The 284,630-nt window shown below is 40.9% G+C and overlaps 20 protein-coding genes across 32 annotated transcripts in view; 3 read left to right on the top strand and 17 right to left on the bottom strand.

Moving 5' to 3' along the window:
* Window positions 1–20,257: 20,257 nt before the first annotated feature.
* On the bottom strand, window positions 20,258–25,324 carry si:ch211-133n4.6 (uncharacterized protein LOC797776 homolog). Its single transcript, XM_051956097.1, has 10 exons — window positions 25,214–25,324; window positions 24,025–24,086; window positions 23,922–23,948; window positions 23,559–23,591; window positions 23,447–23,479; window positions 22,515–22,544; window positions 22,233–22,262; window positions 21,846–21,875; window positions 21,714–21,758; window positions 20,258–21,397 (listed from the first exon to the last, which is right to left on the bottom strand). The coding sequence occupies exons 1-10, from the start codon at window positions 25,222–25,224 to the stop codon at window positions 21,207–21,209; spliced, it is 492 nt and encodes a 163-aa protein (XP_051812057.1). The 5' UTR covers window positions 25,225–25,324; the 3' UTR covers window positions 20,258–21,206.
* Window positions 25,325–35,296: 9,972 nt separating this feature from the next.
* jtb (jumping translocation breakpoint) lies at window positions 35,297–42,405 on the bottom strand. 2 transcript variants are annotated; one of them, XM_022205717.2, is made up of 6 exons: window positions 42,219–42,405; window positions 41,207–41,493; window positions 40,035–40,075; window positions 39,869–39,951; window positions 39,071–39,150; window positions 35,297–36,549 (listed from the first exon to the last, which is right to left on the bottom strand). In XM_022205717.2, exons 2-6 carry the CDS (start codon window positions 41,293–41,295, stop codon window positions 36,393–36,395), a joined length of 450 nt encoding a protein of 149 aa, XP_022061409.1. In that variant the 5' UTR covers window positions 41,296–41,493; window positions 42,219–42,405; the 3' UTR covers window positions 35,297–36,392. The 2 variants fall into 2 exon arrangements, with proteins under 2 accessions (XP_022061409.1, XP_022061408.1); XM_022205716.2 differs by having other exon boundaries at window positions 39,869–39,954.
* Window positions 42,406–43,337: 932 nt separating this feature from the next.
* Window positions 43,338–49,578, bottom strand: glmp (glycosylated lysosomal membrane protein). Its single transcript, XM_022205715.2, has 7 exons — window positions 49,437–49,578; window positions 48,839–49,006; window positions 48,287–48,376; window positions 48,046–48,207; window positions 47,715–47,933; window positions 43,871–44,139; window positions 43,338–43,787 (listed from the first exon to the last, which is right to left on the bottom strand). The coding sequence occupies exons 1-7, from the start codon at window positions 49,533–49,535 to the stop codon at window positions 43,616–43,618; spliced, it is 1,179 nt and encodes a 392-aa protein (XP_022061407.1). The 5' UTR covers window positions 49,536–49,578; the 3' UTR covers window positions 43,338–43,615.
* A 1,690-nt stretch (window positions 49,579–51,268) lies between these two features.
* On the bottom strand, window positions 51,269–56,623 carry cct3 (chaperonin containing TCP1, subunit 3 (gamma)). Its single transcript, XM_022205714.2, has 14 exons — window positions 56,494–56,623; window positions 54,868–54,929; window positions 54,367–54,417; window positions 54,196–54,258; window positions 53,999–54,095; window positions 53,778–53,895; window positions 53,457–53,643; window positions 53,168–53,317; window positions 52,919–53,051; window positions 52,704–52,785; window positions 52,421–52,601; window positions 52,101–52,346; window positions 51,810–51,941; window positions 51,269–51,705 (listed from the first exon to the last, which is right to left on the bottom strand). Exons 1-14 carry the CDS (start codon window positions 56,519–56,521, stop codon window positions 51,613–51,615), a joined length of 1,623 nt encoding a protein of 540 aa, XP_022061406.2. The 5' UTR covers window positions 56,522–56,623; the 3' UTR covers window positions 51,269–51,612.
* A 1,734-nt stretch (window positions 56,624–58,357) lies between these two features.
* LOC110958977 (protein disulfide-isomerase A3-like) lies at window positions 58,358–68,296 on the bottom strand. 3 transcript variants are annotated; one of them, XM_022205721.2, is made up of 13 exons: window positions 68,018–68,293; window positions 67,214–67,292; window positions 66,984–67,101; window positions 66,637–66,744; window positions 66,422–66,551; window positions 64,710–64,823; window positions 64,483–64,608; window positions 61,978–62,160; window positions 61,673–61,781; window positions 60,814–60,942; window positions 60,155–60,234; window positions 59,901–59,958; window positions 58,358–59,809 (listed from the first exon to the last, which is right to left on the bottom strand). In XM_022205721.2, the coding sequence occupies exons 1-13, from the start codon at window positions 68,182–68,184 to the stop codon at window positions 59,720–59,722; spliced, it is 1,491 nt and encodes a 496-aa protein (XP_022061413.1). In that variant the 5' UTR covers window positions 68,185–68,293; the 3' UTR covers window positions 58,358–59,719. The 3 variants fall into 3 exon arrangements, 2 of the variants coding, with proteins under 2 accessions (XP_022061413.1, XP_022061414.1); XM_022205722.2 differs by having other exon boundaries at window positions 68,038–68,204; XR_007945130.1 differs by lacking the exons at window positions 58,358–59,809; window positions 59,901–59,958 and adding an exon at window positions 61,535–61,601 and having other exon boundaries at window positions 68,018–68,296.
* A 791-nt stretch (window positions 68,297–69,087) lies between these two features.
* On the bottom strand, window positions 69,088–86,651 carry gon4la (gon-4 like a). The gene is given in 27 exon segments (XM_051955711.1): window positions 69,088–70,964; window positions 71,062–71,164; window positions 71,876–72,126; window positions 72,345–72,488; window positions 72,574–72,771; window positions 72,844–72,921; window positions 75,655–76,019; window positions 76,022–76,529; window positions 78,153–78,269; window positions 78,592–78,739; window positions 79,203–79,353; window positions 79,438–79,615; window positions 79,736–79,822; window positions 79,997–80,177; window positions 80,288–80,397; window positions 80,495–80,535; window positions 80,712–80,813; window positions 80,922–81,132; window positions 82,600–82,761; window positions 82,850–82,942; window positions 83,015–83,110; window positions 83,757–83,810; window positions 83,880–83,930; window positions 84,017–84,091; window positions 85,022–85,239; window positions 85,329–85,549; window positions 86,277–86,651. Coding segments are annotated over 26 exon segments (4,023 nt in total). The 5' UTR covers window positions 85,525–85,549; window positions 86,277–86,651; the 3' UTR covers window positions 69,088–70,859.
* Window positions 86,652–89,964: 3,313 nt separating this feature from the next.
* LOC127536145 (C2 calcium-dependent domain-containing protein 4C-like) lies at window positions 89,965–91,183 on the bottom strand. Its single transcript, XM_051955710.1, has 2 exons — window positions 90,784–91,183; window positions 89,965–90,559 (listed from the first exon to the last, which is right to left on the bottom strand). Exon 2 carries the CDS (start codon window positions 90,555–90,557, stop codon window positions 90,054–90,056), a length of 504 nt encoding a protein of 167 aa, XP_051811670.1. The 5' UTR covers window positions 90,558–90,559; window positions 90,784–91,183; the 3' UTR covers window positions 89,965–90,053.
* Window positions 91,184–91,291: 108 nt separating this feature from the next.
* ints3 (integrator complex subunit 3) lies at window positions 91,292–110,341 on the bottom strand. The gene is made up of 29 exons (XM_022205724.2): window positions 109,998–110,341; window positions 109,275–109,358; window positions 108,352–108,435; window positions 108,160–108,273; window positions 107,968–108,052; window positions 107,825–107,891; window positions 107,561–107,702; window positions 107,350–107,479; window positions 107,072–107,169; window positions 106,777–106,968; window positions 106,606–106,693; window positions 106,370–106,449; window positions 105,874–105,965; window positions 105,675–105,781; window positions 105,100–105,219; window positions 104,679–104,808; window positions 104,494–104,548; window positions 104,097–104,200; window positions 103,846–104,010; window positions 103,610–103,763; window positions 103,454–103,522; window positions 103,209–103,284; window positions 103,022–103,135; window positions 102,882–102,930; window positions 93,539–93,706; window positions 93,367–93,467; window positions 92,651–92,723; window positions 92,202–92,358; window positions 91,292–92,019 (listed from the first exon to the last, which is right to left on the bottom strand). The coding sequence occupies exons 1-29, from the start codon at window positions 110,079–110,081 to the stop codon at window positions 91,942–91,944; spliced, it is 3,060 nt and encodes a 1,019-aa protein (XP_022061416.1). The 5' UTR covers window positions 110,082–110,341; the 3' UTR covers window positions 91,292–91,941.
* Window positions 110,342–112,046: 1,705 nt separating this feature from the next.
* npr1a (natriuretic peptide receptor 1a) lies at window positions 112,047–141,982 on the bottom strand. Of its 3 annotated transcripts, none has more exons than XM_022205725.2 (22): window positions 141,867–141,982; window positions 135,519–136,259; window positions 130,234–130,424; window positions 130,035–130,148; window positions 129,768–129,948; window positions 122,132–122,226; window positions 121,713–121,848; window positions 121,474–121,558; window positions 119,499–119,619; window positions 118,441–118,515; window positions 118,279–118,356; window positions 117,952–118,056; window positions 116,286–116,357; window positions 115,808–115,967; window positions 115,424–115,579; window positions 114,474–114,642; window positions 114,197–114,343; window positions 113,948–114,071; window positions 113,600–113,668; window positions 113,188–113,362; window positions 112,755–112,853; window positions 112,047–112,398 (listed from the first exon to the last, which is right to left on the bottom strand). In XM_022205725.2, exons 2-22 carry the CDS (start codon window positions 136,225–136,227, stop codon window positions 112,253–112,255), a joined length of 3,207 nt encoding a protein of 1,068 aa, XP_022061417.1. In that variant the 5' UTR covers window positions 136,228–136,259; window positions 141,867–141,982; the 3' UTR covers window positions 112,047–112,252. The 3 variants fall into 3 exon arrangements, with proteins under 3 accessions (XP_022061417.1, XP_022061418.1, XP_051811659.1); XM_022205726.2 differs by lacking the exon at window positions 141,867–141,982 and adding an exon at window positions 139,733–140,167; XM_051955699.1 differs by lacking the exons at window positions 112,047–112,398; window positions 141,867–141,982 and adding an exon at window positions 139,733–140,175 and having other exon boundaries at window positions 113,113–113,362.
* On the bottom strand, window positions 141,872–148,045 carry LOC110958966 (zinc finger protein 345-like). Of its 2 annotated transcripts, XM_051955704.1 has the most exons (3): window positions 147,622–148,045; window positions 143,311–145,004; window positions 141,872–141,985 (listed from the first exon to the last, which is right to left on the bottom strand). In XM_051955704.1, exons 1-3 carry the CDS (start codon window positions 147,935–147,937, stop codon window positions 141,977–141,979), a joined length of 2,019 nt encoding a protein of 672 aa, XP_051811664.1. In that variant the 5' UTR covers window positions 147,938–148,045; the 3' UTR covers window positions 141,872–141,976. The 2 variants fall into 2 exon arrangements, with proteins under 2 accessions (XP_051811664.1, XP_022061398.2); XM_022205706.2 differs by lacking the exon at window positions 141,872–141,985 and having other exon boundaries at window positions 142,031–145,004.
* A 4,966-nt stretch (window positions 148,046–153,011) lies between these two features.
* On the bottom strand, window positions 153,012–158,075 carry LOC127536144 (zinc finger protein ZFP2-like). Its single transcript, XM_051955708.1, has 2 exons — window positions 157,308–158,075; window positions 153,012–156,334 (listed from the first exon to the last, which is right to left on the bottom strand). The coding sequence occupies exons 1-2, from the start codon at window positions 157,705–157,707 to the stop codon at window positions 154,884–154,886; spliced, it is 1,851 nt and encodes a 616-aa protein (XP_051811668.1). The 5' UTR covers window positions 157,708–158,075; the 3' UTR covers window positions 153,012–154,883.
* A 172-nt stretch (window positions 158,076–158,247) lies between these two features.
* LOC110958983 (gastrula zinc finger protein XlCGF57.1-like) lies at window positions 158,248–164,178 on the bottom strand. The gene is made up of 2 exons (XM_022205729.2): window positions 163,840–164,178; window positions 158,248–161,296 (listed from the first exon to the last, which is right to left on the bottom strand). The coding sequence occupies exons 1-2, from the start codon at window positions 164,084–164,086 to the stop codon at window positions 159,660–159,662; spliced, it is 1,884 nt and encodes a 627-aa protein (XP_022061421.2). The 5' UTR covers window positions 164,087–164,178; the 3' UTR covers window positions 158,248–159,659.
* LOC110958985 (basic salivary proline-rich protein 1-like) lies at window positions 164,120–167,244 on the top strand. Of its 2 annotated transcripts, none has more exons than XM_022205731.2 (2): window positions 164,120–164,424; window positions 165,072–167,244. In XM_022205731.2, the coding sequence occupies exon 2, from the start codon at window positions 165,092–165,094 to the stop codon at window positions 166,793–166,795; it is 1,704 nt and encodes a 567-aa protein (XP_022061423.2). In that variant the 5' UTR covers window positions 164,120–164,424; window positions 165,072–165,091; the 3' UTR covers window positions 166,796–167,244. The 2 variants fall into 2 exon arrangements, with proteins under 2 accessions (XP_022061423.2, XP_022061426.2); XM_022205734.2 differs by lacking the exon at window positions 164,120–164,424 and adding an exon at window positions 164,432–164,622.
* A 250-nt stretch (window positions 167,245–167,494) lies between these two features.
* On the bottom strand, window positions 167,495–176,590 carry dnai2b (dynein, axonemal, intermediate chain 2b). Of its 2 annotated transcripts, none has more exons than XM_051955709.1 (13): window positions 176,215–176,590; window positions 174,955–175,116; window positions 174,736–174,857; window positions 174,511–174,653; window positions 174,262–174,354; window positions 174,023–174,162; window positions 173,487–173,609; window positions 173,176–173,399; window positions 172,650–172,785; window positions 172,425–172,571; window positions 171,420–171,644; window positions 169,781–170,577; window positions 167,495–168,769 (listed from the first exon to the last, which is right to left on the bottom strand). In XM_051955709.1, exons 1-12 carry the CDS (start codon window positions 176,395–176,397, stop codon window positions 170,506–170,508), a joined length of 1,770 nt encoding a protein of 589 aa, XP_051811669.1. In that variant the 5' UTR covers window positions 176,398–176,590; the 3' UTR covers window positions 167,495–168,769; window positions 169,781–170,505. The 2 variants fall into 2 exon arrangements, with proteins under 2 accessions (XP_051811669.1, XP_022061422.2); XM_022205730.2 differs by having other exon boundaries at window positions 174,241–174,354; window positions 176,215–176,587.
* A 2,769-nt stretch (window positions 176,591–179,359) lies between these two features.
* LOC110958981 (zinc finger protein 135-like) lies at window positions 179,360–199,572 on the bottom strand. 4 transcript variants are annotated; one of them, XM_051955703.1, is made up of 3 exons: window positions 187,185–187,203; window positions 186,006–186,336; window positions 179,360–184,756 (listed from the first exon to the last, which is right to left on the bottom strand). In XM_051955703.1, exons 2-3 carry the CDS (start codon window positions 186,289–186,291, stop codon window positions 183,000–183,002), a joined length of 2,043 nt encoding a protein of 680 aa, XP_051811663.1. In that variant the 5' UTR covers window positions 186,292–186,336; window positions 187,185–187,203; the 3' UTR covers window positions 179,360–182,999. The 4 variants fall into 4 exon arrangements, with proteins under 4 accessions (XP_051811663.1, XP_051811662.1, XP_022061420.2 ...); XM_051955702.1 differs by lacking the exons at window positions 186,006–186,336; window positions 187,185–187,203 and adding an exon at window positions 199,209–199,572; XM_022205728.2 differs by lacking the exon at window positions 187,185–187,203 and having other exon boundaries at window positions 186,006–186,559.
* On the bottom strand, window positions 187,371–193,752 carry LOC110958986 (zinc finger protein 771-like). Its single transcript, XM_022205735.2, has 2 exons — window positions 193,313–193,752; window positions 187,371–192,370 (listed from the first exon to the last, which is right to left on the bottom strand). Exons 1-2 carry the CDS (start codon window positions 193,596–193,598, stop codon window positions 191,181–191,183), a joined length of 1,476 nt encoding a protein of 491 aa, XP_022061427.1. The 5' UTR covers window positions 193,599–193,752; the 3' UTR covers window positions 187,371–191,180.
* Window positions 199,573–200,934: 1,362 nt separating the features above from the next.
* LOC110958988 (zinc finger protein 160-like) lies at window positions 200,935–205,827 on the bottom strand. The gene is made up of 2 exons (XM_022205737.2): window positions 205,538–205,827; window positions 200,935–204,473 (listed from the first exon to the last, which is right to left on the bottom strand). The coding sequence occupies exons 1-2, from the start codon at window positions 205,707–205,709 to the stop codon at window positions 201,466–201,468; spliced, it is 3,180 nt and encodes a 1,059-aa protein (XP_022061429.2). The 5' UTR covers window positions 205,710–205,827; the 3' UTR covers window positions 200,935–201,465.
* Window positions 205,828–206,036: 209 nt separating this feature from the next.
* On the top strand, window positions 206,037–210,531 carry LOC110958967 (gastrula zinc finger protein XlCGF57.1-like). Of its 2 annotated transcripts, XM_051955707.1 has the most exons (3): window positions 206,062–206,212; window positions 206,593–206,700; window positions 206,785–210,531. In XM_051955707.1, the coding sequence occupies exons 2-3, from the start codon at window positions 206,685–206,687 to the stop codon at window positions 208,761–208,763; spliced, it is 1,995 nt and encodes a 664-aa protein (XP_051811667.1). In that variant the 5' UTR covers window positions 206,062–206,212; window positions 206,593–206,684; the 3' UTR covers window positions 208,764–210,531. The 2 variants fall into 2 exon arrangements, with proteins under 2 accessions (XP_051811666.1, XP_051811667.1); XM_051955706.1 differs by lacking the exon at window positions 206,593–206,700 and having other exon boundaries at window positions 206,037–206,212.
* A 1,915-nt stretch (window positions 210,532–212,446) lies between these two features.
* Window positions 212,447–217,430, bottom strand: LOC110958989 (gastrula zinc finger protein XlCGF57.1-like). The gene is made up of 2 exons (XM_022205738.2): window positions 217,124–217,430; window positions 212,447–214,854 (listed from the first exon to the last, which is right to left on the bottom strand). Exons 1-2 carry the CDS (start codon window positions 217,287–217,289, stop codon window positions 213,449–213,451), a joined length of 1,572 nt encoding a protein of 523 aa, XP_022061430.1. The 5' UTR covers window positions 217,290–217,430; the 3' UTR covers window positions 212,447–213,448.
* A 65,004-nt stretch (window positions 217,431–282,434) lies between these two features.
* sall3b (spalt-like transcription factor 3b) overlaps window positions 282,435–284,630 on the top strand; it is an 11,125-nt gene continuing 8,929 nt past the window's right edge. Inside the window, exon 1 of the mRNA XM_022207845.2 lies at window positions 282,435–283,339. Coding sequence (XP_022063537.2) covers window positions 283,258–283,339 — 82 coding nt within the window. The 5' untranslated portion in view covers window positions 282,435–283,257. The remainder of the gene's footprint in view (window positions 283,340–284,630) is intronic.

Consider the following 284,630-nt stretch of genomic DNA (forward strand, 5'->3'; position numbering starts at 1 on the left):
AACTGGTTTCAACACCATCCACAGTTTACAGTGCTGTACCTTCCACCATATTCTCCATTTCTAAACCACATCCAAGAGATTTTCTCGGCATGGTGGTGGAAGGTTTATGATCTCCGGCCTCAGGCTCAGGCGCCCTTCATTCAGGCCATGGAAGAGGCCTGCGACCAAATCGACGTCGCAGCAGCAAGGATGGATCCGTCATTCAAGACAGTTCTTCCCACGTTGTCTTGCCAATGAGGATATTTCCTGCGACGTTGTTGAAATTCTCTGGCTAGATCCAGTTAGGTGAAGAGATGTGTAGTATTTCACTTATTTTATTGGATTTCTTTTTGTTTTCTTCTTTTACTTTACAGTTCTTTTAACCTGTACTGGTAGAACAGTATTTTTATTTGTCTATTTTCTGGGCTTACAGTGTTTGGACATGTTTTGTTGTGATTGTCTATGTTGACTGATTTCAGTTATATAAAAAGAAACAAATGATATTTTCAATAGTCTGCAGCATTGATCTTGTGATGTGTTTGGTGAATTTACCAAGTTGTATATTTGAACTTTCTCTGTGTACTTCACTTACAGTGATCTAATCACTGAGAGGTAGAATTACGATAAGTGTTTTAGGTCAAACGCAGCAGTGTGTAACTGATTCAGACAGAATTAAGCCTTATGAAATGTGTGTGTTTCATTTGGTAACATAATATGGTTTTTAGAAATGTGTGTACAGTTTTTACAATAGTGTTTCATTTTGCACAAGATCTGAGGCTTGCTGCATATTCTGTGTGTGCTTGTGTTAATTTTGTGTACTGTTTTAAAATTCCGAGCCCTGTTTTTAAAATCGTGTTTAAGCAATCGTAAAAAACTGCAAAGAGTTTCATTGGGTTTTTTTATGAATGTTTTTATATTAATGGTGTTGCATGTTTTTGTGTTTGTTTTTTTATGTTATTTTATTTCATGATGCACTTTGACTGCACTTTTAAGTTCTTAGTTCTCATACAGAGACAATGAAGACAATCTGATTCTGATTCTGAAAATGAACCTTTGTGTTGTCAAACTTTCCACACGTCAGATTCTCCTGATGTTAGAGCCTCCAACGTTGGTGAAATGTCGACCAAAGACTGTATTCTAGTAGAAACATAGATCTATCCATACAGGGTGCCCCCCAAAAATGTATACACCTTTTAGCAGCTGATAACTAACTAACCTCACACCACTAGACTTCTTTTTATGGGGATACCTAAAAGTCTACGCAATGAGACCTGCAACAGTCACTGAATTGAGAGCAACCATTGAACGTGAATGCATGCAAATACCAAGGGAGTTGTTTCATGATGTGTGCTATTCCATCGCTTTGCGTTGTCGGCAGTGTCTGAACCAGAACGGACGTCAGTTTGAGAACAGGCGGTGATAAAACAACAGAATGATATTTGTAAATTCTTTAACATGTTAAAAATTAAACAAATTAAAATAAACACCTAGTTTACAAGTATTTAAAGTGTGTATACATTTTTGGGAAACCCTGTCTACACTTACAGGAACTTTGAGAAATCCTTGTGTGTGTGTGTGTGTGTGTGCGTGCGTGCGTGCGTGCGTGCGTGCGTGCGTGCATGTGTGTGTGTGTGCTAGCATGCTAACAGCCTCTAATTAACTTGTTGAAAATTATTTCAATCAGTATTTTAACTGAAAAAAGAAAGATAGATGAATACTACTACTACTAATAATAATAATAAATGTTATTTCTGTAGCACCTTCAAACTGCAGCAACAATAAAACCTGAAAGAAACTTTGAACACAAAGAGAAAGAATCCAGCAACACTCAGTTGTGTCTGACAGTAAATGGATTTAATTAAATGACATGGGTCAGCCTCACAGGTTCGAGGATTTCAGATGCACACCAGAGATACATAAGCAGATTTTTGTTTAATTCATCAGGTTCCAAACTTTAGTTTCTATCAGTGTGTTTGTAAGAATCACATCAGGAAACTTTCACTGATACAAATGACAAATGAAAAAAAAAAACAATAAAATTTTCCCAGTTTCAAAAAATATGTTTGCAAAAAAATTTAACCTTTTTTTAAAACATTACTTTTAAAAAATAAGAAAAGTCTCATTAAATATTCTTCATTTTGAATTTTAAATTCCCAATTTATTTGTTAAGCTCTTAATTCATTTTTTTTCTTCATCTGGATGTTCTCATCAGACCCATCTCTGCTGTCGTCATCAGACTAGAGTCTGCCGTCAACATCAGACCTGCCTCTCCTGGCATTAAACTTGCCTCTCCCGCCATTAAACTTGCCTCTCCCGCCATTAAACCTGCCCCTCACACCATTAAACCTGCCTCTCCCGCCATTAAACCTGACTCTTCCACCATTAAACCTGCCTCTCCTGACATTAGACTTGTCTTTGCTGTCTTCATCAGACTTGTCACTGTCGTCGTCATCAGACTTGCCTCTCCTGCCATCAGATTTGTCTTTGCTGCCCTTAGACTTGCCTCTCCTGCCATTAGACTTGTCTTTGCTGTCTTCATCAGACTCGTCACTGCCACTGTCATCAGACTCGTCACTGTCATCGTCATCAGAGCTGTCATTGCTGCTGTCATCAGAGCTGTCATTGCTGCTGTCATCAGAGCTGTCATTGCTGCTGTCATCAGAGCTGTCATTGCTGCTGTCATCAGAGCTGTCATTGCTGCTGTCATCAGAGCTGTCATTGCTGCTGTCATCAGACTTGTCTCTGCTGTCATCAGACTTGTCTCTGCTGTCATTAGACTTGTCTCTGCTGTCGTCATCAGAGCTGTCATTGCTGCTGTCATCAGACTTGTCTTTGCTGTCATTAGGCTTGTCTCTGCTGTCATTAGACTTGTCTCTGCTGTCGTCATCAGAGCTGTCATTGCTGCTGTCATCAGACTTGTCTTTGCTGTCATTAGACCTGTCTCTACTGTCGTCACCAGACCCATCATTGCTGTCGTCATCAGATTTGTCTTTCCTGCCGTCAGATCCATCATTGCTGCTGTCATCAGACTTGTCTCTGCTGTCGTCATCAGAGCTGTCATTGCTGCTGTCATCAGAGCTGTCATTGCTGCTGTCATCAGACTTGTCTCTGCTGTCATTAGACTTGTCTCTGCTGTCGTCATCAGAGCTGTCATTGCTGCTGTCATCAGACTTGTCTTTGCTGTCATTAGACCTGTCTCTACTGTCGTCACCAGACCCATCATTGCTGTCGTCATCAGATTTGTCTTTCCTGCCGTCAGATCCATCATTGCTGCTGTCATCAGACTTGTCTCTGCTGTCGTCATCAGAGCTGTCTTTGCTGCTGTCATCAGACTTCTCTCTGTCGTCATTGGCGTCATCAGGGTCATCATTTGCCTCTTCTGTGTCGACACAAGGTGCAAAATGAAAACAAATACATGTGAAACTGATGCAAACTGATGTGAAATGACCACAAAGACACAAAATTACTCAAAGCAAATAGAAAAGCACAAACAAATAAACACAAATAGAGGAAGATTTAGTGCAAACATTAAAACACACAAACCAATAAAATAGAGATGCAGAATGAATGCAAAAAAGTGCAGAATGTCCAAAAAGACACAAAATGACTAAAAAGAGAATGAAAGTGATTTCAACAGATGAAAAATGAACCCAAACAGGAGACACAGCAACAGTCGAAACAAACACAGAGGCCACAAACCAACAAAGAGACACAAACTGAGATCAGAGACTCACAAAGAATCAAACTAACTGGAGTCAAAGAAGCTGTTGATGTTTCTGGATGCATCAGAAAACACCAAAACCACAGATATGAAACCGTTGTCTCACCTTCAGGGCTGCTGTAGCCGATGCTGTCGTGGAGGGGTTTGGCGATGAACATAGCTTGAAAAAATGACAGAGTTTGTAATTAAACTATTTCCAGACAGAGTACATTAGGTTGTTTAGGTAATTGCCATGCAGACAAATAAATGTGTATAACGTGTATGTACGGTTATACAGGAACCTGTGTTTACAAATGTAGCACATAAAAACACAGAAACAGAAAGATGATGAGTGCATGAATGTGAATTTGTTATCATTTCGATTCCAAATTGGAAAATGATTTATCAGTGAAAAGTAGCTCAAACCAAAGAATTTTTATCTGAAGTTCCCGAAACACACCGAGAGTAAACCGGACGGTCCCAGTGGAGAGCGATTCATAGTAGCAGTAATCAGGGCTGCACGTTTAGAACAAGGCAATGGCCCAATAATTAGAGCCACAGGTATAAAGTGAGACATACTAGCACTAATCAGGACTGCAGCAATAAAATAAGGCAGAGTAAGCATTCAGTGTATTTACCAATGCCAGCGTCTTCATCTTTAGACTCTTTGACCTCGTTATCTGCCGACACAAAACATCAGAACAACACTTTAACAACACTGAACGAATGCAGCAGATAAGTCTGAGTGAATTAAATAAACATTACTGTCAGAGAGATTAGCAGCATCTCTGGAGACAAACATGATGCATCAACATGGAGGTTAATCAGCCAATAAATAAATATCACCAATATCTTACTGCTGCTGCATCACTTATGTACATACACATGTGGAGATCATACATCCAGCATCTTTATTCCAAACTAAGAGATTATTAGGGGTGAGGTGGAGATTGTTAACTTCAACTATTGATTAATTTCATCATCGATTAACCTGCTCATCATTTTTTCCATCAGTCAACTGATTGTTTGGTTTGTAAAAACCTGAAAATTTTTGTCAGATTGTAAATACGTTTTTTTAATGGTTTGAACTATTGGTTTGATTAATAATGAATAACTGAAGGTATAAAATGTTTTAGTATTGTCAGAAATATTGTCTTTATGTGTTTGATTTGTAAAAATGTACATTTGTAAAGTAACTAAAACTGTTAGAAAAATGTAATGAAGTATCTGAGCTGTATTTCAGTAAAGTACTGTAACATGGCAGCCTGTGGGGGGCGCCACTACTGTACAGGCTATGCAGAGATGCAGCGCTCTGATTGGCTACTCTATAATAATATTTTTTAGAAGCTTAAAAGTAAATTAATAATGTGTAATGAATAATACATATGAACTTACACTGTTAATGACAGTGAGTCATATTTAGGCAGGTTTTAATGTTCAGTGTACAATAAATAATCAATATTAATAAACACACAGCTGTTAATGGCAATAGGTTAACTGATTATCGATGCTGTCATATCTTACTGTGAGCATCAGCCAAGAGAGAAACGGCAGCCAAGGCCAGAACCAGCAACACAACAGACCTGCAACGCAAACAGACACACACAGATTTGACTACAGCAGGTGATTTGACTGCAGCAGGTGATCTGACTGCAGGTTTGGATGTTGTTTTGTTGTTTTATTTGCATATGTTTTTCTGATTCCATGTTCATACAGAAGCTATTTAAAGTTTAGCAAAGTTCTGTGAAGTTCTTTTTACAACATGTGACTGAAACAGGTCAAGCTGAAGGAGGCGGAGAATTAAACTCCTCCAGGTTTAAAGTGAATCTAAACTCACCGTCCCAGCATGTTGTTGTTGTTGTCGTTGATCGAAGATCGACTGGAAACTTTGTGAGTAGGAGCTTCAAGTCCTGAAGTTCTAGATTTGATGTTAAACTGAGCTGCAGCTTTATATTCTCAGACTGTGGATCCCGCCTCCATCAGCCTCATCCTTCCGGATCGCCTTAAATCAAACTCACATTTGCATCAAAACGTTCTGTGGTCATGTTTTGTTTTTGAATCTGCATTAAAATGGAAACTTTAACGAGTGACTTTTGAACACACCCTGCTTTGTTTAAACTATTTTCAGACCTAATTTACTCATCAGGTTGTTCAGGACAGTTTGAACCTTCAGTTTCAGCTTTTCAATAAAATAATGCAACAGGTGTTGTCCATAAACAATTAAATCAACTGAATTAATTTAATTAAAATACAATCAAACTAATTTAACTGAACTCAATTAAAAACAGTGAAGTTGTCATATCTCAAATGTGTAGAGACACAGGGGATACTTTAGAATAAATACATTTATAGTATAAATTTTATATGTATATATGATATGATGTGAAGCATGGTGGTGGCAGCATCATGAGAAAGAGTCTTTTTTGTTGAAGCTTCAGCAGACAAGTCATTTTATATTGACCCTAATTCAATGCACTGATGGGAAGTTCAGCTCTTTTCAGAGAGCTGGTTCTTTCTCCCAAACGATTCCTAATGTGTTATTATTTCTAGCCTCATATTTTAGCCTGACCTGGCAAATTTGAACGATTTGTATGTTGATAAATCCTTTTGCATTCAGCGTTCGTATGAGAAGCCTCATAATTGCCTCATTTTGTGCATTTGTTCTGTTACAAGGAGGCATTCTTGCTTTTGTTTAATATTTTAATCAAACTTTTTTGCATAAAAAACAAATGAACGGGTGTGTAGATATATCCATGGATGTGCTGAGACACATCATCAGTGATGCTTCCTGAAATCATTGGGTGTTTCTGGTCTCTCAGCATCAGACACCCTTCTTCAGGGGACCCAGTTGGGGCTGATCAGACCCTGACTTGTGTCCCAGCACCATTGACTCACTTCTCCGACCTCTTGATCCAGATCCACCTGGAGGCTCTTCTCTGCAGCCTCTATGGTGGACTTGATGGTTCTCTTTTTCACAGATTCTGTGATGCCAAGCAGGGTGTAGGTCTTGCAGAGGAAGTGGGCCGTAAAGCCAATGCCAGTGCTCCCCTCCAAGTCATTGTAAGACTTCCCCGTCGTCCTGACAATTCAAAGGGCTTCAATGTGGAGCGCAGAACTCGCCAGCCTGATGTCACTGACTGAACAATACAGAGCTTGCCTCATTTGGAGTTGGTGGAACGATGTTCCCAAAAGACAACAGCAAGGGGAAGGAAATTTGATTTGACACATGCTTGTACACAAACTCATCCACAAAACATACGCACACATACAGTAATCAGCATGTGTAATCTTTGTCCCCATCGACACCTGTGAGGAAACTTTTCTTAGTCCACAGTTCCCTGCCTCCCATCTGTGATATACTAACCCTCTTCCATGCAGTCCTGCCAGGGAACTGTTTGTTCCAGTAAGAGGACTTGCTTAGAGGAGGCGGATGTCAGCACCACGTCTGATCTCAAGGAGGTCGGTGTTATATGCTGTGGAAACATGAGCTGCCTGCCCAAGTCAACTTGCAGCTCCCAGTCGATGAGAGAAGGTCACCTGTAGATGTTGGCTGTAATCGTGTCTTCTCTCCATCTTTCATGAAAGGTATTATCTGTGGGCTGTGGGCTGATTTCAAGTTAAAAATGCACAAAAATGGACCTTTGTCTTGTCAAACTTTCCACACATCACATTCTACTGATATTAGAGCCTCAAAAGTTGGTAAAATTTCGACCAAAGATTGTATTTTAGTAGAAATATGGATCCATGCATATAGATGTACCCCTTCAGGAACTTTATGGAGACACTAAACCAGCCTGGATTGGAGATTTGAATTTGGATCAGAAAATAAAACCTCAGAACAGAAGCGGCTGAAAGTTCAACCAAGGACAGAAACAAGAAACACTGAAGAGAGAAATAAATCAGTGTGTGTGTGTGTGTGTGTGTGTGTGTGTGTGTGTGTGCGTGGGCGGGTAACTATAGGGGTTGTGGGGACCTAAGAAGATACCATTTTCTGCATTTAACTATCAAAGTGAGGACATTTTTACAAAGTGAGGACATTTTGGCCGGTCCTCACTTTCAAACAGCCATGTTTGAGGGTGAAGACTTGTTTTTAGAGAACAGGTATAAATTGAGGTTTGGTTAGGGTTAGGGTAAGGATTAAGTTTAGGCAATCAGTTGTGATGGTTAAGGTTAGGGTAAGGCTCTAGGAAATGCATTACGCTTATGGATGTCCTCACTAAGATAGAAGTACAAACATGTGTGTGTGTGTGTGTGTGTGTGTGTGTGTGTGTGTGTGTGTGTGTGTGTGTGTGTGTGTGTGTGTGTGTGTGTGTGTGTGTGTGTGTGTGTGTGTGTGTGTGCTAGCATGCTAACAGCCTCTAATGAACTCGTGTTTGATAAATCAGCAACCGTTAAAGGACTCGCGTTAAAACTGAAACTGTTCAGATGAAAAAACAACAATTTATATCTCAGTAGTTTTTAGATTTTTTAGTTTTTAGAAGCTTGATTTATAAAAAATTTTATTTTTTTCTATTGTTCAAGAAACTATAATAATAGTAATAATCAGAATAATATGGCAAGTTTATTTCTACAGCATAATTCATGAACAAGGTAATTCAAAATGATTTACAATGGCAAAGAAATTCATTACAAAGATGATTTAAAAGGTAAATATTAAAAGCATTAAAATCATAGAAATAAAACACAATTTAAGCAATAAAATCAATATGAAATGTCATGATAATTAAAACAAAGAAATTAAAACTCAGATAAAGAGAGAGAAAATGAAATCCCTTTAAGAGTGACAGTGTCGTGCTGGTATTTAGGCAGTCATTCATCAAAGGCAACAGGAAATCAGTCTGTCGCCTCGATTTAAAGGAGCTGAGAGTGTCAGCAGACCTGGAGGTTTCTGGAAGTTTGTTCCAGATATGTGGAGCATAAAAACTGAAAGCTGTTCTCCATGTTTGGCTCTGACTCTGAGGACAGAGAGCAGATCTGTACCAGAGGACCTGAGCGATCTGGATGGTTCAGATACTAAAAGGAGGTCACTGATGCACTTTGGCTCTAAGCTATTCAGAGCTTTATAAACTAACAAAAGTATTCTGCCCAGCCAAAAAATAGTCACACACTCTAATATTTTGTTGGACTGGCTTTAACTTTGAGTGTGGCACTGTGGCATCGTTTCAATAAGCTTCTGTAATGTCACAGCATTTATTTTTGTCCACAGTTGCATTAATTTTCTACCAAGATCTTATATTGATGATGGGAAAGTCAGACCGCTGAGCAAAGTCTTCTCCAGAACATCCCAAAGATTCTCAGTGGTTCTGAGGTCTGGACTCTGTGGAGGACAATCCATCTCATCTCCCTGATCCACTCATTCTCAGTGTGAGCCCATGAATCCTGGCATCATCATCTTGAAACATGTCCATGTTATCAGGAAGAAAACCTCCACTGATGTACAGACCTGGTCATTCAGTATCTTCAGGTATCAGCTGATCTCATTCTTTGGGAACATAACGTTGGTGAACCTGACCAACCCCAGATCATAACCCTAACCCCCACAGGCTGGTAGACACTAGCCATGATGAGTTCATCACTTCATCCTCTCTTCTTACCCTGATGCCCCCATCACTTTGGAACAGGGTAAATCTGGACTCATCAGACCACATGACCTTCTTCCATTGCTCCAGAGTCCAATCTTTATACTACCTAGCAAACTGAAGCCTTTTTTCCTGATCAGCTTCACTGATCAGTGGTTTTCTTAGAGCTACAGCTGTTTAGTCCCAATCCTTTGAGTTCCCTTCACATTGTTCATGTAGAAATGTTCTTACTTTCACTATTAAACAGTCACGAGTTCTACTGTTCATTTCCTACAATCATCCAAGAGTTTGTTTCGACCACATTTCTTCCTCAAAGATGATGGCTCTCCACTATCCTTCAGGTTTTAATAATGTGTTGGACGGTTCTTAACTGGATTTTAGTGGTTTCATCTCCTCAGTTGTTTTCTTTGCTTGATGCAGGCCAATAATTTGACCCCTCTGAGACAGATTAACATCTTTTCATGACCACAGAATATGTCTTCCAACATGGTTGTTTAAGAAATGAGAAGCTCCTCACTGCATCAGATAGGGTTCAATAAGTTGTTGCAGCTGAAACGTATTCATCACTGCAGTAATTATCAAATGGAAGCCTCTTACCTATTAGTTTAGTTAATATGGTTTTGAAAGGTCAGGTCTGAGTCCATGACTACACCCAGATTTGTGACCTGATGAGTGTTTTTTAATTTTAATTACTGAAGCTGTTTGCTGACATTTAATAGCTCCTCTTTAGCTCAGTTTTGAGCATGTTTACCTGACACAGTGATAATAAAAATAATACTCATCATCATAATAACAATAATAATGGTTATTTCTGCAGCACCTTTAAACTGCAGCAACAATAAAAAACTGTGAACACAAAGAGAAAGAACTGAGTGATACTCGGGCGTGTGTGACAGTAAATGGATTTAATTAAATAAAGCAGGTCAGCCTCACGTGTTCAAGGTTTTCGGTCTGATGTTTTTGGTATCAGCAGCAAACCAGAGAAACAAAAGCAGATTCTTTTTATTGATCAGGTTCCAAACTTTAGTTTTTATCAGCGTGTTTATAAGAATCACATCATGAAACTTTTACTGAAACAACTACAAAACTTTCCCAGTTTAGAAAAATACGTTCACAAAAAATTTGTAACCTTTTTCACACCTTTTTCTTTAAACATACTTCATTTTCCTAATGTTTATGTTAAACTCTTTATTCAGATTATTTATTCTTCATCTGGATGTTTAAATATTTCAACTGAATTCTTTACATCTATTTATAAATGAACTTTTTCATTCATAAACGTTTTTCATAACTTGCTTGTAAATTTAGATTTTTTTAATTAGTTTTTTGTTTGTGTTTTAATTACGTTTTAACTGTGTTTTGTATTTGCTGCTGCCTGTCTTGGCCCAGGATTCCCTTGCAAAAGAGGTTGTTCATCTCAATGGGATTTCTCCTGGTTAAATAAAGGTTAGTAAAATAATTTGGTGTTTTTCTTCACCTTGACTTGTGAACTTGATATCTTTATTCTTCCTCAAATATTCCATTTTTTATTGTTTTCTCGCTAAGTTAAAGTTCTTCTTTATTTTCCATGTGGACTCTGCAGAAAACAATGTCTGCTTTGTTTCTTCCTCCAGTTTTTTTTTTTTTTCAATCTGCAGGTTTTATTTCTTTTGTTAGAGCTGACGTGGCCTCCAGCCTCCTTCTGAGCTACTGATTTGGTTGTCAGTGGTTGAACTGGTTGATCAGATGTTTCTGTTGAGAAAACCCCTTCATCTGTAAGAAGAGACAACAAAACACGTCAGAATCAGACATTTATTTCCTCTGACATTCTTTTGTCTGCCATCTCATGAATCTGTTTGCTGGAGCCAAAGACGAAGTTCTTTGGCAGAAATCTGAGAATTTCTAATGTTTTCACTCGTGGAAGAAAGCAGGTGACCTGTGTATCCATTTTAAAGGTTCGAAATCTCCAGAAATAAAACAGACATCAAATGGCGGAAAAAATGCAAAATATTCAACCAGGTTTGTGTTGTATCTTCATAAAGTTCCTGTAGTGTCTATATATGGATCGATTCATACTTCTACTAAAATGCAGTCTTTGGTCCACATTTCACCAATGTTTGAGGCTCTAACATCAGTAGAATCTGATGTTTGGAACGTCTGACAAGGCAAGGTTCCAGTAACCTGGCAATAGCCAGATTAATAATTGTGTAGTACTTGATAGTACTCCACAATATCAATCTGGGACCGCTCCATGTAAATCCGTTCGGAGGAAAGAGACACGGATTGGACAATGCAACAGCATGTCCCGCCTCTGACAGGTTTGTTTTTAGCCAATCACGGCAAACTTTAATATGTCGTCATCGGGTTGCGCACAGGTGCTATGGTGTGGTCAAAGTAAAACAGACTTAATAGCAGCATCTACATGATCGCAGTGTTTCCCCTCCTATATGACCGATGAGGCGGGCCTCCTCACTGGTATAGGCCACTGCCTCACTACAATTTTGCTGAAATTGCCGCCTCACTGGTCCGCGCCCCCAAAAAAACAAACGGAAAGCACCAAGCCACCGGAGCTGTCATTTTTAACTGTCCGCTGGCTGCTCTCCCCCGGTCTCCCCCGCTAGCTGGTCGGCTAACACCTGCCGCCGCTTGTCTGCCCGCACATTATCCCGCCCCACACACGAATACTGCTGCGTGATTGGCCCTAACCAACTTGGTGCTGTACGAAAAGTGAAGGCGGGAAACTGTCCTAAACAAGTCAAAATTGACCAAAATGTTGTGAAATGTTTTACTCCGAATTTGTCCAAAAGAAGATAAAAATTGTACAAAAAACTTCAAACTGTCAAAAGGAATCAAAAATGTTTTAAAACTTATCCAGAATGAGTCAAACTTCTAAAAATAACACTAATCAAAGATTGTCTGGTCTTTAATATTGGGAGAAAGTGCAAAATTATCAAAGGAGGCTGGTAGTGTTCCTCCAAAATTTCTGTAAGAATACATATATGGATGGATCCATATTTCCACTAAAACACAGTCCTTGGCTGACATTTCACCAACTTTTGAGGCTCTAACATCGGTAGAATCTGATGTGTGGTTCCAATTTCTTGCCATTTGGTCTTGAAACTTCTACAAAATAAGTCAAAATTGTCCTAAAACAACTAAAGACTTGTTCACATTGAGTAAAACCTGTTCAGAATTTAGAAAGATTTGATCAAAATGATTTGAAACATGTCCAGAGTTACTCAAAAATGTTCAAAACTAGTTATAAACCTGTTCAAAATGAGTCAAAATTTACTTGAAACCTAGCCCACATCATTTAGATAATCTAAAATGACATTATTGAATAATTATTGGACTTTGAAAATCGAAGAAAGTGCAAAATGTTCCAACCAGGCTGGTGTTGTGTCTCCAGAAAGTTCCTGTAAGCTTATATGCATGAATGGATCCTTATTTCCTGGAATTTGATCTATGACATAACAAGGTTTAAGTTTTAAGCTGTTCAGACATAACAACATGTATGACTGGTTTTACTGAATGTTCCCAAACAGGTTTTTAACTTTAGCATGAAAACAACAAAAAGCAGCCTGTAACTCTGCATATCTAACACCCACATCTAGACCTCTATGAACACCAACATCTAGACCTCTATGAACACCAACATCTAGACCTCCATGGACACCAACATCTAGACCTCCATGGACACCAACATCTAGACCTCTATGAACACCAACATCTAGACCTCTATGGACACCAACATCTAGACCTCTATGAACACCAACACCTAGACCTCTATGAACACCAACATCTAGACCTCTATGAACACCAACATCTAGACCTCTATGAACACCAACATCTAGACCTCTATGAACACCAACATCTAGACCTCTATGAACACCAACACCTAGACCTCTATGAACACCAACATCTAGACCTCTATGAACACCAACATCTAGACCTCTGTGGACACCAACACCGAGACCTTTATGAACACCAACATCTAGACCTCTATGGACACCAACATGTAGACCTCTATGGACACCAACATCTAGACCTCTGTGAACACCAACATCTAGACCTCTATCTATAACATCAGGTTCTGTTTCCTCCCAATGAGTCCACATCAACCTTTAGTCTAAATATCTAAAAACTTGAACCTTGTATGGTCAAACTTTCCACACATCAGATTCTACTGATGTTAGAGCCTCAAAGGTTGGTGAAATGTCGACCAAAGACTGCATTTTCGTAGTAAGTATGGATCCATCCATTTATATATACTTGCATGATTTTCATGGGGACACAATAGTAACCTGGAGTGAAGATTTAGTACTGTTTTCCATTTTTATAGACCAATAATTAAAACTGTGTCCTCTGCTATTGATCCATTCAATCACTCTGATCTGATGAAACTTTTCTGTCTGAGTTCTCACCACATTTCAAGGCGAAAATAGAAAAATTCTCAGGTCTGAGAGCAGATGAAAGGAACTCTGCTGTACAAAGTGACTCAGTGTTTTTCGTTCTGCTATAATCAGGCTGTTGCTACCTTCACTGATGGCTCAACGGAAACACGCAGCTGCTGTTTCTCTGCTTTCTGGCGCCGTTGTTTCGTATCTGCAGCAACAAACTGCAGCTGAACAAGCATTTGACACACACACACAGAGTAAATCAGTGCTGTTTTCTGGGTGTCCCTTTGGGAAAAAATAAGCCGGACTCAGTTTCCTCTTGTGTCCTCTGGGAGGCGCTACAGACCACAAGCAGCTGAGACTTTAACGTTTGACAAGTAGTGAAATAATATTACACCAATTATCAGAAAAACAGCCGATCAGGCCGAGTGTGAAGCTGCTGATTGTCTGGTTCAGTTCAGACCACTGTTTCTGAAATAAAGGCCAGATTGTTTTCTGGTTTGTTGAATTACAAATAAGTTGCCATTTATATAAATGTAGTATAGATAACAACAGGGGTGGACTGGGGCAAAAAATCAGCTCTGGCATTTGTGGCCCAGACTGGCCCACAACATTAACGGTTGACTGAATCAAGCATTAATTTTTGAATGACAAAAAACTGACAGAGAGGTCGGATTTTCAGAACAAAAATTCAAAACCATCCCTAGAGACCTTTACAAACTTGTTGACAAGTTGGAAAAAAACCAATTACAATCCAGTAGAGCAGGAGTATTTAACTAAAATTCAGAGTGGTCCAGTCTGAGAAAATGTATTAAAGAAAAGGTCCAGAACATCATAACGCCAAACCTGAATTAGAGCGATAGCTATATGTTGATGTAACCTGCTTGTTTTATTAGCGTCTGCATGTAACCAATAACAGACTATCAAAACTAAATAAATTCAGTACGGTTAAAAAAACATTTGGCAACATTTTTTTTATAAATAACTTTTTATATAACTGTAAATCTTAAAATAATGTGCAGAACTTAAAAAAATGACTGAACAACCTGAACCAACTTATAGACATCGTTAACAATGCCTAAACCTGAAAAATGTAAACAATTGAACCAGGGGCGGATCCAGATTAATTTAAGTTGGGGGGCACAGGGGGGTACAACAGATATTTTAGGGGGGCCACCAAAAAGTTGTAAGAAAAATGAAAGCTGCTACCGACCTCTCGCTTTTACAAAGTATTTTTCATGTTTTTTTTGTCTCTTTAACCCAACAGGAAAGCTGTATATGACATTTTCATTTTGGACTGTTAACACTCAAATTCTGATGGACTTGTTTCCTTGTTTATGTGAATTACAGCATCATCAGCTGCAGCATCTGCCTGTTATGTAAAACTGGTAAGCTCAATGACAGAATCCTGAGGGCAATTAAGTGACAAATATTGTGCAAGAACAGCACTGTATACAACCCTGTCAATTTCCACTTCTTAGAATGTTTACTGACAATTATCACGCCTAAAATAAGAAATAATATTCTGTACTTTTAGCAACTAGTTCTCAGCTGTAAACCGGAAACATTATAGTGTTCTGTATGCTAATCAGTCTAAATCAAAATGAGTACTACCCAATACACAGTGAACAACAACAATCTGAACCCTTGATCTGTGGTAAAATAATCTGAAATGTTCTGTGCAGTAATGTAAATTTAAAATACAATAAAATACAGTAAGTAGCAGTCTGTACATTTAATAGTAAACCTGAGAACAATAATAAACAGTAACAATATTCCATATTCTTAAGTTGTTTAATAGTTCACAGCTCAGCAAACATCATCGTGTTCTGCATAGAAATCACTAAAAGCTGCTCTCAGTAATCTTTCACAGTGAGCAGATGTTCTTGTGTTGCAGGTCCATGGTCCAGACGTGGACATCGAACAGGCCGCGGGGGTCTGGCACCGTGGACTTCCTAGAGCACCTCCTCTTTTTGCATTCTTCATATGGGATGGAAATAAAGTAACGTTGGTTTAGCACATCGATCAAAGGCCTGTAGGTGTGAAGCAGGAAGCCCTCCACAATGAGGATGTGAGTCTCCTCCTCCTCAATGTGGTTGGACTTCAGGACCATCTCTGTGTCCAGGGTGTTATTAACGCCATGAGACTTCTCAAACTTCACCGGGTTCTCCAGCCACCCGTAGATCCTCCTCATCATGGCGTCCATGTCCAGAGCAGTGATGACATCGTACTGCTTAAAGCCATCTTCACCAACTTCAATCTGATCTTGGGGCTTGAAGAAGTCATCCTAATGAACCACGCAGCAGTTGGGCAGGTTCTTGATCAGGCGGTTGGTGAGGCTGGTTTTCTTTCCATCGGTTACGCCGCCGATGCCGATGATGTACTTCATGTTCTCAGATTGGTCAAAGCTCAGAAAAAGGGTCAAAAATGTCAACAGAAACCGGGTCAGGAGCGATCAGACGTGGAAGAAAGCTGAAAAAGAGAAGGTTGCAGCAGGAAACATCAACTACTGGAGTCCTCTATGACACTTGAGTTTAGTGAGTAAGGTAAGAGCAGAAAGGAAGCTGCCACTTGGACGCCGTTCTTCCACCCAGAGAGGACCTCTTTCTGCTGTCGCTGCTACACATACTGCCCTAGTGGAGGTTTTAGGTGGAATATTCCTTTTAACCAGCCCCTCAGGTCTCTTTGAGGATTTTGGATGGAATATTCGGTTAAACCAACATTTTAGGTGCATTTCCAGGGATTTAAGGTGGAATGTTCCTTTAAGGTGGATGTGTGAGGACCTTCTAGGTGGAATACTTCCTGAAACCAACCTTTTAGGTCAACAGTCAAAGATTTAAGGTGGCATATTCCTTTAAAACAACTTAAATTTCATGTTTTGATCATTATCAAGTGAGAAACCTCAATCCAGACTCCTCATAATGACGTTTGAGATTTATGCTGCTGTTATTTGTTTAGTCCAGACGAAAAGACAGAAATCCACAACTGTAATTTTATTTCAGGACTCGGTCATTAAATGTCAAAACAATCAATGTGACTCTAAAAACTCAACAGCTTTACAAACTCTAAGATTAAATTCTCCACAAGGATCCAAAATAAGTTGAACTTCTACATGAGAGCTTTAATTATTCTTCATCTACTTCCTGAAAGGTTTGGTCAATAAAAAGGACAAAAACTAATATTTTCAGCTGAACTAAAGACAGACTTTGTGATTTTTCTGCTCACATGCTGTGTTGTTGTAAGTTCAATAAAATCAGTGTTTGTCCTGTTTTCGTGCCGCTCCTCGGCGACCCAAGACAGCCGGTTGTAATGTTTTTTGAGCAACACACCATACTGTGACGTTTTTACAGTGAAGGTTCTACTGTGGAACCAGTTTGACATGTTCAGGTGTTCTTTGTGTGAAATCTCAGAGATTTCAGGGATCAGAAAGTGGTTTTCAACTTTCTTTGTGAACTTTCTGCTTCAACTTTAAACTAAATTTCCTTCACTAAGCCAGCCCTCTGGACTTCCAGTAAGCTGTGTTCCTATTGGCTGTCCAGGTGTCTGCTTGGTGTCTTTAGGAACACCTGAGCAGCTCAGTGTCTTCCTGCTTTATGTCTGCAGTCAAACATTTCCTCTGCTTCTCTTCACTGAACCGGGTTTGGGTCCGTTGCTTTAGTTTGTTCTTTAGGCGTTGGCTTGCAGCTTCCAGCAGTAAAATCGTCTTTAATGTGTTTCTTGGTGTGTTTTAGGGCTTTGTACTGGATAGTTGTCTTGGTAAATGTGGTTCTTTAGCCACAGTTAGCACATGGTGCTAATGTGTGCAGTGATTAGTGGATTTGGTGGAGCTGAGTTGTGTCTTTATCTTGGCTGTAGTGAGTCTTTAGAGGTCTTTGGTCGGACACATTCTGTGTTCTTGTTTGTGAACTAACGTTGGTTGTCCACAAGGTAAGAGTTCCTGTCCTGATTCTCTGTTTAAAGAGCTTCTCTGGTAGGTTGCAGGAGACTTTAGCGTTTGGGTTGTGCTAGTTTGGTTTTTGTATGGTTTCATTTAGACGACTATCTTGAGGCCCCTCCATGTGGTTTAGTGAGGTTTTCTGGAACAGTTCTACAAAGCAACCTGCAGCAGAAGAGACTTTGAGAGTTTTTAGGAAGTTCTGGAGACCAGACTTTAGAGCAGCAGAAACATTTGTCAGCAGTTTGAGCCAGAGAAGGAGAGTCTGTAGTTTTTTGGAAGAGTCGACTCATTAAAGGAGAAAACAGGAGATATTGTTGGTTCTTCTGTCATTCTGAATATAAATATTATGACATATATATATATATATATATGTATGTATAATTCAGAAAATGTGACTTTGAAAATTTAAATCAAAATGTAATAAGCTTTAGCCAGCTGTTCCACTTGCTCTGAATATTTTTGTTCTTGTCTTTGTCAAGCCCAAACCAAAATTTAATCCATATTCTGGCTTCATTACCGGCAACAGCGTCCATGGAGTGACCGGAAGTTAGCTGATCTAGTGGAAGTACTAATGAGGTCTGCTCTGGCACGGATCATTACCGTCACACATGTAGCTTTGAAAATAAATCTTCTACAAGACACAGAGCTGTAGCTCCGTTTCAGTGTGAGCTCTGTTTCTCTGTGTGACTGTCTGACTTCCTCTAATAAAACCCTCCTGTTCACTGAAAGCTGCAGCCACAGATGTATACCTGTATACTGATTCATATCTGTAGTCCTATCTACTGATTCTTATCTATACTCACTAGTCTGGTCTGATGCAGTCTGGATGATGACGTTTCTGAGTACGTGAGAACCAGGTACGGAAAATTACGTAATGAGAAACGGCCATAGTCTTCTTACCACAAAGGTACAAAGCTGCTCGTCTTCTCCTCTGGCATCAGAAAACATTTTCAAAGCTTCTTCAAATCCAAACGAAATACAATCAGAAGAAACTAACGTCATTGGTGCATTCAGGTGCAGTCGGACAATGAAGTTGCGTTCCGGAGCGTCAGAAATTGAAGTTTCAGTGATGTAACTTTCCAACGAAAATTTTTTTTAGGGGGGGAGCATGGGGTGGCCAGTCAGATCCCGGGGGGGGGGGGGGGGGATCCGCGGAAGATCCACCACTGAATTGAACACTTTCACATTTTTTCCCATCTTATATCTCTCTCCTTATATCCCTGCTGCTTAATGGGAGAACTGAGCTGCAGGTTGTCCTGTCAGTATTTTGAATCATGGTCTGAATGGTGTCAGGGTCGTTCTCAAACACATTTGGAGCTCATTGGTCAGTCTGGTACGATATTTAGTTTAGATTATATTCATAGTTGAGAAAACTGCCTCATAACTGTATGTTTAGCCGAACATAATCAGCATGTGCAGGGCTGCTTTCTTCTCGGTGTTGCATTATTTGTTTTTCTATCTACTCTGTCCTCTTGTCTGTCCTTTGCCTCTAAACTGTTTCCTACACACTGAGCTTTCTTAGCGGCTACAATGCAGAGATTTCATTGGCTGAGTATCGTCATGTGGGATGCCTGAATTGGTATGTAATTGGTCTGTGTGTTTCCTGAGCTGATAACCAACGGTATAAACACTGGAAAAGCTGTGCTGGGATAATAGAAGCGACCCGTGAAATTTAAAATGTCATTACAATTTACTGATTAGAGATACGGGGGAACCTGTTGACCACCCCCACTAGACACCACCAGGACAATGCCTGGTATGCCAGATGGCCAGTCCACGCCTGGATAACAATAATACATAACATAGATAATATTTACTACAGTTTACAGGAAAAAAATACGGCATCAATTTACATTTTGAAAGTAAAACAGGCCAAAACTGTAAATAATGCTCAGATCAATAACTAGCATTCTTTCACAATATGTGACTGTACAATTACACAGTTTTACTGTAAAAGGAGTATATGAGTCAGTTCCTTTATTTTAATGCAGGAAGTGGTATCTTAAGCTGTTTTTTTTCATTTAATGTCCTTTTATTTTGCGAGATGACGCTTCCCCTAGGTTGCAGTGCCACCTTTCCTGTTAAACATTTGATTTGAACAGAACAGTGTGTAGTGCAAAGAAAAGAAACCCACAAGTGAGAAACATACTTCAGCGTAGTTGCAGGAGACGAGCTCTGTTTGGTGTAATTTTTGATTAGTAGCCAAATTTAAAGTAGAGCTTTCAGAGGTGATTCATACCTGTACCTGTACATACAGGTGTGGTGCTTTGACAAGTGACAGGTGTGCCTGCATGAGTGTTCTGGACACGTCTGCAGACACTTGTCATACAGGTGTGTCTCCAGAGCAACCAGGAAGCAGGAAGACAAAAAGGTTTGGTGACATTAACAAACAAAAGGGGATTGAGATATATTTAGGTTCAGGAAACGTCTGACTCCTCCTGCAACAAAAGCACAAGATTAAATATTAAGAGAAGGAAATATTCTGATCCCACTGTAGAAAACTGTCATTTAAAAAAAAGGTACTGTAAAATACCTGAAGGAAACTGGAATATTATAGAAAATTACTGTAAAATGCCTGTAGAAAGCTGTAATATTATAGAAACTACTGTAAAATACCTGTAGAAAACAAAATCATTTCTTTTTAGTGCCACAAATTCCTGAATTCTGGTCAATCAGAGGTCAGAGGTCATGTTCAGTTTAGCTTTATTAACATCAGATAACAGAACAAACAGAAGACGTTTCAAACCGAATAAATCAAAGTAAAACACAGAAAAATGATGAACTGAGCAGCTGAAATACTGAAGTCAGCCGAAGTCCAGGAGCCACGTTCAACCAGAAAACACACATGTATACCAGAAAACACACATTCATACCAGAAAACACACATGCATACCAGAAAACACACATGTATACCAGAAAACACACATTCATACCAGAAAACACACATGTATACCAGAAAACACACATTCATACCAGAAAACACACATTCATACCAGAAAACACACATGTATACCAGAAAACACACATGTATACCAGAAAATACACATTCATACCAGAAAACACACATGTATACCAGAAAACACACATTCATACCAGAAAACACACATTCATACCAGAAAACATACATTTAAACCAGAAACAGACATTTATATCAGAAAACACACACATTCATACCAGAAACACACACATATATCAGAAACAAATACATTTATATCAGAAAACACACACATTCATACCAGAAACACACACATATATCAGAAACAAATACATTTATATCAGAAAACACACACATTCATACCAGAAACAAACACATTCATACCAGAAACAAACACATTTATACCACAAGCACACACATTTATACCAGAAACACACACATTCATACCAGAAACACACACATGTATAACAGAGACACCGTGTTGAAATCGTGACTTTTCCTGTTTGGTCTTGGATCAGCCGATTGATTGATAAACAGTATGAATAAAGTTGTGTTGAATGTGGCTCCTGGACACAAACAGCTGTGTTGGTTGTGAGTCAGAACATGAACCTGCTGTGTGTTTGTGTGTCTGTACGTGATCAGACGTGTGATAGATTACATGTTGTGTGTCTGAGTGTGTGTGTTTGTTGTGTGTGTTGTGTTAGATCTGGCGCCGGTTGGTCCTGGACCTTCTCTTGGACGTCCTTCTCACCACCACTGCTTTGGGTTGAGGGATGACGGGTTGCGGCGGGAGGGCGGGGCTTTGGACAACGTGGACGGGGCTCTGAGGCTTAGCTGAGCGAGAGCTGAACTTCTTCTTCCCGCCTTCGTCAGAGTCAACGCTGTCATCCTCTGAAAGAAAAACAAGATAAAACGAGAGATGAACACGAACATCTGGAGGAGAAAAGACATCTGGAAGACATTTACTTTGTAGCTGTTTTGTTTTGTGTCTCTTTATGGTTGTTTTGTGTGTCTTTGTATTTGTTTTGTGTCTCTCTGTAGTAGATTTGGGTCTCTTTGTGGTTGTTTTGTGTCTGTTTTGATTGATTTCTGTCTCTTTGCAGTCATTTTGTCTCTTTGTTGTTGTTTTGTCTTTGTGGTTGTTTTGTCTTTTTGTTGTTGTTTTGTCTTTGTGGTTTTGTGTCTTTGTAGATGTTTTGTGTCTCACCATCTTCTTCTTCCTCCACACTGTTAGCAGCAGCTGCAGCAGGCTCTGAAATCAATCAATCAATCAATCAATCAATCAATCCCCACAGATGTAATGATGATACTCAAGAGTGAAAAAGAAGGCGGGACCTACCAGGTGCTGTCACTTGATTGGCTTCTGGAGCTACAAGATGAAACCAAATGAACACATGAAGTCATTAATCAACACATGATGAATGAATGAATGAATGAACGAATGAACGAACAAACAAATGATTGAACGAATGTATGAAAGAATTAATGCATGACTGAAAAAATGAGTGCATGAATGAATTAATTTATTAATCAACACGACAACCCATGATGAACACATGAACGAATGACTGATGAATGAGGAAAATAATGAATGAATAAACAAGAATGAATGAATTAATGCACAAATGAATAAATAAATGAATGAATGGTTGGCAGACACATGAACAAATGAGTGGATGAGAGTAAATAATATGAATGCATGAACTGAGAAAGTTGTTGCTACTACCTGCTGCCTCTGAACTGGAGCTGCTGGTGTCTGAAACAGGTAAACAGGTACACAGGTGAACACATGAACAGGTAAACATGTGAACACATGAACAGGTGAACACATGAACAGGTGAACAGGTGAACACATGAACAGGTGAACAGGTGAACACATGAACAGGTAACTAGGTGAACACATAAACAAGTGAACACATGAACAGTTAAGCTACAAGATCAGATGTGACCTACCAGCAGACAGGAATGTGGTCATGTGATCATGAGTGTGATGTTCAGGTGTTCTTACCTGCTGCTGCTCCGTAAAACTGAGGTTCATCTGGAGACAAACGTTCATCACAATTATACACAAATATTAATAAAAACACATTTATGAACACATTAACTGTCTGTCATCAGCTGACAGACAGACAGCTGCTGACAGTTGTCATGGTAACCAGGTAACATCCCAATAATAGGTGCCATGGAAACCAGGTTTGTTGTTGATCAGTTTTCAGATTCATGATTAAAGACCACTGAAAGACTGTTTATCATGTATGACAGGTAATGGACCTCAGGTAATTTTCCAGGTAAGTTAAAGGTAAGTCAGAGTGGAACTTCCTGATTCTGTGACTCTGCGGGTCAGTTAGAACATTAAGTGCTGAGTTTGTTTCTGTTCAGTTTCCCAAAGAACTTGACTAGAACCTCAGTGTTCTCAGGGTTCCACCTGGTGGTTTGTTAGTGAAAGAACAAGAACTCAGAACCTTCAGTGGAAGTTCTGTTTGTTCCTCTGACTGATGATTATAGCCGCAAGTTTGGAGGTGCTTTACTTTATATCATTATAATATAAAATAGTATATCATTCCTTTGTAAAATATATTATATCACCATAATATACCTAATTAATCCAACTATTATATTAGTTTATGTTCAGCAGAGAAATCTCCAAAACTGGATTTTTTGGAGAAGAAGAACAAATTGAGTTCTGATCCACTAATCTGGTCTCAGTTCTTTGCAGATGTTGGATCTATGGAACATTTACTAAAATAGTGTTCAATCAAATGTTTTCTAAAAAAAAAAATCTAAAGAGAAAATTCATAATTTCAAAAATATGAAACATTTTTTTGAAAAATAAAAAAACTAATCACTAAATAAATGTGAAGAATGGACGTGTTATTGGAAGCTATTATCATAAACAGTAGGTTTCATCTGATGTGTTTTTGAAGCTCCTCAGTTTCTTACCAGGTTGATCAGGAGAAACAGCGTTCATGCTCTCTGCAACAACAAACCGCACGTTAGCATCAACACAAGCTGACCTCATGTCCACAGTCTGATGACGTCACCTGGGACTCACCTGTAGGAGCCTCGTCAGACGTTGAATCTTTATCTGGGAGGTGTGACAGGGAACAGTTAGACTTTTAAAAAAGTAGAATTTTACATAATTCTTTCATCTCATTTTGCAGATATTTTCTGCTTTACTAAAATACATAAAAATTCCAGTCAAGTTACAAAAATACTGAGTGAGAACATGTAATAATAAATGTTTGTAACCTGTTCTTTCTTTAAAGAAGAGAGATATTTTTGTAAACAAACACACCTGAGCTCAGGTAAAATCAGTCGTTTTACAAAATGTTTGGATGCTTAGCTGATGTAATTATGATACACCTGCATGTGTGTGTGTGTGTGTGTGTGTGTGTATGCAGACAGGTGAGTTTACCTGTAGACATGGCTTGTATTCCAGCATCTGTAAACGTCACACAGCTTCATTAATCTGCTGCCGTTTCATTTTATTTTTCACAGCTTTTGTTCTTTAAACTCACCGTTGGAGTCGAGGTCTCCTTCCACCAGCAGAACCAGCAGAGAGAACAGAAGAACAACGTTCCTGCAACGCAAACGCAACCTTCAGTATTTAGCTCCGCCCCCTGTGTCAAGCTGTGCTCTGATTGGCTCATTACCTGGCTTTATTTCACTGTTAAATTTATAAAATGAATGTAAATACTACAAATAGTTTATCATCTGCATAGAGCAGCAGCAGAACACGTGCAGTTTTTCAGTCAGTTTCTGACCCACCGACAGAAATCGGATCAATCAAATCGATCACAAAACTTCTGCACAATGTTTTTTTTAATTACGGTTTCACATAATTAGATAGTTTTGATCAAGTTTCAGCCAATCAGCAGCCTCTGAATCTGATTATACTAATTTTATTTGGATCAATCAGACTGATCAGAAAACATCTGTGTAGATGATTTAAATCCTGACAATCTGAATTGTTTTCAATATTTAAACTTTTGTTGTCAAGACTTTTAAAAATGATAAATATATGGATATTGATCTGACAGGTTTTAACCAATCAGCAGTCTGAACCTGTCTTTATTGAATTTACTTTGATCAATCAGAATGATCAGTTTGACAGAAAGCATCTTCATCAGGTGGTTTTTGCTATCAATAATAATAAAAAAAAAGAAATATTAACACTCAGATCAATTTACGGCTTCAGCCAATCAGGAGTCAGAACCTGATGTCAGTGATTTTATTCCATCAATCAGAATGATCAGCTTCAGTCTGACAGAAAACACCTACAAAGAGTTTTTTTAACCTGATGTTTTGTCTCGTTCGACTGTTATCAAGATTTTAAAAAGCCAATCGGAAACATTCAGGTTCAGATTGGTTTAAGGTGTCAGCCAATCAGCAGCGAGAGCGTAATGACACAACTCTGATGTCACAAATCTGGTTGTAATTTCAACGATTTTATTTTCAAAGGGTTTGAATGAAAATCAAATTATCTTCAGAAAAACTACCAATAACATTAAACGATGTAAATCACATCTGCTGCAGTCTGACACCTGAACACACATGAACACACCTGAACACACCTGAGGACCCCCCCCACACACACAATAACACACACACACACGCAGAGACACACACACCTAAGCATCATAACGCTGTGTTTCCAGCTTAGCCAGGTGTTGCCATGCTGTGTTGTTGTTGTGTTGCTGGACGTACCTGGTGAACATGGTGCTGTGAGGTCGGACGGGTCCCTGATCAGTGCAGGTAGTACAGGTGAGCTCAGGTAGGACAGGTGACTGTTACAGTACTTCAGTATTGCACCGCAGGAATGTGGAGGCTGAGAGTCTGACGGCTTTTTATATCAGCCTAAATGTCAGGACAGAGTGTGTGTGCGTGTGTGTGTATGTGTGTGTGAGTGTGTGTGAGGTTCAGGTTTCTTTGTTGCAGGTGAAGAAGCCTCACGCAGCTTTACTGTATCTGTGAGGACCACCAGCATCAGCTCAGTTGTTTTTTTTTTCCCCCCAGAAAATAGTAAAAATGAAAGTTTATTTCTTCAATTTGTTTCTTTTGTGTCTCCTCCCTGGTTTTGTTTATTTCATTGAAATGTTTTGTTTCAATTGATTGAGAGTTTTTTGTTACAATTAGATTTTTTTTTGTTTTATCTGAAAACATTTGTCTGTTTTGTTATAAGAAGAAAGTTTCTCATTTTTTCCAAATAAAACCTCTTAAATTTGAAGTTTTGCATTTTAACAAAAACGTTCAAATATTTCTCATTTAATGAACTAAACTTTATCATTTATCAAGAAAGTTTGTCATTTTGAAAACATAAATGTGTATATTGAGGATTCTTTGTGTTGTTTTGGTGATTTATTACATTTAAATCTTAATTTCTCCAGCTGATCCAAGTTTTGGTTCTGGTTTATTAAAGTGTTTCTGTTTTGACACATTAATCATCCTCAGCAGGAGCTTGAAGAAGGGCTTTCCTGTTGAAGGTTCTTCTGACGTTGCACAACAGTTCTGACCCGCCGGTCCTCATTAAAACACAAACTGCGTCCTCACACTACAGGGAATCCCCCTCCAACAAACACACTCCCAGTCTGGACATTAGTGGTGACTCCGGTTTCACCAGATCCTCCGATAGAACCTGCAGAACAATCAGAGCAGAACAATATAGCCCCATCTGGAACCAGATCCAGCGTAGGCCCGGTCCACATCATTCGCCTGTCCAGAACTGGGTCCCACCTGGATTCAGACAGGTGTCACAGAGGACAAGCACCAAGCTCACCTTTATTAGAATAAAGACAACTCTGAGTCACCTGTCGGCACCAACAGCTCACCTGTCCTCATGTTTAAACTGTTATTTTAACATTATTTTAACAGACAAGTTGAAAAAATGTTAAAATAAGTTGAAGACAGGTTACCTGTGGTTACCTGGATGTCATCAGACACCTGGGAGCCAATCAGAGAGCAGGATCTTACCTGATTTTATTTCATATTGTTATCATTTTTGTAAGTGTGTGTGTGAGAGGTTCAGGTTAATGTGTTGAAGCCTCACACAGCTTCACTGTATCTGTGAGGACCACCAGCACCAGGTCGGTTTTTAACCCTCTGAACTCATTTTTCTTCACTGTGGTTCATTTTTTCACGAAATCTAAAGTCGTGCAGCTCTGTGGAAACAGAACAACCATGAAGGAAGAGGGAGAACTCAGAAATGTCTTCTGTGTCTGATGTAAAAGTATGTAAAAGCAGGTGACCCTCCCTGGAGATCCCCTCAGTCCCTCTCAGGATAATGGAGGCGGTGGGGGGATGTCGGGGCAGCACCGGGGCAGTAAAGGGGGTTTCTGGAGGGTTTCTGTGGTATTTGGGTATCAAAGCCTCCTCTGTGTCGGACGTCTCTGGCTGTAAGAGGAGAGCAGCTCTACGGCTGAAGAAGCTTTTTAAAGCAGCGCTCCTTCATTCAGCCGCCGCTGCAGCTTTGAAACCCTGTAAGGTCAGATTTACATGTTTATAGAGCCTCCGTCCATTAATCTGTCCGTTAGCCTTTCATCCGTCCATCTGTCTGTCCTCCGTCTGTCCCTGGAGGACGGATGGACCTGAAATAACCGAAGTGTTGGAGAGTCTGACTGGAAACACTGGTACCGATCCCTACAGACTGTAATCTTTAGAACAATTTGCTGTTATTTTACCGAGTTTCCCTGTTTTGTTCAATTATTTCAGTCTGTTTCAATTCATTTTTCTTCACATAACACCAGCTCACAGCATGCGACATCTCAGCACACAGTAGGGGAAGACGTTACAAAGTTTAAACAGAAAAGCCAACAATCCATAGTTCTGTTTGGCTTCCCTTTGAGCAGCACTTGGTAACAGAAGGAGGGAACCAAGCAACCTTCCATTTACCGGGAACACAAAAGGAGCCTCCAACAGAACCAGGCTCAGTAAGGTCGCCAATTATTACTATAAATTACAGCTATCAGCTCGAAAAGTGATACATAAAAACATCCATTTAAACTAGGGCTGGGACTTCAACATGTCAGTTTTGATTAATTAATTACAGAAAAAACAACACATAAAAAATAATGCATTTAATTGCACCTTTCTCAGTTTCATAATTTCTATCATGCCAGTAACACTGATGAACACTCCAGTCCAGTAGGTGGCGGTAATGAACCTAAAGTCTGTTTTCCAGCTGCGATGAAGATCCACACTGCAGTGGGCCTCTAGATGTTCACATGACAGCCCTTTAGCTTCAGTCCGGTAGAAACGTCGGACACACATGGCGGCTGTCGCAAACACTTGAGCAAAAAGTATTTCTGAAAGCATCTGATTCGAGAAATAAGCTGCTTAATCTGTTCACATTTTAGTTCAACAACAGCTGGTTTAGAAGTTTAACGAATATTTCGTGATGCGTCGGATCTCTGTTTGCCGCACCGAATTTGCATAAAGTAGAAATGAAGCTACTTTATGCAAATGAGTTCCGTGGAGACACGTCGGAACACATCTCGAAATGCGCTGCAATGCAACCAGCATGCAACATGGCACGCTTCACATAGATAATGAATGGGACGCGAGAAATTGACATTTTAGCTACGACAGTCTTGGTACCAGCAAACGGTGTAGCCATTCATTAATAGACTATATGTATATATATATATATATATATATATATATATATATATATATATCGCTATAATTGCACTTTGACTTTGCAGTAATCTGTGAATGTAGTAGACAAACGAAAAATACAGATAAATATAAATGAAACAAATATTTTTGTTGTTTAAGTTCATGTATAGACTATTCATCAATTGAGTCGTCAGTCAACTTGTATTTGAATTGAAAAATTTCGGTTGTGTCAAATATTGCGATTTGGCAAAAATGTAACTAATCAAGATTAAGTCTCTAATAAATTAGATTAACTTTTTAAATTGCGCCCCACCACTAATTTACACTTTGACTGTCCACAACTAAACAATGTATTTGTCAAAAATCTATATTTCTATGAATGAACGTTGCTTCTTTTAAAATGTATGATCATCGACTAATTTACTGTATTTAAATGAGTCAAAATCTATCATAATCTAACAGATATGTTCTGTTACTTTCACAATTTTTGACAGTTTTTCAATGTTACAGCAGTCCGCATGATTTTTCTAGCACCTTTTTTCCACAGATTTCTTTTTACGGTATGGTAGACATTGGTAGAAGACAGATTTATGGACACTTATTGGTAGAGACCAGTCTGAATGGTGGAAAGAGAACTAAAGAATAAAGAATTAAGAAGTTTTCTAACATCTAACTGAGTGCAGTCCACTTGTTCGTCACCAGGGGGCAGCACGTCCAGATGCCTTGCTTTGTCTGCTGTGTAATTTACAGCACATCTGACCCAGGGCCTGGTCGGTCCAGTGTGAAGCAGCTTCATCTTTCTCTGGGCTTTACCCGACCAAACTTCATAATCCGAGGACACTGGATGTTCTCCTTCCTACCGGCTCCAGAAGGAACCCAAATCTCTTTACTCCATGCAAGGTTCTGCTGCTTCCTGGTCCAAGATTCACTAAGATTCACTAAGGTCTTTGTTGAGTTTAGTTCCTCCCCGAGGTCCAATCTGTCTGAGGTGCCCAGCTGAGACATCTGGAAGGAGCTTGGAGAAGAGTTGTAGAAAGAATCCAAGTGAGATGGTTCAACATCTGGCTAGGATCCTCTTTCTACTGGAGATTTTCAGCTGGGAGGAGATGCAGAACTCTGTTCAGGGAACAGGTATCTCATCTGACCCAAGAACACCTCAAGACCCTCCAGAAAGAAACTGGAAAACAGAGAAACATCTGGAATGACCTGTTTCTTGGATGGATGGATGGATGGATGGATAGATGGATGGATGGATGGATGGATGGACTGAAAGGTACATCAATAGTATTAGTGCCAGTCTTCAGAGTGAAGACTGATTTGTAAATAAATCCCTTATCCCAGTCAAATGAGTCTTAAACCGTCTGATAACCACCATCAGCATCACCAACACATTCAGAAACACAACAATTGACCCACCAGAATTCAATAGATATGGAAGAACTATATTTTGTGAATGTAAAGCGTAAACAGTTTCAGAGCATCTTTTCTGAAGGTTAAACGAATGACTTAGTCATCACCTGAGACCAGACATTTTAAGTGGCAGCAGATTGAATTAAAGGTTAAGAAGCTGTTTGTGTTCTGATGAGATGTTTCAGACCTGATGAGTCAATGCCGGCATGCTTCATTTTCTTATCAGCTGGTTCTGGTTGGGTTTCATGATCCCGTCTGGTATGTCTGTAATTCATCCCGCTGATGGGATCTGAGAGTTTATTACTCTGCTGGCAGACGCTGCGACTCGCCGCCTTAAAGATCAGTTAGCAGGAATCCAAAAAACTAATAACAGTCTGAATTCTTCACTGTAATGAAAAACATCCCAGAGGACGTGAGAAGGTCAAACGTTAAAGTAGTTCCACCTGTGACCTCCAGATTTAGTTTACTGAGATATAAATTCTGATCGTCTGCAGAAACTAACATATGGTATTAATAACTGTAATATCTGTAGTCTGAGGTTCTGTTTGGTTCCTTCAGTTCCTGAACCACATCCGGTTTCTGGTCAACAACTTTCTAGTTGGAGACACCACTGATCATCTCACTGGAGGTCACATATCCAACATTATAAATACATCTCAAAATAATTGTTGGACAAACCTGGACGCCTCTATCCTGAGTTCATTTATACCTGCTGTGACTGATTGTTGGTCCTTCAGCAGCAGAGAAAGCATCCATCCATCCATCCATCCATCCATCCATCATCCATCCATCATCCATCCATCCATCCATCCATCCATCCATCCATCCATCCATCCATCCATCCATCCATCCATTCAATCTCAGCAGACTCAGCAGGTGATTCCAGATGTTTTTCTCCTAGTAGTTTTTTCCAGCTTCCTCCTGGATTATCTAAAGTGTTCTCAGGTCAGATGAGATATTTGACCTCTGCACAGAGTTCCGCATCTCTTCTCAGCTGAAAACCTCCAAAGGATGGTGTGAAGGACGATCTAAACCAGATGGTGATCCTCCTCAGCTGGATCCTTTAGCAGCAATGACTCCTCAAACTGTCTCAGACTGAGAACTGAGACCTTCTAGAAGAACCTCATTCTGCTACTTGTATGTCGATCTTTTGTTTGCTGGAGCTTCACCTTCCAATTCAGTTCCTTCTTCACCACCATGGTCTGATACATCTGCCCACCTTACATCACATTTTCCATCACAGTGAACAAGATTCAGGGAAACTTAAACTCCTTCGCTTTAGCAGACACTGAACCCAGATGAAGGAATCGGCTGGTTTCCAACAGAGAACCTCCAGAGATTCACCACCTCAGCTGGAAGGTTTGTGTCTCCACGTGATCCTGAGATCTTTGTTGATCCAGCAGCTTCTCATAGCGTCTCCGAAAGGTTTAACATAACATTAACATGGAATATATTTGTAGAGGATTCTGTGTTTGTCCTCAACAAAAAAAATGATCAAGTCCTGAAAATCTGATGGCTTCTGATCAGCTGTTTGTGTTTTAACTGAAGATGTAATTCGTCATGTTTCGTTATGTTCAGCTGTAAAGTTCAGCCCAAATGCTTAGATCTGAAAAAAGTTCAAGTCTGAGCTGCTGAAGTGTGTTTCACAGAACAAGAAGTGTATTTATTTGAATCAGTGAGTCTCTGACAGCAGCTTTAAAGGAAAGTTTCATCTCAGTTTGGATTAATTCTGTTTAATTATACACATAATTATGTGTCCATGAACTCATGAATCCAGACATGGAAGTTTAAAGTGCTTAAATTTTCTCAGTTGTGTTTCCTGAAGACCTGCAGGGAGGATTCACAGCTCCACTTGCTGGATGTTGACTGCAACTACATCAACAGTCCTTCAAAACACCACAACATTCAGGTTTAATACAGGCTGCAGACACAAACATAAACAAGAGTTTTTTCATTTATTGCGTTTTGTAGGACAAACACCTGAGATGGTCTTCCAGTCAACATGAAGGTCTGAATCATCAGTGACAGTTATTTAAAACATCCAACTGTATATTATTACAGTCAATGTAGACAAAGTTCAGAAGTAAAATAGGATCTTTGTACAAGAAAACTTCATTCTTTCTGGCTGTTTCCTGTCCAAGACAGTCTGAAACCCGTCCTCATCCAAGACCAGATCCAGGATAAAATAAATCGTAAACCAACTTTAAATCACATCCAAAAACAGGAGAACCAAGATGGAAACCAAACATAAACCAGTCACAAGAATGTCCAAAAGTCCAGTCCAGCATACAGTCTGAAACCATTTCAGAAGCATTTCTAGAAGGCCCCAGAGAATGATACCTCCACCGCCATGCTTGATGGTAGGTTTGGTGTTCTTGGGGTTAAATGTCTCACCTTCTCTCCTTCAAACATATTTCTGCTCAGTTTTTGTTCCATCTGACCTCAGAACTTTCCTCCAGAAGGTCTTTTCTTTGTCCATGTGATCAGCAGCAGACTTGAGTGGAGCTTTAGAAAATATTTTTGCTTCTAGAGGAAAAACTTCCTTCTTCATGGATCCTCTCAGCTCATGTTGGTGCAAAACCCTGTGGACACTGACGGCTGTGTTCCAGCAGCTTCTTATTCATTCAGACCTGCTTTCTGGTGATTCTTGGTTGACTCTTGACCATCCTGACCAATCGTCTCTCAGCAGCAGGTGGTAGTTTGTGTTTTCTTCCTGATGGTGGCAGTAACACATCTGGACCATGAATTATATACTGACCAACAGATGATTCTGGACATGAAACTGCTTTGAAATGGCTCCAAGTGACTTTCTGACTTGTTCAAGTCATTCTCAGATGTTTGCTGAGCTTCTTGGAACTGTGACTTACTGATCTGATAATCAATAATCAGGTTACAAGAGGCGATAGACGACACAGTTTAACATGTTCCTAATATTTTGAGTCTTTGTGGATTATAGGGACAAAAAAGTAGAACATTAGTGTAACGCAGTCATCTGTGTGATGATGTAACCGTGATGTGTTGGAGGGGTCAGTGTGACGTCATCATCTGGTCATGTGACTCCTAAAGCAGATTAAGAGGATTAAGTTTCCTCCTCCGATGTGTTCACTGCTCAGCTGACGTTTGCTTTGACAGAAGAAGAGGAAGAAGTCTGTGGATGGCCGACAGATTGATTAATGGAGTATTTCACAGACTGATTAATTGATTGATTGATGTATTGATCAGTAGCTGATCGACAGATGAATCTGTATCTGCTGTTCCTGCTGCTCATCTGCAGTGTTTCTCTGCACAGAGTTGGCGGCCATTTGCCCGACTTCACTCCTGCAACTCCTCAGCAGGTAGGACAGGACAGGTGCATGCTGGGAAAAAACATGAAGCTGATCAATAATAATAACAATAATAATAGTCAGTTTATCTTTGATCTCTAATCAGTTACTGAAATATTGACGTATGTTCAAGTTTCAGCTGCTTTTAGGACATGTGTTACATGAAGAAAATCAGGAATAAAATAAAATCAATTTGTGATTTGGTCAGAAGAGTTTCATCGGCTACACCTGTGGTCACCTGATCAATGATTCTAAACGAGCCGATGAAAAGAGATGATATTGTTCCTCTACAGATTCGAATGAGACAGGAAGGTGTTGCTGCAGTATTTTACCTGAATATCTGCAGTATTTTACCTTATTGTCTGCAGTATTTTACCTGAATATCTGCAGTATTTTACCTTATTGTCTGCAGTATTTTACCTGAATATCTGCAGTATTTTACCTTATTGTCTGCAGTATTTTACCTGAATATCTGCAGTATTTTACCTTATTGTCTGCAGTATTTTACCTGAATATCTGCAGTATTTTACTTTATTTTCTGCAGTATTTTACCTGAATATCTGCAGTATTTTACTTTATTTTCTGCAGTATTGTATCTGATAATCTGCAGTAATTTACCTGATTGTCTGCAGTATTTTACCTGAATATCTGCAGTATTTCATTTTATATGATTATATATTATTTTTAATTTTATTTTAGCAGTGTCTGTTCTCCTTCAGGTCGCTGATTTCAACGTAGTTCGTCTTCCTGGACTCTGTCGGCGGCTGAAGAGACGAAGAGTCACTGTTCTGGTAAAAACCACAGCTGGTAGTTAGAGTTCATCACATATTTACGGTGGATAAAAACACCTCTCTGCTCCTCCCCTTCAGTGCAACCTGGATAAGTTCTGCTGGGGGCGGAGTCGGGGGCGGAGCCAGAAGTCCGGTCAGGTGTGTCGCTGCCCACGAGGCTCCAGATGTTCACATTTCTTTGTTCACAGTCTCTGAATGAAGAAACACAAACTTCCACAAACTCTGGTTTTATACTGAGGACTCCTTTTTCTTCATGAGAATCAAAACTACCTGTTTTTATTGGAAACGTTATTCAAATGTTTAAATAAATGTAAGAATAGATTTCTTTTTAAGAAAAAGACAGCTTCCTTTTGTAAACTCTTCTAAGGATTGAAGTTTAAAATTCTGAAACAATTAATAAAATTACTTAATTAATAAAAGATAAACAGTTGGCGCTGGGTTTGAGTAATGGATTAACCAGATAAAGCTCAGTATAACAGGAGAGATGTTGTGATTACTATTTAATACGAAAATCTCTAAAAATGTGTTTTCAACAATGACAGATTTTATTCAATTGATTCAGGATTTGGTTATGACGTGAATTTTATTCTGTAGTTAGCCTTTAATAAAACTTCCCGTTCCTTGGAACTTGACTTTATGATGATGCTGGAAGCACATTTAGTTTTGGAAACTGAACAGATAGAGTTAATTAATTCACTGAATTATCCTGAACAGTTTCATCTCTTCATCACTGCAGTACTTTTAATTTGAACAGCAGAATATTTTATCTCAAACTCAAAGGACCAAACTGAGTCCTGCTGTGATTTCCAACCACTCTAACTGATGAACATGGTTCTAAAATGAGCTGTGAACAGCAGAACTTTCTCAGTTCTGGACCTATGGACTGTGTGTATCTATGTCTGCATTATGGATCCACATGGAAAAGAACTGAACAGAGGAAGAGAAAAATCTGACTGAGACTTGACAAAGATGGAAAAGGATCAAAGATCAGCTAAAATCAGTGAACCACAGTGTCAGCAGTAATCAGGAGGTATAAAAGAAGCCATAGTACCACTAATCAGAGCTCCTAGAATGACTCCACAGACAGTGAACTACTTTCACGATCTAGCTGTGAAAAACAGACGGCAGCTGCTTCAGACTTGTTTTAAGAGTTATGAAAGTAAATTAAGAGTTTGTGTGAAGCTCAGACAGTGTGGAGGACACTTCAGAACATCAACGTCTATGGATGGAGGACAAGAACAAAACCGGGTTACTGCTCAGAACTAAACTTCCAGATGAAACTGTTTTAAAGAACATAAAAAGAAGCCTGATGAATGCTGGAGAATATTCTTTGGTCAGATGAAGATAAATTAATTGGACTCAGATGGAGTCCAGCATGTTTGGTGTGAACCTGAACAGGACTACCACAGGGAATCCTGACAGTGAAGCACGGAGGTGGAAGTGTGATGATACGAGGCTGTATGAATGTAAAAGGTGTTGATGACATTTCTAGATGCAGCATGAATGTCTGAAGATGAACCAAACTACTGGCTGACCAGGTGCTGGAAGAAGAGGAACATTTCAGCTGGAAAACAACATCACTCAAGAACTTCTACACCAGAAAAAAGTGGAACTGGAACCTGGAGTTTCCGTCACCAAACATCACACAGAGGTTGTTTCTCTTCCATTTATTCAACCAGAAACTTCACAGAGAAACAAAAGCAGAAACATATTTACAGTAAAATCAGCTGCTGCGTTTAAAGACGTTTGACAAAAAGGGGAAAAAACAAGTCCAAAATGCTCCGACCAATCAGAGACTCCCTTTGCTCTGAGCAGGGACCAATCAGAGCCCAGCGAGCAGACATGACGAGTCCAACTGATTTCACTTAAAGCTCCATTTTCAGAATGAAAGGTTCTGCTGGTTCAATAATCCACAGTTTCCTGTTCAAACTGATCAGATCAATAACATTATTGATGCAGAGTATAATGACCTAATAAACAGTCTGACTCGACATGACAGTGAAACTTCTGTTGAACACTCTGAAATGAATACTTGTACTTTACAGTATTTCTACTCTGTGATGTTAGTACTGTAAAGAGGTGAGTACTTCTTCCAGCTGTCTGAGGCTCAGGGGCATAATGTGACCAATCGGTGGGCGGAGTTATCACCTTTGGCCCCACCTCCTCAGGATGGTTCTGTTCACATGCACACACCTGGTTTTGACGTGCACGCGCCTGGTTTTCAGGTGGTGAGTGTAACCAAACATGAAGTCAGACTGTGGCAGAAACAGGCGCCGTGGCAGCTGATGACATCACTCAGACCGGGTCAGAACCACCATGATGTCACTGCTGCACACCACAGCACCCAGTTCTGACACATTCTGGCTTCACCTGTGAAGGAGGTGGAGACAGTCTGAGGTTCTGGTCCAGTTGGAGCCTCAGTGTTCGTCTGTCCCGGTTCTCTTTGTAAATCATGAGATCTGACAGCTGGATTATAACCTGACAGACTGTCGGTCCAGAGTGAAAACTGAAGGTCTGATCCAGGTTCTCATAATAGTTCCTATCCTGGTTCTGATCCTGGTTCTGGCTCATAATCTGCTGCTCAGTCTGTTGTGGGCTAAGAGGGAATGAGAAGTCGCTGGTGAAGATGAAGCAGAACTGGAACAGAACCTCCTCGTCATGTTCAGCAGCTTTAATCAACAGTCACTGGAGGTTCTTCCTACGTTCAGTCCTGAACCCGATCCTGGTTCTGAACCTGGTTCTGGAGTCCTAGATGGACTCAATCTGGCGCCGGACCTTTTCGGAGGCGAGGCGGTCGAGCCAGCGCTGACGGATGACAACCAGGACGGCGAAGAGAACTGTCAGACCCAACATGGCCGCCTCGAACTTCCAGAAGAGATGTTCCTCCATGAGAGCAGATCGACAGCTGAGGGAGAGACACGGTTTGATTATCTGATCGATTATCAGCTGCTTTCAGACACAGATCAATGATTCCTCTAGGACTCTGTATTTCTGGTTTCACTGTATGTAGTTTTAAATGAGCTGCTGATGGCCCCGCCCCCTTCAGGAAGAAGACTCTCTGTCTGTGATTGACAGATGAATGAGACTTTCTATCTTCTAACTTTCTGTCTAAGGCTCATTTTTACAGTAAATCTGTGTGAATTCTCAGCAGTGTTTGTTTTTAACTTCTGTGTTTGTTGTCAGACGACGTTATGAAATCAAGATTTTAAATAAAGTAAGATGATAGATAGATAGATAGATAGATAGATAGATAGATAGATAGAGTTCAGCCATACTAAAATGTAGATTTTAGTCAAGATTGATGAGGATTGATATTGATTAGTAGCATCAAGTCCAAAAACTGACATTGGGAGCAGATTTGCATCAAATAGTCTGTATTAACAGCAGCGGATCACTCACAACTAGACTTCTTCATTACTACGGAAAAAATATCTGGTTAAGCACAATACCAACAGAAGTGATGCTATGATGTTCTCCGTTTACTGATTGATCAACTGAGATCAATAACATTTTGTTTTCATGTTTATTTTCATTATTAGGGGCTCGGGCATGAAATGCCAGAGGCCCTATTGCTCTCCTGTGGGGTTTCTTATTTTTTTGTTTTATTATTCTTCTTCCGCCTAAAACTTTGGCTCGCTACTCCTCCCAGGGCTTTGACAAATCACACACAAATTATATATCAGCGTATGTGGTTTTATGGGGAATCGATGGCTATCTATTTTCTAAGACATTCATTCATATTTGCCAGAGTTATGAGCAAAAAACTGCATTAATTTTCCACATACACATGAATGGGATTACTGAATCACTCAGAGTGAAGACTCACCTGTTTTCACAACGCCACTGCTTCGCCATACTTTCACCTAGAAACGTCATTTAACCATCAAAACGTAGTGATTTTTCTTGTCTACGCAGGGATGTATTTTATGTCATGCTGACATTTACAGTTTTTGCTCAGTGAGTCCTCAAAAAGTGAAAATTCTCAAAATCTGCTCTCTTTAGAGTGTGTCATGTGACTCGACAGAGTGGAGCAGAGATGCAAAATCCGCCTAAAACTTTCACGATTGAATCGCTCTCACGACCAAACCATAAATGCTAGGGAAATGAAATTCGGCCAGATTGTAGACAATTTTCCTGGGATTCAAATGAATCCAAGTTTGAAGACCTTGCTCTTTCTGAAGTGAAATGACAGGCAGCAGTTTAGAGCAAAGTCGCACCGTTCTCTCCATAGGCGCCCATGCAAACTGAATCATCTGGCTCATGGAGGGAGAGTGTTTTTAAAATCGCCGGCGCTCGGTCATTTCTCACAATATCTGGAAAATAATTACATTTCTGGTTAGCCACAGGCTTCCTCTCGCTCACGGTTATTTCACTTTTCAGCTGAGATTAACGGTTATTTCGTAATTATCGGCAGAACTCGACATCGCGCCGTGCTGAGAACCAGGAAGTAAAACTAACACTTCAAATGGGGCAAGATACGCTTGCCAGTATCAGTCACTGATAGGTGAATGGATTGGGTGGTCGGGTTTGGTGCGGGCGGCTTGGGTTCGAATCCCGATTGTGATTTTTTCCTGCCGAGTTTCCATCTTTTCTCTAAGTCATGTTTTATGACGTGCTTCATCAGAATTTCACCTACACACTTCATTTTAGTCTTAAAAACACCCAAATCTCGTCTTTTCAGGCATGTATATATTGTGATGGTGGGATTTATGCTTTTCCATACATATTTTCACCTACACAATTCATTTTAGTGTTAAAAAAAAACAAGCTCTTCTTTTCAGCCATGGATATATTGTGATGGCGGGATTTATGGTTTCTCATAAAGAAGCCTCCAAAAAACCCCTGTCTTCAGCAACAAACAAACAAAAAAAACCCTCTCAGGGCATGTGCTGTAGTGCCACAGAGGTGTCACTAGGTTTAAAGGACAGGGGGGCTTAGCCCCCAGGTGATGCATAGGATGTGAACACACATTTCAGACGGCCCGACGGGTGGACGGCCCGACGGGTGGACGGCCCGAGCCCCTCCCACGATTTCCGTATGCGGGAATTGTCTAGTGTTAAAGTTTACTATTTATTGGGAACCGACCAATAAAAATAACAACCAATCAGAAAGATGACACCCTGATATCGGCTCAATTCCTCGATTTTAGACCCTGAAGTTCATCTTCTAGGAACATCTCAGCATCGGCCCATCTGATTGGCTGCTAATGATCCAGGAGAAACTGGACGTTTGTTCATCAAACTGAAGTTTGATTATGAGACTTGTGGCTGTTTGCAATAAAGTTAAACTAAACTAGTTCAACTGAACTAGTCAAACTATCAAACAGTTTACTCAACGTTTATTAAAACTTGTTTCTGGTTTCAGCTCTGCTCACATGTTGTGTTTGTGTGTCTGAACAGTCATTGTGTGTTCAGGTGTGGTCTCACCTCTTGTACTCCTCCCTGCTGGACTTGGTGCAGTTCACCTTCTCCACGTATCCCGTCTGTCTGCAGGCCGCCTGCGACTTCTGCAACAAACATTCAGAACAACCACATGTGATTCTGATGCTGCAGGTCCAGTTTGACCCGGCAGGGCTGATTTACTTTCACAATCCAGATCCTCTGTGGAGCTTAAGTTCTCCAGTGTGCAACTTTCTGCTCAGTGAAGTAGATTTAGAAGGAAGCTGATTGATTGATATCTGCAGCTGTCACCAGGTGAGTCAGAACATGTGTGTGTTAATAAACGGCGATGACGTTAAAAACCTGAAACATTCACAAGCTGGACCAGCTGAAATTATGTGTTTGGTTTCTGTTTGACAGCAGCTGTGCCTACAAATTAAACATAAGGATTTATTCCATCTCAGATCATCAGCGGCTTCTGCTCGACCATCTGTGCTTTGGCTGAAAAATCAGAAACTGGGTCGACGTGTAATTTTAGAAAAAAATTATCTCAGAAAGAAATTAAAACATCAACCTAAAATTACACAAACATCTTTACAACATTAATACAGCTATAATCTGGTGCAGCACATCTCTGACTCATGTGAGCTTAATGTTTCTGTACATTGTCCCTTAAATAAAGACTAAACTAAACAAATATTCAGATTTTATACTATAAAAGCAGAAACTGTTCTTCCAGATGCTGACAGGCTGATGTTTGTTTTCGAATAATTTTTTTCAGAAACTGTCTCGTGGTACGTTCAAAGACACAAACATCTCTGAATAAAGCATCTTTTGAAAACTTACAGAGTCAAAGTCGTTGCAGCGAACACACTCCTCCGTCACCACAAACTCCTCCAGCAGCCAGCAGGGTGTGATGACAGACTTCACTGCTGCACATAGAAAAACAGAGTTAAACAGCTGCAACTCACTGAATGTTTGATTTGAGGTGTTGAACGCAGCCTGTTGGTACCTGTAGTTTTCTCTTCACTCAGCAGAGCAGCTCCAAACACTCTGAAACACAACAGCACAAGATTTACTTTATACTTAAGTATTCGATGAAGTATTTCTGATTGTGTTTTGGAACTGCAGCTGTTCTTATGAATCTCAGAGACGATGTTAGAATATTAAACCTCTAACTGCAGTGAGAATGTTTATAGTCAGACACCATCATGGAAAACACTCTGATGAACTCTGGATGGAGCAGTTTTCAGGTTTCAGTGTGGCGATCTGGCAAGTACTGTGAAATAATTCACCTTTTTTCTGGTGTTCTATACAGTAGGTAGCATGGATATTTAAAGACAGCCTGGTTCTTCAGCTGCTAAAGCAAAACAGGAGTGAGGTCACCTGATCAGGTGTTCAGAGTCTGTAGGGAAGCTGCTGCCAAACAAACTTCTACAAAGTACTGAAGTAAACATCTGAGTACTTCTGTACTTTATTTAGAAGACATGGAAGTTCTATATATTTATTACTCCACCAAGTAGGCGGAGTTATGTGACCGTTGGCGTTGGTCTGTCTGTTAGCAACATTACATTACAAAAATGGACTAATGGTTTTGGATGAAATGACACGAGGTCCAAGTGAGTAGATTGTGGTAGTGATGCAGCTTATAGTCTGGATCCACGGATTTGTTAAAGATTTCTGTATCATTGCGAGATAGCAGCACAACATCACTGTAACTATGACAACAAGTGAACACTACGTCAGCTGCCTGCTGACGATCACATGATGGTGATCCCACTACAAATCCACTGCTGTGGACTTATCAGGACTTAAAATGATACAAGGAACAAGTGATTAAATTGTGGGGGTGTTTCTGAGTCCCATCAATTCCTCTCGCCCACTACATGCTCAGGTCACGTGATTCGGTATCCGTACATAACGTACACATGCATAACACACGCCTGTGCTCAGTGCATGGTCATTTTGTTTGTGGGTACATCTCTATGGCCACATTCTACAGTGCTGTGATTTCTGTCTCTGAGTGCGTTTCTTGTTAAATCCACAACACACAGAGCCCAACAGAACCACCTCAATGATGTTTAAAAAACCTCAGTTTCCACGAGAACCTAGAACGGTCCGTAACAGAACCTTATAACCTCCTGTGATAGAAACCTGAACTGTCCTGGTTCTTGGTTCTCTCACCTGAGGGAGACTAGGCCCCAGAACAGAGCGTGAAGGACGAGGACTCGCGGCCGGCAGCAGGCGACGGGGATCCGACAGTCGCTCTCCATCAGTCTGCTTCTGCAGCAGGACAACAGCGCAGCCACCCTGACAGCTGCTGGGTAGTGACTGGGTACCTCCTGGTTATCACCTGGTTACCTCCTGGTTACCTCCTGGTTCTGGTCCTGTGTGCACTCTGACTCCTGGTTGGTCTGTTTACATGATGGTCGAACTGAACTCAGAGTTTTAAGGCTTCAGGCCGCTGAATCCTGAAAGATACAACAAATCAATCAGTCATTAATAACAGAATTCTCCCTTTTAAATGATCTTTAAATCTGTGAAGATCAACGTAAATTACTTTTTCTGCTGTTTCTATCTGAATTCTCATGATTCTAATTGTCAAAGACTGAACCAGAAGAGAAGTTCTTGTGTATGTTGCTGGTTTGAACAAATTAGCAGCACAAAGTCTAAAAACTATCTCCAATATCTGTGTCAGTGTTTCAATCTTTCCAGAGATTTTAAAGTCATCTCATGAAATTTAACAAACCTTTAAATATATGTGGCAGAAACACTAAATGCTCTGCCTGTCAGTTATTGATCATCGGTTTCATCTATGAACACGTCACTGTTCAACAAAAACTTTTCAAAAATACGTTTGTTTCGTTTATTTTAAAGACAGAGTGAACCACAGCTTCTCCTGACCTCTGCTTCGCTTAACAGAAACTGACTTTAAACCAACTCAACACTTAATCGATACAGAAACTGATAATGAGTTGATCTGTGGTCTGACGACAGTTTCCACTCGGTGAATAATCACTAATCAGCTCTGAGTCAGTCTGTCTGACGGTGTTAGCACAGCAGCTAACCGGCTAACTGTTGTTTACATCAGTGATTATTAATGAACCTCAGATAAACACTTGGAGCTAATAATGCTAACAGCCTGCTAACACAGAGACGAGCTAACGTTAGCTCAGCTTTAGCTCGGAAAACTCACCGGAATCCACAGAAACAGTCACCATTTTGGAACCAATGTGGAAAGAAAAACACTAAAAACGGATTTGACCCGGAGCAGACCCAAAGTGTTCGTTAAATCCTCCGGTTAACGGAGATCCCCCGGTGAACTCCTCAGTGTCTTACTGGATCAGACCGCGTCACACCGACAGGTTAGCGCAGAGTAACATAGGTAGCACTTCCTGTACGGCTTTTCACAGTAAGAGCACGACTCGATGGTTTTAGAAATGTTTTTCATGTTTTTACTGATTTTACTACATCCATTTATTACTCTACTATCCGTTTATTATTAGTCTTATCATTGCAATGTTCTATTATCGTGCCATTTATGCTACATTGTATATCACAGACTGAATTGAATTGTCATATACAAAGTTAAAGTTAAGTTGAAGTTCACAGTTTCTTTTCCGCTCTCTCGTCACCCTTAAGGTGCGCATGCGCCCCTGTGTTTTTTCTTAAATACAATCTTTATTTAAAACCGTAAATAAACAGAAAACTGACAAAGGAGGATCGCAAAAAAATAGAAAAGCACTTAGAGAACGCAGTACTCCGCCAAGTCTGCTCAGTCGTATCCTTTCCGACAGCTGAAATCTTTAAAACATTTGTGGATCCAGACTATAAGCCAAAATTTAATCAATTGGTGGTTGTCTTATTTCTGACCGTCACTGACAATTTCATCCAAATCCATTAATCTGCTTTTGAATAATAGTACTGACAGACAGACCAACACCGATCGTCACACGACCGCGTTCCTTGACAGAATAACAACAGAAAAGTGTAAAGATAAAAAGTTATAGATACTTATACATGTATTTACAGCATATGATAGCAGGAATATATATTTTAAAAGTGCTTCATTGTTTATTTACTGACTTTGTTTGATTGACTGCTGTTTCCTTCTCATACAGGAAGAATTTTACTTAAAACTAAAGTGAAAAAGATTTAGTGTCAGACTGAAAACATAGATGAAGAAGTGACACTAAGTCTCTGACAAATTTTCAACTCTCATGTGTACATACATGTGACTAACTGAAATAAAAACGCTTCACAGAACCAGTGTACGAGATTGAAACATAGTTACAGCTAATAAAGGTGCTTCACATGGGATTTAAACAACATTTTATTAAGTCCAATCAGTTTTAGAAGAAATGTAAAAACATACAAACAATAAAAAGTCAGATAGATTCAGATTTCAGAGTAAAACCTTTGTCATTTGTTCAGGTAAAACTCCTAAATCTCAGTTCATCGTCAGAACATACTGGAACCTTGCGTTCTGATTGGTCGACTGCGGGCAGGTCAAGTCCCATGTTCCTGAGGCAAACTCTCCAGGCTGCTGATGAGCTGGGCTGTCACAGTGATGTCACCTGTCCGTGTCAGCTGTTAGTTGATTGGCTCGTAGGCCGTAGTTGAGGTCGTCCTCTTACGGACGCAGACGTAGACTCCGCCCAGCAGCAGGAGGAAGATGGGAGTTCCCAGACCGACCGCCATGATGGATATAACCAGCGGAGAGAAGAAGTCGACAGGCGGAGAGCCAACACCGACCAGCAGCGTCCTGAGAGAGGGAGGAAGGAGAGGTGAGTGTTTGCTAATCGATCCAATTGAGCGATTGATGAGAATATCTGGACCCGAACAGACCAGCTGAGGAACTTGGTGTTGTTATAGAACGGTTCTCCAGCGAGGCCGAAGCTCATGTTCAGTCCAACCACCTTCGGTTCTGAGTAGAATGCATGGATCAGAGCGGACGAATTCGCTGTCACCTCGCCACTCTGAGGCTGCGGCTCCGAGTGGCGGCACGGCGTGGCGTCCTCCAGAACTGGATTGCGTTGGCGGTACGCCACCGGCTTCCACTGAGCGAAGCCCAGAACATCAGAGCTGCTGTTCTGTGAGGAAACCCACTGAGACACCTGAGAGACACAACACATCTGGTTCAGGTAGAGATCGACAACCAACCAGGGATGGCAACACAGACACGCAACACAACAAAGTGTCCGCTAGAGCAGCAGTGATTAATCAGGCATGTCATTGGGAAATTACCAAATAAGTGAATCCTTGGAAGCGAGGGAGCGGAGCAACTGAGCCGGGGGGAGGGTTTGCAAGAAACCTTTGAAATTTAAAGGCTGAAATGGTGCATTCTGGTGAACTCTGACACCTAGAATTCTTTAAACATGAAGGCTTAAAAAATGTCTGTATGGGACCTTCTAGGCACCCCCCAAAAACAGCACAAAGTCACGTTAATATGATGAAACCAAATATTTATACTGGATTCAAATTTGAATGAGCCACATGAAGTCATCACTATGTGTGCTTTCCGATCGACCATGGGAGTGAGCCTCTTCTGTTGAGGAACTTGTGGGGCAATGCCACTGGGTTGTTGCAAGCATAGACACAATAAAGAGTAGACGCCGCATCAACCGCTACTGTCTATTGGGGCTGACGAGCGGTGGGGTCGCCATCTTGGTCCGGTCAGCCGCTCCACTCAGCGCTGTTTGGACCAAATTATTTTAATAATTTGAAGAGACAATATATGATTACACCATATATACATATATAAACAAAATACTGACTAATGAACACATTTCTATATAAAACAATATATATATATCTATGTTATCATTTTCTGATATATCTTTTTTAATATATATGTATGAATTAGCCCTGTGACAGACTGGTGATCTGTCCAGGGTGTCTCCTGCCTTCACCCAAGTCAGCTGGGATAGGCTCCAGCACCCCCCGCGACCCTAATGAGGATAAAGCGGTGTATAGAGAATGGATGGATGGATGGATGGATGAATTATACTGATAGTCTATATATGATTTATATAATAATTTTCTCTGATATATTGATTATATTAATACTCCACATATGATTTATATATATTATGTTTTCTGATATATAACTTCTATCTATTGTTTTATATAGAAATATGTGTTCATTAGTCAGTATTTTGTTTATATATGTACCAGGCTTTGTAAAAGTTCTGTTACACTCGGTTTCATGATCTTTAGAGACGTTTACATGTCAGAGTGAAAAATTCCATTAAATAAACTGAAAGTTCTACCTTATAGGCAGGTGTCCTTAATACAATTTTTTTTCTCTGGTGAAGTTGTATCAAGATGGAAGTCAAAAGAGTTGAGATATCTGCTCTCCTTTGTGCTGAACATCAGCCGGATGACCGTCCACAGAGTTGCGGAGAGGCTCAAGAATGGTGAAGATCTTTCAGGTCTTCACCATTCCTGAAAGATCACTGAAAGATCTTCACCATTCTTGAGCCTCTCCGTGACTCTGTGGACGGTCATCCGGCTGATGTTCAGCTGCTTGGCTCTGTCAGACTTGTTGTGGCCAGCCCGGTATATATAGCGTAATCATATATTGTCTCTTCAAATTATTAAAATAATTGACTTTACTGCCATTATCTGCTTCTCTAACATATATTAGTGTGTGTGTGTGTGTGTGTGTGTTTACAGTGTTTGCAAAATACCTGTCTACAGTTGAGCTTAATATCAGAATATTCTATTACCTATTATTATTATTATTATCTATTATTCCCGCTATGAATATTAAAATACGCCGAACCATTTGTCCTGTATCATAGCTACATGTATGACATTTGCAGCAAAAAATAAAAATAAAAACACGTGGAAATCAGTTTAATATTCAGAGTTAAGATGGATTAAATGCGCTGTCAAACAGCGCTGAGTGGAGCGGGTGACCGGACCCAGATGGCGGCCGTATTTCTCGCTGCGCAGCAGCCCGAGCGGCGTCTACTCTTTATTATGTCTATGGTTGCAAGTACACACTACTGATCCCGTATGTTTGGTCCTGTTGTCGCGTCTCTTCCCTCCGCCGGGTGAAAAAATTGCTGGGCATTTGGTGGTTACAGCGCTTTTCGTACAATTTCCTGGCATGATTTTTCATTTTCATGTGGTCTATCAGCGCTTGGCATCCTCTGTTGCTGTATTTTGTCTCATCGTCGCACACCATGCACCTCGCTTTCCCAGCTACATCTAACTTTCGATAATGCTCTCCAATCGTTTCCAACTCGTGCTTTTGCCAGCACATTGTTGACAACTACGTGCGATCCAACCCTATACCCCTTACACCCCATATTTTTTGTCTCATCGAATTTGGGCGATTCACGTTGGGTCTCAAAATTGATACCTCGATACGCGAATTTTCGTGGATCCGCGACCAAATAACATGCCTGATTAATTGATTAGTCAACCGTTAACCTCTAACTATTCTGATAATCGATGAATCAGTTTCTTCTGGTTTCTCCTTCGTGAATTGAAGATCTCTGGACAGAACAAGGTACCAACTCTGCAGCTGTTATTGTTGCGCTAGTCAGCTGCCTGTGTGCTGAGGCGGAACTTTCGTCCGCTGCCACTCACGCCAGTCGGATCCATTTAAAGGTCGGATTCATTCATTCTCGAAAATGAACTGTTTGACAAGCGAGTAACCGGGAGGGTGAGCATACGGTAAACTCACTCTACCTAACTATAAGCAACTGCGTGATATGTTCAACCTGTGAAGAGGCAGCTGGTGAGTGACTGTTCTATTTTTAGATCTTGGATTGCGCTGTGCCGCTGCTTTCGGACTTTGAGCGCTAGCATTTAGCATTCAATTGCATTCTGTTTATGCTCTGTGCGGGCTGTGTGCAGTAGTTGTGTATTGATTCTGTGTCTACATGGTGTGGGGATAAAATGTGCAATGATTTGGGCTGTGCTCTGGTTGGCTACAAAACTCTCTTAGTTAATATTACTGTTGATTGGTAATTGGAAATTTACTCCAGTTTAATATTTGCTGCTATATTTATTGAGCAATGTGCAATATATTTATTGGGCATCTGTGCAATTGATGATTTGTTCTGTTCAGTGGCTATGTATTATGAATTGGTTTGGTGAAGGCTTTTTCATATGCATTTTAGAGTAATTAGGTAAATGAATTAGTACTATTTAAATGAGCAATTGAGTTGATTAGTTGCAATTAATTTGGAATTGAGATCTGCTAAAATCAATTAACTATTTATTTATTTATTCACTTACCTGCTGGTTATTTTATTCACTGTAAATTGTATATTCATACTGGGGTTCAATGTGTGTTTTTTCTAAAGGTTTTTACCTGACTGACTTGTGGCATTCAAACTAAACCAAAATAAACTGAAAAGTTGGAAAAGTTAAAGGATGTTGTCCGAGTAAAATCTGATGCTGACCACAGTGATTGAGCATACACCTTCAAGCGTGGCGCGCAGGAAAAGTTTAAGGGATACGCTTGACAGTTATTCTTACCAGTTTAACCTGGATTACAGAGTTCTGGATCCGTGTGACTGGTCTGAATGATGTTGATGATAGAATCTTTGAATAAATCTCAGTGAAACTTCATTTTAAAGTTGATGAACTCTGACGACAAACTGATGAACTGATTTGCATTTGAACTGTGTTCATTGTGACTGTTTCAATAAAGTTTTGTGTTATTGATCACCTTGAATATGGACGGCGTGAACTCGTCATCAATCGATTGGTGGACTTCCACCCTGCTTAGAGGATAAGCCCCGCCCACAGCCTTCAGCTCCAGCAGGAACCTGGAGCGTGCTGCTCGTGGCGACACTCCATTCAGCCACAACTCCAGCTGGGAGGAGTTAGCAGAGTGCAGGAGGCGGGGCCAGGTCACACCACGCCCCTCTGAATCAAACACTGACAGCTGAACAATAAAAGAAGTCACGAATGAGTCATGAAAGTATCAATGCATCTATTCATCAGTGTACTGAAATCAGTTCTGCATGATGTCATATGATGCCACCGTAGTAACAGACCTGCAGGCAGAGCGAGCCGTTGGTGAAAGTGGTGGAGGCGCTGCAGAGCAAAGCGGTCAGATTGAACAGCTGGATGCGGGACCAGTTGAAGTTCTGCAGCTCGTACGGAGGGAAGAAATCAGAGGGTTTGGCCGTATCGTTCACATCATCGTACTCCAACAGCTGAGACACAAACACAGTCAAACACCTGGAACACCTGAGACACCTGAAACGACTCACAGGAAGTGACTGACAGACTGACCCGGCTGAACACGACGCCACCGCTGTACAGGATGCTGCTCTCTGGCTCCACCTTCAGGCTGCTATGAGCCGGAAACTGAGTCCAGTTCACCTGAAGACAAACAGAAAGTCAGAATATCAGGAACAGGTGAGACAGAATCATCACCAGAGAGTAAGTCACATTTTGGGTCATTCAAATTCTTGTTTTCATGATTAATGGCAACTAAGACAAATTCTTCGCATTTCTGTTTCATGACAGGCAGTCTTTTTGAAGCGATTTTCAAACTGAGTCCTGCTGACAGAATACATTTCGGAGTTCTCTCTCCTTCATGTTGTTCTGTTTCCATCGAGCTGCAGGATTTTATGTTGCAGTGAAATATGAACCACAGTCAGTTTAAAATAGACAGAACCTGCCTGGAATTCAGAGAGTGAATGAACACAAGTGCAGCTGTGCAACATGTTCACATAAATATTAATGAAGGACTCGGTCATGAAGAACAAGTGGACGTACGTTCATGTTCATAACAACTTCAGATCATCTGAAACTGATGATCAATAATCAGTAACATCAGACCTGCACAGTGGAATTCGGGCTGTCGGTGTGGACTAGCAGCAGTGTCGGCGCCCCCTGGCTGCTCAGCAGGTAGTGCAGCGTGTCATTGTCTCCCACAGCTCTCACATGTAGCAGGTCTCCATCAGAAGGGGGGGTAGAATGAGAACCAGGATTCATCTCAAAGGTGACCTGATTACCAATCAATACATCAATCAATCAGGGGTTTCACACCAGGAGGACAATCCGAAAAAGATCATCACCGATTGCAAAATCTGAGTTTGATTGACTGATCGTTTTATGGAGAATATATTGATCGTTAAAGAGTGCAGTTCTTCTTCAGGTCATGCTTCCAGCAGCTGGATTCATATAAGGTAAAGAATGAAGCGGAACCGAAACTGACCGAACATGTTTAAATAATTAAAATTCGATCTAAACATTTACGTCATTTCTACATTTTCAGACTCGGAAGTTAAATTATGTGTCCTTCGACGGAACACGAAAACAGAAAAACAAACCAAGTCTTCTGAATTCTGCTCAAATAACGAGTTTAACGAGAAAAACAAACTTTCATGACACGTTTTCACCGCTGTTTGCTCTTTACGCCTGTCTGCCGTCTTACCTGTCTGTTGAACGTTTCGGCTCCAATAAACAGCCTAAAAACACAGAAGATTAGTATCAGAGGAGCTGCGCCGCCCCGACTACCCACTGCGGACGCCATCTTTGTTGTGAGTGTCAGCGCTGCGGTCACGTGACTTCCTGAGTCTGTCAGCTGACCGCGCAGAAGAACAGTGAGTTTTCGGCTTCTGATTGGCTGGACCGTGAACTTCACTTCCTCATTCATCGCCAATCACGCTGCGCTTTCGTCATGAAGTTCAATGATTTTTCAAAAAAAACAAAAACATAATTGACTACTGGAAACTGAATTAAAATAGAAAAAAAAATTATAAATTGTTTATTTTTTTTAAAAAAAGGCTCAAGACTCATCTTTTTAACCAGGCCTTCAACTTGTTCTGATAATTCTTAACCCTTCTTCTTATGCTTTATTATTATTATTATTATTATTATTATTATTATTATTATTTATTATTATTACTCGATCTTTGAACTTTTAGGGTTTTATGGTTTTACATATTTTAACCTTTATTTTTACATTATTTATTTTATTCTATTTATTTATTTCAGTTCTAGTGTTCCTCGGTGCCTCGCCATGTCTTGATGATGTCATGTGTCATGTTGTGTGGGTGTGTGAGTCTGTGCATGTGTGTGTGTGTGTGCTTGCGTGGGTGTGTGCATGTGAATGGCTGTCTATATGTAGGGAGGGTGGAGAGTTGGGCTTTTTTTATTTCTATTTTTAATTGTATTTATTTATTGCCTTCTTTGATTTTAATTCTTGTAAAGCACTTTGTGTCGTTCTGCATGAAAAGTGCTATACAAATAAATAAAGTTTGAAGTTTGAAATATAAATACCATACATTATACACATTAACTTTTTAAAATCAGAAATGCTATAATCTTATATATAAAAACGTTGCATGAATTGCGCAACATGAAGTCAAGTAAAATCCCCAATATTTCTATATTTATTATAATCATATTAATTATCTCATTAAAACTGTTGATCATTCAATTTACCATTTCAACAAATTTTCTCACTAAGAGGCAGTTAAAAGGTATTCAATATAGGCTTTATATACCTACACAAATATACTATGAACTGTGCTTATCTTTGACTTTTTAAACTCTATTATTGTTTGAATTATACGACCACCATATAAATGCTAACGGCAAAAACGTCGTCCCAGATCCATAAGAAATGCATTACTATACATTCAGATGTGTACATGTGCCCAACTAAAGTCTACAGTCAACTAAACTTAAAAACAAAAGCTTTTTGGTCACGAGATCATAAATCTGCAATATGAGAAATCTTATCTTTGAGGAAGAACACCTATAGCTATTCATATTTAATATTTCATATAGAACAAAGTGTATAAATTATACAAATGTACTTAAGTTAAATATTTATGTTAAGAGTCTACAGTTTCAAAAATGGAAAACCTAACGAACCAAAAATATTCATTCCTATTAAACCACGTTATTTCTCTTTGATGGTGCAGATTTTTTCTAGTTCTCAATAATAAATGTTTCCTTTTAGTTTTACAGCGGAAACTACAGAATTTTTCTGTACTATAATTAGTATTTTCATGTATTGATTGATCGATCAGCACCTTCCCTTTGATTTAAGTCTTCAAAGAACAAACACTGACATTGGAGACTGGTGAGATCCATTTTCTATTTCTTTGTGTTCTTTATGTTGCCTTTAATTCAAGCAACCTGCTGGGAGTTTCTTTGTTTTTTGGAATTATTTGTTTAAAAAAAAACAAATCAGCCTGAAACTTTCTGGACTTCAGCAGAATCTTTATCTTCACAAATGACAGAAACTCTCCAAACTCACTGAACTGGTTCTTTATTCAGAAAACATTTTTCTCGCTCATGAAAAACCTCAAACACAAATCACAGCTTCAAGGAGCTGCAGCTTCAGTAACAGTGACGATCAAACTCAGGTGAGCCGACAGGTGAGAACATACGTTAACCTTATAAGAACGTGAGAGCCAACAGAGCTGAGATCAGAATCAGGCTTCAAACTTTAATGACGGTTTTTATTTAGTTTCAGTGAGTCGTCTGGTCCCCGCACACACACACACACGCACACACACATAAACACATGCAGACAGACAGACAGACGCACGGCTGTCGGAGTGAGTCTGATATTGATCGGGATCAATCGGATCGATTTACTCGGCTCCTGGTCCTCCCATCTGCTCCTCTTTGTCTTTCTTCTTGTGACCGGAGACGATGTCGTCGATACGCAGCAACAAGATGGCCGTCTGCAAAACACACCGAGTAAACATAAAGACAGCTGTCAGAAAAGTATTGATGGGGATGTATTAGTACCAATCAATATTGATCAGTGTGTATCTGTGGTTCTGACCTCAACGGCGGTCTTGTAGGTCTGAGCCTTGACAGCGAGCGGCTCCCAGATACCGAGAGAAGACATGTCGGACAGACAGCCGGTTTCTCCGTCAACACCCCAAGGCACACTGTTGTCCTGAGTGTGTTTAGCCTGCACACGCACACACACACCCACAGACACATGTACAAACACGCATTAATAACACCTCAGTGACAGTTGTAAAGTTATTTTAGTCATAAAAAAGTTATTTTAAATGCCCTCAGTGATGGTCACAAATAGTGTAGTTATACATAAAGTCATTTTGAATACCCTCAGTGATGTCAGCACTCGGATGGTGGAGGCGCCACAGTTCTGGATCAGCGTTCGGGGGATGACCTCCAGCGCCTGGGCCACAGCGCGGTACGGCCACTGCTCGATGCCGGTCAGAGCACGGGAACGCTCCGTCAGACGCTTCGACACTGCCATCTCCACAGCGCCGCCGCCTGGCAGCAGCGACGGGTCGAGCAGCACATTGCGACACACCTGCATGGCGTCCTGCAGGTTCCTCTCCACCTCCTGCAGACACAGACAGCGTCACAGACAGAACCAATAGACGGACAGATAAACTGATCGACGGATCGGCATCTCACCGCCAGGATCTCCTTGCTCGCCCCTCGCAGCAGAATCGTACACGCTTTGGGATCTTTGCACTCCGTGACGAAGGTGAAATATTCGTCTCCGATCTTCTTCACCTCAAACAGCCCCGCTCCCAAACCGACGTCTTCCTCACGCAGCTCATCAGTCCGGCTCACGATCCGAGCACCGCACGCCCTGAGAGAGAGAGACAGACAGAGAGAGTCAACTGAAGCTCGCACACCCTCAGAGGTCACAGACATGCAGGTGCTTCAGCTGATTGGCTGCAGGTGAGTGTACCTGGCGATGCGGTTGTTGTCGGTCTTTCTCACGCGGCGGATGGCAGTGATGTTTGCCTTCACCAGGTAGTGCTGAGCCAGATCTGAGGACAGAACAGGTATAATGAGTGACTGGCGTGTTCACCTGTGACGATACACCTTTAGCTGTTGTAGGGCCAGGATGATGTGGTACAGGTGTGACACAGCAGAGGTACAGATGTGGTACAGGTGATGTACCTGAGATGCCTTTCTCTGTGAACACCAGGTCTGGTTTGAGGCGGATGATGTCCTCACAGATCTGCTGGATGTATTCTTCCTCCATCTGCAGGATTCTGGCAAAGTCCTCCTCCTTACTGATTTCAATGTCCGTCTGCACACACACACACAATGTGTTAGTGCGTGATACAGTCGGTGTGTGTTACAGCTAGTGTGCATTACTTGGGGTGTGTTACAGTTAGTGTGTACTAGTGAGGGTGTAGATTGTACCTGGCTCTCGCCCTTCTTGTACTCCAGAGAACAGTCCAGCAGGACGATTCGTGGCTCTTTGATCATTCGTCTCATCCTCGGATGGGTCACGTCTTTGTTCACCATCACTCCTCTCAGCACACACGAGTCCTCGATGATCCCACCTGGAACCTGAACACACCAAGGCATCATGGGAAATGTAGGATAAACAGCTGAATTCATAGATCAGATTGGCTCTTAAACACAGGTTGAGCCGTGAACAGGAAAAGGTGAGCTCAGGTGTAGCTCAGTGGGAGGGGCCACTTCGTACCTTCTCCACCTTGGCATACTTCTTGATGTCGATCTCTTTGCGTCCGTTTTCCTCCAGCTCCACCGTACGAACGGCGTCCAGGGCGATGCTGCAGGCCAGTTCAGACCAGCGGCTCAGAGCTTTGGTGTTGATGGCAGAGTGGACGATCTTCAGCATCATGGATCGATCAGACGTATCCACGGGGGTGCTGGGGGACAGTGATCAGCTAATCAATACCAGAATTTACTGATTCCACATCTGTAGCAAACCTGCTAAAACAGGGTTCTACTGTGAAGAGCTGCACACTGGGAGGACAAAACACCTGAAACACTGCCAGCATACCTGATCTCCTTCAGAGTGTCCAACATGTCCTCCAGAGCCTGTCTGTAGGCGCTGATGATCACTGTGGGATGCATCTGCTGCTCCAGGAACTGCTCAGCTACAGACAGCATCTCACCAGCTGACAGACAGACAGACAGACAGACAGACAGGTGTTACATCATGTGACCTCTCTGCTGTTTGATCATGTGACCTCTCTGCTGTTTGATCATGTGACGTCTCACCAAGGATGATGACCGATGTGGTTCCGTCTCCCACCTCTTCATCCTGCGTGCGGCTGATCTCGATCATCGACTTGGCTGCAGGATGCTGCACCTGAATCTGTTGTCATGGAGACGCAGGAGATTAGTAACCAAACAAGTGAACAGAGGTGAAGGTGTGTGTGTGTGTGTGTGTGTGTGTGTGCGCGCGCGCGTCTGACCTCTCTGAGGATGGCGTTTCCATCATTAGTCATCACGATTCCTCCGGTGGGGTCCAGCAACATCTACACATAAACAGACACATAATAACCTGTGAGCGGCTCGGTGTTACATGAATGTTACATGTAAGTAACATGTACGTGACATGACTGAGCAAGTGAAGGAGGTCTGACCTTCATCATGGCCCGTGGGCCGAGGCAGGTTCTGATCACATCTGCGATGGTCTGAAACAAATAGGAGTCGGCAGGTTATCAGCTTTAACAAGAACAAATCTCCATGGTAACAAGATGAGATCACCACGGTAACTGTAGGTTAACTTCCAATCAGATCGATAATATCTGAAGTCAAGCTACAGTGGATGACTTTTCATTGTGGATGAATTTCTGGAAGAATCCATCACAGTTTCCTCAAAAGTCCTTTTTCATTCAAAGACATTTCGTTTATTGTCATGGAAGAAAGAAACCAGAAAATATTCACATTGAAGAACCTGCTAACATAGAATTAATACTATTTGTATTGTAAAAGTTACTGAAACTGATGATTTGATAATTCAACAGATAAATAATTTAATGTCTGACAGGCAGTGGATGCATCTGTAGTAGTCTGTCGATGTAAACGTTTCCTAGGTGATGAATCAGAGCTGCAGGACTCTAAGATTCACCGTCTGAACTCACCTTGGCAGCGTTTATGTTTCCGGTCTGGACTTTACGTCCCGACTCTCTTTTCACGTTCTGGTCTGCAGAGAAACACACAAAGATATTTTCAGGCTTATGGTGGGTTTAGATTAACTTAAGTATAATCAGTCAGAGTCCAAACTTCAGTTCATTGATCCCAGATGTTCGGCAGACTGAGTTATGAATTATAAAACAAACATCTGGAACCGATCAACACAATCATCACAATATTGTTTGTGTACTAACAGAAAACATACAGATCAGGATAAATAAGACAATAATCCAGCAGCATGTTTATTTGCAACCAGTCTGACCTCTAAACCAGATCACAAATTCAAGTAATATTTATTTGGAATTTAGAATAATGTGCTGATCATTTTTCTTGATTAATTTCTCATATTAAACATTAGGAAAAAAAATGTCCAAACAGTCAGTTAACCAAAGAACCAGAATGATGAACAAATGATTATTGCCTACAATAAAGTCAATAAGAGCTGCCAGCAAGATCTACTAACTGATCCTAAAAATCTATTAACTGGTCCTGAAGATCTACAAACTGATCCTACAGATCTATTAACCAATCATAAAGATCTACTATCTGGTCTAAAAGATCTAATAGCTGGTTGTAAAGCTCTATTAACTGGCCCAAAGCTCTACAAACTGGTCCTGAAGATCTACCAAGTACTCCTAAAGATCTTTTTATTGATCTTAAAGATCTACTAACTGGTCTTAAAGATCGAGTAACTGGTGCTAAAAATCTACCAACTGGTCCTAAATATGTAGCAACTGGTCTATATAAATCCTGTCGGCTTATATAAACTGAGTCTCTGCAATAACCAGTTATCAGTTCTAAAGTTCATCAGAATTAAAGCGGAAACAGTCAAACTAAAGAACTTTAATCCCAAATATAAAATTCATTATAATTTTTTGGTATTTGAGGACCTTAAACATATTTAATTTAGCTAATAAAATGCAGCTAAAAAACAATTAAGCAGGAAAAAGCACAATTGATTAACAATTTTACACTGAAAACAGTAAAACATGATTTCACCACAAAGATAATCAATAGCAGGATCCATTGATACCAAATCAGTTCACCACCTGCAGGTTTAACTGTTCTCACTCACAGCCGGAGCTTTCTACCAGCAGTGAATGATTCATATTTACACGGTGACTAAACTCATCAGAACACATTTAATCTGAGATCATGTTGGATGAAAGCAGCTTTAGCCGTTAGCATGCTAATTGTACCTCTATGCTGAGTAACGGGGATGAATTAGCTTACGTTAGCTTAGTATCTAACTTCCTGCCTATAAACACACGAGGAGCTAACGATGCTAACAGCGGCTGGGTGGAGCAGCTAGCTGGTTATCGGATGCTAACATGGAAAAACGAAATAATGATGCAAACGTTTAATCCCGTTAGCTGGTTGACGTTAACAGTTAGCACGGCTAACACATGCTCCGCTGCTGCTCAGACGCCGCTCCCCGCTTTGTGTCGCAGCCGGGCCGCTGCACCGGTAAACGGCTACAAACCGGGCGGAGCAGGGGCAGCGGGCGGCTCCGGGTCACAACAACCGGGTTTAGACGTTTAACATGGACAGTTTTGTGTATTTTCGGTACTTACTGAGAACTAGAACCTGCTGGCCGAGCATCTTGACAGCGGAGCCGGACAGCGTTAGCCTGGAAGGTTCTGGGAGGCACGAGGAGAGGGAGGAGTCACAAAGCGGGGCATGACACCGGCAGGATCCGACCAATCAGCTGTGAGACGTCATATGACTGACAGCCGCTTTCACCAATAGAATCAATGAACTGAAATCCGCAGCAGATCAGCCTTTTATGGATCAAACCGACCAGACCTCAGTAACATTTCAAAATCAGAATCAGGATCAGAATCAACTTGAATTGCCAAGTACATACCATAGACTGTATGTATAGGTACATACACAGCATACAAGGAATTTGGTTTCAGTTGTTGGTGTCAGTTTAGGAGTAAGGAACAGAGAAGAGAGAATAAAAGAAGTACAGAAAAAAAATAAAAAAATATTTATAGATATTTACACATCTATAAAAAATATATATACACAGTCGTGCAAAATGACAATTGCTAGAGTGACAATATAGTGCAAAAAAGTAGAGAATACTGTTCTTACTGCAAAAAAATTAAATTGTACAGATATGGAGAAATGGCTTAGCTGTTTCAGGGTTTTTGTTCATAACAATAAATTCTGATAAACTTTTGACCATTTAACAATCTTCCACTCTTTCAAACGTTAATCTGCACCTATTTTGTAAAATGAAAAGCAAAACATCTGCACTTAATAGCAAAGGACTAGTTCAATTCGATTTTATTTACACAGTGCAGATTCACAACAGATGTGAAGCTACTGACTGCAGATTAGAGACCAGATCCAAAGAACAAACACAGAGTTGAGTTAGTGATATGTAATGGTGATATGAAACACTACAGAGAGGAGAGGGGAGGAGCCCAGTGCATCATGGGAATCCTCTGGCAGTCTAAACCTATAGCATCTATTAGCATCATAACTGAAGGACAGCTAAGGTGATCATATGCAGCCATGACTATAAGCTTTATCAACCAGGAACGTTTTAGTCCTCACCTTATAAGTAGAGAAGGTGTCTGAGTTTTACATGTTAGAAGCAGGATTTTAAATTCTATCCTAGATTTTGCAGAGAGACAATGAAAAGACGAACACATGATGCCTTTTTGTTCAGTTTTTAAAACACAAATAAATACGTTCTCATAAAATGAATAAACGAAATAATAAACATATATAGAATAATTAAATAAATTATTATGCTTTTATTTTGAAAAGGATATTTTCACTTTAATTTACTTCAGAATGTCTGTCCTATTATTATTGCACAGCCTTTCACTGCACATACTGTATGAGCATGTGACAAAGAAAAAAATTTTAATCTTAGATCTAATGCCTCATTTATTTTCACAAAATAAATGCTGAAATAAACAAGGCAATAACTAACTTACTTATTTCCTCGTTAATTGATTTAAGGGTTAATTTTACAGGAAAGTAATTTTTTTATGAAATAATTTATTGGCATTCCATGATATAAATGTACAGAACAAACATGAAGTATTAAGTGTACAATACATTAATAAAAAATAATAACTTGTGCACAGAAAAAATTCTAATCTGATGAAGCCGATTCTGCGTTTTAAAATAAATAGTGTTTCTGGATTTTATCTAAGCAGCTGTGGGTTTTTTTTTTTAATTAATTCAGTGATGACTGACCTTTTTTTTAAAATTTACTTCCACAGAAACTTCTGGGTTTTTTTGTCTTTTCATTATTACTGTGAAGATGACTTTTCTAACTATAGTGGTCATTTCAACAGTCTTTACCTTCCTCCTTAAATATCTACTGTCAGCCTTCATTACCTTCATTAGAACAAGTGATTTTAGCAGCTCAGTCTAAAGTTGTTTGTCTCAGTGAACTCAGAGAAAACACAGTCATGTATCAGTGTTTTATTAAAGCTGCCCAGCACCGTCTCTGACAGGAATAAGGCTCAGAATAGATTCTGCATCAGTAAACATCCAGCAGTTTGACACAAATCTTTTCAAATTAAACAATTTCAATAAGCAAAACCAAATTCCACATGATGAAATAAATAACCTGCATTGTGTTGGAGCACACCAGAGGTCTGAACTACTAGGTCAGTTCAACATATCCAGGCTTTCTTTGTGTAAGTCGGCTTAATAAAAACTAAAACTCCAGACAGAGTTAACAGGTATGAAAAAGGTGGTTTTCAACTGTCTTTGTTAACTCAGACTTTCTCCTTCAGACTCTGTTTACACAAAAGGAGGCGTTTAACGCATCAATTGACTCTTCTGCAGTAAATTAAATGATCGTGTGCAAGTACTTCAGTCAACAGGCTGTTTTAATGGAGAACAACAGGGAATATAAAAATATATAATAGTAAAAAGAGCTAAATCTAAAAACATTTATGTGAGTTTAGCATCACCATCTGAACACATGTAGTAAATGTTAGTAACATACAGATTAACAGGTTTAATCACTCAGTCATCAGGAAACGATCTGGTAAAAGGAAGACGCTTCTTACAGTCAATTTAAATCTAAACTCTGAATTGAACTTGGATGAGCTTAGCTCCACAGCATCAGTTACCATGGAGATATAGCTCCACAGCATCAGTTACCATGGATATCTAGCTCTACAGCATCAGTTACCATGGAGATCTAGCTCCACAGCATCAGTTACCATGGAGACCTAGCTCCACAGCATCAGTTACCATGGAGATCTAGCTCCACAGCATCAGTTACCATGGAGATCTAGCTCCACAACATCAGTTACCATGGAGATCTAATGTCACAGTATCAGTTACCATGGAGAGCAAGCTGCGCAGCATCGGTTGCCATGGAGCTCTACCTCCACAGCATCGGTAGGCATAGTGATCCTAGCAGGCTGAAACAGAGCCACCTTCCTGATACTAAAAATTATGACTTTAAGCTCAACACACCTGCTGACACATTAACCTCACCTCGTAGTTCAGCCCCCCCTCCCCAACTGTCTGCATGAAAAAAATAAATGAAATAAATAAAATAAAATAAATAAATAACTAAATTCATCCAGTGAGGCAGTTGACAGGCGTTGTGACATCACGATGGGCAGGTGTTTCTGGGGATAACAGAGGAATCTGATTGGACAGCAGCTGTCCTCATGTCCTGATTCAGGTCCAAGTCTGTTTGATGATCAGAACCCCACCACCCAACCCTTCCCTCCACGACTGTGTTGTTGCCATGGAGACCAGCTAGTTGTAGCTCTGCAGTCACTCTGATTGGTGGATGGAGACGTGTCAGAGTTCGTCCTTCGACCCGCTGAGCACCAGACTGTGACTCGCTTCACGCTTCAGGAAGTTCAGGAAGTCTCGCAGCTCCCGACCGCCCTAAAACACAGGAGATGTCATGCGACCAGCGTGTCATGTGACCGACACATCATGTGACACTTAGATTGACCGGATTCCAGTCATGTGTTACCTCGTATCGTACGGGTTCATCTTTTTTCCCCACTGGAGCAAAGTAGATGGTGGGAAACCTGCAGAGAGACAGAGGACAGGAAGTAAAGACTAACGGGGCAGAGGAAGTAAAGACCGACGAGGACAGGAAGTAAAGACTAACAGGGCAGAGGAAGTAAAGACCGACGAGGACAGGAAGTAAAGACCGACGAGGACAGGAAGTAAAGACTGACAGAGGACAGGAAGTAAAGACCTGACAGAGGACACTGTTCTCACCCTTGGACGTCGTATCCCAGCGGGACGTCGTTGTCAATGGCATTCATCTTTGCAATGACGATTTTTGGATCATAATACAGCTGAGAGGACGGAGAGAGAACATCTGTATCAGAACCAGCGTTCGAGTCCACAGAACCACCTCAGTGGAACTACTGTTGGTTCTGACAGACACAAAAACTTTCACAGGCAGAAGAACTGGTAATATACGAGAAAACAAAACATTCTCTTTTCCAGAATCTGGATTTATTTACAGCTTAGAACTTATTTTCTCTCACTGTGGTTCATTTTCACTGCAGTCTAAAGTCCTGCAGCTCTATGGAAACAGAACAACGTGAAATATCAAACAGAACTCAGAAATGTCTGTCTGTCAGTATTGACAGCTGTTTTTTTTCTTTGCTAGATGTTTCACAATTGGTCACAGCTGAGTTAGCTCTTTCTGTTTTTGCCGTTTCTAACCAACAAAAGTTGTGATTCTGGTGATACTTTCAAGATGCATTTCAAACGTACCAGCAAGTTTTGTGGTTTAGAGGGCAAAAATTATTAAATAAAATATTTAATCAACTAAATTGTCTAAAAACCTTGTTTTCATGCCCCGGTTACTGAGAGCAGACTGATGGAATTTAGTGAATTTCAGATAAAATACAAAATAAAGGTGCTACCGTGTGAGCCAGCTCCCTGTAGACCGGCTCCAGCTTCTTACAGTGAGGACAGGACGGAGAGTAGAACTGGATCAGAACATCTTTATCTGGATCATTGACCACATCATCAAAGGACTCAGCAACAACCATCTGCAGGACATAGAGGACAGAGGACAGAGGACAGAGGTCACAGAGAGGTCACAAGTTCAGAACCGACAATACCATCAGTGTAACATCAGTGGACTGTGTCTATGTCTGCATCATGGCACCACATGGAAAAGAATTAAACAGAAGAAGTCAAAAATCTGACTGTGAGACTTGACAGAAATTGAAAAGGATCCAAGAAGATCGGTGAGCAACTAAAAACACAGTGAATCACAGTGTCAGCAGTAAACAGAAGGTATAAAAGGAACCATAGTACCACTAATCAGTGCTCCTCAAATGACTCCACAGACAGTGAACTACTTTGACAATCTAGTTGTGAAAAACAGACGGCAGCTGCTTCAGACTTGGTACAGGGACTATCAATGGAAATCAGAGTTAGTGTGAAGCTCAGACAGTGTGAAGGACACCTCAGAACATCAACCTCTACGGATGGAGTCTGTCATCAAAGATAAAGGTAGACATATGAAGATCAGAAGGAACCCAAGAATCTTATGAAACATCGATACACTTTAGTTTCACTGAGTTCCTGCTGTGTGTTGAAGAAGATTTAACAGCACAACTGAGACCATAAACTTACCAGGAAACAGACAAAGTGAGGAAACAGCTTGCTTTCTTACAGACTTTGATATGTCCAACCAGAAGAGCTATGAAAGAAAACAGGTTTAGGTTCGTTCAGAAGCTGCATCTATCTGTTATTAGCAGTCTGTGGTCTCACCTTGACATCGGCGGTGTTTCTCTCAGGTACTGGCTCTGATTTAACGTAACGTTTGAGTCGACCTGCGAAGTAATCGTCCAGAAACCTCTCTAGAGACTGACCATCCCTCCTGAAACACACAGTAATCTGATTACTAACCAGCCCTCTGAAACACACAATAATCTGACTGCTAACAAGCTGTGACCTCATTGGGTCATTGTGTGTGAGGTCCCACAGTTACGGTGTTCACAGACACTAACAAGGTACCAATCCAAGCATTTAGCCTCATTCAGTCCGGTTTGACCCGGTTCGGCCCGGTTACGTACGTGAACTCCTCCCTCATGGTGTACTTGTGGCCCAGTCTGGTGCGGATGGTGACGAATGGCAGCTCTCCTCCGTCTGACGTTCCCAGACCAAAGTCATCCTCCAGTTCAGACAGAAAGTCTTTCTTATTGGCTACTGAGTATGTTAGGCCCCGCCCACCGTATTTAGACGCCACCTTCATCACCCTGGAAACAACACACAACAAGGAGGAGCTTTCAATACACCAGTCCTTTCTACAGATCTACAGATTACTGATGTGGGCTTTTGACATTTTTATGATCGGTATTGTTGCTCTTATTGACTGATTTATCACAAAACAGACTAAATGTTCTTCTTTTGGTCTGAAGCAGCAGCTCTCCGCAGTCACTCTGGTCTCTGCAATGTCCTAAAAACAACTCTGTCTGATTAGTTGTTATATGTCAGAGTAACAACCAATCTCTGACAGCTATCGATTACTAACCTTGCCAGCAAGTTGATTTCTCGCGATATTTGTGAGTTCACAAATCTCTCAAGAAACCATCTTGCTCCGCTCCCGCATTCACAGTTCGTACAGAGCCAAGTTGGCACGGGCCAATCACGCAGCAGTATTCGTGTGTGGGGCGGGATATCCGGGTGTGAAGACGACACCAAGCGCCAGTAGATCAAAACAAACATGGCAACGGAGGACAACGATCGTGTAGATGCTGCTATTAAGTCAGTTTTAGCTGAATCTCCTATCGCTTCTTTGAAGGAAGAACAACGAGAGGCACTTTGCACATTTCTGGATGGTAAAGATGTTTGTGCTTTTTTACCTACGGGTTTTGGTAAGAGTTTAATCTACCAATTGGCTCCGCTCATTGTGAAGATCCCGCGATTGGCTAAAAACAAACCTGTCAGAGGCGGGACATACTGTTGCATTGTCCAATCCGTGCCTCTTTCCTCCGAACGGATTTACATGGAGCGGTCCCAGATTGATATTGTGGAGTACTATCAAGTACTACACAATTATTAATCTGGCTATTGCCAGGTTAATCGATTACAGCCCGAGACAAAACTGCTGAAGGTTTAACAAACACAACAGTCAACAACAACAAACATTCCTGATGTTACACAGAAAGACCAACAATTCACTCTGAGTGTTAACAGCTGTTAACAGCTGTGTTAACAGCAAGAACTGATTCTCCTGATGACGCTAGGCTAATGCTAACACTGAGAGGCTAGCTGTGGCTCTTAGCCTGCAGCTAACTCCTTGCTCCACACTCACTCAAGCCAGTCTGCTAACAGTGAGCATCACCTGTGTGTGTGTAGCTGTACAGTTCACAACAACAAGTGTCCTCTGTACTAAGTACTAAATCTGAAGCAGCTGCCGTCTGTTTTCCGCAGCTAGATTGGGAAGTAGTTGATTGACCATGGAGTCATTTTAGGAGCTCTGATTAGTGGTACCATAGCTCCATTTTACTTCCTGATTACTGCTGATTCTGTGTTTCACTGGTTTTTAGTTGCTCAATGATCTTCCTGGCTCCTTTTAAAGGTCACACTCAGATTTTTCACTTCCTCTGTTTGGTTCTTTCCAAATGGAGCCATGATGCAGACATAGATATACACAGTCCATAGTCCAGAACTGAGAAAGTTCTGCTGTTCACAGCTCATTTCAGAACCATGTTCATCAGTTAGACTAATTGGAAGTCACAGCTGGACTCAATTTGGTTCTTTGAGTTTCTACTTTTGAGCATATTTTTTTAAAATAGTCTTCAGAATTTTTTTTGTTTTTGATTGTTTATCATATGAAACATCCATCCATCCATTATCTAAACAAAGCTTAATCCTCATTAGGGTCACGGGGCGGTTGGAGTCTATCCCAGCTGACTTAGGGTGAAGGCCGGGGACACTTGGACAGGTCACCAGTGTATCACAGAGTTACACATAGAGACAAACAAGCACATTCGCATTCACACCTTCTGACAGTTTAGAGTTACCTATTAACCTGAGCATGTTTTTGGACTCTGGGAGGAAGCTGGAGAGAACCCACGCATGCACAGGGAGAACATGTGAAGAGTTCATTTTCAAAAACAGGTAACTCTGTTTTAGAAATTTTCAGAAAACTCATTTTTTTATTGTTTACTTGAGATAACAATAATAATAACACTAATAATTTATTTTTTCTCTATTTTGTCAAGTATTTTTCTACTGAGTCAAATCCACTCAACTTCAGTTTGATTGATATTATCTCAAGTAAACAACAAAAAAAAGAGTTTTCTGAAAATTTATCAAAACGGAGTTACCTGTTTTTGCAAATGAACTCTTCATGTAAACTCCATGCAGAAAGAAGGCTGTGATCTGAACCAGGGATTTTCTAGCTACAAAGTGAAAGTGCTAACCAGCACGCCACTGTGCAGCCCCTCAAATGAAACACTTAGAAGTAATTTGATTATTATGAGGGTATAGAGTTTAGAAGACTGTGCATGTGTTACCATGTGTTCTTCTTGTATGATACCTGTACACATGTGATACCTGTGCAGATGTGTTACCTGTTCCTCCAGTAGTTTGACCCTCGGACGTTGTGATGATAGTCCAGATCGTAGTATGCCGTCAGCAGGTCACGAACTCTCAGACGATCTTTGTTCTCCAGGGTCATGTGAGGACAGAGGCCATAACTACAGACAGGTAGACAGACAGGTGGACAGACAGGTGTTGGTGATGCTGCGATTCCTCTGATGTCCAGCAGGTGTTGCTGTGATCAATGAAAGAGTCTCACATGTGATCTCTGATGAAGCGTCTCAGCGAGCCGATGGTCAGATAGTCCTTGAAGATGACTACACTGTCCTCAAACGTGTTGGAAAGTCTGGGAGGTCTGAACAGCAGCACACACCTGGAAACACACATGTAACTGTCATGTAACACTTATGTAACCAACATTTAACAGACATGTAACACACATGGAAACACACATATACCTGTCATGTAACACATATGTAACAGACATGTATTTGCCCTAGCTCTTAACGGAGGCAGTCGCACTTTTCCTCTCTCCATCTCTATCTGTGCTCTTCTCCCCCACTCCCTCATGTTTCTGCTTGCTGCACTCTTTTGTCTCGTCTCACCTGACTTGGAGCGATCTATTGGCACTGGACCTTCGAAACACTGATCATGGAATTGATTAGCTGGTCTCTCAACGCGATTGACAAGATTGTCGCCACTAAGAGCACAGGCTTAGGGGAGCCTACCTGCCCGGATGGGAGTTTTGCCTCTGGTTATGTGATCGACACCTGGGGGAAGTGGAAGGGGATCATGTGCCTGGCACCCCTATCTGTGGAGGATGTGGAAGATGTTTATATATTCGGATTTATGATGACAGGTCTGCTGATAATTGTCTTGATTGTGGGCCTGAGCTTCTGGAAAATTAGGAGGACTGCAGAGAAAAACGACATCCAAACTCTGCTGATCCTTGCAAACGATAGGATCAAGGCTGCTGGTGACCGGAATGACGAACTCAAACATAAGATGGACAATTTGCTTGGTGTGACTGTTGATTTGAGTCGCAAAGTGGATGCCATCAGGGTTAGGATTACCACAGCTGAGGTCTAACAATTTGAGAGCGGCCAGGGGGAGGGTAAAATTGCTCCTCTCCCCCGACTAAACAAAAAGGATACTGATAATATTTCGGCGCCCCTGGAACAATAACAAACTCCTCTGGAAGTTTTTCATGGCCAAGAGATAGCTCTCCTAAACCCTCCCCACTTTCCCAAGGACACCTGTTGACTTCTGGACTGGTCCATCCGAGGATGTCTCCATGGCAACCTGCTGTGTTATCGCGTTTTCACCGGCGAAATGAGACACCGGGGGGGCTGGGATGGAAGGAGATTGGCTACACGCATACACGCAAACTTGGACTCAATGAACTGAGGACTGAGCTCACATTCGCATACACATGCCCATTCCCCCCATCCAAGGCCGTCTCCAGCAGCTTCCCGCCCGCGAGGCACAGTGGGCAGGAATCCCGTGCACGGCGTACCGTATGGTGCTGCAGCTGTATAGGAGTCTGTCTATCGTGCTGAGCTACCTGTCCCACTACCCCCCACCCTTACCCCAGTTGATCCTGTCTCATGTCATGCTTTGCTCGTGCGGGTTTGTTTTTATCAGGTTCCTTCTCAAATTGAATTTCCCAACACTGGAGGTTATATTTGGTATGATGAACCTTTTTTTTCATTTTACCCTCTGCTATTCCCTACCCCGATCCCTAATGTCTTTTTTTTCCTTTTCCTAAGCTAGGCAGTGCGCTTTATGTGTAGCAGTCTGAGTTGCTTTGGCAAGGCAGCCCAAACTACTTTCGTTGTATATGAAAGTGTGCAATGACAATAAAGTTCTTCTCATTCTCTTCTCATTCTCATAACAGTCATGTAACAGACATGGAAACACACATGTAACAGACACACATGATGGTGTGTTGACATTTGTACTCAGACTCACTCTGAGTGGATTCCACGATCCTCGGCCAGCTGCAGATCAGTGCTGTGAGCGAACCTGAACTGTTCTCTGAGGAGACCTGCTGCCTTCAGGAACTCGGCCAGACGAGAGCTGTCTGCACCTGAGAACACACCTGACACACACACAGGTAACAGGTCAGGTAACAACCACACCTGAAGTGATGTCACTCATTGCAGTCAGGCAATGTAGAATCATACCGACGATGCTGGCGTCGTAGTTGTTGACGAAGGCCTGCAGATCCTCTTTGGTCCTCAGGAGAACTGAGTCTGGACCCGTCTGCTTCTTCATGTATTGATAGATCCCCTCTGAACACACACACACACACACACACACACACACACACACACACACACACACACACACACACACACACAGTTACACATTTGCACACCATCTATCCATTGATCCATTTCTCGGTTAGCACCCCAGCGCTAACCAAGCCTGAACCTCCATTCTGTCACCTCCTTCACCTCCACCAACAGGTGTTCAGGCAAACACCATGACAGTATTTACACACAAATTTGTTTATGTTGTTTTTGTTTACCTGCGGTGCGAGGTCCATCATAGGGGGCGGAGTCTCTGCCGTACCTGAAGATCTTCAGAGTGGGATAACCAGAAACCCCAAACCGTCCACAGGTCTCCGAGTGAGTCGTACAGTCCACCTGACACACGGGTGAGAGACAGGTGAGGCACACAGGCGAGATAGACAGATGAGATAGACAGGTGAGATGGTTGTCTATCTGCTAATGACAACTATAAAAATGAAGGTGTTACCTTTGCTAACCGAACACTTCCCTTCAGTCGAGTCGCTGCTCTGTCAAACTCTGGAGCCAGTTTCTTACAGTGACCACACCTGAAGAAAGCAAGGAAACACGGAAGGAAACAAGGAGGGGAACAAGAAGAGAAACAAGGAGGGAAACAAGAAGGGGAGGAAATAAGGAGGGAAACAAGAAGGGTAATAAGTCGGAAAGGAAACAAGGAAGGACATAAAGAGGGAAGGAAACAAGGAGGGGAGACAACAAGGAAGAAACAAGGAGAATAACAAGGACGGAAGGAAACAAGGAGGGAGGGAAACAAGAAGGGAAGCAGGAAGGGAAGGAAACAAGGGGGGAAACAAGAAAGGAAACAAGGGAAGAAACAAAGAGGGAAGAGAATAAGGAGGGAAACGAGGAGGGAGGGAATCAAGGAGGGAATGAAACAAGGAAGGAAACCAGGAGGGAAAACAAAGAGGGAAGGATACAAGGAGGGAAACAAGGATGGAAACAAAGATAGAAGGAAACAAGAAAGGAAACAGGTAGGGAAGTAAACAAGGAGGAGAGAAAGCACAGAAGGAAACAAGAAGGGAAACAAGGAAGGAAGGAAACAAGGAAAGAAAAAAACAAGAAAGGAACCAAGAAGAAAAGAAAGCAAGGAGGTAAACAAAGATAGAAGGAAAACAAGGAAGGAAACAAGGAAAGATGAAAGGTAACAGTGAAGGAAAGAGCAGCTCTTCGTTCGATTCGTCACTTTGTCAGTCTGAACACAAACACATTAGAAACCCGAAATGTTCCGGAGCTAATGATGCTAAGCTAACGGTACCAGGGAGCGTAGAACTTCACCAGCATGGTCTCTTGCTCCATTGCCAGGTAGTCGAAGTCCGCATCCCCGAGCTCGAGCACGTCCCTGCGCGAGCACACGGACGCGGGAAGGCGACACAGCAGCACGACACAGACACAGGTTGGAAACAGGTGCACGGCGGCCGCCATGTTGGAGACACGAAAAGGAGACGGACACCGAACGGAACCGCGGTACCGGCGCACACACCGAACGGAACCGACACACAACGGGGAATCCGCCGGTAACGGAGGTCGCTTGTTTCCGGGGTAACTTTCAAAATAAAAGGCTATTTAGTAACGTGGTGTCTCACAGAGCAGATGACATGAAACACCTTTTAAATGAAACTGTCCTTAACGAGAGTCGGAGCTGGAAACTGTAAATACTGAGATATTCAATGACCTGTTTTCATCCAGACAACATCCATCCAGCTCTTATTGTGAAAGAACTGAGGCCGTGCTTCCGGTGGGTGCCATAGACATAAACATGTCTATACAAAATACAACTAATATATATGTATATATGTGTATATATATATATATATATATACGTATATATACATATATACGTATATATACATGTATACATGTATATATACATGTATATATACATATATACATGTATATATACATATATACATGTGTATATACATATATATATATGTGTATATATATATATATATATATATATATATATATATACATATATATATACATATATATATATATGTCTATTGTGGGTGCCTGCAGATGTCGGCGGGACAGGAAGTCAAAAACACCAGAGCTACTCTCATTGGTCCAGCGGCGTGTAAAGGTCATTTGTACGATTGGTCAACACAGCAGTCAGACACACATTGAGCCCCACCTACAAATTACTGTTTCAGATTAACAAACAGCAGCATAGTTTCAGATCAATGAACACATTTACAAGGTTTAAGCTGTAGTTGTAATGATTATGCTGATGTACGGGGCTCATTTAAATACCTACATTATTTAAATTTCTCAGTTTTATTGAAATATTAAAGAAAATAAAAAATATTAATGACTGAAGACGGAAACATTCAAAAACGAAAGTTTATTTCCAAGATTTTAAAACATGCTTAAAAGAAGAGCATGAATGTAAACATTTGTTTACTGCAGAGCTGCACTAACATGGATTCCTGCAAATCCCACTTCATTAGCAACATTTTATAAAAGTGTCCCTGTGTTAAAGCAGCAGCAATTAATTTACTAGCCATCAGCTAATAAATGAATTGCCAGCTATTTGGGTGATTAATTCATCAGTTTGTAATTTTTAAATAAAAACACTGTCAATTCTGTGTTTCAGTTTCTCCTCCCATGACAGTAAACTGACAATCTTTGGACAAAACAAGATATTGGAGGAAACTCTGATCCAGTTTAATTTTTTTCTGACATTTTAGAGACAAAACAGCTGATTGGTCCAGACCACAGTAATTACCAGTCGGTCTGATTAAGTGCTTGAACATGATTTTCTGAAATCTGTAGTTTCGGTGAGATGTTGACATACATTTTATTTCATAATGTTTATTGCACAAGATTTGTCAGTGTGTTTAGTACTTGTACACAAATCTAATGCAGACATTCTCCCAACAAAATGACATCACAAAACTAGAACCCTATGAAGTTATTTTGTCATTTCACACACAGCATGTTGATTTAAATGTTTATTTTCTTTCCGATCAGCTGATCGGTCATTTTCACATCATATTTCATCCTTAAAATGCTTTTAAAACAGAAACATCCATTTACAAACAGAAATAAAAATGGTTTGAAAAAAGCAAAAAAGTTTTTTGATGATTCTGTATTCAATATGAATAAACGTTTCCACAAAACCTTCATAGAATGTTCACACAACCTTCACTAACCAGTAAATAAGGTCCCAAAGCATCAGTGGAGGACAAACTGCTTCAGTACAAATGTTTCTGTTTTACTGCTGAGCTGCTTGATGCCGAAACGTTTCTGCAGATCCAGATGTTTGTTTACATTTAATCAGCTGACCATCACCTGCTGACATCACACAAGTGTCACACCTGAGCCTTCAGGACAAAACATAGCAAAAAGAAAAAAACAAACCAACACAAAGCTGCGAGAACCAAACCTGCAGCCCCTCATCTAAATCGTGTGACCAAGACTCCGCCCCTCTATGACATCAGAGGACTTAAATTAAGAATAAATAAATTTAAATAGACTTCCTGGAACCAACTTGTGGGTCAAAACTGGAACAAAGCTGTAGAGCTTTGAAGTTCTCTTTCAGATCTGTTCTGGTTCCTTCTGGAATCTCATGAAAACAGAGATCTACAAAGAGGTCCTGAACTGGTGATCCGAACAGGAACAGTCCAAAGAACTCCTAAGTGTTCCTCTGAGTTAGCTTAGAACTGGCCTTGTGACTCCATCCCTACATCCAGAATGATGGTTCTGAATATAGAACATGTTCTGCAGTTTTAACACTGCTGCAGAAATGGTTCTGGACTCAATCCGAGTGATGTGTTCTGGAGTCTTTGAGCTGAATTCAAGTTTCTGAACTGTGTGCAGAAGGGTTAGGCTAACCCAAACCGGAACCTGACCAAATCCTAGAGAAGCCCAGAAAGAACAACTGTATGAGTAACTCCAGAACCATCGAGGATGGACTCCAGAACAAAATTCTGAGAAGGAGATTCAACCTTTAAAGTTCAGATCCAGAACTCTGTAAATGTGCTCTACAAATGTTCTTTCTCTGCTGGACTTCATCCTCTAACTGTCGTGTCACAGGTTCGATCCTGCTGCAGCAGATCTGGATCAGTGTCAGCTCTGAACCTGTCTGTGATTGGTCAGTCCGGAGCTACGTCTTGTCTGCTTGGCCGATTCTCTGAGGAGCAGGTGGACTTGTGGGTCGAGTGGAAAAGCTTCATGAGGTTCTGGAATCGAAGGCGAACCTACAAGAAACATCACAATCATCCTTAAATCTGCATTTTAATATTTAAAGAAGAACAACATCACAGCTGTACACCTTGAAGCCCCGCCCCCTCACACCTGTTGGACTGTTCTGTTTCCCAGCTGGGCAGACACCTGTCTGAACGTGCTCTGACTGGCTCCTCTCTGCTGACACGTCGTCAGGATGAGTCGGTCTGCATCACTAAAACAAACAGCAGCGTTCAATGTTTTAACCCTTTGCGCTTCAGTGTCCTGCCGGCGGTACACTTATTAATTTGCAGAGGAATTTCAAGAATGTCCGAAGGCTGCAAACGCGAATATACAAACACTATACGCCGATGGAAAGCTTAGATTCTCATGAATCCGCCGGTATAAACCACTTTCAGATGTGATTACCACAGCGGGTAATATAAACACATTTGTCCGACAAAAAAACAAATATCCATCCATCCGTTCTCTATACACGGCTTCAACACACACAGCGCGACTCACATTTCCGGGTTCATTATTACACACAGATGAAAATATTCCACAAAAAACGGCCATAATCCAACCTTTTACATCCAGACGACACAAGCCAGTAAAATATTTTGTCCAAAACATGTCCTGAAGTCGGTATAAAATCCACGAATCGGTCGTTTTCAAGGAAATGCCCCTCGCGATGCGCGTCCAATGTTCCCTGTACTTCTCGTCATATTTTTTATTTACAAATAGAATATTAGCAATTTTTTGTACTGAAAATGGCTGGAATTGACTGCAGCTTAAAGGGTTAAATACATTTACATCATGTTTATATAACTTTATCATGTTTCCAGAAGGTTTTTATTATTAGAATGTTTTCTGATCATTTCAACATCTGTGTGTTACTGTGTGTGTTTATCAGTGATACTGTCTGTGTGTCTGTTTGTGTTACCGTGTCCAGGTGACCACCTCTCCTCCGTTCGCCTTCATCTTGTTGTTTTTGGCCCCAGTAACTCGTGGCTTTGCACCCTCCTCTCTGTCATTGGCTCTCTGAAGGTTGACTATGTTCTTGTCTGGAGGATTGTGGGAAATGCAGTCTGTGTCGGCACTGGTTGCTTTGGGTAACGAAGGGGCGTTTAGCTGTGAGAAGAAGTCACAGACTTCCTGCTGCAGGTGTGGGTGGAGTCTGAGCAGAGATGAGAGCTGAGAACATGATCAATTGATTAGAACATGGATCAGCACAAACACCAATCAGTCAATCAATGAATACAACACGCAGTAGAAACACCGATCAATCGATCGATCAGCAGAAGCACTGACTGATCATGCGACCCATCAGGCCGACAATCAGATAATTATTGATAACTTCATTAGATTTGCAGTTGTAAGATGAAATATCTAAACTGATGGTCAGCTGATACCTGGTCCATGTCTTCAGGTGAGGGGGCGGGGCTTCCCTGCAACACTGACACCACCTGCTGGTAGAGGGTGGAACTTTCTCCCAGGCTCCGCCTCAGTCGCCGAAGAAACCGTCGGCTGCGTTCAAACAGCTGCTGCTCTAACAGCTACCAAAGGAGGAGAAGGAGATGAGGAGGGGTTAACACAAGCACCTGAGTGACCTCACAGTGATGTCAGAGTGATATCACGCACCAGACTGCAGCGCTGTGCCTGTCTGCAGTTCAGAAATGCGGCGAAGTCTCTGAGCAACTGAGGCCATGGCTGCAGGATGCTGCTCAGTTTGCTGTACAGAACCTCAGGGGCCTCCAGGGGCCCCGCAGCTGAAAACTCATCCAGAACCTGCAGCAGCTGCTCCGGGAGACCTGTGCTCACCTGTATGGCGTCACACACCTGACAGAAAATACACAGGTCAGTGTTTGGGAAAATAAAAGCGATGAAGTTATTGTCAGAATAAGTGCTCACTCTGTGCAGGTAGTCCTGAGCAAAGGCCACATCCTCCGACTGATCGTCTCCATCGCTGTCAGCTGACTCCGCCTTCTCCTGCAAACACACACAACTGATCGGTAAACATACTGACCATTTCTCCACTGATCATCCGATGTAGAACTTTCAGATTATTAAAACTGTTGGAAAAAAAATCCGAGTACAAGAGGTAAGGTTTCAACATTTCTCTGATCAGTAGTAAACAGTAAAACTGTCAAACTTTATAGTGTTGTTCAAGTGCAGTTTCATTAAATGACTGTAGCACATTACAGTAACCAGACTACTTGTTAGTAGAATGGTAGAGCATTTGCTAAGATGTCAAATTAAAACTAACAGTTTAGGTGTCCTAGATTAAAAATTCTGGCTCAACAGCAGGAACAAAAGTCCCTTGTCCAGCCTCACATCATTAAACTTCCACCTCCGTGCTTCACTGTCAGGACCATGCATTCACTGTGGTAGTCCTGTTCAGGTTCACACCAAACATGCTGGACTCCATCTGAGCCCAATTAATTTATCTTCATCTGACCAAACAATGTTCTCCAACATTTATCAGGCTTCTTTTGTGTTCTTTAGCAAACTTTTCTCTGGAAGTTTAGTTTTGAGCAGAAACCAGGTGGTTTTTCTTGTGTTCTGTCCATAGAGGTTGATGTTCTGATGTGTCCTTCACACTGAGCTTCACACTAACTCTGATTTCCTTTCATAACCGCTGTACCAAATCTGAAGCAGCTGCCGTCTGTTTTTCACAGATAGACTGTGAAAGTAGTTCAATGTCTGTGGAGTTATTTTAGGAGCTCTGACTCGTGGAACTATGGCTCCTTTTTACCTCCTGATTACTGCTGACACTGTGGATCATTGAGTTTTAGTTGTTCACTGATCTTCCTGGATCCTTTTCCATCTTTGTCAAGTCTCACAGACGGATTTTTCACTTCCTCTGTATGTGGATCCATAATCCACATTCAAATCCACCCCCCTGCAGTTTGCATACCAGTAGCACATAAGCGTGGAAGATAACACCATCAGGCCCTGCCTCCTGGGGGAGAAGCTGCTGGAGATGCAACTGCACCAAGTCACCACAACTTGGATCCTGGACTACCTCACAGACCGGCCACAGTACGTCAGGGTGGACGGCTGCACCTCTGAGGAGGTTACAAGCAGCACAGGAGTACCCCAAGGAACCGTCCTGGCACCCTTCCTCTTCACCCTCTTCACCTCTGATTTCCAGTTCAACTCTGGTTCCTGTCACCTCCAGAAGTTTTCCGATGACTCCTCCATTGTTGGATGCATTACTGATGACGACGAGGGGGAGTACAGAGGACTGATTGAGAGCTTCGTCACGTGGTGTGACAGCAACAACCTGAAGCTCAACATCAGCAAAACCAAGGAGGTGGTTGTGGACTACTGGAGGAGCAGGAGGTCCCCTGCCCCCATCATCATCCAGGGGGAGGAAGTGGAGAGGGTAGACTCATATCAGTACCTTGGGGTCCACATCAACAGTAAACTGGACTGGTCCCATAACACGGATGCCCTCTTCAGGAAGGGACAGAGCAGGTTGTTCTTCCTGAGGAGACTCAGGTCGTTTGGCGTCTGCAGCAGGCTCCTGAAGACTTTCTACCAGTCTGTGGTGGCCAGCGCACTCTTCTTTGCCGTGGTGTGCTGGTGGGGTGGCATCAAGACTGGTGAGGTCAACAGGCTTAACAAACTGGTGAAGAAGGCCTGTTCTGTTGTGGGCCTTCAATTGGACAATCTGGAGACCGTGGCAGAGAGGAGGATCATGGACAAAATCAGGGCAATCCTGGACAACCCAGTGTTTCCCCTCCCATATAATCAGCGAGGCGGCCCGCCTTGTCGGTATAGGCCACCACCTCATTAAAAGTCTGCCGACATTGCCGCCTCACTGGTCCGCGGCAAAAAAAAAGTGCAGTGCAAAACCCGCCGGACCGACGAGACCATCCACAGGGGGGTGCGCGGCTGCGGCGGAGACGGCCCGATAGTATATATAATTCCTTCCCCCCCCGTCAACAACTTTCAGCTGAAAGTGACCCCACCACCTCACAGCCATTTCAACCCAGGGGAAACACTGCAACCCCTTTCAGCCAGCGCATCATCCCACGCAGAAGCAGAACTGAGCGCTTCAGGGGCTCCTTTGTGCCCATCGCCATCAGACTCTTAAACAGCAGCGGAGGCCACAGTACATCACTGCACTGACCCCCCCTGTAATTACTGTACATAACTCCTGTTGATTACTGTATTTAACTCTTGTTACCCTTCACACTGTCACTTTAATATCACTGTCACTTTACTTCACTGCACTGCATAGCTCAGTGGTCCTGGATGACACTTTTTCGACATTGTGAATACCTCATACTGTTTGCTGCCACTGGTCAGTTTATTGTTTCACCATTTTGTTGTGTTTATTATATATCACCCTTGGTTTTTCCTAAAACTATATGTAATTCTTGAACCCAATGCATGCTACTACCCTTGTATCCTTGTACTTGCCCTGAGCTGCTGCAATACCTGAATTTCCCCTCTGGGGATCAATAAAGGATTATCTTATCTTAATGCAGACATAGATAGGCACAGTCCATAGGTCCAGAACTGAGAAAGTTCTGCTGTTCATAGTTCATTTCAGAACCATGTTCATCAGTTAGAGTGATTGGAAATCACAGCTGGACTCAGTTTAGTTTCAATTAGTTTCTACTTTGGAGCCTTCTCTGGACTTCTGTTTTTGGTTCTTGTTCCTGTTGGTTTTTGAAAGCAGGGACATGTGAGTATAATCTGTATGCTTACCTGCAGCGGGACGACAGAGGCTCTGGATTCATCTGAAGATGTTCCTCCATCTTCTTCCCCGGATGGCAGAGTCTGTTCTTGCTTCCTGTCTATCTCCGTCTCCTCCAGGTCATCATCACTTCCTGCAGTGCTGGACGAAGATTCAGACAAAGTTAGGAGGATGTCACCCTCCTCTTCCTCCTCCTCCTCCTCTTCTTCATCCACTCTGATGACATCATCTGCCAACAGCTGTAAGGAGGAGGGGCCTTCAGGAGGAGGTGGCAGCGTGGCGTTCAGGGCATTCCTCCCAGCAGAAGGTGGGGTCACTCCACTCCTCCTCAGACATGCCAGCATCTGACAGTGGCGTTTGATTCGCTGTCTGGTCACTGTAGAGATGAAGGAGGACGTGGTGTCAGCGGGGTTGTCAGTCCTGGTTTGGAGGAGGCGTTGGAGCGGCGCTCGTGGAGGCGGTGGTGATTTGGAGAAGTCAGCAGGTGGAGGTGATGTGGAGGAGTCAGCAGGTGGAGGTGACGTGCAGGAGTCAGCAGGTGGAGGTGATGTGGAGGAGTCAGCAGGTGGAGGTGATGTGGAGGAGTCAGCAGGTGGAGGTGATGTGGAGGAGTCAGCAGGTGGAGGTGACGTGCAGGAGTCAGCAGGTGGAGGGGGGAGGGGCTGCTGCAGCAGCACGAAGCCGATTCGTCTGAAGCCCAGGTGATCTGGGAGGTGGGGCGGGTACTGGCAGCTGGGGGGAAGCTGTAGCTGCTGGGGGCGGAGCGTAGGAAGGTCAGCTGACTCTGACGGACCCCACTCCCCCTGCAGGACGGCAGCACCTCGGGGGCGGAGCCAGAAGGTGTGTTGTAGCGGCTGATGGTCGGGAAGATGACGGGAAGACTCCGCTGTCAGCAAACAGACATCATTAACCTGCTGAGATCTGATAGGCTTATAACAGACACTAACAAATACTTGTAGCCAGTCAGGAAAACCTCAACTACAGCTGCAACTAAAATGTCTGCTTGGTCTCTAAAATTTCAGAAAGTGGTGAAAAATGTGGATCAGAGCTTCCTCAAATGTCTTGATTTGTCCAAAGATTTTTGGATTACTGTCACAGAAGAAGAAAACAAAACAGTAGAGCGACATGAGATAGGGCTGGGCGATATGACCAAAATTTTATATCCCGATATAACTTATTTTATATCCCGATACGATATACATCACGATATAGCATATTTTGGGTAAATTCAATGAATGAATGGGACCGGGCAGCGACATACCTTACAAAATACGGTAGTCTGATCCTTGTCGGTCTTTTTAAATCCAAACCACCGCCATATGATAGAAGTTCCCCCTCTTATAGGTACAAGCTCATCGGTTTGAGCTGGTTGTTCGTCATCTTGTTGTTTAGATTGTTCTTCTGAGTCGAGTCCACCGTCTTCCTCCATAGCTGTTTACGTTTTAGCCGCATGCCAGTGTTGCCAACTCCTCAGTGAGGAAAGTAGCTGTTGGCTGTCCTAAAAGTCCCTAGAAGTCGCTAAATGACGTCATCTCCTAATTTGCATGTTTCCCAGTTTGCATGTAATTGTAATCAATGTTGTAGGAGAGAGGAATAACGTTGTGGAAGAGACCAAAAAGTGAGTATAAAACACCCAAAATATGTTTTTGAACTAGAGGCTAAATGCTGTGGTTTATTTCAGTATGACAGTGAAGAAACATTTTAATTTATATCCCGCTCCGTGAGTCTGGATGGGATCTGTAGTGACTTTGCGCATGCGCGATTCATCTGTCGTCTGGCCGCGGAGTGATGTGTCCTCTAATCAGACACTGGGACTGTTGAGGAGTTACTGGACTGACAGCCTGTGCTTTGGGACGGGGAGAAGCTCACAGCAGCACCTGCTGCTTGTTGAAAACAGTAACTGCAGAATGATCCGAGTTTTCCTATCAAAGTCTCCAAAACGGCACAAAAACTCGCTAGATTTGTCACTAGTCGCTTTTGACAAAAAAAAGTCGCTAGGACGCTTTGGAAAGTCGCTAGATTTAGCGAGAAAGTCGCTAAGTTGGCAACACTGCCGCGTGCCTGGGCTTGCCGTAAGGCACGTCGGTGATGTAAAATACTGCCGTAAAGCGTGTTTTGCGACACTGCGATATAAACGATAGGATCTTCACATAAAACGATAGACATTTTCTATCGTCCAGACGATATCTATCGTCATATCGCCCAGCCCTACATGGAGAACTATAAAAGTACTACTGAAACAGAATAATTAATTGTTATAATAGTTGATAACTGATCCATTATTAGTTGCAGCTCTTGTTTCCTCAGTGTCTGTTCTTGATTGTAAAGAGCAGCTCCTCAGAACTTTCCACAAATCAGGTGATACTTTCTGTAAATTATAGAATATTTCATAAAAAGCACGTTGGCTAATTTTGACCCTCACACAAACATTTTTTGCTCTTGTTTAATCACCAGCACCAGAGCATAAATATTTAGTGATTTACATTAAACCAGATGATTGTTTTCCTACCACCAGCCACACAGGCATGACGCTCTCCTCTCTCTCCACAGGGGGGCGCTGCTCTGCCGGATCCACATGACGACAGGCCACCGGCATCGACCAGAGCAGCCGCTGATACCTGAAGGCCTGCAGACATGAACGAATAAATAAACTCAGACTCATCACGGCGCAAAAAAAGAGAAAATCTAGTCTGATATCTGTCTCACTAGGTTTAATTTGAACTTTATTTTATTGAAAATGGGTCATTTTTGATCAATGTTTTGCATCAAAGGGTTAAAAGAGTACTGACCTGGAACTCCACACAAAAACATTAAGCAAACACTAACATCAATGTTTTAGGATTTAAGCAGCAGCACAAAGTTCTGTTTGACCAGAACAAATCCACAGATATAAACTGTTTGACATGACATTTCAGAGTTACACTACAAACACTGTGTGTGTACGCTACCTTGACGATGTTGTCAGGGAAACCAGGTCTGCAACACTGCAAGATTCTTCGTCGTACTTGGACCAAAGTCTTCCTCAGCAGGAACTGAGACACCAGCTTTGGAGGGTCGCATGATCCTTCCATGTTCCTGAGGCCGAGTACCAGCAGGCTGAAGACCCACACACACAGACAGACACACACAAATATAGCTGTAATGTGGTCCACACCACTAACACTAAAAGTTCACCCTCATCCTTTAATACTCTGAACAGTTCCTGTCTTATTTTTCCTCAGTGCAGTTCCTTTTCCCCTACAATCTAAAGTCCTGCAGCTCCATGGAAACAGAACAACATGAAGAACTCAGACATGTCTTCTGTCAGTAGGACTCATAATAACAGGAATCAGAACCTTTGCTAATAAACTGTGTCATTTTGGAGATCCATTTAAATAAAACACACATTTGAGACCTGCTGCTGGGTTTTGAGATTCAGAGGGTACAAGTCGTGAGAGCCAGCTATACGTTCTTAGTCTGATGGTCTAAAACTCAGACCAGTTCTGGACCAAGTCAACAGCTGCAGAGGTTCATATTTGAAGTTTTTGTCCCTCAGCAAGTGTTAGCAGTGAGTGCTTACCAGTCCTCAGCTGCAGTGAACGCTGCCGTCCTGCGGGGGCAGTACAGGTTGGGGTCAAGGCTGGCGCAGGGCAGCAGCTCTGGGTAGAGGAACACTGGACGGGTGGCAAAGATCCAGGCCAGCTCAGCCGGCATGACGGGGAATGATCGCACTGAAACAGAGTCAGAGAGGCAGCGTTAGAGCCACCATGACAACCTGCCACTCCGCCCATGATGCATTGCTGTAGGTTACTCACTGTATCCTCTGGCGTCTGGTGGGCGGAGCTGTGGCTGGTAGCTGATGGGAGCCTGACGCAGCTCCTCCAGCAGTTGCAGCGCCCCCTGCAGGTTGGAGGCTCTGAAGGCGCTGCAGAAACCAGGGCGATCTGTAGACCGGATCAACTCGCCACGCTGTGCCAAAATGTTCAGCTCAAACTGACGGGTCGCCATTGAAACAAACAGATCACAATCAGAACCACAGACATGATAAATATCTGAATACAAAATATAACTAATAATCAACCATCCAGATTACGGGGGGTTACTGTGACTTACCAGGAACTGTCGGCTAGTCTCAGCCTCACTCTGCAGTTTGGACACAGGTAAAGACAACAGGTGGACCTGAGTCAGCAGCTGGACATGCTAAGAGACAGGCGAGAGACCGACAGAAACAGGTGAGCGACAGACAGTGTGTAGTCAAAGTGTCTGTGCTTCTATTCTGCTGTCAGTCTGTTAATCTGCTTCATTCATCACCTGTGGTGGAACTTCTTCCTTGTATTGGTACTATAGCTGTAACTGTTGTGTACAGGTGTGTACCTGCTGTAGCTGCTGCTGTAGGCATGTCTTCTGTTGTGCATTCAGCCTCAGCGTGTGCGGTTCTGTACAATGTGTGTTATTCGGTGCATGTGTCTGTCTCCTCCTGATCAAAGCCAGCTGCTGCTTCACAGTACGCTGCTCTGTGATTGGTCCATCCTCCTGCTCATCTTCAGCCACCGCCCTGAAGCACAAACACACAAACACGTGTTACATACATGTGCTGCTGCTATTGTGTGTGTGTTGGGTTACATATGTGTGATACTGCTGGTGCGTGTATGTTGAGATACATACGTGTGCTGCTGCTGTGTGTGTGTCTGTACAATGTGTGTTTCCTCCTGTGGCTCCTCCTCTTCCTCGTGGCCTTCATCGTCCACCTCCTGTCCAGCCAGGTCCTCTTTTAGCTGAAACACACAGGTAACAGGTGTTGGTGCAGCACAGAACAGGTAACAGGTGCTGGTGTGCTGATGAACAGGTGAGTACAGATATGAGTGTTTATACCGTTTCAAAGAGCTCCTCCATCAACTCGTTCACCTCCTTCTCTGCAGAAAGAGCAAACCAACATCAGTTGTCACTTACTGGTCAGTCATTGATCAGTCTAGCAGCTGAGCACCTTCTGAATGATTCCCGTTGATCAGCTAATCAAGAGACAGACTGACCAATTTAGCTATGATCATCAATAAAACAGCTCTGCCTGTGCGTATGTGTGTGTACTGACTGGTGATGCGGACAGCCTTGTCGTCACGGTAATCCTCGAGATCAGGTTCATCGTTATCAGCCAGGAAGTTGTACTCTGGATCGTCTTCATCATCACACTCCTCTGATAGAGACAGTAAGAGAGAAGGAGGATACAGAGGCTGATTGTAGAGACTGGAGTCATATGGGGATCTGCTTGTTGTTGAGTCAATACAACATTTACAACGCTCACCTTCGTTGTCCACGTCTGAGGTCATAAGGCCTCTCAGCCAATCAGTCCACTCCCTGTCCTCATGGGCGGAGCTGGAGTCATACATGTCAGGTGTGATGTCAGGAGCACGGAGCTCTGCCTCCAGCTGACCGAGTGGAATGTCCCGGAGAGGACGCTTGGAGCGAGTCCGGTACGCCATCAGACCTGCCTCATCCTCTGACTCAGACAAAGGCTGACAGGGAGATTGATAATCAATAATCCATGATCAAATCACTCTGTACCAACCAGTCCTACAGTTCTACACGTCGCGCTGTGCAAAAGCACAGATCGCTTGTCTCCCTCACTTCTGATTGGCTGTGAAATTAGAGGGATTTTTTACGTTTTCAAAGAGTTTCATGACAGAAAAGCATAAAGATGATGAGCCAGAAGATATTGCTTGATTTAGCCGAAATTTTACTATTGACATTGGCTTATAAAAGTTTACCCCGGCGCCAACCAACTCCCATGCAGCAGCTTTTTTATTTATATCACGATAGTCATTAAGGGAAGGATCATAAAGAATCGGGAAATCAATCACGGCTAAAATAATTTGCTCCTCCATGTCGAAAAGGGCTGAAAACAATGGTTGAAAACAGGAGCGGACTATTAATGTATAGGAGCAGACTGTACTGTGTAACATGCTGTAAGCTCATTGGTCAGTGAGTGAAACCCTCGCTGATTGGTTGAAGCTCCAGGCGACAGCGACAAAAGTTGAACATTTTTCAACTTTCTGGTATTGTGTCGCAAGCCAGCGGGTGCACGTCTACGTGAACGCGTGCGAAATTTCACATGCACGAATGTCGCCTTCGCGTTGTTGGGAGGGGGGAAAGCGATGTTCGTCTCGTCGCATAGCAGCCATAGAAAATGAATGGAAATTAAATGAAAATGAAATGAATGGTTGTCGCTTCCCGTGTGTCGAGCCCCTTAGGCAAAATTGGCTTTGCCACTGTGGCTAAACATGCTAAAAATGGATTTGCCATCCTGAGGAAGGCTTTGCCTATGGCGAAGTGGCGAATGGCTAGCGCAAGCACAGCTAAAGATCTATTAAGTGGTCCTCAAGGTCCAGCAAATGGTCCTAAAGATCTATTAACTGGTCCCATAGATCTACCAACTGTTCCTACAGATTTACCAACTGGTCCAATAGATACAACAACTGGTCCTACAGATCTGCGAACTGGTCCCAAAGATCTGCCAACCGGTCCCAAAGATTTACCAACCGGTCCCAAAGATCTACCAACCGGTCCCAAAGATCTACCAACCGGTCCCAAAGATCTACCAACTAGTCCTAAAGATCAACCAACCGGTCCCTAAGATCAACCAACTGGTCCCAACGATCTACTTACTGGTTCCATAGATCTATCAACTGGTCCTATAGATATACCTACTGGTCCTCAAGATCTACCAACTGATATCATAGATCTACCAACTTGTTCTAAAGATCTACCAACTGGTCCTACAGATCTACCAACTGGTAATACCCATCTACATACTGCTCCTAAAGATGAACCTACAGGTTCCTGAAGATCAACTAACTGGTCTTGAAGATCTGCCAACTGTTGCTAAAGATCTATCATCCAGTCCTGAAGATCTTTTAAGTGGTCTTAAAGCTCACACAGGGTTGGTCTCGGTTGTTCTGTGAGCTACAAGTGTTTGGAGTTACCTGGTAGGGCTCCATACAAACAGCTAGCTCCTCCTCCACAGCATGAAGCTTCTCCAGGAATGTGCTGTCAGTCACAGTTTTAGGAGGTGGGGCTTTGGGTGGAGGGGGAGGTCCCATTGAGACAGGCCCTGCCCTCAGACGTCTAGATCGGCTTCGAGAAGTCTGAGAAGAGTAACATTATCAGAGTGCCATTATGTTTGCTCTCATATATCCGACTGATGGTGGATGTTGGATGATAAGCAGCAGTTACCTGCCAGGGGCTGGAGCTCTCCTCATCCACTCGGTTAAGGCGACTCCCTCTGGGTGACGAAGTTGTGCTCTCCATGTCGCTCTCCTGGAACGTCTGCAAACACACCGATCAATAATTAATCATCAGCATGAGAATACGCTGCAGCCAATCAGAGCAGGGCCTCACATCTTCAGCAGTCTCATCTTCATCCTCCTCGTCTGGGCGGTACTCTTCATCCGAGGAGTCTTCTTCAGCCAGAGGAATATCCACGAACTGAGGAGCCTGTAGACAAACAGTTTTACTTGAAATTAATGTCAACTAGCACAAACAATATTTAATGGTTCAAATTTAAAATGATCAGACATGATTTGAATTCTTTCAAATGTGTTTCTAAGACTTTAAAATGTAATTAACACAAAAAACACATTTTTGTTAAAAAATCTGTTTTTTCTAAAATGTTGAATTTATTAAAATCTTTGATACAACTCTAACAATTTCTTTTTACAGTTTATTTTAAATCTGTAAGGATGCAAATAAAACAAGATCTTTACTGTTAAAAAATATCTTAATAAAATATAGAAAGTATGTAGTTTCTTGAGGAGCATACTGTATAACAGCTTATTCAGGTATTTCCAAAAAAATGCTTAAAAATGTTAACAATTAAAATAGATTTATGTTTAGTTATGTCAATGGCAAATGTCTTATAAAATGGTTTAAAGTGTTCAAAAAATGCAAGTTATGTTAAATATTCGACAATTTCTCATCAATGTTATTCAAATGTGTTTGGAAAGTTTAAAAAATACTTTGAAATTAAAGATAATTCTAAAAGCTATTACACATCACTTTAGTGAAGTAACTTAAATGTGTGCTGAAGGACAGTCAGATAAACAACAGGTCGACGGCGTCCTGTTTGACCTCTGACCTTTACCTTGTGGGCGTCACTGGCCTTCTTGATGGGAGAGATGTTCCAGGCTGGAATCACCTGACAGGAAACAGAAGATTTAGAATCTGTCTGCTGTGATTTAAGATGATGGACTGTGAACAGACTCACCACTCCTTTCTCCACCACCTCTTTAAACTTGGATCGAGTCATTTTAGGCTCCTGACGAGAGGAAAAACACCTTCATCAGTAAAAACAGGTGAAATACCTCACGGAGTGTTCTGATTGGACGATGGATGGAAACTCACAAAGGGAGGGACGGCCTCCGTCTCGTTGATGGCTGCTTTCATCATGGCCACCACATGCTCGTTAGTGATCACCTCCTGTGGGTCAAAGGTCAAACATTGAAATTCAGAACATCCTGACAGAATCTTCACAGCATTGAACTCCTGTCCTGTTTGTTAAGTGCTGCATCACTGAACCAGATAATCCAGGATTACTTTAGTTAGCCTGACTAACTCTCACCTTACTTCTGGCCCATAAAGCACATTCAACATAGTTCAGGCTCAGTTACTCTGGGAGAAAAACCTGGTCCAGACTGTCAGCCAGATGAACTGCAAGGCTAATTGTCAGGCTACATTAGAGCTAACTGTCAGGCTAATATCTGGTTAATCCTGACTTTGTGTTTAACCACAGCTCCTGTAACACTGCCTGACAGACAGTTAAATCCAGATTTTACAGCTGACTCTGCTGTGTTGCCACATTACTAGATTATTTTTAACACTATCAGTCCAGACACTAAAATGTATTTATTTAATTATTTATTTGAAGCTGCAGCGTGGCTCTGTTGTTAGCACCATCGCCCCACAGCTAGAAAATCCCTGGTTTAGGGTTAGGGTTCTGGGATCTTTCTGTGTGAAGCTTCCATGTTCTCCCCGCCGGATTCTCACCAGGTTCTCCAGCTTCCTCCCACAGTCCAAAGACATGCTGAGGTTAACAGATTCTAAACTGTCTGTTGGTGTGAATGTGCTTGTTTTTCTCTGTGTGTAGCCTAGTGACAGACCAGTGACATGTCCAGGTGAACCCTACCTTCGCTCTGAGTCTGCTACCCACCAGAGGATAAAGTGGTGTATGAATACATGGATTTATTATTTTATTTAGTTTTTATTTATCGTTATTCCCTTGGATAAAATCATGAACAACAGATGAAAAGTAGCTGCAGCTGCATATCGCGTAAATCACTTTAATTAACAGACTATTTTCTTTAGAGAAGAAAACATGTCTCTATTGAACATAATCAGGTGTTAACTCACATGGATGATGTTTCTGACATTCACAGTGGTCAGGTTGTGTTGTTTGGACTTTGTCTCCAGTGACTGGTCCAGCTGTCTGTCGATCTCCACGTCCACTTCAGCCTCCTCCTCCTCCTCGCTCTCCAAGGCTCCGCCACTCTCCTCATCATTAGTCACTTTCCTGCTCCTCTTCCTCGCTGCCTTCCTCCTCGCCGCCTTCACCTCCACCTGGCTGTCCTCTGAGACAACAAACAACCGCGATCACTCAGGAGGGACATACCTGCCTGATGAGGACATTTAAGACTTGTGAGGACGCTTTGTGCGTTACCCATAGTGATGACGAGGCTGGAGTCGGTGGTGTTTTCCATGACCAGCAGGTATCCCTCGTCCGCCGCCTCCTCAGCTCCACCCCCAGCAGGAGCTGGAGGAGGAAGAAGCAAAGCATCATGGGAGCTGGTGCTGCTGTCGGCGGCAGACTGCAGTTTGGGCGCACTGAGTTTGAGGCGTTTGCGGGCCGCGTTCATTGTAGAGAAACATGACCTCTGACCTCTGAAACAGTGACATCAGTACTGTAATATAAATATCATCTGATAACATTTAAGGACTAAACAGTGAACTAGTGAGTAGAACAGACAGATGACAAGAATAAACTGGGAGGTTGCAGGTGACGTCTATTAGATTCAGCTTTTACCTGTATAAGGGGATTCCAATAAAAATGTTTGGAATTTTTCAAACATATTTTCTAGTTTTCTTCTTCTTTGTCTAACTCTAGGAGGAATGATTGTTTAAGCAGTTTGTTAGTAGTTTTACTGCCTGCCCTGGGTCGCTCAGACATCATACTTGACCGTATCAATATATTTTTACACCTTTAGTTAATATCTTTTGAATACATATTTGTTTCAATTACATTTTGAGACTTCTTTTTTTGTTTTAGCATTTTCTTGCATCTTTAGGATACTCTATCAATATTCTTTTATAACGGTGTTTACGTTTTATTATCATATTTGGGTATATTTTTATTATTATATAACACTGCCAAATTTTAATATCTTATCTTTTTATGCTTTATTCTTTCTTTTTTGACAGTTTTGTGACAGATTATTAATTGTCATGCATTTCGTGGAATTTAAATATTAACATTTTTTGACTCGGTTTTCAACAACAGATCAAAATTAGCTGGTAGCTGTCTCTGGTAGTTTGCCAGTTAAGCTATAAAATAAATAAAATGATATTAAGTGGAGCTAAATGGAGCTCTTGGAGCTGCAGGGAGTCTTACGGTTTGTTTCTGTGGTGCTGTGAAGCACTTCTCTGCTGCTGTTAGCATCCAAACACAGTAACACACCGATGTGTTGAGTTATCGCAGCTAGTTAGCCGGTGCTGATAGCCACTGTCCGCTAGCAGTTAGCTGCTGTTAGCTTCTGACCAGCAGCTCCGTCGGAGTCTGTGTTCAGTCCCGCCTGAGTGTCCAAAGAACTCCAGCTCCAGACAGCTAACCTGCCGTGACAGGCTGCTCCTTCAGATGGAGGCAGATCCCTGATCAGTGTCCGATCCAGTTGTGCTCACAGTACCGCGGGTTAACGGTCAAGCGTCTCCGGTGCAGCTCGGACCGCCACAACCGTAAGGCACCGCTTCAAAACTACACTTCCTGTAACGTCACTGTGCTGCCGCCGGCAGCAGGTTGACGTCACCACGTGTCAAATTAGCAAAAAAAAAGAGTCAAAAATAGTAATGAAATTACCCAAAAATGAAATAAATTAAATGTCAGAAAAAAGTCCAAAATATATGTAAAATATCAAGGCATTAAAAATAATTAAGAGAAAATTAGTAAATGTTGGTACAAAATAAATATCAAAAGAAGTTATAACACTCAAACACACACACACACACACACATATATGTATATATATATATATATATATATTACTCACAATAAGTTAGGGATATTATTTACATGAGTGCTTTTCCTATTTGGTCTGAAAAAGTAAAAAAATCATTTGATATTACTAGTAATGAAGGTTGATGCTAGATACGGACCCGTACCCATAGCATCTGTACTAGAGGTACGGACCCGTTAAGGTCACTGAAGAGCTGGCGCCAGTTAACTACTATTTGCTGCACATTACAGGCAGTTTATATGAATGACTTTGACGGCGAACATTGTATAATTTAACCAAAAATACACCGTCTCCGCTCACACTTTAGACATTGCAGTTTTTACGCTTTTAGACGCCGTGTCTAAACTGTTTGAAGTCCAGTTCCTATTAATTAGTTTACCGCGTTCAGTGGTGGAAGCGGCTGACGAACTCCATTGCAAATGTTCCCATTTAATTTCGGACGCTAATTTACAAGATAAAGTTAAGGATGTCGAATATGAAACAAACACTCGTGAATGGTGAGGAGCAGCTCTTTAATTCGGCATGAATTTAAAAAAAAAAACCACAAACTCGATTTACTGTGATATTGTGAGATTTGTTTGTGGTTATGTAACTTAGCCATTCAACAGAGTCCGCTAACATTAAAGTGACTGACGTGCAGTGTCTGTGTTGACAGACGCAGAAAATACGTCAGGGTTTTGTTTAGGTTGTTAATATGTAATAGTCTGTCGCTACTTTTGAAGGTAAAAAAATACTTGTAGTTTGCTGGCTGTTAGTTCTGCCATTTGTTTTGTTTGCTGTTTGTGCTTTATTAGAACAGGGTCACGTGAATAAAAAGTTTTGCTATTTTAATAGTAGTGCTGATTTCAACCCCCAAATCGCTGTCCGTGAAAAAGTCAGATAATGATATTTATAAGACATTATGCATGATAGAAAAGAGAACAGCAGATGACTGACATGACAGGCTCGGCACGCAGATTCACCTCGAATCACGGAAGCGCCTTCATCACTCGGATTACCAAGCCGGCTCATTAATATTTATGTACGTCGGATTACCAGCCAATCACAAAGCGCGTTCATCAGCCGGCTCATTAATATTCATGTCCGTCTAATTAATATTTATGTTAAGGGAAAGTGCCGTATCCGTAGGCCACAGGCTACGGATACGGGTCCGTATCTGTAGACACGGAATGAGAAGAAGTACCATTTTCATTAGTGCAATATTTATTACCCCAGCAATTTAGACAATAACATCAATAGCAGCAAATAACCAGTAGCGGGTGTTTCCACCATTTGCCACAATGACAGCTTGACAGCGATGTCTCATGCTCCTAACTAGCCTCGTAATGTTGTTCTGAGGCAATCCGTTCCACCCCTCTGCAAGTGCTCCACGCAGTTCTGCCAGGTCACTGTGGGTGGGGTACGAGCATCCAGTTGCTGCTTCAGCTGGTCCCAGACATGCTCAATGGGGTTCAGGTCAGGGGACATTGCTGGTCATACCATATGAGGCAATCCGACTTCCTGAAGTCGAGCTGTGACAATTCTGGTACCATGTGGTGGAGCATTATCATCCATGAACAGAAAGTTGGGGGTGTGCTGGCGGAATTGGGGGATGATGATGGTTCTATGATGTCACTGAGCCATCTAAAATCACAAATCTGTTTTGCACTGACAGGTGATGCCTGCCCAGAATGTTGCATCTCCTCCACCAAAGCCAACCCTGGGGACCATGTTGACCTTGGTATATTGCTCACCTTGCTTTCCCCAGCAAAGTTGACAACCATCATTTCTGTGCAAAGTGACCCGACACTCATCAGTGAACAGGATGGTAGACCACTGCTCCATTGTCCAGGTCACATGGTCTTGTGCCCACTGACAACGGTCACGGCGGTGTCTTGGTGTCAGTGGAGTCACCTGCAACGGTCGTCTGGCATTCAAGCCAAAGCGGTGGAGTTGGTTGCTGGTTTGTCTGGAAACCCTAGTACCCCTCACTTCTGGTAAACAGGCCTGCAGCTGTGTGGCAGTTGCATGACGGTGTATGAGTGCATAGGTCTTTAGGTACTGGTCATCATTGCAGTCCATCACTCAGGGGCTCCACTCCTGGGTCTGTCACCAACACTGCCAGTAGTTCTGTGTCTTGCTGCAAGTCTGCTGATGACACTTTGAGACACACCAAGTTCACCAGCAACATCTGACTGCCTGCTACCGACCTGAAGGTGCGCTATGGCCAGGTGGTGCTGCTCGTCCGTTAGTGATGTCATGTGTTCATGGCTGCTTGAATAATGAACTGGGAATGACTTACTGACAATACCAGCTTTTTATACCCCCAGAATGTTGACATTGAAAAGGGCTGTCTTTTTCTATTTTTGGGTATTGGCCCCAATATGTAAGGCGCACTGTACAGTGTGAGACCATTACATGGAAAACACAAAATGAGGTGTGTCCAGCACCCTGATACAATTGTCTCCCCATTACCAAAATCACTGAAATATGTATGGAATCCACTGAGGAGCTCACAATATCCTTAACTCATTGTGAGTAGTATACAGTATATATGCATCTCTCAAGTATCCAAAAAATGTAAGAAAATGATAAAATGTCTGAAATAGACACTGAGCATTTTCTGAGATTTCATGTTTGAATATGTAAATTACATATTGTCTCATTACAAACACACAAAACATCCACAAGAGAAAAATCAACAATAGATACAATGTCTTGTAGTTCTGTGATCAATAACTCCACAGAAACTGATATTCATTGTGATCAGTTGCCATCTCTCTGTACATGTTCTGTTGTGAGATAAAAGTTTATTCTAAATGACATTTGCAACATTGAAGCGTTCTGTTTATTTTGAATTATATTATTAAAACTGATACAGTAAAACTAATTACTGATCTGTAGCTGACCAACTGAATCACAGCACGATGTGTGAGTGGATTGATCGTCTGTCAGCTGCTCTCTGCGACATCACAGTGATCGATGCGTCCAATTACTGATCAGTTGCACTTTTTATGCAGACATAATGTAACAGAAGCTTTGTGGAACAAAAAAAATCACTTTAACACTTAAAACACACGAAGCTTGTAGTTCGTATCAAAACACTTTATTTTATGTTGATGTGATTTTAAAACAGCAGCTGCTGAACCTGCTCCACCTGCCAGGTGTGTCTGCTGATGTCATCGGTGGGCGGACCTTCGGGCTGCAGGACTCAGAGCCTTCAGAGCAGCAGCAGGTCTCCTCAGCTCCTTCATCACCTGCAAACCTAGAGCTTTAACAGGCTGGAAGCGAGACGGGTCCGCTGCTTCCTGTGGCTCGGTCACCGTCACCGGTCTGTTCCGGTGAAACAGGGACTCCCTCCGGTTCGTGCAGGGGCTCGCAGCCAGCACGGCGCTAAAGCCATAAGGAGTCGTCACTTTCGGGACATGTGACAGAGACATGGCCGCCCGGGTTGTCAGGTCCGTGTCTGCTGACTCAGCAGGGCCGTGGCGAGGATGGAGCAGGTACTGGTGGGAGGAGGCGGGCTTGGGTGGGGTCTCATCATGGTCAGATAGCAGCCTGGTTCGCTCTGGTTCAGCCCTCTGAGGCTGCGGAGACAAGCTGGACAGGATGAAGAAGCTCGGGATCCGGTCCGGTGTCAGAACCAAAGATCGCAATGACGATCTGGGTTTAACGGATGACATGTCTGCAGAGACACAAAGAGACATCCAGCTGACGAGACACACAGAGACATTTAGCTGCAGAGACACAAAAAGACACTGAGCTACAGAGATTCAAAGAGACATTAAGCAGCAGAGGTACAAAGAGACATTCAGATGCAAAGACACAGACACAGAGACACTGAGCTGCAGATGGAGATTTTGCAGGTAAACCACATTTTTAAATTGACAGTTAAAAACTCAAGTTTACCTGAACAGGTGAAGCACAGCGTGTTTAACTGGAACTCCTTTGCAGATCAAAAAAGTTGCTAACGAAAAAAAAAAAGAGCAAATCAATGGTTTGAAGTCATTTCAAACTGACAGTTGATGGAGGGGAAGTCAACTCACCTGCTCTGAAGGGATATAAGAGCAGCAGCAGGTGGATCCAATCAATCACATGATCAGAGGCTGCTCACTGTCACACCTGCAGACCACCTTAATGAAGGTGGAAATTAAGAAGCATCCCTATGGTCATCTCTGAGTGTTATGGTGTTTTTTTTTTTTTTAAACTGAATTTATATTTAACCCAGTAACAAACGCTGAATATATTATAATTTATATTTTCTGATTCAATTATCGTAGTTTTCTGGTTAAGATTCAAAGTCACATTTTTTCACCATAAACTTCCATTTTTATTTCTCAGTGTTTTAGATTTCTAAACAGTCTTGTAACACATGAAAGTTTTAACTTTAAAACACTAGAAACCAGGAAACAGCTGCTGAGGTTTCACTGAATAAAAAATCTTTATTCCAGTAAACTGGCAGTTTTATCACAAAAACTCTGTAAATTAAACATGAAATCTGCGTAAAGCCTCAGGTTTAATGTGAAGGACAGAAGGCGTCACCTCGAGAGACGCCATCAGTAAATTCATGAAAAATCTAAGTTTGGTGCCTCCATTCTAAAATGTCATTCAGACTTTCCACATTTTCAGTGAGAAACGCACCAAACACGATTCAGATTTTTATGTCCTTAAGAACCAGACAGACCCGGAAACAAATACCAGTTTTATATTAAGATGTGATGAAACAGGTTTGACTGAAAAAAGAACAATGAGACAGGTACCACAAGCAGCCTCATCATCATCATGTCTGCTGTTAAAAATCTGTTTGGTGTCAGAGTTTATAGTTTTTCCTCCCAGTGCATCCTGGGAAATAAGCCACACGGCGACCGTCGACCCGCTCGGTTCTTGTCTCCATGGAAACAGAGTCAGTCTCAGCACGTGAAAATCAGTTTATCACATGAATTTAAAGTCTGTGGCGTCTTGGAGCCCTGCCCCCTCCAGCGGCGGTCAGTGTGTCATCGGGAGGAGGCGGGGCCAGTTGGCTGGCGGTCTCTGTGGCAGCTGGCGTGTGATTGGTCAGAGGATCCGTCAGTCACTGTCAGATCCGACGGCCGATGAACCTTTCCTCTTCCTCTTCGGAGCTTTGGGCTTCGAGTCCTCTTCCTCCTGCAAAACAGAATCGCTTCAGAATCACATCAACAACCGAGTCCTAAACTCAGTCAGAACCATGCAAGAACTGAGTCCAGAACCCCAAAACAGAACCTGGAGCCAGTCCCTGGTTCAGTTCTGTTTAGATCTGTACAGTGGTCTGGTTCTGCTCTGACCCAGTTGGCCATCATGTTACGTACCGAGGCGCTGCTGGAGGCGCTTTCCTCCTCATTGTTGGTGGGCGGAGCCGCTCCCTTCCTGGAGCGTGGCGAGGAGGCGGGAGCTTTACGGCGAGACTTCGGAGGCTTCGCCTGAGAATCTTCGTACTCCTCAGCCAGTGCAAACAGGTCGCTGAACCTGAGCGATGTCATCAGGAGAAGAGTGAGGTCACGCTCAGAGTGTTAAAGCTGGGTTATGCTTTCTGCACGAACGAGCCGTGCGGAGATGAGATGCTTGGAAATCCGCTTAAGAGAATGTTTGTGATTTCATACTCCATGTGGCATCTACTACCAAATCGTAATTTGTCTGTGCCAAGCTGCACAAACCTCGTAGACGCAACAAGCATAAAACAAGCTTCATAGTGTTCTGTGTGCATTTTATTGTGTGTTGTGTGCATGCGTTACTGTGTGTTATTGTGTGTGTTGTGTACCTCATCTTGTGTGCTTCATCACAACTCGCCTGAACGTGCTGTAGAGCCTGAAGAATCGGAGTCTGTGTGAAGACTGACAGAGAAACTGTTTCAACCAATCAGAGACGACAATTAGTATGTTAATAATTAATTGTAAAGTTCTGAGACCAAGTGTACAGAGGCAGCATTGGACTAGCTTCTACAGTGGTTCTTCTGGATCTCAATGGTTTCTGTACTGCTCCTACTGGATCTTGCTGGTTTCTATACTGGACCTAGGATGAATAATTTTTTTCATTTAAATTCAGACCAACTGAGGTTATTGTATTTGGCCCTCAGCCCTTCAGAAACACAATGTCTGACCAGATAGTCACTCTAGATGACAATGCCTTGGCATCCAGTTCCACTGTAAAAACCTTGGAGTTGTTTGGGAAATGTTCTTCAACACACACCTGAAGCAAATCTGTAGAACAGCCTTCTTTCATCTATGTAGTATTGCCAAAGTCAGGAACATCTCGTCTCAGAGTGACAGTGACGAACTAGTCCATGCATTTGTAACTTCTAGGCTGGACTACAGTGGCTCCTTATTATCAGAATTATCTGTCTGTAAAATTCTGGGAAGTCTTGAGATCACATGTGGCGAAATTAATAAAACTGCAGAGAACTAAACAAATACTATGACTGACCCGATCATGATCAGTATTTAGCAGTTATTGATCAATGTCTGTGTGTGAACCTACAGTTGTTCTTAGTGTTGCTCAGACTCAGTCTCAGGTTGTCCATGTGTTCCAGGATCTGCTCCAGAGTCAACTGGGCCAGTTTGCTGCTTGAACTACGAAGACTGAAGACAAACAGAAAGTTAGTTTATCGTGTCCTCAGTCTGTCTAACTGTATCTGTCTGTCTGCCCTCACCTCTGTCTCTTGCGTGGCTGGTTGTTGTTCTTGATCAGCTGGGCCTTGATATGTTCTCCCAGTGTGTCATCATATTTGGAGGCCCAGTGTCTCAGGATGCTGGTGGTGAACTGATCCTCTGGGTGGCAGGGACGGCTGAGGACCATCTTCACCATCTCCTCACTGGGCCTGGAAGGACGGACAGACAGACAGACAAAGGAGCATCAAAGGACATAAGAGGGACCCTCAGACCTGCAATGTGTATCAGTGACAGTGTGTATGAGAGAGTGGGGGGGCTGAGTGTTAGTGGTAGCACCTTTCTTTACCCTACATGATGCATGCTTTGAACGGGCATGGGTGGGATCACAACACCTACCCAACTCTCATTTATTTATGGCTCCAAGTAGACGCTGTTGGCCATATCCTGGGACCTCCACTAGTCAGTAATGTTAAACCAAGTGAGGGGCACTGGTTCATACCGATTTATCAGGAGGATACCCACCACAACCAGTACACAAAATTACAGCATGACACGCACAGGTCAAGCTCAGCACCTTGGAAATTTTTGACTAGTCATTCCAACTATAGGTAAATAGCAGAGCAGGTGAAGCTCTGAAGCCCAGGAAGGCATTTCACCCAAGAAAGATAACCCCAACAGAAAACTGGGACTGGAGCCCCCAAGGCAACAGAGCATGAGACATAATCCACTCTATCAGGAAGTGTTGTGCACCATGCTCCCTTGGATCTGCCCGGTAAGGCTGAGAGGCTGATTCTGGTGTCAGGGTAGCCCAGTATCTCCATAAAATTTTGCCCAGGCTCACACAAATGGTTGGAAATTGTGATAAAGTAAACTGCACGTCACCTCTCACAAGGTCCACACTTCTCACCCCCAATTTCCACATAAAGCGAAAGCGCCGCGCAGCGGAGCGGAGCGGAGCGAAGTGCCGCCGTCTTGCTCCGAAAGTCAAAGCACACGAAGCGCAGCGCCGCGCCGTCCGGATGGGGAGGGCTGCTCCTCGGAGAGGCTCTCGTGTGAATAGCAATATCACGCGATAACAACACATGATATAAACAGAAAATAAATAAACCACACCTCATTTCGCTTCTACAAGGTCGCTCTGCTCGTCCCAGCCACATTGCTGTGTGATTTATAGTACTTCTAGTATGGGTGAGTGCATGATTTATGTTTTGAGCTCAAATAAGTGCTTTTCTTTATCCAATAGTTAATTTTGTATGGTTTATTCTATATAAAAAACAACATATAGGAAAAAATTTACGTCCGAGAGGTCGTGCATTGTGTTTTATTTTGAAAGTTCCAGTTTAACTTCCTGTCTGGTGCTTTCTCAACGACAGTGAATTTACGAGGTTTTGAAGCGGCGGCGCAGAAAACAGACCTGAAGCGAATCTCCAGCGCCGTGGCGCGCGCCGGTGCTTCAGGGACGCGGCGCTGGCGCTCCACAGCGCGTGCAGTGGAAATTGTCTGATAGAAGAGAATGGGTTCTAAGTGCTGCGCAGTACGATTCAAGAGCGCGGTGCTGCGCGGCACTTTCGCGTTATGTGGAAATTGGGGGTCAGTCATACTGGGAGGCGAGACGCTGGCTAGTGGGCCCAGCAGTTCCAGTCATCATTACAGGACTGGGTCTGCCTCAAGGGCTGATGGAACTTTGACAGTGACCTACAGCTATGTGTGCAGAATCTGGTGATGAACCTCAGCAGGTGATCCTTCAGAAAACAGCTGTGATTGAGAGGGAGCTCAAACTGCTGGGTATCAGTGTTGCAGGCCTACAGGAAACAAGACTACCTTCCAGTGAAAAGAACTTCACGTTCTTATGGAAAGGGAAGGAACTTGACCCGCTAGCAGGTGGCTCAAAACACATCTTGTCACAGCAGTAACCCCTAGTAATGACAGTATTCCTCTGGAGGTATTCAAGCACTGTAAACCTGTGTTACTCTAGCCACTGTACAATTTGCTGTGAAGGTGCTGGGGAGTAGGCAAAGTGCCACAAGACATGCGTGACTCTACCATAGTAACACTATACAAGAACAAAGTACTGTAGCAACTGCAACAACTACAGTGGCTATGCTTGCACTAGGAATTTGAAATGAAGAGCCACTGTGGCTCACTCATAAGAATAACAATGAGCCACAAAAAGCCACAAATTTCTGTGTCAGTGACAGCGGAAAAAAATTGAGTCATTTTCCTGCATTCTGGTAGCCTAGCCGCGCTAGACAACCCACGGCAACGAATTTAATTCTCTGCCAGGGTGGGTCTTGTCACCATGAAATGTAGTCAGAAGGCGGGCGTAACTAAGTGACGACAGAGGCGCGACGATTCTGACAGAAACAACCGGCGCACAATAAACAGTTATCTTTCGACTCGGCTTTGGCCACAGCCCTTAAAGATTTGAAGCTAAAATTCAACTTGAAAGATAAACAAAGGACGGCAGTTAAGTGTTTCATTGAGAAGAAAGACGTATTTGGACTTATGCCGACGGGACATGGCAAATCCTTAATATACCAGTTGGCTCCGCTGGTTGGGAAGCTAATGGGACTTAGCCACAATCCGCCGGCACTCTAGGAACTCCGTCAGCCTATTCGTTGCGCTGATTGGTTGTATACCTACCCAATTGCTGCAGAGTGATTTGAAAGACAACCTTTTAGCCCGCTTCCCTCCCTGTCGAGCGGCCCTAGACCCTTGTGTCTTAAGAGCTGGGTCTAGCGCGGCTAGGCTAGCATTCTGGTGCATTTTGAGGTAAAAAATGCTCAATTTAACAGTTCTATTTTACCTATTTTTATTTCTACTTATATGTATGTATGTTGTTATTTTCATCGTTTTTACACTCCTTCTCGGCTGCTCTGAGCAACGTGAAACATTTAAGTCTAAGTCCTGAATATCATCACAAAGTGTGAGTCTATATCATTTTGCTAAACTTTCAGATCCAAATTTAATGTTCTTTTCGTAAAAACAGGCAGTCAGGGGTGAGGACACATTCCCATGTATATATGCATTTGGCCGTTTAAAAACCTGTTCCTGAAACATGTTCATGATCAAAACTTTTTGACCCATGAAAATATTAATTTCATGTCCAATTCTTCAACCCTCACTATGTACCACATCTCACAACTGTAGCATAAACTCAACAAAAACCTCCTCTTTCTCGCTTTTCCTGATCGCAAATGACTCGCCTTGTGGCACACCGTTCAGAGATTTCACGCAGTAAAAATAGCATGCTTTTCTGTGATTGGCCAATCTTGGAGCCACCCGTGATCAAGATTTGGGTGGCTCCGACCATTTCCGACGCCTGCCGAGAGAAAAAGTTTGTTTTTCTTATATTATTGCTCGGGCGTTTCGAAGAAAAAGTAAGTCAAACCCTTTTTTGTTGCTTTTTACAAGAAAAATAGAGCGCCACTGTTGCTCACATGGTTCAGAATGACTGCGCCATTCAGCAAAATGATGCACCAGTGGCACTGTGGCGATCGGCTAGCGCAAGCCTAGAGTGGTGAAGCACTCCTAAGTGTAGTCAGGAATGTATTTACACCGCTCATTTTAGCTCGATTTTAGAGGGTAACATCTCATCCGTATCCAGAGTCTCAGTGTGGTTCTCGAGCAGGCAGATCCACCATAGACATGATACCCTCAGTACGACAACTCCAAGAGAAGAGCAGTGAACAACAGAAACCTCTGGACTTGGCCTTCATAGATCTGACCAAAGCATTTGACCAGGTGAGTCAAAAGAATCTATTTAGGCTTCTGGAGAAAATTGATTGCCTCACAAAACTGCACAGTTTGGTAATATTTCATAGATGCATGATTGGCAGAGCATCATTTGATGGATCATTGACAGAGCCGTTTTCCATTCTCAGTGAGGTGACACATGGCAGCGTCACTGCCCCTACACTAGGGCTGGGCGATATGGCCAAAAAATAAAATCTTGATTTTTTTAGTCATCTTGGACGATTACGATTTTAATCGATTTTTGTTGTTTCTTTGTGGTCTGTTTGCTATGGCTAGTGCTAACCATTCTGCACTCCCGTAGCTGCCAGCACTCTTACCATTCTTTAGGATGCCTCTGCCGGAGGTGCTGAAAGAGGTTAGCTGTGCTGCTACTCTTCATTTTCACAGTACTTTTGCAAACCTTGCACATGACTGTAGTTTGCTCTGTGTCAGTCTTGTCAAAGCCGAACCACTTCCATATAATCGATGTAACATGAGGCCCTTTTCTCGCGACCAACTCTTCGTCTGCTGTTCTGTCCGCCATGACAGGGGTGTGAGTGTTTTGGCGGAAGGAGATGAGAGGCAGAAGCAAACGCCAGTGCACAAGTGGTGAAAGGCAGAAGCAGAATCTGTATTTTTATATATTTAGGTAGTGTCTACAGATACGGACCCGTACCCGTAGCCTGTGGCCATGGATACGGCACTTTCCCTTATCATAAATATTAATGAGACGGACATGAATAATAATGAGCCGGCTGATGAACGCGCTTTGTGATTGGCTGGTAATCCGACGCACATAAATATTAATGAGCCGGCTTGGTAATCCGAGTGATAAAGGCGCTTCCGTGATTCGAGGTGAATCTGCGTGCCGAGCCTGTCATGTCAGTCATCTGCTGTTCTCTTTTCTATCATGCATAATGTCTTATAAATATCATTATCTGACTTTTTCACGGACAGCGATTTGGGGGTTGAAATCAGCACTACTATTAAAAATAGCAAAACTTTTTATTCACGTGACCCTGTTCTAATAAAGCACAAACAGCAAACGAAACAAATGGCAGAACTAACAGCCAGCAAACTACAAGTATTTTTTTACCTTCAAAAGTAGCGACAGACTATTACATATTAACAACCTAAACAAAACCCTGACGTATTTTCTGCGTCTGTCAACACAGACACTGCACGTCAGTCACTTTAATGTTAGCGGACTCTGTTGAATGGCTAAGTTACATAACCACAAACAAATCTCACAATATCACAGTAAATCGAGTTTGTGTTTTTTTTTTAATTCATGCCGAATTAAGGAGCTGCTCCTCACCATTCACGAGTGTTTGTTTCATATTCGACATCCTTAACTTTATCTTGTAAATTAGCGTCCGAAATTAAATGGGAACATTTGCAATGGAGTTCGTCGGCCGCTTCCACCACTGAACGCGGTAAACTACTTAATAGGAACTGGACTTCAAACAATTTAGACACGGCGTCTAAAAGCGTAAAAACTGCAATGTCTAAAGTGTGAGAGGAGACGGTGTATTTTTGGTTAAATTATACAATGTTCGCCGTCAAAGTCATTCATATAAACTGCCTGTAATGTGCAGCAAATAGTAGTTAACCGGCGCCAGCTCTTCAGTGACCTTAACGGGTCCGTACCTCTAGTACAGATGCTACGGGTACGGGTCCGTACCCGTAGCATCAACCATATATTTATGCTTGCCTCGATTTTACGATTTGTCAAATTTTCAAATCGTCAGGTTTTAAAAAGGTGAATTAATCAAATTAATTCAATTTATCACCCAGACCTACCCTACACTCTTCAGGATTTTCTTCTGGCTACTGCTCAGATGTACCTTCGATTCATCTACCAAGGGTGTGTTTCTCCAAAGCCTGTTTGGAAAGTGTTTAATCTGTCCTGGCTAATGAAAGCTAAATCCAAAATGTCAGTAGGTTTACTGGGGGAGTTGCTCTTCCCTGACGATGCTGTGCTTGCTTTGCAGCCAAAAGGAGACCTACGGAGACTCATGGACGGACTTAACAACACCTATGTTGCATTTAGACTAACAATCAGCCTGATAAAAAACACAAGTCATGGCTCAGGGTGTAATTCAAACTCCTCTATCAACATCAGCAATCACATGCTTGAGGTGGTCGAGGATTTCATGCGCCTGGGATCGACTATCTCTGCAAATCTCTCACTGTACAAAGAGACTGGTAGGCATGTAGTGAAAGTCACAGCTTCGATGGCCAACCTAACAAGCTAGTAACAACGAACGAAAGGATCCATGTCTACCAGGCCTGTATACTCAGCATGCTACTGTACAGCAGCGAAACATGGCATACATACAGGCATCAAGAGCGTTGTCAAAACACATTTTATATGCACTGTCGTATACTAGGTATCACTTGGCAAGACAGAATACCTTATTGTGACACACTCGCTGTACTAAAATCGCTGGTATGTTCTCCCTGCTCAGTCAACACTACCTGCAATGGCTAGGGCATGTGACCACATGGTTAACAAATGAATCCCACGACACATTCTGTATGGACAGCTGGATACTGGTGACAGTTGCACATGGCCCCCACTCTCCGTTATAAAGATGTCTGTAAACACGACATGAAAAACTGCAAGGCTGACCCTAGGATCTGGAAAAAAAAATGGAGCATAAACCGCAATAAATGGCAATGGGCAGAGTGGAGACAACTGACAAGGCAAGAAATGAGATTTCGGCTGAGAAGAGGGCTCATCATAAGCGTGGCCCCAACTTCCAGCCTTCCGACAATGACAGGGTTTCTGCAGAAATCAGCCAGTCAAATGTAATGCTTTTTTAATGCCATACTGTAAAAATTGTAATGCCGTGAACTCAACAAGTTACACAGGTTTGGTTTTTTGTAAAAGATGATTTTTATATGAAAACTGTACCTACATTTCACTATTTTTGAATCCAGAAACCACCCGACCACCCACAGGCTGTAGTCATTCTCTGAAATCCACGTTTTCTAGCCATTTTTGCTGGAATTTGCGTTTCCCCTTTTCTCAGCTCTCTTCCACCTGGTCCAGCCTGCCGGCCACTTTTACCCTCCTGTTGTCTTCATTTACGGGCACCAAAAAATATTGTTTTCTTATCTAAAAAAAATATGTCAAAATTCAGCAAAAAAAAATCCCCAAATTTCTGAAAAATTGCAAAACCTTCAGGAAGAAAATTCCTGTAATTCCTTAAAAATTTTAATTTTAAAGAATCCGGCAAGAAGATTCTTGTAAATATTTTCCAAAAATGAGTAAAAATCTTCCAAAAAATTCTAAACATATCTAACGTGATTACATACACACGTGGACAAAATTGTTGGTACCCCTCAGTTAAAGAAGGAAAAACCCACAATTCTCACTGAAATCACTTGAAACTCACAAAAGTAACAATAAATAAAAATTTATTGAAAATTAAATAATCAAAAACAGCCATTACTTTTGAATTGTTGATTAACATAATTATTTAAAAAAACAAACTAATGAAACAGGCCTGGACAAAAATGATGGTACCTCTATAAAAGATTGAAAACTATTTGACCAGAGTGACATGATTAACTCAGGTGTGTCATTTAATTGACATCACAGGTGTTTCCAAACTCATAATCAGTCAGTCTGCCTATTTAAAGGGAGACAAGTAGTCACCCTGCTGTTTGGTGAAAAGGTGTGTACCACACTGAACATGGACAACAGAAAGCGAAGGAGAGAATTGTCCCAGGACATCCGAAAAAAAATGATAGACAAACATCTTAAAGGTAAAGGCTATAAGACCATCTCTAAACAGCTTGAAGTTCCTGTGACAACAGTGGCTCATATTATTCAGAAGTTCAAGACCCACGGGACAGTAGCCAACCTCCCTGGACGTGGCCGCAAGAGGAAAATTGATGACAAATTGAAGAGACGGATCGTTGGAATTGTATCCAAAGAGCCCAGAGCAACCTCCAAAGAAATTAAAGGTGAACTCCAAGGTCAAGGTACATCAGTGTCAGATCGCACCATTCGTCGTTGTTTGAGCCAAAGTGGACTTCATGGGAGACGACCAAGGAGGACACCACTGCTGAAAAAAACTCATAAAAAAGCGAGACTGGAATTTGCAAAAATGCATGTTGACAAGCCACAAAGCTTCTGGGAGAATGTCCTTTGGACAGATGAGACCAAACTGGAGCTTTTTGGTAAGGCACATCAACTCTATGTTCATAGACTCAAAAAGCAAGCATACGAAGAAAAGAACACTGTCCCTACGGTGAAACATGGAGGAGGCTCAGTAATGTTTTGGGGCTGCTTTGCTGCATCTGGCACAGGGTGTCTTGAAAGTGTGCAAGGTACGATGAAATCTGAAGACTATCAAGGCATTCTGGAGAGAAATGTGCTGCCTCGTATCAGAAAGCTTGGTCTCAGTCGCAGGTCATGGGTCTTCCAACAGGACAACGATCCAAAACACACAGCCAAAAACACCCAAGAATGGCTGAGAGAAAAGCGTTGGACTATTCTAAAGTGGCCTTCTATGAGCCCAGATCTGAATCCCATTGAACATATGTGGAAGGAGCTGAAACATGCCATTTGGAGAAGACACCCATCAAACCTGAGACAACTGGAGCTGTTTGCTCATGAGGAGTGGGCCAAAATACCTGTTGACAGCTGCAGAACGCTCATTGACAAATACAGAAATCGTTTAATTGCAGTGATTGCCTCAAAAGGTTGTGCAACAAAATATTAAGTAATGGGTACCATCATTTTTGTCCAGTCTTATTTCATTAGTTTGTTTTTTTAAATAATTATGTTAATCAACAATTCAAAAGTGATGGCTGATTTTGATTATTTAATTTTCAATAAATTTTTATTTATTGTTACTTTTGTGAGTTTCAAGTGATTTCAGTGAGAATTGTGGGTTTTTCCTTCTTTAACTGAGGGGTACCAACAATTTTGTCCACGTGTGTATATTAGCAGTAAAACTTCTAAGATTTTCTTTAAGAACATTCACAAAAAAATCAACCAAAATCCTGTGGAATTTACTGGATTTTGGTTGATTTTTTGTGAATGTTCTTAAGAAATATGTTTTTTTGCATTTCTTTTTTTTCCCCACCAAAAAATGTTCAAAAATTTCCCAAAAATGTTGAAAATATAGATATCAGAGATTTCACTGTGAATTTTTTTTCTCCACAATTTCAAACTTTACAACGGGTCAATTTGACTCGCAGTTTTTGGCAATTGTACCCGACCGGCTGGAACAATTATCGCAATGGTTCGGCATGTTTATGCAGATGCACATATCTGACGAATCGCAGTCGATAATTACATATTATTATTGTCAAAAATGTTCTTGAAAACTGCAGAAAGAATTTTCAGTGCCACTGAGAATCAAATTTATTGCTTTTTCAGGCCTTAATTTCCACAGCATCAACTTAATGACTCTTTATGCTTTTTAATGTCCTGCAGAAACCCTGAATGAACATGTGGGCTGCCATGTCTATCAAGGATTGGCCTCTTTAGCCACACAAGGAGATGACAGCTGACCAAGCGTGAAGGATATTCCACTGGGACTGATGCCTAGCTTATTAACATATTAGGGACAGTGTGTATTAATGACAATGAGTATCAGTAATATTGTGTTTGTTGTTTTCTCCTACTTTTCTCGGCGGAGCTGCAGCAGCAGACACGATAAGGCTTCAGGGTGTTCTGCAACACAAAGACACACAACAGGCTGAGAACTGACTACACAACAGCACTTTTATTCATTAGATTGTCTGTGGTGGTTTTGTGTTGATACCTTTGTATTTGAGGTGCTGCAGGATGGGGATGATGGTCTCCAACGGGATGCTGTGTGCCAGAAACAGCTGCCATGTGCTGTACTGCTCAAAGGTCTCCCAGTCCAGAGACTGAACTGTAGACAGAAGAGACATGAGGACGGAGCGGACACAACTAGCAGGAAATGTTCTGTAGGTCAGACTTCTTACTGAGGATGTTGAGAACCGAGTCTTTCCGGAACATCACCAGGTTACCCATCATCACGTGACACATCAGCTCCTGCAACTGCACACACAGATCACACACTGTTACTAGACAGGGGAAACAGAGGTTCTGCCCATATTGGACAGATGAGGCAGAGGCCCCACCCAATGTGGGGACAGGTGACGTAGACGCTCCACCAACGCTGGACAGGTGATGCACACTAACATGTTGATCAGAGCAACATGTTTACCTGTGTAGAGTCGATGACGGCGACAATCATGTTGAGCAGTTCGCCACTTCTCAATGTCTCATCTGGAAACTGAACAGAGACATTTTGGTCAGTCATCATCTTCAACAGGTGAGATCAGGTTCAGGAGAGTCAAGAGTTCAGGAGAAGTTCAGGTACCTCAGAGTAGATGGAGGGTGTGAGGTAGCAGAGCAGCCTGACGTCGTCCTCCTGACACGCCTTCATGTCCATCATCAGACAGGTGTGCAAGTCGCCAAGAGCCGTCGCCTGAGCGAAAGACTCATACAGCATCATCTTCCCATTGGCTGCTTTACTGTGGACACACACACACACGCACATCAGGTTAACTCTGCTATCAGTGTGTGTCTGCCGCTCTGACATCACACCTGCCTTACCTGGCCTTCAGGTAGTACAGCAGGTGGTAACCAATCTTCGGCTGTTTCTGGTAAAGTTCAGCCAACATATCGAGCAGCACAGAGAAGCCGCTGTTGTCCTCCTGCATGGTGACCAGGTTCCTGAATACCAGACAGACGGGCTTACAGACCGACTCCTCCAGGGACCTGAGGACAGACAGGTGAGTCAGACAGACACAGGTACAGCCAGGTGAGTCAAAGGCAGACATGCAAGTCAGACAGGTGAGTCTTACTCTTCAGTGATCTCCTCTGGTAGAACGTCTCCTCTGAAATGATCTTTGAAAAGTTCAGCCAGACAGGAAGCCAGAGCCGACATCTGTTCTGTGTCAAAGTCCTCCTGCAGCACCGAGGAACACAGCAGAGCACATTAGAACACAACACAGTCTTGGGATTAAGAGATCCAGTAGAACGGTCTGGTTGCAGTTGGTACAACTGGTTCCATTTAAACCTCCATAACATGCTTGTGTCATGTGATGTTCTTCTTATCATGTTGATGTTTGCTCACAAGTTTCTGATCGAGTCATTGATTAGTTATTAGCTGTGATCTCAAGGGTGGCTGTGGTGATGATTGACAGCTGCTCTGCTTAGTAATTGTCCATCAGAATATTAAGGAACGTTCCTTAAACTCACCTCCAGGATCAAGTCAACGATCTCCTGCATCACCTCACACTGAGTCTCTGTGTCACTGAGAAGAGGACACATCAGACAGTAACACACCTGCTGGACAGGTCAATGACCTCACACTGATGACACTTCAGACAGTAACACATGTGGCCTGAAGATCTGAGGATCTAAAGGAGAACTGGGGGTCTCACCTGGTCTTCTGAATCTGCTGCACCTTCTCCTTCATAGTGTCATCTAATTGGTCCAGCCAGGGTGTGATGTCAGCAGGTTCCTCCATAACTGCCTCTTTGATTGGATGGAACCTGAACTCCCTCTTCTTTCCTGCACAGTGATTGGTCGACAGGCAGTGTGATGAAACGTGCTCAGTTTTAATAAAGGAAAAGGTCAAACAGCAGTTCACCTGAACACCTGCAGTTCTAAACAACACAGTCTGTCTTTCAACCGGATGCACCTGAGTTTTGCAGGATCAACTGATTTATTTCAAACCGTCGTAATCTAGTTTTGTTAAACAGTTTAAACTATACCATTTTTTAAAATTTTAAACTGGTTAATTCCCATTCAATGCGGTGTAAACCAGTATGAACTGGTTCACTGGTCATCTCTTGTTGTCACCTTTGTTGTTGACCTCCTCCTCGTCATCGCTGAAGGTGGCTTCTGTGGTGTCATAGCAACCGTCCTCCTTGTCCAACACATGGTTGTCCATCTCCATGGAAACGGCTTCCTCCATCTTGACTGCACAACATAGAAACATTTAAACACGTCAGGTGGCGTTTGCTGAAGTGATGTCAGTAGTGTGTGTGTCAGTAGGTTGAGTCTGTCACTAGCTGTGTGTGTGTGTGTGTGTACGTGTTTATCTATACTGGTTGGGACTTGAACCTGACTATGTGCTATATAGGTGGGGACTCATGTCATGGTGGGGACCAAAAAAGAGGTCCCCACGGGGGGAAACAGTGTTTTCTTGGCCATGTTGTTGTTACTGAAAAAAGTAAAAGTGCAAAAAAGTTTCTTTGTTTTGGTCTGGGTTAAGGTTAGGGTTAGGGTAAGGGTTAAGGGTTAGATATGAATGGGAGTCAATGGTAAGTCCCCACCGGTATAGATAAACAACCATGTGTGTGTGTCAGTAGTTGTGTGTGTATCAGTAGATGTGTGTGTGTGTGTCAGTAGCTGTGAGTCTGTGGGTGTGTTACCTTCAGTTGGGGGGGACGGCGGGCTGCAGAATTCGGGGAATCTCTCTCTGAGCATCGATCGAAGCTCTCGGTCTAACTTTGGGTTATCAAACAGTGGAGCGAGGTGACTGAGGGACAGAGATCAATAATCAGTAATAATCAGTGATCAACAGCTGATAGGCTGAATTTTTAGAGATCAATAACTGTTAGTGTTTCTTACGCCAGCACCCTCTTCTCCATAATGAAGTTGAGCGAGTTGAAGACACCCTGACGGACCTGAGACTCCAACGGAGGAAAGAAGTGAGGGATGATCTGAGGAGGCAAGGAAATGAGGGAAGGAAAGGAATGAAGGAGAGGAGGAAAGAGGGGAAGGACAGTAGGGAAAGGAAGGAAGGAAGGAAGGAGAGGGAGGCAAGGAAATGAGGGAAGGAGGAAGGAGAGGAGGGAAGAAAAGGAAGGAAGGAGAGGATGGGAGGAGAGGAAGAAGGGAAAGGACAGGAAGGAAGGAGTCAAAAAAGAGGCAAAGAAAGGAGGGAAGAAGGGGAAGGAAGGAGGGGAGGGAAGAAGAAGTAGTTAAAAAGAGCTATGTTGTTGTTTTGAAAACAGTCTCACTGTGTGCTTTGTGTGGTTTTGTTTTGTGTAGTTTGGGTGTTTTGTGTTGCTTCTTTTGGGGTGTGTACTGTGTTGTGTAGTTTTACGTAGCGTCGGTGAGTTACCCTGCACATGAAGTCCAGCAGTGTGGCAGTAATGGCAGGGTGAGGTTTCATGGAGTGATGCATCACCAGGATGGCTGGTTCTGAAACACACACACACAGGTGAGGGTCAGCTTTTATTCACCTGTCTGACATCACCTCTGACACACTGTCTTCTTCAGTCGCTGTGGGGACAGTTGTCCTCACTTTGAGACAAAAGTCTTTCTGATATTTCAGGAGGTTCTGAGTGTGTGTGATACCTATGTTCATGATGCTGTCCTTCTCAGGGTTGAAGAAAAGCCAATCATAGAAGAGCGCCAGCTTGGCGTTGGACGCCGCCACGTTTGACTGCAAAAATCAACACACAGTAACTAATTATTAGTTCCTGAGTTTAAATGATTTGATGACAGCGAGTGGCCCCATCCCCTTACCGTGCAGGTGGTGAGCAGCCAGCCAATGATAGCCCAGCGCGGCAGGATGTCAGAGCTCAGCACCTCATTGGACGGATGGACCACCCCACAGATGTAACGAATGAGATCGCAGCGCAGTGATTGGCTCTCCGCTGTGGACAGGTACTGTCTCTGAAACCAGTCCTGATACCGCTTCTGCTGCCCGAAACGCACCTGAGGTGAGGTAGACACAGTCAGAGACACCTGAGGACAAGTACACACATGGTCAGAGACACTCGAGTTTCATCTGATCACAGGGACCACAGGTGAGTCTTACCCTAGAGGTCATGAACAGCAGCTTGGTCTCCATATCCGGTGTGAGTCGACAGGCCAGAAATTTTCTGGACGTTCGAGCTGTGAGGAGCTGAAGGACACCTGGAACACGGAAACATCATGGAAACTTGATTTGAAACAGAGAGGAAGGTGGAGACACACTATGATAATCACTCTGTTCATCAAGTATTGATCACTGATCGTCACAGTGTACCAGTGAATTGAGGATTGTGGGTAGTGTAGTGTACCAGTGAACTGAGGATTATGGGTAGTGTAGTGTACCAGTGAACTGAGGACTCAGGACTTGCGGGTTGTGCAGCAGATCTTTCCACAGCAGCTCCATCTCTGGGATACGAGCGACGTTCTGCAGGAGACGAACCAGGTCTCTGCCAATGATCAGGCACTCCATGAACTGCAGATGCAGAAGAAGGCGGAGTTATCAGAGACACCACCAGGTAATGAACACAGCACACGCACCTACTTGTCTCCTCACCTTCTCCCTTAGCATGCTGATGCAGAAGTCCACTTCTTTCTGCCGCAGAGGCAGCAGGTTTGACGTTCCATGGTCGACAATGAGGCGGAGGTAGGTGTAGACTGACATGGCGATCAGCATCCCGCTCTTCAGCACCCATTCCCTGCAGAGACACACACTCAGGTCAGTCTCACGAGAAGCAGCAGAAATTAAATGTTTCTGATACAAGGTAAAGTCTTGCTAGTACATATGATAGTTCATCCAACATTTTAAAGACAGACGTACTTCTGATCCAGCAGGATGTCCAGGACGCTCTCAGCCAGCCACAGGTTCTTGGTGGAAATGTCTCCACCTGTGGATGGAGTGATGTCACACTGAGACACAGCAGGGATAAAGAGCTAGAGGCAGAAGTCACCTGAGAGTCTCACCTGCAATCTGTTTCAGCAGCGTCATGATGACGCCATCGGCTCCCATCACTCCACTCTTCACCAGTTCTCTGACCAGCCACACCAGCTGCACACACAACACATCATTAACAACCTGGACAGGTGGTCTCCAGGTGAGGGGGGATGCTGGTGTCCTCCTGTATCTACCTGTATAGGTTTCACCTGTCTACCTACCTGTGTTCTGGGAACATCCTGCAGCTTGAGGAACTTCTCCATCAGGATGTGGTTGATCTTCACCAGGATGATGTTCATCCCATCTCTGTTGACCAGCGTCAGGTCTCTGTAACACTGTTGTCATACACACAGTGATGTTACAGTGATGTCACAGGGATGTCAGACATTACTAATGATGTCTCAGTAACTCACCCTCTGGGCCTGGGCCGATTCCGTGAGGACGAGAGTAAACAGACCCAGACACACCTCCTCATGCTGCTGCTGACCTTTACACACCTGCAGGACAGGTAAACACAAGCATTCAGTATCAGGCTGTGTGTAAATTATGTCACTGAAGTAATACCAGCAGTATTAGCAGTAAATATTGTATTTGTTGTAGTATTTTGGGACACAGGATCCATGATCGAAGTGGGACCAAAAAGTTTGTGTATTTGTTTCCATGTGTGAGTCTGTAGATATGTCTGTGCTCAGAGTGTGTTGGTGCTGTAGGCCAAACAAAACAGGAATCAGCACAATAACAGAGGTTCCATGTTATGAGCTTTAACTAAAGAGCTCAGAGTCTTTATCTGACGTCCAGCTCAGAGTCTTTAACTAAGGAGGCAAGCAGCTGGAGTCGTCATGGAAACATGGAGGTTTTATCTTGGTAACAACAGTTTTCCTCCTGAAGAGGCAGCAGTTTCCAGAGGAGGGCTGTCCTGCTGTCTTTCTGAGTGTCCTCCTGCCGTTCAGAGTGTCCTCTGGTCCTTCTGGTTGCCCTGTTGTCCATCTGGACATCCTCAGTCTGTTCCTCCATTCGATTCAGCTCCTCGTCTGTGAACTTCTCCAATAAAAACAGTCGACCACTGAAGTAGAATAACCTGCTGTTTTTATGTCCAGTCATGTGGTCCCGTTACATTCAGCAGACACATGTAGACAGACTGAGGTGTGGATCACTGTGCAGGTGATCAGCCAGCAGGTAGAAGATGTCATGCAACACACCATGTGATAGAGCGATTTGAAACTGAAAGAGAATGTGGAACAGCTGTATCTCTAATTCTGTGTGTGTGTGCTTTGTGTCTGTTGTGTAGGAGTTGTGTGTGTATGTGTGTGCTTTGTAGGAGTTGTGTGTTTTTTACGTTGGCGGTCAGCGCATCATTGGCTTCTCTCTCTGACAGCCCATTGGTCAATGCCTGGACGATCCCAACACAACGCTCCAATCTCTGCACACAAACACAGTAACAAATAAACACATTAACAACCAACAGAAACACAACAAGAAATGCAACAGAGAATAACAACTATCCACTGCAACAACTATCAGCACAACAGTAAACACAACAACACCCATCGTAAACACGAGACACAAACATTGGTTGATTAACTCCATGAGGTAATAGTTAACAGACTAAAACACAATAAACAATATTGATCACATAAAACGTTATTGACCAGGGTCAACTGTCAACGTCTCACTACTTCTGACATGTGAAACACGGCGCCTGCGCCTCTTGTCACTTTATGGTCTCATCTCTGTTTACGTAGAGTTAGCATGCTAGGCTAACCATCCTATATCTGCGGGACATTACATCTCCGTTGCACCGTTGTTCAGAGCTCAAACACGGTGAACACACACTGCCGCGACCTCAAAAGGAACTACACAGCTCTAGCGCCGTGTTCACACACCGGCCTAACAGACGCGAACAGTGCCAGCCTGCTCCTAGCTGTGCTAACTAGCCTGCTAGCCGCCTGGTTCAGTCCTGTCTTTGTACGTTCCGCCGCTAACTGCTCATAAACCCGTTCAGTCTCGCTTCATCCCAGGCTATACCCGCGAACCGGCCCGCAAACCCGGGGCAGCCTACCTCCTCCAACTCATCTTTGGCGTCCAGCAGGGTGGACACCAGGAGCCGGCCCTGCGGCTTTGCTTTCGCCGGTGCAGGCTCCATCTGCTCCCGCCGCACCTCGCCGGGCCCCGCGGAGCTGTGAAGGGCTACTCCCGGCGCGGCGCCGGGGTTTCTCGGCGTTTGTGTCGGTGTAACTGAGAATTCAGAGCCGTAATCAGGCTCTGGGCCTGGCAGTGGGACGCTTCGGGCGGTTAATGAGTGTTTTGAGAACTTGTTGATGGCCAGCAAAGACTCTAGACTCGCTCCTTGACACTGTCCGACCGCAGTATAACGGACATCCGTACTGAGGGAGCGGATGAACGGGGCGGATCCGCACTGCTCATTGACCAATCACTGATCTCAAAGCTAGGAGTGACAACAGCCTTGACCAATGGCAGGAGACGAAACCAAGAACCAATCCGTAGCCAGCAGAGCTGAAGCACACCAACGTGGAAACAACTTTACCCTGTTTACAAAGTACTGATCCAAATACTGCAGTGCTAATGCAATATTACAGAAGTACAAATACTCAGTACTACAATATGAAAGTACTACTCTGTTACTGCATAACCTATAGTTGCTGTTGATACTTTAGCTTCACGTATACTTTTACTGTAGTACAGAGTTTCCTTTAGTGTCTCAGTGTAGAATAGATATTTTTAATGCCTTTATTTTAACAGACAAGTGATTAATTCTTATTCATGTCATGGGATCTAATTTCATATATATATGCGTACATTACCACTATAAGAAGTTTGTACACACCTTCTCATTCAATGATTTTTTATTTAATTACTTTATATATTGTATATTAATACTGAAAACATCAAACTATAAAAGAAAGCATATGGAATTATGTTGTAAACAAAAGGTGTTTATCTTCAGGATTAATCTACAAGGTTGATGCTTCAGGTACGGACCCGTACCCGTAGCATCTGTACTACAGGTACGGACCCGTTAAGGTCACTGAAGAGCTGGCGCCAGTTAACTACTATTTGCTGCACATTACAGGCAGTTTATATGAATGACTTTGACGGCGAACATTGTATAATTTAACCAAAAATACACCGTCTCCTCTCACACTTTAGACATTGCAGTTTTTACGCTTTTAGACGCCGTGTCTAAATTGTTTGAAGTCCAGTTCCTATTAATTAGTTTACCGCGTTCAGTGGTGGAAGCGGCTGACGAACTCCATTGCAAATGTTCCCATTTAATTTCGGACGCTAATTTACAAGATAAAGTTAAGGATGTTGAATATGAAACAAACACTCGTGAATGGTGAGGAGCAGCTCTTTAATTCGGCATGAATTAAAAAAAAAACACAAACTCGATTTACTGTGATATTGTGAGATTTGTTTGTGGTTATGTAACTTAGCCATTCAACAGAGTCCGCTAACATTAAAGTGTCTGTGTTGACAGACGTAGAAAATACGTCAGGGTTTTGTTTAGGTTGTTAATATGTAATAGTCTGTCGCTACTTTTGAAGGTAAAAAAATACTAGTAGTTTGCTGGCTTAGTTCCGCCATTTGTTTTGTTTGCTGTTTGTGCTTTATTAGAACAGGGTCACGTGAATAAAAAGTTTTGCTATTTTTAATAGTAGTGCTGATTTCAACCCCCAAATCGCTGTCCGTGAAAAAGTCAGATAATGATATTTATAAGACATTATGCATGATAGAAAAGAGAACTGCAGATGACTGACATGACAGGCTCGGCACGCAGATTCACCTCGAATCACGGAAGCGCCTTCATCACTCGGATTACCAAGCCGGCTCATTAATATTTATGTACGTCGGATTACCAGCCAATCACAAAGCGCGTTCATCAGCCGGCTCATTAATATTCATGTACGTCTCATTAATATTTATGATAAGGGAAAGTATCTGTAGACACTACCAATCTACAATGTAGAAAATAATCCAAACTTTTGACTAGTAGTGTGTGTGTGTGTGTGTGTCTGCGTGAGATCTTCTGTTTCCGTGGATCTCTGTTTGCTGCATAAATTTAGGAAAAACAAACAGAAAAAACAAACACACTTCATTTATTTATTTACGCTACTTTTTTCAGGTAATTTATCTTACAGTGAAACATTCTTCTGTCAGTTTGTTTTTAGTGGAGTTCAGTCAGTGTACTGCCACTTTAAATGATGTCACAGGTAACATCCAATCAGAGGGAAGAAGGGCCTCCATCAATCCATCAGTCCTCCATCAAACCTCCATCAGTCCATCAAACATCCATCAGTTGCTGTTATTCTCTCCCAGCAGCCAGTACGTCCTCATGCGTCCTTTTCCCTTCACCTCAATCTCTCCTCTGAGCTGCAGCTGGAAGCAACTGAACTCCTGCAGAACCTGACGAGTTGCCTCTGACACATGAATCTTTAGAGCTGTGGAGACATGACATCAGACATCACACATGGTGTCACACATGACAAAGGGATGAACAAGAGTTAAGTGTTGCCAGAACTCTCTGGAGGCTGCAGTGTGTTCTGTAGGTATTACAGTTAATTCTGTAGATGTTACAGTGTGTTCTGTCGGTGTCACCGTGTAGTCTGTAGATGTTACAGGTGATTCTCTAGGTGCTACAGTGTGTTCTGTCGGTGTTACAGTGTGTTCTGTCGGTGTTACACTGTGTTCTGTCGGTGTTGGCATATTTTCTGGTGCAGTGTTCTCTGGCTGAGGTTCTGTTTGGCTCTGGACGTGGAACCTGGTAGTTGTTCTGAACACAGTGCTAGGTTCTTACCCTCTCCAGTGGACTCCATGCGTGACGCTGTGTTGACTGTGTCTCCAAAAAGACAGTACCTGGGCATCTTCAACCCGACCACACCGGCACACACTGGACCTGAGACCGGCACACAACACTGTCAGTCTGTGTTAGTCGTAAACTGTAGTACTGCAGTGTTCTGTTCCAGTAATTTCGTGTTTTTTAGTATCCCTTGTACTGTACTATTTTGTATTAGTTGCTGTACTGTAGTGTTTTGTAGGAGTTGCAACACAGCAGAGCTTTGTTGTAGTTGTAGTACTGTGGTGGTTTGTAGTACACATGGTATCAAAGTGCTTTGTAAGAGCAGTAATACTATAGTGTTTGGTAGTACTCTTACTATTTTAGTGTTTTGTGGTAGTTGTAGTGCTGTAGTGTTTTGCAGTACTTATAGTACTGCAATGATTTGTGGTACCACTGTGGATGCCGATACGCAGCCGGAGTTTCTGTTCAGCTCGGTGTCGCATCCTGAAGCTCTTGACAGCGTCCAGCAGGGCGAGCGACATCCGGGCGACTTCCCGCCCATGAAGCTTCCCATTCCTGACCGGCAGACCGGACACCACCATGTAGGCGTCGCCGATCGTCTCCACCTGAAGGTGGCAGCACACACAAACTGTCACCTGATGCACACCTGCCACAGGTGCACAGTTAGCCTGGCTAAGCTCAGAGACTGGCTGTAGGGGAAAAGTGCTAGTTTAGCTTAGCACAAAGACAGACTGCAGGGTGAAAGTGTTAGTCAAGCTTAGCAAAGAAAGTGGCCACAGGTGAAAAGTGGTAGCCTAGCTTAGCACAAAAAGCACAACATGAGTAGTTGACGAATCCTTTACCTTGTAAACATCAAAGTTGTCAATGATGGCATCGAAGCAGGTGTACAGATCGTTTAACAGGGTCACAACCTGCAGGTGATAAGCATAGCTCAGGTAAATATCTGATACTTCACTGAAACGATTTACTGTGTTCTAATGTGTTTAACTACCAGCATCTGTGTTCTACTGGGATGAACTGAGTTGCATCTTTCCCATTTGTATGTAGAAACCGAAGTTGATTTTGAAATCTTAGAAAATGTTTTGCAGTATGAACTCACACCACTAGATGGCAGCATAGTTACAGGTTACAACCTGCATGTGTTCTGATAAGAATCTAGAGTTTTCTCAGTTCTGCTGGGTTCTACTGACCTGCAGCGGTGTGCTTTCAGCAGACATTGCGGTGAAGCCGACGATGTCGCTGAAGTAGATAGTGACGGAGTCGAACGCTTCGGCCTGAACCGTCTCACCTCGTTTCAGCTGCTCCGCTACAGAACTGACACAAACAGAACCAAGACAGTACTGGAAACTGTACTGCTCTGTAGTACCTGAAGTAGTACTGCAGGGTTGTTACTGTGGCACCATCTGGTAGGGTGGTACATGTGGTACTGCAGTACTCACTGTGGTAGTATCTGGTACAGCAGAGCCTCAGCTTTGCGTTTCTCTTCATGATAAGCCTGAGTTCTTTCCTCCACCAGCTCCTCCAAGTTGTTGGCGTACTGCTCCATTCGAGACAGAAGGTTATCCAGGATGTTGGAACCATAACCTCTGATAACAGACAGACAGACGGACAGACAGGAGTGGTAAAAAGAGATACTCAGTGTTTTGCAGTAAAGTGTCCTTCAGAGGGTTCTGGTCATACAGGGGTCCCTCACCTGTAGCAGAATTGGCCCCTCACCTGTGCTGCTTCCTCAGCAGGATCTTGATGGTGTTGAAGTCTGGTCTGTCGCTCGGCTCTTCGCTCCAGCAGCGCTGCATCAGGATACCAAGCTCCTCACTGTGACTGTGGACACAAAGAGACGGACGAAGAGGAGGGACACCACCCTGAGTCACCGCCTGGACGATCTCTGAGGGGAGACAAAGAGGCAGACAGACAGACAGGAGGATGGAATTAATGACTTGAATGTGATCAACTAAGAAACTTCACTCTGCAGGATTTTATTCTCAGTCTTTCTGTAAAGTTAAAGATTCTGACTGAAGCTGTAAACTGATCCACAGTTCAGTTCTTTCTTTGTTTTGGTTCACATCTTCACTGTTTGTGCTCAGCCTAAAGTAATCAGATTATGTCAGTACATATAACAGTAGAGTATCGTCTTTGATGTCAGATGTCGATTTTACATATTTAAATTCAGGCTGCAGCTTTCATTCCTGACATTGTTTGGTTCCTTTAGTCCTTTGTATGTCCACCTTTATTTCTGCTGAAGGACTCAATCCTCAGTATGGAGGACACCAGAGTCCACTAGTTTCTGCTGCTGGAGGGGATGTGATGCTCTACCTTTCTTCGGAAAACACCACAAAGGGGTTTAGTCGCCACCTGAAGGAGACGTGAGCTACAATGTTATACCTGTTGGTTCTATTGTGGAGGTGGAACCAACAAACTTCTGGTTTGTTTCCTCAGACAGACGAGTGTCAGTAGATGGATCAGTGATGTTTTAATGTGCTGATGTCCAGCTGCCATGCAGGAATGTAAATAATCAACACAACAACAAGAAACAGATTTCAGTTCAGGTTAAAGTTCAGATCCAGATTCAAGTTCATTTTTAGGTTCAAGTTCAGATTCAGATTCAGATTCAGGTTCAGGTTCAGGTTCAGGTTCAGACTGAGGTTCACGTGTGACTGATCACTGACCTTTAGGACTGAGGGACTGGGAGTCCAAGTAGAAAACTCCTCTGAGCAGAGCCACCTCCTGCAGAATCACCCCGAAGCTGTAGACGTCCCCCCGCTGAGTCCCACAAAGGGGAGGACAGTCTGTCCTCAGCAGCTCTGGAGCTGTCCACAGCTTCCCTGATAACCAATAATCAATATATTGATTATAGACAGACCACTGGTGATTTTAATCCCGAAAACTGTGACAGAAAATAGTCACTAAAGACAAAACAACAACAATAATAATAATAATAGTGTGTGTGTGTGTGTGTGTGTGTGTGTGTGTGTGTGTGTGTGTGTGTGTGTGTGTGTGTGTGTGTGTGTGTGTGTGTGTGTGTGTGTGTGTGCGTGTGTGTGTGTGCGTACGTGCGTAGTAGGCGTGTGTGTCTTCAGGACAGCTGCTTGTCCTCAGACTCTGCAGTCCATAGTCGGTGATTTTGAGCACGAAGCGACTGTCCACCACACAGTTGGATGACTTCAGGTTGCCGTGGGAGACGATGACACTGTTGTGGATGAACGCCATCCCCTGGAGGAAAACAAACAATGAAGTAAACACACACAGGTCACAAATGATAAAAACAAAAACATGGAGACAGCCAGTTGACTCCCTGCTGCTGTCTGTTTGTTGGTTGGTTGGTTTGTTTGTTTTTGTTGGGGTGAAACTGACGCAGTGGATGTAAACAGAACAATAATAAAGTAGAAACAGAATAAAACAAACTGAAACTGAAATGACAGACATGGGAGGCCCTGCCCACATCCACATATTCTGACTGACAGGTTCTGTCCTCTATGGCTCCGCCCATCACACTGTGCCCTGCCCCCATTCTGACTGAAAGCTTGTTACCTTGACGATATCATTGATGAGAGAGTATCTAAACATCCAATCCAGTGTGATGCTGTCGCTTTCCATTAAGTCCTGGAAGACAAAGACAGACATTTTTATACTGTGAGGACATGTCTTCACTGTGAGGACATTTTTACACTGTGAGGACATTTTTACACTGTGAGGACATTTCTGCACTGTGAGGACATGTCTTCACTGTGAGGACATGTCTTCACTGTGAGAACATGACTTCACTGTGAGGACATTTCTACACAGTGAGGACATTTCTACACTGTGAAGACATGTTTTCACCAGGCGTAAACTAACCGTGACGTCACCCGTTGGTTTCAACGCCGAGAAAATGAAGCCCGGATTTTGCTACTTCCTGGTCGCCGTTTTGGATTTTTTGGAGCCAGTGACATAAAAAGCGTCATCAAACAGACTGGACCAGAGAGCAACTAGGGGCAGGATTGGCTGAGGACTCTCTTATCCCGCCCACGTTTTACCACAGAGGCTTCTGTTGCTGTCTATCAAGTATAGCCACGCCCCCTGGCTCCGCCAACTTTAACGATTTATTTAAAATTCAGTATTGATTTATTTTAAGATCGGCCACCTGATCTCTCATTTTGACCATGAAAATTAACGGGGAAAAAATCCTGAGCTGTAGAAAATCAGTCTATCAAATTTTATTTTCTCCAAAAATGAATTGGGGTCTATGGAGAAAAAGCTTCTTGGAGCCAACCCTAGCGGACGGCGTGATATTGCAAGTTTTTGACACTTCCGGGTTGGCTTCAATTCTGGAGCCAGATGCTACGTTCACTATATATACAGTCTATGGTTTTCACTGTGAGGACATTTCTACACTGTGAGGACATTTCTACACTGTGAGGACATGACTTCACTGTGAGGACATTTCTACACTGTGAGGACATGACTTCACTGTGAGGACATGACTTCACTGTGAGGACATTTCTACACTGTGAGGACATTTCTACACTGTGAGGACATGACTTCACTGTGAGGACATTTCTACACTGTGAGGACATTTCTACACTGTGAGGACATTTCTACACTGTGAGGACATGACTTCACTGTGAGGACATTTCTACACTGTGAAGACATGTTTTCACTGTGAGGACATTTATTCTCTCTGCTCTCGGCCTCATCTCCATGGAAACACCGTCCTCCTCTCAGGATAAACTAACTGTGAGCTGCAGTTTGTTAAACAGTATAAAGGTCTCCAGCCCACGTCCACCTACAGCTGCATCATGTCTCCTCATGTTGCTAAGTTACTGTGCTGGCAGGTTGCTAGGTTACCGTGATGGCAGGTTGCTAGGTGACAGTGCTGACAGATAACTATATCTGAGAGGTGGAGGACTGAAGCTGCAGCTGACAGTGAAACATACTGGTTTTACTGGTATACTGGTGTGTGCAGATGTGTTTATATGGCTGCTAGAGGGCTGACACGGGTATTGATTATTGATATAGTGGTATTGATTATTGATAGAGCAGTGTTATTTACTGACAGAGAGTACTGATCACTGATAGAAAGTATAGATCACTGATAGAGCAGTACTGACCACTGATGGAGGGTAATGATTACTGACAGAAGTTATTGATCACTGCGAGAGCAGTACTGATCACTGATAGAGGGTATACTTTGCAGATGGTGCAGGGCTGGGTGTACCTGAAGGCTGCCTCTTGGACAGTATTCGGTGATGACACACATGTTGGGTGGGTCCAAACAGGCGCCGATGAAGCGGGTCAGGTGTTCATTCTGAACATCTCGCATCTGCAGAAACACAAAAGCTGTTTATTCAAATCTAACAAAACCACAGACAACCAAAAACTTGATTCAGCAGGCAGCCAGGGGGACGGGTCAGTGGGTAGATAAGTAGGTAGGTTAGTGGGTTGGTCTGCAGATTAAGTGAGTAAGTTGGCTGGTCAGTGGATTGGTCAGCAGGTAGTTTGTTCTGTAAGACTCTCAGGAAGAGTTCTCTGATGATGTTCTTACATGCTTCAGTTCAAATAGAACCTTCCGGGTCAATTCGATGCGCTTCTTGTTGATGTACTTGATGGCTGCCAGGTTTCCCTGCATGAGACAAACCAGCATCAAGACTCAGCGTTATCATCAAACAGCACCATGTGTTCAGACTGTCGGTGTCAGCTGTCACACCTTGTAGTATCCAGTTTTGGTGTAGATCTGGAAGTTTCCCTCCATGGTCATCAGGGAGCCGTAGTTGGATCCTTTCTGCAGAGCAATTCATCAGTCAGTAAACTATAAGGTTCCTCACAGATCCATGCAGTCGGAGGAATTATTCATCTGTTACGCAGCAGGTTGGATTCTATCAGAGAATCATCCAGAAGAATCCAGACAGTCCAGAATCAAATGACTGCATTGAGCCAAACCGGCTGATAAAAACAGATAGGAAGCGCACTTCGCAATAATGATCTGATTTTATGTTCTTATATTTAACTCTAAAGATCTTGTAGTTTAACACCACAGTACTGTGATCAACAGGTTCCAGTGAAGGAGACACTAAACCATTAAATGTGGATAAATTCACTGTTCATCTGCAGGGAAACACTGGACATTAATCCTCTGAACTCCAGCCTGTTTCTGCATGTTTTCTCCTCCTGTCTCATTTTCTCACTGTGGTTCATTTTTCACTGAAATCTAAAGTCCTGCAGCTCTATGGAAGCAGAACAACATGAAGAAGGAGAGAGAACTCATAAATGGTATCTGTCAGTAGGACTCAGAATGATGGAAATCAGGAAAACTGAAACATTTTATTGACTATTTATTTTACAAAAGTAAAAAATCCAGGAATCATCATGTCCAACATGTGTCCACAGATGTTTAAACTCTGGAATTAAGGTTGTCTCCACATACTGTGGATACTAAACTGTCTCCATGTTTCCTCTCCAGACTTCTCTCTCTACTCTGCTAATCAGCTGTATAAATATGTTTCACTGTGCTGAATGTATCTTCCAACAACTTGCTCCGATCGGTTACAGCTCAGTCAGTCATGGAGAATCAGACCAGGAGGTAAAACGTTTCTGTTGTTTCATGATCTTATAAGTGCAAACTGTTTATTTTTTGGAGATTTAATGAAGGTAACATGACTGTTCAACCTGCTGGTGGGTTTTGGGGTACAGAGGTTCAAAGCAGGATTTATAAATAAACCGCATTAACGCCAGTGTGTGTTCAGAGTGTTATGAGCTGAGTGTTACCAGAGACATGGTGAGTCTGCTGCAGGCTCTCCTCAGGACTTTATCCAGGTTACTCATCTGGACGTCGTCCCAACAAACTCTCCACAACTGAGCCGCCAGCTCGCTCTCCAGCTTCAACTTCCTGTTCAATACACAGCAACACAAGTATATGTATGTGTGTGTGCATGCGTGCGTGCGTGCGTGCGTGCGTGCGTGTGTGTGTCAAACCTTCAATCTGTGGATGAACTCTGAGCTGAAATAAACTTGTTTTCTGCAGCTGATTCTATTAACCACATCCTGAGAGAGGGGTTTAAAAGGCTTATAGAAGGGTCTAAAGGGATTATACAGGGGTTTAAAGGGCTTATAGAGGGGTATAAAGGGCTTAAAGAGGGGTATAAAGGGCTTATAGAGGGGTATAAAGGGATTATAGAGGGATTTAAAGCATTTATAGAGAGGTTTAAAGGGATTATAGGGGGGTTTAAAGGACCTATAGAGGAGTATAAAGGGCTTATATAGGGTTTAAAGCGCTTATAGAGGGATTTAAAGAAATTATAGAGAGTTTAAAGGGCTTATAGAGGGGTCTAAAGAGATTATAGAGGGGTTTAAAGGGGTTACAGAGAGGTATAAAGTGCTTATAGAGGGGTATAAAGGGCTTATAGAGGGGTATAAAGGGCTTATAGAGGAGTATAAAGGGCTTATAGAGGGGTATAAAGAGCATATAGAGGGGTATAAAGAGCATATAGAGGGGCATATATGGCTTATAGAGGGTTATAAAGGGCTTATAGAGGGGTATAAAGAGCATATAGAGGGGCATATATGGCTTATAGAGGGGTATAAATTGCTTATAGAGGGGTATAAAGAGCATATAGAGGGGCGTATATGCTTATAGAGGGGTATAAAGGGCTTATAGAGGGGTAATAAGGGCTTATAGAGGGTAATAAGGGCTTATAGAGGGGTAATAAGAGCTTATAGAGGCGTATAAAGGGCTTTTGGGGGTAGTAAGGGCTTAGAGAAGAGTATAAAGGGCTTTTAGGGGGGTAAAAAGAGTTTATAGAGCAGTATAGAGAGCATATAGGGGGGTAAATAAATATATAGTTCTAACTATTGAATGTCTTTTAAAGAGGTAAAAAGAGGCAGCAGATAATCTGAGGCTTCTATCTGTTCTCATGTCATCTTGTCGTCATGGAGACGGTTTCATGTCTCAAACACCCTAAAAGACCTTTTAAGTAAACTTCAGGTAAAACCACTTTAATGAACATTGGAAATGAAGATTTTTTCCACAGCTGAGTTTATTAAAAGCAGATTAAGTAATCTGGGTTTGGCTTATATTATCAATATATCAGCACTTTGATCAATGAACTTCAGACCAGAGTCTGTTAAACTGAAGTGTTCCAGCCAGGGTCTTCCAGCAGCTCAGTTCATCCTTGGAGGAAGCTGTTGACTTCACTGTTCACTCAGAGTGTTGATGTATTGAGAGATGCATGGCTCAATAATCCCAAAGTTCCTGCACATTAACTGTAAACAGCAGAACAGAAAACTACACAAAGCAAAACATTTATTAATCATAAAAGGAAAGAAGACGACGGCTTTGTTTATCTGTTTTTATCTACGTCCGTCCTTCATCCTGGGCCTCGCTGTGATCTCTCTATCATCAACCAGACAGAAGGCGACGAAAACAGACGAGAACAGACAGATAAAAATGAAACACATAAATAAAAATGAAACAGACAGACAGAGGGGTAGTGAGAGTTAAAATTACTAAAAAAAAAATGTGTGTGTGCTCCTGTAGTCTACATTTGTGTGGACCAATTATGGTCCTAAATATTCTCAGTTTGGGACAAAGTCTCAGTGAGGCTCACAAGTATAGAAGCCCAGGCATGACTCTGTGTGTGTGTGTGTGTGTGTGTGTGTGTGTGTGTGTGTGTGTGTGTGTGTGTGTGTGTGTGTGTGCGCGCGCGCGTGTGTGTGTGTGTGTGCGCGTGTGTGCGTTTCTCACCTGTAGATGAACACGGTGATGGTGATAATGATGACAAACACGAAGCAGATCACCATGGAAACCATCTGATGCATTGTAACTGTACCTGAGATGGAGAAGAATGTCCCCATGAGGACAGAGAGAAAGAAATGTCTACACTCTTTGTTGTACATGTTTAGTGTCTTTGTGAGGACCATTCACAGTTGTTGTGAAAGTGAGGTCCTCACAGTGACTAAATGTGTGTCTGTGGTTGTGCGTACGTGCGTGGCAGGCTGGGTTCTCGTTCTTGAAGCCACATTCTGGGATGTCAGTGGGTGGAGAACCTCCAGGCCACTGGAAGCTCAGACCTTCCTGCATCAGCAGCTGCTTCATGCTGCTGTTATAGACACACACCACCTGAACACACACACACACACACACACACACACACACACACACACACACACACACACACACACACACACACACACACACACACACACACACACACACACACACACACACACACACACACTCTTGAGGAAACACGGATCCACATTTTTGACCATTGTCTGACATTTTAGACCAAACATCTGATCGATTCATCCAGAAAACAACTGCTAGCTGCAGCTCTGCAGCTCTTAAAGCTTAAAAGTTTTTACTTCGTCTCTCTGATGACATCATGAGTCAGGTGTTTTACCTGAAACTCTCCAGAGTCGACATCCGTCATGTCCCACACAGCGAAGTCTATCTGTCTGTCCCCGAACTCGTCCATCTCCACCATCCCCATCACACCTGCAGAGTTACACAAGATGTAAACATCTGGACACAAACATCTGGTTGCAAAAACACCTCAACACAAACCTCTGTTTAAAAACATCTGGATGCCAACCTCTGCTCTCTGTCTTTAGCTGTGTGACTGTCGGATAAAATGCTTTTTATGAATAAACCTTTTGTTGTTTTTGTTGACTAAAGAAAATGAAAAACAGTTTTCTGAGCTGATTTGAAGGCTCTTTAGTCTTTTGTGACCTGTTTCTGTTGGATATTTAGTTTTTGTGGATTCACACATCTGTCCTCTGCATAGATTAATTTCATCTGCATTTATTATCATCTCAGGACTAAAAATTCCGTCAACTGTTGTCTCAGTAGAGACACAACCAACAAAAAGGAGGTTAAATCCAAGTGAATTCAAAAATTTTCAAATCAATAATAATTAAAATAACTGACAGATTCAATCAGCAGCAACTTGTTTACAAAAACAAATTCCCTTTAAGAAAAATGTTAGTTTTGTTCTTTTCTTCACTTTGAAATCACTAAATTAGAACACAGTCTCATTTTTATGTCTCTAAACACGCATAAACACAGATGTGTGTATTTATTTAAATATGTATGAAGGTGAATCTATAAAACTCAGATATTTATTTTTTGTCTCACTTAACCATATGAAGCTGCTGCAGGATGAAACTCTGCATCACTGAAGCTTCAGGACATCAATTTATGGAACCAATCAACGAACCTGCAGCTGGTTTCCTGCTGATGATCATCAGAGTTTCTGTCACAGAAAACTAAACAAGCTTGTTACTGAAACAACATCAGAACCCCCGTGTTCTGAAAGAACAATAAGCTGACTGACCAACAGAAAGTGTACTCAGCTGTTTGGATCATTAATGAACTGTTAAAGCTGTTTGTGAGTCAGACCAGCAGATTTTATTTTATTATTAAACTGATAGAGGAAACATTTTACATTCTGATGCTCCACCAGTGGGCAGTGTCGCTCAGTCAGACAGATTTAACCTCTGATTCCCGAAAAAAATAAGTTCAACTCTGGGTTCTGATATCTCTACTCTAACCTTCAAAAGTCTTCTGGAGTTATCCATTAATTCTGAAAGAAGAGATCATCTGTGAACACCCACACGATTACTCAGCTTTGAACTGGTTCAAGGCTGAACGTTTACTGAGCGTTTATTGAGCGTTAACTGGGAATCGGATCCAAATCAACTGAAAATATGTTGAAGAGATAAAACAACAGCAAAGACACAAAAATTCTCAGAAGGAACACCAAGAGACACAGAAGAGGCACAAATGGACAAATAAAAAGAGACACAACATAACCACAAACAGATGACATTTCTACTAGGGCTGGGACTTTAAGGCGCTACTTACGATTAATTAATGACAGAAAAAAATGTGGAAAAATAATGTACATAATCACACCTTTCTCAGTTCCTTAATTTCTGGTACACTGGTCACGCTGATGCACACTCCAGCCCAGTAGGTGGCGGTAAAGAACCTAAAGTCTGCTTGCAGCCATGATGAAGATCCACAGGACTCACTGACTGAATCAGTGCACAAGTTTTGCTTTAAATCACATGACAGGCCTTCAGACCTTCAGTCTGGTAGATGCGTCGGACCAACATGGCAGCTTCGTAGCAAACTCTCTTTTATTCCGAAAACTGTTCAACAAAAAGTATTTCTAAAGGCATTTGAGGCGAGAAATAAGCTGCTGAATCTGTCCTCTGTCCACGAAACTTTCGAGATGCATCAGACCTCTGCTCGCTGTGCTGCATTTGCATAAATGAAACTAATTTATGCAAATGAGCCCCGGAGCGACACACCATATGTTTAGCTATGACAGCTCTGGTACCGGCGAACGGTGCAGCAAGCCCATAATAGACCACTTTTCCACTTTTCAGGGCATTGAAAATGCCTGAGTTTACACAAAGTCTTAAAATGTTGAATATAATCGCTATAATTGGACTTTGAGTTTGCAGGAATCTGTGAATGTAGTAGACAGATGAAAAATGCAGATAAATCTCAATGAACCATAAATTTTTTTGCTGTTTAAGTTCACGTATATGTCTGTTTATCGATTCAGTCGTCAACCAAAATTCATCTGGAATGATAAACCTTGCTTATTATGTCAAATATTGATATATATTCACATAAATGTTATTATAGCGATTAATTAATTACAAATCCTCTAATTAATTAGATACATTTATTACACTTGTCCCACGAGTAATTTCTACACAAGCAGATAAAACCACCCAGTAGACACACAGAAGGACAACGAGATGCAAAATGTCTGCAAAGAAACACAAACGTAGCCCAGAAAGACCAAAACAGCTGACTCCAAACTACCTGTATTTTGTTTATCTTTAAAATCAGTAACATTATGAGGACTAATTACTGCAATTTAGCAGAAATTTTGTTTTTGACTGACTGACAGCTGTAACCGTAAGGCAACACTGTCTGCAGGTAAACAGAGTGTTCGTGGTCAGCAGAGTGGGACTGACGTTAGCAGTGTGTTGGTCATTCGGTCGACATAAACAGTCTTGAACTAAAGTTTACATGAACTTGTAATGACCACACATAACCGTATATGTGGACGTCCAAAGACACAGAAGGAGGAAACTGTAGAACACCGGCAACACTGTAGAACACCTGTAACTTTGCAGAACACCTGCCTCCACTCAGAACTGTACAACACTAGAACCTTCACAGAACAGTCTGACAAAAGTATCAGGTTCTCATGGAGGACGGGAGAACAAACTGTCTTTTTGGACGAAGTCTCAACAATGACGTCTGCGGAAAACAGACCAACATCTGCTGTTTGATTCCCACCACCCACTGGAACATCAGCTGGCTTCATTAGAACCTTACAGAACCGGGCTGAGAACGTCCAACGCAAAGGGAAAAGGAAATGAACTCACACATTAGTAAAGCAGTGAAAACCTGTGGCTCTCTCAACTGGACCTTCGTGAAGTCAAAAATAGCATCTAAAAAAAACAACAGTATAGCATATAGACAAGAAGAACAAGAGGAACCTTCATATAGGAGACAATAAACTACATGATATATGCAAGGACTATGTAAAAGCTGACAATCTGAAGAATCTGTTTTTGCAGTTTCTGGATGATAAATTTGGATATCTGATGACTTTTTTAAGGATGACATGATTTTTAAGGATATTTTTAAGGATACATTTTTAAGGATAACATGATATTGAATTTCTCTTCGGAGATGAATAAAGTTAATCTATTCTATTCTATTCTATTCTATTCAAACATGCCAGGAGGTTTCAGGGTTTGAATATTTTTCTTCATTTTTCATCTCCATCCATCCCTCCATCCATCCATCTATCTATTTATCTATCCATCCATCCATGCATCCATCCATCCATCCCTCTGACGCACATGCTCAGTGATTGATGGCTGCTGACTGTCTCAGTGTGTTGTTGGTTAAAAGCAGCTCAATTTAATAAAGAGAAGACAGAGCAGCCTGTTTATCTGCACCATCAACACATGCACACGTGTACACACACACACACACACACACACACACACACACACACACACACACACACAAATGGAGAGAGAGAGAGAGAAAGAGAGAGAAATGAGACTGAATGTGTTTCCAGCTGATCCTGGTTTTGAGGTCGAATTTTAAAATTTAGATGTTAAATCGTCATGGTTAGTCAGTTTAAAACCAGGTAAAAACGTGCATCTCCAAAACAATTTGAACCAGTGTAAAACAGTGTAACACCAGTGTGAAACCAGTCTAAACCGGTGTAAAAACCAGTGTAAAACCACTATAAAACCAGTGTAAAACCAGTTTACTGCAGTGGCTTGTGATGGTCCACTGGAAGCTCATAGGTCATTGAGGGGAACATAAGACTAATGAAACTCTCAGTCAGATTCATTGATCAATAAACACCAATACCCTAATAAACCATTATTTACAGCCCGTGTTTGTCCTGAAACAGTCGAATGTTGGAGTTCAGACCAGAATCATTTCTGAAAGAAGCTTTAAATCTTCAACATAAGACAAATCAGACACAGTTTGAGTGAAACAGATAAACTGAGTTCAGATCTGCAGATAAAATAAAACCTGAATAATTCAGAGTCACTTCTCTATAGAACTGCAGCAGTTTTTCTGTTTATGTTCTTGGTAACACTAACGTCTTCCGTTTTCTTCACATGAAACTTTATTAAGAAGATGTGAGAGGACGACGAGCCATCTTCATCCTCATGTTGTAAACAGATTCACGTCTTTATGCTTAAACAGATTCACGTCCTCACAGCAGCAGTGAAACTGATCGGATTAGGGTTCGTCTCCAGCTGCGTCCAGCTGTCAGCGTCCTGTGATGGACAACACCTGGACTCGTCCTCCATCCTGGTCGGTTCTGACTCATGGTCTGTCCTGGTTCGTCCTGTCTCTGTTCTCTCGTACATATCTGTTCTGTCTCATCTTTAGTGTCTTCTGTGTTTTTCTTTGTTCTGTCCTCTTCTGTTTTTGAGGGATAATCTGTTTTTAATGGACATCAAAGACCCAGACGGGAACAGAACCCACTTTGTTTTGTCAGTGTCTTCATACTGCTCTGTTTTTTTCTTGTCCTTTCTCTATTTTCTCAGTCTGTCTGTCCAGTTTTTTTTGTTGGTATCTTGTAAATGCCACCTGGGGACTTTGTCTTTTGTTTCTTGTCTTCTGTCCTTTTCTGTTTTGACGTACAGCCAGTCTTTTGTGCTTGCAGTATTTTTGGGGACATTTTTCTTGTTGAAAAGGTGAATCCGCGGAACACAGTGTTGTTTTGTCCTTTTGATTCTGTCCTGTCTGTCTTGCTGGTTTCTCTTGTGTCCTATCGCTCCTTGTCTTCTGTCCTATAATGTCTCATTCTGTTCTCTTTTTTTGTCTCTAGTAGTCCTGACTTGTCTTCATCTACATTTGTCTTGTCATTGTTTGGCAAGAAACTAGAGGGCCAGCAGAAGACATGGGCCAGCAGGACATCTTGTCTCATTGTTTTGTTGTGATTTTCTGTTTTCCCATCTCTTCTGGTTCTGTTGATCCAATCTTGTCTGGTTCTGGTCTCCATCTTGTCTCGTTTGGTCCTGTCTCGGCATCTTAAGAGTTTATGGACCCTCAGTGATGTGTCTCTAACAGTTTGATGGCTTCAGTCTGGTTCTGTTTGTCCATACACATGATGAAACTCCTCGCCTGTTTGTCTTTCAAAGGTCTCATGAACTAAAACAACAGAAACTTTATTTGTATTAGAGTTTAAATCATGTGCAGCCGACGGATGGAGACGTTTTTATAGTCGGTTTGAACTTTGATGATGATGGATCATCGTCTGTCCCTGGTGTTTGTCCAGCAGTTTGTCTTTCTTTGTTTTTGTTTTGTGATGAAATAAGAAAAAGGGGCTTCAGGCTGAAGGTCCAAACCAACTCAACAAAGATTAGCTGCTGTTTTTGGACTTTCAGGTTAGAAATGTTTACTGAGATCTGAAAGACTCTGGCAGCCTGAGAAGAAGAAATGGTTGCCAGATCATCTGAGCTCTGATTTGTCACTTGGACCATTTTCAAACTAACAAGTTCAATTATAAAAGAAGTCTCTACATCAGAGTAGGACCAGAAACAGAAACTTTGTGGTGTAAAGTCTCAGACCAGACTTTAGTAGGTCTCCTGCCAAATGTGGCACAAATTTGAAAAAGTTTAAAGCAAACTAGAAAATGTGGTACTGTCAGTCCAAAACCAAGTTAGAAACTAGTTCCAGTCTAAACCAAGACTAAAACCAATCCAAAACCAGACTAAAACCAGTCTAAACCTAGTCTAAAGCTGGTCTAAGCCCATTCTAAACCTGTTCCTTCCCCTTCCTGCCTTGCTACACTGTCAGCATTTTGATGAAGAAGAAAATAAACTGAAGAGCATTTGTCTAACTGAAGAGCATGTCTGTTTTCACACTTTTTCCTGACGCTGACAGACGACATCCTGCTTGCACCAGGTTCAGAGTCCACATGGATCAGAACTAGAACCAGAACTGAACCAAGAGAAAAGTCAATCACACCTGAAAGGGATCATGTGAGTGGCCCCCATAACTATCATCTCTAAAGTATAAGACCGGAGTAAGAACAGCAGTAGACCAAAATAAGACCAAAATATGACCAGTGTAAAATGAGTTTTAAACCAGGCCTCCAGACCTGACAGTGAAAATGCCAGCTGTCCCTTTAAGTTTCCTCTGTGTGTCAGCTCAGTTTGATTGATGTGTTTGTGCTCGGTGTGGTTTTCCGGTCATGGCTGGTAGTTTCAGTCTCATGCGTCCTGTCTTCCTGTTCCCAGTGTTCCCAGTGTTCCCAGCGTAACAGGCAGCTGATACAAATTTCCTCTGTAGTGCGACGCTAACAAGCTAACTCCCTGTAGAATCACAGCACAACCACGAGAAGCTGCTTACCGACTGAGAATTTTAAACTGCGGCATCAGACAGTCATGCAGTACATTACCGTCAGAACTGTGTACTTTTACTGTGGTTCCTGCAGAACCTGCAGCTGTGTTACTCTGTAGAGAACATTATATATAAGATCAAATCTGACATTATTCCTTCTGTGGCAAAATCCTTTTTCTAATTCATGAGGATACAAGATGATCCTGGCATCTTCTGTGTATAAAATGAGCCTTTCGTTGTCTAGAACTTGTTCTGACAAACCACCTATCACACATGCTGATATGAAACTTCAAAGTTTACCCAGAATGCACTTTTTTAACTTGGATTTACAACATGGGTCAAAAGTGACCCAAATCCAATGGACAAAGGAGTATCTCTTGACCCACATTGTACATCAAAGGGTTAAAGTTTTCTCTGGTGAATTATTAGAAAACAGAAACACAGCCAGGGTACCAATGATTGTTTCTATGATTCTATGTCACACACATGAACCTGCTGCAGGTTTACGGTTTAAACGTTGATACATCCCATAATATTAATGCTCAATGTTGGTTACAGAAAAAATGAACAGAAACCTGGTTTCATGTTTAGACTGTGACACTTGAAGAGATGTAAAACTAATCTTGTCATTTTTTTCTTTTCATCAGAAGTCAAATGCATTTTTCCTCCTATAATGTCCTGTGTCTATCTGCTGGACTTATGACGTTCTGAGGCCCAGAAATGATGGAAAAAGACCATTAAAAAGTGATAAATCTGGACCCACCTCTATGGACTTGAATGACCTGGAACTCTGGAAATATTCACAGTATGAAGGTAGAACTCTGATCATTAACCAAAGTTACTGGAGATAAAGAATCAGCTGGTTCTGAGGAGGTTCTGGGGGAACTTTGATCTGATTTTATTGGTTTTATAAAGAATGATTCAGAACGCGTGCTGCTGTACTTTTTCTCTGTGTGTATATATATTTATATACTCACATAGATATTTCTGATTTTGGTGGTTCTCTAATAAATCATAATATTTTTAAAGCAGCTCTGTGCTCTGATTGGCTGATGCCTGCCCACACATTCCCATATGACCCTGAAATGTTTCCATGAGAAAGGACAAACATTTGTCCGCACCTGGGAATGTCCTGTTCCACATCCGGCGGGTCACAACGTCTCCTCGGGGCCTCTGAACTTTCCCCTGACCTCCTGGTCCTGGTCCTAGTCCTGGTCTTGGTCTCTGCTGGCTCAGGGTCTCATTCAGAGCCTGAGAGTACAGCATCACTCCGTCGTAGAAACCTCCGGCGATCAGGTTGTACTGTTGGGGACACAGACAGTCTGCTGTTTGTTCTTTATGATCAATTACTCAGACTTCAGTTAATCAATCAAGATCAATATCTGTACCAGAGAGTCTTTGATGGTGAAGTTGAACATTCTCTTTGCGTCATTCTTCAGAGTTTCAACAAACTGAAGATATTCTGGATTCTGAGGCTCCAGGTAGGTCACCACCTTCACGCTCTGACAGCACAAGCACATGACTAATCAATAATACATCAATCAATCTGATCACTTTACCACAGAGCAGCAGGAAAAGGCATCTCACCCTGAAGGCGAGTCGGGCAGCGTGGTCGTCCGCGTCCCCTCGGAACCACGGCTGGACCGGACCGCTGCCACCCAAACCCTCCGCAAACAGATCAATGAAGAAAAAGACGTAGTCCTCCAACGGCACCGCCTCCTTCCACATGTGGACCATCAGAGTCCTGAAGATCTCCCAGGGGCAGCACACATACACCACTGAAGAAGAACAGGACAGATGAGACAGGTCAGACAGGTGTCAGTGAATGCATCACCACCACCTGCTGCCACTTCAGCAGCTTCTCAGATAAAAATGTTTACAGGTGAAGTTTAATAAAAGTATCTGCCACAAAGACACAAAAAGAGACACAGAGACACACAAAGAGACACAGAGACACACAAAGAGACAAAGACAGACAAAGAGACACAGAGACACACATAAAGACACAGAGGTGCACAAAGAGACATAAAGACATACAAAGAGACACAAAGAGACACAAAGACACAAAAAGAGACACAAGACACAAAGAGACACAGAGACATAAGACACAGAGACATAAAGAGATACAAAGAGACACAAAGACATAAAGACACACAAAGAGACATAAAGACACACAAAGAGACAAAAAGAAACACAAAGACAAACAAAGACATACAAAGACACACAAAGAGACATATAGACACATAAAAACACACAAAGACACACTAAGAGACACAAAGACACATAAAGAAACACAAAGACAAACAAAGACACACAAAGACACACAAAGAGACATAAAGAGACATAAAGACACACAAAGAGATACAGAAAGACATCTGTGGTTGTTTTTATCTCTTTGTTATTTTGTGTTAGAAGTAATTTTCTATCAGTTTGTGTCTTGTTGTGTTTAGTCATTTTGCATCTCATTGTAGTTGTTTTGTTTTGTTGTTGTAATGTGCCAGCAGTGGTTCAGTCTAATACACATCAACAGATTGTGTTTCTTTGCATCCTGATCTTCAGTTTGTTGCATCTCCTCCACTCACACAGTTTCTGAGAACTCAACAAACTTCTGTTTTTAGGTTTGTGGACTCTGGTCTTTGTGAAACAAAACTGTCCAAAGTTTTTAGCCGATAGAAAATAATCTCTGTGAAGTCTTCACTTTCCTTCTTACTAGCTGTTATTGTGTAACTAGGTTCAACTTACTGCCTCCAGGGCTTACTAATAATAAATGTATTTCATTAGTTTTCTTAGAGGACATTTACTTTGACATTGTGTCCAACTGGTGAAGACTTATTTGATGCTTGAAAATACAATAATTACACATATGAATGGCACCCTTTTTTCCTAGAGCATGTTTGTCTTTTTTCTCATCACAGTGCAGATGACTGGAAAAACTCTTTCACCAACAGCTAAATAAACTAGCCGACACACACAAAAAAAACTCCACAACTGGTTGGTTTGGCACCTTTACCTTATTGTTCTGCCTTTACCGATTAAATCTGAAAAAAGCAAGACCACCTTTAAAATAAAACACTTGTCAAAGTCTTTGTTTTGCGTGATTTATACTGGTCAGCGACTTACTGAATGCTGCTAAACAGCAACAACACAAATGACCTTATTTTCTCCTCCAGAGATGGGAGCTGCTAATACATGTAACTGTTATAATAAAAACAGTGTCAGAGCTCCCTTCTCACCCCCTGTCCTCCCCATCTGGCATCCAAACACCCTATCCTATCTGTCTCCCGCTGTCTACTTCGCTCTGTTGCTCTGCTCTGTCTCTCTCCCTCCCTTCTCTCTCCCCAGCGCTGCACCTGAGTAGAGCGCAGCTCTCAGCTGTCTCCACTCAGGTGATCAGCCTCCCCATGAGACCCGGACAGCTGAAACTCATCGCCAAGATTACACCTGCTGCAATAAAGACCGGCTGAACCTTCCACGCCCTGCCAGATCATCGAACTTGAATTACCAGTCAGTACTTTCTAGTCGTTACAAAGGTACGTTGCAAAATTGGAGATTTTAACGTCTCTGTATCTCTGCTCTACCCAGACTCCATCTGTCCAGGCTCTCACCTGCCCTGTCTCCTTTGGACACCCTCAGAAACCATTCGGCTCACTTCTTTTTCCCCTGGACTCCCGGCTTCATTCGTCCTGCGTCTGTCTCCCCACTGGCTTCCCTCCTTCGTCTACCTTTGACTGCCAGGGATTCACCCACCTCCCTTACTCATTCCCCACAATAAAAACCGTTTCATTCGACCCAGCCCTGGTCGTGTGACTCTCTGCTCGGGTCCAGACTCCTAAAGCCGTGACAAACAGACTGTAAAATGCATTTTCTCCAACAGTCCCACAAAGAACACTGAAGTATGAACAATAAATAAGCCCTGGAATGGGGGAGGTTGACTCGGTCACAGTATCTGCCCATAAAGGACACCATGAGAAGTAAAGTGAAGGCAGCAACAGCGTCACTGATCAGCGTCATAGATTTTATAGATCGTTTCACTGCAGACTTTGGACAGAGTTATTTCACAAAGATGTGAGTTCACAAACCTGAGAGCAGAAGTTTGGTGAGATCACAGAAACGGTGTGAATGACGAAGATGCATCAAACTGAAGCTCAGTTGAACAACAATAGAAGATCTGAGTACAAACATTTTGGAAACAGAAGAATTATAAAACCTGAACATGAAGAAACTATGTTCTCAAAGAACCAGCTCCTGATTCTACGGAAATTCTACGGAGGAAGAGAGAATACACAACACAACACACACACACACAGTCCCCGAGGTGGATGAAATAATCTGAACACTGGGGTTCACATGTGAAAACCAGAAACTCAGAAACTCACAGAATGTTTTTAATGGAAACAACAAACCACAACTGACTGAGACGAACGCTGCAACACACATACACACACACACGCACACGCACGGATACACACACACACAAGCACACACACACACGGAGGTGATTACAGTGTGGCCATCCAGTGTTGCCGGGGGCAACAGCTGGTGTCACTTAGTGAATCTGTGATGATGTCATGGCCTTAATAAGCCGGACTGTACCAACACTTTGACTGCAGCCGATGAGCATTCAGACACAGTTTAACATACAGTCACTGTTACCATGGAAACAGTACCATCAGCTTCTTCTGTGATACACACATCATTCTGCTATACTTGCAAGGACCATCACCATCACCTGGACCTGAAGCTGATTTCAATTAAAGTCCTGTCTGAATACAGATACAACCAGAACATCCGTGCAAGGCAGAAACATCCTCACAATGCAGGAACGTCCTCACAACACTGGAAATGTCCTCAACACAGGAATGTCCTCACAACACTGGAAATGTCCTCACAACACACCGACATCCTCACAACGCAGGACCATCCTCACCACACAGGAACGTCCTCACAACTCAGGAACATCTTCATAACACAAAAATGTCCTCACAACACATCGACGTCCTCACAACGCAGGACCATCCTCACCACACAGGAACGTCCTCACAACTCAGGAACGTTTTCATAAAACCAAATGTCCTCACAACACACCAACGTCCTCACAAGGTAGGGACATTCTCACAACACAGGAACGTCTTCACAATACAGGAACGTCTTCATAACACAAAATGTCCTCACAACAGAGTAACGTCCTCATAACATAGAGACATCCTCACAACACAGGAACGTCCTCACAATACAGGAACGTCTTCATAACACAGAAATGTCCTCACAACACAGGAACGTCTTCATAACACAAAAATGTCCTCACAATGCAGGAACGTCTTCACAGTGCAGGAATGTCCTCATAACTGCCTTCACCTGAAACTGTTTCTCACAAAGACTGATTTACAATAACACACAAACACACAGCTACGGTGATTCAGTAACTTTGGAAGTCCTGATCAAGTGTTTTTTACTCTTGTTCTGATCTGAGTCATTAAATATTTAGCATCCTGAGAATACACACTTTACATATTGCAGTACCTGGCTGTTTAATGCTTACTGTTTAATACTGTAGAGGCCAGAGGAGGCGTCATTCAGACTACAGGCAATGTTGGCAAGCAGAAAGCATTTTGGGAGTTTACCTAGCAACGAGCACCATGACAAAGACTTCTATGGAGGTTAATGACCTCCAATCAGAACTCGAAAGTTAACTGAAGCCAGGATTGTCTATGATAATGTTCCTGTATCCCATTTATGTATGTAAAAGACTCTTTGTGGCCTGTTTCATGTGTGCACAACTAAAAACAGCAACTCAGTCCTAGGACAGATGTTCAGTGTGGTCAGTTTGTAACATAAACTAATCAGTTATTGATTGATGAAGCTGCATTTATAGGAAATGTACTTATATTTATGGCACCTGTGTGACAGCAGACATAAACAAAAGCTCAGGTTCAGGTCTGTGTTAAAAAAAAAAAGCTTTTATTGGCCCCATTCCTGATCTTTTGTCACGGCCGTGGCTGTGGGTCACATTTAGTGGTAGAACTCTCCCCCTTCCTTCCTGAGCAATCAGTAGGTGCAGCTGGCGATTTACTTGATCCTCTAACTCTGTGCCATAAAAGAAGACCTCACTGACCACTCGATGCCGGACCGGAGCAACAGTCAGCTGAGATTCTTGTTTAGGTGTGCTCGTGGTTTTTCGCCTAATTTTTTGCTCGCCTCTGCTGTCAGCTAAGTTCCCCAATCCTGGGCCAGGCTGGTAGCTATTGTTAGAATTTGTTTGTTGTATTGGCCTGTAAATAGTTTGTGTCCGTGTGAAGTTTGTCGCTGCTTATACGGCCTCTGTTCCTCTGTATATGTCCGGGCTAGTTTAAGCACTGGCTGGTTTGTCTGCTATGTTATCCCTAGAGTTAACGGAGCACCTAGAGTTCAGGTTTATTTCTACGTAGCGTACATTTTGTTGTAGTGTGTCCTAGTTGTATCTTCCTGTGTACCTTGCTCTCCTGCCTAGGTTATACCTCATGTGGGTTAGCGACTCTGTGTATTATTTATGACAACTTGTTGTAGCTGTAAAGTTTTCCGCCCACTCATAGGGGGCTCTGTTTTCCTTGTAGCCCTATCAGTGATCCTGTGTGACATCGTAGATTCCAAATTTATATTTCACTCTGTTGTCTTTTTTATTTTTGTAAATAAATTCCTTTAGATTGCTCCTGAAGTTTGTCGTTTCTCATTCCCTGCACCTGAGCCTCCTTGAGAATCGTAATATCTTTGATATTGGATCAAAACATCCTTACCACTAATCAGTATTAATAATTAACCATCAGCTAGCAAGGAAGGGGAAGGAAGGACTGAAGAAAGAAGTGTGAGTAAAAGCAAACCATAAAATGGATTCTGACCTCGTCCGTTGTCGCGAATCTCCTGTACTGTTGCCTTGTAGTCCACGTTATCGGCGTCAATCGGGAGGTCGTGGATGGTCACGTTACGGTTGCCCAGCAGGTCGTACAGACCCTCCACGGCAAAGTAACACGGGCGGTCATTGTTGGTGTCTTTGTTGTCGTTGAACACCAGCACAGCTTGTCGATGCCACTCGAATTTCTCCTGGATGCGGACGCCAAACTCACCCAGCTTCTTGTGGGTGGGGCCTGTGTTGGTGACCGCCCTGTGCACCTTGAAGCCAATGGCGCGGGCGCCGGCCGTCACCATGGGAACATCCCAGTGCGTGGTGAAGCGAGCGACAGGCGAGGAAGAGTAGTCACAGCCGGGCCCGATGAAGGCCCAAGGGTCATGTGACATCTTGAGGTCGACGGCGACCAGTGGTGCCATGGAGTCTGAGCAGAACCCAAATCGGTTCTCAGAGTTGCGGTGAACCAGCTGGAGCTTCAGACCCGGCAGCAGCGATGGATCCGAGTTCACCCGCTGCATCGCCTTGTGCAGTGCTGGCGCCACACGAGGCCACGCCCATGCATAGTCTGTGTTAGTCAGAGGCAAGATGGCTGCTAGAGTGACCTCCTGAAGATCATCTGTGGTGTTATCAGAGGAGACAGAGCACTCAGCTGATTGGACGAGGAGGAGGAGGAGAAGCGAAGGACGGGGCCATGGCACCATGATGACGAGGAGCCTAAAAGCCTGTCAGACACCTGCAGGGAAAAATACAACAAAATGTTAAAAAGCCTGTGAGACAACCTACAGGAAAAAATACAACAAAGTGGTAAACAGCCTGTCAGACAACCTTCAGGGAAAAATACAACAATACATTAAACAGTCTGTCAGACAAGTTGCAGGGTGAATCATTCAAATTTCTGTAAAAATAGAAAACAAGTTTTGACAATAAAAGCCTTGTTCCTGTTACTGTAATGAAGCCAACATTGAAAGAACAAACTGGATTTCAGCAGCTCTGCCAAATGTTTCCATGTGAGAACCATAAAGAGTGAGCCATTAGCTCCAAATGGGGCCGTGTGTTTGAGGGGCCACAGATATGGAAGTAATGTGCTTAATGGGGCCGGTACAGGATAATTGCTGGTTAAACACAGTGTTTACTGTCTGAGGGACGAGCAAACGAACAGATGAGCAGTGAAGCAGCCACAGACTCTGCGGTATTTGTTATAAGAAAGAAGGCGATGCATTCAAAGACACTCAGACTCACTTCAGATATGAGTCGGAAAATCAAATTCCAGGTAATGTCTGAAATCACACTGTGCCATGTCTTCTATTTACAACAGTAGAGAGTGCAAACCTGTGTAGTATCAAGTGAACATCAAATGATTCCAAACTGTTTCCTCTCACAGTAGTCAGATTACTTCGAGGTTAAACAGCAGAGTATTGACTCTGATGAACAACTAAAAACAAATCCTTTATTTAAAATTCAGGCTCCAAAATAGAAACTCAGTGAACCAAAGCGAATCCATCTGTGATCAGTGAAACTAAACTGAGTCCTGCTGTGATTTCCAATCAGTCCAACTGATGAACATGGTTCAAAAATGAGCCGTGAACAGCAGAACTTTTTCAGTTCTGGACCTATGGACTGTGTCTATCTATGTCTGCATCATGGCTCCACATGGAAAAGAACTGAACAGAAGAAGAGAAAACTCTGACTGTGAAGCTTGTTGGAAAAGGATTCAAGAAGATCAACTAAAATCAGTGAAGCACAGAGTCAGCAGTAATCAGGAGGTATAAAAGAAGCCATAGTACCACTAATCAGAGCTCCTAGAATGACTCCACAGACAGTGGAGTCATTCTTGGTTTAACAATCCAGGTGTGAAAAACAGATGACAACTGCTTCAGATTTGGTAGAGGGGTTATGAAAGGAAATCAGAGTTTGTGTGAAGCTCAGACAGTGTGAAGGACACTTCAGAACATCAGCTTCTATGGACGGAGGACAAGAACAAAACCGGGTTGCTGCTCAAAACTAAATTTCTAGATGAAAGTTTGCTGAAGAACATAAAAAGAAGCCTGATGAATGTTGGAGAATACTCTTTGGTCAGATGAAGATAAATTAATTAGACTCAGATGGAGTCCAGCATGTTTGGTGTGAACCTGAATAGGACTACCACAGGGAATCCTGACAGTGAAGCACGGAGGTGGAAGTGTGATGATACGAGGCTGCACGAATGTAAAAGGTGTTGATGACATTTCTGGATGCAGGATGAATGTCTGAAAATGAACCAAAATACCGGCTGACAAGAAGCTGGAAGAAGAGGAACATTTCAGCAGCAGAACATCCAAAGATCACACAGGAGCTTCTACACTAGAACAAAGTGGAACTACAGTAGAGTATAAAAGATTCGTCAAAACAGTCTTAAACTAGCCAAAAAGTGTAATAAAACACAAAAAGTTAAATATTGTCCAAAATTTGGATAGACTGAAAGCTATCCAAAATGAAATAAAATGTGTCCATAATGACTGGAAATTTGTCCAATATTTGTTAGGAACAAAAAGTTTTTAAATAATAAGTCAAAATTTGTCTAAAAGAGTTTTAAAAAATTCCATAATGACTCAAAATCTAACCCACATAACTTGTAAAATGAGTTGACATTCGTCCAAAATTACTCCAAACCATCAAGATCTGCTCAGAATTAGTCCGAATGGCTTGAAATCTAATAACTTGTTCCAAATTAGTTTAAATTTAACATAAACCACTCAAAAGTTATCCAAAAGGACTCTAAATTACTTCAACATGCTTTAAAAATCATCCAAAATGACTCAGACTTTGTACATAGAGTACACATTTGCCCAAACTGACTCAAGATCCATCCAAAATCACTCAAAAATATTCAAAACTAGTTAAAAATGGTCCAAAACACTTCAGATTTGTCAGTCTAAAATCTTATCCTCAATGACCGATATTATTTGAAATTTGTCCAAAATGACAGAAATCTTTTCTAAAATTATTTGAAAATCTAAATTTGTCCAAAAGAGTTTGAAATTTTATCCAAAGTCAAACAGAACCCATTTGTGGTGTTTTCCAGAGAAAGGTAGAGCAACACAGCCCCTCCAGCAGCAGAAACTGGTGGACTCTGGTTTCCTCCACGCGGAGGATGGAGTTTGTCATCAGAAATAAAAGCGGACCAGCGAAGGACTGAAGGAGCCAACAAACCTCATGAAAGATGGACTCACTTTAGTTTCACTGAGTTCCTGCTGTGGGGCCTGAATGTAACATAGAATCTAAACTGGTAGTTTGTGATCTGGCATCAGAGACAATCTTGAAGTAATCTGATTACTGTGAGGTGATACAGCTAGAATCATTTGATGTCTAAGTGATATTATACACTGGTGTCTCAAATGTCGGAGCATCAGTGAATGCATCTTGTTCTTGTTGACTGAATTAACACAGAATGAAAACTTTACAGTGAACAGCGAAACAGCTACTGTGTGTGTGTGTGTGTGTGTGTGTGTGTGTGTGTGTGTTCCATTGTTCTGTGCAGCCTTCAGTCTTATATAAGTGATGTTGTTGCGAAACAGCAGCAGATCAAACAGGAAACAAACAGCTGAGGTGTTTTCAGGATTTTTCTCTGAGTCCATTTTAAAAACCTGAACCAAAGCAGCTGATACCGACTCTGATGTTCTCTCAGAATGAAAAGCATCAGCTGATCATCATCAACGCTGCTGAGAAAATCTGAGTTTACAGTCACGTTTAGTCAGATTCACGGTCAAATCGAAATGAATCTGGTTGATTCTGATAACATAATATTGATGAACTGATTGTGGCTGAAATGTTGCTGAAGAAAAACTCTGAAGACTCATTAACATCTGATCCAATATATTGATTTCATGATTTAAACGAATATAAATTTGAAATAAAAACTCAAACTGACCCACTGAGATTCACAGATTTTAACTTTAGGATGTGAACAGCTTTTAATAATGTTGCTTAATTCATCAGCTGATGCTTGAATTACTATTTAATTAGCTGATGTTTTAACTAATAACTAATCAGTTGATGTTTTAATTATTAATTAGCTCATGTTTAAACCATTAATTAATCAGCTTATTTTTGAATTATTAATAAATCAGTTGATGTTCAAACCATTAATTAATCAGCTTATTTTTGAATTGTTCTTTACTCAGCTGATGATTAACTGATGAACCGTCAGAACAAAAAAGGTGAACAAACCTCGGCTCCTGTTAACGGATCAGCGGGTTAAATCACTGACGCGGATGGATAATCAGAGTATTGATTGGCTGGTTCCGGTCAGGCTTGGCTCGGCTCGGCTCGGCTCGGCTCGGCGCTGTTCCTCCTCCGGTACCGGGCTTCGTGTCTCGGCGGCGGTTGTTTCCGTTCAGTCGGTGCGCTCGTGCAGCTTCATGTTTCCAGAAGAAGAGACGTTTCCACGGACGCACGCGGAGTAGAGCCTCCCGTTACTCACCGGAGACTTGCCGCGGCTTCGGTGCCGCTGCCACCGGTAACGTTCCAGCTTGTCGGCGGGAACGCGCGCACACGCACGCGCCCTGTTGGTGGGCGCTGCAGAGGGCGCGAGGGGAGATAACGCTGAGCGTGTGCGCGTCTCTGTCCCCGTGTACCCGCAGAGGGAATATTTAATTACCGTGATGAGCCACGAGGCGCGTGCGTGTAGTCTGAACTTGTGCGCGTGCACAACCCCTCTTCCGCGGCCCCGACCCCCGTCTCTCTGTGCTCTGAAGCTGATTGGCTGAAATTTTACATCTGAACTGAAACACAAAACTTTTATCTGCTTTGATTCAGTTTGGGGCAGTTTGAAATCTGTTTGGGTGGTTTGAAGTCTGTTTGGGGCGGTTTAAAGTCTATTTGGGGCAGTTCAAAGTTTGTTTGGGGCAGTTTGAAGTCTATTTGTGGCGGTTTAAAGTTAGTTTGGAGCAGTTTGAAGTCTATTTGGGGCAGTTTAAAATGTTTAGGGCAGTTCAAAGTCCGTCTGGGGCAGTTTGAAGTCTGTTTGGGGCAGTTTAAAGTATTTGGAGCAGTTTAAAGTCTGTTTGGGGCAATTTAAAGTGTTTGGGGGCAGTAAATAGTTTGTTTATGACAGTTTAAAGTGTATTTGTGGCAGTATAAAGTTTGTTTGGAGGCAGTTTGAAGTGTTTGGGGGCAGTAAGTAGTTTGTTTGGGGCAGTTTGAAGTCTGTTTGGGGCAGTTTAAAATGTTTAGGGCAGTTCAAAGTCTGTCTCGGGCAGTTTGAAGTTTGTTTGGGGGCAGTTTAAAGTCTGTTTGGGGCAATTTAAAGTGTTTGGGGGCAGTTTGAAATGTTTTGGGCAGTTCAAAGTCTGTCTGGGGCAGTTTGAAGTCTGTTTTTAGATGTACACTTCAGTGCTGTTTTATTGCGGTTTATTTTTATTGTTTTATTGTATACTTTACTGCTGTCTCTGTTATAAGTTGTATTTTGTAAAGCTATTCTCACGTTTTCACTGTGAAGCGCTTTGTGCTGCTGTAAAGGACTGAGTAAATAAACTCTGATTGTTTAGGGCAGTTAAAAGTGTGTGTTTGTGCAGCATGTTGTGTCCTGTAACTGTTACCTGTAGGAACATTGTGTTGCTCTGAAGCCCCCTGGTGGGTGAGTGCAGACAGTGTTGTTGTTACAGTGTTGTCACGTTACAATGTTGTTTTGTTACAGTGTTGTGTTGCAATGTTGATGTATTACACTCTTGTTACATTACAGTCTTGTGTTGCGGTGTTGTTGTGTTACATCGTTGTTAGTCTCGTGATACAGTGTTGTTGTATTGCCGTGTTCTTACATTACGTACAGCCTTGTGTTACAGTGTTTTGTTACAGCATTGCTACGTTACAGTCTTGTGTTGCGGTGTTGTTGTTACATAGTTGTGTTTGTACTGTGTTACAGTGTTGTAGTGTTACATAGTTGTGCTCGTCTTGTTAGTGTTGTTGTGTGCTGCAGCGTTGTTATGATCTTGTGTTGCACTGTTGTGTGCTGCAGCGTGATGTTATGTTCTTGTGTTGCAGCATTGTTACATTATGATCTTGTGTTGCAGCATTGTTACGTCATGATCTTGTGTTGCAGCGTTGTGTTACATCATCGTTAGTCTTGTGATATAGTGTCATTGTGTTAGTGTTGTTACATCGTTGTGCTGGTCTTGTGTTAGTGTTGTGTTGCACTGTTGTGTTGTAGCATTGTTGTGTTACATTGTTCTGTTAGTCTTATGTTGGTGTTGTTGTGCTGCAGTGTTACAATGTTGTGTCCTTGTTGGACTAGACTTTAAATTATTGTTTGTTGTTACAGAAAAAGTAAAAACTAAAATAAGATGAAACTTGTGATGAACTTTACCTGCTGCACAGCTTCTCTGATCTGCTCCAAACCTCCTCAACAGATCGCAGTATTTCACGGAATTTAACGTTATCTTTCTGCTGCAACGAAACTCTTCCAGACTCATCTCATCAGCGTTTCTTAAAAAAGACAGACGAAAGAAAACTTCATCCTCAGACTGAGTGTGCCAGTTTTATACGACGATCAGTTCGGGTTTAATGATTCAACAGTTTGACCTTCAGCTGAACTCTCCGCCCAACTCTCACCTGCTAGAAGCTGCTCTAAAATCTCTGCTTTTCTGAACGTGCCCATCCTGATGATACAAGATAATCAGCAACACACTGGACCGTGATGGCAGGAAATAAGCTGTGACATCACAATGTATGTCATTGTTTTATAAGTTAACATACAACACACACACATGACCCAGTGTGCATGTGTGTGTCTGCGTTTTACAGGATACACCCGGTGGACCAGGAAGTCACTTAGTAACACACACAAACTCTCCTTCTATGTACCTCTTCCTGGAAATGACCACCCACACACACACACACACACACCGCCTTCCTCCCACACTCCTCTTAATGAAAATACTCATCTGTTTGTGTTTCTTTTGTCTAACACTAGTTGATGTACTTGAACACACCATCATGGCCGCTCACTCGCTGAAGGAATTTTCAGCTGAACTGTATTTTTAAGTTTAAAGAGAAGAACCAGCCAATCACCTGTGATTCGATGATGATAAAATGACAGCTGAGTAACTTGTACATTTCAAAAACCCTTAAACATTTGAGGAATCGCAGCAGAACTTTAAGAGAAATGTAACAATGAATTCTGTGACCTGCAGGAGCTCCTTCATCAGAATTTAAATGACCTGAAGCCCTATATATATATATATATATATATTTACATATGTTTGAATGAGTGTGTGGGTGTGTGTAAAACATGGGAAAAAACTTTTTAAATAATTTTTCTCATATGGATTTAGTTTATTTGGATTATGCTTGGATTTGTTTGGTGACTGTCTGGAACAGTTTAGTGTCCAGTCAACTGGTTTCTGATCACCAGTGTGTAGAACCAGTACAAACTGGTGTAACAAACTGTAGCTCTACAGCTGGATTAAATCCGGCTGCAGGGCATCCTGCCCTCTGACTGGCTCCTTGTTGACGTGTGCGTCCAGGTGGACCTTCATGTGAACATCTCGGGAGCGTTTCTCCTGGTAGCTCTTTCCGCAAATGCGGCAGCTGTACGGTTTCTCGCCGCTATGTGTCAGCAGGTGTTTCTTCAGGTCGTTCTTGGTGACAAAGGCCTTCCAGCATAGTGGGCAGCTGAAGGCACGCTCCTTGCGGTGGAAGCGTAGGTGTGTCTCCAGGTAACCTTTGGTGCTGAAGCTCTTGCCACAGACGCTGCAGCCAAATGGCTTCTCACCAGTGTGTGTCAGCATATGGGCATTCAGCCCTCCTACCTGCCTGAAGGCTTTTCCACAGACACGACACTGGAAGGGCTTTTCGCCAGTGTGGATCCTCTTGTGTACTTCGAGTACATGAACTGAGGCCAGGCTTTTGCCACAAGTGTCACAGGACACGCGGTTGGCAGGTTTGTCTCCGGTGTGGTTCCTGATGTGCGTTGTCAGAGCACCATTATCGATGAAAGTCTTCCCACAGAACTCACAGATGTACGGCCGCTCACCACTGTGGATCCTCTTGTGGCGCCGCAGAGCACCGGGTCGTGGGAAGCTTTTCCCACAGATGCCGCAGCGGTACGGTTTGACGCCTGTGTGGCTGCGCATGTGGGTGTCAATGTTCTGGTAGGTTTTGCCACAGATGTGGCAGATCTTCCCGGCGTCTCGGTGAGTCTGTAAGTGGTCCATCAGCATTTGTGATGCTGGCAGGTTTTCACCACAGATGCCGCAGATGGACTCTGCTGAGTGGCTCTTGGCATGTTTCCTCAGACTGCCATGACTGTGAAATGCTTCACCGCACACTTTACAACAGGGTAGTGCCGGAGGTGGCATGCTAGTGTCCTTCGGCTCAGGCATCAGACTTGGAGCGTCTACTGCAGACTGGACTTCATCGTCTTCCTGGACCTCCCATGAGTGACTACGGCTGTGCATTTTCAGGGCGCTGCTCTCGATGAAAGTCTTGCCACAGTACTGGCAGACGTGTGGACGCTCGCCGCTGTGAATCTTCTTGTGGCGCCTGAGTGCTCCAGGTCGGGGGAAGCGTTTGGCACAGACACCGCAGCGGTACGGTTTGATGCCGGTATGACTGCGCATGTGCGTCTCCATGTTCTGGAACTTCTTCCCACAGATGCTGCAGGTGCCGCTGGTCTCACGGTGAGACTGCAGGTGAGTTAGCAGAGCATCAGGTGAGTCAAGCTGGTTGCCGCAGACCCCACAGATGCAGGCAGCATCCCTGCAGTGTGTCTCAGCATGTTTCCTCAGGAAGCCACGGCTGTGGAAGGAATCACCGCAGACTCTGCAGCAGAGGGTGGCGGGCGGCTGGCCAGAGACATGTCCTCCATCTCTCTGTGGTTTCAGCGTCACCGACTGGCCATCATCACTGCTGTCATCTTCTTCCGTCTGTCCTCCATCCGTCCTCGGGTGCAGTGGCTCCGTCCTGCTGTGGATCTTCTTGTGGCGCCGCAGTGCTCCAGGTCGAGGGAAACGTTTGCCACAAACGTCACAGTTGAACGGTTTGATGCCGGTGTGGCTCCTCATGTGTGTCTCCATGTTCTGAAATGTTTTCCCACAGACATCGCAGGTGCCACCGCCGGTTTCTCTGTGAGTCCTGAGGTGGTCCGAAAAACCATCCGAGGACTCGACATGCTGTCCACAGACTCCACAGAGACGCTGTGGGTCATCTGAGTGCGTCTCTACATGTTTCAGCAGATTCCCTCTGAGACGGAAACTTTTCTCACAGATGAAGCAGCGCTGATTCTCCGGCCGGTCTGAAGGTGTCGCCCGCTGTTTGCTGAGCCGCCGCCCTCCGGCTGTCCTGTCTGTTGTTTTGCTATCAGAGATGCCGTCGCCTCTCCAGTCAGCATCACTCTCAGTTGCAGAGACTTCCGAAGAGGCGGAGCTTAGTGGGGCTATGGGCAGGTGGGCGGAGTCTGTTGGCAGGTCATCATCAGTGGCCGTTGTCCTGAGAGGAGACGAGTCTGAAAGGAGAGAAGGCCTTCAGTTCAGGAGCTCTAAGGAAGCAGCCAGAGAGCAGCAGGTTTTGATTTTACAGCAGTAATTTCAAGTAAAATCAACCAAATCTGATCAAAGTTCCCCCAGAATTAGCTGATTCATTATCTACAAAAACTTTATTTAATAAAGCAAAGTTTTACCTTCGTACTTTGAGTATTTTCAGAGTTTTAGGCCCTTTAAGCACATAGAGGTGGGTCCACGTTTATCACTCTACATTTGTGTTACTTTTTCATTTTCATTTTTAAGCCCCCTTTCAGCCACAAATATAGATTTATAGTATGAAGGTAAAACTTCATTAAATATACTAAAATTACTGCAAATAAGGCATCAGCGAATTCTGAGGAGGTCAGGGTGGAGGATTGATTGTTTTTTTTGTAATAATAAAAAAAAAAAAAGTTTTCCAGCTGCACCTGAATGCAGCAAACAAGGATCAGAAAATGTGGAAGATAAATCTGCAGAACATTGTTTGGATCATCACTCGTCTGAACTCGTATCTGAGTGTAAAGCATAAAATCTGTCTCCCTTATTCAGCTGCAGCATCATTTACCGTCATGTAATTTGATATAACATTTAAATCAGTTGGTTCAGCTGCAGCCGAGGCCTCAAACGTCATCAGTTCATCTCAGCGTCGGACATCTTAAAGCTGCATCAGGTGTGAAGATCAAATTATCAACGATAAGCTGATTCGTCATTCAGTTGATTAAATTATTGCTTCGGTGTTTTTCCACCTCAAACTTTTCATCCAGATATTTCTGTCCTGATTCAGGTTTACGTTCATCTAAACTCTAAATGAACAAAAATAGAAACTGTGACCAGGATTCACCGGTGATTTGGTTCTATTTGTATTGTTCTGAAAGAATCTAAACAATCAGCAAATTTAACAACAAATTAGACATAAGAAATATTTTTTATGATGTTATCTGAGGAGATTTGGTCGATAAATCATTAACTAACAGAACAGTTTTGCGCTGCTTTAACAGAAATGGTCTTTGTTAAATTTACAGTAAATTAACCATAAACTTCATAGTTACAGGACAAAGACTGAGAAATGACCTGCCATTGTGTTAAACATTTATTTATCATTTAAATACAGGAAATGTCCTGGTTTTTATTTTATTTATTTTAGCTGTAGCTAAAATGTTTGTTTTAAAATAACAAGACAAATTCTGTATAATGAGCTGCTAGAACATCTAAAGGTTTTTTATTTTTAATTATTTCTTATGGATCATGTAGAAAACATCCAGGAAGAACATTTATGAGCTTTCAGATACTTTTACAGAAGTTTTAATTTTCCTCTACATTATAAAGTAGATTTACTTCCATAACTGTGCTGACAAACGTCACTGGAACCGCAGAAACTATTGATGATTCTTCAGACTTTTTTTGCTGTTTGAAGCTGTTTCATTGGTGGTTCATTCCTGCAGATTCTGCTCCAGTTAAATATAATAATACATATTATAATAAAATCTATAATAATATATTAATAATAAAAAATATAATAATATATTAACAATACAATATATAACAGTATTTATTCTGTTTGCTCCAAACTCAGACACACAACAGATTCAAAGATCCAGAACGAAGGTTTAGATTTTGTTTTTCACAGAGAGTTTATTGAAAATACGACCGTCTGTGTACAAACAGCTGGACTGAATTTCCATCAAACTGCTGCAATAATCTGAACTTTCACGATTCTGACTTGTTTTCACAACAAACTGCTGTAATAACTTTAAATTCTGAAACAAGTTGTTTTTCTGGGAACAGATTCTGTATCCTTTCAGCAAAACTGTTTTTGAAACAGCAGAGAAAATTCAGACTGGAAGAAGTCTTCTGTTTCTGAATATTTACTGAAAGCAGCTTTAGTCTGCTGGAAGCTCAAAATGAAGAATTTAACCTTTATTTCAACGACTATTTCAATTATTTTAATGCAAAAAGTTTTTGAACTGTGAAAACATTTAGCTTTTGAAAATACTCAAAGTACTGTGTAAAGTAATCAGATTACTGTGAAGAAGGGTGTTTTAACCTTCGTGTTACAATTGACCTGTTTCAAAGTTTAAAAATGTGGGAAAAAAGTATATTTTCACAGTGAAACTTCTGATGTTCACATTTTCAACATTTTTAGGAAATCTCTGAACATTTTTAGTGGAATAAAAGAAATGTTAAAAATGTTTCTTTAAGAACATTCACAAGAAATGAATGTTCTTAAAGAAAATATCAGAAGTTTTACTGATATGTACATATGTAATCACTTTAGATATTTTTAGGATTTTTTAAAGGTTTTTACTCATTTTTAAAAAATATTTACAAGAATTTTCTTGCCAAATTTGGGGGATTTTTAAAAAAAATTTAAGGAAAACTTCAAAGGAATTATTGGAATTTTCTTTACGAAAGTTTTCCAAATTTTCTGAAATCTGCGGAATTTTTTTTGCTCAATTTCTGGATTTTTTTTCAGACAAGGAAACAATCTGTTCTGGTGCCTGAGGACAACAGGAGGGTTAATTGCATGTGCAAGTCACTTTGTTGAAGGTTATTACATCTATTATTCAATAAACTGGGACTCTTCGGTTTTGAGGGGCTCACCTGTCCGGGTCAGTCGGACCACCGGGCTCAGCACCGCCTCCAGCAGCCGGCCCTGCCGCTCCAGCTGCCGCTGGTACTCCTCCACCTCCCGCTCTAGCAGCGCCACGATCCGCTGCGCCGCCGCCGCCAGTCGCTCGCTGAGCAGCAGCCGCAGCAGCGGAGCTCCGCCGCAGCTGGACCCGCCGCTGCGCTTCTCCAGCACGGACAACACCTCCTCCCCGACCCGGGCCAGCTGCTCCGACACCGAGTCTGCCAGGACCCGGAGACCGCAGCGCGGCGGAGCTTCTGCCCCAGACATCACGGTACGGAGCTCCATCCACGGGCCAGGAGGAAGGAAAACAGCCCGGTCTGACCCGTTCTGACCCAGGTCAAGGGGCTCCCAGAGAGCCGGAGGAGGTGGAGGAGGCTGTCCCCTGCTGGCCAGGAGGACATACTGCTGCTACCGAGAGGACTAGTGAGACAGTACTACTGCAATACTACTACAGCACTACTACAGCACTGTATTACTGATACCATACTAATCCAGTACTACTGCAGTACTGCTTATAAGGTACTTCCAACAGAGTACTACTGCAGTACTACTACTGTACTAGCCTGAAGCTCTCCTTTTAGAGAAACAGAATCATTGATTAAAGTTCAGATCAAACTGGGCAGACTGGAAACAAACCAGTAAAATCTGCTGATTGATAGTGATTGTTAGTAGTCAAAGGGTTTAATAACTGATATTTGGAATTGATACACAGGAGAAATCAAAATGTTGACGTTCAACCAGATGGAGAAGTGGATGAGGCACAACAGAGACCATTTATTCATATTTCATCTGTTTGGGTAGAAACTTTCTTTGAATGCCTTCAGTGGGATCAGCTGCTGGTTCTCGTTCTGGTTCTGCTGCAGTGGATGATGTGGGTCAAAGGCAGGTCCTCTTTGGTTCTGTTACAATCAGACTCCTCACTGCTGAAGCTCAGAACAACTTTCTTAAAGAGACATTGAGCTTTTTGAGTGTTCAGCTGCAGCCTGAGCAATAATAATAATAATAATGATAATAGTAATAATAATAATAATGATAACTTTCTGTTTATCATCTCAGTGTTTCCAAAAATCAAAAAAAAAAAAAAAAAGTGCCCCTTAACACTCCCAGAATTAGAGAAATCTGGTTTCTATTCATTTTCTCTATAATCAGCTATGAGCATCAGTATTCTGGGATGCAACATAGTTTGAACAGTAAGACTGCAGTAGCCTAACGTCTGTGACATACAGTAATAGAAACAATCATCGGTACCCTGTATGTTTTTTGATAATTCACTGGAGTGAAACTAAAACCAGATTCAGTGTTTAGACTGTGACACCTGGATGGATGTAAAACTGATCTGGTTGCAGTTTTTTTTTAAAATCAGAACTCACATGTGTCTATCTGCTATAGTGATGGAGTTATGACTCTCAGAAAAAATGGAAATAGTCCATCCCAGTGTAGTTGGGTTTGCATTACAGTTTTTCGCAAAATAAAAGCGATATTTGTAAAATTTTGACAAAGTATATTTGCGCTTTGAACGTGTTTCCATTGAAGGTTGTTCTGGGCAGAAGCATCGTAACTCTCGTAAAATATCATCCCGCAAGATTTTACTGCAGGAAATCATTTCCGCTTCTGTCTCCTTCTAACACTCTGCATTCCTCTGCTGTTTGCTGTCTAGTATGGCAGTGATGTTTTTCTCAAAAATAATGACAAGAAAAGTCTCGGTCTCCTCTTCTGTCCACACGTACCGCGCCATGTTTACGCCGAGACAACCGGTCATGTGACCAGGTACGTAACCTCCGGTGACAATTGCGGAAAAAGTGTTTCCATTGAGCTTTTGCGATATTTTTCAATATCGAAACATCTGAAAAACCACCTCATGAGTGCGTAAAAACTTTTTAGCAATATTTTAGTCCTTTTTTTGAAATTCAGGTGTTTCCATTACCAGTTTTTTATTGCGCTATTAACATTTTGCGCATATCTAAGGGTAATGGAAACGTAGCTTGTAACAGGCTGTCTTGTTTGTTTGTTTGTTTGTTTATTTATTTCACAATTTTATTTACATTCATATTATATGTTGTTTTTTAAGTTGTGAAAAATGAACTCCCAAAAAGCTCGCGCTTACAGACAAGGGTCCATGTCCGACCTTCCACCAGTTAACAGTCTCTGTGAAATGAGGAACAGCTTGTCAACACCAAAGTGCACCCATAAACCTAAATTAAATAACACAAAATTAAATATATATACATACACATATTCATATGCACATATACATAAAATATAGAAGCATACATGAAGACAGCGTGTCCTGCTTTTCAGTTAGATGTAACAAACACAATGTTTATAATGATAAGACTTTTGATGTGAATCCTAAGCAAAGTAAACACTTATTCGTCTCTTTCTTTTTCTTTTTGTTTTTTATTTATTTATTTATTTAGTATTCATTTAGATATATATCTCCCCAATAGTTGATTTTTGAGTTTCCTTTTAAATATCGACAATGTAGAGGATTGTGTTAGATTGTTGTCCAACTCATTCCATATTTGTGGACCATTATAACATATACTGTATTTAGTACAGGTCATTGTTCTATCCTTACCATGTAAAAGGTGCTTATTTCTGGTTTCGTATGGGTGAGAGGATGAGTGAATGGGAATGAGTTTACATAAATCAGAGTTCAATCCATAGACAACATTATACATTGTACAAGCAATGCTATAGATGTTACGTTCAGGAAGCTTCAAAAGGCCACATCTATGGAAGAGAGGATTTGAGGGATAATTTCGCATAGACCATGTAATTGCTCTTACAACTTTCTTTTGTAATATTAGGAGATTGTTTGTATAGGTAGGATGTGTATTATTCCAGATAAAGTTACAGTAAATCAAATGAGACTCAAACAAAGATATATACAATGATAAAAGAGCATCAAAAGGAAGTAAGTGTCTAATTTTGAAAAAAAATACCAGCAATTTTTGATAATTTTTTTACAAGTTCATTTATATGTGTTTTAAATTTTATAAATTGGTCAATATAAACTCCCAAGAATTTAATAGAATCAACTTTAGCAATGGCTCTGCCATCAATAGTTATGTTCATGTCATGATCTTCTACTCGACTGCTAGAACGGAAGACAATGTGAAAGGTCTTACTGACATTTAATGATAATTTATTACATTTAAACCAGGTGTTAACCTTCGCTAATTCCCTGTTTAAATTATTTTCAAGCTGGTCAATGTCCTCATGCGACACAAAAAGATTTGCGTCGTCTGCAAAAAGGATTTTATTAATATCAGTTGAGCAGTTTGCAAAATCGTTAACATAAGCAATAAACAATAAAGGTCCCAGAATGGAGCCCTGAGGGACACCATATTCTATATTTGCCATTTTAGAATTAGTCCCTTCTAAGTTTACATATTGCTGTCTTCCATAGACATAGTCCTTGAACCACTGAAGAGCAATACCCCTGACACCATAGTGCGATAATTTGCAGAGTAAAATTGAAAAATCTATAGTGTCAAATGCCTTTGAGAGATCGAGAAATACACCAACACCAACTTCGCCTCTCTCAAAAGCATCATTAATTTTTTCAACAAGATCTAGAATAGCCATGCTTGTGTTTCTGTTTTTCCTACAACCATATTGTGAGGAGGTTAATATACTATGTTTATCAAAGTAACTTACAAGTCTGGAGTATACCACTCTTTCAAGTACCTTTGACATGGTTGGCAATATTGATATTGGTCTGTAATTTTGAATGTCATTTTTATCCCCAGACTTGTATATTGGTATAATTTTTGCCACTTTGGCCTGATTAGGAACAATACCATGTTGTAATGACAAATTAAAAATTAATAATATGTGCTAGTGGCTCGGCTATGACGTTCACAATGGCTTTAAGAATCTTGCTACTGATTCCATCGGCACCAGCCGTGTAGGAACTCTTCATTTTTGTAATGATGTTTATTATCTCATATTTGCAAGTGGGTTTGAGGTAGCATGAGCTAGAATAAGAATTTAGCAAGTAATCTCTATAAGTTCCTCCTCTAGGTAGATGAATTTGTTGGGATAATTTTTTTCCAACCGTGGCAAAGAAATTATTGAAGTTATTTGCTATGTAGTCTAACTTATTGTAATTATCTGTTTGGGGTTGCTCTACAATGTCAGGGATAAGAGGTAATTTATTATTACAGCCAAGAACTTCATTCAACACCTTCCACGATTTCTTCTGATCCCCAGATGCTTTTTTGAGTTGATAGGTGAAATAGTTTTGTTTACTAGATCTTATTAAACTTGTTAGTTTATTCTTGTATTTTGTGTATATCATTTTATTAATGTAGGCTCCAGCACCCCCCGCAACCCTAGTGAGGATAAAGCGGTGTATAGAGGATGGATGGATGGATTTTATTAATGGAGTTTGGATCCATCCTATATTGTTTGTACAGTTTGTCCTTGTGTTTGATAGATTTTAGAATTCCTTTTGTGATCCATGGATGTTTTTTCTTGTTTTGCTTAATATTCTTTTAAGGAATAATTATGTTTATAGAGTCAATGATTTCATCAATTAAATAATCATAAGCATAGTTGGGGTCAGTGGTGTTATATATTGCATTCCAACTTTTTGTTAGAAGACGTTGATTTAAGTTTGTCAGGATTTTATTATTAAGAATTTTTACTTTCCTCTTTACACGTGGATTCTGAACTCTTTTAGCCCAATTTGTAAAAAATACAATAGGGTAGTGATCTGAAATATCAGATATGACACCTGATTCACAACCAATGTTTTCAATATTATTTATTATGTTATCAATGACTGACTTACTTTTTTCTTTAACACGTGTATATTTATCAACTGTTGGATGGAATGAAGAAGAGTAAAGGACATTTAAAAAGTCCTTAACTCTTGCATCCTTTTTTGAAATGTCTATGTTAAAGTCACCCATAATAACACAAGTTTTAATGATCTGATTTATATTGAGGAGAAGATTATCAAAATGGACTTTAAAGGTTTCATAACTGGAGCTGGGTGGTCGGTATATTACTCCAATGAGAACATTTTTGGAATTACCTGTTATTACTTCTAAGAACAATGAATCGGATTCACCATCATTTATCATAATATCATTTCTCTCTTTTACTTGATAATTAGTTTTTACATAAAGGCATACTCCTCCTCCAGTTTTCCCCAACCTGTTTTTTTTAATCTTCTAATTCTATAGGTTCCAGATGTTCCCAAAACACCTCACTCGTCTCCATCAGTTACTGCAGCAGCTGAGAGGCCAAATGTTAGATTGAACAGAATCACATAAGGGGATCTGACATCACATTTACCTGAAACCAGGTGAGTTTAGTTCCAAGTCCACAAAACACTGAACAAAAGTCACAACAGGAACACTGATTTTATTGAAGACAATCAGTGAAAGTATGAAAGTTTGTGAAGCTGAAGCTGAAACAGACGATCAATATTTGCTGACATTTGATTAGAGGCTCTGATGTAAAACAGGTGAGGAACCTGCAGACCTCTCAGGTGTTCTTTACCAGATGTTTGGTTCCCTCCAGCTGTGACTGTCAACCTCCTGCAGGTCAAACCAAATGTGAAACCTGCAGAGTCACAACTGAAACAGAAACAATCCGACATGTTGTTATGGTCGCATTATGATATGAAACATTCACCTGCTGCAGGTCACCACAGATCAGTATCACAATCAATACATTGATCATTACCACTGATCAATACCAAGATCAATACACTGATCAATACTATGATCAATAAAACCAATTTATATACTGATCAACACAAACGATCACTACATTGACCAATACAACCGATCCATATCACAGTCAATACACTGATCAACACCACCAATCAATACACTGATCAATATATTAATCAATAAAATGATTGGTAGTGCTGATCAATACACTGATCAATATTACCAATCAACATACTAATCAATACGCTGATCGCCGCACTGATCAATATATCATCAATAATCAATACACTGATCAACATACCATAAGAGGAGAAGATCAGCAGATTCACCACCAGCAGCTCATTCACATGGATCTCAGCCAATGTCACTGATCATTAACCTTGCCAGCAAGTTGATTTCTCGCGATATTTGTGAGTTCACAAATCTCTCAAGAAACCATCTTGCTCCGCTCCCGCCTTCACTTTTCGTACAGCACCAAGTTGGTTCGGGCCAATCACGCAGCAGTATTCGTGTGTGGGGCGGGATATCCGGGTGTGACGACGACACCAAGCGCCAGTAGATCAAAACAAACATGGCAACGGAGGACAACGATCGTGTAGATGCTGCTATTAAGTCAGTTTTAGCTGAATCTTCTATCGCTTCTTTGAAGGAAGAACAACGAGAGGCGCTTTGCGCATTTCTGGATGGTAAAGATGTTTGTGCTTTTTTACCTATGGGTTTTGGTAAGAGTTTAATCTACCAATTGGCTCCGCTCATTGTGAAGATCCCGCGATTGGCTAAAAACAAACCTGTCAGAGGTGGGACATACTGTTGCACTGTCCAATCCGTGCCTCTTTCCTCCGAACGGATTTACATGGAGCGGTCCCAGATTGATATTGTGGAGTACTATCAAGTACTACACAATTATTAATCTGGCTATTGCAAGGTGAAATGATCATCACTGAGATGATCAATAATGTGTTGATCAGCTCAGACTAAAGAGAGTTTTACAGACGAGGTCGTAATGAAGAGATCTCAAACACAAATCAACAGATCAATAATTCTCATCAGATTGTTTTAAACTCGTGAACATCATTATAGGCCTCATGCTTGCAGCTCAGCAATCGATCAATACTTCTGCAGCTAACAATCACTTTCATTATCAATTAATTGAGTGAAAAACGTGCGTTCTGTTTTCTGAGCAAAGTCTGATTTAGTTTTTATCTTCTGTGAACAAAAAACATAGTAAGTAACATGAAGATGTTAAACAACAACTTAAAAAATAAAATTTGTAACGGAACACTGAGTTGATCAATAGGCTGATCAATAAACTGAAGGTTGCAGATAAAGGAAAACATGGAGTTCAGAGTCAGACAAAAAGACGAACTGAAGACAGATCATGATTTGCTAAAGAAAACAGAATCATTGTTCAGAATGAAACCGGGACAATCAACCGATCATCAAAGTCCTGATCGACAAACCAATAACCAGACTGATCAATGCAGTGTTCAGATCTCGATGTTGCAAACACGTTCCAGCCCTCCGACCAGCAGATGTCTTTACAGCTGGATGAATCCTGAGTAGAATCCGTCCACTGGCTCCACCTCGTCCACTGCAGCGGCGCTGGCTGCTCCAGCAGCGTGAACCTTCAGGTGCCCGTTGAGTGAGCGTCGGGCCTGGAAGCTTTTCCCACAGATGCGGCAGCCGTACGGTTTCTCACCAGTGTGGATCAGCATGTGTCTCTTCAGGTCCACGTCCTGCATGAAGCCTTTCCCGCACACCTGGCACAGGTAGCGTCGCTCTTTGTTATGAAAGCGGACGTGAGTGTCGAGTGTCTGTTTCTGTGTGAAGCCTTTCCCGCAGAGGCTGCAGGAGAAGGCGCGCTCACCGGTGTGAATTTTAAGGTGTGTTTTCAGGTTGCCACTCTGGTTAAAGGCCTTCCCACAGTAGCTGCAGGTGTACGGTTTCTCACCTGTATGGATCCGCAGGTGCATCAGCAGTGCCGAGTGGCCCGGGAAGCATTTCCCACACGTGTCACATGTGCTGCCGGTGTCGCGGTGGGAGCGCAAGTGAGCGGCGAGGCTGTCGGCAGACTCATACTGGTGTCCGCAAAGTCCGCAACAGCGCTCAGTGTCCTGCAGGTGCGTCTCCACATGTTTCACCAAAAGGCTCTTCCTGTCAAAGGCAACGCTACAAACCTTACAGCAGTATGACAGCGCCGGGCCGCGGTACCTCTTCGGTTTGGGGACGACGTCCTTCTGATGAGTCACCATGTGCCGCCGCAGGCTGTGGCGTTTACTGAACTCCTGACCGCAGACGCTACATGCATGCACCGCCGCACCGCTGTGCTCCTCCATGTGGCGCTCCAGTGAGGTCATGTGGCAGAAGGCACGGCTGCACTCTTTACATTTGAAGGGCTTTTCGGCAGCGTGCACGCGCAGGTGTGACGTCAGGTTACCTTTCTGGCTGAACTTCTTGCCACAGACGTGGCAGCTGTGTGGTTTCTCGCCGGTGTGCAGTCGGACATGCAGCTCCTGCGCCAGGATGGAGTGGAAGGTTTTCCCGCAGAACGAGCACGTCTTGCTGTTCTGCTGGTGTTCCTCAACGTGAGCCTTCAGGTTGTCCGCAGAGTCCAAACACTCGCCACAGTAGCCGCAGCGGTAGTCTGGGTTGTTGGCGCAGGCATGCAGCACATGTTTGAGCAGGAAGCCTTTACCCTGCAGGGAGCGGCCACAGACATAACAATTGAACAGCTGAGCTGGACTTGATCGTTTCCGTTTGTTGATGGCGAGCGGCGGCCGTCCTCTCTTCTTCTTTCTCCTCCTCTGAGGCCCAAGTGCCCGGTTCTGCTCGCCCCAGTCACTGTCTGGGTCTCCGTCGCTGCTGCCGGTCACCGGCGGCTGGTAGGACGGTGAGGGCGGCATGGACGCATCGCTGACATCATGGTCAATCAGGTCTGCAGGGTCGAGTGGAGGATGGAGGTTCGAGTCGCTCACCGACTGCAGAGACTCTGAGGAGACATGACACTCGATCAGAATCGATCAATCAAAAATCAGTACAGGTAGAAGATCTGACATCTAAGAGGCGCCGCTCAAGCTCATATCAGCATGTGTGAAAGGTGGTTTGTCAGAACAAGTTCTAGACAAGGAAAGGACGATTTTACATACAGAAGATACCAGGATCATTTACAGACAGGATTCATTCTCTGGGACAATACATTTTATGTCTAATTTATAAAGTTCTGCGGCTCAGAAATGATGGAAATAGTCCATTAAAAAGTGACAAATCTGGACCCACCTCTATGGACTTTAAATACCTGGAACTCTGGAAATATTCACAGTATGAAGGCAAAACTTTGATGAGATGACAATGATTTTATACAGAATAAACCAGGTGTTGTTTCAAACTGAAACTAGATTTAAAGCTTAAACACAGAGACTCTAATCAGCCCTTATTTTAAAGATCATTTAAAAAGTTAATCATTAAAATGTCAGAATCAATGACAAGAGTTTGAACCTGTAGAAATAATAAAAAGCAGCTGTTGCTGTCTGAGTGACATTTTAGCGTTTCTGTGTAGAGATGAAGCAATGATCAATTCATTACTATCAATTACATTATGATCCAACTGTTCTGATAATAAATTTACCAGTTTGAGCTATTTTTTTTGTAAACTATCTAAATCCTGTCATTGCAGCTTCTTCATATTTCCTACTTTCTTTCCTTCTCTATGACAATAAACTGAAGATCTTTGGACAAAACATTTGAGGAAACTCTGATGCACATTTTTCACCATTTTCTGACCTTTTAGAGACCAAACAACTGATTGATTCCCCCGGAAAATAATGCATTTCTTAGAATTCGCCCAAGAAAAAATTGGTGCATCTGATTCATGAAATCCATGTTTTCCATAAAGTAATAGTACTTTTACCAGAGTACAGCGTCTATAAAACAACAGTACTTCCATAGAGTAACGGTGCTCGTACCTGTGTCCAGGTGTTGGTAGCTCCGCCCCTCTCTACCTGTCAGCTCAGTGTCTCCCAGTGCGGCGGCGCTCGGCTCCACTCGGCTGTCTCCGGCAGCAGCTATCGGGGACTGACCTGTCCGGTACAGCCGGACTTCAGGCTTCAGCACGGCATCCAGCAGCCTCCTCTGGCGGCAGATCTCCCGCTCTGACCGCTCCACTCGGTCCTCGTAGTCCGCCACGGTTTCCTCCAACAGACCGACGATCTCCTCAGCAGCCGCCGTTAGCCGCTCGGTGAGCAGCGCTCTCAGCGCCGGGAGCTCTGCCGCTTCTTGTCCTTTTTCCAGCTGCAGCAGAAAGCCCTCAGCGGCGGCGCTGATCCGCTCATGGACCGACACCCGCAGCAGCTGCACGGCGCACATTCTGCGGCTTCTCCGCACTCGCTGCCCCCAGAACAAAGAGAGCCAGCGGGGAGGTAAACACTGCGAGTTCCGCGTCGACGACGAGAGAGAAACGGAGAGAAGGGAGCGGAGCGGAGAGAGACAGTGACCCCTGCTGGAGGGAGGCAGCAGCACAGCGGCAGGACAAGTCTGAGGACAGGTCTGAGGACAGGTCTGAGGACAGGTCTGAGGACAGGTCTGAGGACAGGTCTGAGGACAGGTCTGAGGACAGGTCTGAGGACAGGTCTGAGGACAGGTCTGAGGACAGGTGGGTCTGGTTCACAGGTTTAATTGATAAAAATAATTGATCTTCCCTGCAGTGATCAATGAAATCAGATCATTTCAGTCACAGTTAAACCGCTTCTTTTAAGATGTTTCAGCAGGTAAAACACCTGGGAGTCACAACACTGTGGAACTGATCAGTTTGTATCATTTGTATCTTTTTATTTTATGACAATTTGTCTGGACGATGTAAATGACCAAATCAAAGCTTAAAATCATGACATCTAATCAAAATCACTTTATCTTAGGTGTGTTCTGTTTGCCAAAACCATATTCTGTGATTCACAGCTTTGACTTGATTTGTGGGTGATAAACATCTACAGCATGTGGTTGTTGTAATATCTTTGGAAAGATGTTCGACTCAATGATTCCAGAATTTTACACTTATAAAAAAATATATAATTGAAGAAATGTTTCTTTATTCTGATTTCCGTCATTCTGACAGATGATATTTCTGATATTTCTCTCCTTCTGCGGGACTTCATGTTGCAGCGAAACTCATGAAGCTCCCACAATGCATTGCTCCAAACTGTACAGATGCAGAGGTTCTTTCCGTTTGTTTCCACGTTGATCTGAAGCTGATGTTTGATCATTTCTTCACACAAACACAAAGCAACTTCTGTTTTCTACAGGCAGTGAGAGGAATTACACCACGACGTCTACGTACTCGCAGTGTGTGTTTAATCAGTCGAATAATCAATCAAGAAAGAGTTTTCAAATTTAATATCATGGTCTTTTAAACATCAGATGAAATGTGAATATGTTTAAAGTTCTGGGCTCAAACAACTTTCTGATACTTTATTGATTAATGCTGATTAATAGAGAAAATAATAGACAGATTAATCAATATTCAAATCAATAAATAAAGTTTCACAGTTGAGTCCTAGTTGGACTCACTGATTAACTGATTTAATAATCAGGTTTATTCTCACTGCAGTTTTACAATCACTGATATATTCAGGTTGACTCACTGAAACTGATCAATATCTGCAGTGACTGACTGATCGATCGGTTATTAGAGTGTGATGTGAAGTCTCGCTCTGTTGAGAAAACATCCAGAAACATTTAATTTGCTCAGATAAAAAAAACATTCTGACAGTTTTTTTCTTCAAAACAACTTATTTTATTATTAATTAAATGACTGCTGATTAATATATTTAGAGGATATTTTTCTGATCGCTACTGCTCTCACAGATCAATAAAGTCCTGCAGTCACCACTTCTCTCAGCCAGAGAAACTCTGAGCTCAGAGATGTTCTGTGATTGAAAAGTCCACATTGTCCTTTGTGTTTCCAGTCTGTCAGGTTCCTGGAGGTTCTGTGGTGAAAACAGCCAATCAGGTAGACGCTCACAGACACCAATCAGAACCAGGAGTTCAAAGACTCGCCGGCATCTCAGACAGTAAACAATAAACAGGAAACAATAAACCCGAGTCTGTCTGTTGGATCAAACAGCTGTGACGCTGCTGCAGAAACGTTAACGAGAAGAAGCTGATACTGGTCCAACACTGGTCTGATACTGGTCTTACACTGATCTGATACTAGTGGGATATTGGTTTGATACTGGTCTGATACTGGTGTGACACTGGTCTGATACTGGTCTGATAATAGTGTGATGCTGTGGTGATGCTGGTGTTCCTGGTCGGGCTGCAGCTCACAGCTGGATGAAGTCTGGGTGAACTCCTTCCTGATGCTTCAGGTTTGGCACTACACTTGGGTCTTTGGTGGCTTGTTCTCCAGTGTGGACCTTCTTGTGCGAGTCCAGCGAGCGTTTCTCCTGGTAGCTTTTCCCGCAGAAGTGGCAGCTGTATGGCTTCTCACCAGTGTGCGTCAACATGTGTCTCTTGAGGTCGATCTTCTGGACGAAGCCTTTGCTACATTGCTGGCAGCTAAAGGGCTTCTCCTTTTTGTGGAACCTCTCGTGTGTTTCCAGTGAGATCTTCTGGCGGAATCTCTTTCCGCAGAGGCTGCAGATGAACGGCTTCTCGCCCGTGTGGATCCTCATGTGGGAGTCCAGGTTGCCGATCTGCCTGAAGTTCTTCCCGCAGACCCTGCAGGTGTAGGGCTTCTCGCCAGTGTGGATCCTCTTGTGCACATCCAGATGCTGGCTCATGGTGAACTTCTTGCCACAGACCTCGCAGGAATAAATGCGAGGTTTCCCTCCTGTGTGGCTCTTGATGTGCCTCTTCAGGACGGTGTTTTCAATGAAGGTCTTTCCACAGAACTCACAGATGTATGGCCGCTCGCCGGCATGCAGCTTCAGGTGTCGCTCCAGAGAGCCTTTGCGGGGAAAGTCTTTGCCACAGTCTTTGCACCTAAAAGGTTTCTGTCCAGTGTGTGTCCTCATGTGGATCTCCATGTCCCTGAAGCTGACGCCGCAGATGTCGCAGATGCGGCTGGTTTCTCGGTGACTCTGTATGTGAAGCTGCAGACTCTCTGAGGACTCGGAACTCTCTCCACAGATACCGCATGGGAAGTCTGGGCTATTCAAATGCGTTTCTGCATGACGCACAAAGTTGCCTTTATTGTGAAAGGCGTTGCCACAAACCTTGCAGCAGTGCGATGGAGTCAGACTTGGTTTCCTGCGCCTGCTCGTGGCAGCAGGCTGCTCGTTAGATTCATGGCTGCGAACGTGTCGCCTCAGCTCAGCACTCTTCGCAAAGCCTTTCCCACAGACTTTGCAGCAGAACGGTGTCTGTCCATCGTGGGCCTTCATGTGTCGCTCCAGAGAGCCAGTGTGGCTGAACTCTTTGCGACAAACAGTGCAGGTGAACGGCTTCTCTGTTGTGTGGATCCTCATGTGTGTCACCATGTTGCCCTTCTGGCTGAATTCTTTCCCACAGACATGGCAGCTGAAGGGTTTCTCCCCAGTGTGCAGCCGGCGGTGTGTCTCCTGTGCTCGGATTGATGGGAACTTCTTCCCACAGACATCGCAGGTCTTGCTGCTGTCGCGGTGCGTCTGAAGATGCAGCCTCAGACCGTCGGCAGACTCCAATTGCTCACCACAAAGACCACACACAGAGTCATCATCCTTCGAGTGTTTCTCTACGTGCTTCATCAGGAAGCCTTTCCTGTCAAATGACTTTCCACAAACTCTGCAGCAGTGAGGCGTCGCTTCCTCGTCATTGTCATCATCATCATCATCATCATCTCGAATCGGATTGTTGCATTCATTCTCTAGCCTGGAGGAAGGGCCGGGGACAGACTCCTTCAGTCTGTCATCAGCCAAGATGTCAGGATTCAGATGTTTGTCCTCAGAGAGACTCCCGATGTCAACAGAGAGACCCAGTTCTGCAGAGAAAACACAGAATTATGGATGCAAATGTTTTACTTAATCAAAAGTCAACAGTGTTCCGAATCAATTGATCAACAATCAATAGATTGTTAAAATAAATAAAATACGGGAAATATTATTCCATATACTGATCGAGTTACTCTTTACCACAGACATGGAACTTTCAGGGCAAATGCTGCTTGGTTGTTGTTGTTGTTGCTAGTAATACAGGTAAAGGAAGGCTGCCCTACTGGACTCCTACTCCTTGTTTGTATGAAAACTCTAACTGGAGGTCACTGCAATCCACAGAAATGTTTGTCATGGTTCCTGTTGCTGGTTAATCTCTGACAATGTTCTCTGCTTGCCAACATGAACTGCCTGTAGACTGATTAATGCCTTCTCCGGTCTCTATGGTATCAAACAGTAAGAGACTCCACTTGGTCGAAGAACCAGGCAACACAGCTGATCTATGACACATTTACTGACATGCATGAACTTTGTCTTCTGCCTCATTGGGAAATTTATTTTCAATCAGATAAGTTATTAATTTCAATTAACTGATTAACAGTTCATCATTAACACCCCTACATATTATATTTAAATTTTATCTCAGAGGAGCTTCATGTTTCAGTGTCTTTATCTACTCTTTATCTGCTCTGTTTGAAGCTGAAGAACTTTTCATGGTGTCTGACATGTGTTTAATCACTGCAACTGAAGGGAAAAATTCTGAACTGTTCCTCTAATTTAGAGAAAATTATCTCATCAGGAGCAACTAACGCTAACTCAACAAACCTTATTTTCCAGTATGTAAGGAAGTCTTTGCATTCATGGCAACATCTGGCTACCTGTTTGTTGTGAAAGTTTCCATCTGATTACAGGACTTTTTACAATTGCCACTGTTCTTGAATGTATATTAAGTGTTCTTCCTGACATTAAATGCAGCAGCTTGACTTCTGTACTCACAGGTACAGATGGTTAATAACCACATTAAACCTCCTTTCGAGTTTTCAGATCATTTTGATCAGTTATTCTTTTTACTCTGCTACAGGTCTCTGCTCTGAAAGTAAACATATCAAACACAATGCTGTGACCCTAATTTCAGTTCAGCTGATAACCTGCTAATAAATCCAGCTGCGAGTGGACCAGCTGATCTCATGAGCTACCTGGTAACTGCGGCAACACAAAGAAGCTCTTATCAATGACATTTTCATTTTCTGCAGTGACAGAACCACTACCTGATTCTCATTATGTACTACAAAGGAACTATGACATTGTGTCAATTACTGATCAGTAACATTGATTATCGGTTAAGAAACACAACTACAGAGGTTTGTTGTGTTAATCTAAAAGGAGAATTTTATGTTATTGATAGAGATGCTAGAGAGAGGGCAAAACATGTTGTCCTCTCTAACTAATTAGACACTAACATATTCTAATCATTATCAGTTATTGATTTTAGTTTATTGTGTTTTTCACATTTGTGGGTGAATGTTCCTTCACAGCACCTCCTGCATCTCTTCTCCTGGACGGTTTAAAGTGTCACTAACAAAAATTGCAATCAAATTAAATGTGTGACAACAAGTGTTTCACACACGAATATAGCTGTAAATAATCGTAAATTAGAATAATTCAGACAGAGAAGGTCTAACATGAACTGAGCACAAAAACAGCACTACATTTTAAAAATAATTTTACTGTCAAATTCACTGAAAATGGTGAAATTAGTAACTTAATATTTAGACTGTTTCAGGATTCTAACAAACCCTCTGCAGAGAAACAACCACCACAAGATTAATGACTGAAACTAATCACCAGATATTTCCATAATGAAATAATCTGTTTGAATATTTACAAAAGAAAGTAAAGCTCAGAGACGTGATGGCCTGCTACTTCAGTATCATTGGCTGATGTTAAATTAAACTGGACTATACCATAACATCTCATACCATGGGCAAATATGCACAACAATTGTTTGCACTGCTGGCATTTTTTGCACTTGTACAGTTGCATTGATTCCACAAGCCACTTTATGCTGATGTCACTCATAGTGTAGTAATACTTTATCTATTCATTCTTCATTCTTGTATATAGTGTTCATATTATTGTTTTTATAATTATTATCTTTACTGTACATATGTGCTGCTTTGAAAGATGCTTGCTGCTGTAACCCTGGAAGTTTCCCATGACGTGGGGAGTAAAAAAGGATTATCTCAACTTAATTAAATTCTTCACACACGACATTAAACTGATCATCTAAAAACATCACTTGATCGTTTTACTATCATTTATTGCATATAACTTCTCTGAACTAAAACTAATAACTATAAACTGACAGGTGGTTATCTGCATACATCAACGTAAAAAATCAATAACCTGGATACCAATGCAAAAAAAAATAAAAATAAAAATATTAATGTATTGAAATGTAAATAACCTGAATACTACCACAGAAAAAAACACATATTCAGATTGAGTTTTGCGGAGCTAAAAGCCCCACAACAGGAGAGTAAGTTGACCCTATACTGCGGCCGCAGTCGGTTCTCTGGATGCGGACACTGACCTTTCTGCTCCGCTCTCTGATTCCCGTCGGGCTCCTGCGGTTGTATGTCGGCCGATCTGCTTGCTTCGAAAGCGGCGAGGATGAGCTCCACGGCCGCGGTGATCCGCTCCGTCAGCAGCCGTCTCAGCTCCTTCAGCTCCGCCCGGCCGCGCTCCTGCAGCAGCCAGAAAATCTCCTGAGCGGCCGCCGCCAGCTGCTGGTCCACGGCGGCCTTCAGGTTCCGAAGTTCTGCCCGTTTCTTCGACATTTTTTGGTTTTCAGCGAACAAAGAGAAAAATGTAAACAATGCCAGGACACTTCCGGAATCCCCTTCCAGCGTAATGACGTGACACGCAGACGTTACCGTCGCTCAGATCATACGTCAGATCCTGAGGATCGGTAACAGCTAACTGTGCAGAGAGGTTTCATATTCAGAAATAATAAGAAGTTGGATGCCAACCGCCGTAAAACAAGAAGGAGAGGAGAGAGATATTCAGAAATAGTTTTGTAAATACTTCGTGTTTAGATATTTTAGTTGTTTTAGTGTTTTATTGTCTGTTTCTTGTTAAACTCGTTTTTTTCACTTTCTCGTCGGTCGGGACAAAGGTAAATACAACAGGCTGTCAACCAAAATCCCTTTAAAAATACGTCTGGTTAGTATTTCTCCGCTAACACACTGAAAAATCTAAATCCTAAATACGACATAAGACTTTATGTCGTTTGGTAATGTTTTCTGATAAATTCGGCACACAATTATAGCATCTATAAGCTTTACTCACAGTGAATCTGGACTTAGAACTACAGGTGAGTTTCAGCGGTCAACATGACAGCTGTGGAATGTCAAGTTCTCTGAAATGAATTGTGACTCTTTGCTGTAATAAAGCAGGAATAATCTCACTTCACCGCCCTATCACGCTTTCAAATTCAAACTCTTGGACATTATATTCAATGTGTCACATTTTATTAGATATTTAGATGATTATTGTCTTGTATGTGAATTATAAACAATCTCATGTCAGATAAATGCAGCCCAATAAGAACAGAGTTTAGCTTTCAAATGTAATAATTGTAGTAATGAAATGAAATACAAGTACCTCAGAACTGAAGTGCAAATATGTACAGTTCTATTTAACTGGTACCAGACTGAGGTGACTGGTTCTAAAAAGCAGAGATTTTTGACTGAACTTTGGTGTGAATGAGAAGACAGTTTCTAATGAGATGATGTCTGCTGTGTTTCTGGTCAACGTATAAAGGCTTTAAGGGAGCAGATCCGATGCTTTCTCCGAAGAGACGCATACCAGACCGGTGGCTGAACTACTGTCCTGTAGGGCGCAGGATACCAGGGACTCGGTTCATCGCCTTCAAAGTGCCGTTTAAAGAGTCTCTGAATCGTCAGCTGCCTGAGTCGGACTCCTTCAGTCTGTGGGACCTGCTGGACTCTGTGGAAAGTCAGAACCAGGAGCTGGGTCTGATCATCGACCTCACCTTCACCACCAAGTATTACGAACTAACAGATGTTCCGCAGTCCTGCTTTTACACCAAAATCTTTACAAAGGGCCACCAGGTTCCCTCCAATGCCACCATCCTGAGCTTCAAACAGGCTGTGAGACGATTCCTGAAGGAGAACCAGGACAACGACAAGCTGATCGGAGTCCACTGCACCCACGGCCTGAACCGCACCGGCTACCTGGTCTGCAGGTACCTGATCGACGTCGATGGCTTTGACCCGCTGACCGCTCTGGAGCTTTTTAACTCCTGCAGAGGTCATTGCATCGAGAGGAAGAACTACCTCCGTGACCTGCAGAGCGCTGCCAAGAGAAGCAATGACGCCATCGACCATCCACAGCAGGCGGCAGCCAGAGGGCTCGCTGTGGAGAGACCGCCACAGACCACCAAACAGGACCAGAGACCTCCACAGACAACCAGACAGGACCAGAGACCACCACAGACCACTAGACAAGACCAAAGACCGCCACAGACCACCAAACAGGACCAGAGACTTCCACAGACCACTAGACAAGACCAAACACCGCCACAGACCACCAGACCGCTAGAGACCAGAAGACAAAATCAAAGTCTGCTAGAGACCACCAGACAAGACCAAAGACTACCACAGTCCACCAGACAGGACCGGAGACCACCTGAGACCACCAGACTGGACCAGACACCACCACAGACTACCAGACGGGACCAGAGACCGCCACAGACCAGTAGACAAGACCAAAGACCGCCACAGACCACCAGACAGGACCAGAGACCGCCACAGACCAGTAGACAAGACCAAAGACCGCCACAGACCACCAGACAGGACCAGAGACCGCCACAGACCACCAGACAGGACCAGAGAACGCCACAGATTACTAGACAGGGCCAGAAACCGCCACAGACCACCAGACAGAATGCAAGACCACCACTGACTACTAGACAGGACACAAGACCGCTAGAAACCACCAGACAAAATCAAAGTCCGCTAGAGACCACCAGACAAGACCAAAGAGTACCACAGACCACCAGACAGGACCGAAGACCACCACAGACCACCAGGCAAAACCAAAGACCACCACAAACTACCAGACAAGATCAAAGACCACCACTGACCACCAGACAAGACCAAAGACCTCCACAGACCTCCAGACAAGACCAAAGACCTCCACAGACCACCAGACAGGAGCAAAGACTGCCACAGACCACCAGACAAGACCAGAGACCGCCACAGACCACCAGACAGGAGGGACAGCTGCTTCAGAACATCACCACTGCTGCTGAACAGGACGGACACGGTTCTGTTTCTGATCACCAAGAGGCGGCGCCACCATTTAGAGATGATCCAGTGCAGACTCAAAGACCGGCTGGTAACCGTCATAAACGTAGAGCTCGACGTCGCAGATCTCAGGTACTGGGACATACATCCTCCCCTCATCACATGACCATGAAGCCCCGCCCCCCAAGTGGCTCAAACAGCTGCTCTGATTATTGATCGATGATCTACTGTGATCTTTCTCATTGATTGTTTCCTGCATTAGAAACTTGACAGCTGTTGATTAGGAGTCAGATTCTGGAACAAAGCTGAATTTTTCCATTAATATATTGACAGACATGCCACAACATTATGACCACTGACAGGTGAAGTGAATAACATCAGTCATCTTGTTATAATGCAATGTCCTGCTGGGAAACCTTGAGTTCTGACATTCATGTGGATGTTTGACATGTACCACCCTCCTAAACATTGCAGGTCAAACAACCCCCCATGGTAACAGCAGTCCCTGATGCCTTTTTTTCACCCTCAGCTGGACAATGCACCCCGACACCACAAAGAGATGTAGAGATGATGGATGGAGATTTGATCTGTAATATTTCTGTTCAGCTGTCAAAGTGTAAAGCTTTTTGTCTGATGAGCTCATAATAAATAAAAAAAAAACTGTTGTTTTTGAACGTTTGATTAAAACTTAGGTTTGTTTCAGACCAACTGGCCATCAGCTGATGAAGGTCATGTGTTGTGATTAAAATCTCCAGAAGAGATACTAAATGAACCGCTGCTGACTTTCCAGATGTTTCCTGTAACAGAGAACTGCTGCTCCAGTCTGCTCCCACTTCTCTGCTCGGCCGGTTTTCTTTTTGAAGATCATGAAAACTGTTTCAGAGAAAATGTAGAAAAGAGTATAACGCTAATGTTTGAGTAAATGTATTTATGTCAGATATTAACATGGAAATGCAATCCAGCAACAACCAACCAGAGAAAATTATCACAGAATAAAGTCGGTTTATTGTCAAAGAAAAGATTCAAAAATGAATTTGAATTAACTTAAGTACAGGTTTTAAATGTAAAACATTTTCTCATGAAATCATAAGTTTATTTTTCAAAACTGCTTAAATGACGTAAAACAAAAAAGGTTTTTGACACTAAAGTTACAAATTTTCCAAAACTATTTTCAAAACAGATTTTTAGAAAAATATTTTAACTTGCTGGTTTAATTGTGAAAAACTCAAGACATTCTTAAAATAAAGCATTACATTTTTTTACATTTTGATTTGATCTTTTAAATCTAAATATTCAATCTTTTCAAAAATTCCAGCTTCTTCTCTGGTCAGCGGTTCTGTCGTTCTGAGGTTCTGTGGTTTCACATCCTGTTGCTGAGAAATTAACATTTAAATCATCTGATTATTAAACTGAAGTTGAGTTGCAGGTCCAACTCTGAAATAATCCTTCAGGTTTTCTTTTTCTTCTTTTTGGTTTCTCCTGGACCCTTTGGGTTCTGTTTTTTCTTCCAGGTCCGACATTTGTGCCGCCTCTTCTTCCACACCTGCCTCCCGCAGTCGTCACACCTGTCAGGTTTCTGCTTCTCCTGGACGTTTGTGTTCGAGTGCTGCCTCCCGCTGCTCCAGGTCCCAGTTCCTGTCTCAGTCTCGGTCTGGTTCTGGTTCTGAAGGGGACTCTTCTTCAGGTGAGTCTGCAGGTGAAGCTTCAGACTATCTGCAGCGTCGAAGCTTTCACCGCACATCCCACAGACGAGCGACGCCTCCTGCAGGTGAGATCTGACGTGTCTGAACAGGAACCTGCGAGCACTGAATTTTCGGCTGCAGACCCGGCAGGTGAAACTGCTTTTGGCTCCACGACGCTTCGGTGTGTCTGGAGCAGGTCTGGGACCAACAGAGTCCTTGTTGTAGTCTTCGCTGTCCTCAGTGTCCGAGGACGACACCAGAAGGACATCTTGATCTGGACCTCCTGGTCCCGGTCTGGCTGACGGGCCCAGGTTCTCACCTGACGTCACTGCACACCTGGAACTATAGGTGAACTTGATGATGTCAGCCTCGTCCAGGTGGAGCTGCTCTTCGTCCTGTTCCTCTTTAACCTGTGAAGGTTCTGGGTCCTGGTTCTGTTGCTGGGTCTCGTTCTTGTCCTCCAGAGGAGCTGCATCTTTACTGACCATCAGCTGCTGCGTGAAGGCATCTGCAGAAAAACACACCGATCCCACAATCCAGGAAATCATGTTATTTTACTGACTGAATATTCTTGTCATAAATACCAATGGATAATCAATGTTCTAATCAGTGTTCTATCAGCTGCAGTACCAGCAGAGTAAACTGACCAAACATGGAAACACACTGATGTGATTTCTGCATACAATATCGTGTTTAAATATATGAAGTCTGAAGTTTAACAGCTTTAATGTGCAGCTGTCGGTTTTCAATAATCTGCTGCATTTATCAGTAAATAAACACATTAATCAGAATCATAAATACTTTATTGATTCCTGAGACGAAACTGCTTAAATGACACACATCTAACAGTTTTCTACCAGCATTCCTGTCTTTCATCATTTCTGGTCGTAGCGCTACATACATTTCAATGTTCCTCATTGTTCTCCATTAAAACAACCTGCTGACTGAAGTAGCTGCACACGATCATTTCATTTTGTACAGAAGAGTCACACAACGCATTAAATGTCCACACACTGAACACACACACACTGAGTCTGAAGCAGAAACTCTGAGTTAACAAAGAAAGTAGAAAACCACCTTCATGACTGGAGTTTTAGTTTTGTTGAGAGTCTGGATATGTTGACCTGGCTTCATAGTGTAGCCCTCAGGTTAGCAGTGCAGCATCAGTTAGCATGGCAATCTAACTCAATAGCGTCTGTCACCATGGAGATCTGACTTAGCATTGTCAGTTACCATGGAGATCTAGCTCCACAGCATCAGCTATCATGGAGATGTAGTTATGCAGCAACAGTTACCATGGAGATCTATTTGTGCAGCATCAGTTACCACTGAGATCGAATTCCACATTTAGTTACCATGGAGATCTAACTCCGCATTGTTAGTAACCATGGAGATCTAGCTCCACATTGTTAGTAACCATGGAGATCTAGCTGGTTAAAAGACCTTCCTGACACTGAAGACTCTGACTAAAAGCTCATCTCGCCTCGTAATAAACCCTCTGGACTCAGGTGAGACTCACCTGTGGACTTCAGATCCACCAGTGGGCTGCGGAGCGCGCAGAGCAGCGCGTGCTGGCGGGAAATGACCTCGTGATTCAGAGCTGCTTCCTGCTCGTATTTATCGATCGTTTTCTCAAAAACCGCCAAAATCTCTTCGGCCGCCGCGTGCAGCCGCTGAGCGACGAACTGCCGCATCTTCTGGACCCGGGACATGTTCACACCGGAGCCCGGACTCAACCGGAACACAACCTGAATCAAGCTGCTGGAACGTCTGTTGCTAACAACTAACACAACAAAAGCCGATCTTCTTCCTCTTCTTCTTCCTCTTACTCTTCTTCTTCTTCTGGGAGATGAGCGGCTGGCAGGAGAGGTGTGCTGCTGCCCCCCACAGGTCACTAGTAGAACGGCACAGACAGTTAAATCCCGATGACGGTAATGTCAGAGTTTATTACGTATTGATTGTTTCCACTGATTGATCTGCACGTACAGCAGCCCTGTCATGAATTTAATATAGTATTATGTAAAATATGAAAGAGAAATAGTTGCAAAAAATATGAGGAACATCTGAACATGACAGCAGCACTCAGAAACTGGAGCTGCAGGTTCATCACAGCACCTGAGTCCAGTTTGAGTTTCTCAACTTTATTGAAGTGAATCTGTGCAACTTGTAATGAAAACTAAAGAAAATGCAGAGAACAGATGATGACTATGAAGCGTTTAATACAAAGAAAATAAGCACAGAGATTCACGAAGATGTTTCGTTTCGTCCAGCTTCTTCTTCATCATTTACTTCTTTTTCTTCACAGACATCTTTTTCCTGCACAACAGAATACCAAGACATTGTGTGACAGTTTACAGCAGCAGTGCATAATACTACCTGAATATGAAGTGATTCTACACTGGATGAAATCACAGTAATCAGATTATTTCTAAGATAAACAGCAGAGTATTGACTCTGATGAACAACCAAAAACAACTCCCTTTTTAAAAATGCAGGTTCCAAAGTTAAATTCTGTGAACCAAAGTGAATCCAGCTGTGATCAGTGAAACTAAACTGAGTGCAGCTGTGATTTCCAACCAGTCTAACTGATGAACATGGTTCTAAAATTAGCTGTGAACAGCAGAACTTTCTCAATTTTGGACCAATGGACTATGTCTATCTATGTCTGCATTATGGCTCCACATGGAAAAGTATTGAACAGAGGAAGTGAAAAATAGCATAAAAGCCATAGTACCACTAATCAGGGCTCCTAAAATGATTCCACAAACAGTGTACAACTTTCACAAGCTGTGATAAAACAGACAGCAGCTGCTTCAGACTTGGTACAGGAGTTATGAAAGGAAATCAGAGTTTGTGTGAAGCTCAGACAGTGTGAAGGACACTTCAGAACATCAACCACTATGGATGGAAGACAAGAACAATAGTGGTTGCTGCTCAGAACTAAACTTCCAGATGAAAGTTTCCTGAAGAACATGAGAAGTAGCCTGATAAATGTTGGAGCACATTCTTTGGTCAGATGAAGATAAATTAGTTGGACTCAGATGGAGACCTCAGACCAGCATGTTTGGTGTGAACCTGACCAGGACTACCACAGGGAATCCTGACAGTGAAGCACGGAGGTGGAAGTGTGATGAAATGAGGCTGCATGAGTGACTCACCCTCAGCGCCTCCTCCTCCCTCCTCTCCCTCCTCTTTAACTCCGCCTCCACCTGGCTGTAGAAGTCGCTCTCAGCTCTGGTGATCAGCTGATCGGGGTCATCCTCGCCATCCTCCCGTCCAATCTCCTCCTCTCGGCTCTGCTCTGAGCGACTCCTCTCCTTCAGACGGATCTCTCTCTGTCGGGCCTCCAGGATCTTCTCTCGTTTTGTCTCTCGTTCAAACATCTGCAGAGGCAGCGAGTCAGTGGAGGAGCACCCCCTGCTATTTAACCGTCTAACCCACGCTGATGTCATCACAGAGATGCAGCTCTCAGAATCACTAGCAGCTTAGATAGTAGCATATATGAAATACATTTTTATAGGAGCTGCTGTTGTTTTATAAGGAATAAAAATATCTGTTTTTATTACAGAATCATTTGGGCATTAAAATCTCAGTATTTAAACACCAACCAGATAAGGTTCACTCTGTTTTCTTGTCATTGGACCAGTGTTACCTCATTCTGTTCTACACAAACTCAGCTACCAAAAACCAGCTTGCAGCTCAGCCTTCTATTGTTTGAAATTCAATGCATCAAATCACTGATGCAACCAATAGTTATTTTCATTCCTGATAAATCAGAAGACTGTTGTTTTTTTTTGCCATAAAATGCAATAAAATCATGCGTTCTAATTTTACAGAGAGCAGAGTGACATCTTAAAATATTCAGATATTCAGTTTATGATCACATCTGACAGAAGGAGGCAGCAAAAGTCAACAATTCAAAAATTGCTGCAAGTCTGGAGTCCCACAATGAAGTTTGATGTTTGATGTCTGCGTGCAGTGCCAACTTCATCTGACTGAACTAGGTCAAATTTTGAAAATATAAAATGGATTACATCACATTTCATCATGAGATCCATTCCTAGATGGTTTTGACTGAGACTTCAAAGTTATTCAGAAACTTTAAGTAGTTATTTAGGATGGAGCTGGTTAAAGTCAAGGTTTAGTGTGTCGGTGTCTCTTACAGCAGCCAGCAGACTCTTGTCATTCTTCTGGAGGGTCGACAGTTCAGAACAAATCTCCAGCAGCGTTGTTTCACCCTGCTGAGAGCCACAGGCCACCAGACGGCCATTGTCTTGAACACGGAGGCTGTACAGTGCTCTGTCACACACCTGAGGACGACAGCAGCAATGTCAACAACAGATGAAAAAAACTCCAAACCAGCGGATGTACAGACGAGATTGCGGCACCTTGAGACTCAGCATGGGATCACTCTGTTTGAACAGGATGTCCCACACTTCTAACATGCCGTCCATCTTCAGGGTGAAGAAGACTGAGGGTCGTACTGGACTCCAGCAGGCATCTGTCAGATACGACATCTGGTACCTGGAACACAAAATGACAGCAGGCGAATCCTGAGTGTGAGGTAATTGAGCAGGATGGTAGATGAGCCGAAGGACAGACTGGGGGGACGTGAAACAGGACGAGGACAAGATGACAAAATATGTGGATGGATCGAACAGAACGACCAAATCAGATGATGAAATGAGATGATGATATAAATCTAAATGAAATAACACAAATTGAAGTTTAATATGATTCAACAAGATAAAAGCTGATGAGATAAATCAAAGTTAAAATGACTGAAAGATGAGACAATCAGACTAAAGACGAAGACTCTACAGACATCATATCTTCAGTGTGGATTTAAGTTCTGTTCTCATTTCTGCTTTTATTAGAGGTAAGACTGTCAAACCAACATTCTCTGAGTCCTACTTGGTGCACATGATGGACGACTCCTTGATGTCCTCGGACCAGATGCGAGCCGTCCAATCCCCCACGGTCAGGAAATTTTTGGGGAAGAAAGGGTTCCTCTGCAGGGCATAGACTGGACCATGGTGACCGTCATATGTACAGACGATCTTCTCTGTCGGAGTCTTTGCCTTCCGGTTGCAGGAGACGACCAGGCCCTGCTCTGTCCCCACCATGAACTTAGTCGGCTGCAAATATCGAGGACGAGATAGGCTGAAGGGTTGAGACAAGGAAAGAGTCTGTTCCTGAGGACAGTTACAGACAGACAGACTCACCATGGTGGCCTCAAACTCCAGAGAGATCGCTCCTAAAGCCCGGTTCAGGTTCCCCTCCCGAGTCGGGTCCAAAACCAGGCGCTCTGTGGGCTCGCTTAGCCGCCGGGCATCCCACCAGAGAACCTGAAGACACATAGGGACACTTTATGGTCATACAGGCTTGTTCATTATGAATCTAGCTGGTCATCATCAGTCTACCTGTCCATCATCACTCTACCTGTTCAACATCAGCCTATTTGTCCATCATCAGTCTAGCTGTCCATCATCAATCTACCTGTCATCATCAGTCAACATGTAAATCATAAATTACCTGTCCATTATCATTCTATCTGTCCATTATCATTCTACCTGTCCATTATCAGTCCACCTGTCCATTATCTGTCTACCTGTCCATTATCTGTCTACCTGTTCAACATCAGCCTATTTGTCCATCATCAGTCTAGCTGTCCATCATCAATCTACCTGTCATCATCAGTGTACATGTAAATCATAAATTACCTGTCCATTATCGGTCTACGTGTCTATTATCAGTCTACCTGTCCATCCGTGGAGGCAGAGAAGGCGTCTGTCCCGGTCTTGGACTGCAGCCAGATGATCTTATAGACTGGATCTCTGTGACTATGTTCCACAGAAGATAACTCCACCGGCTGGCTGCCTCTCCGGGTGTCCCAGTACACTGAAACAAGCACACCTGCAGGTTAATGAACCAAGCGATACACAGAATGTCTGCCAGTCAACATGCACCTGAACCCACCAATCTGTCCATTGTAGCTACCTCCTACCAGAGTGTGGGGATCTTTGGGGTTGTAGTCCAGACAGACGAGGGGTGATGCTGGCTTCAGGATCAGCTCTGGTCGGTTTGGGTTCTCTGAAACATGAAACATCCAGCAGTGAGCCAAGTGCACTCAGAACCAGTTCAAACCACATCCAAAACCGAGGTATAAGTCCTGTCTGATATGTCATAGAGACAAAAGTCCCATTTGACGTTTCCATCCCCCAGATGTTCCGGTTCTTGGTGACTTACCCACGTCCCAGATGTACGAGTCTAGGCTCATGTCTCTGGAGGTTTTCTGGAAGTCAAGGCAGGAGTAGGCAGCTGCCAGCTTCCGACCACCATCAGGATGCCATGACAAGCCTGTGACAGTACGTCTGACTTCATTAGGATCTCTGGAGAGACAGGAGGAACATCCAATAATCAATGATAGAAATTGATAGATCTGCTGATCGATCAGCTGGGTGTCAGCAGTACCTGAATACGTTGATAGTCTTGGCAGATGGTGGCTCTGGACTTTCTTCTACTTCCTCCCAGCCATCAAAGGGCTCTTGGTAGATGTCCACGGCATTGTTCTGTCTGCTACAATATTCAGTGACCTGGACCACATAATGATGTCACATAGTGCACAGTGACATCACACACTGGACAACGAAATGACTAAAGTAGACTCAGATGGACGGATGAGGATCTTACACTGCCCAGCTGTTGGATGCTGTTCAAGTAGCTCTCATCTTTCTCTGCTTTCTTCCTGAAACGGATGGTTTGTTCCATGTCAAGGGGGTTGATGTCTTTGGGCCACCCCCCTTCCACATGGTTTACTCCATGGCTGTCGGACTCGAAACGTTCAGTGTTCACCTGAAAAAAAAGAGCAATACCTGAGTCCCACCTGACCTGAACCACACAATGTCACCTGAAAACAACAGGTATGTTCCTGATCATGAGGCATTTTGTCTTTTAGACCAAAACTGAAATCAGCAGTGTTTGTCTGTGTGTGTGGCCCTGCGATGGACTGGCAACCTGCCTTCGTCTGAGTCAGCTGAGATGGGCTCCAGCACCCCCCGCGACCCGAGTGAGGATAAAGTGGTGTATAGAGAATGGAATGAAATCAGCAGAATGCTTTGAGTTATTTCTGCTGAAACTCATCATTAGAACAGAAGAGTTTATCTCTGGGTTAAACTCTAACATCAGGATGCACACAGATGTCTTCTGCAGTGGATTGTTTTTCCAGATTTCATTAACATTTTGTTCTTTTTCACAGATATTTGTAATATTCTTGATATTTTATTGATGTTTAAGGGATTTTTAAAAAAAACATTTTCTTAATGTCCTTACTTTGCGGATTTTTCATCCAGATATTTTGAGCATTTTCTTTTCATTATTATAATGTATTTATAATTTTTTTTAGATCTATTTATTTTGGATATTTAGAGACATTTAATCGCTTCAATATTCTAAAAAAAAACAACCCAAAAAACAAACAAACAAACAAACAATTTCCTCATTTTAGACAATTAACTGTTTTACTGTGAGGCAGATGATGTTTGTAATTATTCATTATGTTTAATAGTCCATCCAGACAGCAGCAGATGGAACCAGAACATCTGCTGGAGCTGGTCGGGTTTCTCAGTTCATAAAGGGCTTCAGGTTAATCTGATTTCTCAGCTAAAGCAAGAAAAAGTTAAATATATCCCCAAAACATTAAAGACTCAGAAGCTTTAGAGTTTAAAACCAGCATCAGGGTTTAACTGAAATCAGAACAGAGCTGTCTCCACCTTTGATTAACTTTAATTTCCCGTTTTTTAATGGATTTTGGATAATATCTAATACTGAGTTAAGTTTTGTGTTGTTTAATGCATTTTAGGTAGTTGTTTTTTTCTGGACCTGCTCAAGAACAGCTGGTGACTTTACCTTCACAGACTGATTCCAGTTCATATCTTACAAGGTATTATTTACCTGGTGCTCGGACACCTGCCTGCCGGCCTGCACCGCCTGGTCTTTGTGGTTTCTCTGGATGAAGTTCGAGGCGAGGTTCTGATCCGGAAGAATGTCCGCCAGCAGCTCCGTGGGTCGGTCCCACAGGAGACACTGGCGGCCGAACTCCTCCCGGTCCTTGGTGTAAACATGAACGATCTCCATGTCGAGACACGTTCCGCTACACCGACGTGAAACCGAGTCCGGTAACAACCGAAGCAGAACTTTGTTTCTCCTGTTTGCAGTTTCCCAGCAACGACATCAACGCCACCGTATCCTAGCAACAGCGGCGGGTTCTCCCCCCCCTATGGAATGAACTTTATTTAAAGCGGCAATTTACAGTAGGTAAAGTTTGAGCAGCTCGCTACATGTTTTCGGTTACAAGGAAGGAATCTGTGCATGTTGTGGACTGAAATCAGTTTAATGTTTTAAAGCTGCTGATTTCGTTTGCGATTTGAAGCTGAAGCTGATAATAATGTTCATTTTTCCCCACAAAGAACCCTGCTGAGGTGAACATTACTGCGACTATTCAGCTTTATTCAGATCCTCCTGATTAACTGTTTTGCACATTCATAATGTTACATTTAAAATGCAGTTTGTCTTCAGATGTCCACAGATGGATCCTGAGTGACATCAGGACAAACATTCTGTACTTTAATGTGAGCACAAGAACCTCACCTGAACAGTTTCTACAGTTACATATATCATTTCATTTAGCAGATGCTTTTATCCAGCGTGATATACACTACCAAACAAACGTTTGGACACACCTTGTTTAATATTTTTCTTTATTTTCACGACTATTTACATTGTAGATTCTCACTGACTATGGATGCACACAAATGGAATTACATAATCAACAAAAAAGTGTGAAATAAGTCAAAACATCCATCCATCCATCCATTCTCTATACACCGCTTTATCCTCACTAGGGTCGCGGTGGGTGCTGGAGTCTATCCCAGCTGACTCGGGCGAAGGCAGGGGACACCCTGGACAGGTCGCCAGTCTGTCACAGGGCTACATAAACAGACAAACAAATACATTCACATTCACTCCTACGGACAATTTAGAGTTATCAATTAACCTCAGCATATTTTTGGACTGTGGGAGGAAGCCGGAGTACCTGGAGAAAACCCATGCATGCTCAGGGAGAACATGCAAACTCCATGCAGAAAGATCCCAGAATCCCATCTTCTTGCTGCAAGCCAAAAGTGCTAACCACTGCTCGACTGTGCAGCCCAAAGTCAAAACATGTTTTATATTATGGATTCTTCCAAATAGACACTCTTTGCGTTGATTCCTGCGTCACACACTCTTGGCATTCTGGTTGAGCTTCATGAGGTTTTCCAACAGTCCTGAAGGATTTCCTAGAGATGATGAGCACTTGCTGGCCCTTTTGTCTTCACTCTGTGGTCCATCTCATCCCAAACCATCTGGATTGGGTTTAGGTCAGGTGACTGTGGGGGCCAGGTCATCTGACACAGCACCGCATCACTCTCCTTCTTGGTCAAACAGCCTTTACACAGCCTGGAGGTGTGTTTGGGGTCAGTGTCCTGTTGGAGAATAAATGATGGTCCAGCTAAACATGAACCAGATTGGATGGCATGTCACTGCAGGATGCTGTGGTAGTCATGCTGGTTCAGTGGTCCTTCAGTTTGGAATAAATCTCAAACGGTGTCACCAGCAAAGCACCCCCACACCATCACACCTCCTCCTCCATGCATGTAGAGACCACTTACTTAAAGCAATGAAGGGCTGTAGTTTCTCTTTACTTAGCTGATTAGTTCTTGCCATAATATGGATTCTAACAGTTGTCAAATAGGGCTGTCAACTGTGTACCAACTTGACTTCCGCACAACACAACTGATTGTCCCAACCACATTAAGAAAGCAAGAAATTCTACAAATTAACCTTAACAAGGGACACCTGTGAAGTGAAAACCATTTCAGGTTCTACCTCATGAAGCTCATCCAGAGAAGGCCAAGAGTGTGTAAAGCAGAAATCAAAGGGTAGCCATTTTGAAGAATTCCATTTGTCTTCATTCATAGTTGTGATGCCTTCAGTGAGATTTTACAATGTAAATAATCATAATAACAAAAAAAAAAAAAAGAATTAAATGAGAAGGTGTGTCCAAAGTTTGGCTGCTAGTGTACATCTGAGAGCAGATCCAATACAAGCAAGGATCTAGCCAGGTGAACACAACCTGGATAAAAGCCATGAAATCAGTTCAAGTGTGATAATAGGACTTTGGTGCCTACAGACAGGCAGGAGGTAATAGATATCTTTTTTCCCTTTGCTGCAGTTTGTCAACTCTGTTTTGAAAAGGAACTCGATAAATATAATTATCATTAAAAGGTTAAATAGAAATTTATAGTAATGATCTCTAAGAAAAAGTGATGCAGCGGAGAACTGACAGTGGATTTACAGTCTGAGACTAAAACAAATGAGATCTTATGATGAAGCTGCAGCTGTTGAGACTCTGAATAAACTTTATCCTGATAACATCTAAAAGCAACTTAAACTACAGTTGCTCTACAAAGACTAGAACTTACAGCGGTGAGTTTTCTCCTCCTCACTGAGGTGAACATCCAGGTTTGTCTTCTGAACCTTGAATGTATATTTTAGAGAAGTCAGAGCAGCTGCTTTAATGTTCAGAACATCACTCTTCTGTCTGAAACACTTTGCTTTAGTCCCTCCCCCTCCAGTCTGCTCTGATTGGTCGACCACATCCAGGTAACGTTGGTCAGTAACCTCAGATCTCTACTGAGGAAATAACATGACTGAAGGCAGCTGATCATTCTGTGTTTGAGGATAAACTAGCTATTAGCAGTGGTTATGGGTTCACCGATCAGAACCAGAAACTGTACAAACTCAAACCTTCCTCATAGACGCTTTTAGTAATTATTAAGTTAATGATTCCTCTGAGAAACTTAACCAAGTCTAAGCTTAAATGATGTTGTACAAGTTCTTCAAAAATAAACACTGAAAAACAAACAACTGATTATAACAACTACCTGAACTTTGTGTGTATACATGAAAAAGTGATATGTCTGTTTCCTATTTGATCTTAATTCATTCATTCATTTTACCTGAACATCTGAAAAAACAGAGAAAAACAAGAAACACATCAGTTTTATAAGAAACTTTACTAAAGTTTCAGGACACAGAACTGAAAAGTAACAAAAGATTTCTGTCAAACTAAAGAGATCAGAACCAACTGGACTAGTTTAACAGGAAAACCGTGAGATAAATTTAAAAACCAAAAAACGTCCTGAACATCAGATGTGTGATGGCAGTTCCACATTCAGAGAAATCTGCCACGTTCATGTTTGGTTCTCTTAAGTCTTAACCTGGCAATAGCCAGATTAATAATTGTGTAGTACTTGATAGTACTCCACAATATCAATCTGGGACCGCTCCATGTAAATCCGTTCGGAGGAAAGAGGCACGGATTGGACAATGCAACAGTATGTCCCGCCTCTGACAGGTTTGTTTTTAGCCAATCGCGGGATCTTCACAATGAGCGGAGCCAATTGGTAGATTAAACTCCTACCAAAACCCATAGGTAAAAAAGCACAAACATCTTCACCATCCAGAAAGGCGCAAAGCGCCTCTCGTTGTTCTTCCTTCAAAGAAGCGATAGGAGATTCGGCTAAAACTGACTTAATAGCAGCACGATCTACACGATCGTTGTCCTCCGTTGCCATGTTTGTTTTGATCTACTGGCGCTTGGTGTCGTCTCGAGTGCTGTCGTCTTCACACCCGGATATCCCGCCCCACACACGAATACTGCTGCGTGATTGGCCCGTGCCAACTTGGCTCTGTCCGAACAGTGAAAGCGGGAGCGGTGCAAGATGCTTTCTTGAGAGATTTGTGAACTCACAAATATCGCGAGAAATCAACTTGCTGGCAAGGTTACTTAAGTCTGTCCAAACTGATGGATTGGTTGCTCCCATCCAATTATTTTATTATATAAAACTGTTACTTTTGTGAAGAACATTGATTAATTTTGCAGCATATAAGTGCATCAAGTGAACTGATTTGTATTAATTTCTTCTTAAACTAGAAAAGCACTCGGAGAGCGCAGACCTCCGCCAGGCCATCTGTCTGTCTGTCTGTTAACAGCATCACTCAAAAAGTCATGGACGGATTGTAATGAGTTTCAACAGTTTGTGCAGAAAGCATAACATGCATGTACAGTGTAACAGCACATTGTTTTGCACACGGCGCCGCCGCACGCACGTACCGTTGCGCACGCGTGTGACGGTACCGTACGCGTCGCCGCCGCTTCGTTTCGTCGGTCCCGACTTGCCCAGGCAGTCCAAAGCGGCCACGGGGGATTCGGCCGTCGCCCGGGATCGTTGCTGCGACGCGTGTGCCGCCGCCACACGCACGTGACGGTACCGTTGCGCGCGCGTGTGACGGTACCGCACGCGTCGCCGCCACTTCGTTTTGTCGGTCCCGACTCGCCCGGGAAGCCCGAACCTGCCGCGGAGGATTCGGCCGTCGCCCGGGATCATTGCAGCGACCTCTGTCTGTACAATTGAGAGATGGCCGCCAATTGTACAAAGTCCTTCAAAAAAATCCTGGATCCAGATGGTGATCCGGATCACCTCCAAAATCTAATCGATTGTTGCCTTCTGGACATTCTGTAAAAATTTGGTGATAATCCATCCACAACTTTTTGAGTTATGCTGTTAACAGACGAACAGACACACACACACACACAGACGGACAGACAGACAAACAAACTCCGGTGATTACATAACCTCCTGGCCGAGGTAATAAATAAGGCACATGGTTGCTTTTTGGTTTAATTTAAAGCGTCTTATTTCAGCTAAAGTCCTTTCTAGATATTTTAAGTCCACCTCCGTCTGGATTAATCCAGAATTAAAGCAATAAGCAGTCTTGAAGAGAGATTTCATTAGTTGAAGGGGTTAGAAGCAAAACAGTCGAACTCACAAAAATTTGAGTTTTATATAATTTCTGTTATATTTTATGGTGTAGTCTTCAGTGGCAATGTAGTCTAACCCACAACGCAAATATAGCTTTACAGTGACACTTTGAATGTTAGACCATTCTGGAAAACACAAGACTTTGAAGACATTTTTTTTAAAAACCACAGAAAATGGGTTAGACCACTCTGCTTCTAAACCCTTCAGTTAAAGACTCCAACAGTTGATTTGACAGCAAAGAGCTGAAAACAATAACATCACCTGCTGCATTCACAAAAGAATAAACGTTCTGCTCAATATGAATTGCGTTAAAGCTGTGATTTCCAGAAACAATAACTGAGCTGTTCGACCATTTAGAACTGCTGAACTTTTCACATTCTGGAAGCAAATTTTACATTTAAAAAAAAAATTTGACAGGCAACAGCATCAGCAATCAATCATCAATCATTTCAATGAACTGTTTCAGGGTTCTCACCAGGATTGTTTTTTACAGCGTAATGGCAGGACACTATGCGGATGCGCAATAGCCTTCATTAAATCTCGCGAGCGGACGGCCCAGATGTCAGCCAATGAGCGTCACGCAGATGCTCCAAATGCTTGTGATTTAGGTCACTATTCACCATACATGGCATCACGGAAAAAACCGAGACATACTAATTGTAACCCCGAGATTGGAAGCGAGTCTTAATTTTAGACGGGAACGGGTCAATCGACAGGAAAGTATGGCTGAGGTGGGGAGACATAAATTAACCTAGATAGGCACTCAGTCGATAAAAACAAACGCACATGGTGTTATCTGTCAAAGTAACTCTCTTTCACAGCGCCAACTGCCCCAATAAAGAAGTTTTCTCACATAAATATGGAAATATTACGCAAGCAAATGTGCTCAAAACACAATACCACAACTTGAAAGGCAGCATAGCGGCCCTAATCACAGCGTAATCTTTTAAACTAACAAATGCGCTGGCGAGAACCCTCTGTTTGTATGTTGACAGTTAATTTAAACACAGACATAATATTTTGTACAACAACAGCTCGATTACATCTGTCACTGTAATACATGAACTCTGTCCTGGTTGATTCCAGTTTGTCTTGAACACCTGAGTTCTGGTTGGAGGTCATTAACCGCCACAGAAGTCTTTGTCATGGTGCCCATTGCTAGCCAAACTCCCACAATGCTCTCTGCTTGCCACCATGAACATACATGTTTCATGTGAGTTCAGATCTGATCTAAAACTGACTACCTGTTGTGTCTCACCTGCAGTCACCTGAAGCATCTGTTCCTCTCTGACTAACCAGCTGATGTGTCAAAGCGACGATCACTTCTTCATAACAGTTGAACAGAGTTTTGGTTAATGTAGTGCAAAGCAGTATGGAGACCACAAAATGTTTTTTTTTGATAATTTCATTTCTGAAACTGTTCAGGACCCCAAACTGTGAATCAAGTTTCATGCTTGTATGAAAAAGTCATCATTTCATCTAGTCCTTCTGAACACATCTGGAATACAGAGCATCTGTTTGCAGCAGGAAACACAGATTTCAAACAAGATTAAAAAGAAAAATCCTCTCAGAATTGTGGAAGCAACACCAATGTCTGTGACATAAAACAAGAAGAAATTATAGAAGTTAGACCTTATTTCTTTTGTGAATGCTTCAGTTCCCACCTCCCACTAAAGATTTGTGAAGTGTGAACAATGAAATGAGCAGAATATGAGGAATCAGAGTTAAGCAGAGTTATGTTTCTTCACAGTAAGCATCAAAAGTTAACATTTAGAAACTCTGTCGAGATTTTCTTCTGAAACATCTCTGTATCTAGTTGATGTCTCTTTTTGCCTCCGAGTGATGCTTCATGTGATTATTGAAGCTCTGTCGCCATGTGAAGCTTTTCCCACAGACAGAGCAGTTAAAAGGTTTCTCTCCAGTGTGCGTTCTCATGTGCACCTTCAGGTGTCCACTTTCAGTGAATCTGTTACCGCACATGGAGCAGCTGAATGGTTTCTCTCCTGTGTGAATCCTCATATGCTTTCGTAGTGACCCGCTACAGGAGAAATATTTCAAGCACACTGAGCAGCCATATGGTTTCTCTCCTGTGTGAATTCTCAGGTGTTCGTGCAGGTTTTTCTTGTGACAAAATCTTTTACTACAATGAGAGCAGCTAAACGGTCTCTCTGTAGTGTCACTGCTGACATCTTCTTCAGCAATGTCATAATTATTGAAGCCCGACGATGTCCCCTGACAGTTGTCAGCACCGACATCTGTCTGAGGTTTAGATGAGTCACAAGTGTTCAAGTTGCCGCCTGCAGGCTCTGCCTCCTTGTGCAATGCCTTGCTGTTCTTAAGGTTGTAACGCCAAGCAAATCTTTTGCCACACACGCAGTACAGGAATCGTGTCTCCTCACTGAGGACTGACGAGTGGTTTGTCAGATGTCCTGTCTGCATGAGCCCTTTATCACAAAAGGAACAGCTGAACGGCTTCTCTCCAGCATGAGTTTTCATGTGCATGTTCAGGTTGTCCTGGCTGCAGAACATTTTCCCGCACTCTGAGCACATGAATGATTTCTGGTGAGCGCTACCTCCCACATCGCTGTTTAACTCTTGCTGAGGGTCCTTGCAAACATCATCTCCACCTTCAGCCTTGAGTTCAGAGGAGTCACTGGTCTTATCATCGGTATCGGATCCGTCGCTGGTTACAGGCTCCCCTCCACTTTCATTGCCAAAGCTTGATTGTGACAGATCACCACACTTATGGTTTTTGAGGTCATGACGCCAAGCAAACCTTTTGTCACAAATGCAGCAACGGAAGCGAATCTTTCCGGTGTGGCGGTCCATGTGCTGCATCAGATATCCCCTCTGAGTGAATCTCCTGCCGCAGACTGAGCAGGTAAACAAATTCTCCTCGGTGAGAGCTCCCATGTCCTTCTTCAGATGGTGGCTGTAGCAAAGTCTTTTATCACACTCAGAGAAGTTCAGCGTTTTTTTACATTTGGTCCCTCCACCTGCTGGATGCTGAGAAGCTTCACCCACACACTGATGACACTCAACTCCCGCCTGCCAAACTAACCTTCTGTTACAGATGCGGCAGTTCTGCTGTCTCTCTCTTCGGTGCACAGTCATATGCTGCAGCAGATAACCTTCTTTGGAACACTTTTTCCCACACACAGAGCAGCTGAATGGTTTCTCTCCACTGTGGTTCTTCATGTGTCTCTCCAGAGAGCCTTTATTAGGGAACGCTTTCCCACAACTGAGTGGATTCTCAGGAGAATTGCCTTTTGCTTCATGGAAAGCTGATGGAGCTTCATCGTTCTCATCCCTCGTATCGTCACAGCTCACTTCGATCTCCGCTACAGGCAATTCAGAGGCCTCTGATTCTAGTTCAGTGTTTCTGTGATGAAAAGGAGAAAAATTAGGTTTCTCTTCATCCTTTTCACTCTTCACAGAGTCTGGACTGAACTTGGGGAGTTCTGCCTCCTGGCTGCTCCACAGTTCCTCCTGTTCCTCTTTAATGAGGGGAGGTTCTGTCTGGTTATTATGGTTCTGGACTTCGTTCCTCACCAACAGTTTCTGGACATCTGCAGAACACAGACACAGATATCAGGTCTAACTGTCTCCTTGTTGTTCACATGCAGTGGTTTATAATACAATAATAAATAAAAAAGATAACTGTTGCCTGAAAGGGTTTAATAAAATCTGTATATTGAAGATAAGAATGAGATTGAACTTCATTAATCCCGAAGCAAATGCTCAGAACAATTACAATAAGGTCAAAGTAATACGTGCAATAATGTTTTTTTTAAAATTAGTACTTCTGGACATTGTTAGCTTATTTTCATTTTCTATACTTCATTCCTTAAATGTCTGCACTGCGCTGTCTTTGCTGCCGTGAAAAAGGGTTATTGTATTGTATGCAGTACCTGACAGTATAGTAATATGATGTAAGTACAATGCATTAGTGGAAAAAAGATTTTTGAAGAAACAGCTGAAATGAATCTAAAATGGAAAACTTTAACATCAGCAGAAACAGCTAAATATAGCATTATGCAGTGCTGAGACCACATCAAAGACTTTAACAGAACCAGACAGTCAAACCAAACACCAACAGGCTGTGAAATCACCGACCACCTGCACTACTTCTACATGCTACTTCATGTATAAGCTACATCTACTTCATTTATTAACTCCTCTTTATTGTACTGTATACAGTGCAATTTTTTTAGTTGTTCTTGTTTTTACACGGTTTATTCTTATTTTTATCTTTTTTTCTATTTTTTGTAATGACTTTCTGCCCTTTTGTTGTATTTCTGCTGCTAATCCAAAGAGCTGCAACACTCCCTTCCACTGGTGTTTAACAATGACAAATGGTAAATGGCTGTATTTATATAGCGCTTTACATGATACGTCACCCATTCACACACTGACGGTGGAAGCTGCCATGCAAGGCGCTAAGCACGACCCACCAGGAGCAATTAGGGGTTCGGTGTCTTCCTCAGGGACACCTCGACATGAGCTCGACGGCCCGAGGATCGGCAACCTTCCAGTTACAAGACAGCCACTCTATCCACCGAGCTATGCCGCACCAACAACAGTCTGTTCCAGTCTATTCCATGCTGAACAGTACATTATCACGATTATTCACTTTTAACTTCTTCAAACAGCTAACCTGTAGCAGCGGCTAACTTTTCAGCTAAGCTGCCACAACGTTTCCCGCTACAGCAGCAGACTTTAAACATTAATTCTAATGAAAGCATACAGTTAGCTTAGCTTAGCCTCTGACACTCGGCTCCACTCGGCTGTCTCCGGCAGCAGCTAACGGGGACTGACCTGCCCGGTACAGCCGGACTTCAGGCTTCAGCACGGCATCCAGCAGCCTCCTCTGGCGGCAGATCTCCCGCTCTGACCGCTCCACTCGGTCCTCGTAGTCCGCCACGGTTTCCTCCAACAGACCGACGATCTCCTCCGCAGCCGCCGTTAGCCGCTCGGTGAGCAGCGCTCTCAGCGCCGGGAGCTCCGCCGCTTCTTGTCTTTTTTCCAGCTGCAGCAGAAAGCCTTCAGCGGCGGCGCTGATCCGCTCATGGACCGACACCCGCAGCAGCTGCACGGCGCACATTCTGCGGCTTCACCGCAGTCGGAGCCTCCAGAGGTGAGACGCAACCTGCAGGCAGATTATTGGAGGTTCACGAACAGCGACCTCTGCTGGACCGGAGGAAAAGCGACGCACAAATGACTAAATATAGTATATAGCAGGGGTCCCCAAACTTTTTCCTGTGAGGGCCACATAACTTTTCCCTTCTCTGGTGGGGGGCCGGGGTCAGTTTGTAACAGAAAAGTGTGACGATCGCAGGGGTGCAATCGAGTAAACAGCCTGCCGCCTACAGAAAAAAGTCCTAGAGGAAACACTGAACCTTTTGAAGGTTCCAGTAGAATGTCACGTTCTATGCGTGTATTAGTCTCGATCGAGTGGCCAGACTGAAAAAAAAAAATCATAATGCGTCTCCGGTGTTGTTCAGGGGGGCCGGGCCAAATGTAGAGGCGGGCCGTAGTTTGGGGACCCCTGGTATACAGTATTTATAGTTACTTTAATTTATAGAATTACTTTATATCTGTTGTTGAAAAATTTCCTATCAATAACAAATACAGTGTATTAGTAATCTAGAACATCACATCTGTTGATTATATTTAGGTTTGTTAATCTGAAAAATGCAAAATAACCAATCAGTAAAATGTAAAGAAGTAAAATTACAATACTACCTCTGAAATGTAGCAGAACAATGAAATACTCCAAGTAAAAGTAGTTTAAAATGGTACTTAATTGCTTCCCGACGCTGTGGATGTGTCACGTGCACATCAATTAATGTTTAATGGATCAATCAGATTTTGATGCCACACATGTTAAAAGCCCACAAATTGCAGTACAAGTATAAATGCTCAACTACAGGTGACTCAGAGATGTGCTTAATTACTTCCCATTACTTTAAATTTTGACATGGCTCAGCTTCTCACCTGTTCACTCAGGTGCGCTGGCTGGGACACATCCAAGGTCTACAAGTACAACAGAAGCACAAGTTGAAGTTTTGAACAGAACTCAGATGTGTTTTTCCTCCTAAAATGTCATGTGTCTATGTGCTGGACTGAAGTTTTGAGGCTCAGAAATGATGGAAAAGTCCATTAAAAAGTGATAAATCTGGACCCACTTCTATGGACTTTAATGACCTGGAACTCTGGAAAGATTCATAGCACGAAGGTAAAACTTTGAACAATAAATAAAGTTACTGTAGATAAAGAATGAGATGGTTTTGAGGAGGTTTGATTTAGTTGACTGTATTTGGAATGACCCAGTTTACATTTTTCTTGATGATCCTAAAGTGAGAACATGGCAGCAGGATGAGACACGTTCAGTCAAAACTTGATTTGGTGAACGTGTTAACCAGGCTGAAGTGCTTTAACCACAGACTACATTTGGTCCTTTAAACCATAATATATTTACTAAGTTTTGTTCATATCACAGAAAAACAAGATATTGCAACATCTGTTTTACCAATATCATGCAGTCTCAACATGTCATTCACCTTCTTTGTCTCTGTCACGAAAGGCACAGAAATGCACCACAAATGATGTCAATAAACACTGTTTACTATTAAATACTGAAGTGCAGCTTTGAACCAAAGTTTATATACACTTGGAAAGTCCATATATATCATGTCAGTCTTTAGCCTTCAGTGACGTCTACAATTCAGAATTTTCTATACTGGAATCAATGAAAGACATGAATCTTTGTCACAAAAAAACAATCATGTGCTTTGGTTCTTTCATAGATTTATTAAAAGTAAATCTATACATGCAACAACCTGAATTCTCTGTTTTGGTGAAGTAGAAAGTTGTGTTTATCATATTTTCCTAGTTTAAAGGCTTCTTAATCTCTCCTAAGTGATTATTTTTGACTACAGCTGCTGACTTCTCGGAGCTAATTTAAATAGAACCCATTCGATCCACTCATTAGGCATCATTGGGAATGTCTGAGGAACTCAGCAAAGAAAAAAACAAATCATTGACTTGAACAAGTGAGAAAGTCACTTGCAGTCATTTCGAAGCAGCTTCAGATCCAAAATCATCAGTGTATCAGTATAAAGTTCATGATCCAGTTCTGTTACTGCCACCATCAGGACAAAAACACAAACTATCACCTGCTGCTGAGAGACAACCAAGAATCATCAGAAAGCAGGTCTGAATGAATGAGAAGCTGCTGGAACACAGCTGTCAGTGTCTACAGTGTTTTACATCAACATGAGCCGAGAGGCTCCATGAAGAAGGAAGTTCTTCTAGAAGCAGAACCTTAAAGCTCCACTCAAGGCTGCTGCTGATCACATGGACCAAGAAAAGGCCTTCTGTCCAAGCTCCCCCTCCATTACAAGAATTTGTAAAGAAGAATTCCAGCAGCTCAACCAGAGCAGGTGCTAGAGGTAACTGCCTTGGACATTTTAGGAAAAGTGCTCTTGGGCAGTCAATTTTCTCTTTTTGTGCATCACAAACCTGGAATACTACACCAAATGCCATTCATGAACGATCCCAACTTCACTCATTTATTAAACATTTCAAAGCATGGCTATTGGAAAATCAGATCTGTGATCACAACACTGTGTAAATTTGTTTGCCCGTTGATGGAGCTTGTTCTTGAGGACTCTGCAATTTGTTTTAAATGTGTAGATGTGGGCTTTGTGCAATGTAGTCATGTATAATAGTGTTTAAAGATCATGAGCACCAGTGATAAGGGGATATGTGCAGTAGTGTTAGAAGGGACAAATACAGGGTAAGTATATGTAATGTAGACGGGGATATGTCAGTGTTTCCCCTCCCATATAATCAGCGAGGCGGCCCGCCTCGTCGGTATAGGCCACCGCCTCATTAAAAGTCTGCCGACATTGCCGCCTCACCGGTCCGCGGCACAAAAAAAAACAAACAAAGTGCAGTGCAAAACCCGCCGGACCGACGAGACCGTCCGTGGGGGGGTGCGCGGCTGCGGCGGAGACGGCCCGATAGTATATATATAATTCCTCCCCCCCAACAACTTTGAGCTGAAAGTGACCCCACCACCTAACAGCCATTTCAACCCAGGGGAAACACTGTATGTGCAATAGTGATTAAGAGAAATGTGCAATATTATGTGCAATAGTGTCAGAGGCATATATGTAGTGGACTCGTTATAGTGACAGAGGGATGAGTGTAGTATAGCAATGTGCAATAATGATAGAGGAATATGTGCAATAACAACAAAGAGATATTGGCTATATAATCATGTGCAAATGTTAATTAATTACTGCTTGGTAGCTGCCGTGGTCCCCCAGTTTTTGTCTGTTATGTCCACTATGTGTTATTGCTTGTTTGTTTTTCTTTTTTGCATGTTTTTGTTCAGTTTTGATTTTATTTTTTTATTTCTAATTTCTTTATCTTTGATCTGCCAATGGGACTCAAGATGGAAATTAGCTGTATGGTTACAATCTCTCATATTTACATGGAAATGTACATTAATATGAACTGTCTCATTTTTAAAAGGTTGTTGCTAGAGGTACGGACCCGTACCCGTAGCCTGTGGACTACGGATACGGCACTTGCCATTTGCCAATCAGATACGCGAGATCTGGTCACATGACTCCCGGTAGACGCTAGCTGTACGGACCCGTAGCATCGGTACGACAGGTACGGACCCTAAACCTGACCCTAACACTAACCCTAACCTTAACCTTTGCTTACCTTTCAACAGTTTGCAGTGGTTAGCAGCTTCTTGACTCGCGAGACTCACGTACGGGTCCGTATCTGTCTGGCAAATGGAAAGTGCCGTAGATACGGACCCGTATCCGTAGACACTACCTTTTTAAAAATAAATAAATAAATAAATAAATAAAAATGGAGGAAAGTTCTGTTGTCAGATGGAACAAAAACTGAGCAGAAATGGGTTTGGAGGAGAGAAGGTGAGACCTTTAACCCCAAGAACACCAAACCTACCATCAAGCATAGTGGCAGCAGTATTATACTCTGTGGAACTGGAGCTTTACACAAAGTAAATGGAATAATGAAGGAGGAGGATTACCTCCACATTCTTCAGGAAAATCTAAAGAAGGTTGATCTTGAACACAGTTGGAAGTTTCAACAAGACAATGAGCCCAAACACATATCAGATGTTGTAAAGAAATGGTTCCATCAGACTAGAATGAAGGTTCTAGACTGGTCTCCCTAATGTCCTGACGTAAACCCAATTCCTTGCTTGTGTTGTATCTACTCTCAGATGTATGATGCTTTGGATGAAAGCGTCTGCTAAATGAAATTGTAGAACTGTAAAATCAACAACCTCAGGACTGCAATAATGAAACAAGTCAGAGATACAACCAGAGGCTTGTGGTCTGAAACCAAAGGAACCCAACTAAGGTAAAAGTGGACAAAGGACATTAAAATCATGATTGTTTTTTGTGACACAGATTAATGCACTTCAAGGATTCAATCATAGAAAACTGAGAGTTTTGGAAATCGATGGAATCTTACTACTGCCATGATATACATACCCTTTACAAGTACACTTTTGTTCATGACCATTGAAGCTGTTGAGTCCCAATTCCAACATGTGCAAAGCCACCATCACTGTTGCCTCTCTGCATTCACACAGCAGCAGCAGATTCTTCTGACTCTTTGAAGCTGTAGTGAACAAGGTTTGGAACTTTTCAAAACTAGCGACCAAAAAAAAATAAAAATAAAAATAAAAAATCAGACTTCAGTCAGTCAGCGATCTTTTGTCTGAACCTGTAAGAGCAGCTACGATCCCAACATCTCTTCACACTCTGTTTGGTTCACAATGAAGGCAGAGTGAAAGTTTGATCTGGTTCTACAGGATTTTTCTTGAGATGTTCACCCCTCATCTCATGTTCAACATCCTTGATAAATGTTTTCTTAACATCATTAACCCTGCTGTGACAGTCAGAGCAGCTGCATGAACTTGGCTGCACCTCTTCTTCATGATGTGTTCACTGCCTCGGCAGGTTTACCTTCAGTCTGAACTTTGGCTGCCTGTGAACCTGGAGATTCACTCGGCTGACTGTCGGCTGTGTGCAGCTTCATGTGTCTCTTCAGGTGTCCGGTAACAGTGAAACATTTACCACAGATGGAGCAGCTGAACGGTTTCTCTCCAGTATGAACTCTCATGTGGATTTTCAGGCTCCCCTTCTGGGCACAGCTCTTCCCGCAGATTGTGCAGCTGAAGGGTTTCTCTCCAGTGTGCACTCTCATGTGTTTTGTCAGGTCTCCTTTCTCTGCACAGCACTTCCCGCAGAAGGGGCAACTGAATGGTTTCTCCCCCGTGTGAACTCTCATGTGTTTCTTTAGGTCAGTCTTTTGAGCACAGCCCTTTCCACAGATGGAGCAGCTGAATGGTTTCTCCCCAGTATGGTACTTCATGTGTCTGTTGAGGTGTTCTTTCACATGGAAGCTTTTACTACAGACAGAGCAGGTGAAGGGTTTCTCACCAGTATGAATCCTCATGTGTCGAGTCATGTTTCCTCTGCCGCTGAAGTTCTTCCCACAGAATAAGCAGCTGTATGGTTGCTCTCCAGTGTGACACCTCATGTGTGCTGTTAGCGACCCGCTGTCTTTAAAGGATTTATCACAGTCTGTGCAGGGAAAAGGCCTTTCACCTGTGTGGTCCCTGATGTGCCTGTTCAGGTTTCCTTTGAGGCTAAACCTTTTCCCACAGTATGAGCAAGGAAACGGTCTCTCTTTCACGGCTGACTGCAGGTCACCACCAGTGACTTCACTGTTCCTAATGTACTCGGTGCCCGACTGGGCTTCGTTAGTTTGTGTCCAATCACAGTCACTGTCGTCAGTCTCAGTAGAGTCCAAAGAATTATCTTCACTAACTGGGTGCAAGCGTCGATCTGGATCTGGCTCTGGCTCTGGTTCTTTCACAGAGTCTCTGTGCTGAAGCTGTGAGGACTGTGGTTTCTCTTCATCATCCTCAGTCTTCACAGAAACCGGACTGAAGGTGAACTTGGTGATTTCTGCCTCCTGACTGCTCCACAGTTCCTCCTGCTCCTCTTTGATGTGGCGCAGCTCCTGGTCCTCCTGGTCCTGCTGGTTCAGACTGGAGCTACACTTCTGCCGAATCTCTTCTTTATCCACCAAAAGCTCCTGGACATCTGTAGGACCCACTGAAATACAGACACAAAAATGTAACTATTAGTTTATCCCACTGTGGTCTGTGATGGTTTGTGTTTTTGTCCAGAAGGTTCATACTGATGTTCTGTTGTCAACGCCTCCTGGAACAGGAACTCAGAAACTCAAGTTTCACCCAGAACGTTGTGTAAGCGCACCAGATGTCTGCTAGCAATAGTGTGTTAGAAGGGTTAGCTTCTACAGATGCAGACTCTGACTGATGTGAATCTGGTACAATGTGTTAACTCAGACACATGACTTCATTCCTGCAGAGATTTGTGCTGTACGATCAATGGACTGAACACTGAAAGATCAATAAAGGATAGTCAAACAGTGGTAGACAGAAAAAGCAGCATCACTTTAACATTCAAACTGTTCTGCTGTTTTAAAGGCTCATCTCAGTTCACTGTAATTCATTTGAGTTTGTTTTCACTGATGCTATACTTTAAGTGACACAAACTGATTATTTTCATCTTCATCTTTCATCTGCAGATTATTTTTCAGATTAACAAACAAAAACAGTAAAAAATGTCCATGAGTTTCTTCCTGGTTTCCGTCATTCTGAGTCCTACAGAAGACATTTCTGAGTTCTTTCTCCTACTTCATGTTTTTCTGCTTCTATAGAGCTACAGGACAGATTAATGTCTCAGAAAAACCTGTACACTGTGTTTGAGATATTTCGATACTCTGAAGTCTATAAAGTGGACAACATATTTGTGCTTTTGCATTTTCTTTTTGTGAAACGTGATCTCAGGTTGACAGAGAACCACATAATGAAAAACCACCTTCTAAACAAAGAGGTTCTTCAGACTGAACATACAGCTAGGAAACCTGTACTTTCCTGACACCAGAAACTCCAACCCCCATGAGCCTTTGCTGCTTCATGTTAGCGGCCGATGCTAAGCTCCGTTAGCCTGCAGCAGCTATCGGGGACTGACCTGCCCGGTACAGCCGGACTTCAGGCTTCAGCACAGCATCCAGCAGCCTCCTCTGGCGGCAGATCTCCCGCTCTGACCGCTCCACTCGGTCCTCGTAGTCCGCCACGGTCGCCTCCAACAGACCGACGATCTCCTCCGCAGCCGCCGTTAGCCGCTCGGTGAGCAGCGCTCTCAGCGCCGGGAGCTCCGCCGCTTCTTGTCCTTTTTCCAGCTGCAGCAGAAAGTCTTCAGCGGCGGCGCTGATCCGCTCATGGACCGACACCCGCAGCAGCTGCACGGCGCACATTCTGCGGCTTCACCGCAGTCGGAGCCTCCAGGACAAAGAGAGCCAGCGGGGAGGTAAACACTCCGAGTTCCGCGTCGACGACGAGAGAGAAACGGAGAGAAGGGAGCGGAGCGGAGAGAGGCAGCGACCCCTGCTGGAGGGAGGCAGCAGCACAGCGGCAGGACAGGTGGGTCTGAGGACAGGTGAGATACGGGTCACGGTTGCCTGACTCTCTGAGGTAAAAATGTTCATTTTATTAAAAACTGCTGCCTCGACTCATCCGCTCAAACTTGTAGTGGAAGAAACTGAGACAGGTTAATCAAGGATGTACAATCAGTGAAATGGAAAAATGCTTCACTTTACCTGCTCTGTCCTACATTAGAACTGTCTGGGTGTTTTACAGCTGATGCTATTGATCAGTTATTGATTGTGGTGCAGCTGCAGTGATCAGTGACAGAGAAGTCTTTTTTTAGAAGAATTAAGAATCAGAAAGTGAAGTTTCAATGAACCTTTGATGTGATTGTTTACATTTCTGATCCGTTTATCTTCTGCTTCATAAAGACTGAAATCTAAAACCACAAAATTCAAATGTTCATTTAACTTAAAACTGACATTTCTGAGAACTGAAGCTTTTCTTGGAACTGGTGTTTATATTGATTTTTTTCACAGCTCAACATGAATGAAAATTAACTAACAAAAAGTAGATTAACAGTCAAACTGAAAAATCTCTGCATTTCATCCATTTTATTTAGGCTAAGAAAAGAATCAACAACTGAAGCAACTGTGAAAAAACTGAGCAGCTTTATTCAGTGAACCTGAGGAAGTTGGAAAATCCTTCCAAAATTTACAATAGAAACACAGAAGAACCAGACTTCATTCAATGTGAAGGTACAACAGAAGTTCAGATCATTTCATATTTGTTGTGTCCGGAGTTCAAGTCTGCAGACCTTGTGAGGAATGAAGTCACTCAACAAACCTCACCTGATACCAACACAAATACTGACGGATTGATTGAAAGTTTCCTGCAGGTTAATAAAGTTCTGTCTGATCTTATCAACACCCTGAAGTGGAAGCTCTGTTTGATATAAACTGTTTATTTAAAGTGCAAACACATTTTGTCTCATCTCTGAGCTGCACACCTCATATAAAAAGTGAAAATATAAGACTGATGTGTTTTTTTAGCTCTTAGACCTGCTGGTGGGTTCAGTGATTTTCAGCTTCAACACTTCTGTTCTGCACAAGTGATTCACTCGAATAATATTAATCTTCCTCTGAACTCTCCTCACCTCTCCATGGAGTTATCTCATCAGGGCCATCACACAATAAAATACTGATCAAATAACGTATGACCACAGGGCGCTGCTAGGAAACCAGGTGCGATGTGAATGCATTTTCCATGAGCTCAGCTGTTTGAGGTAAAAATTACAATATTTTCAATTTCCAGTGCCCACATAATTCACAATTAATCAACAAATTCCATGGTTTGTCCTGTAAGGATAAATGTAGAGTTTTACTTTATCACAGTTTCATAGATCTAAGAAAGTACAGGAGATAAAATTGACCCGTCTATATTTTTTGTGTTTAACATGAAGCTGGTGAGAGAGCAGTTTCATTCGGTTTCGTCTTTGTGTGAGTTACAGAGCTACAACAATCAATCAGTTAGCCATAAACTTTTAAATCAAAATGCACATATTTTGATAATCAATACAGCGACATTTTCAGAAAAATAGACTAAATTCTTCAGTGTAAATATTTTGTAGTTTCTTTCCTCCTCTATGACAGTAAACTGAGGATCTTTGGACAAAATAAGACGTTTGAGAAAATGGATCCACATTTTTCCCTATTTTCTTATATTTTAAAGACCAGACATCTGGCAGAGTGTGAGAATGTCCTCAGATTTATTTTTGCCTGAAAAACTCCGAGTCCAAACTGAAGCTTGGTGTTCTGTCGTCCTTCCAGAAGTCGCTGTCAACGCTGTTGTCACTCTGCAACTGCAGATTCTTCTCTTCAGAAAAGCTGAGTAAGTTTCTGTCTTGTTCAGAAAAAAACTTAGCTTCTTTGTTTTGTTTCAAAGAGTCACTGTCATCACTGCTGTGGTCAGAAGAAACTGCAGTCTTGTTTTCAGTGTCTGCTTGTAAATGTGGTTCTAGATTTGGTCCTCCAAAGTTCTCTTCACCAGTCTCCATGTGTTCAGCTGAGCTGCTATGATGAAGCTGTGAGGACTGATGAGCACGCTGATGTTTCGTGAACCGAAAATAGGAAACAAAGTTGGCGTCACAAACACCACAACGGTACAGTTTCTTCACATGATTTTCCATGTGTTTGGTCAGATGTCTTCTCCATGCAAAGTCTTTCCCACAAACTGAGCAGATAAACTGTGTTTGTCTTGTGTGGCTTCTCATATGTTGAACGAGAGAGTCTCTGTCACTAAAACCAGTGTTACACACCGAACATCTCTGGTGACGTCTGAAGTGACAATTGAAATCTTCACGTGTGCAGAATCTTTCCGCACACACTGAGCAGCTGAATGTTTTATTGGCAGGAAACTTTTCCTTTGTTTGATGATGCTGTGAGGACTCACCAACACACTCATGACTGATGAGCATTGGCTCCTCGCTAAAGGTTTTCTCACAGATGAAGCACCTGAGTAGTTTCTCTCCTGTGTGGATCAATATGTGCCGTGTCAGACATCCTCCTGTAGCAAATTCTTTTCCACAGAATGAGCAACTGAATGGTTTCTCTGAGGTCGAATGTCTCAGGTGTGACTGCTGAGCATTATGTTCTTTAGGTGCTTTTTGACTCCTCTGATTCTCATCAGAATGACTCCCAGAGTCTTCATGTTTCTGACATTTTTGCTGCAGACGTCTGCTCTGAGGAAAAATGTCACCAACATCGTCATCTGAACTGAATCCAAACTGAGCTTCTCTGAAATCAGTTTTAACAAAAGTTGTTCCTAAACGTAGGTCTGGTTCTACTGGTTTGTTCTGAACACACTTGTGGTATTTGATCTGTGAGTGCCAGTTGAACTTTTTCCCACAGGTGTGACAGGTGAAGCGTTTTTCCCCAGTGTGAACAGACATGTGCATCTTCATAATTAACTTGGTAGTGAAAGTTTTGTTGCAGAGGGGGCAGCTGAATGGTCTTTCTCCGGTATGAGTCCTTAAGTGAGTCTCCAGATTCCCCTTTCGGCCAAAGATTTTCCCACACACCGGACAGACAAATGACTTCTCGCCATTACGCCTCACATTAACCACAGTGCTGTTTGAATCTGACCGAGTTTCCCTGGTTTCTCCCCAGTCGCCATCACTGACATCCGTTTCTGAGGGGTCTGACATCTCATTGTCAGGATTTGAAACTGGTTTTGGTTCTTCCATTGAGTCTCTCTGATGGAGCTGTGAGGACTGAGGTTTCTCTTCATTTTCTTCAGTCTTCATGCTGACAGAACTGAGGGTGAACTTGGCGATATCAGTTTCTTCCTGCTCCTCTTTTATACCTGGAAGCTCCAGCTCTTCCAGCTCCTCTTTAGCGTCTGTTGGCTCTAGTTCCTCCTGCTTCACCACCCTCTGTATCTCTATCTCAGAAAATTTGCAATGTTTCTCAGAGACTAAAGCAGATGGAGCATCTTCTGAATCATTCTTGTGTTCAACTTTAGTCTTGTCGCTGGGGCAGCTCAATGGTTTCTTCTTCATGTTATATTCTCTGTCACTCACACCTCTTTCATTTTTTTTCCTGTTATAAGTAAAACCTGACCAGTGTTTCCTGGGCTTTCTCCAAAAGTCGCTGTCATTGTCGTCAGGTTCGACAGATGCTTTAGATTTTTTATATGTGCCTCGTTTGAACAGTCTATCTATAGCTGATGACTTTGCGGGACATTTGTGCTTTCTGAGCTGAAAGTTCCAACAGAATCTTTTCCCACAGTCGATACAGCTAAACGGTTTCACCTTTGAGTGCACAGCCATGTGTTGAGTCAACATGGCTTTCCGTGTGAACTTCTTGGAGCAGCTGGAGCAGCTGTATGGCTTCTCTCCAGTGTGGCTCCTCATGTGCAGCTTCATCTGTGAATGAAACTGCCGCTGCAGGCCACAAACTGAGCAGCTCAACATCTTCTTCTTCTCCTGGTGAATCCTCCGGTGCGCTGTCAGCAGTGATCCATCTGAAAACTTCTCGCCACACTTTGAGCAGCTCAACGTTTTTTTCTGTTTATTATGGAGGCGCTGAGGCGACTCTCGAACGCACTTGTGGATTTTGACCTGCGATGGCCACCTAAACGTTCTGTTACAGACACTGCAGCTGAACGGTTTCACCCCCGTGTGGATTAATGCGTGATATTTCAAATGTCCCTTCTTTCGGAATTTTTTACGGCAAACTGAGCAGCTGAAGGATTTCTCTCCTGAGTGGATTTTCAGGTGGTAGCTCAGACCAGTCATCTTGGAGAAGCGTTTACCACACAGTGAGCAGCAGAAGCGGTTTCCATTTTGAGTTTCTGATTCATGTCTGTCCTTCGACTGATTCCGGCGGCCGTCAGTCTCAGCTTCTGAACCTGATTTTTCCATTTTCTCCTTTTCATTGTTCACCAGCAGCTGCTGCACATCTGAAACACAAACACCACACTGAGTTTATTGTCATAGTGAACTTTCAGTTGTCACACATGTGAGTTTACAACCAGATTTACTGATAATTATTGGTGTACTACATTTTAAATATTGATTAATCAATTTCAGTATTTTTTTTCCTAAATTCTGTATTTGCAGCAGCTCAAATGTGAATATTTTCTGGTTTCACATCTTTCTGTGTTCCTGGTGAACTTTTTCACTCTGTCGGTGTCAGAATTTTTTTATATATTGTACAGCGTTGGATTAATTAACTGTGCATGCAGATGGACTGTTGTATTTGTTTTACTGATGGAGTAAAACAACTTGATATTTGCAAAATACTTCAAAACACTGAAAATATATTAATTTTGTTGAGGTTTCTGAATTTCTGGTATAAACCAATCACAGGTTGATGGTTTTAATTGTATATTTTTTGTTGAATTTTACCTGTTAGTGCTTTTATTCATATAATTTTCGCTTTTCTATTTTGTTGCTCAGTTAGTCTTTTATTTATATATATATATATATATATATATATATATATATATATACATACACTTTTTTTTACATGTTTCTCATCTTTTGTCTTTTCCTGTTGTTTGTTAATCTGCTGGATTTTTTCTATGAACTTTGTGTACATTTTATTGATCTTATCTGTACTGTTGTGATTAATTTTATTTTATTTTGCTGTATTTTGTATTTAATTGCCTAATTTTTCCCATGTCTGTGTGTGATGAGCTGCAGCAGAATAAAAGCTGCCTGCTTTACTTATTGAGTTTAATGTCCATAATTATTCAATATTTAATTCGGTCAGGTAAACATCTATTTTATTCAATCTTCTTGGGTTTAAATTATAAATATCTACAACTCAGACGTTTTACTTAACATACGAATGTAGAGAAAATAAATGGGACAAATATGAGATGGTCAGAAGTGAACTTTAAAACAGCAGAAACTCCAACCCCCATGAGCCTTTGCTGCTTCATGTTAGCGGCCGATGCTAGGCTCCGTTAGCCTGCAGCAGCTACCGGGGACTGACCTGCCCGGTACAGCCGGACTTCAGGCTTCAGCACGGCATCCAGCAGCCTCCTCTGGCGGCAGATCTCCCGCTCTGACCGCTCCACTCGGTCCTCGTAGTCCGCCACGGTCGCCTCCAACAGACCGACGATCTCCTCCGCAGCCGCCGTTAGCCGCTCGGTGAGCAGCGCTCTCAGCGCCGGGAGCTCCGCCGCTTCTTGTCCTTTTTCCAGCTGCAGCAGAAAGCCTTCAGCGGCGGCGCTGATCCGCTCATGGACCGACACCCGCAGCAGCTGCACGGCGCACATTCTGCGGCTTCACCGCAGTCGGAGCCTCCAGGACAAAGAGAGCCAGCGGGGAGGTAAACACTCCGAGTTCCGCGTCGACGACGAGAGAGAAGCGGAGAAGAGAGCGGAGCGGAGAGAGACAGCGAACCCTGCTGGAGGGAGGCAACAGCACAGCGGCAGGACAGGTGAGTCTGAGGACAAGTGGGTCTGAAGACAGGTGGGTGTGAATTGCAGATTACACACAATGGACCCACCCATCCATCCATTCTCTGTACACCGCTTTATCCTCACTCGGGTCGCGGGGGTGCTGGCGCCTATCCCAGCTGACTCGGGCGAAGGCAGGGGACACCCTGGACAGGTCGCCAGTCTGTCACAGAGCTACATATACAGACAATCACTCTCACATTCACACCTATGGGCAATTTAGAATAACCAATTAACCTCAGCATGTTTTTGGACTGTGGGAGGAAGCTAGCCTAGCCGCGCTAGACAACCCACGGCAACGAATTTAATTCTCTGCCAGGGTTGGTCTAGTTATCCTCGGTAAGCCTCAAGGTTGGATGCTCCTAAAACTGGCCGACGAATCACCATGAAGTGTAGAGTCAGAAGGCGGGCGTAACTAAGTGACAACAGAGGCGTGACGATTCTGACAGAAACAACCGGAAACAACTAGCCTAGCCGTGCTAGACAACCCACGGCAACGAATTTAATTCTCTGCCAGGGTCGACAACAGTCGTTGAGCTCCATTAGCACCGACTCTGAATAATCTTTCTGTTAACATGTCTGTAATATACTTGAGCTTCACCCATTGACTGTATAAATAAGGCTTCACCGAACTCCCGCATCCTCTGATTTCCGGCGCTCTAGGAACTACGTCAGCCTATTCGTTGCGCTGATTGGTTGTATACCTACCCAATTGCTGCAGAGTGATTTGAAAGACAACCTTTTAGCCCGCCTCCCTCCCTGTCGAGAGTTCCTAGACCTTTGCGTCTTCAGACCTGGGTCTAGCGCGGCTCGGCTAGGAAGAAGCTGGAGAACCCAGAGAAAACCACAATGGACCCTCTAGGTCTAAATGAAAGAATTAAAAAATACATTTCCCAGAAGCCACCGCTCTGACCACAAAAAAAAATCCCTCCAGACTGTGATTTTTTTTGTTTGTACCATTTCTTGTCCGCATGATTTACCAACATAATTTACAGCATTATTTAAGCTTTACCTTTGGTTTTTTAACTGATCTTATTAATTGTAGTTGCATATTTTTTTCTGCTATGTATATTTGCACTTAATTTCATCACAACATTCTGCACCTAAATTTTAGAAAAATATCTTTGCTAAGGTCAAGAAATGTATTTTACATATTAATTGTCACACCTAAGAAAGCAACTTATTCATGTTGGATTAGGGTTAGGCCTTGATATCGGCCTGTTTCTCTACCTTTCTACTGAAAAAAAACTACCAATATTTCAGATGCAGTCTATTTTTAATTTATTAATTAAATTGCATTGACATTACTCTTAAAATTCCCATAATCATTTTATTGTTTCCATCACATTGTATACTTTTAAATCCTTTTTTTGTTATTATTTTACTATATACTCTGCCTTCCAACTCTAACCCTGAATACTTCACTACTGCAGCCCTTACAGTGATCAGTAAAATAATCAGCCTTCAACATAAAACACATCAGCAAAAACAGGATTGATTTGTGCACCACACTGCTAAACGCTGTCATCAATTTTTAAATGAAATATGTTCTTTATAGTCAGACTCACCATCAGAATAATGTGTATTTCTCACCTTCAAACACAGAATCACTTTTGTTAGATGGAAAACTTAAAGTGACGATTTAGAGTCCGTTTGATCAGTTCTTCAAACAACTTTGTTTAATGTAACATATTCACACACTTTCTGGTTGTTTCAAGACAGTTTAGACAGAAAAGCTGCAACAATCAGTCAATCAGATGGATCAGTCACACAGCAAATTGTTCAAAACTATGTGGTTTCTCTCCTGTACGTCTGATTGTGTGATGATTCTCTGACACACTGATGGTATTTCAGCTCCGTGTACCAGGCAAAGCTTCGGTTGCACACGCTACAGCTGTAATGTTTGGCATGTTCAGACATGTGTGACTGCATGCTGGCTTTGTGAGCATATTTTTTCCCACAAATGGGGCAGACAAAGGGTTTCTCTCCAGTGTGAGTCCTCATGTGGATCTTCAGGTGCGACTTGTAAAGGCATGTCTGACCACAGACAGAGCAAAAGAATGGCCTCTCCTCTGTGTGCAGCTTCATGTGAGTCTTCATGTGGAAAACGTAACGAAATGTTTTACTGCACTTGGTACAGCTGTATGGCTTCTTCTTGGCATCATCTCTCACCGCACTGTCAGAAACTCCATTGCGTTTCAGAGAGTTTGAACCCAGCTGAGAATTCCTGTCGTCCTTCCAGAAGTCACTGTCAATGCTGTCGTCGCTCTCCGGCTGGAGATTCGTCTCTTCAGATGAGCTATACAAGTTTCTACCAGAATTATTTCCTGACTGACGCTGCTTGGCGTCTTTCCAGAAATCACTGTCAACACTGTCGTCACTTTTAAAATGCACTCCTCCTAAATTTGAGTCTAGATCTGGGTCTGGTTCTGGTTGTCCCACAGAGTTGCCCTGATGGAGGTGTGAGGACTGAGGTTTCTCTTCAGCTTCTTCAATCTTCATGGGGACAGAACTGAAGGTGAACTTGGTGATATCAGTGTCCTCCTGCTCCTCTTTAATGTCTTTGGGCACCAGTTCTTCCTGCTCCTCTTTAATATCGGTGGGCACCGGTTCATCCTGCTCCTCTTTAATATCTGTGGGCACCGGTTCTTCCTGCTCCTCTTTAATATCTGTGGGCACCGGTTCTTCCTGCTCCTCTTTAATATCTGTGGGCACCGGTTCTTCCTGCTCCTCTTTAACATCTGTGGGCATCAGTTCTTCCTGCTCCTCTTCCCTCGGTATCTCTGTATGGAACTCTGTGTGTTGACTCAGATCTTGTCCACATACAAGCTGTTGTATGAAAGTCTTTCTGTAAAGTGTTGCATTGCTTTCAGGGACTTTGCGATGTTTCTCAAAAGTAAACTGAGCGCTTCTGTTTTCTTTCCAACAGTCGCTGTCATCAGTGTCAGCATCAGAAGAATCTGCAGCCTTGTTTTCAGTGTCCTCTTGTAAAAGTGGATTTTGCTCTGGTTCTCTACAGTTCTCTCCATCAGCCTCCATGTGTTCAGCCGAGCCACTGTGATGAAGCTGTGATGAACGATGAACACACCAATGGTGACTGAGTTTCTTTGGGCAAGTGAATTTCCTGCAACAAATTCTGCAATGGTACAGTTTCTTTTTCACATGATTTTCCATGTGTTTGGTCAGATGTCTTCTCCATGCAAAGTCTTTTCCACAAATTGAACAGATAAACTGTGTTTGTCTTGTGTGGCTTCTCATATGTTGAACTAGAGAGTCTCTGTCACTAAAACCAGCGTTACACACCGAACATCTTGGGTGACGTCTGAAGTAACAATTGAACTTTTTCTCAGTTTGATGATGCTGTGAGGATTCACCAACGCACTCATGACTGCTGAGCTCCAAGTTCTCACTGAAAGTTTTCTTACAGATGAAGCAGCCGAGTGGTTTCTCTCCTGTATGGATCGCTATGTGCTGTGCCAGATATCCTCCATTAGAAAATCCTTTCCCACAGAATGAGCAGCTGAATGGTTTCTCTGCAGTTGAGTGTCTCAGGTGTGTCTGCTGAGTGTTTCTGTCTTCAAGTGCTTTTTGACTCTCAGAGTATAACAGTTTTGTGTCAGAAAAATTCCACAAGTTTTCATGTTTCTGACCGTTTGACTGCAGATGTTTGTTCTGACTGAAAACATCTCCATTCTCATGTTTGGGTTCAGTTTTAACACCAGTACAATCCAGTATTTTCTTTTCGATGTTAGGTTCTCTATCACTTTCAGAGACTTTTTTATTTCTCTGGTATGTGAAACCTAACTGATGTTTCCTGGTCTTTATCCAAAATGTACTGTCACCGTCAGCAATTTGAGTCTCTGCCCCAGTCTTTTTATCTGTCCGTAGTTTTTCTGGATCCAGGTTCCAGACTGCTGAAGATCCACTGTACTGCCAGAACCTGGTACAACACTTGTGCCTTTTGATCTGAAAATGCCAGGAAAATCTTTTCCCACAGTCAGTGCAGCTGAATGGTTTCTCCTTTGCGTGTACCAACATGTGCTGCTTTGTGATTCCAACTTGAGAGAACTTTTTCCCACATATAGTGCAGCTGTAGGGTTTCTCCCCAGTGTGTTTTCTCATGTGAACCTGCAGTTGAGATCTGAAGCGAGCTTGCATGCCACACACCGAGCAGCTCAGCAGTTTCTTCTCTTGATGGACCTTCTTGTGGGCTGCCAGCAGCAATCTGTCAGGAAATGTTTCAGCACATTTGGAGCAACTCAGTGATTTCTTGGGTTGTTTCTGGCACCGCTCAGATAACTTGCACTTGTGAGCTTTGACCTGCGCCGGCCACCGAAAAGTTCTGCTGCAAACGCTGCAGCTGTACGGCCTCTCTCCCGAGTGCACAATCATGTGATACTTTAAGTTTCCTTTCTGCATGAATCTTTTATTACAAACTGAGCAGCTGAATGGTTTCTCTCCTATGTGAGTTTTTAAATGGTATTTCAGACTTTGTCTTTGAGTAAAGGTTTTACTACACAGAGAGCAGCTGAACTCTTCTCCTAATGTATTTATTCTCTTGTGTAAATCTGAAGGGTCCCAGTCTTTGTCGCTGTCGTCTCTCTCAAGTTCAGGAAAGTCTGAATCTGATCCTCTGCGGTCCTCTCCGTCACGCTCTGTTGGTCTCGGAACTGTGCCTGGTTCCATCTGCTCCTCTTTCACGTGTGGCTCCTCCTGGTCCTGCTGGTTTTGCTGGTCGCGGTGGTCTTCTCGCTCAGTAAAAACATCTCCTTTATTCACCAACAGCTGCTGGATGTCTATGGGAAACAGTAAAGAACAGAAACTCTTATTTGTCACACTTTTCTAGATATTTTTTCATCATTTTGACCATTTTGAGTGAATGTAATAAATAAATATATTACATCAAAAAAGCTTAACTTCTTCATGTGATAAAAGTTATTTCATGATTGTAGTGCGACACAGTTCTGGCAGAAGAGCTGCTTTTAAAACAAAAGTTAACATGGACATGATCGATAATTTACAGCTCAAAGTAGCTAAAAAAAACTCATTTTCTCCATATTGTGCTATTGTTCTCTGACTTTGGTAGCAACTACGAATTTTCTGTAAATACAGAGCAAACCTAAAAAAAATCCTGTGTTATCCTGTATAAAAGTGAAATAACCAGATGTATTTCTGGAAAATTCTTTCTTTACCACGTGAATCTTTGTTTTCTATTTCATCTTGAGCTGCTTTTTACAATCATATACTGCTGACAATAACTTGAATGTAAATGAAACAATTATTTTTCTTATTTGCAAGAAAATATAAAATTCAGAGTGATCCACTAATTATTTATTATACATAAAATAATATCTGGTACAATGATATTACATTATAATAGTCACCAGCTTTATTGTAAATTAAATATTTTGGATTTCAACTTTTATTTCATCAACTGACAGATGTTGGTAAAAAAAAAAAAATTTTTTTGAACATCATCTGCTGCATGTTAACATCATTAAATATAATATATAAAGTGGATTCATAATGAACTATTTTTAAAATATATAGTCATTAAGTCTTAACTACGTAACTGATCACTCTATAATTTATTGATGAACATTGTCATTAATAAACCAGATCAAACTCAAAATCTGATTTAAATAATTAAAAAGAAAGAAAAACGTATCAGTGCGCTTTTACTGTGACCAAATAATTGATAGATCAAGTAACTGCCGTAAGCAAAGTCTGACAGTCTGGAAGTTCAGAGGACAAGAGCTAGCTGTTAGCCACTTGCTGTTAGCCGCTAACTATTAACTGTGCGTTTATCCTGAGCTTAACACTGAATGTGTAACATGTTTCCCCAGCAGAACAAGCCGACCTGTCCTCCGCAGCTCATCGGGCTTTGAAGCCAGATTCAGGAGTCCTGTTCGCCGGTCGATCAGCTGCTCATACCCCGGTATGGATCTCTCCAAACGGACGATCAGCTGTCTGCGAGTGGAAGTCAGCAGCGGCTGTTTGTCGGGACCTTTGAGCCGCTGGGATTTGGACATTTTCTAAAGATCGAGGCTGTTAAATTACTAAAACAGAACCAGAACCAGATAAAACTGCAGGTCTCCTCCTGATTTCAGCTGCTCAGACATGCAACCGGAACTCCTCTTCTTCTTCTTCTTCTGTTGGTGGAGTGTTACCGCCTCCTGCTGGGTGACGTTTCGACTGTTTAAAATATAATGTGGATGAAACTCGTCTTTAGTAGAATATTAATAATATCAGATTAGACTTCCATCTCACATATCTGGAATGAGCAATATATGGAACACTTCATATCTGGAATAAATAAAATGTAGAACAACCAGCAGTTGGCGGTAAAACACAAGAAGAAGAAGAAGCAGAAAAAGCATAAGCATTTCCGTGTCAGCGGGGTCAGACTGAAACCTGTAGCTCGAACCAGAGAATCGACCATCTCTTCTGGTCTGTGTTCACCGAACAGAGATGGATCGGTACCGGGAGGTCCCGAACGGAGTTCTGGAGCCCGACACGAAGCTACGAGGAGAAGGTTGATTCTTTTCACTGTCAGAAACGTTTATTCTGCTACCAGCTAACAACAGCTAACGGTCTGCTAACAGCTAATAACAGCTAACGGTCTGGTAACGGCTAACAACAGCTAGCTGCTAACAACAGCTAGCTGCTAACAACAGCTAACGGTCTGTTGAGCAGCAGGTTTCTGAGAATAAATGTGTTACAAACAGCTGGAAAAAACAGTTAAAGCAGCTGCTTCCAACCTGAACAGACATGTTGGTAAAGATGATTGTGAGTTTTTAACATTTTTGTAAAATAATCAAAGAAATGTTTCTTTCTGAGTCTGTGTCCTACTGACAGAAGACATTTCTGAGTTCTCTCTCCTTCTTCATGGTTGTTCTGTTTCTGCTGGTGCAGGACTTCAGATCGCAGTGGAAAATGAGCCACAGTGACGAAAAATATAATGGGAGCAAAAAAAGTGCTTGAGCTTGAGAGTTAAACTGGCAGAAATGATGTTGCTCCAGTGTGAGTGTTGCACTCTGATAGTTCTTTGTGGTAACTTAAACTGAAGTTCATATTTACGTTAACAGGTTTCTGTTTCCGTCTCAGTTCTACCCTCAGATGTCCGAAAAGTGATTGTTGGTGAGGAGGGGGAGCAGCAGCAGCAGCAGCAGCAGCAGTGGAGCCCCAGTCAGCACATTAAAGAGGAGCAGGAGGAACTGTGGAGCAGTCAGGAGGTAGAGATCACCAAGCTCACCTTCAGTGCTTTCTCTGTGAAGACTGAGGGTGTTGAAGAGCTTCATCATGGCCAAGGTGAACAGATGAAAGCTGAAGCAGATGGAGAGGAACCAAACAGAGACTCAGATCTACATACAGAAGACAAGGATTCAGATTCCTCAGACACTGAAGTCAGTGACGGTGAGTGGGAGCAGAGGAGAGAATCTCCATCAGATTTATGCTCCCTGAAAAACAATGAATGCACTGTTATCGATATTAACTGCAATGTGGTGCGATCATTCAGCTGCTCCGAGTGTGGTCAGAGGTTTGGCCGCAAGCCACATCTCAAAGCACACATGAGGATTCACACTGGAGAGAAACCATTCAGCTGCTCGTTTTGTGGTAAAAGATTTTCTCAGAAGGGAAACTCCATCAGTCACATGAGACTTCACACAGGAGAGAAACCATTCAGCTGCTCCGTCTGTCAGAAGAGCTTCAGATACAGTGGTGACGTCAGCAGACATATGAAGATCCACACAAGGAAGAAGAAGGTGACCAGCATGATCAGAGACACCAACACCAGTAGCATTGTCATTGCATCAAAACCAAGCAAAAGTACAGGTCAGGAAAGATGTACAGAACCAGAACCCGATGGTGAACCTGAGACTGCAGCCAGTAATGGCTGCTGGAAGGAAACCAAAGAGCCTCAGACAGATTTAATCTCTCATCAGACTGATGAAGTCTCTGTCAGCGATGAAAGGAATAATACTGACAGAGAGTCTTTCAGCTGCTCAGAATGTGACAGAACTTTCTGCCGCAGAGACCATCTGATGTGCCATGTGAGGACGCATACTGGAGAGAAACCGTTCAGCTGCTCTGTCTGTCAGAAGAACTTCAGATTCAGTGGCGACGTCAGCAGACACATGAAGGTCCACACGGGGAAGAAGAAGGTGATCAGAGACACCAACACCAGTAGCATTGTCATTGCATCAAAACCAAGCAAAAGTACAGGTCAGGAAAGATGTATAGAACCAGAACCCGATGGTGAATCTGAGACTGCAGCCAGTAATGGCTGTTGGAAGGAAACCAAAGAGCCTCAGACAGATTTAATCTCTCATCAGACTGATGAAGTCTCTGTCAGCGATGGAAGGAATAATACTGACAGAGAGTCTTTCAGCTGCTCAGAATGTGGCAGAACTTTCTGCCGCAGAGACCATCTGATGAGCCATGTAAGGACACATACTGGAGAGAAACCGTTCAGCTGCTCCGTTTGTAACAAGCGCTTCAGCTGCAGTGGAAACATTCTGGCTCACATGAGGATCCACACTGGTGAGAAACCGTTTGAATGCTCATTCTGTGGCAAAAGTTTCAGCCAGAAAGGAACTCTGCAGCTACATGAAAGAATTCACACGGGGGAGAAACCATTCAGCTGCCCTTTCTGTGAGAAGAGATTTGCACATAAACGGAGAATGACACTGCACATGTCTGTCCACACCGAGGAAAAACGCTTCAGCTGCAGCGCCTGCAACAAACGATTCACCTGGTACACACAGCTGAAGACCCACAGGTGTGTCGGCGAGTCATCACAACCTCGCCAGAGTCAATCAGAGAAGAAGACTTCTCCAAAAGAATCCTTCAGCTGTTCTGACTGCGGGAAAAAATTCAGTTTGAAGGGCAACCTTAAGACACACATGAGAATTCATACAGGGGAAAAACCGTTCAGCTGCTCTGTTTGTGGGAAAGGTTTTAAACAAAATGTTCATCTGACAGAACACATGACTATTCACACAGGGGAGAAACTCTACAAATGCAGCATCTGTGGGAAGGGATTCAATAAGAAACTGCTCTTGAAAAGCCACATGTGTGTTTAACCTTTATTGCGGTCCATGGATTTGTATTTATGAACAGTGGGGCTGCAGGGTGGCGCTGAATTCACGGTTCGGTCGAGAAAACAAGAAAATTCTAGATATTTATGTTTTCATCATTTATTTTAAAAGTTCCAAACATTTGCAGAGCCATAAATGTTCCTGTGTCAGTGGAACTGCTGCATCCTGTCAGTACAAACATTGTTTATAGTGAAACATCCAATTTATACAGCTAAAGAGTCAAACAGTGCTCAGAGTTTTCCTGCATGATTATCTCATTGTTGCATCATGTTTAGAAAGATAATCTAAATATACATCCAGTTAAAGTGACAAAAATCTCTCTGCTGGTTGTGTGTCTAACTCCTCATATAGCCCAACTGCAGACAAACTCGACTGTGTTTCAGATAAAACGGTCACATAATGTTGTTTTGACAACAGTGGATGCTGAATGGCGATAAAATTTTACAGTGAAGTTGTGATTCTGTGGCTGTTGAATGGTGTGACATCATGTTTCTAACCTGAAGAAGAAGACTCAGCAGGGTTATTCCTTATAAGATCAGTCAGTCCTTCCTCCTGACCTCCTTAGAATCAGCAGCTTCTTTATCTACAATAGCTTTAGTATTTTCAGTGAACCCATGTAAAGTTTTACCTTCATACTATTAAATACATGGAGGTGGGTCCAAAGTTTTTCCCCCTTTTAGCTTACTTCTCCCAGCACTCTTGCAGCAGATCAGTTTTACACCCAAGTGTCAAAATCTTACGACAGCATCCAATACAGTCAGATCTTAACTTTGGTGAATGTATCTTGTGTCTGTGAAATGCAGAAACAACTTCATTGTAGATGTGTTTTCTAGAACAGTTTAATCTCATTGATAAACCAGTTTTCAGCACTCTCAGCTTGTTTCTGGATCTTTCAGATTTTCCTCTGATAGTACTCAGTTCTGGTTCTGTTAGTTTGTTCTGTTTTCATCCTCAGACTCTGAATAGCTCCGATGATGTGTAATCTTAGTATCAACACTTGACTTTTTCGTGAAGCAGAAAATGATGCTGCAGGAATTATTAGGGTGTGACTTTCTCCAAGAAATATAATTTCAGATTTTACTTTTGCAAGTGTTAAAATACATCTGTAATAGAAAACATGTATTTCACAGAATGAATCATGTTTAGAAGATGATCCTTTCATTGTCTATAATTGTCCTGATCAACCACCTATCACACATGCTGATATGAGCCTTGAAAGTTTACCCAGAATTCTCTTTTTAAAAAAAGTTTTCTCTGGTAAATTATCAGAAAACAGAAACACATCCAGGTACCAGTGGTTGTTTCTGTGACATCCCATAATACTGATGATAGAAGTTAGTTATAGAGAAAATAAACCGAAATCAGATTTAGTGTTTAGGCTGTGACACCTGGATGGATGTAAAACTGATCTGGTGTCAGTTTTTTTTTTAACAGAACTCAGATGTGTTTTTCCTCCTAAATGTCGTGTGTATCTTCTGGACGGATGAAGATTTGAGGCTCAGAAATGATGGAAAAAGTCCATTAAAAGTGATAAATCTGGACCCATCTCTCTGTGGGTCTGGAAATATTCATAGTATGAAGGTAGAACTTTGACCACTGAATAAAGTTACTGGAGATGAAGAACCAGATGATTCTGAGGATGTCAAGGGGAGGTTTTTCAGATTTGCTTCATGATTCTCCTTCATTCTGTTTGATAAAGCCTGACTCACACTGATGGTGTCCTTTTATTAAAATAAAGATCTGTTTATCAGTGTTTCTGTCTTTCAGTTTCTTTCTTCTGTTTGTGGTTTTTCAAAGCTACAAATAAAGTTGATGCTACTAATCTAATTCTTCATTCTCCTCTCCCAGCATCATCGTCATCACAACACTGCATCTGTTCTGGTTTTGTTCTCATGTTCCTTCAGCCAGCGAAAGCCACTGTTCATTTATGTCTGTACATTGCCTAAAACTGTGATTTTATTTATCCTGATACATAAAATCCATCAACATGTTTGTATGTTAAAACCTCAGACAGATAATGTGCTGTACAGGCACCAGGTGATAATACTCAAATGTTTTTATTTAAAGGAACTTTAAGCATCAACAGTAAAGTGAAGGTTTATGGAGGCAGACAGAAGCTGGATTTGCCAAGACTGAAATCTGGAAATCTTTATTAGAGTGAAGCTGCTGATTCTGGGTTTTATTTAATGAAGAGAAGTCAATTTTTTACATTGTGGAAAATGAAAAGTTTTCTTGGTGTCTGTGAACAGAAAAAAATATGAGGCCCTGGATACGCTGAGTTTACATTTTGTTATTTGCAGTGAGTTTACAGTGAGAAATTTGTGCCACCAGAAATTCACGAGCTAAAATCTGGTGGACTTAAGGATTATTACAGTTCCTTCGGTAAATTTTCATTTCATTTTTGTATGCTAATCCATTGTTAGGTAGCTAAATAGCTATGACAAGCAAGATATTGGTCATTTTTTGATGATAATGAGCATCTGAATGAACTTAATCTGTCTAAAGAAACTGTTCTGATGTGCTCAGACTGGAATTTACAAAACAGTTCTTCCAACCAGATATTAATTTTGCATCACTGACAGGGGGGTTTTAAGAAGAGATGTAAAATTACTGAAACTGTTCTGATGAGAAACAGTGAAAGTATTTTTAAAGTTACTGTAATCTGATAACTGGGCTTGAGACTGTCAGAACAAAAGGCTTGATTTTCCCTAATTACTGAAATGCAGCAAATGCTTCATTTTTGCAGAATTTTAAAATGTAGAAAGCAGGTCACATCATTTCATGAAGGGTTTGGAAACAGACTGGTCTGACCAATGTTCTGTATTTTTTGAGAAAAATGGGTATAAAGTTTTGTGTTTTAAAGAATGGTCTAACATTGGAAGCACCACTAAGACTATATATGGATTGTGGGTTAGACCACTCAAATCTACACCATAAAAAATGAAAAAAAAAAAAATATAAAACTCAGTTTGGATCTTTTGCGGGTTAGACCACTCTGCTTCTAACTCCCTCCCCGAACCTGCATTATTAGCGGTTTTCTATGACTTTAGCTATGCAGTTAGCTTCCTCTATGACTTAGACACATTGTTGGCTTCTTCACTGACTTGTGTAATTAGACCACTTTGCCACTGAAATCTAGACCATGAATTATTACAGAAATGATATAAAACTCAGCTTGGATTTATACGTGGGTTTGACCACTCTGCTTCTCACCCCTTTTTATGGGGGCTACAAAAAATGTGTATTTCTTAATTTGATTCCGTCCATGACTTTTTGAGTTATGCTGTTAACAGACAGACACACACACACACAGACGGACAGACAAACAAACTCCAGTGATTACATAACCTCCTGGCGGAGGTAACAAAAGTATTGTGGTTGCAAATGTTACCATTTCCTCCTCAGTGACTCTCCCCGCCTGACGTGAAGTTTAACTTACCTTGTTCCAATGACAAAACAATTTACAGCCAATTATGTTAACAGACAATGCTTGATTGTTTCAGTGTCACTGTATTCAGGACTGATGTGCGTTAAATTGTCAGTGTTCAAAGGTGTGACTTCAAAACGAGTTCAAATGTTTTATGTTAAAAAAATGAAAAGGAGAAACACAAAAACCACCTACGTAATCTTAAACATGTGGAACCCAAACACTAAAAACAAACTACATGTCTGTTAAAAACAATGTTTAATATGATTTTAAGGGCACAAGCAAGTGAAATATTTCTCAGACGTGATGGCACATTCCAGCTAAGGTGTAATAAACACATATTGATCAGAGCACTGGAGTCAGTTATGTTCTTTTATCAGCCCGAGTCATATTTACAGATGACGGTCACAAACACAAGCGTTTATTAGCAGATTATTCAACAGTTTCCTGCTTGAAAGCTTGAGACAGCAGCAGAGAAAGATGCATTTGAACACCAAACAGTTTCTGGGCATTCTTTTGCTCCTTTGTCTTTTTTTCCCGCACTGCGGCTCATATTCTCACTGCAACACAAAGTCCTCTATGGAAACAGAACAACCGTGGAGAAGCAGAGAGAACTCAGAAATGTCTTCTGGCAACATGGCACAGAATCAAGGCATATAAAAACCAAAGAAAAGAGAAAAAAAAGTTAAGTTGTTTTGACTACTTATTTTACAAAAAATGAAAAAAAAAATCTGCAATCAACATTTCAAAGTGTCACAGTTGTTACCAACACTGGAAAAAAACTGAGCCTCCACGCACTATAGATATTAAACTGGATTTTTAATTAATCTCTGCTCTGTGGAAACACTGCCTGCAGTTCACCTGAAAACTCTCAGAATTTTCACTGTTGGTCACAGCTGAGTCACTCAGAGAATCAGCTGTGAGTATTTTGTTTTGTACAGAATCTGATTCGAGCAAACAGTTTAGATAAGTTAATTTGGATAACTGTATAATGAGACATGAAGAGTAAAGTGACTGATGTTAAGATCAGTTATGGTTAAATTTTCTGATGAAACCAAACTTCATCAATGATTTGTTTAGGGACCATCAGTAAGTTGACATTTTTTTGACAGTTTCTTGGTGTCACTTGAGAGATCATTTGAAGATATCATGCATTTCACACCAGCCAGAAGGTTCTAGAATTGTGAGAGTTAAAGGAAATATGAGCTCCAGAGTTTCTGAGACCGTTAAATAAATTCCTGAATCATTTTTTCCCTCTGTGCACTTCCAGGTGTTTGGTCAGACCTCCCCTTTGAGCATAACTCTTACCACAGATAGAGCAGCCAAATGGTTTCTCTCCTGTGTGAATCCTCATGTGTACCTTCAGATTTCCACGCTCTACAAAACCTTTGCCACACACTGAGCAGCTGAAAGGTTTCTCTCCTGTGTGAATTTTCATGTGCTTCTGTAAACATCTGTTCCATGAGAAACACTTCTTGCAAACCGAACACCTGAATGGCCGTTCTCCTGTGTGACACCTCATGTGGGCCTTCAGCTGCCCCTGAAAACCAAACCTCTTCCCACACTCAGAGCAGCTGAACGACTTCTGGCAGATGTTCCATCCTACATTGTTGACAGCGACTCCAGGTTCAGAACAGTGTGATGTCCAGTCAGCAGTACCTGGTTGCACATGTGGCTCTGGTTCCAGTCCTCCGACAGGGTGTGTGTTCTGCTCGGTGTGGCTGTGATGAAGCTGTGAGGACTGAGGAACACACTCATGGCTGTTGAGTTGATAAAGCCATGTGAACCGTCTGTCACAGACGCTGCAGCTGAACATTGGGTCTCCTCTGTGGACCACCATGTGCTGCTGCAGATTCCCCCTTTGAGCGTATCTCTTCCCACAGACAGAGCAGCCAAATGGTTTCTCTCCTGTGTGAATCCTCATGTGTACCTTCAGGTTTCCACTTTCTACAAAACTTTTACCGCACACTGAGCAGCTGAAAGGTTTCTCCCCAGTGTGGATTCTCATGTGTTTCTGCAAACGTCCGCTCCATGAGAAACACTTCTTACAAACCGAACACCTGAATGGCCGTTCACCTGTGTGACACCTCATGTGGGCCTCCAGCTGCCCCTTAAAGCCAAATCTTTTCCCACACTCAGAGCAAGTGAAAGACTTCTGACAGATGTTCCATCCCACACTGTTGACAGCAACTCCAGGTTCAGAACAGTGTGGTGTCCGCTCAGCAGTACCTGGCTGCACGTGTTCTAGTCCTCGTTCTGGTCCTCCCACAGAATGTCTGTAATAAAGCTGTGAGGACTGTGGTTTCTCCTCATCGTCCTCAGTTTTCACAGAAACAGGACTGAAGGTGAATTTGGTGATTTCTGCCTCCTGCAGGCCTTGAAGCTGCTCTGACTCCTGACTGCTCCACAGTTCCTCCTGCTCCTCTTTGATGTAAGGAAGCTCAAGGTCCTCATGGTCCTGCTGCAACTCCTGGAAGTCCTGGTCCTGCTGGTCTTGCTGGAAGTCCTGGTCCTGCTGGTCTTGCTGGAAGTCCTGGTCCTGCTGGTCTTGCTGGTCCCCCCAGGACTCCTGAACCAGCTGGTTCTCTTGGACCTTCTGCTCCGTCTGGTGCCGCTGGTCTTCTTTCCTCACCGATAGCTGCTGAGCATCTGCAGGACATGGACAAATGGAAAATCACCACTTTATGATGAAACTTGAACACAGTGACAATCTCTTGTAAGAACTAGGGGTGTAACATGCATGTATTTGTGTCAAAGATTTTGCTACAAGACTCTTGGTTCAGTAAGCATAGATTCTAAACTAATACAGCAGCTACACAAGTGGAACTTTTTTTTCAGAATCAATTTGAAAATCTGCATTTTCCCCTCACACTTGTGGTGAACACAGACAAACCAAAGCTAAACTAGCAATACAGTGTCTGAGAACACTACTTAGTGAACTACAATAACGACGGCCAGAGATGGTGGATTGGACCAAAGCTGTGTGCAGACACTGTTCAGCTGCAATCAGGTTGTACGTCAGACTTCTTTACTCCATTGAGATGGCATCATGGACCAAACTCTGACTTTTGTCTACCATTACACTTCAAGTAATAACTAGGGATTGCTATCTGAAGATCTCTAGGGAACTCTTCCCACATCTACTACATAAGGCAGGCGGGTAGGATAGGGAAGAGCACATGCAACAGCTACAAAACGTTTCGGTACTAGACCTTCATCAGGCAAATAGTTCATCGGGTAAATAGTGAACTATTTGCCTGATGAGGGTCTTTTTTGTATCTTATGTTCTCAACAGTACTACTACTCTTACCAATGTTACTTATCGATCTGGTACTTTAACAGTACTGTTATCTGTACTTTTTGACTTTTTTAAGAGATAAAAAATTAGGAACAGAACAAAGCATGCTTTTTTTTCTCCGAATTACTGTATATAAAATACCGCTGCTGAGCATCACATTGCAAAAACAATGTTTTGAACAAATTACCATTATATACTTTAATGTAATAATTGAAATGTACAATAAATACAATAAGAAAAGCACTTAGAGAGTACTCTGCCAAGGCTGCTCATTCCCCTATATTGCATTGTCAGAAATGCAGTATTTTTTTCCGCAGAAATTCCTCCATCTGTCTGTGATGAAGTTTATCTGAAAGTTTCTACAGTTTGATCGTCTTTCTATTGTCATATATGAACTAGTTGTTCCTGTTGTGGGAATAGCTGTTTTAAGCATCAAATGTAGTGAATTTTCATTATACTTTAGAACTCAGTCATCACCTGTACATGCAGATCGGTCCCGCCAGTGCAGCACCATGTTCTTACTCTAATTATGGGACCTTATTGATCCTATGGCATTTGAAAATTCTGCATCGGAGCTCGTTACTCATCACTACAAATAAAATCTACACTTTACAGAAGAAGTGAATGCATCTCCGTGTAATATCAAACACAAAATGATTCTAAACTGTATCCCCTCACAGTAGTCAGATTACTTCTAACAGTATTGTCTCTGTAAACTGCCATTATATATTTAACATGTTAAATACACACATTGTCTCAATGTATGAGTTGTGAAGCTGCTATAAATGGCTTTTTCAGGGTCATCAGATCCCTGCAGTTAAAGGAAAAGGTACAAGAACACTGAAACTATCAGGTTTGATAAACATTCACAGCTGAGACATACATAAAATGAAGACTGAACAAACTAATAGTCGGGCTTTGAAGCTGTAATACTCTCCTCACATCAAAAACCTAACCGCAGCAAGAGACAAAGAACAGCTGCTCTACATTTAAACATCCGCTGACGTGGCTTCACCACATCCATCCTGAAAATGTTCCTGTTTAGGAGACTGCTGGAACAAATTTATGTGTTTTTAGCCTTTAATTAGTACATCTTAGCCACAACCACTACAGGACCAGCTAGCAGGCTAACAGTCTGTTTACTTCAATAGCCGAAGCTAACAGTCTCACAAGCTGTTTAACAGCAACAGCTAACTGAGTGTTTACTTTAATAGTGAAAGCTAACAGGATGCTTACGTTAACAGCGGAAGCTAACGGGCTAACAGACTGTTTTCTATTCTATTCTTTAACACAACAGCTAACAGGCTGTTTATTTTAATAGTAGAAGCGAACAGGATGCTTACGCTAACATGCTAACAGACTGTTTTCTATTCTATTCTATTGTTTTCTATTCTTTGACACAGCGGCTACCAGGCTATTTACATTAATAGTAGAAGCTAACAGGCTGTTTATTTTAATAGTGAAAGCTAAGAGGATGCCACCGTTAATAGCGGAAGCTAACAGGCTACAGCCGGTTTACTTTAATGGCAGCAGCTAATAGGTTGTTTACTATTCTATTCTATGACACAGCAGCTAACAGGCTGTGTATGGAGAGTTAGCCGTCCTCAGCTCAGCACCAACCTGCCCTCCGCTGCTTTTTCTCCGCCGTTAGCAGCAGCAGGTCCCGGTGACGCCGCTCTGTCTCCTCGTACTCCCGGATGGTTCTCTCCAAGTGTCCCAGGACCTCGTCCACAGCAGCCGTGAGCCGCTGGCTGATAAAAACCTTCAGACTCTGCAGTCCCGACATTTTGGTTCTCAGTAAAACAGAACACGGAGGACTTTCACAGTCTTTGTTGATCGAGTCTTTATTCAGACAGTCGGTGTCCCCTTAAACAAAGCAGCTCCTCTTCTTCTTCCCTTTCTCCTCCTCTGCTTCTTCTGGTTTAATTGATGGCTTGTGAACCAGCTTTAAGTGCTGCCGCCTACTGGGCTGGGTGTTGAAACGGGAAGTTGGCAGTAAACTAAAACGTACTAAATCTGATCAGAACTGACTGTTTCCGGCTGCAGTCTGAACATCATCCATTTGGGTGTTTTTATTATATGAAGTGTTTAATTGATTCCTGTTTTCACACAGCTCATCTTATTCGGTGTCTGCCTTGCCCTCCTCTTAACACCCACATGCTTACATGCTTTTGGATGTTATAGAGATGCCTTCAGTAATAATGACTTCTCCCATGGTTTACATTTTTTGGCCCATATATAAACCATTTGTGATTAATATATCTACATCTTCATTTCCACTCAAACCTACAGGAATCCAAATAATTCCATTGGATTCTATTCAATTCAACTTTATTGTCATTACACCTGTACAAGTACAGGTAACGAAATGCAGTTTGGCATCTAACCATAAGTGCAAAAGACATCAAGTGCAAGATTTACAAAATGTACAGAGGTATACAGGTGAACGAGACTTGATATATTATAACAATGAAATACGGATGGTTTGTTACAGACATAATACACCGAATACTGAGATGCTATGCACATATTTACAGATTGTAAAATACAGATGGAAGTACAATGAGCATACTATGCCGATAGAGATAGTATAGAGATATATATGAATGGATATGGACATAATATGCATATTATTGGGATGCCTGTACATGTGGAATGAACATGCTAAACTAAGAGACATAAGATATGTCTACAAATAATGCATACATTTAAACACTTAATATGCAACCTGTTAATTAAATGGCATATTTCAAATATGATATCTTGTTTGCTTGACTTCCCTGATTGGATGCTTTCAGATGCAGTCAGTGTATTCTTTCAGTTGTTATCCCTAGCACAATGGTCCCAAGCTCTACTGTGTATACTGGTAAGGATTTTTAATTTTTGTTTTCAATCAATCCAGTGCCATACCATTCAGCGTAGGTGATCATTTCTCTCCAGCTCCTCTGATCTTTTGCTCTCTTAATTGTGACTGTTGCCCGTTCTTCATACACTCAACAAAAAATAGAAACGCAACACTTTTGTTTTTGCTCCATTTTTTATGAGATGAACTCAAAGATCTAAAACTTTTTCCACAGACACAATATCACCATTTCTCTCAAATATTGTTCACAAATCTGTCTAAATCTGTGATAGTGAGCACTTCTCTTTTGCTGAGATAATCCATCCCACCTCACAGGTGTGCCATATCAAGATGCTGATTTATTGTGGGCAGTCTAAGGCACACCTGTGCACTAATCATGGTGTCTAATCAGCATCTTGATATGGTACACCTGTGAGGTGGGATGGATTATCTCAGCAAAGGAGAAGTGCTCACTATCACAGATTTAGACAGATTTGTGAACAATATTTGAGAGAAATGCTGATATTGTGTATGTGGAACAAGTTTTAGATCTTTGAGTTCATCTCATAAAACATGGGAGCAAAAACAAAAGTGTTGTGTTTATTGTTGTGTTTTTCATTTTTGTTGAATGTATATACCCATCGTCAGGCCACTGTTTCCTACCACGACAAGATTAAAAAAGTGTTCCAAAGGCAAGTTTAGCAAATCCAGGGGGTTAAAAAAAAAGTAATTTTAGTATTTACAGTGTGCAGGAATGATTTTTATCTGAGACTGTAAAAGTTTACTTGAATTTAAGATTAAATTTTTGACTAATCCAACACTGCATTCCTGTCAAAAATGTGTTTTGATTTTGCTCTGAGAAAGATTATAATCTTATTTAGAATTTAAAAGGATAAAATGCACTTTAAAATCAACTTAATTATACAGTTCAGTGGATAATTAGTTAAAATTTATTAGTGGATAAGTTGAACTTTCCAATCAGAAAAAGTAATAGCAACTTAGCTCACTTTGTGAAATAAGCAGACTCTTTGGCTTTAACACCTTTAATTGTACTTTTTCCGTCTCTTTCTTTGCTCTGATTGTATTTCTGAAGATAATTTAAAATCAAAATCAACACGTCTAAGGTTTCATTTCATTGTACTCCTTCTTTTTAATAAATAATTCTGTTCTATAAAGTTTTCAACTGCTGCTCATGTTTTTTCTATTAGCTGATTCATGAATTAAAGTCTCAGACTCACAGCGAAGCAGAAAAACTGCAGCTGAGAAACGATTAAAAGGCTGTTTTGTTTTTATTAAAAGACTTTAATCTTTTTTTTTTTTTTTTTTTTTTTACAGGAGATGACTTCTTTTTTATCCACGAAAATTCCACTAAACCCAGAAGCTGAACTTTGAAGTGTGACTGGATAAAAAAAGAAAAACAGGAAGATAATGTGAAGAGATTTATTATTAATTTAAAGGATCAGAAACTGCTGTAACCTCAAAGGACCAGCAGGTGGCAGAATAACACAAGAATTAGTACTGGAGAGGCTTTCTTTCTTTCTTTCTTTCTTTCTCTTGTTTTTTGTTTTCTGTTTCTTTTTACTTTCTATTTTGTCCATCTTTGTTTTTATTTCTATAATTTTTTCTTTTCTTTTTGTTATGGTCTTTCATTTTTGGATTTTCTTTCTTTCTTTCCTTCATCTTCCTCTATTTCCGTTTCTTCCGATCTTTCTTTCTTTCTTTCTTTCTTTCTTTCTCTTGTTTTTGTTTTCTGTTTATTTTTACTTTCTTTTTGTCCCTCTTTCTTTTTACTTCTTTCCTGGTTTCTTTTCTTTTTTATGTTCTTTCATTTTTAGATTTTCTTTCTTTCTTTCTTTCTTTCTTTCTTTCTTTCTTTCTTTCTTTCTTTCTTTCTTTCTTTCTTTCTTTCTTTCTGGGCGATATATCCATATTTTCTCAAAAAATTATTTCTGATTCAAAACAATTCTTACTTTATATATTTATGTATTTATTTATGTATTAATTAATTAATTAATTAATTAATTTTATGGTTCATAAGTCCTAATAATCCTGAAAAAATGATGATAAATTTTAAAAAATTGTCTAAAATCTGAGCTCAAGTCTTAGAAGGTTCTGCAGAGCTGATCTTAAATTGTCTCCCAGAGTAAAGACTCGCAATAAAAACATCATTTGCACAGATATAAACATGAGATAAAAGTGGAAAAGATACATTTATAATCAAATTTTATGATCGAAATTTGTTTATTTATGCTTAATATTACAAAATTGATACATTTTAGTGAACGCAATCGGCTTTCCCTTACACATATGCCATATTTTCTCCAAAAATGACTTCTTGTTCAAAGATAATTCTTAGATTTTATGGTTGACAGGTCTTAATAATATGAAAAAATGATGAAAAATGTATTTAAAATTTAAGTTCCGGTGAAGGTTAGCCCAAACTGATCTGGTCTTTAGTTATTTATATTTATTAGGTCCTCGTCATCCTAAAAAAATAATGAAAAATAAAAAGTGCAGCTACAATTTGGGCTCAGATCTTAGAAGGTTCTGCAGATCTTGTGTTAAATCATCTCTCTGAGTAAAAACCTGCAGTAAAAACACAGATACAAACCTGGGATAAAAGTGCAAAAGGTACAAAATTAATCCGATTTTATGGTGGAAACTTGTTTATTTATGCTTAAAGAGACAAATTTTTTTTGCAAAAGTGAACTTCTATTCTTAATTTTTTTTTATGCTTATTAGGTCCTAATCCTAAAAACAATGATGACAAATGAAAAGTGCATCCACAATTTAAGCTTAAATCTTAAAAGGCTCTGCAGATCTCGTGTTAAATCATCTCTGAGTAAAAACCTGCAGTAAAAACACAGTTTACACAGATACAAACCTGGGATAAAAGTGCAAAAGGTACAAAATGAATCCGATTTTTTGGCTGAAGCTTGTTTATTTCTGCTTAATATTACAAATTTGACCAGTTTTAGCAGCAGGTGTAATCCATATTTTCTGCAGAAATGGTGTCTTTTTCAAAGATAATGCTTAGTTTTTATACATATTAGGTCCTAATAATCCTTAAAAAAATGCTGAAAAATGAATAATGCATGTAAAATCTAAGCTCAGGTTTAAGGAGGTGAAGGTTTGCAGAGACAGATGTGGTCTTAAATCGTTTCTGTGAGCAGAAACCTGCAGTAGAATCCCAGTCTCTCAGTCGGCCTCGGTGTGGTGACGGCAGCAGGCCTCAGGTTTGATCTCCTCCTCAGTTTTCTGGCCGATGAAAAGCAGCGTTTCTCGGTCCGGAGCTGCTGCTGCTGCTGCTGTCAGCCGCTCTGATTAATGGCGCTGCTGAAACATGTCCGGCCACATTAGAGCTCCATGTATCTCCCTCTTTGTTCTGATGGGAAACGGTGTCAGCCGCTCGCCCAGAAACAGATAAAGATTTACTGTCATCGGAGGCCAGATTAAAGCGCACAGACATTGATTTCTGAGGGAGAAAAAAACCCACATTTTGGGGAGGAAACTCATTCCAGCGCCGGCGGAGATATGATCAGCTTATTTGGGAGCCGGATAATATGGAGCCCTTCTCCCAGAATGAACTTTGAAAGAAGTAAATTGTAAATATTGATTTCTGAAATGAAGTGTCAGTCTCTCTCGGCCAGATTATTCCTATCATCTGGTTGAGGAGGAGGCCGGCGGACAAAGAGAGCAGCTCCTGAAGGGCTTCTGTTGGAGGGAAGTCAAAGAGGCTTTTATTGGTTCCATCAGATAACCGCTCAGATCTGCAGAAAAATGAAATCAGCCGCCACTTTCTCTGAAGGATCTCCTCTAATAAACTCCTTCCTTTGGGGATCTGCTCAGATCGTCACCAATCGGCATCATCTGAGCAACAAAGCATTTTCAGTTATTACTGAAAGAGCTCAGATGGAACAGAGATTACAGACAGAAAGCAAAAAAAAAAAGCAAAAAAAAAAAAAGGTTCAAGGCAAGAAAAACGAGACATACAAAAAATTACTCAGGTTCTGCAGAATAAACACTAAAGCTGCATCGCTTAATTGTTTTTTTTAAACTATTTACTGAAGTACTAATATTTATAAGAGTGGATTAATCAGGTTAAGTTGTTTTTTTTCTGGAAAAAGAGTAAAATTAGTTCATGAAGTGTAATGAGTGCATATTAAAGCTGCAAGAATTACCAACTGATTTTTAAAAATCAATGAAGCTGCTCGAAACAGGGTAAAGCTGTAAAAAAGAGGAAATTTTTCAGTCCTTAATATACATAATTTTTCTTTAAAATAACAATAATTCCTCATAAAACAACTTTTTTTTTTTACTGATTTAAAAGACTAAAAAATGTTTAATTTTACAGTAACACAAAAAAAGAATATATTTGTGAAGCACATTGTTTTGAAAAAATATATAAATTACAGTTTTGGCTGTTTTTTGTGTTTGTTTGTTTTTGATATTACAAAAGTATTTCTTATGTGAACTTTCCATTTTTTAAAAATTATTGTTGATCTGTCATTCAACCAAAAAAAAACAACATCATAAAAACAAAACAAAAAAATACACAATGTTTCTGTCAAACAACAGTAAATCTCTCTACATTTTTCTTTTTGCTAATTTAAATACACTAATTTTTTATTTATTTATTTATTTTTTACAGTAACATATAAAAGAACCTCTTTTTTTGGTAAAATACAGACTTTTTAAAATGATATTTACAGTTTTGGCCATATCTGCCAATGCTTTATATTTTGGAAACTGGTCACAATATTTGCATGAAACTGAGTAAAAAACTGAAATATTTCCTGCCATGATGCAGTGAACAGACTTTTCTGCTTGAAGTTGTGATAAAATGACTGAGAGCTGTTGAGCCCCACAGTCTGTATTTGTATCAATTACACACGTGGACAAAATTGTTGGTACCCCTCAGTTAAAGAAGGAAAAACCCACAATTCTCACTGAAATCACTTGAAACTCACAAAAGTAACAATAAATAAAAATTTATTGAAAATTAAATAATCAAAATCAGCCATCACTTTTGAATTGTTGATTAACATAATTATTTAAAAAAACAAACTAATGAAATAGGGCTGGACAAAAATGATGGTACCCATAACTTAATATTTTGTTGCACAACCTTTTGAGGCAATCACTGCAATTAAACGATTTCTGTATTTGTCAATGAGCGTTCTGCAGCTGTCAACAGGTATTTTGGCCCACTCCTCATGAGCAAACAGCTCCAGTTGTCTCAGGTTTGATGGGTGTCTTCTCCAAATGGCATGTTTCAGCTCCTTCCACATATGTTCAATGGGATTCAGATCTGGGCTCATAGAAGGCCACTTTAGAATAGTCCAACGCTTTTCTCTCAGCCATTCTTGGGTGTTTTTGGCTGTGTGTTTTGGATCGTTGTCCTGTTGGAAGACCCATGACCTGCGACTGAGACCAAGTTTTCTGACACGAGGCAGCACATTTCTCTCCAGAATGCCTTGATAGTCTTCAGATTTCATCGTACCTTGCACACTTTCAAGACACCCTGTGCCAGATGCAGCAAAGCAGCCCCAAAACATTACTGAGCCTCCTCCATGTTTCACCGTAGGGACAGTGTTCTTTTCTTCGTATGCTTGGTTTTTGAGTCTATGAACATAGAGTTGATGTGCCTTACCAAAAAGCTCCAGTTTGGTCTCATCTGTCCAAAGGACATTCTCCCAGAAGCTTTGTGGCTTGTCAACATGCATTTTTGCAAATTCCAGTCTCTCTTTTTTATGAGTTTTTTTCAGCAGTGGTGTCCTCCTTGGTCGTCTCCCATGAAGTCCACTTTGGCTCAAACAACGACGAATGGTGCGATCTGACACTGATGTACCTTGGCCTTGGAGTTCACCTTTAATTTCTTTGGAGGTTGCTCTGGGCTCTTTGGATACAATTCCAACGATCCGTCTCTTCAATTTGTCATCAATTTTCCTCTTGCGGCCACGTCCAGGGAGGTTGGCTACTGTCCCGTGGGTCTTGAACTTCTGAATAATATGAGCCACTGTTGTCACAGGAACTTCAAGCTGTTTAGAGATGGTCTTATAGCCTTTACCTTTAAGATGTTTGTCTATAATTTTTTTTCGGATGTCCTGGGACAATTCTCTCCTTCGCTTTCTGTTGTCCATGTTCAGTGTGGTACACACCTTTTCACCAAACAGCAGGGTGACTACTTGTCTCCCTTTAAATAGGCAGACTGACTGATTATGAGTTTGGAAACACCTGTGATGTCAATTAAATGACACACCTGAGTTAATCATGTCACTCTGGTCAAATAGTTTTCAATCTTTTATAGAGGTACCATCATTTTTGTCCAGGCCTGTTTCATTAGTTTGTTTTTTTAAATAATTATGTTAATCAACAATTCAAAAGTGATGGCTGTTTTTGATTATTTAATTTTCAATAAATTTTTATTTATTGTTACTTTTGTGAGTTTCAAGTGATTTCAGTGAGAATTGTGGGTTTTTCCTTCTTTAACTGAGGGGTACCAACAATTTTGTCCACGTGTGTAATAATTAATAAACAAGCTGCAATAACTTTTGACAGGTTTATGTCATTTTGCACAAATGTAGAGATCTGGGACAGATTTTTCTGTGTCGGGTATGTTTTTGTCATTTTGAGTAATATTTCAGTAACTTCAAAGATGGACAAATTAACTTTTTACAGGCTTTCCAGACTTTTTCTCTCTACTCAGCTCATCAGCTGTAGAAAGATGTTTCACTGCGCTTCTTCTTGCTGTCAACTGTCACTCTCTCTTGTTGCTGCTGCTTTGTGTCTGCTTTGTGTAATTTTGCACCTTGTTTGTCTCGTTTTTGTCATTTTGAATCTCGTTTTGTCTTGTTGTTGTCACTTTTTGTCTGGTTTATGTTGCTGTGTGTCTCATTTTGGTTGTTTTGTGTCTCGTTTTTGTTGTTTTGTGTCTTGTTTTGGTCATTTTGTGCATCTTTGGGACAGTTTTGTCTTATTTTCTGTATTGTTTTGAACATTTTGTGTCGTGTTTGTGCCGTTTCATGGCTCTTTTGTGTCATTCTGTGGCAGTTTTGTCTCCACATATAATAGATATTTAACTATTTCCATGTTTGTAGCCTCTACAGACTAATTTTCTCTACTCTGCTCATCAGCTGTAGAAAGATGTTTCATCATGCTGAATGAATCTCCAACAACGTCCTCCTCTGTTCACTGTTTCTGAGCCATGCTGCATTTATTTTACTGATCTAGTAGTTTTGATTTTCTTCTTTTTCTAAAATTGTGCAAAATGACCCAAACAAGTGCAAAATTACTTTAAAATAGTTTAAAATTACTCAAAATGTTTTCAAAAATAATCATTTTAAGTTATTACGGACAATTTGGGTCATTTTGAACATGTTTTAGTCCAGTTATGAGTCTAAAAATGTCCAAAATTATTAGAAATTTGTCCAAACTGACACAAAACATGACCAGACTGGCTCAGCAGTTTTCCACAATACCTCAAAACTGTCTAAAAAACGCTTGAAACTGGTTCAAAATGACTCAAAATGTGTTCAAAATGATCATTTTTCAGTGTCAAGGACAATTTGGATCATTTTGGGTGAATTTTAGTCCAGTTCTGAATCTCTGCTACTCAGCTGTAGAAAGATGTATCTTCCAACATCTTCCTCCTCTGTTCACTGTTTTTGAGCCATGCTGCATTTATTTTATGGGTTCAGGGTTTTTGAGCTTTCTCTGAGTCTAAAATTGTCCAAAATCATTTGAAAGTTGTCCAGAGTACATAGAAAATTTCAAAACTGACTCAAAATTTGTCCAGAATAACTTGAAACTTCCCTAAAGTCACATAAAACTGTCCAAATGGACTTAAAACTTTTCCAAATTAACTCAAGAATTGCCCAAAATAACTTGAAATCTGTCCAAAATTGCTTTAAACTTGTTCAAAATGACTCAAAATGAGTTCAAAATGCACATTTTATAGTCATTTAGAAACATTTTTTGGTCCTTTTGGGCAATTTTGAGTTGCACACCTCTACAAACTGTATTGCTCTACTCTGCTCATCAGCTGTAGAGAGATGTTTCTCCATGCTGAATGTATCTCCAACAACGTCCTCCTCTGTTCACTGTTTCTGAGCCATGCTGCATTTATTTTACTGATCCAGTAGCTTTAATTTTCTTCTCAGCTTCTCTGAGGAAACACTGCCTGCAGTACAAACTGAAATATCTCTGGAATTGTGTCAAGTGACTGAATCAAACACAGCTTGATGGTTGAGCTGAGGAGAGCAGAATTCTTTTTATTTTCCATAGAATGGTGTGAATGCATTATTTTTTGTGTATTTTTACTCAAAGCACACAAAACAAAGTGATTTTGATGAAATATTATGATTTCAGGCTCAGATTGGATCCTTTTCCCAACAGAACACTCAGGAACGACAAAAACCCGACAATTCCTCATGTTTTTACAGTTTCCAGTGTGATTTTGTCAAAATTTAAAGGTAATATTTCTTTCTTTTGACAAGTTTTCAGGTTTACAGGGTTAAATGTGACATAGCATTTGAAGAATGGAATAAGAGTTTTTGTGTACATTTTTATGCTATAAATAAGCTGCAATCCTTGTATTTATCAGAGAGAACGATTCTGCTTTCCCTGTATGTCTAAAGATGAAAACGATAAAAGTGTTTCTTGTATGTTTTTTGTAGAAGTCAGGGCATAAATGTTTTTTCAAAGATTAAATGTGTTAAAGGTTCATTTTCTAGTTGCATGTCAAAGTAAACTCTTCTTCGGAGAGTTCATTTCTCTTTTTTAAAGCTGCTTTTCTGCATTAAGTGGCCTTTTATTTCACCCTTTACCCCTTATTGATGTGACATTTTCCTATTTCACTGATTCTGCAGCTCTGCTCTCCTCTGATGCACTTTGTTGGTTTTATTTGCTGCACAAATAAAGATTCTTACTACTGAACAAGTAGAACGTTCTCATTTCTGTGCTTCTGCACGTGAACCCTCACTAGGTGGCAGTAGGCGTCTATGCAAATCATCTCCATTCTGCTTCTTGTTGGAGGAGAGAAGTCAATAAGAACCTCCTCCTCCTCCTCCTCTTCTTCTTTACCTCCTTTTTTCCTTCCGTTTGTCCACTTTGAGTTAAAGTAAAACTAATGAAGCTCATTTTCTGCAGCTCACACAGCACTCTGTTGGTCTTTTCTGTCATTTATCAGTATTTTATTCTGAAAGGGCTCAAAAGTTTTGGATTTGACTATTGAATTAAACATTGTCAGTCCTCACTTTGTTGTTTTTAACACATTTTGTTTCCGTTTCTGTTTTGCATACAAATGTTCAATCTATAAATTAACCTAATTTTCTGCAGCTCTGTTTTCTGATAATTATCAGCATTTTCTTGTGAAACTGCCCAAAAGTTTTGGATCTAAACGAGAAAATGGACCATTTCACTCGTATTTGATTGGTTTTACATTTTAAATCCATAAAAACACTTTTTTCTGCAGCTCACATGTCACTCTGTTGACCGTTTCTATCGTTTATCAGTATTTTATTCTGAAAGAGAAATCTTTTGGGCTTGCACAACAAAATTAAGCTTTTTTGACTGTTATTTGTTTCTTTTTTCCTTATTTGGCTTCTGCTTCTGTCTTGCAAACACATTTTTCAGCCTGCAGCTCACACAACACTCTTTCTGTCTTTTATTAGTATTTTATTCTGAAAGGTCTTGAAAGTTAAGGGTTTGGACAAGAAAATGAAGCATTTTTAATCTTCCTTTGGCTATTTTTTTCATTTAGTCTCTTTTATATCCATAAATGATGCTCATTTTCTACAGCTCACACAGCACTCTGCTGACTGTTTTGATTTTTCACCATTTTATTCTGAAAGGGCTTTAATGTTTTGGATTTTGACCGCAAAATTAAGCATTTTTAATCCTCATTTAGTTTTTTTTATTTGTTTCAAGTTTCTGTCTTAAAAACACATTTTAAATCCAAAAACAATGTTCATTTTCTGCAGCTCATGCAGCACTCTGTTGACCATTTTTGCTATTTGTCAGTGTTTTATTATGAAAGAGCTCAAAATTTTTGAATCTGTTAGAAAATGAAGCTTAATCATTTCTATTTGGCTGGGTTTTTTTTTGGTTTTTGTTTTTACAGTTGTTGTCTCTTTCTGTCTTACAAGCACATTTTAAATCCACCAATGATGCCAGTTTTCTGCAGTTCACACAGCGTTCTGTTGAGCGTTTCTGCCAGTTTCATTTTTTTTTAAATTTTGCATTTGGACAAGAAAATGAAGCTTAATCAAACATACTTAGCTGATATTTTTTCCAGTTGTTGTCTGTTTCTGTCTTAAAAGCACATTTTAATGCTCCCATAGCACTTTTTGCTGTAGTTTATCAGTATTTTATTCTGAAAGGGCTCAAAAGTTGTGGGTTACATAAAAAATTAAGCATTTTTAATTCATTGTTTTCATCTTTTTTATGTTTCTGTCTTACCAACACATTTTAAATGCAACTTGAACAGCATTCTGTCATTTATCAGTCTTTTATTCTGAAAGGACTCGACAGTTGCGGATTTGAGCAATTTTATTCCTTATTTGTCAGTTTTTTTCCTCTTTTGGTTTCTGTTTCTGCCCTACAAACGCATTTTAAATCCGCTAATGTAGCTCATTTTGTTCAGCTCACTCACTCTTTTGTTTCATTTGGGAGTATTTTATTCTGAAAAGACTCAGCAGTTGTGAATTTGAACAATTTTATTCCTAATTTGTCCTTTTTCCCCTCATTTGGTTCCCGTTTCTCTCCTACAAACACATTTTAAATCCACTAATGTAGCTCATTTTCTTCAGCTCACACACCGCTGTTTTTCATTTAACAGTATTTTATTCTGAAAGGGCTCAACAGTTGCAGATTTCACCGTTTTTACTTCTTATTTGTCACTTTTGTCCTCATTAGGTTTCTGTTTCTGCCTCATAAACACATTTAGCTCCGCTGTATCTGTGCTGTTTAGGTGTGGAGGGCTGCACTAATCACTGATCACTTTTTCCATTAAAGCTAATTGATTTAATGCACACTGCCAGATTTTTTCCTCCCCTCTGCCTCATTTTGACAAATGAGTGTCAGAGGCCAGCGGCTCTCAGCAGCTGGGAGTGTTCCTATCAAAACCGACCGGCGTAATGCAAGGACAGCGCCTGCAGCACTCCGTGTCCTTTAATTGCCATTTACATAGTAGGCTAATCATTATTTTTTTATGTCCCCTATTAGAGGGAGTCGCTGCTGAAGCACTGAGCAGAGGTGATCCTGAAACCCCAATATTTACATCAATATCTTGCTTTCAGAGTTTGAAAAAGGGAAACGATCAACTCTAAGTGCGGTTTTATTCAAATCACATCAATCAGCACTTCTTTTTTCTTCATTGAAGATTTTTCTGTTTCCTTTTTTTTCATTTAATTAGAATGCTGTTTATCTTTTTAACTCCTATTTTTGTTCTAAATTAATGCTTTTTAAGAGCTTGAAACTGTTAATGCACTGTTTTGTTATATTACAGATAATAACCAGGAAATTCACAGTGAGATCAGCATTTCTACAAATGTGCTTTTTAACTGAAGCAACATTTGACTTCAAATTACACTATTTTTACTGCATTTAAATCAGCAACAAAATGTTGTAATCTTACAAACATCTGCATACTATTGCATTATTATTACATTACATGTTTACATATTTACATATTACTACATTTGCGTGTTATTTGCATGAAAACAATGTATATTAAGTTTTTTTTTCAAATGTTATTTCACAGGTTTCCTTTTTGTTTTTACTGTTAGAGCTTCTGCTATTGTAGAAATCATAGAAAAAATAACAATTTTCACGTTAATTACAGAAAAATTCACCAACAACAGTAACAACAAACATGATAATAAATTAATAAACAGCAAAACAACAACAATAAGTAGTTAAAATTGTTCGTAATGTCCACAAACAGTAATTCATTCTTTTTGCAATATTTAAGGAGAAAATTACACTATTTAACTGTATTTAAACGCGCAAATAATGTAATTATTTTACAGATATCTGCCATTATTTAAATATTTATATATCTTAAAGATTAAAAAAAGTAATTTTAAGGAATTTACCTGTTTTGTTAATTTATAAATAACCAGAAAAATTACACACACACACATGAAAAAACACAAAAGTGACTTGCAAGACAGTATTTCATCATTAAAAACATGTTATTGTTTATCTTAACAAATTATTATTTTTGTATTTTTTTTACAGTGCAGTTAAGGCCCATAATAGTATTTATGTAGATTTTTGACAGTATTCAATGTTTTTTAGCCAAAAAAGTCCAAGGTGACATCTGTTATGTGTTTGTTTTGTCCAGAACCCCAAATATGTTCAAATTAAACTGATGTAAACCTGAGAAAACCAGCAAATACCCAAATTTAAGAACGAGAAACTATACAGTTGGTAATATTTTCTTTTCAAATGACTGAAGCTCTCCCACTCATCCTCTCCTTTAACTGCTTCTAAATATTTGCAGCGGTACATGTCTCAGACTGTAATTTAAACTGTTGTAACTGAGACGACTTTTCTTTTTACCGGCTGTGTCATTGGTGAGATCAGAAGAGGCCTGAAGGCTGAAAACTGTTCAGTACTTCATTAAAAATAAGTAAAGTGCTCTCAAAAGACTCATTTGGAAGAAACTGGGATGACATTAGATCAGAAAAATAGAACAAAGAAGGTTTTACAATCCTCTTAAACCTCCCAGAATCCTTAAATATCACATATTTTGGATCATTCATGACACTTGGAACGATAGTTTCTATATTGTTTCTTCATTTTTTGTACATTTTTCTTCATTTTCAAGCAACATCTCACAATGTTAACCTGGTGGAAGATGCTTAATATCCAACCTGTGACATTTTCTACGCAGTTTCTCTGCTTTTGTTCCAAGTTTTGCATTAGCTTTTTAAAGAAAAATTGTTTTTCAACTTGGATAATGATGTGTTCACCTTGTATTTGTCAGTAAAGATTAATTTGCAGCATAAAAATTATTAGGAAAAGTGCATGTACGCAGGGCTGCAATGAACAGTTATTGTTGATTATTTTCTGTCAGGACGTTTTGATCAATGTTTTCTGAATCCCAAGATGACAAATGTCTCGTTTAATCCAAAGATAATCAATTTATTGTCATATAGGAGGAGAAAAAATTGAAAATATTCCCATTGAAGAAGCTGGAAACTGAGAATTTGGACAGATTTTTCCCTTAAAAGCTCGAATGTAAAGATTCTGTTTGTTATTTGGCAAGTGCACTGTAAAGGACTTCTTTAAAACAAGTTGTAAACTAATATCTTAGACAATTCAGAGTTATTTTAGATTTTTTACCACAGTGTTGTTAAATTACAAATAACTAACAAAATGTTTTGTAAATGTTAATCTGTTCCTTTGCATTTTTTGACTGTAAAATTACACTTTTATTTATTTATTTTACTGTATCTAAATCAGGAAAAAACATAATTACTTTACAGATATTTAACATTATTTTCCCAATTACTTTTTTCAATTTTTGAATCTATAATGTTTAATCTTCAATCATGTATCATCTCATTATTATATATTATTATGATCTTATTATTACTTATTATCTTGTAATGTATTTTTTAAATTTTTTTGTTAAATTACAGATATTATTTAATAAAATTACAGGAAATCTTAATCTACATGTCAAAAAAATCCACAAAATTGTACGCTCTTTTTATAAGAGCTCATAAACAATAGAAAAACAACAGAAAGAAAACATAATTTACATATTAGCTGTAAAAAAGAACAACCAAAAAAACAGGAAAAAGATTAAGACTGCTAATTTTGCCCACATCGAAATACTCTAAAATGACCCGATTTTTATTGTAATTACATATCGTCTAAAAATATAATTATTTTAAAGATATTTGCAGTTTTTCTCACTATTTTTACAATTTTTTCAAGACAATTTTTCTGCCAGATTTTAGCTACAAAAAGTAGTAAAATAACACAAAAACTAATTAGCTGTCAAAAGAGGGAAGACACCAAAGTTATAAATATTGTCCACATTAAAAGTCTGTATTTTTACAGACAGTGGTTTGTTGTTCTACTGTGTGACCAAAAAATTATAATTTTATTGTAATTACATCAGCTAAAAATATAACTTTTTAAAAGATATCTACAGTTGTTCTGACTATTTTCACAGATTTTGAATGTTGCAGTATTTAACAGCTTTTAAACATAGTTTTTCTGCCGGATTTTAACAGTTTTTCTTTTGTTTGTTGTTGGTTTTTTTTACACGTTTCTACTGTGTGCAGTAAACGTTGAATGCATTTTTTTGGTATTTTAAAACAGGTGGTTAAAAAGTTCAGTGTTTTTGTCTGAAATCTGGTGGAGTTTTAGTATAAAGCTGCATAAAAACAGAAAGTTCAGGTCCTAAACGTCCCCTGTGTGAGACTAAACAGAATTTGCTGTGAGTTTGTATTTGGACTTTGCTGTTTGATTCCCACTTTGGAGTTTGACGAGCTGCTGGTTTATCTGCTCTGCACGCTCCAGTGGCTAATAATGACAAATGTTTGCTAATGATTAGTAGAGATTGTTTCAGCTCACTTGTAAAAGCCGCGTTTAAGAGCCATATTTATTGTTCCATTTGCACATTTTGCGATTGTGTTTGAGGGCGGACTAATCGTTATTAATTAGGGCCATTGTTCTGCTGTGTGTGTGTGTGTGTGTTTTGTATGCAGATGCGTGTGTGTGTGTGTGTGTGTGTGTGTGTGTGTGTGACGGCCTGAAGCCACACTCAGCAAGCTGTGACAAAGGTCCATTACCGACTGTGATCACAACGGCCTGTGATCTATTAGCATCATCTAAAAGCTGCATTAGGATGAAGTGGAGACGCTCATAAACACAACGCTCTGATCGGGCCTTTTAATGGGTTCACTGGTTTTACTGGAGCCTCTGTAGCTTCTTCCCCCCCGGTTTGGAGGTTAATGCATTTTCAAGTACCCACCAGACGACACTCAGCCAACAATGAGGCGAACACGTCCACCAGCGGCCTCAGATTCTGTTGTCATATCCAGTTATTAATTCTCTATCTGCCCAATTAGAGAGTCGCAGCAGAACCTATACATGAATGCCTCTTTGTTGCAGCATTTGTGTCTTTTTAAATCAGAGGTTCACGACCTTCTTGGCTTGTGACCCTCAAACAGAAACATGAGTGCATTTTATTTACGGTTAAAGCACCTTTATTGATGGCAGAATCCAGTGAATTAGACGTTTATTCTGACCGTCCTTGGAGATCTGGACGAGGATGGAAGCTAGTTAGCATAATATCTTCAGAAAAAAGCAGAAAGCAACATCTATAAATCTTGAATTAGATGTTTATTCTGACCATCCTTGGAGATCTGGAAGCTGTTGATTCCACCAGGAGCTTCCAAATAAAGCAGATAAAACTCTTGTTAATCATTATTACTATTTTTTAAGAGTATAAGGATCATTCCATCTCAAATCATCCAATTTTGAGACAAATTTCCACTCAAATTTTACATTTTCATAGCATGAAATATGGAAATGTATCAGTTTTTTTTGGGAATTTTAGCTTCATATGTCCAATGCTTTCAGATATTTAAAAAATACATGTTGAACCACATTTTTTGTAGTTAAAGCACCTTTAAAAAAAAAGCTTAATCCAGTTGCTATTAATCATCATTCCCAATAATAAGAATATGAGCGTCATTCTATCTCAAATCATCTAGACTTTTAGAACAATTTCTGCTCAAGCATTTCTGATTTACCTAAACTTTTTATATATTTTGATGTTGGAAAATGTAACTGCAAGCCATGATGCCAGATTTTGTTGTCCTTACTTAAAACCCCTCCATAAGGACTTGAAATTTGTTCAAAAGGACTCAAAATGCACCAAAAACAACTTTAAACTTGACCTAAACTAACAAAAATTGTCCAAAACGTCAATAATGAACAGCTAATGGCCCCTAAAATGAAAAAAAAAAACATGCCCTGTTTTCAAATGAGGGTGGTGTAGTGTCTCCATAAAGTCTTTGTGAGTGTAACTTGAAATCTGTCTGAAATGACCTGCAACATGGCCACAATCACTAGAAATGTTCCAAAATGACAATGATAAAAACTTTTAAAAAAATCCACTCTTTGGTCGACATTTCACCAACTTTGAGGCTCTAACATCAGTAGAATCTGATGTGCGGAAAGTTTGACCAGACAAGGTTCCAGTTTTTAGATATTTAGACTAAAGGTTGATGTGGACTCACTGGTAGGAAACAGAAGCTGATGTTCATAGAGGTCTAGATGTTGGTGTCCATAGAGGTCTAGATGTTGGTGTTCATAGAGGTCTAGATGTTGGTGTTCATAGAGGTCTAGATGTTGGTGTCCATAGAGGTCTAGATGTTGGTGTTTATAGAGGTCTAGATGTTGGTGTTCATAGAGGTCCAGATGTTGGTGTTCATAGAGGTCTAGATGTTGGTGTTCATAGAGGTCTAGATGTTGGTGTTCATAGAGGTCTAGATGTTGGTGTTCACAGAGGTCTAGATGTTGGTGTTCATAGAGGTCTAGATGTTGGTGTTCATAGAGGTCTAGATGTTGGTGTTCATAGAGGTCCAGATGTTGGTGTTCATAGAGGTCTAGATGTTGGTGTTCATAGAGGTCCAGATGTTGGTGTTCATAGAGGTCTAGATGTTGGTGTTCATAGAGGTCTAGATGTTGGTGTTCATAGAGGTCCAGATGTTGGTGTTCATAGAGGTCCAGATGTTGGTGTTCATAGAGGTCCAGATGTTGGTGTTCATAGAGGTCCAGATGTTGGTGTTCATAGAGGTCTAGGTGTTGGTGTTCATAGAGGTCTAGGTGTTGGTGTTCATAGAGGTCTAGATGTTGGTGTTCATAGAGGTCCAGATGTTGGTGTTCATAGAGGTCCAGATGTTGGTGTTCATAGAGGTCCAGATGTTGGTGTTCATAGAGGTCTAGGTGTTGGTGTTCATAGAGGTCTAGGTGTTGGTGTTCATAGAGGTCTAGGTGTTGGTGTTCATAGAGGTCTAGGTGTTGGTGTTCATAGAGGTCTAGATGTTGGTGTTCATAGAGGTCTAGGTGTTGGTGTTCATAGAGGTCTAGAGGTCCAGATGTTGGTGTTCATAGAGGTCCAGATGTTGGTGTTCATAGAGGTCCAGATGTTGGTGTTCATAGAGGTCCAGATGTTGGTGTTCATAGAGGTCTAGGTGTTGGTGTTCATAGAGGTCTAGGTGTTGGTGTTATATCTGCAAAGCTGCTTCCATGTTGTCTTCATGTTAATATTTAACTTATTTTGGCTTACTGAATTGTCATAATCTGACTGTTGATCACAGCTGAGCCACTAATGATTCATATTTTTGTTATAAAGTGCAGAATTTTTATTTTATTTTATTTTATTTTTTTACAGAATAGGGTTAGAGTAAACAATGAATTTTTGGAGTGATTTTTATGAATTGTCATGAATTTAATCTTAGGTTTGGTTCATTTTCTCAACAGAGCAGCACATAACAGATGAGTAGTTCAAATACTGTTGGAAAGGTGGAAAATATGATGATTCTTTCTGATTTTACGGTTTCTGGCTCTGATTAATGGAATTTTCTGTCAATATTTCTAATTACCGGCTTTCAGACCTGCTGTAACACACATAATAATAAAGCTCAGTTGTTTTCTTTGGCATTTTCTTGATTTTTTTATAACTTTTATTTACATATTTTTCATTTTTATCACTTTATTTGCTGTCTTAGTCCAGATTTAAACTCTCTGATCATGCATCTGCTGCTTTAATATATATTTCCGTTCATATTTCATTTGTTTATTCCATTTTTTATCTATTTTGTGTCATCTGCTTGTCGACCTGGTGCTTGTAGTTTGTGTTGCTGCTCTTGTCTCGGTCCAATTTTCTTGAAAAAGATGCTCTCCAATCCAGCAGCGCTACAAGGCTGGGGAATAATAATTTCCAAAAAGAAAAGATTAACTGAAATGAATAAATCATATTCACCTACTTCAAAGGTTTTATCTTGTCATTTGTGAAGCTTTAGAGCCGAATGTAAATGAGCCCCGCGGACTAATGCACGATGGACATAAAAGAAATGTTATTAAGAGAGAACAAATCAATTGAATGAACTTGAAACACGCTGGAATACATTTACAACAGTACGATAATTAGTGCACGAGGCTCATATCTGTAGCCCGAAATCCCTTCATTATTTTTTTTGTGCATCATTTTGGAGATCTTTTTCAGAGCTATAATGGTCGGACGAGTCTTCAGATGAGAGATGAGATGAGTGCAGTTGTGTGGTGTGTAAACGCTTGTGTTTTTGATATGCAGAGAGGCAGCATTGTGGTCGAATTATCATAACCTACCTTCAGAGTCCTGGACAAGAAAAAAAATCCGGCTTTGGAGCTGAGAGAGCTTCACTTTACAGGAAATGCAAATGGCTGCGTCTGCAAATTGGATTCTCGTAAAAAATGAAATAGAAGAAGTGTCAAAACGGGGGAAAAATAAACAAATAAAAAGATGACGGCGAGGAAACTAACAGCTACACGACGTTTTAAAAGTGTAAAACTGGAGAGTTTATGAGCGACTACGTGTTCTCCATTAAGGCCGGCCGCCGTTTTCTGCTGATTGATATACGGCAGCGAACCATATGGACGGCGTGTTAATCGAACGGAAGAGACATCTGTGAGATGATTTATGATTTTGTTGTGATTTGTAAGCGGCGGGTTTCATCAATGACATCATCAGCATTACTCAACACTCCGCCTGCGACGCCAACACATTTCCTAATTGATGAAGAAAGACGAGCTGCAGAGGATAAAGATCACGGCGGAAAACACGAAAAATCTTTACGTTGAGCAGGAAAATGACTGGTTTCAAGTTATTCAGACATTTTGACATATGAAGTAGCACTTTTAGTCATATATTTATCATGTATCGATGTTTAAGATGGAAAGAGAGAAGGATAGAACATAAATGAAAAAGATCAAAAGAGGAGGGAAACACTGTAAAAGTAATAAAGGTATTTAGTCAAACTAACTCGTCTTTTCTAATTTACTTATTGGGCTATGCTCTCTCAAATCATCAAATTTCTGCTTAACCATCCCTGATTTGCAAAAAAAAGTTGACTTGCATAAAATATAGATATTTTTAGCTTGACTAACCAAATGATTTTCCAGACACAGGGGGTCCTCGGTTTATGACGTCCTCGATCTACGGCATTTCGTCATTATGCCAGTCCTATTTATTGGTGGGTCCTCGGTTTACGACGTATGGTGTTTCATTGTTATGTTGGAACTGGTTATGTGGCTCTTGTTGGCAAGTGGAATGGAGGAATATGTCGTCAAGCGACGCAATAAGAAGGCTTTGTTTACATTTGCTGGTTGTACGCCACCTTAGATTGTGTGGTATTCATGACTTTTCCGATGAACTGATCGATATCGTGATGCACATAACGGTTTTGTTTAGATTTTCGCAGGAGTTCTGACTTACAGCAAAAATTGACTTACGTCAATCTGTAGGAACAGAACTCCAGCAAAAGTCAAGGACCTCCTGTATATATTTTTAACTGCCCATCAACCCACTGTCAGCTAATCTGTCACACTGAAATTTGAGGCTGTTTGAACAACAATATCTGAGGAACTATCAAAGATAAAAACCTGAAACTTTCACTCTTATTTCTCATCATGTCATTAATTTTGAATCTGCGAAATCAGACTAGTTCATCAGACAGTCTTTGATTATGGGCAACGTGAAATATGAACAAAAAATGGAAGCCATCACGAAAAGTCCCATCTTTGAGCACAAATTACAAAAAACTAATGATGCAGAAGTCATCTGGTGATATTTTCGGAATCACATGTCACTCTGTGTCACAAAAATACAAAACTAAACATGGAAAATACTCTATAACATAAAGCACTTGATCATAATAATGGAAAAAATTGCCATTTTCTTGAATTTTTGGTTAAGAAGGTATGACGTCAGAAGATGAAAACCATGGCTGTATTTAAAACACATTTTCCTTTGATATATTTGGGAAACCACTTTAAAATTCCAGAAAAGGGTTTCAGATATTATCCATCTTTGGACCATAACCCCAATGTTCTGCTTGGATAGAATCTATCATGACAGCTCAATGAAGAAAAAACCTTTTTGCTAAACTCTGTGACAGTTCACTCGTCTGAGGTAGACAATTCCACATTGCGACCTGCTGTTAGATCCTGATCCATCCTGTCTCCATGTCAGGGACAATTTATAGCTATTTAAATATTTATTGAAGCATTTGCTGTTGTTTTTGTTTCATAAATGCTTGTGGCTCTCTCTGCTGCTGTCTGATGCTGCAGATATTTAATAAATTTGGAGGAAATTGTTCTAAAGAATTGGAAGCAACAAACTAAATTTCAGTTCCCATTAACATTTTGTCAAATTAGTTTCAGTCAAGCTTTGTTTTTGTCAAAATTTCAGTTTGTAACAAATTTATAATTTAAGAGTTAAGTAATTGTGTGAGGTGTTTTGGGACGCTGGCATTTACACTTGTTTTTGGTGCTGTCTGTGATATTTTATCTGCCAGTATTGGTGCTGAGATTTGAAAAAAAAAAAAAGCCTCAATTCGCTTCACTCAGTTCTAAGTACATTAGTTGGACATGCTTATCTGTTAATGTGAATGACTGTAGTTCAGACTGAAAGTGAACAGTTGCTAAAAAAAAACTGAGCAGGATGTTTATTCAGACATAAAGTATAATTGTTCAGATGCTGTTAGATTAACAGGAAGAGTGCAGATCTGAAAAAAATGATGATCCAGCTTACATACTAAAAAAAGGATGGAAAAGAAAGAAAGTGTATTGAAATAAAAAATAAAAATGAGTAATTGGAAAATTGATAATAACATACTGAAAGTGCAAGTCAGGCCTAGAAGGCATAAAGGGAATGCAGAAACTGTATAACTGTCTGCTGACCCTATAAAATGACAGATCTGTTAGTGTTGTTAGCTGATCCCCAGCTGTCCAGAGATCAGCTCCTGGTTTGTCCTGAACAACTCCTCACCATCCATCTCCAGCTGGGACTCTGTCACCTCAACTTGAGCCAGCAGTGATCTGACAACTGGAGGTGGATAAACCTCCTCCTCCTGGAGCCCCCCGTTGACCTTTTATTTATTTATCTGGTCAGCTGAAATGATTGATGACGCCTCAGCTCGGACCTTCTGTCGGCCGTCTAATGACTGAACTGAGCTGCTTTACAGTCATGAACTGTCTTGTGGTTGTTACTCAGGAACAAATGAAGCTGTCAGCAACAAGCAGCGGGATTTAAAGTGAAGTCAGACTTAACTGGTTCTCGCCTTAATCTGACGTCTGTGTATGAGTTAGAATTTGCCGTGATTGAACACATTAATCCACCGATTGTCAGTTATGATTTTCCAATTTGCTTTTTGTTACATTATTTCAGTCAAGTGGCTTGTTTCTTGGGAATTTCATTTGCGTGATGAACAGAAGGTGATGAATTTAAAACAAATTTAACAGAAGCATGTGGCTCAAGATACAGAACAAGAAACTTATAGCTGAAAATGTCACCGTCAAGTTTTGTCTATTCAGTCTGAGTCATTTAATATTTAGTATCTGCTGATACCAAGTCAAAATCTGATAGTTTTACTTGATAATACTTGATAATACTGAATTTCCCTTCGGGGATGAATAAAGTGATTCTATTCTATTCTATTCTATTCTATTCTATTCTATTCTATTCTAAACCACTTACTGTTTAATACTGTATAAACCAGAGGACACGTCACTCAGATCACAGTCTGTTCAAGCAAAGAGCATTGTGTGATTTTAGCTAGCAATGGGCACCATGACAAAGACTGCTGTGATGGTTAATGAGCTCCGGATAAAATTCATGTATTTAAGACAAACTGGGATTGATTAGAGTAATGTTTTGTATATATAGGTTATCAGGAATCCTGTAAAGTTCCATGGGGACCCTGTCAAAATGTAATATTAGAGGGTAAATGTAGTGTTAGAGGGTAAATGTAGTACTATAGGGTAAATGTAGTGTTAGAGGGTAAATGTGGTGTTAGCGGGTAAATGTGGTGTTAGAGGGTAAATGTAGTACTATAGGGTAAATGTAGTGTTAGAGGGTAAATGTAGTACTATAGGGTAAATGTAGTGTTAGAGGGTAAATGTGGTGTTAGCGGGTAAATGTGGTGTTAGAGGGTAAATGTAGTACTATAGGGTAAATGTAGTGTTAGAGGGTAAATGTAGTACTATAGGGTAAATGTAGTGTTAGAGGGTAAATGTAGTACTATAGGGTAAATGTAGTGTTAGAGGGTAAATGTGGTGTTAGCGGGTAAATGTGGTGTTAGAGGGTAAATGCAGTGTTAGAGGGTAAATGTAGTACTATAGTGTAAATGTAGTGTTAGAGGGTCAATGTAGCATTAGAGAATAAATGTAGTGTTAGAGGATGGGCTGTACAGAGGTTCCATAAGCTCCTCAAGATGTAGAAAACCTGTTTACATGATGTCACTAAAATGTATCATAGTAGCTGTAGTTCCTGGTTGTTCCACCAGGTGGAGTATCTTACTTAGAGGATATATCATTCAGACTACAGGCAGTTCAAGCAGAGAGCATTGTGGGAGTTTAGCGAGTTACGGGCACCATGACAAAGACTGCTGTGATGGTTAATGACATCTGGATAGAGATAGGCAAACTGGGATTGATTAGAATAATTTATATATGTAGGTGATCACAAACCTTGCTGTAAAATTCCATTTGGACAATTCCTGAGAAAATCTAGATATTGCTGCTATGCATTCATTTAGTTTGTGGGAAGAGGTCCTTCAGAATTATGTCTTAGAGAGTATTTTACCCACGACTATATCCCAGCTGATATTCTGCCATCACAGCTACTATCTGTTTTCAAAGATGCTGTCAGAAAACACATAATAAGAAAAGAATGTGAGATGATCCAATTAACTGAGATGTAAGTTACTGCAGTTCAGTTCAGACTTTTGCACTGATGAAAAACTTCAGATCTGATCCTGACTGCAGGTATTAAGCCGAGTTTGGACGACGGTTACTGATGTTTTTAGCGTTAAATGAAAGGATGAGTGTCTGTGCAGCAGCAACAAAGAGCTGCTCTCCATGGAGCCGACGGATCTGCAAACAGAAAACAACAACAACAAATCTCTCGGTTGATCCTTTTCAGGCCGTCGTCTTTAGAAGCAGCAGATCAGACTCCTGACAGCATCAGCATCAGCATCACAGCTTCCCTGGAGGGAAATCCTCTTTGTCTGGGCGGTCCGAGGCGGCCGACTCTTTCAACAGGATATCCCAACAGAAGGTGAGGTCAACTATGAGCAAACTGTGCACAAAAGGCTGGATTTAATGTTGCTCAAAGCTCCGGTCATATTCTTTGAAGATTCGGCCTCCTCCCTTCGTCAAAGTCTCTGAGAGTTAATTAAACATTAGACAGCCTGGGGTCAAGCAGCGGCTCAAAGGAGGAAAATAGTTTTTGATTGTTGTTTGATTGTTACAGTTGCTTCCATTCAAAGTCTTGGGAATTCAAGCAGTAGAAAAACACAAGATGAGTCGAAAAATATGTCCCAAAAATATAAACATAAGTAGAAATTATAAACATAGAATGCAAAAATTGTATCAGGAAAATAAAAAAATAATATGTATATTGGGAGGTGAAGTTCCATTATTAAGCTGCATTATTATTATTATTATTATTATTATTATTATTATTATTATTATTATTATGTTTCATCTCAAATGATCAGATTTCTGCTCGACCATCTCTGATTTGCTGAAAACTTTTCAACCATTAAATATAAATATTAATGAAGATGTTGGTGATGTTTTAGCTTCATATATCAAATCATTTTTTTAAGATTCGACCCACTTTCAGCAGATTTTTTTCTCATATTTAAATGTCAGGCTGTTTGAGCAACAATATCTCAAAAACTATTAAAGATAAAAACCTAAAATATTCTCTGTTATTTCTCATCATGTTTCAGAATCTGGAATATTGGACAAATAAATCAAATAACCTTGCCAGTTAAAAATAAAAAAAAAAAACAAAACAAACAAGAAACATTGAAGCTGTCATGAAAAATCCCATCTTTGACAAAAAAAATGCCAAAAAAATAGATAACTTAGTTATATTTTCTGAACCATATAAACCACAAAATGTAAAATCTGCAAATAGTAAAGAAACATATGTTCTTAGTTAAAAAGAGCATCTGATAATCTGGATCTTGCTTGCATCGTTTGGTTTGAAACAGGTTGCAGCTCCAAGTGCAAATATTATTTCCATTTTACTTTTTTGTTCTATTCCACCACATTTTACAGTGAAATTCTACATTTTCTGCTCCACTAGATTTATCTGACATGTTTTTGAAAATCGATAATTTAACAACCTTATAAAATGCAAACTACTGTTAAAAATGAATGCAGTACTTTCAAACTGTACAAACATTTTTTCCTCTAAACTTCTCACGAATTTCAATAAATGTTCAAATAATCCAATGTGTCAGAAAAAAATTTAAAAAGATAGAGGAAAACTAAGAACAGATTTGTGTCAGAATTTTCTTTTTTTCTTATTTTTTCTCCCATGAATAATGCTTGGAACCTTCTGCACCTGAATATAAAGCTGAATATAAATTAATTAAACTATGTCAGTCAGAACCACCAAACCTGAACTTTCACTGCAGTATTTGCTGCTATATTTGCTTTCACTTAAGTAGAATTTCCTATGCACGAGTTTACTTGTAATGGAGTATTTTTAAATTGATTTATTGGTATTTTTACTTCAGTAGAAAGTCTGGAAACTTCTTCCACCACTGCCAGTGACTCCCACTAAAGAACATCGACACCAATCACGTCTTTTGTGTTTTGCATTTTTAATTAATTGGTATTACTTTGTGGAATTCTGTTTTCACTCTGACAAGAAAGGCTCTTTTTTCTAAAGTATTGTATAAAAAAACAAATTAAATTGAGTATAATTCAATATTGATAGATAATAAAAGGAGAAAACTTCCAAAGCATTTGAATACTTTTTACAGGCTTTAGTGGTGGACAGTACATTTACTCACAACTGTACTTGAGTAGAATTTAAACTACTTGCATTTCTATTTTCTGCTAAAGTATTGTATTTTTACTCCACTTAATTCATTCGACAGTTTCCTTCTTCTTCTTCTGATATGGGAAACACTTTTTTTACAGTAGCCGTAAAAAGCACTTTAACTGTTTTCAGTTCTTACACTTTAGCTGACATCGTCTTTGATTTTATACAGGCTCTTGTTAACGCTGGAGAGCAGGACTTTTATGGATAAATAAATGTCAGTTACTCTGAAGCCAAACAAGTTCACACAATGCTGATGAAGCCGATCAGTTGCAGGTAAATTTCTCTGTTTTTAGCAGTTTGCTGGAGATTTCAGTCAAAGGTTTGTGATGTTATCCTGCTTTGGTGGACCAGTAGTGGTGGGTTTTATGTAAACCAGCGATGACTCGTCCAAAAATGAAGAAGGATTCAGTGGACGGTAGTAAGTATAAGTATGGAAGAGCATGAGGGGGGAAAACTTCAGAGGCATCCAAGAAAAGTTTGATTCCTCAAATGAAAATGAAACTTGAAATTCAGATAAGGGACAAGGGATTACAGAAGAGGCGTATTAAATCGTCATGTTTCGATAGTGTTTGTGCAATTACTCTTACTGCCTGAAGGGGGCGACAAAAGTTCATCATCGCAGCTTTAATGTCAGGATGTTCAGTGCAGATTATTACCAACACTTCAACTCCTTTCAGTTCTTAAATTTAAAAAAAAAAAATCCTAAAATTTTCTGCATTTTGCGTTTAAATTTGCACTTCAGCTTCTGGCAGTGCTTGAATTATTTAGGTGCATTTATTGAAAATGTGCATTTGACTGATCTGAACAGTATTTGTGTTATTTATGTTTCAGCTGCAGAACTGACACTTCACCTGCTTTCACCACTTCTCTGCCTGTTCTTTGCCTCTGATTTACATTTAAACTTGTTTTTTATTGCTACACTTCAAACCCTTTCAGAGATTAGAATTTCCATTTGAACCAGGAGAAAACACTAAATCAGCTCCTGCAAATCTCAAACTTCAACTGTTTTCAGTGCTGACATTTCAACTAACATTATCTTTTGATTCCTTCACTTCAAAAAGTATTTATTTATTTCAGTATTTCGACTCCGTCTGACTCTTTTAGTTTAGTTCATTTATCACCTACATTTCATCCAACACTTCAACTCCTTTCAGTGCATGAACTTTGTTCTGTTTTTGTACTTCAACTATAAAATTATTTCAACATTTCAGTCCAATTACTTCAACAAACATTTGTCAACTTCAGTATTTCCACTTTATAGCAGTTCATTTACTTCATGTGACACTTTAACTCCTTTCAGTGCTTGAACTACTTCAGCATTTTTCAGTATTTGCATTTGAACCACAATTTTAACCACAAATACTCTTTGACAATAGTTTGTTAATTTCAGGATTTCTGCTTTATCTAACTCTTCCAGCTCATTTTATCAGCAACACCTCATGCAGCACTTCAGTTCCTTTCAGTGCTTGAACTTCAACTGAATCTCCCACAATTTTCTGCATTTTACATTTAAATTTACACTTTAAATGCTTTCAGTGCTTGAACTAATTCAGCGTCTTTCAGCATTTGTGTTTGATGCACCACTTCAACTACAAAACAATTTCAATATTTCCATTTTTTTCAGATTTCCGCTGCAGAATTCAGCTGCTTTCACCAACTTTTCTGTCTGTCCATCTAACACACTACTTCAGCTCCTTCAAGTCTCATACCTTCGACTCTTTTCAGTGCTGACACTTCAACTGACATTATGTTAGTTTTTACACTTTAACAAGTCATTTATTACCTTCATGATTTCCACTTCAGTTGACTCTTCCAGCTCAGTTTGTCACACGATAAACTTCACCTCCTTTCAGTGCTTAAACTTCAACCAAATCTTACAATTTTCTGCCTTTTACATCCAAATGAACACTTCAGCTGCTTTCAGTGCTTGAATATTGTGAGTTTGAAGCACCACTTCAGCTACAAAACTGTTTCAGTATTTCAGTTGTAGAATTAACAGTTCAGCTGCTTTCACCACTTTTGACATTTTTAATTCTCTCTTTTTAGTCCGATTTAACTCCTCTATATTTAAATTCCTACACTTCTACTGCCACTTCAAACCCTTTCAATTATTAGATATTATTTTTCAGTTTACACACTTCAGCAAGCATTCATTTAGTTTAGGATTCCCACTATAGTCACGCTTCACCTCCTTTCAGTGCTTTCACTTGAACTTTTTGCACTTTACATTTAAATTAGCATTTCATCTCCTTTCAGTGCGCTTTAACTACAAAACTAGTTCAAACTTTCAGTCCAGTCTCTTCAACAAGCGTCTGTTAACTTCAGTATTTCCACTTTATCCCTGCTCAATTTATCACCTACTTCACGTAACACTTCAGGTCCTTTCAGTGCCTGAGCTTCAGCTAAATCTCCCACAACTTTCTGCACTTTACATTTTAAAAGCCACTTCAACTTCTTTCAGTGTTTGGACTAAAACTTCCATTTCATTTCAGCGTCTTTATTATGATTCTTGTTTCTAATTCAACTCTTTATTTAATAACAGATTTAAGTGTTGGAACAAACTGATTTTTGGTGACATTTTGACGTCTTTTTAAAATTATTCTTCTTTCTTTAAAGACCTAAATGGATGCGAGTGAATGTCTGAGAGTTATTTTTCATCTCCCTGCCGGCCGGTTTGGCAGCGGCTCGGTGGAAGCGGAGCTGTTGGCCGCCCTTCCATGTCTTCTGTTGTTGTTTTCTGGAGGCCTCAATGGGATGGGTAGTTTGTGAAATGACAGGACATGCCAACAAATTGCATCACTTCTGGCTGGGCGGCCAAGGACAATGCCGAGCCATATGCCGATCGGGGGGGCTCTGGGCCGAGGGATGAATGGGGCTCATTTCCATGTGACCCCCCTCCCCTCCAGAAACTGCCCCAGTCCTCACTCCGTTACCCCCTCCAAGCCCGGCAGCCAGGCGGGAGGCGGCAGACATACGAGCTGACACATCCGCCATTAGCCCAAACAAAACGTCCAGAGATTCATTTCAAACACGAGCGCTGGCGACCGTCAGAGTCACAAACTAAACAGGGACTCCATCCAGAGAGCAAAAGTTTGGTTTCTCTTCACTTTAGCGCCTCAGAATTATAAAAATTCAGCTCAGAATCAGTCAGATTAATCTCCAAAACTGATAATTCTGCAGAATCAGAAGTACTTTTGATTGTTACAGCTGCCTTCATTCAAAGTCTTGGAAATAAAAGCAGCAGAGACAATAAAACATAAATACGAGGAGAAAAATATGTCCAAAACATATAAAAAATAAGTAGAAATTATAAGCATAAAATATCAAAATGGCATCAGGAAAATATTGGGCCTTGTTCAGGTTTGTTTGGGACTTGTTTTGAGTCGTTTGGGACAAGATTTACCATTTTTGGACCATTTTTGTAACAGGTTTCAAGTCACTGTGGAGTTTGGATGACTTTTGAGTAATTTAGGACAAATTTCAAGTCATTTACTACAATTAAAGTAGTTTTGGACAAATGTCAGCGTGTCTTACATGTTATTTTAGACAAATTTTGAGTGATTCTGGATCATTTTTAACATGTGTTGAGAAATACTGAGTAGTTTGAACAGGTTTCAAGTCACTGCAGACAAATATTTACTCACAATGGATAAAGTCTGAGTCCATTTAAATTATTTTTGAGTAATTTAGGACAAATTTCAAGTCAGTGAGCACAAATTTCAATTCATTATTGAAAAAAATTAATTTGCTACAATTAAGGTAGTTTATGCATATTAGCAGGTTAAGCCCCATAATTAAGCTTCATTATTATTATTACTACATTAGTTATGTTCCATCTCAAATCATCAGATTTCTCCTCAGCTATCTCTGGTTGTCTTGAAACCTTTCTACCATAAAATATAGTTATTTATTAGGATATTTGCTAAGCTTTAGCTTCATACATCAAATTCTTCTAAAGATATATATCTTAGTATTAGCAGGTTTTTCTCACACTAAAACGTTAAGCTGTTTGAATGACACTCTGAGGAATTACTAAAGACAAAAATGTGAAATTGTCGCTGTTATTCCTCATCATGTTATTGATTCTGAATCTAAAATACTGGACAAATAATCTCTGATTGTTGGTGAGTTAGGAATGACAAAAACCCTAAAACAAAACTTTGAAGTTGTCATGAAAAATCCCATCTTTGAGCATAAATTTATCAAAAAAAGATCATTTGTGATATTTTCTAAACCATGCAAACCATAAAATGTACAATAGGCAAATCTTAACCCTTTGACACAAACGTGGATAAAAAATGACGCGGTGAGGTCATTTTCTTTCAAAATCTCTCTCTCTATACACCGCTTTATCCTCACTAGGGTCGTGGGGGGTGCTGGAGTCTATCCCAGCTGACTCGGGTGAAGGCAGGGGACACCCTGGACAGGTCACCAGTCTGTCACAGGGCTACATATACAGACACACAGTCACACTCACATTCACACCTACGGGCAATTTAGAGTAACCAATTAACCTCAGCATATTTTTGGACTGTGGGAGGAAGCCGGAGTACCCGGAGAAAACCCACGCATGCACAGAGAGAACATGCAAACTCCATGCAGAAAGATCCCAGGCCCACCCTGGGATTTGAACCGGGGACCTTCTTGCTGCAAGGCGAAAGTGCTTACCGCTACACCACTGTGCAGCCCTCTTTCAAAATCTTTGTAATGAATTTTTTTCTTTTTGTTTTCCAACTATTCTCAAAAAAAACATGTTTTTGATGTCATTCCATTTAAACATCTAAGCTACCTTTTATACTTAGAAATGATAATATTTGTATTCCTACTTCAAGCTCTTTATAATGATGATATCATACAAGAGGTGATGCACAAACTTGGAGGGATGGAGAGCCGCAAAAGCTGGAAGAAAAAAGCAGAAAAGTGTCAGCAAAGTAGATGCTGATGTTCTTCTAGTGCTGTTCTGTGTAATATTCTTCTCTTTCAATTATCAAAATGTCCAAAATCTGCTATAAAGTGGAAAATAATCACATTTCAAACATGAAATCATTACTGTGTGGACAACAATATAATACAAATTCTTTTTATCAACCAAAATGACAAAAAAAAGAGAGTGGTATAAAAACACACTGATTGTTATACGGGTCACTTTGAGTCCAATCACTGGAGCATCTAAAGAAGCATATTTTATTAGTTATATTTAGAGAACCATCATGAAATTCCCTCACTTCTACTTGGATCAGGCTGTCTATCAATATTCTTGTTTTTATGGTGCAAACCTGCTCAATCAGTTATAAAAGTTCAAGGAAAATAACTTAATTTCATATTAAAGTATTCTGTATGTTTAGGTTTGTATTATTGTGACATGCAGCTGCGTGTGGTTCAGAAATATCACCAGACGACTTATTTTGTTAATATGAGCTCAAAGACGGGACTTTTCATCCATAATTCGTGATTCTTTGATCTCTGATTTTGCAGATTCTCATAACATCTGTTGTTTTGTTCCCACATTTCATTTAATTTCTTTATTTATTTGGACGGACAGTGCATATTAATGAATGTACAATCTCATAAGTTTGTACAAGATTCTCAGGATACATTTTGTATTTATTTTCTTATTTTTGGTCAATTTTGTCTATATTTTCCGCTTTTAATGCCTTTACCTCATGTTTGTTTCTTACTTTCCAGCTATTTTCCATCTGCTTTTATAAAAAAAACTATTTTTTTGCATCACTCTCTGAAAGCTGTACTTTCTAGTTTTAACCTTCTAGTATATATTTTATATTTACTTTCTGCTTTGTGTACATGTACATCCTATTTTAAATCTGTTTTTTTTTTTTTGGAGTTTTAATTTTCAAATAAACTCTTCTCTGCATTGATTTTTGTATTTTAAGCTCCATTTTTTGGTCAATTTTGTTTTTATTTTGTATAAACTTTCAGCTTGGCATGTCATTTCCAGCTGTTTTCTATATAAATTCAGATTTAAATCTACCTTTTCCCTTTTACTTTCTACTTTTTACTTTCTTCTTATTTTATTTTGTTGAATTTAGTTAGAATTTTTGGCAATACATTTTTTAAAACAAGATAATTATCATTAGAAAAGCTATTATTTCTATTAGAAGTGAGAGGACCTGATTTATGGATTTATTTCTGATGTATTTTTTCCCCTTTTTTTGCTCTTATCTGCATTGATTTACGCTCCAATTTTTGGTCAGTTTTCTTTGAGTTTTGTATAACTTTTCAACTTTGCATGTCGTTTTCAGCTGTTCTCTATGTAAATTCTACTTTACATCTACTTTTTACATCTTTACTTTCTACCTTTGTAGCACATTTACATTTTATTTTTGTAAAATTTTGGATGAATTTCCCACTTTCTATGTATTAACTTTTCAAGCTATTTTGTGTTGATTTCTACTTTTTATCTATGTGGGATTAAAAAAAAGATAATTATTATTAGAAAAGCTGTTTTTTCTCCTTGAGACGACTTGGTTTATGGATTTATTTATGATGTATTTTAACTTCTTTTTTTTGCTCTTATCTCCATTGATTTTGTATTTTTGCTCCAATTATTTGTCAATTTTCTATTTATTTTGCATAAAGGGTTAGGTTTAGGGTTCTACTTTTTATTTACGTGGGATTTTTTAAAAAATAAACAAGACAATTATCATTAGAAAAACTTTTGTTTCTCTTAGAAGTGAGAAGACCTGATTTATGGATTTATTTAGGAAGTATGTTTTCCTTTTTTTTTGCTGCTGCTCCAGATTTTCTGACTTTTGCTCTGCTGCAGGACGACAGACACTTTTTTTTTCAAAGTTCCCTCCAAACCGAGTGTCTCTTCAGTGTCTTTGGGATCCCAGATTGAAGCGGCGTTGGGTGATTTAGGAGCTGCTTTCACTCTGACACGAAACAAATGAGGACGGAGCAGGAAGGTCAGGCAGCCATAATCCTGCTAATTGGGACAATATGTGCATGATAAATCATGACGGCGCTGCCCGGGATCCTCTAATCGTCTTCTACATTCACCAGTTTTGCTTCAAAGTGAGCGTTTTCATTGTGAAGTCTTGTTGCTGACCATATGTTTTTAAGCAGCATATGTGGTGCTGCTGCTGCTGAGGGAGGCAGTCGGAGGGTTTTAACCTTCTGCTGGGGGAACTTAACGCTGCAGCCACCTCTTCACTGGGACGCTGCCAAGAGTCTCAGCCTCGGCCCGGCGGCAGGGGGACGGGGGTCCAGATGCCGAGAGGATAAACTCCGGCAGCTTCAGGACCACGGCGGCAAGGTTGTGTCCAAAAGCGGAGCCTGAGATATCAGTCACGGACAGGAAGTGATGTATGAAACCAGCCTGGTTTGAATCACAGGACGATTCAACGCAGAAATGTGAAATAATACGAGTTAATTAAGGAACAGAGAGCACCGAAGTGTCTGCCTGTGTCTTTTTTAAACAGCAAGATGATTATACAATATTCAGTCACTGTCAGAATGATGCTTTTTGTGGCCTTTTTGATTTATATTCTTACACATAAACTTTCATTTTGGATGTTATCAGTCCATTAACTGGCCAGAATCATCACTAATCACCTCCATACACACAGAATTATCACATATTACACATATTTTTGGTGAGCCTAGGCAGCAAATGCAATGAACAATAACAAAGAAATTGAGAAAATGGCCCGTTTTTTAATTTTTCAGTTTTAAACCAACTGAAAGTGAAAACAGACACATTTTGTCTGTTTTTTCATTTTAAACCACCAAAAAAATATTAAAAAACACAAAACAAAAGCCAGAAGAACAGAAATAGACCTATTTTTCCTTTTCCCAATTCTCATTACTTAATTACTCTGCCAAGAAACTGCAGAGTTATGTGACGATCAGCGTACGTTTGTACATCTGTCTGTCTGTCTGTCTGTCTGTCTGTCTGTCTGTCTGTCTGTGTGCAACATTACTCAAAAACAGACCAACAGATTTGGATGAAATTTTTAAGGAAGGTCAGAAATGACACAAGGACCAAGTGGTTATATTTTGGCGGTGATGCAGCTTATAGTCTGGATTTGCTAAAGATTTCTGTATCATTGTGAGATAGTGACACTACATCACTGTAACCATGACAACCAGTGAACACTACATCAGCTGTCTGCTGATGATCACATGATTGTGATTCTACTACAAATCCACCACTGAGGACTTATCAGGACTTATCCATCAGAAATGATCCAAGGAACAACTGATTAAATTGTGGGGGTGTTTCTGAGTACCATCAATTCCCGCCGCCCGCTACATATTTAGATCACGTGATTCGGTTTCTGTACATAACATACACATGCAGAAGACACGCCTGAGCTCTGCACAAGGTCATTTTGTTTGTGGGTACATCTATATTAAATGGACACATTCCATGGTGCTGGGATTTCTGTCACGAATTTTTTCAAGATTGCATCCATCAGAAATGATACAACGACTGAGCAGCCTTGGCGGAATATGTATTGCGCTCTATGAGTGTACTTCTTGCAAATTAATTAATGTTTCCATTTCAAACCTAAAACAATAAAATAGAACAGAATTATTCATCCCAGAGCGGAAATTTGGTTGCTGAAGCAGAAACGGTACAGTTTCCACCAGCATAAGTACAGATAAATAAGCAAAAATGTGTCGTTAATAAACAGTAACAAAAATATGAAATACGAAATCCCCTGCACAAAGAATGAATAAATGTTGAAGTGTTTTATATGTAGGGTCTGTTTTCTCATTGTCTTTGTTATTATTGTTTGACGGGAAAACAGATCATACTTTAGTGCCTCAAAGGTTTGGTGTCACTTAGAAATGTCCTTATTTTTGAAAGCATTTTTTTTTCAATGAAGATAACATGAAATGAATCAGAAATCCAGTCCAGACATTGTTAATGTGTTAAATGACTATTCTAGCTGGAAACGGCTGATTTTTAATGGAATATCTCCATAGGGATACAGAGGAACATTTCCAGCAACCATCACTCCTGTGTTCTAATGCTACATTGTGTTAGCTAATGCTGTTGAAAGGCTCATTGATGATTAGAAAACCCTTGTACAGTTATGTTAGCACATGGATAAAAGTGGGAATTTTCATGGAAAACAAACTCCAAACTTTTTGAATGCTTGTGTTTATGTATTTTGTCATCATTTCCAGCATCTTAGCATCACAGGTGAATTCTTTCAAGTTAAAATGTTTGGTCTCCTGTTAAATAGCAGCTGAAGTGACACCATCAAAACAAAACACCTGAGCTACACCTGTCAGCCTCAGTGTGAATAAAGCCGACCTGGGATCAGATCATCTGTCTAAATAAAGCAGTGTGCAGGTGTTTCTGTCCCGGGTTTGCACCTGCATGTGACGTCTGCTTATAATTACAGTCTTTCTCCAAACAAACAGAACTGAATTAGAAAAGAACTGGAAGCTTCCAGCTTTGCTAATTAGCCGATTCCTGCCCAGAAAGCGTCTCGCTGAGCTGCAAGGAGGGAAAAAAGGAGCAAAAAACAGGAAACCGAGGAGCTAAAATATCATCTGTAAAGTTTGTGGGAACCGTCATAATTAAACATGCAGATTTATTCCATCAAATCTTACATAATCTGTGTCTCTGTTGTGTTTTTGTTTTTTTTACAGATCACTGAGGGGAGGGAGGAGGGAGACCTGTGGATGATTAGCTTCTTTTTGTCCTCTGTGTTTTTTTTCCTTCTCTTTTCTCTGCTTTATTTTCCCCTGAGAAGATTAAATATTTCTGCTTGAGAAAATCTTTTTAAGCGGCCACTGACTGCTGTCCCGGCCCCCTCCGAGAAAACCCACAGCCCTCCCCCACCGCCCCCCGTTTGCTCGTCCAAAATGTGGGGAAAAAATGTAATCTTGGAACAAAGAATAGAAAAGGGAGGCTATGGAGGAATTTTTTTTTCTGCAAGTGGCCTCTTTATTGGGTGGGGGGATGGAGCTCCTTCACAGTATCCACACACAACAGGGCTCCAATCTGTCAAATAATTAGCCAGTGTGGGAGGACAAAGGTTTTTATTTGCCCGAATTTCATACATCACTGCTTGAATACATCATCACTGTATTGTGACGGGTCATGGGAACTCAGACGGAGAGTCCAGAAACTCACCGGCGGTGAAAAGAATCAGACTGAATGAGGAGTTTATAGGGATTTATGGAGATGCTGTCAAGATAATGTCAATGTATGACGAGCATTTTCATGTTAATCCGTAATTTTGCAATAAAACGCATGAAAAAAAATGCAGATATTTAGGAGAGGAGGGAACATGAGCTGATTGACTGATTAAAGCCTTCATGCTCAGGCCTGCAGGGCAGAGTTAAAAAAGTTAAACATGTTAAAAAGCACCTTTTTCTGTTAGCGGCTCCCTTTTTAACTGCTTTTTCATCAAACAGAAGCATATTTCCACCTGATGCATTAATTTGAATGTGATATCTTCAGCTAACTACACCTGGAAGCTTTTCTTTTCAAGGTAATTTTTCAGAAAAGTGCTGCTAAATGCACAAAAAGTCCCCATATACAGTATTTGTAATTGATTTCACAACTATTAGAAGCAAAAAGTGCTTTTTTTTGCAAACTATATGACATTTACTTAGTTCTGTTACCTGTTGCCATAAAATGCATCAGTTCAAAATTGCAGATATTTTTATGTTCAGACCTGCACTACAAAGTTACATGAGTTAAATATGTTTAAAAGGATCTTTTCTCTGTTTTTTGAAGGTGAAATCTTCAGCAAATCACACTGTTAGGATGTTTATGTGCATGCAAATGTTGAGAAACCCCCTAGTGACTGTTTTAAATGCTCCAAAACTCTACAGTATTTGTAACTGGTTATCATGACACCGCCACGTTATCACATGAAATCAGATTTTTTTGAAGCCTTGATGCTAAATGTGTTGTTTTGTTGCCTGTTTATTCATAGTTTTGGTGTTTCTGTATCTTTGTTTAAAATGAACAAAAGCCTAAAAGAGCCTAAAGATAAGAGGACAGAAGATGAGGAGAAATGATCGATTGACTGATTAAAACCATCACGTTCAGGCCTGCACGGCAAATTTACACGAGTTAAATATGTTTCAAAGCATTCACAATTCTTTTTCTTGCTCTATTACAAGTGATTTTTGTCAAACCGAAGCGTATTTCCTCCTGACAGAGGTGATATCTGCAGCCAGTTCTAACAGGAAGCTGTTATTTTCATGCTAATGTTGAGAAAAATGCAGCTAAATGCACAATAAATCCCCATATATAGCATTTGCAGCTGATTATCACAACAAAAACACATTATTACAACCAAATAAACGTCTTTTTTGCAGCCTATATGCTCTATTTTTAGTTCTTCATCTGTTGCTGTTCATGACTACTATTTTCCGCTATATTAGAAGTGATTTTTGTAAAATAGAAGCACATTTCCACCTGACAGTGGTGATACCTGCAACAAATTACACCTGGAAGGTGTTTATTCTGTAAACTTATGTTGGGAAAAGCTCTGCAAAATTCACAAAAAGTCTCCACTTCTTTACTTTTTCTGGTTTGATAGTAAAATAATGAACCTGATGCTGCTCAGTACTGCAGTCTTAATGTATTCTGATGGGGACTTTGGATGCTAGGGAACTAGAAGTAACTAGAATAAGTAAAAAAATATAAAATACACAGAAATAACAGTAGAAATCAGAGGATTTGTTTGTTTAATTTTAGCTCTGATTGCAGCTTTATTCTTACAAAAGTGACTCAAAGCTCCACAGATAATAAACTCAGTGAAGATGCAGATCTAAATTTTAGCCACAGAGATGATAAAGTTTGAGGTTTTCAGGTGTTTTCTGCATCATCCGTCCTCACCTGTTTGTATTCCAGCCGCTGTTTTCTCTGGACTGAACCGTAATTCTTGTGTTTGTCTGGAATCAGATGAGAAAAGTGATCAGCAGCTCGATTCTTTCACGGAGCAGCTGAGAGTTTGTGAGTGGAGCGAGCAGCCGTCATTGTCTGCTGTGATTGAAGCTTCCATCAGAGGCTCGTCTGCAGGATTAGATCGATCCGCCGGATGTCTGAAAAGCTGCTTCTGTTGGTTTATGTCACTGACAACTGGGAATAACTGTTGGTTTTCAAGCAGGTTAACATCAGTTTGGAGCAGAATTATGAGTGTTTGTGGTGTTTGGTGACTTTCTTTTCCTCTATAATCCCAGATAGGTGATCATGTGACGGTAAAAATACAAAGTGTTTGAGGAAGTTAAAGGCCTGGAATAGCAAAAAGGGAGATTTTTTTTTATAAATGACACCAGGAATGATTAAACCAAGTGGAAAACAGTATCTACTGCGTCATAGCTTCACCCTAAAATTAATCTATAAATTGCTATACTTGCTCCATTTTTGTCCTTTTATGGGTTAACATTTTATTATAAAAAATTATTACAGTTTTTTTTCCTTTGGTTTTTATTTCTATTTAACCAGAACTTAAGAACAGTGACATAAAAGATCTCTTTTATAAATGCATCCTGACTGAGACAGAAAGCACAACAGATAATAAACAACTTCAGTAAAGATTTAAAGTGTAAAAGTGCAACAGAAAAGACAAAACCAGGTGAAGAATGGCACCTATCTCGTTATAATTTCACCCTGAAATCAATCAAGTGCTACAATCACCACTTGTTTCTTGTGGATTAAATGTGTCCACATTTTTCTACTTTCAAAGTTAAGATTTTATGATAAAAAGCTTTATTGTGTTGTTTTTATTTCTATTGAACCAGAAAATAAGCATACTGACAGAAAAGATCTCTTTCATAAATGCATCTTGACCAAGAAAATAAGCAGCACAGATAATAAATAACTGAAATAAGGCTTAGATAAAAACAATTTAAATGCAAAAGTGCACCAGAAAAGATCAAACCAGGTGTGGAAAAGCACCCAGTTTGTCATAATTTCACCCTAAAATTCATCAATTAACTGCTATAATCACCACTTGTTCCTTGTGGATTAAATGTGTCCACATTTTTCTACTTTTAAAGTTAAGATTTTATCATAAAAAACCTTATTATCATTCCGGATAGTTTTATTTTTTTGTTTTTTAGTTTTTTTTTAAAAAAAGTTAAAAAAAAAAAGAACACTGACATAAAAAAGTCTCTTTCCTAAATGCATCCTGGCAGGAAGCAGCACAGATAAAAAAAAACAACTTAAATAAGGTTTTATGGAAGTTAAAAGTGTGTTGCAGTGTCATAAAATCTCCAATATACATGTGACAATCAGTGAAAGTGACAAAGAAGAGACAAACAGGAACACGTATTTTTGACATCCAGTCTGAAGATGATTAAAAAAATGCTTCTGCTTCCTAAAAACTCCACATTTCTACAGTATGCATGAAGAAATGACATGAATGAGGTGAAATTTAAAGCCTTTTTTCACATTTCTGGGTGTGAAAATGCAAAATGTGGGCTTTAACCCCTTAGTCCCTACAGCCCACGCCGGCGGGGGCTGTAGGGATAGGTGCCTCAAAAACAGGGCTCAGGGACTAAGGGGTTAAACTGCATCTGGTGAAATAAAATAAGACTTTAAGCAACATTTTACAGCGTCTGCATGCAGACGTCCAAACTGATTGAATCAACAGAACAAACATGATCAGATGATCTTTATAGATCACAACAGGGAGTTTTGGAGTGATACAGCAACAAAGGATAAACATGTAGAAACCAGAGGGAACAATGGTGAGATAATAAAGATAAAGAAACATGAAGAAGTGATACTGATGCTGTTCAAACTCCTCTTCATGTGGAAAACCATCTTTTTTTTCTGTAATGATGATGTTACACAGATGGTTCTGAATATTTCAAACATTGATGATGTTGTTAATTTATTTTATTTACCTTTATTCAACCAGAAAGTCCCATTAAGATTAGAAGAAGATGTTTTACAAGGGAGACCTGGCCAAGATAGCAGCCTTAAAAAAATATAAAAATGATGTAGAGCAGATACACGATACAGAAATAAACAATAAATCAGGCTGACAGCTGCCTGGGCGCTTGGATTTGATGGATTTTTTGGGGGGGTTCGGCCTCTTTAAAGCAAACTTGAGTGTTTCTACTTCATGTACACTCATGTTTAAAAGTTTGGGGTCACTTAGAAATGTCCTTATTTTTGAAAGAAACACATTTTTTTAAAATTGAAAACAACATTAAATACATCATAAATCCAGTCCAGACATGGTTAATGTGGTAAATGACTATTCTAGCTGGATTTTTAATGGAATATCTCCATAGGGGTACAGAGGAACATTTCCAGCAACCATCACTCCTGTGTTCTAATGCTACATTGTGTTAGCTAATGGTGCTGAAAGGCTCATTGATGATTAGAAAACCCTTGTACAGTTATGTTAGCACATGGATGAAAGTGTGAGGTTTTATGGAGAACATGGAATTGTCTGACTCACCCCAAACTTTTGGAAGCTAGCGTACGTTAGACAAGAGGGGATTTTTATTTAATTTTTTATTCCTGCAGTGTTGATGTTTGAAATAGTGTCGGGTTTTCATCCAGAATGCCACCAATGTGTGCAAATGTTAAACAAAAGAAAAAGCAGCTACTTTAAGAGTCATTTTAAAGAGCAAGACGTGATTAATGGTTGAGATGAAAAAAGGCAGAAGTTTGTTCATCTCAAAGGAAATTCTTGAGCCAGATTATGCTCAGAAAAAATACAGCAATGTGGCATTAAGTGTATAGAGAGTATAACAAAAAATGACATGTATTAAACTCAGAACTAGGGTTGAAAGATGTTATAAAAAGGATCATTTTGCATTTATTTGGATAAATATTGTGATATGAAGAATGATCTTTGTTGCATTTGATTTCCAATAAAACAAGAAGAATAAATGTGATTTTTGTGTTTTTTTGCTACCAAACAAACATGTTCTCGTACATCTGTAGAGCATGGTTTAAAGGCTGAAGGATCTCAGTGATTCCTTTATGACAACATGCAGACGTGATGCATTTTATCCTGTCAAACACCTGCAGCTTCTGTTTGGAATATAAGTCCATACTGCAATTCTGATATTATCTGGATTGACTGTTCAGCTCTACTTACTGCCTTCTATCTAATCATTATATTTAATTACAGTCAGTGATGTGTATTTTTCTGCTCTCTGAATTTATTTTTAGCAGCTTTTTATGCAAAACTGACCAAAAATAAATGTGAAGGTGGACGGCCGATCATTTTAGGAGAGTTCTGCTGGTTTTAAAAGACAGAGAACAATAAAAGCCACAAAGCAAACTGAAATATCTGCCTGATTATTGTATTTTATTAACAATATTTGCATATTGTCAACGCACACATGAGAGTAACGTGTTCTGTTGTGTGCAGGAGCCTTTAGATGTCAAACAAACCGGTTTAAAAGCTCCTGAAAGCAACTTTATGCCATGTTTTTGTTAAGAAGTCATCAGAGGTCAGATTTAGGAGTGTGCAGCTGATTTTTAAAGTCATTTCTAAAGACAAAGGGCAAGAAAAGTCACAAATCAAACCAAGGACGTCTCCCTAAATATGATATTTTGTGAATAACAGCTGCATGTTGAGTCTGAGGTTTTCATGGGATCCGTGCAGGTAAGTCATATTTAAAGACTTCAGTTTATGTACTTCAATTATTCTGTATGATTTTCTTGCATTTTATTCAACTTTGAACGCACTGCAGCATTTAGTGTTTTAACTTTTACAGATTTTATTTTTCTCCACCTAGAGTTGATATTTGGGAGTCCTGAAGGCGTTAGGGTGCTAAATTAAATGCTAAAAAACACAAGAAAGGACAAACTTTCTGCTGTTTTTGTCAATTGCTTGAATAATTTTATAAGATGTGTTTGAATTCTGGTCAACGTTTCTGCACCATTTCTGATCAATCTAATTTAATTCATTTATTTTTGTTTGCTGGATTTTGCATTTTATCTTTTAGATGTTTTAATTTGTCCATCTTTTGTCATTTTCTGCTGTTTTTGTCCATCAGTGTGGATCATTCTATAAGATTCTCCTGCACTTTATTCAACTTTTCATACACTTTTTCTACATTGTATTCATCGATTGCTTTCTATCTTGCCTGTGAAGTCCTTAGAATAACGTCTGTGTGTAATAAGGTGCCACATAAATTCACTTATTTGCTCTTTGAAGAAACTTTTCTGTTTCTAGAAGTCAGTAAATCAGATGTATACATGAAGAGTTGATATTTACGAGTCCTGGAGACATTAAAATGCTAAAATAAAAACTAAAAATGACAAAAAAAGATGGAGTTTTTGCTGTTTTTTCCATCAGTTTGGATTATTCCTGCACTTAATTCAACTTTTCATGCACTTATACACTTTTAAATGATGTTTTTCTACCTGGAGTTCATATTTGTGAGTCCTGAAGGCATCAAAGTGCTAAAATAAATGCAAAAAAAGACAAAAAGGACAAACTTTCTGCCCTTTTTTTCACAATCAGTTTGGATTATTTTATAAGATTTGCTCATATTTCAATAATGCACTGCTGCATTTAGTATTTTCTTTGGTATCCTTATACATTACATACATATATTTTTACCTAGAGTTGATTTTTGGGAGTCCTGAAGGCATCGACATGATGAAATAAATGCTAAAAAAGACAACAAAGCACAGATTTTCTGCTGTTTTAGTCCATCGGGTTGGATTAGTCTAAAGGACTTGCTGACACTTTAATAATTTTGCTTTTCTTTGTATTTGTATTACAATTATCTTTCACACATTTTATAATTTTTTTCTACCTAGAGCTGATATTTAGGAATCCTCAAAGCATCAAAATGCTAAAAAGGACTAAAAAAGACAGACTGTCTGCTGCTTTTCACAATGAACTTGGATTTTTCTTGGAGTAGGATCTAGGATTATAAGATTTGCTTACACTTTGATACCTTTGCAAGCCTTATTTTGTATTTTATTTAGTTTTTGATACGTTCTATATATTTTTTTTTAAACTAGAGTTGATATTTGGAGCCCTGAAGGTGTTAAGGTGTTCAAATAAATGCTAAAAAAGGACAGAAAAGTAGAACAATATAGCATTTTTTACACATTAAACTCATATGTTTAAAATGTCAGCTTTAGAAAAGTGTTTCAGTGAGAACTGGATTGCTGTTTTTCACAATCAATTTGTATAAGATTTGCTTACACTTTAATGCTTTTATACATTTAATATTTTACCTGATATTTGGGAATCCTCAAAGCATCAAAATGTTAAATTACATGCTAAAAAAAGACACAAAATGACAGATTTCTAACCTCTTTCACACATGTTAAACGCTTGTATTGTAATTATCAGCTTCAGAAATGTGTTTTAGTGGGAGTCTGACCAATAAACAGAAGCAGAAAACGTCCATTAACCGCTAAAAATCAAGACGGCGTAAAATCAGAAAGTTAAACACACTCCTAATTGTCATGTGTGACTCGGTGACATTCTCAAATCTCGTCTCGGACTGAATGTTTTACCCTCGTCTCCTCCTTCTTCTTTTTTTCCCTTCCTCTCCTCTCTCAGGCTGTGATTTATACACACAACATGTTGCACAATGGGAGCCTTGTTTGCTAAATGGGATAGCCTTAATGGAGACTTATATTTCCAGGATTATATCTGTATTCAGTTGCAAATGATTTGGAGGGGAGGCTGGGGGGGTTTGAGGAGGAGGGGGGGTTTGTTTCAATACTCTTCCTCTGTCTATGAATAATAGTATCATTTGAATTAAGTGGACACCTGGTGCAGCGGCTGAGGCTCCGAGGCTCGCCGCTGACCCGCCACCGCTGCCAACTTCCCTTTTTCCCAGCCTGTCCTTATCCGTCCCGGCGAGCCTCCGATTTCATTCTGCCTCCACAAAATGCCACACACTTGTAACTTTAGTCTCCCCTCGGCGAAAACTTCTCGCTGCCTCCTGGAAGGAAAAAAAAAGAGACGGAGCTGGAAGGGGAGGGGAGACAAATTCTTCTTATCAATCTGCCTTCTTAGATTTAAGTCATTTAAAAAGCGCCGGTGTAGCGTTTCAGGGAAAACTTCCAATTAAATACTGTAAAAAAAGATAAAATGACAGTATCCCCGGAGCTGCCTGTTGCTGCCGTTAAAGCCCCCTTTTGTTGATTTATTGTACATTAGCCACTGAGCCATGAGGGCTTCTATTTGTATGCGTCCAGCGTCGGCTCCACACACAATCAGGCCTGTATTGCAAATTTATACCAGGATGTAGGTTTAGAGTGTTTCTACCCCCCTCCCTCCAAAAAAAAAGAAGAAAAAAAGAGAATGTTTTTCAAGTAAGTGTCTGCTTTCATGAGCACAAGTGATTGAGGCTCACAAACAAAGCTTTGTTTCTAAAAGTCCCAGATGTAGAGCCGGAGCCGGAGCTTTGTCCTCGGCGGCTTTCACACGTTTCTGTTAGAGCACAACATCGGACTGTTTGGAAATACTTCCAGAGTGGACGTCCAATAATAACCCCCGGCTTTCCCAGGACCACAGATAGCAGATAAAGAAGGAATAAGCAGCCTGAGAAATCCTGAGAAACTAATAAGACGTTTGAAATAATATTTGGTGCTTTAGAGGCTGAAAGAGACCAAATGTGACGTTTAAGTGTCCTTCAGTGTAATTTAAAGTACTTACACTGGAGTATTTGTGTTTTATTCTACTTTTTATTCCACTACATTTATATCTGAGATTAGAAATGATGGAAAGTGCATTTAAAGTTCTGTCTTTTTCTACTCAGCTACATTTAAGATGCAAATATTGTGCTTTTTATTCCACTAAAGATACATTTATATGTCTTACCAGTGGTGGAAAGTATGTTTAAAGTTCTGTACTTACAGTAAGTATAATATGAGGGACTTGCAGTTATCTTGTCACATTTTTTAATTGGAATTTTAAAAAATGTACATAAAGCATCCAATAACACACACACACATACACACACACACACACACACACACACACACACACACACACACACACACACACACACACACACACACACACACACACACACACACACACACAAGAATAGAATAGAATAGAATAGAATAGAAGTCTTTATTGTCATTGTATAACGGGTACACAACGAAATTGATAGCGCCACTCCATTTGGTGCTTAGAAAAATATACAATACAATAAAGAAATAAGCAACATCATACAAAATGAGTGAAGTTACTGTAAAACGTTATTTCTGCATCCCTCTGATGTCCTTTAACTTTAAATCACATTTTCTTTAGTCCATTATTTTCTTTGCCATGAAGTCAGGACTCACATGAACCAAAATCAAACCCAGAGACGCCTTTCTCAGACATATACATGTGTTGTGGTTTCTCTTGGATGTGCCGAGGTTGAATAACACGTCCGGTGACCCTGTTGCTTTTCATGACATAATTTTATGATCAGGAAGAACAGCATTGGTAAGACAGAGACTGTCTGGGAGGAATCAGTCAAAAGAACCTCCCCGAACAACAACCGGAGGTCACTTTTATACGCTTTGGACAAGAAGGTCAAGTATGAGGTCGCCACAAATAGTTTCTGCTCAAAGACCAAAATAGGAAACAGAGGACCCCTTCAATCATCTTCCTAGACACAGAGGCCCCTAAGAGCCCCATCGGTCAACCACCTGAAGATTGGGACCCTTATTTGGACACAACCTTAAACCCTTCTGAACAGTCAGGAGCAAACAAAGCACATTCCATTCTAAACAGTTGAAAGCAGATGAAGCGCATGCCATTCTACTAAATATATTAAGCAGCACCAGGGGTGACAGTAAGCCGGAACGGTCCGGAACTGCGTACCGGCAAAAGATCTTGTGGCGGAACGCAGTTCCGGGAAAAGATCTGCTGGCGGTACGCCGCTCTTCTACCAGTATCTATGGGTACGCTGGTACGCCGCCCGGCCTGCCTGCTAGCCATAGATATTGACCGGCGTTCACTCAGCAGTACGTGAGTGCACATGCGTGTCTACTTCCGTAACACAGCGATTGTTATGGCCAGTAGCAGCCAATAGCAAATAGGTGCGCTTGATTTATTGCACTGGGACGAGCAATAAATTACACGTGAAATTCCCCACGTTCTTGTGATTGGCTGAAAAACTTTCAACAGGATTTACAATGGTTAGCATCGACAGAATGAGGTGAAAGTAAGCCGGAACGGTCCGGAACTATTACTAATAGTTCCGGCAAGAATTTAAAACTACTTTCACCCCTGAGCAGCACATGTCTCAGATCAGATACTACACATGCCATCTTTGACAGAGGTGCATGTTAAATATCTAATGGTCACTATGTTCCTCCAGAACAACACGGTGAGCAGCTGTTCCAGTCTGGGTCACGTTCTAGTATTTTCTGACAAAGTAAAACTAAGAGTGACATCATGATGGTTACAGCAGACAGACAGTAATGTTCATTATTCAAACTTTAACTTTTTCTCAGAACTGAAACGGCAGACATATTGAGTCGCTGTTAACTTCACAGCGTCGTTATAAACTTACCTGTCAGCTCAGACCACACCTGTAACGTAGCCTGGCTTAACAGCATTTACTGTTTGATGAGGAATTAAGAATATATTAGGGTTTAAAAGGCAAAACTCTGGCTGATGATGGTTGTTTTGAAAAGAGCTATAATCGACCGATGTAATCGTCCAGACGATAAATCGTTCGGGTCCTACTGTTTACTGTCTTCCATTCTGAGTTGCTTGGTTCTGCCACTACTGGATCAACTGCACATTTGTGCGACGGCAAGTCAACTTGGACAAACTTCCCGAAATGTGTTGGCAGAGATGTTTTAGGGATTTTGAGTCATTCTGTGCTGCAGATGCATCAATTGTGTCAAAATTTTTAATCTGATTAATTTTGATGATAGAATCTACGTAAAACATATAGTTCAGTTAACTGCAAATGCCTCAAATTATACCTAGCACTGATAAGATAAAACTTTAGTGAAATAAAAAGGACAATATTGTAGCCGTGTAGAAAAAACACAGACTCACGTAAAAGCATCTTTTATACAGTCTGAACAAGACAAAATGTGACGTTTAAGTGTCTTTAAGTGTAATTTAGAGTACCTACACTGGATTATTTCTATCATATGCGACTTTTTATTCCACTATATTTATCTCAGATATATAATAACATATAGCGTAACATTTCTGCAAATATTCGATTCTGGCTTTTCATGGGAAAACACTGGAGAAATGACACTTTGAGCAAATATAAAGTAGTCGGTGTACAGCTGGTTTAACAGTGTAAATTTACTGTTCCCTCAAAACAACTCAACACACCGTTAATGTCTAAATCACTGGCAACAACAGTGAGTACACTCTTAGGTGAAAATGCCCAAATTGGGCCCAAAGTGTCATTATTTTGTGTGGCCACCATCGTTTCCAGCACTGCATTAACTAACCCTCTGTGAGGAGTTCTGCAGAGCTTCACATTTTTCCACTGGAATCCTCTTCCTCTCCTCCATGACGACGTCCTGGAGCTGGTGGATGTCAGAGACCTTGAACACCTCCACCTTCCATCTGAGGAAGCCCCACAGATGCTCAGCAGGGTTTAGGTCTGGAGACATGCTTAGTCACCTTTATCCTCAGCTTTTTTTTAGATAGGCAGTGGTCGTGTTGGAGGTGCGTTTGGGGTCCGTTTTGTGTTGGAATACTGTCCTGAGGCTCTGCTCAGTTTTACTGTATTCAAATCAGTAAAACAACACTAATAATGATGAAGCAGCTTCAACGTGAACAATTATCATGTGATTCCTCCGTCGATGATGTTTTGTCTGCTGATCGATTGACATCATTGCCTCGTTATCTGATCAATAATGAGTCTCTTCATAACAGCTGAGCTGCCAGACGCCTCCTGAAGCCGTTTAATCTGTTCTGGATCACTTTCTGCAGCGACGACAAGATTAAATCAATGATCGTCCTCTGAAGACTCTTTGGTTCCTTCACAGTGTCTGAGCAGCAGAAGCAGTTAGCAGAGAGGCGTTCACTGACCACAAACCAGGCAGGAAAAATGACTTACTGCCATGTAGAAGCTGTAGATTATGTAAAAAAGTAGGAGGTTCAAAGAATAAAATCTAGTTAATGTGTGAAATTTTGGAGACTTTTGAGCAGTTAATACACAGAGCGAGTGTGACGAGAAACATTTAATACTTTTAATTTTAATTTACCTTTAACTAAAGTTTCTGAATTTGATTTTAGCTTAAAAAAACAACTTTTATTTATTTATCCTTTTTTTAATTTCTGAAATCTTCTGAAAGATTTAGGATTTTAGGAATGTTTGGGGATATTTAAAGGGTTTTTACATTTTTTTTATTTTATTAAATTATGTATTTAAATTCCAGGATTGTAGGTGACCTTTTTTAGAACATAGAGGATTGCTTTTCAAAAAAGAAAAATAAAATGTAAAAGATTTCCTTTTTTGTTTTTTGTTTTGTTTTTGTTTTTTTTAGGAATTTTAGGGTTTTTAATGAATATTTATAAATTTCCAAATTTTCTGAATGTTTCAAAATTTTTACTGATATTTAAAGGGTTCATTTAAGATTTTTTCTCTTTTAATTTTATTGTTTTTTTTTTATTCTGCCATTTATTTCATACAATATTATGATCTTCCAGTTTTTTTGTTTTTTTTTACAGTTTTGTATTTAAGTTTCAGAAGTGTGGGTGAGGATTGATGTTAAAAGAACCAAAAAGAAACAAAAGTAGAATTGATTTAATTTTTTAAATGAATTTTGGAATATTTAATAAATATTTTTAAATTTTCAAATTTTCTGAAATTTTTAGGATTTTATTGATTTTTAGGGAATTTTTTAAAGATTTTGGAATTTTTATTATTTTTATTTTATTTTTGTTCTATATTTTGTCATTTTTTGGTCATATTTTTCACAACACATAATTTTTACAATTTTGCCAGATATATATTTTTTAACATTCTGTATTTAAATTCCAGGATTTCAGGGGATTTCTTTCAGAACACAGGATTGTTTTTCAAAAATAAATACATCAATAAAATAAATTAATAGATTTAATTGTTTTTTTATTTTTCAGAATTTCTTAGGAGTTATTGTAATTTTTTTAGGTGAATTCTGAGATTTGCAGGAAATTTTTATGTATTTATTTAGTTTTAAGTTTTGTAGGCAATTTTTAGAGGAGAGAGGATTTTTAAAGGAATTTCTTCGCTGTTTTGAGAGGATTTTACAGGATTTTTCTCCATGGGTTTTTCTATTTTTTTCTTGATATTCTGAGATGATGTTTCAGGGTTTTTAGGGTTTTTTAAACAGAGATTTTAATGTATTTTTTAGCTGTATTCTTTTCCGAAACTCACTGATTTTCTTGTCTGCTTCTTTTATCTCCTGTGACTGATTGACTGAGTTTATAAGTGAAGACCGCTTCAGTCGTGCCTTCAGTGAACTCACACTAGTTCAAGCAGTAAAACTTTTCTTCTTTTCCTCCCCACACTGAGCTCTGCTGGACCTGTTGTGTCTAGACTTCAGGAAACGTAGAGCTGCATTTGTTTACAGCTGGAGGTCGCTGTAAAAATGCAGCAGCAGCTCAGAGCTGCAGATTCTGCAGCGAACAGGAAATGAGACGTTTGTCTGGAGGATAAAACCGTAAAACTAGTGAGGAACAGATCTAACTTTTTCTGCTGTTTGTGAAGCAGAATCAGGACAACATTTACTGACCAAGTTCGCACTAAAATAAGGACTCTGACTCCCGTTATTCTTGTGTCTCATGCACAGAAATTAGAAACAACAAAAAAACAAACAAACAATTAAGCACTAAAAACAAGGTAAAAGTTTAGGAGATAACAGTAAAAATAAGACCCTAATAACACTCAGAATAAGAAAACTTTTTCTCTTCATTTTGCTGCAGGTACAAAGACAAACCTTCAGAGTTCAAACGAGGTCAGAGAGAGAAAGTTTTCTTTTCTTAGCCTCGGCAGAGATTCTTCTGGTTTCTCTCTTTCAGACGAAACACAAACAGCCGCCTGATGACAGAATCTGTCCGTCTGTCCATCCAGCCATCGATTATCCTTCAGCAGGAGCCATAAATGACTGAACATTTTCCAACGTGTGACCTGTCGCTGAGGTTAATCAAATAAACCATGGAGCTCAGCTTGAAGCTCGACTCTGAAATTATCCGGAACCTGCTGCTGTTACAGCATCATTAAGACGTGGGAAGATGGACCGGAGGCTGATGGGAACCAGAAAAACATGTGGAGGGTTTGAACTGAAAACACCGCAAAGCTCATCTGTAGCATTAACGAGAGAGATTAACTATATGTGAACCCAACACATCTGAGGATTAAACCAATTTATGGAGCATCAGATAACTTCTGTGCAACTTAAATCTCCAAGTTGTCCTGTTTGTTAGCATGTTGCTAAGAGGAATAGCATGTTGCTAACAGGACTAGCATGTTGCTAACAGGACTAGCATGTTGCTAACAGGACTAGCATGTTGCTAACAGGAATAGCATGTTGCTAACAGGACTAGCATGTAGCTAACAGGACTAGCATGGTGCTAACAGGAATAGTCTGGCCTCATGTAGCAGCTAATTCATTGCTAATTGTACATTTTAAACCTTAAAAATTAAAAGTTTGTTCCAAATTACAGCTACTTGTTGTTATTTTTCCACAAGTTTTAATGTATTTTTTTTTCTGGCAACCTGCAACTGTTATTTACAGATTTTTTTTTTATTGTTTTTACGGTTGCTGCCTACAAAACTATAAAGCTACGTCAGTAAGTCATAAAGTTTTATGAATTTAAAATGAAAAGTTCATTTTACTTTTTAAAATTTTTAAATATATAAATTTAAACTTAATTAGTTTTGGTAAATAAATACAAACAATATCCAGTACAATCATGAAAAACAAGAAAAAATTTTAACCCCATTTTTCAATAGAATGCTTTTTTTTTTACAGTTGCAGCCTAAACAAACTGCAGATCTTAATTTTTTTTAAATTAATAAAAAATATTTAATATTATTTAGCAGAATTTGTCAATTTTTCTATATTACAGGAAATATCTAGTAAAATCATGGTAAAGAAAAAGTATTAATCTACATGTTAACCGTAAATATACAATAAATAAATGAATAAATAAAAGAACAATATTTTACAGCTATCTCTTATTTTCCACAATTTTAACGGTTGTCCACAAGTGTTTAGCGTTTTTTTTTTCTGGCAAACTGTACCTGTCATTTAGAGATTTAGTTTTGTACAGTTGCCAGTTGCAATTTTAAAAAACCTGATAAACCTGCTTCAGTTTTCAGTCTAAGGACTAGAAGATGGTGAAATATTGGTGTTTGACCACTGAATTACCTTAATTTTAATCCACTTCTGCTGTCGTTCTGAATGTTTGCTGCAGTTTTAGCAACTAAAATGTGAGAGAAAACATGTTTACCTTTGAGGAAACCATCTCGTGGTGCAGCTGAAAGTGGGACTGGTGGACATCTGACTGTGACTCACAGGAAGTGACTGTTTCCACAGATGGAGGTTCTTAGTCAACTTTCACATAAAATCTGCTGCTCGCTTCTGGCCTTTTCTTCACTATTTTGTGTGACTTCAGAGGGGCGTGAATCAGCCGGCCTTCTCTAAAGATTTGTTGTTTTCCTGATGATGACGTGGCGCTGCAGTGTTCCTGTTTTTATTGGTGGAGGTTACGAGGACGCACAGTTTCTCCTGATGAACTTTAGGATCAGTTTCTTCACACATGTTGCTTTAACGTGTGCCAGACGCCTGCAGGGATTCTTCTTCTTGTTGTTAAAGGCAGCAACAGTAGCTAACAGGAAATGTTCATTTACTGTTATTTTCAATCATTTTTCAGTATTAATTTACATGTTAACGGTTTTTAAGTAGTATTTAAGTACTTAAATAAGTAGTATTAGTAGTATTTAAGTATTAATACAACTTCACGTTTCTCTCTTCTGCTAATTTGTGCTGCAAGAATTCAAATTTAGGCACAAAAACTCAACCTGAGACGTGAAAAAGGATCATTGGTGACAGATTTTGAAGATTAAAAGGAAGCTGACTCAGCTGGGAAACTTTCTGTTCTTATTATAAACAACTTATTGTTTCTGGAATAAGAAAGAAGGATCCTGCTGAAGCATCCAACACCAAATCCTCTTCAACCCGGAAAGTTTCTCTTCATGTGAACTCTGACTTTGTGTCCTCAGATCGTCTGCAGCGTTTAAGGAAACTGTTGGAACCTCCTGAGACGTTATGAGCTCAAACATTGTAATTAACTCCGGTTTTATTACTTCCATTGTTCTAATTGGAGAGCCAGTTTGTGAGAAGGAATAATTTCCGTTTTTTCCTGAAAAAGTCTGCAGCTCTTTGTTGCCATCAGGTCGGTTTGAACGTCAGCGAAGAGCCAAAAACACGTAATTATGAAGCTTTTATATGCAGAAGTGCTTTACTTCCTGTTTCCTCTCATGCTGCTCTAAACGCTCAGATTATCTCGACACCTTTTCAGCTTCCTGCAGCAGCAAAACAAACATCTTCGTTTTAATTACACACTGTAAAAAAAGTATCCTTTTAACAGTAATTTATTGTTATTTTACAGATTGTGTTCTGTAAAATTGCAAAAAAAAGGAATATTGCACAAATCAACTGGAAAAAGCTATAAACAACGTCAGATTCTGTTTTTAAATATAATAACTTGCTCTTTTTCAACAACTGACTTTTTAAAAACCTGCTTAAAAACTGCATTTCTACAGACATTTGCCTTTTTAAAAATAAAAAAAATATTTTTTTTTTTTCTGGATTTCTTTTGCTGTCAAATTTTCAGAATTTATTACAGTTTTTTTTAAAGTTGCAGTTTAAAAAACAAAAAGGAGATCTTATATCTTAACATATTTGACTTCATCCGCACTGTAAAAAATGTCGAGTTTTCAAGCTGTAATTTATGAAAACAATTTACTATCTACAAACATAAAGTGTAAAAATATATCAATAAAAAAATTATTTTTTTTGCTCACTTAGGTTTTAAAAAGTGCTAAACTGTTTTCAACAACTGACTGTCAAACTACACTGTTAAACTGTATTTAAATCAGCTAAAAAAGTACCATTATTTTTCAGATATTTGCTGATATTGTCACTATGTTTGCAGCTTTTATAGTCCATAATTTTTTTTCAGTATTTATTATAGATGTAGCTTTCTACAGTTGCAGCCTAAAAATACGAGAATTCTTGAAAATGAAAAATTTAATAATTACAATATTTATATTTACATTTTAAAATAAAAAAATAATATTTGACTGGGCCTTCAAACAATGTCCAAAAATTATCAAATTAATTTATTTTTTCTCTGATTTTGCTGGTTATGATTCATAGTTTAACAAAACAGGAACAATCTGTCAAATATTATATATTTTTTAATCTGATTTAAATACAGTCAATCATTTTAACTGTAAGCATTGTCCCGAATTTATTAAACTAATAAACACATAATAATATCTGTATTTTTTAAAATAGTAATTGACTGTAAAACAACTGACTGTAAAATCAGCTAAATAATCGAATGTTTTTGGCAGATACACACGTGGACAAAATTGTTGGTACCCCTCAGTTAAAGAAGGAAAAACCCACAATTCTCACTGAAATCACTTGAAACTCACAAAAGTAACAATAAATAAAAATTTGTTGAAAATTAAATAATCAAAATCAGCCATTACTTTTGAATGGTTGATTAACATAATTATTTAAAAAAACAAACTAATGAAATAGGGCTGGACAAAAATGATGGTACCCATAACTTAATATTTTGTTGCACAACCTTTTGAGGCAATCACTGCAATTAAACGATTTCTGTATTTGTCAATGAGCGTTCTGCAGCTGTCAACAGGTATTTTGGCCCACTCCTCATGAGCAAACAGCTCCAGTTGTCTCAGGTTTGATGGGTGTCTTCTCCAAATGGCATGTTTCAGCTCCTTCCACATATGTTCAATGGGATTCAGATCTGGGCTCATAGAAGGCCACTTTAGAATAGTCCAACGCTTTTCTCTCAGCCATTCTTGGGTGTTTTTGGCTGTGTGTTTTGGATCGTTGTCCTGTTGGAAGACCCATGACCTGCGACTGAGACCAAGCTTTCTGACACTAGGCAGCACATTTCTCTCCAGAATGAGAATGAGTTTTTTTCAGCAGTGGTGTCCTCCTTGGTCGTCTCCCATGAAGTCCACTTTGGCTCAAACAACGACGAATGGTGCGATCTGACACTGATGTACCTTGGCCTTGGAGTTCACCTTTAATTTCTTTGGAGGTTGCTCTGGGCTCTTTGGATACAATTCCAACGATCCGTCTCTTCAAATTGTCATCAATTTTCCTCTTGCGGCCACGTCCAGGGAGGTTGGCTACTGTCCCGTGGGTCTTGAACTTCTGAATAATATGAGCCACTGTTGTCACAGGAACTTCAAGCTGTTTAGAGATGGTCTTATAGCCTTTACCTTTAAGATGTTTGTCTATCATTTTTTTTCGGATGTCCTGGGACAATTCTCTCCTTCGCTTTCTGTTGTCCATGTTCAGTGTGGTACACACCTTTTCACCAAACAGCAGGGTGACTACTTGTCTCCCTTTAAATAGGCAGACTGACTGATTATGAGTTTGGAAACACCTGTGACGTCAATTAAATGACACACCTGAGTTAATCATGTCACTCTGGTCAAATAGTTTTCAATCTTTTATAGAGGTACCATCATTTTTGTCCAGGCCTGTTTCATTAGTTTGTTTTTTTAAATAATTATGTTAATCAACAATTCAAAAGTGATGGCTGTTTTTGATTATTTAATTTTCAATAAATTTTTATTTATTGTTACTTTTGTGAGTTTCAAGTGATTTCAGTGAGAATTGTGGGTTTTTCCTTCTTTAACTGAGGGGTACCAACAATTTTATCCACGTGTGTATTTGCTGGTATTTTCATCATTTTTAAACATGTTTTTCATATTTGCTCTCAGTTTCATCATTTATTACAGACTGTTTTTAAATTATTTTTTCAAAAAGTTGCAGCACAAAAAATAGTGCATTACATTGAATTACACTGTTAAACTGAAGTTAAATCAGCTGAAATAAATTATATATATTTTTACAGATATTTTATGGTATTTGCACCATTTTGTAATATATTTTTCTGACATTCTTGCGACCAGATTTTACCCTTCATTACAGATTTTGATGTTTTGATTTTTTGAGCTGCACCCCCCCACCCCAAAAGTAAATTTTTTTTAAATTATTCTAGAATTCGACTGATTTTAAATCAGGTAATAAAAAAAAAAACACCGCTATTATACAGATAATTTCTGATATTTTCACCTTTTTTTTAAATATATTTTTATTGGCACTCTTGCGAGGGTTTAGTTTTTTAACCCAGAAATGAAAGTTAGCCTGTTTTATATCATCCTGCACTTTCACGGATGTATTTCATTTTTCCTCCACTCAGCTCACTCCCCTCCTGTTTGATCCCAGTCCGCCGGTATCATCAGCTTCCTCATTTCCAGGCTGCAGTCGATCCTGACACCCGGGACGTCATGTGAAGCCATGAAGGACAGAAGGCAATAAGCCGGAGAATAGCGGCAATCTTCAGGAAAGTTCTCCATTCAGTCCGGCTGCCGTGGTCCTCTGTCCTCTTATCCAGCGCCGCAGATAAAGAAAAAAAATCAATACAGAAACACAGTGTTAGATAAAAGCAGAGAGCCCAGTTGGCTGCAGTGAATTAAAGCGATCAGAAATTTCCCGACCGCTTGGCCTTCGGTCTACATAACCTAACAGCCCTGTCTGTCACTCTCACACCTTCTTTGTTCACTTTTGATTTCTTTTCGCTCCATTCTCCGTTTGCTTTGTGTTTTGGGATGAAGAAGCTGCTCCCATTCAGCTGCAATAACTGCTGAGTGAAGGTTTTGGATATTGGAGGGAAACCTGTCTGCCTCTGAGCGTCCATATCGCCTCCGACTGCTGCTGGTGTTTCTCTGGAGGAAGCCATCAGTGTCTTGTTTTTAGCTCCGTTAGCGTGAAGTTACAGCCATGTTGCTCAACATCTCCTTGAAGGATTGTCCAGAACTTCCACACGGACATTCATGGTGCTCAACAGATGAACCCTAATAACCTCCAGCAGGTTGATATTTGTGTTTTTTAAAGAAATATCTCGACAACTATTGGAATTATGATTAAAAAAAAGTTAGTTTTCTCACGGCTGCTCAGTGGAGTAGTGGTTAGCACTTTCGCCTTGCAGCAAGAAGATCCCGGGGTGGGCCTGGGATCTTTCTGCATGGAGTTTGCATGTTCTCCCTGAGCATGCGTGGGTTTTCTCCGGGTACTCCGGCTTCCTCCCACAGTCCAAAAATATGCTGAGGTTAATTGAGTACTCTAAATTGCCCGTAGGTGTGAATGTGAGTGTGAGTGTTCGTCTGTGTATGTAGCCCTGCGACAGACTGGCGGCCTGTCCTGGGTGTCCCCTGCCTTCGCCCGAGTCAGCTGGGATAGGCTCCAGCTCCCCCCGCGACCCTAATGAGGATAAAGCGGTGTATAGAGGATGGATGGATAGTTTTCTCACTGACATGTCACCTCTGCATTCAAATGTCTTGGTCACCAGAACGTCTCTCGAGACAAACTGAAGAAAGTGAAATAAGCTCAAATACAGCCCACAATGTCGCTCATTTTGCAAGTTTTCCTATTTTGTCACCCCAGTTTTGCCTTTGACTTCTTTAGCTAACTGCATGATGATTTCCTTCAACCCTTCTTATCAGAAGATGCTCCTGTCGAGGTGTGAACTTCCGTGGACGTCTCTGTAAGATCTATCTTTGTTAAATTTTTGCATCTCTTCTTCTACAGTAATTCCGAATGATGAGTAAGGTTTTGCTGAGCTTCTCGTAGCGTCCGTAGTGTAGTGTTTTCTTGTATGGAAACGCACCACATCTGAATATCGCCCGCTTGGTGGGTGTGTCTCTAGTGGGCCACTAGGGGGTCACATGACCACGCTTTAGCTTCAGTCCAGTAGAAACCTCGGACCAACATGGCGGCTCGGTTGCAAACTTTCTCTTTTATTACACAAACACTTGAGCAAAAAGTATTTCTAAAAGCATTTGAGATAAAAAAATAAGTTGCAGAATCTGTCCACATTTTAGTTCAACAACGGCTAGTTTACACGTTTTCCGGAAGTTTCGCGATGCGTCGGACCTCTGCTTCCTGCACCAAATTAGCATAAAGTAGAAGTTGAGTTTACTTTATGCAAATGAGCTCCGTTGTGATGCGCTTCAAGCAACGGAGCTCTAAACGCACCACAATGTTAACCGGCTTGCAATGCAGTGCGCTTCACATAGACAATGAATTTGACGTAAGAAGCTCACAAATTCTCTGGACCATTAGCAGCAACACTAAATTTTAGACTCCAAAATTCTAACTAATAAGAATTCAACCACAGGTGAGTCTAATTATTTATTTTATTATTTATTTTATTTACAGTCTATCACAGAGCTACATATACAGACAAACAATCACACTCACATTCCCACCTACAGACAATTTAGAATAATGAGTTAACCTCAGCATGTTTCTGGACTGTGGGAGGAAGCCGGAGAACCCACGCATGCACAGGGAGAACATGCAAACTCCATGCAGAAAGTAAGATCCCGGGAAAGCCAGGACGTGAACCGGAGATCTTCTAGCTGCACAGCTAACGTGCTAACCACTACGCGACTGTGCAGCCCTGTCACTAGACATGAGAAAGAAAATCACTTCTTCAGAAAGATGAACGCTACAAGAAAATCAGCAAAACTCTACACAAAAGTTTAACAAAGATGGAGCTGCAACCATTTCACAGCGACATCCAGACCGTCTACGGAGGTAAACACCTCGACAGGAGCATCTTCTGGTGTAAAGAATTGCAGAAAAAAATATTTGTGGGTTTACATCCAAAACTCCCTCCAGCTTCCTAGCACTAAATGAATGCTAAGCTAACACCAGAGTTAAACTTCGATATGTACAGCTGCAGACAGATGTGTAGTTGTTGCAGTTATTCCATATACTCAGGTAGCAATCGTGCACAGTAACTTGTATTTACGGATTCAGACTTGCCAATTTGGTTACATAAAATTTTCATCACACAGTTATTTGTATTTGTGAAAAATGTCTCAGTTTTCACCTTTTCACTTCCGAAAATACCGGAGAGTCGTACCTCTAGAAGGCCGTGGAGATTTTTGATGTGGACGTTATTTAAAGTTTCCATATTTTTTAGTGGGATTTTGCTAGTTATTATTGGGAAAAAAGGATTTACCGTTTTTCAGTGCTAATAATAAAGATTTTTTTCTTTCAAATAATGGCAAATATACAAAAAAATACTATTTTATTTCTGGTTTCATTACAGTAAAAATAGTGCAATTATACAGTACAATCTTTTCGACATTATTATTTACTGTTTTTGCCTATTTTTTCAAGTAATTTAATTTTTTGATTTCATTCAGCACACTAATAAAAAGTACATTAATGCTTTTTTGTGCTTTTACTAAATATTATCTGTAATTTCCAAAAGATCAAATATCTATAAAATAATAGTAAATTGTCAAAAAAAACACATAGTAAAAAAATATTTAGTTAATTTTTGCAGCACTTTTTTTAAAACTTACCTTTATGTAACATGGAGCATTTTTACAGTGTTGGGCAGATTTTTTAGGGAAAGCATAGATCTACACAGATCTGCAGATTCTAGAAGAAGCATCAGTGAAGTTATCTGAGTCATTTGATTGCAAGAATTTATTATTTTTGGGGAAAACTCTTCTAAATATGTAACTGTGATGCACAGAGAATTTCAAATTTCAAATCTGACACGCCTTGTTTTTCCTGTTTCTTGTATAAATCTGTGTTTCCTCCTCACCTCATCCCCTTCGTCTCTCAGCCTTTGTTCCTTCGGTTCTTCAGGTATCGGATCCCATCGACATGTGAGGAGCTGCAGCAGATATCAGGGCTGTATTTTAAAGCAGGCCCGGGTCATAATTCACCGTTTCAGGGCTGAGACGCTGTCATGTATTAATTAAAATCCAAATACCCCCTATTGATTGTGTTATCAGGCCGGTGCAGCCCGGCACACCGTATTGATCCGCCCTGTGATTTATGATCATTTTCAGGAAAAATCCTTTTGTGTGATTATATGAGGAAACAGAGCCTGAGTGAGCGCAATTATTTTAGATCTACGGTGCCGCCGGTGGAGGCCTAAACTGACTGCCGCCCTGGAGCCCTCACAGGAGACACATTTTCAGCTAAAAAATTGTTATGATCCCGTCGGTTTCATTGAGACGTAAATCAAAGGAAGCAGGAGGCTCCACAGACTCATAAGTTACAAACTGAGGCTGCAGACTGTGGATTTCTACTTTAAACTGCTCAGATACTTCAAATATCTGCAGTTTATTTAAATGCTACCCCACTAAGAAAACCAAATACATCCCAGAAATACACTTTAAAGAGTCAAATTGCACAAATCTCAAAAAGAAAAACATCTTTTCCTTCTTACAGGAGACATTTTTAAAGTCCAAAGCCAATATTTATCCATTTTCTACTGTATTTGCAGAGTTTTTACACATGCAGTGATTCTGGTTACTTTATTAAACCGCCCGCATCAAAGTCTGATGCTTTACAGGTCAACCACACTCATATATCTCAGGGTTTCTCTATTGATTTTTAGGTTAGAGTTGTTTATTTGTGCACATATACAGCAGTGTAAAACCAGATAATAAACATTAAAGGATTAGATAACAATGGTCTCCAAAGTGGGGGTCGGGACACCGCAAAAGGCCATGAGACACTGAGGAGGGGGTCGCAACATTGTTTTAGCTCATAAAACAGAAAAAGAATGGAAGCTTGTCCCCTCATATTTGCCGTAATTCGAATTCTACTGATGTTAGAGCCTCAAAAGTTGGTGAAATGTCAACCAAAGACTGCATTTTTAGTGGAAAAATGGATCCATTCATATGTATATATACACTTAGAGGTACTTTCTGAGGCCGTAATAATGCCCTTGTTTGAAAATTTTGCATTTTCCCTCATTTTTAAGGGGAAATCATTAAAACTTTGGCCTCTGTTAGAGCGATTCAGTCATTTGGATCTGCTAGGAACTATTCTACGGCTCCTCCAAATTTATGATTGTAGGAGATAATAAACCCTAAAAATGGCTTCTCTGGTAAGATGGGTTTTTGGAAAAGGGTGAAAATATAAAAATTTGCACGTCTAAGAATGCGTGAGATTCTCAAAACTCAGTCAAAATATTTTACAGAACTTTGTTTTTGGCCTCAAATAACAAACAAGTAAAGTGAACAAAAACTTGAGACAAGCTGACTCATATACAATTAAACACAACCATTTTTAGAACCCCTGTGAAAATTGTATTTATATAGATAGATAGATAGATAGATAGATAGATAGATAGATAGATAGATAGATAGATAGATAGATAGATACTTTAGTAATTGGAAGGGAAATTCAAGGTGCAAAGACTAAAACATTTTCCTTCCACCCTGACGAGATACGAGATTCCCCATTGGCCTATCTCTACAGAATGATACTGTCGCCACCATGCTTTACTGCTGGGACGGTGTTCCTTTGGTTTTACAACTTTTGCTTCTTTCTTCAAACATCTCTATGGCCAAAAAGCTCTAGCTCTATCGTTGTTTCCTTCCACCCTGATGAGTTTCCCCTTTGAACTGTCTCCACACAATGATACTGCCACCACCATGCTTCACTGTAGGGATGCTGTTCTTTGGGTTTTATGCCTCTCCCTTCTTTCTCCAAACATTGACAATATTTCTATAGCCAGAGAGCTGTAGCTTTGTGTTATCTGACTAAGTTTGACCTCTTGTCATCTTTATTTATGATTCCTTCCACCCTGACGAGATTCCCCATTGAATGGTAAAGGGGTGCTGTTCTTTGGGTTTTACACTTCTCACTTCTTTCTTCAAGCATCTTTATGACCAGAGAGTTCCAGTTTTGTCATATCTCATCTCTTGTATTGATTTCTTCCACGCTGACAAGATTCCCAGTTCTGAATGCACTAAAGCTTCCTCTCAGCATGATACTGCCACCACCGTACTTCACAGTAGGGACAGTGTTCTTTGGGTTTTATGCCTCTGTATTTTTCCCTAAACACTGACGATATCTCTATGCCTGTTGTAGTTTGTTTCATCTGACTAAATGACAGTTTGTGTCTTCTTTTTCATGATTTCTTCCACTGTGATGAGAGTTCTCATTCATGATGCACTGGAGTCTCCCTATAGCATGATACTGCCACCACCGTGCTTCATTGTGGCTATGATGTTCTTTGGGTTATATACCTCTACATCAAAAGAATAAAGTTGAGGTTTCTATTTTCATAGGGAGCTCATGAATTCGTTCTCAACTGTATATTCTCTATATTAACCACAGACTTGGGAATTCGATATTTTGCAAATGTTCCAGATATTTTAAGTTCATTTTTTTGTCCAATCTGACTCATTTCAAAAGTAAAATTCTGTCAGTTTTGAACAATGTTTAGCTGCACAGTTTGAGTTTATAATGACCAGCCGACAAGTAAAAGCTTAAGAGCTCACAGAGTGGCTAAAATTACTTTAAAGGGGAACTTCGTTTTTTTTCTTGCGAAATCTGTGTTTTGGCGCAAGCTCTTGCGCGATTTCGAAACGAGATTTGCTTTCTCGCGTCCTGAGATTTGGATACAGACCACAACAAAGAGCGATCGCCAAGTAATGTGGAGGTTTTCGTTCACTTCTCATCTCTAGTATGTTGTGGGACACTCGTTGAGACTATCCGAGCCGGTCAGTGTGGGGGGAAAAAAGCACGTTAGGGCGGACTTTGATGCGGGGGAGCAAGTTGCCCCATACTTTTCGCTAGCTGAGCTGCTAAGCTGAGCTGCTAAGCTGCCTGCCTGGCTAAATACTGGAGCTATGTCGAAAATTCATTTCTCCATCACTCACTTGTATGAAATGACATGAAAACAGACCCCAGGTTGAAAAAAAATGAAGTTCCCCTTTAAGTGTAAATACTGCGTCTAAACTTTATTAATCCACACAGATGCAGCTTGGAGGAGGTTTTCTGCTGAGTTATTCAGTAAATTCCTCAGTATGAATGGGCAGAGTCTTGTCATGTCTTTCAGCCTGATGCATCTCTGCAGGACTTTAGCATTTTTCTGCCTGATCAGCGTGAGCGGCGGTCGGGCTCCATTAGCTTGTCATATCTCCATCTGAGGCCTATCCTCGGCTACATTCCCCAGCTGGCGGCGGCTGAAGCTGCTGCACTCAGTCACTGCCTACTGTAATCTTCGTACGGACACGAAGTGGGTTCAGGGAATCTCCACAACTCTGCAGACTCAATTTTCAGTTTTATGTGGCCGGTATGTCACCGTCCTCACTGGGAAAAACGACTCACACACCAGAGTGCACACGAACACTACAAATAACAGATTTAACTGGGTGCTGAAGCTATTTTACACAAAATGCCTTAATATCATTATTAAAGAGCAGATTTTTGGTAAATTCAGCTTATAGAGAAGACAAAACACCACAATCAAATGCCATGTACAGTAGCTTTTAGAGATGGTAATCAATTTTATTGCATTTTTATGCAATGCTTTGGATTACAGCTTGCAACATACAGCTGAATTATCTCTAATTATGCATCTAAGTATGTGTAGGTTTGTGCTGTATTTGTTGTCTTTTAGGACAAAAACTTACACTGTAAATGTGTATTAATTATATTGTATGTTTCAGGCTGTCATCTGAATCATTTTTATTTGAACAGGTGATTTTTCAGATGCAGTTTTTGTTAAACTAGACTAAAGTTTGTAAATTTGTAAAGGTGTGAAGAGGGCAACCACATTGTACTGCACTGTAAAAAAATGTTTTTTCACTAATTTTTCAAACAGTGTAGCATTACTGGTTTACAATTTGCCCATTTTGGAATATTACCCATAAAACTAGTTAAATTCCAGAAGAAATGTATTAATTTACATATAAACTGCAAAGCAAAGCAAACAAACACATCAAATCTGTTAATAATGTCCACCTCAAAAATCTGTGTTTTTGCAAATGGCAATTTGTTTCTTCGTAATATTTTACTTTAAAATTACGCTTACATTTATTGTCCATTATACTTTATTTTTAGGATAAAAATATGTTTTAGAGACATTATTTGAAAGAAATGTTATCTATATTTCAGATTTAAAAACTGTAAATACTTTTAAAATGCTTTGTTTATGTACAGATATCTAGGACATTAAGAAAAAAATCTGGTTAATTTACATCTTGAATTGTAAATCATTTTTTACAGATTCTCCCTAAATTACAGATAATAAAATTGTATTATCTGCAAAAAAATAAATAAATAACAACAACAAAAGTGTGATGATGTGGACGTCAGAAACTTAAAATTTTATAAATAGTCATTTCTTCATCTTTAAACCGCTGATCATGAAGTTACACTAGTTTTACTTTATTTAAATCTGTGTTGTTTGCTGTTACATAATTAGTATGTTCACAAGGGTTGAAAATGGTCAACATTTTTAAAAATTAATTCACTCTGATTTTACAGATTTTCTCTATTTTGTTAAATCACAGATAATGGCTGGTAAAGTCACAGAAAAAGAAGTGTTATTGTACCATAACTGAAAAAAACAAGTTTAAAAAGGAAGCCAAAACGTTACAAAATGTCCATATTTTTAAAAAATATTTTAAAAATAGTATTTTGTTCTGTTTTTAATGAGTGACTGTAAAATGATAGTTTTACTGTATTTAAAAATGTATTTTCAAAGGTAATTATAGCATTCAAACATCTTTTTTGTCCCATATTCTGCCAAATTAAAAAAAAACATTCAAATTATTATTTTTTTCTGATTTCAACACTGTAAAGTAGTAAATTTACTGTCAAATGTTGTCAAAAAAATAATCATCAGTTATGAAAAGTTTAATTTTAATGACACTTTTGATCATTTTTTATGGTTAATTAGAAAATCTAAACTGTTTTCCCTATAAATCTATTATTACCAGCAATTTAACAAAACGGGGAAAATCTGTAAAATTACACTTAAAACTGCTAATTTTTCATAGTGTGGTGTCATTTCATATATTTATCTGTTTCCTGTACCCGCTTATTTCTCATTAACCTGACCTGAGCTGCTTTGCTCGTCATCTTAAACAACACAAATGGATCCATTTGTTGGTCCAGCAGATGCACACAATAAGCAGAGTGAAGTGGTGCTTCAGTGGAGTGGAGGAGTCTGCTGCTGGAGGCCAAGTCAGAATCTGGAAGAGATCATGGTCAAGTAGTTGCTGGTTTGATTTTGTGTGCTGACGCTGGTTACAAGGAATCAATATCGAATCAAGGAGGGTTGAGTTTCCAGATAAGCGCCTCCCGGCCACTCTGGCTATTCATCATAAGTCTGTAGCAACCTGATAGGTCAGAAGAAATTATATTCCAGCAGGAGTGGGGCCTCCTTATCTCTCCATAGCAGGGGAATAGAAGACATGCCGATCAATACCAGGCTGTTGTGTAGTACTTGCAATTATCAACAGCTGATTCTGTCCTCCCCCAGCTGCATCTTTTAATACCACATAATTACAAGTTTTGGGACAAAGCCGCAGTGAAAGGGGATTACAGCTCTGGTGAAGTATGCTTCATTCTTCTCCTGCTTTGAAATAGCTGTGGAAGGGGAGGATCGAACAACAGCATCAAGACAGACTTTATTACACACTTCACACTCTCGTATTTAGCTCAGTTTATCATTATTTTTTGATTTATTATTAAAAGTGGTGAGTTTTCACTGAAAATCTGGCCTGCAGTTGGTAAATGAACACTAACTTGACTAAAATCTTTTAAAAATATATATGGTTGATTTTTAAGTTTACACTAAACTCAGCTCGGTTCATCCTCTTCGTCACCCAGGGGAAGGTTTCTTCTCCAACACTGAGATATTTTTCAGTCTATTATGGCGCCAAATTGTGGGAGGTCGTAACAAATGAAGCTGGGGCTCCAACACCTCCTGTGGCATCCTGGCAGTAGCCTATGGCAGCCGGCTGAAGGACATCTAATGATGGACCGGAGGCGGAGGCAACGAGCAGAGCGCCGGTGCCTCGGACAGACCAGGGAGTCTCACTTCCGACAGCCACCAGTCTGAGATCGGATCTACGCGCGACGTGAGCGAGAAATTTTTACGCACGAAGTTTATCTTTACACACGACGAAATCTGAGCGAATTACCTCCTCTAACTCGTCGGTTCTGGGCTTAAAGAACATTTAAGTGACTCAAAAATATTTCCCCTTGGAAGCTCCTGCTGCTACTGTAGCCTTAAGTGTGACTCAAACGGGACATCCACAGTCCGAAGAGTCCGCCGGAACCGGAGCGTCTTTTTTGGACACAAAGGAAACAAGTCATCCAACCTCAAAAACGGACTATAACAAGATGTTAACATGAAGTTTAACCGAAGTCTGCTCCAAAACGCATGAGAAACTCTCTGCTGGGGAGTTTAGCTGGGACTGGACCATGTTGGCGCTGCTCGGAGTTGTGCGTAAAAGCGGCCGCGCACCGGACACGAAGTGAACTAATTATTATTAAACACCATCCCTCATTTCCATGCCGAGCGTGAGTTGGCTGGACTGCAGCCAATCACCCATCGGAGGGCAGCTAGAGTCGTAAAAGCATTATCCTTCCTCCATCATAATTACACGGACATGCGCAATCTGCACACGGGTATCAGCAGCAGCCGCCGCCGCCGAACGCTTATTTCACCGCTGAAGCTCCCGGTCGCTGCTCGTCGATGATTCTGCGGAAAGGCAGCAGAACGGATCGACATGTCCCGCCGCAAGCAAGCCAAGCCGCAGCAGCTCCGGTCCGAGGAAGAGGCGACACGGAGCGGATTCCTCTGCACGAACGGTACGTGTCCGGGAGGCTTTAGGGCACTTTTTGGTGACCTGAGCTGCTGCTGACAAGAACAGCTGTAAAAGAAGAGTTTTATTTTTGCGTTTTTACTGCAAAGAACTTTTTTGTTTTGGATAGCTCTAAAATTGAATGAAAAGAAAAACTATGCTTTGCTTCTTTTTCTACAAGACTCTTATTTTAACATAATTTAGTTTTTACAGCTCAGTTTTAAGTTGAATCTTTAGGAGTAAAACTTCTAAGAGAAGGCTCAGAGGAGACACATTTTAGTTAGTTTTTGGTATTTTATAAAGATTCAGGTTAAGATTTATAGACTTGAAACTGAACAGTGTGAAGAACAGACAAAACAGTTACAAAACAGTTTTTATGCCCAAACTAAAACTTAAACCAGATTTTATTCCATTAACATCCAGAATCAGGGCCTGTTGTCAACAACTGCAGCCGCAAAATTCCACCAGAAACACACAGAAGTAGCCTGATGCTGAGGCTTGGTGTGACCTTCTGTGTTTGTAGATTGTGTGTGTTTTATTCTTTTTATTAATTCTGTTTGTGGAGCCTTCAGGCAACTTTCAATGATAAAATTTAACTTTATGAACTGAGAGAAAATCAGCTGAAATGAGAAATAATGCAAAAAAATATTTTTATGATCATATCAATGTGTTTGCAGACAAGAGTGTGTAAGATAAAATTAACTATTCTGAGAGTTTTTCTTATTATTTGCCACCAAACACCAAATGTTATGTCCAGAATTAGTATTTTAACATTTAATTTACCAATTTCCTAATAATGTGATCTTACATCAGCTGCAGAGTTTTACATCTAAAATAACCGTCGTATTAGATTAAAGTGTGTAGTTTAAATTTACAGAGTTTGGCCTTGAAATGTTTGTGCAGAATCTCAGATAGTTTTACATCCAATCATGTTTTAAATGTAAATAATCTAATTAATTCTCATGCACTTTAATTAAATTTGCATGTTTGTTTTTGTTCTGTTAATCTTTATTGCACCAGGTTTGTGTGTTTTTTTCTCAAATGCAAAAAGGCCTTTAGATGAGCCACATTTCACCTTCAGAAGTCAGATCTTCAGTTTAATCCTCACAGTTGTGGTGCTTCAGTGACGTTTCTTTATTTTGCGGCTGTGAAAGCTGCACGGTGGAGCAGCGGAGGCCCTCCACACTCGGGCCTCCCTCGGCCCTGCAGCCGGTCGGGGGCTTCGGCTGCTCTCGCTCCGGCTTTAATTGAAGCTGCTGACTTAACCTTTGTCAGCTTCACCCTGCAAGGGCCAAGTG

This window comes from Acanthochromis polyacanthus, chromosome 11 (assembly GCF_021347895.1).
Source record: "Acanthochromis polyacanthus isolate Apoly-LR-REF ecotype Palm Island chromosome 11, KAUST_Apoly_ChrSc, whole genome shotgun sequence".
Classification (NCBI taxonomy): Eukaryota; Metazoa; Chordata; class Actinopteri; family Pomacentridae; genus Acanthochromis; species Acanthochromis polyacanthus.

Coding starts and splice junctions, on each gene's coding strand:
- si:ch211-133n4.6 (XM_051956097.1), bottom strand. Junction 23,949..24,024: donor AGGAGACCTCGACTCCAACG/GTGAGTTTAAAG, acceptor TGACGTTTACAG/ATGCTGGAATACAAGCCATG. Junction 21,876..22,232: donor CTCCAGTTCAGAGGCAGCAG/GTAGTAGCAACA, acceptor TTCATCTTGTAG/CTCCAGAAGCCAATCAAGTG.
- jtb (XM_022205716.2), bottom strand. CDS start 41,295: ATGGAGAGCGACTGTCGGATCCCCGTCGCCTGCTGCCGGCCGCGAGTC. Junction 39,151..39,868: donor GCTGCAACGACTTTGACTCT/GTAAGTTTTCAA, acceptor TGTTTGTTGCAG/AAGTCGCAGGCGGCCTGCAG. Junction 36,550..39,070: donor AGCAGGGAGGAGTACAAGAG/GTGAGACCACAC, acceptor TCTCTCCCTCAG/CTGTCGATCTGCTCTCATGG.
- glmp (XM_022205715.2), bottom strand. CDS start 49,535: ATGGCGTCCGCAGTGGGTAGTCGGGGCGGCGCAGCTCCTCTGATACTA. Junction 48,377..48,838: donor GCCCGAATTCCACTGTGCAG/GTCTGATGTTAC, acceptor GTTTGTCTTCAG/GTGAACTGGACTCAGTTTCC. Junction 43,788..43,870: donor AACACCAAGTTCCTCAGCTG/GTCTGTTCGGGT, acceptor TCCCTCTCTCAG/GACGCTGCTGGTCGGTGTTG.
- cct3 (XM_022205714.2), bottom strand. CDS start 56,521: ATGCTCGGCCAGCAGGTTCTAGTTCTCA. Junction 54,930..56,493: donor CCAGCAGGTTCTAGTTCTCA/GTAAGTACCGAA, acceptor GTTTCTCTGCAG/ACCAGAACGTGAAAAGAGAG. Junction 51,706..51,809: donor CCTACAAGACCGCCGTTGAG/GTCAGAACCACA, acceptor TGTGTTTTGCAG/ACGGCCATCTTGTTGCTGCG.
- LOC110958977 (XM_022205721.2), bottom strand. CDS start 68,184: ATGGCGGCCGCCGTGCACCTGTTTCCAACCTGTGTCTGTGTCGTGCTG. Junction 66,745..66,983: donor TGATGGACCTCGCACCGCAG/GTAAACAAAAAC, acceptor GTGTGTGTTCAG/AGGGGATCTATCAATACATG. Junction 59,810..59,900: donor ATGAACCCGTACGATACGAG/GTAACACATGAC, acceptor CCTGTGTTTTAG/GGCGGTCGGGAGCTGCGAGA.
- LOC127536145 (XM_051955710.1), bottom strand. CDS start 90,557: ATGTCATCCGTTAAACCCAGATCGTCATTGCGATCTTTGGTTCTGACA.
- ints3 (XM_022205724.2), bottom strand. CDS start 110,081: ATGGAGCCTGCACCGGCGAAAGCAAAGCCGCAGGGCCGGCTCCTGGTG. Junction 108,053..108,159: donor AGGATGTTCCCAGAACACAG/GTAGGTAGACAG, acceptor TTGTGTGTGCAG/CTGGTGTGGCTGGTCAGAGA. Junction 106,969..107,071: donor TGCTGTTCATGACCTCTAGG/GTAAGACTCACC, acceptor ACCTCACCTCAG/GTGCGTTTCGGGCAGCAGAA.
- npr1a (XM_022205725.2), bottom strand. CDS start 136,227: ATGGTGCCATGGCCCCGTCCTTCGCTTCTCCTCCTCCTCCTCGTCCAA. Junction 122,227..129,767: donor GTGGAACAGGACATTCCCAG/GTGCGGACAAAT, acceptor GTAACTCTGCAG/GTGTGATGGGGATGGTGGAG. Junction 114,344..114,473: donor CTGCTGAGGAAGCAGCACAG/GTGAGGGGCCAA, acceptor GTCTGTTATCAG/AGGTTATGGTTCCAACATCC.
- LOC110958966 (XM_022205706.2), bottom strand. CDS start 147,937: ATGGAGCTCCGTACCGTGATGTCTGGGGCAGAAGCTCCGCCGCGCTGC. Junction 145,005..147,621: donor GGTCCGACTGACCCGGACAG/GTGAGCCCCTCA, acceptor CTCTCCTTTCAG/ACTCGTCTCCTCTCAGGACA.
- LOC127536144 (XM_051955708.1), bottom strand. CDS start 157,707: ATGTGCGCCGTGCAGCTGCTGCGGGTGTCGGTCCATGAGCGGATCAGC. Junction 156,335..157,307: donor CTACCAACACCTGGACACAG/GTACGAGCACCG, acceptor ATGTCTCCTCAG/AGTCTCTGCAGTCGGTGAGC.
- LOC110958983 (XM_022205729.2), bottom strand. CDS start 164,086: ATGTCGAAGAAACGGGCAGAACTTCGGAACCTGAAGGCCGCCGTGGAC. Junction 161,297..163,839: donor TCAGAGAGCGGAGCAGAAAG/GTCAGTGTCCGC, acceptor TTTTCTCTGCAG/AACTGGGTCTCTCTGTTGAC.
- LOC110958985 (XM_022205731.2), top strand. CDS start 165,092: ATGCTTTCTCCGAAGAGACGCATACCAGACCGGTGGCTGAACTACTGT.
- dnai2b (XM_022205730.2), bottom strand. CDS start 176,397: ATGGAGATCGTTCATGTTTACACCAAGGACCGGGAGGAGTTCGGCCGC. Junction 174,355..174,510: donor CTCGTACATCTGGGACGTGG/GTAAGTCACCAA, acceptor TTCATGTTTCAG/AGAACCCAAACCGACCAGAG. Junction 170,578..171,419: donor GGGAGGAGGAGGCGCTGAGG/GTGAGTCACTCA, acceptor TCTGTTGTGCAG/GAAAAAGATGTCTGTGAAGA.
- LOC110958986 (XM_022205735.2), bottom strand. CDS start 193,598: ATGTGCGCCGTGCAGCTGCTGCGGGTGTCGGTCCATGAGCGGATCAGC. Junction 192,371..193,312: donor AGTCCGGCTGTACCGGGCAG/GTCAGTCCCCGA, acceptor TCTGTATTTCAG/TGGGTCCTACAGATGTCCAG.
- LOC110958981 (XM_051955701.1), bottom strand. CDS start 199,494: ATGTGCGCCGTGCAGCTGCTGCGGGTGTCGGTCCATGAGCGGATCAGC. Junction 198,169..199,208: donor AGTCCGGCTGTACCGGGCAG/GTCAGTCCCCGG, acceptor TTTGTGTTTCAG/ATGTGCAGCAGCTGCTGGTG.
- LOC110958988 (XM_022205737.2), bottom strand. CDS start 205,709: ATGTCCAAATCCCAGCGGCTCAAAGGTCCCGACAAACAGCCGCTGCTG. Junction 204,474..205,537: donor CGATGAGCTGCGGAGGACAG/GTCGGCTTGTTC, acceptor TGTTTCCCATAG/ACATCCAGCAGCTGTTGGTG.
- LOC110958967 (XM_051955706.1), top strand. CDS start 206,149: ATGGATCGGTACCGGGAGGTCCCGAACGGAGTTCTGGAGCCCGACACG. Junction 206,213..206,784: donor CACGAAGCTACGAGGAGAAG/GTTGATTCTTTT, acceptor TTTCCGTCTCAG/TTCTACCCTCAGATGTCCGA.
- LOC110958989 (XM_022205738.2), bottom strand. CDS start 217,289: ATGTCGGGACTGCAGAGTCTGAAGGTTTTTATCAGCCAGCGGCTCACG. Junction 214,855..217,123: donor GAAAAAGCAGCGGAGGGCAG/GTTGGTGCTGAG, acceptor CATGTCCTGCAG/ATGCTCAGCAGCTATCGGTG.